At 38.2% G+C, this 227,254-nt stretch overlaps 6 protein-coding genes across 8 annotated transcripts; 4 read left to right on the top strand and 2 right to left on the bottom strand.

Moving 5' to 3' along the window:
* The first annotated feature begins 29,533 nt into the window (after window positions 1-29,533).
* LOC307003600 (5-hydroxytryptamine receptor 3A-like) lies at window positions 29,534-104,114 on the top strand. Its single transcript, XM_079622257.1, has 10 exons — window positions 29,534-29,675; window positions 37,436-37,504; window positions 64,963-65,168; window positions 65,260-65,304; window positions 65,452-65,561; window positions 82,804-82,976; window positions 83,097-83,263; window positions 94,287-94,497; window positions 101,604-101,735; window positions 102,142-104,114. The coding sequence occupies exons 1-10, from the start codon at window positions 29,636-29,638 to the stop codon at window positions 102,468-102,470; spliced, it is 1,482 nt and encodes a 493-aa protein (XP_079478383.1). The 5' UTR covers window positions 29,534-29,635; the 3' UTR covers window positions 102,471-104,114.
* Window positions 104,115-106,053: 1,939 nt separating this feature from the next.
* On the top strand, window positions 106,054-131,517 carry sdr42e2 (short chain dehydrogenase/reductase family 42E, member 2). 3 transcript variants are annotated; one of them, XM_079613221.1, is made up of 13 exons: window positions 106,063-106,137; window positions 108,956-109,339; window positions 111,029-111,124; window positions 112,150-112,207; window positions 113,292-113,410; window positions 116,247-116,322; window positions 117,418-117,500; window positions 118,719-118,856; window positions 118,953-119,018; window positions 119,650-119,713; window positions 119,874-119,947; window positions 129,999-130,242; window positions 131,299-131,517. In XM_079613221.1, exons 2-12 carry the CDS (start codon window positions 109,004-109,006, stop codon window positions 130,215-130,217), a joined length of 1,329 nt encoding a protein of 442 aa, XP_079469347.1. In that variant the 5' UTR covers window positions 106,063-106,137; window positions 108,956-109,003; the 3' UTR covers window positions 130,218-130,242; window positions 131,299-131,517. The 3 variants fall into 3 exon arrangements, with proteins under 3 accessions (XP_079469346.1, XP_079469347.1, XP_079469348.1); XM_079613222.1 differs by having other exon boundaries at window positions 108,939-109,339; XM_079613220.1 differs by lacking the exon at window positions 131,299-131,517 and having other exon boundaries at window positions 106,054-106,137; window positions 108,992-109,339; window positions 129,999-130,236.
* A 540-nt stretch (window positions 131,518-132,057) lies between these two features.
* On the bottom strand, window positions 132,058-143,183 carry cdr2a (cerebellar degeneration-related protein 2a). Its single transcript, XM_079613211.1, has 5 exons — window positions 142,901-143,183; window positions 141,641-141,753; window positions 138,187-138,335; window positions 137,945-138,112; window positions 132,058-136,195 (listed from the first exon to the last, which is right to left on the bottom strand). The coding sequence occupies exons 1-5, from the start codon at window positions 142,980-142,982 to the stop codon at window positions 135,370-135,372; spliced, it is 1,338 nt and encodes a 445-aa protein (XP_079469337.1). The 5' UTR covers window positions 142,983-143,183; the 3' UTR covers window positions 132,058-135,369.
* mfsd13al (major facilitator superfamily domain containing 13a-like) lies at window positions 143,075-152,836 on the top strand. The gene is made up of 6 exons (XM_079613195.1): window positions 143,075-143,665; window positions 146,719-147,438; window positions 148,212-148,366; window positions 149,980-150,063; window positions 150,671-150,814; window positions 151,883-152,836. Exons 1-6 carry the CDS (start codon window positions 143,516-143,518, stop codon window positions 152,022-152,024), a joined length of 1,395 nt encoding a protein of 464 aa, XP_079469321.1. The 5' UTR covers window positions 143,075-143,515; the 3' UTR covers window positions 152,025-152,836.
* Window positions 152,837-153,331: 495 nt separating this feature from the next.
* On the top strand, window positions 153,332-166,511 carry LOC306996203 (uncharacterized protein). The gene is made up of 6 exons (XM_079608472.1): window positions 153,332-153,533; window positions 157,292-159,522; window positions 160,518-160,611; window positions 163,809-163,858; window positions 163,955-164,029; window positions 165,736-166,511. The coding sequence occupies exons 2-5, from the start codon at window positions 157,294-157,296 to the stop codon at window positions 163,997-163,999; spliced, it is 2,418 nt and encodes an 805-aa protein (XP_079464598.1). The 5' UTR covers window positions 153,332-153,533; window positions 157,292-157,293; the 3' UTR covers window positions 164,000-164,029; window positions 165,736-166,511.
* Window positions 166,512-199,408: 32,897 nt separating this feature from the next.
* unm_sa1261 (un-named sa1261) lies at window positions 199,409-219,619 on the bottom strand. The gene is made up of 4 exons (XM_079622384.1): window positions 219,415-219,619; window positions 210,467-210,691; window positions 204,150-204,352; window positions 199,409-202,577 (listed from the first exon to the last, which is right to left on the bottom strand). The coding sequence occupies exons 2-4, from the start codon at window positions 210,636-210,638 to the stop codon at window positions 201,726-201,728; spliced, it is 1,227 nt and encodes a 408-aa protein (XP_079478510.1). The 5' UTR covers window positions 210,639-210,691; window positions 219,415-219,619; the 3' UTR covers window positions 199,409-201,725.
* Window positions 219,620-227,254: the final 7,635 nt, after the last annotated feature.

The raw sequence follows: 227,254 nt of genomic DNA, 5'->3' as shown, positions 1-227,254 counted from the left end.
AGGTCCTGTTCGGGTTTATTTCTTTGCTCTTGGCTGACATGTGGCATTGCTATGGTCTGCTTGTGGCCCAGATCTGGCAAACAGGAGCGGTCCACTCAAGTGCCATCATTCCACGCTGCATGTGGGCCAGATCCGCATTCCACAAGTGCCAGATGTGGGCCGGATCTGGGCCGAAACAATGTTGCTATCTGGGGCAAAAAGAAAGAAAGACAAATGTTCAGAAGATGTTCCCCGAAAGTCCTTCGAAATGCTGTAAGTGAAGTTAAAGGACGGATAGAAAATGGAAGATTATTCCAATCATATGGAGCCTTAAAACAAATATTTGTTTTAAGGCTCCATATGATTGGAATATTTACACTTTAGGACAGGCATATTTCCCTACCTGTCTTTTAACTCTAGGAACAACAAAAATTATCTGATCATTGTGTCGCAGGCTGTAAAGCGAATTATAAAGCACTAGGTGTTGCTTGAGATAAACTGGATAATTAAAGTAAAAACTTTAAAAAATAAACTGTAACCAGTGAGACTGTCTCCTGGCAGAAGGGGCAAACCAGGACAACTGTCTGTACAACACACACCAGTGTGTCCTAAAGGGACAGCGAAGAACAAAACAGCAAATACTGTTGTAAACCACATCAATGGAATGCAAACAAGAGGCAGTAGTGTTCTGATAAATAATATCCGCATAGTCCAAAATAGGCAGGAGCAGCAGTAAGACTATTCTTTTCCTGACTAAAAAATTAAAACAATTAACAAATTGATAAAGTATTTTAAGACGAGAGTTGATTTTGTTTGTCATTGCTTGTACATGAGTTTTAAATGATAAATCAGTTTCCAGCCAAACACCAAGATATTTAAAGGTCTCAGTTGACTCTAGATAACAAATATTAAGGTTGTTTTCACATATATCCAAGGCTTTTCTATGAAACAATAAAGAGTAGGACTTTGATTTATTAAGGAGAAGTTTATTAGCTAATAGCCACTGCTGTACAGAATTGAAGTCATGCTGTAGAGAGAGGTTTATCCCGGAGATGGTAGGTTTACTACAGTAAATGCCTGTATCATCGGCATACAGATGAATATTACAGTCTGTACAGCATAAGGGCATGCCATTAACAAAGATAGAAAATAATAAAGGTCCCAGAGAAGAACCTTGAGGGATGCCTTTCACTATGCCTGTATAATCAGACTGACTACCCCGGACACACCCTGACGACGATGATCAAAATAACAATTAAACCAGAGTAAAGATGATCTCGAGAGTCCAATAGCATGACATTTATCCAATAACGCTTTGGAGAGATCCAGGAAAATGGCACCGGTACACAGATTGTCATCAAAACTAGAAAATATATCATTACAGAGTTTTAAGAGAGCAGTGGTAGTGGAGAAATATTTTCTGAAACTTGATTGGCATTGAGTAAGTAAATTATTATCAGATATATAATCAGATAATTGATTAAAAATTAGTTTCTCAAAAACTTTAACCACACTATTAATTATTGATATTGGCCTATAATTGTTCAGAATTTGTAAGTCTCCACCTTTGTGCAAAGGAATGACTTTAGTACAATATCCAAGCGAGGGGCACTTTACAGGTATCAAATGACATGTTAAAAAGCACAGCCAGTGGGGATGCTAGTACATGCGAGGCAAGTTTAATAAACTTACCCTCAAGGCCATCAGGACCAGGACCACTGCTATTGGAAAGCTTATTAATAGCCTGTTGAACATCCATTGATCTGACCTGTCTAAATTTGAAAGAGCTACCGCAGGGTTGCCTGTTAAGACACGGGTCCGCGTGAAAAACAGGAGGCTGAACAATCGGTATTTCAGAAAAAAGCAAACTAAAGGCATTGGAAATCACGGCTGGATCATTAGTTATTTCATTATTAATTATCATATTATTTGAAGTATTATTGGACTTACCAACTAGGGTGTTAACTCTCATCCAGAATTGCTTTGGGTTACTTAGATCATTTGACAGGCTATCTCGGTAATAATTGGCTTTAGCATTTCTTGTTTGAGTTGTACATCAATTTCGTAATCGTTTATATTTCTCCCAGTCATCAGGCAGATGTGTATGTGTATGTTTAACCCAGGCCCTATCCCTCTTTTTAAAAAGATTAATAAGATCACCATTAACCCAAGGCAGATGATGGCCTTTAACCTTAATGGATTTCCATGGATCATGTTTGTCAATAACTAGCCCAACTTCAGTATAAAAAAAATCCCAAGCAGCTTCAACATCAGGAATTAAAGGTGCCATGTGTAAAAATTTAGGTAAAAATATCCAAAAAATGAGCTACACGCATCAAAAGAATGAGAAGAAATAAGAGCAATGATGTCATTAAAAAAATGTCAAGTTATAGTGCTGCAGAGCTATCAACCTTAATTAGCATTAGCTTTACTAGCCGCAGCCCAACAGGTGTTGTAATATTAGTTTCGGCCATGGGAGGCGGTATGCAGCGCACATAACCACCAGCCAATTTCTGCATTTTCTCTTGCTGTTTTCAACATAACAATCAGATACAACTGAGCAGAATAAACAGACATTAAAAAGTCAAGAGCACAACTAAAGCAAACGCTGATCACCATAATGGTGGCATCAAACCAAACTATTATTTTCAATAAATCATCAACATCTTAACCTCTGTTAATTCTCAATAAGAACTTCTGTAGACGTCTGACAGAACTAAAGTCAGTCTGGTTAGTAATAAGTGAAGCTGGTAATGCTGTTTGTGGAGTTGTTTAATCAGATCCTGAGAGATTGTATGTATTTTATCTTCAGTTGATTTCATCTAAGGCTGCGTTTACACTTGGCATTAACATGCGACCTGTATCTGGATGTTGTCCACATACACATTGAAAAGACGAGTGCAAACGCGCTTCTGATCGGAATGCTATCCGATCAGCGTGTCCAGTTTTGGAGGTAGTCGAGGACGCATTGTGATCGGATCTCAGTGTAATGTAAACGCAATCCAGCCGTCGTGTCTGCATTCACAGGTGGACGTCATATAAATCCCCCAGTCTCCCCACGTGCTGTCAGAAAATAATGGCCAGGCGCAGTTTAGACAATAAATAAAATTTATTTGAACCTTACAATAAACGTCAATATTTAAAACAGTTTATTTAGACTTCCATGATACTGTGTGTGTAATTTTTCATTTTAATTGTGCAACATTATCTGAAGAGGCGATCGCCTGTACAATCACAGCTGTGAGAAATGAGATCTTAATGAAGAGCGTGCGCTGCTTTGCCAGAGGAATAATAGGAATAAACTTTTAATTTTTTTATGTTTTAAATGTTTAATGTTTTTTATTGTTTCAGCATGTTTATTAATCTCCCATTTCTGTTAATATAGTCATTGCATGATATAGCCTAAACCCCGATGATCGATGATGTGACTTAACCATGGTGATTTTTGTATGATCAACTCTGGTAATATTCCTTAATTTAAAAAACGTAATTTGATTTATGGATGGAGATTGCACAGGAAAGTAAAGTGAGTGAGTGAAAGCAATTAGGACATTGCTTAATTTTTATAATCTTTACTCTTATTGGTGTTGTGCTACAGACCTAATTTAAATATTAAGTAGGAAACAGAAATCCGATTGGTTATCCAGATACAGAGGCTACTTAATATGAACAAATGTAAACGCATGGTGTCCTGATTGCCTAATGATCCGATCTGCTTGATCGGATCATGGTGATCGCATGTTAATGCCAAGTGTAAACGCAGCCTCAGGCTGTGGCTGGAAGTAGTTCTTGTGTTTCTCTTTCCTTCAGTGATTCTGCTTGTTAACAGCAGGTGTTCATCAATAATGCTCAATCATTATTCAATCACTTAATTATCTCATTAACTCCAACACTGATGTGTGTTACATTTAACAGCCTGTAGTGTGCACACTGAGCAGTGTTCATTTCATCTGGGCAAACCCATGTGGGGCCTACATGGAAACCGGGGGCAAAACTGTATGGGTCCCAGTTAGATAGCCAAGGTCAAACCCATGTGGGCCCCACATGGCTGTGCTGGCTGGGAAGACTGATAACACTCCCCTGAGGAATTCCATTTTCAACAATAAACTCATCAGACACTGCATCACCCACTTTGACCTCGATGGAACGTTGAGAAAGAAAGTCAAGTAATTATACATTTTCCCATAATTCCCAATTTTCCTAATTTAATCAACAAACCTTCTCTCCACATAGTATCATAGGGTTTCTCAATATCCAGGAAAACTGCCACCATTACTTCTTTCATTATTAAAGACTTTTCAATTTCATTGCATACTTTAACCAGAGCATCAGTTGTTGACTTGCACCTCCTAAATCCAGTTTGATACCCTTTAAGTGGATGTATATATTCTAGAAAATAATTCAAACGCCCAACTATAATTTTTTTTCCATTAATTTTCCAAAATGTGAAGTGAGTGCAATAGGCCTATAGTTTCCTGGGTCACTTGAGTCTTTAAAATGGAAGGATTCTTGCCCATATCCACATGATTGGTCATTTATCTTCATTCCACACTATGTTAAACAGCTTAAGAACGTTCTCCAATATATTATCAGGTAATTTTCTAAACATAGCATAACACAGGTTGTCCGTCCCTGGTGCAGAGTATGCAGTATTACTCAATTACATTTTAAGTTCTGACATATTAATTTCAGCATCCATAATAGACATATTTGACTCTTTGGTATTTAAGATATTCCTATTTATTTTCATGCAGTACCACTTCTTTCCTTTTCTTATACCGCTCCTCCAGGTGGTTACCCTTGTGTATGTCTGCAAAAGCTCTAACAAGCATATTGGCTTTTTCCATATCTGAGATTGCATGGGTCCTATCTTTAATTAAGACAGAAACCTGAGGAGGCTTAAACTTGCCTATCATCTTCTTAATCATCATTCATACTTTATTTAAAGTGGTCTATCTTCCTATTGTTGAGTACTGAGCCCCAAAAGGGACGTGGTGGTGGAATTTTTTTTAGAATGGGAGAACATTTTTTTCAAAATCTTTTGCGTTCCCTCGCAAAACTTTTGCGTTCCATCGAGAAAATTTGCGTTCCCTCGCAAAACTTTTGCGTTCCCCCGAGAAACTTTGCGTTCCCTCGCAAAACATTTGCGTTCCCTCGCAAAGATATTTGCGTTCCCACGCAAAATGTTTGCGTTCCCTCGCAAAGTTATTTGTGTTCCCTCGCAAAGAAATTTGAGTTCCCACGCAAAACCTGTTGTGAGCTCGGACAGACACTTCCTGTTTAATGTCCCGCTGGCAGTGTTTCAGAGCTCCGTACGTTAATGGAGCGTTTCATAGTGTTTGAACTTGGACTCAAATATAAAGAAATGCAGTCAGTGCTTAACTCAAGGAGTTCAGTGAAGTTGGCAGTATATTCACATAGGCTATTCGAACTTCCCGGATCAATATTCTTGAGCTAAACGTTGTTAAAACACAAACGACACCTATTTACAATCACAGTAACCTAGACAACGAGCTACAACCCAATTCTCCTCAAAACGAGCTTTATAATATAAATTTGTCTCAAACCAGCCAATTGAGAAACAAGTCTGAATAAGGGGCCGTCTGCAAAGTGCAATATAACCCAAGAAACGACTACAGCATCAACTCATAGTCAAAAATACAAAAATAATCATTAACTTCAATGTTACAAACTGTAGTGCCACCCAATTCAGTTTACACATAAATGGTCACCCACTGGTCATACTACACTGCTTTTGCACATTTTATATTATGAAAAATATCCAATAACTTCACTGTAACACACCAAATTTAGTTCAAGTCAAGTCAAGTCAAGAATATTTGTATAGCGCTTTTCACAATACAGATTGTATCAAAGCAGCTTCACAGTATTAAATTAAAATAATAATAAAACGTCCAAGTTTGGTAATGCTAATCAATAGTAATATTGATTGATTCATTAAATTGAATATCCCCAACTGAGCAAGCCAAAGGCAACAGTTCACACATCACTGCGATGAACTACTGATGCGATGAACATCACTGCGATGAACACTGCATTAGAGCAGTGATAGTTCACACATCACTGCTCTAATGTTGGTTATGCAACACTTAGTTTGGGATGTAATTGCACATAAAAAATAAGTAGGCCTATTCTTTAAACAAATTATATTGGTACCGTACGTACGCAGCTAACATAATAGTTACAACCATAGCTTTTGCATTATATTTGCTTACTGAATTCGATGGCATTACATTGTATAACAGTGTGAAGTTATTGAATATTTTTTTTCTAAAAAGGGTGATTTTCTAAAAAGTTATTGATTTTATTTCATAATAAATAATCATAAAAATTATGCATTTTTTATCAAACTAAGTATTTTAGTATAACCAGCAGGAGAGCAGTGATGTGTGAACTGAATTTGGTGACAGTACAGTGTATCACAGTGAAGCTATTGATGTTTATTAATATAAAATGTGCAGACCGGTCTGGGGATTTGCACTTTGCAGACGGCCCCTTATTCAGACTTGTCTCTCAATTGGCTGGTTTGAGACAAATTTATATTATAAAGCTCGTTTTGAGGAGAATTGGGTTGTAGCTCGTTGTCTAGGTTACTGTGATTGTAAATAGGTGTCGTTTGTGTTTTAACAACGTTTAGCTCAAGAATATTGATCCGGGAAGTTCGAATAGCCTATGTGAATATACTACCAACTTCACTGAACTCCTTGAGTTAAGCACTGACTGCATTTCTTTATATTTGAGTCCAAGTTCAAACACTATGAAACGCTCCATTAACGTACGGAGCTCTGAAACACTGCCAGCGGGATATTAAACAGGAAGTGTCTGTCCGAGCTCACAACAGGTTTTGCGTGGGAACGCAAATATCTTTGTGAGGGAACGCAAAAGTTTTGCGAGGGAACGCAAAGTTTCTCGGGGGAACGCAAAAGTTTTGCGAGGGAACGCAACGTTTCTCGGGGGAACGCAAAAGATTTGGAAAAAAAATTTTCTCCTATCCTAAAAAAAAATCCACCACCACGTCCCTTTAGGGGCTCCGTAGTTGAGCAAAACCGCCTCCAAGAATCTCTCTTAGCCTCTTTAATAACCTTCCTGGCTAATTCCTTCTTTTTGGTTATGAATGTTAAAAATAAAATTAGTCATTGTTGTTGTTTCACAGTGGTGGTAATGTAACACTTTTAATTGAGAATTAAACTCTGAATGAGTGAGAATTAACTCATTAGTGAATGGACAGATTATATGATTTTGTTATCATTATGAATATAATCACATTTATTCACAATCTGTGTGTGTGCACAAGTGTGACTTGCAAAAACAGCTAAACCCACAGCTCAAGCAGATTAGAAACAACTTATGTTTTAGCATCAGCAACCCAACTAAAGCAAACACTGATCTCTATAATGGTAACTTCAAATCAAACATTTTCAATTAAACATCTCAATAACAACTTCAGTAGATGTATGACAGAAATAAAGTCATACTGGTTAATAATACGTGTAATAATGTGTTATGGCTGGAAGTCACTTGTAGTTCTTGTGTTTCTCTATTTTCTGTTCTTGTGTTCCTCTTTCCTTCAGTGATTCTGCTTGTTAACAGCAGGTGTTCATCACTAATGCTCAACAATCACTTACATATTCACTTAATTATCTTATCAATGTTACTTTTTACTCTTTGCAGTGTGGATTTTCCTGTGGGGTTGAAAGGGTTAACAGTTTAAGATAAAAAGACACACCCACGAAAAGTATTTTAACAGTAATAAACTGTAAGTTATAAAATAGGTTCATACTGGCAGTAGTTTACAGTAAAATGTAGTTTTGTGGATCACCATTGTGCTGAAGAGTAGAGTCTGTGGTTCAGTCCAGGAGAAGATCTAGAAATATCTATGATATGCTGTATGTTACTTTATTTAACAGACAGTGACTGTGTAATTGCTGGTCAAGTAGAAATCTCTTGAAGTACTAAATTTATTTTTAGTGGTTTCAAATGAAATTACACAATAATACTTTGTTTGTCTAATTTAGCATTATACTAGCCTGGGTTTCCCCAGACTGCCATTGCGCAGCGTGATTTTATTCTCGCTGAAAGACAGTCTGGATACCATGGACCTGATTTTCGCCTCGTTTAGGGAACCAATTACAGAACGGGGAGGGAGCAGTAAGATGATGACGACATGTTTGCGACACAACTAAGCAGTTTGTTTATATCTATGGAGTCAACATGGCAGCAGACGCGAAGCTACCTTTTGATGCAGCCTTAGATATTGTTCTAAGTAGTTTAGATCGCAATTTTATTTAGAAAAAAGAGCAGCGTTTTGCGTAGTGATGGGCAGATTGAGGCTTCGTGAAGCAATGAAACAGTTGAACCAAATGGTTCATATTGTTTCGAGGCTTCGAATCAATCCGACACCCGTCTCCACGGTGACACCTAGTGGTCAATTGCAGGTGTTGATCTGAAACAACCTTGACGAGCCATTACAATTGTTGTTGTTTTTTTATTATTGTACTTTTCTAATATGTGAATCTTGTAACCTATAGGCTCCTCACTGTGCATAATGTTATTTTGGTCCTGCAAAATGAATATTAATAAAATAAATCAAGCCACAATGTCTCGCTTTTTTAGATATTTTTATTCAAAATATTTAATTTCTCTGCTGTGGAAGGACCTAGCCTAGGCCTACTTCTTTTTTTACAGATAATTTCTCCAGCCTTTGAAAAAATCCTCTCACAAGGGACACTTGTTGCTGGAATACAAAGATATTTTTTAGCCATGACATACTATGAGGAAAGATTACTGCTCTCTCTTTCCAGTAAGTTAGTGGATCATGAGTTCTGGGCAAATACGCATCGTTGATGTATTTTTTCACTTCCACTGTGGCATCTGTAGCATTGTTGTGTATCATCTGCATGGGTTTGATGGATACGACGATCAAAAAGTTCCCATAAACTGTCCTGTGTTTCTACTGGTGTTGATGTTGATGATGTTGATGGGTCTGATGTTGACATTTCTATCCCTATCTTTAATCTATCTATCTATTAATCTAGCTGTCTATATATATTTATATCTATGTATCTATTAATGTGTCACTATATGTATACTCTGTGTCTCTAGGTCAATGTGTTGTGTAAATTTAAATGTAAGCCTAAATATAACTAAACAAATCGCACTATAAATTCACCAAAAATTCGCTATCTCACTCCTCTCACAAAAAGCCACGAGGTCAATTTGCGTTGATTTCACTTTTATACAGATGTGCGATCGTGTGGTCTGTTTCCGACCGTGTCAATCAAACGCTGATTCGGCGGCTCACACCTGATGAAACACTAGTGAAACACTTCGAGGCTTCGTTTGGCCATAGTCACGTGACATGGGTGTTTTGAATCACGCTTCGGATCAGTGTTTCGAATCATCTGCGCTTCGGGATCTCGCAAAGCTTCGGAACGACTGTTTCGCGTCAGCCATCCCTACACTGTTAGCCCTTACTGTAGAAAAAGCCCAAATTATTACAATATCATACCATTTTCCATTAGAACAGTAATATACAGGAATATACCTACAGGAATATACTGTGAATTAACAGCACTCAAAGTCGACACTCAGAGGCTGTTTTCCCAATCACACCCTATACCCTCATTCACTGTTCCCTACACTAGTTCACTAATATAGTCCACTTGAATGAAAAGAAGTGAGTGAATTAAGACACTGATGAACACCTGATAAGCAGAATCACTGAAGGACAGAGAAACAAGAACAGAAAAAAAGAGAAACGCAAGAACTACAACTGACTTCCAGCCACACTGAGTGTGAAACCAGTTTAACATTATTTATTTCAAGTTCTTGTTGAGAATGAACAGGGATTTAGTTAATAATAAAGTTTGTTGTCACCATGATGGAGATCAGTATTTGCTTTAGTTGGTCTCTTGTACCTTGACTTAAAAAATGTCATCCATTCATCTCTCTTTGACTGTTGTGACAGTGATTTATAAAACTCATTTGTTACGGCAATAAAAAGTCAAGAAGTTGATCAGGAGTTTTTGGTTTTGTGATGATGTCATAATCATTAATGAGTTGATGCTCTTATTTGTATATAAGCTTTGAATATATGGGTTTAATACCATAAACAAGATAATCTACAACATGAAATCCAGCAATATTTCTGTACCCAGGTCAACTGAAAAATTTAGAAATCTATAGTGCATTAAAATTGTATAAACTGCTGCTTGACTGACACAAACAGACATCAACAATCAGCATATGAATCTCAACAATGGTGACGATCAAAAGTTTCATGTCGCAATGCATGCTGGGTACCAGGATAGTATAAAACTCCCAGCATGCTCTGCTGCATTAATAATAATTAAAAAGATGTATTCCCACCATTGTTGAGATACATGTTCTAATTTGTGATATTTCTGTGTTTCTCTATAGCAGTGTCGCTCTGTTATTTTTGGTTATGCTTGTGTTAGAAATAAATTAGTCATTGTTGCTGTTGTTTCACAGTGGTGTTAACGTAACACTTTTGATTGACAATTAAACTCGGAATGAGTGAGAATTAACTTCTTAGTGAATGGACAGGCTATATAATGATTTTGCCATGATAGTGAATATAATCACAATCATTCACAAACTGAGTGTGTGCACAAGTGTGACTTGAAAACACAACTCAAGCAGGAAGAGAAAAAGTAATGTGTCGGCATCAGCAACCTAACTAAAGCAAACACTGATCTCTATAATGGTAACTTCAAATCAAACAATTTAAATTAAACATCTCAATAACTACTTCTGTAGATGTATGACAGAAATAAAGTCATTCTGGTTAATAATACGTGTAATAATGTGTTATGGCTGGAAGTCAGTTGTAGTTCTTGTGTTTCTCTATTTTCTGCTCTTGTGTTTCTCTTTCCTTCAGTGATTCTGCTTGTTAACAGCAGGTGTTCATCACTAATGCTCAACAATCACTTACATATTCACTCAATTATCTTATCAATGTTACTTTTTACTCTTTGTACTGTGGATTTTCCTGTGGGGTTGAAAGGGTTAACAGTGTAAGATAAAAAGACACACCCACGACAAGTATTTAAACAGTAATCAACTGTAAGTTATAAAACAGGTTTATACTGGCAACACTGTTGCCAGTAGTTTACTGTAAAATGTAGTTTTTTGGGTCACCATTGTGCTGAAGAGTAGAGCCTGTGCTTCAGTCCAGCAGAAGATCTAGAAACATCGATGATACGCTGCATGTTGCTTTATTTATCAGGCGGTGACTGTGTATTTGCTGGTCAAGTGGAAATCTTTTTATGTACTTAAGTGGTTTTTAATGAAAGTTCTTAACTCTTAATGCATTACACATTTTAGTTAATACATTTAAATGACAGTTGGTCAATTTAAGGCAGTCAGTTTCTGCAAGTGAAATTACTTTTAACTCGAGTTTTAATTTAGTGCATTTTACAGTAACAAACTGTATATTACAGTAAAATACTGTAGATTACAGTAAAGAACTGTACAATTAACAGTTAATTACTGGCAACAGTGTTGCCAGTATTTTACTGTAAAAAAAACCGGTAAGGTCTAACAGTGTAGTTTGGCGTTAAACCATTTCTCTACATACGTCATCTGGTATAATGGAAACGATTGGCTATGAGCTACGTACAGGTGCATTTGATAGACATTCTTAGCACCCAATAAACGGCGCCGGCGCATTCGTAAACCACGCCTCAAATACGAGAAAATGCACATGTGGTTCCCAGACCCAAGTCTCAACGAGAATTGGGTCTGGCGTTAGCCAGGCTAGCATTATACACTTTAGTTAATACATTTAAATGACAGTTAAGGCAGTCGGTTTCTGCAAGTGAAATTAGTTTTATCTGGAGTTTTAATTTTGTGTGTTTTGTAGATTTTGTAGACTGTAGATTACATTAAATAACTGTACAATTAACAGTATTTTACTGTAAAAAAACCTGGTAAGGTCTAACAGTGCAGCAGAGGATCTACAAACATTGATGATACGCTGCATGTTGCTTTATTTAACAAGCAGCGACTGTGTAGTTGTGGTCCAGTGGAAATCTCTTTAAGTACAAAAGTTTGTAGTGGTCTCAAATGAAATAAGTTCACAGTAATACTTTGCTCACATTATTAATGCATTAAGAAATCAGTTAATAGGCTACATTTAAATGATAGTTGGTCAATTTAAGGTAGTCGGTTTCTGCAAGTGAAATTAGTTCACTTGAGATTTAATTTAGTGCATTTTTACAGTAACAAACAAGATTACAGTAAAGAACTGTACAATAAACAGTAAATCGTTGCCAGTATTTTACTGTAAAAAAACCTGGTAAGGTCTAACAGTGTAGCCCTGTTCGTGCTGAATAGAGTGTAATGACACCTTTGTTGTTAATATGTTTATAAGCAACTGAAAAAATAACAAATGTCAGGGCATGTCAAAACATCTCAAATGAACCTTAAAAACCTTAAAAACAAGGTAAATATTCTAAGGAACATATATTCCTACCAAGGAATAAGACCAAATGTATGTTGTTCACAGCAAGTTCAGAGGATAAAAACAGACAATGGGAGGAATTAAATGGCATGGAATTAAATGTAATTCAAATGATAAGACTCTCAAATTTCAAGGTATTGTTTCTGTGTTCAAACACAAATGCAGAGACTTCCATGGCAGCTTTAGTGAAACTCTGGCATCGTGCCTGACAGGTAAACAGAAAAAAGAATCAAACACCTGGCAGATGAAGACATTCTGAGGGAAAAGACAGAGAGAGTTTAATAATCTAAAACTTTCTGGCAAGTTCTCTGTGTTAAACAAACATTCTTTCAGTAACAGTATATAATGTTTGTTCAGAGTTAGTTCTTTAAAAAAAAATTATCAAAAGATTAGCACAAAAGTGTTTCCCAGCTAACAGACTTTTGTTATAAGAACGTTCTCCAAATGTTCAGTGTTGGTTCCGGGAATGTGAAAATGTCCAGTTTTCTTGACGTTAGAGGAACGTGTTTTAAAAGGTACACAGAAAAAACTCCAGTGTTAAATGGACTTTGGACTCCATGGATTGGAGTTTATTTGGCTCCAGCCTCAAGAGTGTAAAGTGTTAAAATATGAGTGTTAAATTAACACTGAAGAGTATTAAAGTTAATGAGATAATCAAGTGATTAATTGAGTGATGAATGAGCATTATTGAAGACACCTGATGTTAACTAGCAGAATCACCAAAAGGAGAAAATATAATTGTTAAGTCACCATTATGGAGATCAGTGTTTGCTTTAGTTAGGCTCTTGACCCTTAAACTGCTAACTTTAAATTTTGTTTGGCTGCTGTATGAATTACGACAGCTGGATAAACAAAGAGATACTGTGATCAGGTGATATTGGATGGAAAATTTTCATCATTTGACCTGAGTCACTAAACCTATAGTCACATTGTTGATTAAAGCAGCCCTCTAATTCTACATCATATGGTTTTCAGCTTTTCTGTACAATCAAAAATAATGGTAACTAATAGTTGTTCTAATAAAAATAAAAAAACAGACTTTGTACCAGTTTATTTGTTTAAACACACTTGACATCAATAATCAGCATATGAATCTCAACAATGGTGACAATAATAAAGCACGTGCATTCTGGGTACCACCAATCAAAACTCATCCATTGGCTCCCATCATGCATTGCTGTATGAATAAATTATGATCTGAATTGTCTTAGTAATTTCCATTTCCTAATTGAATATTATTTTTGTCACCATTGTTGAGATAGATACACTGATTATTGATGTCTGTGTGAGCCTAAGAGAAAGATTTTTTATTTATTTATCAGAATATTTTTTATAACAAATCTTTTGAATAAATGTATATCGTCAATGGATCTTATGATGTAGATTCACTGTGATGCTATAATCAATAATATTAATCTAAATCAGAGAATAGGCTAAAAATGAGGTCAAATGATTATTATGTTAAGACACGACCATCATCACTTATTCACCTTTTTTTTGTCCATCTGTCTGTTATAACTCAGTTACAACAGCATAACAAAATCTAAAGGTTAACATGTAAGGGTCAACTACCCAACTAAAGTAAACACTGATCTCCATAATGGTGACTTAAAATTCGATTGATTTTCTCCTTCAGTGATTCTGCTTGTTAACATCAGGTGTCTTCAATAATCCTCAATCATCACTCAATTAATCACATAATTATCTCATTAACTTTTACACTCTTGAGTGTTAATTTAACACTCATATTTTAACACTTTACACTCTTGAGGCTGAACCAAACAAACTCACAGGAGAGTTAATTTATAACACTGGAGTTTTTTCTGTGTACCTTTTAAAACACGTTCCTCTAACGTCAAGAAAACTGGACATTTTAACATTCCCGGAACCAACACTGAATGTTTGGAGAACGTTCTTATAACAAAAGTCTGTTAGCTGGGTTGTTTGTTGTTGTAGATAATGGTAACTTCAAAACAAACATTTTCAATTGAACATCTACATCTAAACCTCTGTAAGGCTGGAAGCTTGTGCTGATATTTTAACCAATAATCGGAACAAAAGGCAGTTGAAGAATTATGTGTATAGCCAAATTTTTATCTGGCTCCAATATAATTAATCTGACTCCAATAAAGGAACAAATGTACTATCCCAGCTAACAGACTTTTGTTATAAGAACGTTCTCCAAACGTTCAGTGTTGGTTCCGGGAATGTGAAAATGTCCAGTTTTCTTGACGTTAGAGGAATGTGTTTTAAAAGGTACACAGAAAAAACTCCAGTGTTAAATGGACTTTGGACTCCATGGATTCGAGTTTATTTGGCTCCAGCCTCAAGAGTGTAAAGTGTTCAAATATGAGTGTTAAATTAACACTGAAGAGTGTTAAAGTTAATGAGATAATCAAGTGATTAATTGAGTGATGAATGAGCATTATTGAAGACACCTGATGTTAGCAAGCAGAATCACCAAAAGGAGAAAATATAATTGTTAAGTCACCATTATGGAGATCAGTGTTTGCTTTAGTTGGGCTCTTGACCCTTAAACTACTAACTTAAAATTTTTGTTTGGCTGCTGTATGAGTTACGACAGCTGGATAAACAAAGAGATAATGTGATCAGGTGATGTTGGATGGAAAATTTTCATAATTTGACCTGAGTCATTAAACCTATAGTTACATTAATGATTAAAGCAGCCCTCTAACTCTACAGCATAAGGTTTTTTTGCTTTTCTGTACAATCAAAAATAATTTTAACTAATAGTTGTTCTGATAAAAAAAAAACACAGACTTTTAACCAGTTTATTTGTTTAAACACACTTGACATCAATAATCAGCATATGAATCTCAACAGTGGTGACAATAATAAAGCATGTGCATTCTGGGTACCACCAATCAAAACTCATCCATTTGCTCCCATCATGCATTGCTGTATGAATAAATTATGATCTGAATTGTCTTAGTAATTTCCATTTCCTAATTGAATATTATTTTTGTCACCATTGTTGAGATACATACACTGATTATTGATGTCTGTGTGAGACTAAGAGAAATATTTTTTATTTATTTATCAGAATATTTTTTATAACAAATCTTTTGGATAAATGTATATCGTCAATGGATCTTATGATGTAGATTCACTGTGATGCTATAATCAATAATATTAATCTAAATCAGAGAATAGGCTCTAAATGAGGTCAAATGATTATTATGTTAAGACATGACCACCATCACTTGATCACCTTTTTTTTGTCCATTTGTCTGTTATAACTCAGTTACAACAGCATAACAAAATCTAAAGTTTAACATGTAAGGGTCAACTGACCAACTAAAGTAAACACTGATCTCCATAATGGTGACTTAAAATTCGATTGATTTTCTCCTTCAGTGATTCTGCTTGTTAACATCAGGTGTCTTCAATAATCCTCAATCATCACTCAATTAATCACATAATTATCTCATTAACTTTTACACTCTTGAGTGTTAATTTAACACTCATATTTTAACACTTTACACTCTTGAGGCTGAACCAAACAAACTCACAGGAGAGTTAATTTATAACACTGGAGTTTTTTCTGTGTACCTTTTAAAACACGTTCCTCTAACGTCAAGAAAACTGGACATTTTAACATTCCCGGAACCAACACTGAATGTTTGGAGAACGTTCTTATAATAAAAGTCTGTTAGCTGGGATGTAGTCACACACAGACATCAAGATTTTGGATTTGAATTACAACAACGGTGACAACCAAAACAAAAAAAACTTGGGAATCAAGGATGCATTTTGTACTATGAAAGCTACCCATCATGCATTGCATCATTGCATTGTCAACAATGTTGTGAATCATTTGCAAAATCTTGATGTCTATGTGAGACTACAAGTTACTCTTGCTCAAAATATTGCATATCCACCTCTAAATAAGAGTAAAAACTTAATGTTATTGGCAGAGGTGTAGTGGTAAAAAAAGAGGTGGTTAAACTATAAATTCTGGTGGACCACGACAAGGTCACCCGGTGTATGTGTATCCTGATGACATCGCTATAGGCTATCATTTGATGTTAGGCCTACTACCAAGGGTATCACTGGTTGTTTCCTCATCAGGTCACACAATCACTATTCAATTCATACATTAATCTAAGTTCTTGTTAAAGAGACTTAAGATGGAATACTATGGTTGAAATGTATAAAGTTTATAAATGACAAAACAGAGAGAGCAAAAATATTTTTTAACCCGTAATTGCAAAACGAAAACGGTTGTTGTATTTTTAAAATGCAAAGTTGAACACCAAAATTGTATGCTGCGCCAAAAAAAAAGATATATATATAGACAATTTTTTGTTTATGACTTTTTGCCCTTTTATTAAACATTTAAAATATTCACAAATTAATATGGATTTTTGTTGTTGTTGATTTTACAATTTTTCTAAGACAAAATTAGAACCTGGAAATTATATTTTTTTCCCCGCAGTGCTGAATGAGAAGAGCCATAGCAATGTGATTTAGGTGAGTTAGGCTAATAATAATAAATGTGTCTGAAAAAATAACGAGGCATTTTAATTGTTTATTAATAAACAATTGTTTTCTAAATCAGTGTCAGCTAAAAAACATCTCCATCTCCGCTGTTAAGCGGATGCGCCTTTAGAGAGAAAAGCACCTTTTATACGCATTACATAATCAGAAGGTATTAGCTTTCGATTCAAATTTGTTCGTTTTATAGAGTCCAATTTATGAGTTAGGTTTATTTTATAAATTTTAGCTGCATAATATGGTTAGCCTTTTCAAAGAAATTCAAACGACCAAATCAATAAAAACAAAATATATATATATATATATATATATACACATTTCCTTTTTAGGCACACACAGACATCAATAATCAGTGTATGAATCTCAAAAATTGTGACATTTATAAAGCATGTTGCAGTGCATTCTGGGTTGCACCAATCAAAACTCATTCATAGCTCCCATCATGCATTGCTTATGATCAGAGATGATCCTGTTTGTCACCATTGCTGAGATTCATATGCTAAATCTTGATGTCTGTGTGTGCCTAAAAATTAAATGTGTATGTATGTTTTTTATTTTTATCGATTTGATTGTTTGAATTTCATTGAAATGGCTAAACATACTATGCAGATAAAATTAATCAAATAAACCTAACTCATAAATTGGTCTCTATATGAATTTAGTGACCCAGGTTAAATGATTGTGAAATAATGGTTATGTTAATACACAACCAACACCATCAGATCACAGTTCTTATTTGTTCATCTGGCTGTTATACAGTGGCCGACTCCTGGCCACCCCACTGGCCAGTATAAATTTTAGTAGCATCAGTTATGCATTTCATCCCTAATGCACAGCCAGGCAGGCAAGCTGATCTAGACTTTCAATCGCACACAGTAGCCCGCCCCTCCCCCGCCCCTCCGTACATGCCGCTGTTGCGCGCTCAGACAGCAACAGCTCAGCGCGTGCCCGTCGGTCAACAATTTTAAAAGAAGTTAAGAAAGAAGACGAAGACTACCGGTAAGTAAATAAGTAAAAAATATTCTTTAGTAAAAGAAGACGGGGAATTATGTGTCGTGACGTGCTTTTTAAGTGCCAAATGGTTACAGTATACTGTTACAACAGCTTTTTGACGCGTCTTTGACATGTTTTGACAAGAGTTACCTAGCTAACGTCGTTAGCTGGTGCATGTATATGTGTAACAGAGTTTAAATAATGCTGTTAAATTCATGCATTAATTGGGAAAACTCGACATTGGCTGTTGCATCACTCGCATTTGTGTGTGTGATATTGCGGGCGGAGCTACGTCACCACCAGCAGAGTCTCACATCTCTCGCTGCTGGTAAGTCGCATCAATAAGAGCTGCGTCATAAAAACAGAGTTTAGATTGTTTTCAAGTGTAAGGTTGGACTTTATAAACTACACACAAGTTTACTTCATGTGTCTGTTAGTTCCTAGTTCTGTCAGTCGTGTCATATGTGTTATTTGCAATGATGAGTGTGTATGTGTTATTATTAACCTGCTTGTGAACTCTGTTCATTTCATTTAAGAAATTCATGCAACGTGATGCACTGTCCGTTAAATATAACACAATAAACCAAAGTATATCAGTAGGAGTTTCCTTAAGTCTTTCTGATAGTTTTCTTCAGGCCGGTTTACCCATACGGAAATGTAATATATGTACATAGCCTAGGTATATGAAATATACATATATGAAATATATCCACATATATAAAATATAGGCCTATATACCCATATATATGCCCATATATAAAACCTATTAGAAAATGGAACAATTGACATATAAAACCAGCCCATATATTTTATGTATGTATAATAGTGTTTTTTTACATACATGTCACATATATAATTATCAGTTTTTAAATAGAATTTGTGTAGTATTTGTTTTGTTTTTATGAGCTGGTCAAGAAGAGGTAAAATAATAATAAATAATACATTTTATTTATAAAAGATTCGAAAATGAGATAGAAATTGAAATGAAATGTGGATATGTAGACTTGATCTGTAGACTTGAAATAAATAGTAAATAGTTTGGCATATATAAATTAAACATATCGGTGACATATATGGTCAAAACATACAGTATTATATAAATAATAATCATATACATCATATTAATATATGTCAATATACTCATTTAATATGTCAAATTTATATATGTTAAAAACCTATATCAACATACATGTAGAGATATGTATATATGTTATAGCAATATATTGTCTTATATTTAACATATATGACGGCGTCACTAGCGATATAGGGATATGTCATATATTACATTTCCGTATGGTTTACTACAACAGTAGAATACAATTCTGAAATTATGGTTTATAGTTTTAGTTTGCCACCCCAAGATTTTAAGTGGCCCCATCTGGCCACCCCTAGGAAAAATTTCTGGAGGCGCCACTGCTGTTATAACTTAAGTACAGCAGCCAAACAAAACTTACAGTTAGTAATTTTAGGGTGAAGAGCCCAACTAAAACACACACTGATCTCCATAATGGTGACTTAAAATTAGATTTTCTCCTTTGGTGATTCTGCTTTCCTGTGCTTTGAGTGAATGAGAATACATTTGATTAGTCTAACACAATACAAACATTTTGATTCAATTAGTTGCAAAAAAAGTTGCATTGACATATAAAAATCATGTTCAATTTACAAATCAATATTGTGTTCAAATAAAATATTCAAATCTTGATTAGATGCATAATGGGTGATACGATTAAATCATGTTCATTCAACTATGGTGATCTCACAGTGATCTCATCATGTGGTCACAACGTGAGCAATGTGAGTTCACAGTGAGCTAAAAGTGTAACCTCACAGCGCACTCACTGTGTGCTCATGGCCGCAATATTAGCTCATCCCAGCTAGAAAAGTTATTGTTCTTTGAATATTTTGAGAGCATTATTATGTTATGGTTTCTGTAGCTAATTTTATTTTTGTTACCAGAATGTTCTCCTAAAAAGTAGGATAACAGTCTCTAAAAACATTTTAAAAATGTTTAGTGATTACATTGATAGAACATTATCCCCTAACATTATTATAAGGGTTTAGCGGGAAGTTTCCCAGCAGACACAGGACTGATCCTCTTAAAAGAGGTTTAGATGTCGAAGTTGGTTTGAAAGTAGTTGTTTGGTTTGGTCACCATTATGGAGGTCAGTGTTTGCTTTAGTTGGCTCTTTGGCCTTGACTATTTGATGTTAGTTTTTCTCTGGCTGTTGTGTTTGTTAAAGAAAGAGAAAATGTGAAGTATATACACAGCAAAAACTCCGGTGGTAAATTAACACTCGTGGGAGTTTATATGAGTCCACACTCAAGAGTGTAAAGTGTTAAAATATGAGTGTTTAATGTACACTCAAGAGTGTTAAAGTTAATGAGATAAGTTATTAATTGAGTGATGATTGAGTATTAATGATGAACACCTGATACCTTTATATTATTTACTTAAAATGTTGTGTGCCTGCGGTTATTATAACAGACAGATGAACAAAGAAAAAAAGTGATCCATTGGTTATTTTATGACAATCATAATTATTTCTGATTTAGGTTTAAGTTGTTTATTTCAGCATAATTGTGGTTCTACATAAATATCCAGAATTTTTGATAAATACATACAGAATAATTTATTTTTAAGTTGTTTTGAAAAAAAACAACAACTTAATTTTAGGCAAACACAGACATTAAGATTCAGTCTATGCATCTCAACAATGGTGATGAGAAAAATATTCAATTAGGAAAAGGAAATTACTTCGACAAATCAGATCATAATTTATTCATTCCGCAATGCATGATGGGAGCCATTAATGAGTTGATTGGTGGCAGCCACTGCAACATCCTTTATTCTTGTCACCATTGTTGAGATTCACAGGCTGATTATTGATGTCTATGTTTTTGATCAACTATAATTGGATTATATTAAAAATACTGAAAATCATATGAGTTAGAAACATAGAGCTGCTGTATTAACAAATTAAACCAAACTATTTAAATATGTTTTGATCATTTCAGATCACAATATGATTATGCCAAAACACCATCAGATCACAATTTCAACTCTATTTGTGGAGTTGTTTAATAAAGTTGGATCCTGACATCAGAAAAATGTTTAGAAGTCAACCCAATTTTAATTTTCAACCAAAATTTGACATCTGAGTGATGTTGGAGTCCACGTCCAATAACATTTTTAGCTGGGATGAGCTCATATTGTGACCATAATATGAGCACACAGTGAGTGCACAGTGCGGTTACACTTTTAACTCACTGTGACCTCACATTGTGATCATATGGAGAGATCACTGTGAGATCAAAGTGTTGACTGGGTAAAGGCCGCTACATCTGAAAGCAGGTGATGGTGATTTACTACTAATCAAGGAACCGGCTTTACTGACGAGATGCGCCTAACAATGTCATGCGATATATCGCCCAGCCCTAAAAGACGTCATAAAAACTTTCATTCTGGCTCCTCAGTGGACGTCTTTTCAACATAAGACTTTTGTGACAAAGACGTTGAAAAGACGTGTTTTGGACATCATTGTGTTTATTGGGACCATTGTGCTGAACCTCTCCCAATGAAGGATCCCTTTACCCCTCTACAGATAAAGCGTTGTCTGGATAATTTCGGTTTCGCGTATCTACCCAGAAGTGATACAATTCTGTATAAAAATGTTTAAGGCCAGACAAGTAGATTGTTAAGGCTTGGTTTGTAGGGAATTACAAACCTGCGCATATATATTCAAATGCGCATAACTATAGAATCAATTCTTAATCCGCACGTGAGCGTAAAGTCTGTGTAGAGAGAACAGTGCCGTTTTAGCTGCCTCTAATTTATTAACTACCCAGCTAACAGATTTTTTGTTATAAGAACGTTCTCCAAATATTCAGTGTTGGTTCTGGGAACGTGAAAAATGTCCAGTTTTATTGACGTTAGAGGAACGTGTTTTAAAAGTATAATGTTCCTCAAACGTAATTTTGATTTTAAATTCAACATTCTAGGAACATTGATTTCTAACATTCTAAGAACATAAAAATGTCTAGTTTCCTGAATGTTACTAGAATGTTATTTAAAGGTTAGTGTGATGTTCCTGAAACATTCTTTCAATCATTAAAAACTCCTGCTGTGAACAAGCACTGAAAGAAAGAAAATAAGAACACAAACTACAACTTTATTCAGACACAGCCTTAGATGAACTGAAGATAAAAGAAGACATTAAAACTCTCAAGATCTGATTAATTAACTCCACAAACAGCATTACCATCTTCACTAATTATAACCAGACTGACTTTATTTCGTCACACGTGTACATAAGTTCTTATTGAGAATTAACAGAGGTTTAGATACACTGTAAAAAAAAATACACTGTTTGGCTGCTGTACATGAGTTATAACAGCAGATGATGAACAAAGAGAAAAGGTGATCTGATGGTGATGGTTGTGTTTTAACATAATCATTATTTCATAATCATTTAACCTGAATCACTGAACTCATATGAGTTAGGTTTATTTTATTAATTTTGGGTGCATAATGTTTAGCCTTTTCAATGAAATTCAAATAATCACATCAATAAAAATACAAATAAAAAATTATGTATCCAAATTAAAAAATGTTTTGGCAACATAGACATATCAAGATTTATTAGCATATGAATCTCAGCAATGGTGACAAACAGATCACCTCTGCTCATAACCTCATTATTTATTCATGCAGCAATGCATGATGGGAGCCATGAATGAGTTTTGATTGGTAAAACCCAAAATGCACTGCAACACCATTGTTGAGATACACAGGCTGATTATTGATGTCTGTGTGTCTCTTTTTTGAACAAAAGAAACTTTTTAGAAATTATTTGGATTACATTGTAAAAGTTAATAGTATTATGGAGTTCAATGACGGTACCACTATAAATAGTAAAGTAACCTAACTCATGAATTGGACTCTATATGAGTTCAGTGATTCAGGTCAAATGATTGTGAAATAATGATTATGTTAAAACACAACCATCACCATCAGATCACTGTTTGTTCATCTGGCTGTTATAACTCATGTACAGCAGTCAAACAAAACTTAATGTTAATAATTTAAGGGTAAAGAGCCCAACTAAAACACACACTGATCTCCATAATGGTGACATTAATTATGGTTTTCTCCTTCAGTGATTCTGCTCACTGTAAAAAAAATCCCATATTTTTTACGGAATAATGCTGGCAACTTTGGTTGCCAGAACAATTCTGTAAAAAATACATTAAAACTGTAATCACCTTTACGGAGCAGCATGTAAGTTTTACATTTTAAACTGGTATATTTAACAATGGATTTCAGCAATATTGACATGGCCATAAAGTTATTGAACAAATTTCTTCAGTAAGAATTGAAGACACCTGATGTTAACAAGCAGAATCACTGAAGGAGAAAACCATAATTAATGTCACCATTATGGAGATCAGTGTGTGTTTTAGTTGGGCTCTTTACCCTTAAATTATTAACATTAAGTTTTGTTTGACTGCTGTACATGAGTTATAACAGCCACATGAACAAACAGTGATCTGATGGTGATGGTTGTGTTTTAACATAATCATTATTTCACAATCATTTGACCTGAATCACTGAACTCATATAGAGTCCAATTCATGAATTAGGTTACTTTATTATTTATAGTGGTACCGTCATTGAACTCCATAATACTATTAACTTTTACAATGTAATCCAAATAATTTCTAAAAAGTTTCTCTTGTTCAAAAAAGAGACACACAGACATCAATAATCAGCCTGTGTATCTCAACAATGGTGTTGCAGTGCATTTTGGGTTTTACCAATCAAAACTCATTCATGGCTCCCATCATGCATTGCTGCATGAATAAATAATGAGCTTATGATCAGAGGTGATCTGTTTGTCACCATTGCTGAGATTCATATGCTAAATCTTGATATGTCTATGTTGCCAAAACATTTTTTAATTTGGATACATAATTTTTTATTTGTATTTTTATTGATGTGATTATTTGAATTTCATTGAAAAGGCTAAACATTAGCACCCAAAATTAATAAAATAAACCTAACTCATATGAGTTCAGTGATTCAGGTTAAATGATTATGAAATAATGATTATGTTAAAACACAACCTTCACCATCAGATCACCTTTTCTCTCTGTTCATCATCTGCTGTTATAACTCATGTACAGCAGCCAAACAAAACTTAATGTTCATAATTTAAGGGTAAAGAGCCCAACTAAAACACACACTGATCTCCATAATGGTGACTTTAATTATGGTTTTCTCCTTCAGTGATTCTGCTTGTTAACATCAGGTGTCTTCAATTCTTACTGAAGGAATTTGTTCAATAACTTTATGGCCATGTCAATATTGCTGAAATCCATTGTTAAATATACCAGTTTAAAATGTAAAACTTACATGCTGCTCCGCAAAAGGTGATTACAGTTTTAATGTATTTTTTACAGAATTGTTCTGGCAACCAAAGTTGCCAGCATTATTCCGTAAAAAATACAGGATTTTTTTTACAGTGTATTGATGTCTAATTGAAAATGTTTTGTTTGAGGTCACCATCATGGAGATCAGTGTTTTCGTTAGTTCTGCTCTTCCCAGCTAACAGAGATCTGTTATAAAAACAGTCTTCAAATATTCAGTATTTATTTTGAGATTGTGAAAAAAATTTAGAGTTTTTATTTAAGAGTAATATGTATTTCAAACATTCATACCTCTCAGTTTTAATTAAAACTCAACAACATGCAAACATAGATTTTGACACTCAGAGGCTGTTTTCCCAATCTCACCCTATACCCTCATTCACTATTCCCTACACTAGTTCATTAATAGAGTCCACTTGAAAGAAAAGAAGTGAGTGAATTGAGACACTGATGAACACCTGATAAGCAGAATCACTGAAGGACAGAGAAACAAGAACAGAAAAAAGAGAAACACAAGAACTGACTTCCAGCCACACTGAGTGTGAAACCAGTTTACAAACCAGTTTAACATTATTTATTACATGTACAAACGTTCTTGTTGAGAATTAACAGATATTTAGCTGTTGATGTTTTATTGAGAAAAAAAATAGTTTGTAGTCACCATGATGGAGATCAGTATTAGCTTTAGCTGGGCTCTTGACCCTAAACTTTGAAATGGTTTTGATTCTCTGGCTGTGTTTACACTTGGCATTAACATGCGACCTGTATATGGATGTTATTCACATATACATTGAAAAGACGAGTATAAGCGCGTTTCTGATCGGAATGTTATCCGATCAGCGTGTCCAGTTTCGGAGGTAGTCGAGGACGCATTGTGATCGGATCTCAGTGTAATGTAAACGCAATCCAGACATCGTGTCTGCATTCACAGGTGGACGTTATATAAATCTCCCACGTGCTGTCAGACAATAATGGCCAGACGCAGTTTAGACAATAAATTAAATTTATTTTAACCTTATAATAAATGCCAATATTTAAAACAGTTTAGTTAGACTTACTTGATACTGTGTGTGTCATTTTTCATTTTAATTGTGCAACATTATCTGAACGAGGCGATCGCCTGTACAATCACAGCTGTGAGTCATGAGATCTTAATGAAGAGCGTGCGCTGCGTTGCCAGAGGAATAATAGGAATACACTTTTTATTTTTTTTTATGTTTTAAATGTTGAATGTTTTTATTGTTTCAGCATGTTAATTTATCTCCCATTTCAGTTAATATAGTCATTGCATGCTTACCTCGATGATCGATGATGTGACTTACCATTTTTGTATGATCAACTCTGGAAATATTCCTTCATTCAAAAAACATAATTTGATCTAAGACTGGAGATGAGATGCACAGGTAAGTAAAGTGAGTGAGTGAAAGCAATTGGGACATATCTTAATTTGTATACTCTTATTGAAGTATACTCTTATACTCTTATTAATGCCAAGTGTAAACGCAGCCTCTGACTGCTTTCAATGCTTTTCTGATCATATCCGGTATATAAGCTGTATATATACTTTTAAAAAGATTTGTAATTAATGTTTATCATATATCTCATAATCTACAATATTAATAACAGCAATGTTTCTGTAATCAGATATTCAGAAGGATATTGAAATAATATATTGCATTGAAATATATTTGAATGACTGTTTAAAACAGACACACAGAGATCAACAATCAGCATATTAATCTCAACAATGGTGACGATCAAAAGTTTCATGTCGCAATGCATGCTGGGTTCCAGGATAGTAGAAAACTTCCAGCATGCACTGCTGCAAGAATAAAAATGTTTATAAAAATAAAACAAATTATTGCCACCATTGTTGAGAAATTAGTTTACTTGAGTTTTAGTGCATTTTTACAGTAACATACTGTAGATTACAGTAAATAACTGTACAATTAACAGTACATTTCTGCCAGTATTTTATTGTAAAAAAACCTGGTAAGGTCTTTTACCAGGTAGTCAACCAGGTAACAGTGTAGACAACGAAATCTTGTCTAAACAGTCATATTTTGTCTGTAATTGTTTTTATGATATATTAATATAGGGCATATAAATGTTAATATGCCGTTTAATACGTTGCTTAAACATAGACATTTTATTTCAACATATTTCAGTCGATTTTTACTCATCTCAGTGTAGCAATATAGTTTGGGGAAAGCTAAACTATTAGATGTGTTAATGTTCATTTAATAGCATGCCTGTAGTAAACAGCGCACATCTGTGCCGTTCATTCACACAGACACGCGATTCATATTTAAACAGTCTGTTTGTGGTTCACATACACTAGATTAGAACAAACCACACAATAATAAAGAACTTACTTTTCACAATAGATTAGAACAAAAAACTTAAGAATAAAGAACTTACTATTCACAATCCTCAGCTTGATCCATTGCTCCTCAAAATGAAACCAAACCACACTGGTACACTGTTTGTTTGTGTGTTATTTAAACATTGCGGCATGAAGCTTTTTGTTTGTCACCATTGTTGAGATTCATGTGCTGATTATTGATGTCTGTGTTTGACAATTTGTGGTTAACTACTTGCACATTAATGAAATAAATGCACACCATCCATATGATCAAAAATTGTTATCAGATCAGTAATTGCTGACATAATGACATAATAAAGAAACACAGAAATTATGAAATTAATTTATTGAGACAAAATAAAACATGTTTAAAATACAGAGACAGCAGCCAGAGAAAAAAGAAGAGTAAAGGGTCAAGAGCCCAAATAAAGGAGCCATTAATCACGATTCTGTTGACTTCAAATAAAACATCAATGAAACATCAAACCTCTGTTAATTCTCAATAAGAGCTTGTCTATGTAGATTCATGATGTCTAAAACATCCAAATTTTCATACAAACTCTTTATTAAACATCACTGGACTACATAACAACAAGTTACCAATACGTTTCAGTGTTCATCCAAACACTCAGTTGTAAAAACACAGGAAGTAACTCTGGCAAATGCACACCGACTACAGTCACATGTGACACATATCTGACTCAAGTTGTGTAACTATAACACATTAGTGTGTAAAAGGTTTCAACACATTTCCGTTTAAGAGGAATAACACATTAGATGTGTTAAAATCTACAGAACATGTGTTAAAATCGACACGTGTTGTCCCTGAGCACACACACCACATTTGTTAAAATCTACACAACATGTGTTAAAATCTACACAACATGTGTTGTCCCTGAGCACACACACTACATGTGTTAAAATCTACACAACATGTGTTGTCCCTGAGCGCACACACTACATGTGTTAAAATCTACAAGACTACATGTGTCATTTTTAACATCTCTTTTTACAGGTTGTGTTGTTTTCACATCATCATTTTATAAGAGCGCGTGACACTCACCATCACTGTGAATGGTATGCAGTGTTTGCTATGTTCTCAAACAAACCGGCCACTGTAAATTTAAGTTATTTGTATACAATATTTTGTTAGTTGCTGCATTTTAATTAAATTCAAAGTACAAACTCAGTTAACTGTTATCTCTTCATGAACTTTTGTCAAAAGCAGCATTATCAATCAGGGTTTGAAACGTGAATAACTGAATAATGAACAGTACAGTGAGTCTGTCCGTCATTGAGCTTGAAACATTGTCTTGTACTTTGTGTGCACATGCATTCTGTACTCGACTATTGATTAAACGGTTCATATTTTTTACATTTGCCCCTTTCGCTTTATTTTTAAAATGACACAATTTGTGTTAAAATGATTTACACATTTATTGTGTTAAAATCTACACAACATGTGTTGTCCCTGAACGCACAGACACTACATGTGTTATAATCTACACAACATGTGTTCAAATTTGTACAACATATGTTGTCCCACACACTACAGGTATGGTTACACTGTGCCGACCCAGGCTTTTTAAGGTGAAATAAAGCCACACTTTTGAGTGCCAGCCATGATCCATGGCTGTAAAAGGACACTGGCAACAATGGAATCATTATTTTTTAAATATCCCAATCCTAGTGACATTTTTGTTATAATTAATCAGTCATAATCTTTGTGCATGCAATAAAATGATTTACAATTATACAGTTCAAGCATCAAGAAAAAACTAACTTTTAATAAATTAAGAGTCCAGAACCCAACTAAAGCAAACACTGATCTCTATAATGGTAACTTTAAACAAAACATTTTCAACTAAACATCTCAATAACAACTTCTGTAGATGTATGACAGAAATAAAGTGATACTGGTTAATAATACGTGTAATAATGTGTAATGGCTGGAAGTCAGTTGTAGTTCTTGTGTTTCTCTATTTCTGTTCTTGTGTTCCTCTTTCCTTCAGTGATTCTGCTTGTTAACAGCAGGTGTTCATCACTAATGCTCAATAATCACTTACATATTCACTTAATTATCTTATCAATGTTACTTTTTACTCTTTGTAGTGTGGATTTTCCTGTGGGGTTGAAAGGGTTACCAGTGTAAGATAAAAAGACACACCCACGAAATTTATTTTAACAGTAATAAACTGTAAGTTATAAAGCAGGTTTATACTGGTTTACTGTAAAATGTAGTTTTTTGGGTCACCGTTGTGCTGAAGAGTAAAGCCTGTGCTTCAGTCCAGGAGAAGTTCTAGAAACATTGATGATACGCTGCATGTTGCTTTATTTAACAGACGGTATGTAGTTGCTGGTCCTATTGAAATATCTTTATGTGCAATCGTTTGTAGTGGTCTTAAATAAGTTCACATTATTAATGCATTATACATTTTAGTTTATACATTTAAATGACAGTTGGTCAATTTTAGGCAGTCAGTTTCTACAAGTGGAATTTGTTAACTCAAGTTTTAATTTAGTGCAGTTTTAAATTAACATACTGTAGATTACAGTGGATAACTGTACAATTAACAGTAAATTAACCATTTTAAAAAATCTGGTACGGTCTAACAGTGTTGTTAAACTCATTTCTATGTTGAAATAATGAAGATCTCTGTACCTCCCTTGGCTTGTTTATTAGGCACTGCCTGGCCACTCCTATTAAAATATCCTGGTTGATTGTGAGAATGTGTTGCTCAATCACAGTGTATAAATATGAGCAAATGATGACATCTGTTCAAGAGTGAATCCTCATCCTACAGCAGAAGTATCTCAGACACCCAGGATTTTTTTTAGTGTTGACAATGTTCCCGCACTGGCTAATATTTTTCCTTGCCTCAATGTGTAAGTAAATATTTGTATTGATACAACTTTAAAATTAGGTTCAAACTGTTATTATTAGTTAATACATTAGGCATTAAAATGACAACAATTAACATTTTAAAACATCTGTTAACTGGCAACCAGTTTGGTCCATTTTTAAGTAGATTTAACTTATGCTCACAGTGCATTACGCCATTGTTTTCAACGCCGGAACAGCTGTAGACAAGAATGTCTCCTAAGCGATTGAGGTGTTTTGTTATATGATGTAAGAATGAACATAGCAGTCATAATTTACTCTCGCTGTTACTCGAGGATGGATCTGTACCATCTGTTCGTGATCCAGCTTACAGTCTCCGCAGCGATAGGTCTACGTCACTGATCACGGCAGTAATGAAAGGGAGAGTGCGCACTTTATTACAGTTCATATGAGTTGTTTTACGGATATAAAGTTTACCTGCACTCTAAAAAGAGATGTGTTAAAAATAACACGTTGTTTCAGTTTTAACACATATGGTGAGTGTGCTCAGGGACAACACATGTTGTGTCAAATTTAACACAATTAATGTGTAAGTCATTTTAACACAAATTGTGTCATTTTAAAAATAAAGCGAAAGGGGCAGATGCAAAAATATGAACCGTTTAATCAATAGTCGAGTACAGAATGCATGTGCACACACAGTACAAGACAATGTTTCAAGCTCAATGACTGGACAGACTCACTGTACTGGACATTATTCACGCTTCAACCCCTGATCGATAATGCTGCTTGAATAAGTTCACGAAGAGATAACAGCTAACCGAGTTTGCACTTTTGAATGTAATAACTTTTATTTACAGTGGCCGGTTTGTTTGAGAACATAGCAAACACTGCATACCATTCGCAGTGATGGTGAGTGTCGACGCGCTCATAAAATTATGAGTTGAAAACAACACAACCTGTAAAAAGAGATGTTAAAAATGACACATGTGTAGATTGTAACACATGTAGTATGTGTTCTCAGGGACAACACACGTTGTGTAGATTTTAACACATGTAGTGTGTGTGTTCAGGGACAACACATGTTGTGTAGATTTTAACACATGTAGTGTGTGTGCTCAGGGACAACATGTTGTGTCAAATTTAACACACAACCTGTGTTGTTTCTTAACACATCTCTGTGTTTATAAGGACTACACATTTTGTGTTACCTTTAACACAACTAATGTGTTTTTCCTCTTAAACAGAAGTGTGTTGAAACCTTTTACACACAAATGTGTTATAGTTACACATAGGGCTGGGCGATATATCGCATGACTTTGTCAGGCGCATCTCATCAGTAAAGCCGGTTCCTTGATTAGTAGTAAATCGCCATCACCTGCTTTCAGATGTAGCGGCATTTACTACACCAGGAGTCCTCAACTCTGGACCACGAGATCATACTATGGCAAACCGTTTTAGCTTTTATTCATTTCCAGGATATGAGTTCTTGATATCAACAATTACATTTTTGATATCAACAATTACATTTTTTTATATCAAAATGTAATTGTTGATATCATCAATTTAATTCTTGATATCAACAATTGAATTCTTGATATCAAAATTGAGTTCTTGATATCAAAATTGTAATTGTTGATATAAAAAATGTAATTGTTTATATCAACAATTGAATTGTTGATATCTGTAATTGTATTTTCACTAGTGAAATGTCACCATAGGCTGTCATTCAAAATCAATTGTTGATATCAATAATTGATTTCTTACTAGTAGAAATTTTTTTTTTTTGATATCAATAATTACATTGTTACTAGTAAACATGCGAATTACTGATATCAATAATTCAATTGTCACTAGTTGAAATGTCTATTCTTGATATCAACAATTGAATTGCTACTACACTGTAAAATCCAATTAGTAAACCTTACTTAAAAAAGCATGCAAACCGATTGCCTTGAAAAAAACAAGTAAAGTGAAATAGGAATAGTATGTAGTACTAACAAGTGCCTGTCTAGTAGAGTACACTTACAAGAGAGTTCCAGTAACTTAAAACTAATTTGTATATATACTTGGTCATTTACTTTAGATGTATTCATTTATGCTTTTGCATTTATTATTACTAACCAGACTGACTTTATTTCTCTCAGACATCTACACAAGTTTTTATTGAGAATTAACAGAGGTTTAACTCTGTTTCATTTGAAGTCACAATAACAGTGATTAGTGTTTCCATTAGTTGGGTTCTTAACTCTTACTATATATTTCATAGTTTGTGGCTCCTGTGACAGTGTGTTTGTAAAACACATTTGCAGCAGTAAAGCAAGCTGAAGTGAAATGATATCAGGTGATGATGGTTACATGATGGCTTCACAATCATCATGAAAAAAAATGAAATTTCTGATGACATTGGAATCAAATTGAACCAATCAATTTTGTTGATATCGTCAATATGTTTATAAAACAATTGCTGTGTTCTGCAGCAATACGATTCTGACAACAACGAGGCTAACAAGCCAGTTTGTAGTGAAACACTCAGACATCAACAATCCGCGTATGATTCTCAACAATGGTGACAATCAACAAAATATTCAGATAATCAGATCTGGACATCACAATAAAGCTTCTAAATGTCACAACAAAAACAACAGCAAAAAATAAAAGCAAATATTTAGGGTTAAACAAAATATTGGACAATAGTAGGACAATTCAGCTGCATAATTTATTCATGCTGCAGTGCATGCTGGGAGTTTTGTACAATGCTGCTACCCAGTATGCATTGCTGCATGGCACTTTTGATTGTAACCATTGTTGAGATTCATACGCTGGTTGTTGATGTCTGTGTGTTTCACTATAGACTAATTTGTTATGCTCATTGCTATCGAAATCTTTTTGCTGCAGAACTGTTGGAACATAGCCTGGGTTTCCCCAGACTGCCTTTACGCAGCGCGATTTTATTCCCGCTGAAAGGCAGTCTGGAAACCATGGACCTGATTTTCGCCTCATCTAGGGAACCAATCACAGAACGGGGAGGGAGCAGCAAGACGATGACGACATCTATGCGACACAACTAAGCAGTTTGTTTATGGATACAACATGGCAGCAGACGTGAAGCTACCTTTTGATGCAGCCTTAGATATTGTTCTAAGTAGTTTAGAACGCAAGTTTATTTTGAAAAAAGAGCAGCTTTTTGCGTCTATACATACGTCATCTGGTATAATGGAAACGATTGGTTATGAGCTACGTACAGGCGCATTTGATAGACATTCTTAGCACCCAATAAACGGCGCCGGGCATTCGTAAACCACGCCTCAAATACGAAAAAATGCGCATGTGGTTCCCAGACCCAAGTCTCAACGAGAATTGGGTCTGGCGTTAGCCAGGCTAGTTGGAACAGGGACTGTATCAGAAATGTATTTAAAGTTCAATACAATTGTTAGCTTTGATTCGATTCAAATGACATCTGAAAATCCTGTTACTACATGATGATTAAAAAACCATCAAAAGTATCATCAAATAGATATTTCAACTAGTGACAACTGAATTCTTGATATCAAAAATAAAGGTTTTTACTAGTAAGAATTGTATTTCTGATATGTGAAATTGGAATTTCAACTAGTAAGAAATCAATTCTTGATATCAACAATTGATTTTGAATAGCAGCCTATGGTGACTTTTCACTAGTGAAAATACAATTACAGATATCAAAACTTAAATTCTTGATATCTAGAATGAACATTTTAAGTAGTAAAAATGTAATTGTTGATATCAAGAATTAGCATTGTTACTAGTGGAAATGTAATTCCTGATCTCAAAAATTGCCATTGTTAGCATAAATCTAATTCCTGATATCAATAACTATCATTTTAACTAGTGAAAATGTTATTGTTGATATCAAGAATTCATATCCTTGAAATTAATAAAAGCTAAAACGGCTTGCCATAGTGATCCACTTTCCTGCAGAGTTTAGCTCCAACCCTAATCAAACACACCTGAACAAGCTAATCAAGCTCTTAGTGATTAATACAACGTTACAGGTACACAACAAAATCCCCAGTGTTAAATCAACATTGCTCAGAGTGCATATTGTCCCAAACTATAGAGTGTTAAAGTTAATGAGATAATTATATGATTAATTAAGTGATGTTTGAGCATTGGTGATGAACACCTGATGTTAACAAGCAGAATCACTGAAGAAAAGAGGAACACAAGAACTACAACTGACTTCAGACACAGCCTTAGTTGAAATCAACTGAAGAAAACATTAAATCTGTGAAGATCTCAGCAGAGGAGGAATAATAAACTCCACAAACAGCATTACCAGCTTCACTTATTACTAACCAGATTGACTTTATTTTTGTCACAAGTCTACGGAATTGATTGTTGAGAGTTGATATTTAAGTGATCAAAAAAGTATGCTACCATTATGGTGGTCAATGTTTGCTTTGGTTGGTCTCGTGACCCATTTAATTTCCAAAGCAAACTTCTTCAAGCATTTGCAATAATGTATCATGATAAACACTTGAGCTTTGCTGAACAAAAAGTTCAATATACAAATAAGCTTTTATGCGTACAAGACGCTTAAATGAAACCCATAAAGAGATAGATGTTAAAGGTCATTTGTCACAAAATTATTTATTTTTATTTTGGTTATTAATTGAAGTTTTTGTATAGTAAATGTGTAAAAAAAAAAGTATAATAATAAACAATTTTCAGTGCTAAAAAAGCACATGTATATCTTCTGAAAATATACACTTAGACATCAACACTTACCATAAAATCCTGAACAGTGGTGACAATAATTATCCATACTGCAGTGCATGCTGGCATTTTTTTTCAAATTATGATACCCAGCATGCATTGCAGCATGAAACTTTTTGTTTATTGTCACCATTGTTGAGATTTGTATGCTGATTTTTGCTGTATGTGAGTTCGGTAAAAAGTGCAGAATAATATCTTGTATGCACTTAACAGTTTTAAAATTCCACACGATAAATAATGGAGATAATGGATGTAGTTTCACAGGGTAGACAAGATAATGATATGCCATCATATTCTGATTTTACTGCTTTTAAAACAGTATATATGTTGTTGCAGAATAAAATCTATCAAACAAAGTGACGGGTCAACAGCCCAACTAAAGCAAACACTGATCTCTATAATGGTGGCATTATATTTTTACCAATAAAATATCAACATTTAAACCTCTGTTAAATCTCAAAAATAACTTCCGTAGAAGCATGGCAGAAATCAAATCAATCTGGTTAGTAATAAGTGACGCTGGTAATGCTGTTTGTGGAGTTTGTAGACATCTAAGGCTGTGGCTGAAGTCAGTTGTAGTTTTTGTGTTCCTCTTTCCTTCATTGATTCAGGTGTTCATCACTAATGCTCAATCATCTCTTAATTAATCACTTAATTATCTCATTAACTTTAACACTTTTAACACTCTGTAGAATGGGACAATATGTACTTGAGCAATGTTGATTTAACATTGGGGATTTTGTTGTGTACCTGTAATGTTGTATTAATCATTAAGAGCTTGATTAGCTTGTTTAGGTGTGTTTGATTAGGGTTGGAGCTAAACTCTGCAGGAAAGTGGATCTCGCGGTCCAGAGTTGAGGACTCCTGTAATACACAGAGCCGTAGTTAACTGACAAGCTGAGCCATATCGCATTAATTAGCGCAGGCGATACGTCCGTGATAATTATGCGATATGGCTCAGCTTGTCAGTTAACTACGGCTCTTTGTAGTTAATGCCGCTACATCTGAAAGCAGGTGATGGTGATTTACTACTAATAAAGGAACCGGCTTTACCTACGAGATGCACCTAACAATGTCATGCGATATATCGCCCAGCCCTACCTCTGATCATAAGCTCATTCTTTATTCATGCATCAATGCATGATGGTAGCCATGAATGAGATATGATTGGTGGCATGCCCTATAATTGTCACCATTGTTGAGATTCACAGGCTGATTATTGATGTGTGTGTGTGTCAGAAGAAAACAACTTTAACTAAATTATTTGGATTACATTATAAATTTTACAAAATATTAATATGTACATGGACAGTGCTGCTTATAATAATAAAGTAAATTTAATCAGAAATTGGGCTATATATGAGTGTTAGGGATGTGCAGATCGATGCTGCAGTATCGATATATCGATACTCACAAGCTACTCACTTGGTATCGATACCTCTACAAAAATATCGATATTAAATTTATATTAATAACTTATGGATCACTAAGTGTTTCGGTACTTCTTTTAAATGTTTGTGTTAAATAGAAAACACCCCTCCCTGACATATTTAGCTTGCCTGTGAGAGAAGTGAGCGACGTGTGTTCCCTCCCTCCACACGTCATCGCACAGATTGCGCGCACCGCACACACACACACACACACTTCCGGCATTTCAGGGGAATCGCACATCAAATACAGATGCATACATTCAGATGCGCAGATATATGGAAGAAAAGGTGATCCCAAGAAGTGAGGATCCTTTGCTCTGGTGGGAAAAAAATGAGAGCACATTTCCACTGCTTAGCAACCTGGCTAAAAAATACCTTGGAATTATCGCAACCTCTGTTCCAGCTGAGAGGTTGTTTTCTAAGGCAGGAGAAACAATTAGTCAGAGGCGAAATCGGCTAAAACCAAAAAATGTTAACATGTTGCTTTTCCTTAACACCAATCTGAAGCTTAAAGATTAGAAAACCTGTATCAACAATTAAAAATAAAAAGAAATTGAAATGTCTAAAATTGCTAAATAGGAAAAATATGTAGAAAGTTGAAAATAAAGAAAAAATGGCCTGTTTAAAAACAAGGAATATTTAATAAAGTGCAAATATGCACAATTTATGTTGTTGGTATTTTATTTTATTAATATTTATGTAATAATGTATTATTTTATTTATTCAATATTTTTTTAAATACTGTATTAAAGTGTAAATATACACAATTATGTTGTTGGTATATTATTTTATAAATATTGAATGTATTTTACTTTTTTTATTATTTTTATTTTAAACATGTTTATTTATTTTTTGTGAAGTTTGCTTTTGTAATAAACTTATTAATGGCCAGTATGTGTCATGTGGATTTTATTTGAATGTAAGTGTAATCAAATAAAAAAAAAAAAAAAAAGTTCAGTTTGGAGGTATCGTATCGGTATCGGTATCGGCGATACTGGCCTTGAAAGTATCGGAATCGTATCGAAGACAAAATAAGTGGTATCGCCCATGCTTAATGAGTGTAGTGATTAGGGTCAAATGATTGTGAAATGATGGTTATGTAAAGACACAACCAACACCATCAGATCACCTTTTCTATTTGTCATTCTGGTTGTTATAATTCAGGTAAATCAACCATACATTATTATAAATTATGGGTCAAGAGTCCAACTAAAACAGATACTGATCACAATAATGGTGACTTAAAATTTACAGTTTTCTCCTTCCGTGATTCTGCTTGTTATCATCAGGTGTCTTCAATAATGCTCAATCATAACTCAATTATTCACTTACTTATCTCATTAACTTTAACACTGCTTCAGTGTTACTTATAACACTCTTTGATTGTGGATTATATAAACTCTGAGCAGTGTTCATTTATACCTGATTGTGGTATAAAACCCAAGAATATACCACAATCCCAGACGTAGTACTGAGGGTAAATGAAAATTGAGCAGAAGTACGTAGGAGGGTGGAGCCAGGTTATTACTTTACTAGTTACTTGAAAAAGTAATCTGATTGCGTAAATCAAGTTACCCCCAACACTGCCCCCATCTAATTCTTTTTTCTGTTTGCAGCATTTACAGCATCAGACATAAAAACCCCATTCCTCCCGCATGAGAAATATTCCTCAACTTCCTTTACAGGTAAGAACACAACACTTGTAATACAAAAATGACACCTATTGGTTGCAGTATACTACAAAACTGTAGAAAAACAGCAATGTACTGGCCATACTGTTTCCGGTAGTTTACCATACAAATCTTTAAATAAAACCTTTACTTTATTTCTGGCATACGTCTACAGCAGTTCTTATTAGAATTAAAAGAGCTTTAGATGTTGATGATTTATTGTTTCATTTGATGTCACCATTATGGTGATCAGTGTCTGCTTTAGCTGGGCACTTGACCCTTGACCTTTATATAGTACTGGTTCAATTAAAAAAAACTATATCTATTTACTATAAGCACTTAACTCAAAAATAACTATTAAATAAAATAACTAGAAAAATCGGTAACTAAAATCAACTTGAAAATGCAATTTCATTAAGCAAAGGTGAATCCATTTCTCTACAATTTAAAGGTACACTTTTATTCTATCAGTTAATTGTGAAAGTATGGTGGTTGAAAGCTTCTGGCAACATTAAATCCAGGAGAGAAGAGAATTCTTGTCAAATAAAGGAAAAAGAAACAAACAAACAGGATGCGCTTTTTGTCATCTGTCTTCTTTCTGGACCACATCACTCAAATGAAATACGTTCACAGTATTACTAGTAGCATACTGTTAAAGCTACACTGTGTAGGCTTTACTCCCATCTAGCGGTGAAATTGCATATGACTACCAACTGAATATTAGTTTCTAGCCCCTCCCATTCCGAAGGCGTTTTAACTCCTACGGTGGCCGTATTATTTCAAATCTGCCGTCAGTCGCGAGTAATCTCCCGCTCGCATTCGTCACTCTTTTTTTGCTAAGAATCAACTTAAAAAATTACACAGTGTAGCTTTAAATATATTAAAATAAGGCCCTGTCCACACAGAGACGCGTTTAGCTGTATACGTACAAATTTTGTGTTGTATTGGCGTTTCGTCCAGACGGATCCGGCGTTTTGAGAGACTGAAACCGCTGTTTTTTGAAACCGGGTCCCAGAGTGCATAAATCTGAAAACGACACGCTTGCGTTTTCGTGTGTACAGCCAATCCGTATATTTTGTGAAACGATGATGTCATCACCCCACGTGTCCATTAGTCAGACACTGTTTAGTCACGTAAGTTAACAACAACAACAACTGCCGACTATATGCTTGTATAATCATATAATATAATGCTGCAGAAGCTACTGAGCCTCTTTTATTCCTTTATTTATTATTTACTTGAATGTATTTTTATTTTATTTATTTTATTTCTTTATATTTTTCTTATGCTATGGTGCTGGTCTGTTGTCTGATTAAGACATTTTGTATTTTGTAGGGATGGGCATTTCAAGCAAAAATAATATTCGACGATCGCTGGGAATTATTTGATTATTAGGCTATTCAAAAAACGCACCCTTGCCCCACATGCTCACGGGCAAAGCAGCGTTTGCTCAAATTCCACTCAGACCTTAAATTTCTCAGTAGGCCTGTTGTAGCCATTAAAGAAAATGTATTTAGTTTCATATTTATGTTTAAATAATATGTCATTTTTTAAATTTCATCTATGTTGATTTATGAAAGTGAACAGCATAAGATGCGCAATATATCGGGAGACATAATTTTGACCACATTAAGTTTTGTTTTGTATAAAGCCTTTCTTTAAAGTGAATTTCGTATTGTATAAATTGTATTAATTTTAATTTTAATCAATGTTTCATCAACCAATTGCCTGGATTTAATAAATAAGAATAAATAAGCAAATATAGCTGACAATATAATCAGGACATGGAAGCACTAGCCCTCTGACGGTCTTCGTTTCGGAGTCACCTCCTGGGCCTTCCCGGTCAGAAGTGACCGGACACCTAAAAATTAAATTTCCTCCATCCCAGTAAAACCAATGCAATTTATTTTTGTTCTATAATATTTTTTCTTTTTAATTTTGTATTTTGAGAGAATTTGATTGAATTTATTAATATTTATGCAATATTTATGGTCTATTTTTGCCATTGAAAATAATAAAAAAAAATTTTTTTTTTTTTTTTTTTTTTTTTTTAATGCAGTATTTTAGTTTAATATAGAGTCGGCCTTCAAAAAAAAAATGGTTGAAGCAGATTAGCGCCATCTGGTGAGAGTATGGAGAGAAAGCGTAGAACCATGTTGTAACCACTAGATGGCATAAACAGCACTCTATGGAGAGGCATGTGATTTCCCCAGCTGTTTAATGGACACATTTACTTTTTTTTTTTTTTTTTTGTGGATTTGAATATATATTTAAACAATCTCAAAAACTATTTCTTATCAAGTTTTATATATTTTTTTTTTTAGAAATAGTGATTTAAAGTGTTAGTTTTTGCATTATGATTAGTCAAACCTAAACATTGTGTTAGAAAGCCTACACAGCAAAATCCCCAGTGTTAAATCAACACTGCTCGGAGCATATATGGTCCCACTCTACAGAGTGTTAAAATAACACTGAATCAGTGTTAAAGTTAATGAAATAATTAAGTGATTAATTAAGTGATGATTGAACATTATGATGGACACCTGCTGTTAACAAGCACAATCACTGAAGGAAAGAGAAACACAAGAACTACAACTGACTTTTAATCACAGCTTTAAATTAAATCAGCTGAAGATAAAAATAAGACATTAAATCTGTGAAGATCTCAACAGTGAACGATTAAACAACTCCACAAACAGCATTACCAGCTTCACTTATTACTAACCAGACTGACTTTACTTCTGTCAGACGTCTACAGTTGTATTGAGAATTAACAGAGGTTAAGATGTTGATGTTTTAGTCACCATTTAAAAATCACCATTATGGTGAACAGTGTTGCCTTTAGTTGTGCAATTTGATTCTTTTTTTATTATGTTATTTCATAGTCATTGTAACAGTGTTTACCAAAACACACAAAGGTTGCAAAGAAAGCCAGCAACAAATATGGTCAGGTGATAGGCCTATAGTTTTCAACAAGTACAAAAATCAAAAAAGTTTATCATTTACTGAAAATGGTTATTTGGTATTAATAGATTTTCAATAACATTCATTTCGTTCTATAGATCAGCCATCAAGCTGAATCTTTATTTTTTAATTATTGGGAAAGTAATCTTTGGACAAACACACAGACATCAAGAATCCCCATATGAATCTCATTAATGGTGACATGCTTTATGACGCAATGCATTATGGGAGGCACCATAGTATAAAAATCATGGCTCCCAGCATGCATTGCAGCATGAAGCATGTCACCATTGTTGAGATTCATACTCTGATTCTTGATGTCTGTTGTTTCTAATATAAAAATAATAATTTTCAAAACAAATCTGAAATGTATATCAAATTTTTAATTCAGGATGACTGCTCTGTGTCAAAAAAAGTGACTTTTATTAACAACTTTTGTTTTTTGTCAGGGATAAGATTAGTGAATCTTTCATCTTTATAATAATGAAAACAATAACACCTGGACATTTAATATTTTTAGCTTCTTTTGTAACATATTATGAGTTTTGGTAAATATTGTTACAAAGACCAAAATTGTACTTAAAATGCCATGAGTCAAACTGCCCAACTGAAGGGAAAACTGATCACCATAATGGTGACCTTTTTTTTTTTTAAACATCTGGTTAGTAATAAGTGAAGCTGGTAATGCTGCTTGTGGAGTTGTTTATTCCTCCTCTGCTGAAATCTTTAGAGATTGAATGTCTTATTTTTATCTTCAGCTGATTTAATTTAAAGCTGTGACTAAAAGTCAGTTGTAGTTCTTTTGTTTCTCTGTTCTTCAGTGATTGTGCTTGTTGACAGCAGGTGTTCATCATTAATGTTCAATCATCACTTAATTAATCACTTAATTATTTCATTAACTTTAACACTGATTCAGTGTTATTTTAACACTCTGCAGAGTGGGACCATATATGCTCCGAGCAGTGTTGATTTAACACTGGGGATTTTGCTGTGTAGAAAAATGATCCTAGAGTGGAAATCACACAATCCACCTAATATGTCATCATGGCTTAGTGATATGATGATGTTTAATATAAATATAAATATATATTTTTTTAATATATATATAAAAAATAAAAAAAATTATGAAAAAATTTTTTTTTATTTTTTTTTTTATTTTTTTTTTAAAAAAATTTCTCTAGATGTTTTAGAGTGTCACCCCTTTAATGCTGTGTACTTAAAAAAAAAAAAAAAAAATATTTGGGTGAATTTTTGTGTTTTTGTCAATTTCCCATTCATTTCCTATGGGGGTCATTTTTGACCAAAGACCACAAGTGTGACTATTTTTTTTATGACCACTTAGCATGCTCGGATCATGACCTCAATTTTTTTGTGTGTTCACATACATAATGCCATAAAAGTCACCAAGTTTCGTAACATTCCGATGAAGCTGTGATTTTTAAAAATTCAAAACATATTTTTTGTAATCTGAATTTATTGGTGTGTATGTGTATAAAAGTGTGTTTGTATGTGTGTGTGTGTGGGTGGGTGTGTCTGTTTTGCACTCTTGATGTTGTAGAGTTTCCCCCCTTTCCTGCTGTGTACTTTTTTTTAGGATTGTGTCCGATTTGTAGATTGTACACACAAAAATGCGGAGAATTTTTGAATTTTTGTAAATTTCCCATTCATTTCCTATGGGTCGGTCATTTTTGACCGAAGACCACAAGTGTGACTATTTTTTTCACGACCACTTCCCAGTCAACACTTTGATCTCACAGTGATCTCTCCATATGATCACAATGTGAGGTCACAGTGAGTTAAAAGTGTAACCGCACTGTGCACTCACTGTGTGCTCATATTATGGTCACAATATGAGCTCATCCCAGCTAAAAATGTTATTGGACGTGGACTCCAACATCACTCAGATGTCAAATTTTGGTTGAAAATTAAAATTGGGTTGACGTCTAAACATTTTTCTGATGTCAGGATCCAACTTTATTAAACAACTCCACAAATAGCATTACTAGCTTCACTTATTACAAAAAAAAAAAAAAAATTGAGAAAATCTCAAATTGTAAGCCACCATTATGGAGATCAGTGTTTACTTTAGTTGGGCTCTTGACCCTTATATTATTAACTTTAGATTTTGCTTGTCTGCTGTTACTGATTAATAACAGTCAGCGAACAAAGAGTAATTGTGATCTGATGGTGTCGGTTATGTTTTGGCATAATCATATTGTTATCTGAAATGATCAAAACATATTTAGATAGTTTGGTTTAACTTGTTAATAACGCAGCTGTATGTTTCTAAATCATATGATTTTCAGTATTTTTAATATCATCCAATTATAGTTGTTCTGATCAAAAACACAGACATCAATAATCAGCCTGTGAATCTCAACAATGGTGACAAGAATAAAGCATGTTGCAGTGGCTGCCACCAATCAACTCATTAATGGCTCCCATCATGCATTGCGGAATTAATAAATTATGATCTGATTTGTAGAAGTAATTTCCTTTTCCTAATTTAATATTTTGCTCATCACCATTGTTGAGATGCATAGACTGAATCTTCATGTCTGTGTGTGCCTAAAAGAAAGGTTCTTTTTTTTCAAAACAACTTTAAAATAAATTACTCCGTATTTATTTATCAAAAATTCTGGACATTTATTTATTAAACAACTTAAAATTAAATCAGAAATAAGGGTTCAGTGACCAAGTTCATATTATGATTGTCATAACATAACCAATAGATCACTTTTTTTCTTTGTTCATCTGTCTGTTATAATAACAGCAGGCACACAAAATCTAAAGTTAATAATATAAGGGTCAAGAGGCCAACTAAAGCAAACACTGATCTCCATAATGGTGGCTTACAATTTGTGATTTTCTCCTTCAGTGATTCTGCTTGTTATCATCAGGTGTTCATCACTAATACTCAATCATCACTCAATTAATAACTTAATTATCTCATTAACTTTAACACTCTTGAGTGTTCATTTAACACTCATATTTTAACACTTTACACTCTTGAGTGTGGACTCATTTAAACTCCCAGGAGTGTTAATTTAACACTGGAGTGTTTGCTGTGAACACAGTTTTTGCTGTGAACACAGTTTTTACTGTGTATATACTTCACATTTTCTCTTTCTTTAACAAACACAACAGCCAGAGAAAAACTAACATCAAACAGTCAAGGCCAAAGAGCCCAACTAAAGCAAACACTGACCTCCATAATGGTGACCAAACCAAACAACTACTTTCAAACCAACTTCGACATCTAAACCTCTTTTAAGAGGATCAGTCCTGTGTCTGCTGGGAAACTTCCCGCTAAACCCTTATAATAATGTTAGGGGATAATGTTCTATCAATGTCATCACTAAACATTTTAAAAATGGTGACAAAAATAAAATTAGCTACAGAAACCATAACATAATATAATGCTCTCAAAACATTCATAGAACAATAACATTTCTAGCTGGGATGAGCTCATATTGCGGCCATGAGCACACAGTGAGTGCGCTGTGAGGTTACACTTTTAGCTCACTGTGAACTCACATTGCTCACGTTGTGACCACATGATGAGATCACTGTGAGATCACCGTGTTGACTGGGTTAACATGCTCGGATCATGACCTACATTTTTTTTTGTATTCACATACCTAATGCCATAAAAGTCACCAAGTTTCATAACATTCAGATGAAGCTGTGATTTTTAAAAAATCAAAACAGAAAATATTTCGGTCAGAAACGACCGATGACCGTCTGAGGGCTAGGGGTGTAACGGTACGCAAAAATCACGGTTCGGTACGTACCTCGGTTTTAAAGTCACGGTTCGGTTCATTTTCGGTACAGTAAGGGAAAGAAATGCAAAACATTAAACTGCTGGTTGTTTACTATAAACTTTTTTTTAACAATTTGTTTACACTTTTTTAAACACTTTTTAATAAAATATAATTAATAAAAAATATATAAAATAAAAAAGGATAATAAATAAAATACTGCTGCAAAGTTCTCCACTAAATAAAATACTCTTAAACCAATACTGGCCATGACGCTAGCTAGCGAGAGGCTGGGCTAAAGCTGTGTATGTGGTGATCGGGCCGAATTTTAGGCAGTAGATTTTAGACAGCAGTAACCGAACCGACCCAAGCCCGACAGGCATAAAGATAATTATGTCCGAGCACGACCAGAGAGTTAAAATCCCATTTTTTGGGGGGGAGACAGATGTTATGGTAATATTTTACATGTATTTGAATCACAAAAACGATTAATCAGATTTAATCAGTGCAACGCGGAGACTTCCGACACTTAATATGTTTGTGTGGAAACTCGGAATTGACGCATGTTCCGCACACAAAACTAGCCTAATTTACGTGACAGATTGCATTCGGTACACATGTGAACCGTACCGAAAGTCCTGTACCGAAACGGTCCGGTACGAATACATGTACAGTTACACCCCTAGGAAGCACCGGCGCAATATAACTTGCATTGTTCGTGAACTGGAACCCGTCTTATAAATGAACCGAAACTCCGAAATATATAGAATGCTTGAAATGTCTACTTTTAAACAATTAAAATGTCTCCTTGCTATATTTGACACATTCATTGCTTTTGCCGGTTCTTTGTGGCAAGCTTTATGAGTCCGCTGTTCTAATCGAATATCGTGACATCCCTATTTTGTACCAGGCCATTTGGTTGTTCATATTGTTTAATAAAGTTCTTGGTAAGAAATAAAAGAAAAAGCTACTGTGCCTTATATTATTGTATACAGAGGTGGGTATATGTTTATTCGTACGGCTCACTTATGGTGCATTTCCACTGCATGGTATGGTATGGCACGGCTCGCTTCGGCTCGCTTTAAATGCTTTAAACGCCGTTTGGGCACCTCCCAAAATTCTGAAATAGCGTTTATCCACCTCCAAAGTGCGTTTATCCACCTCCAAATTGCGTTTATCCACCTCTATAGCATATAGTTCCTAAGCCATTTTAAATTAAGCTTAGGCTATTAGTTTCATATTTTTCATTATTAGTTTCAGAGGTTGTTAAACCTAAGTCTTTTATATTGCGCTGCATTACTGTCAGTAGCCGCACGGGTTAGACCATAATAATACAGGGCTAGCCTAAGATTAAAACAAATAAACACAAGATTTTGACGCATATCCAACGGTGGAGCGGAGTGTGAGAGCGCACTGCATGGCACGGACGCGCGGGCGAGAACACTTGCATTCCCTATCAACAGTGAAACAATTAAAAATACTCTATCATTTCTGGTCATAGAGAAACTAATAATACATTATTCGCAACTACTTTTATTTGTGTAAACTCGCAATAACAAGAAAACGTTGTGCTTTTGTCAAATCAAATAAACCAATCAGCCGCGCTTTCATGATCTGCGTGAACTGGAGCGCGAGAACTGAAACTAAATAGTCTATGTAGACTAAAGCTCGAAATGTCCACTTTAAAACGAACGAATTCGAATCGAAAGGTAATACCTTCTGATTATGTAATGCGTATGAAAGGTGCATTTCTCTCTAAAGGCGCATCTGCTTAACAGCGGAGATGGAGATATGTTTTTAGCCGACACTGATTTAGAAAACAATAGTTTATTAATAAACAATTAAAATGCCTCGTTATTTTTTCAGACACATTTATTATTATTAGCCTATAAATCACCTTTCTGTAGGCTGTGGTTCCAGAGATATATGGCTCTTCTCATTCAGCACTGCGGGAATAATATCATTTCCAGGTTCTAATTTTGTCTTAGAAAAATAAATCACAACAACAAAATCCATAATAATTTGTGAATATTTTAAATGTTTAATTAAGGTGCAAAAAGTAATAAACAAAAATTCGTCAATATTTTTTTTTTTTGTGCAGCATTTGGTGTAGCCTAGGCTACAGTTCAAATTAAAATTTTGGTGTTCAACTTTGCCTTTTAAAAATACAACAACCGTTTTCGTTTTGTAATTACGGGTTAAAAATATTTTTGTTCTCTCTGTTTTGTCATTTTGTAAACTTTATAGATTTCAACCATATTATTCCTTCTTGAGTCTTTTTAACAAGAACTTAGATTAATGTATTGAATAGTGAATAGTGATTGTGTGTAGCCTGGGTTTCCCCAGACTGCCTTTGCGCAGCGCGATTTTATTCTCGCTGAAAGGCAGTCTGGAAACCATGGACCTGATTTTCGCCTCGTTTAGGGAACCAATCACATAACGGGGAGGGAGCAGCAAGACGATGACGACATCTTTGCGACACAACTAAGCAGTTTGTTTATATCTATGGAGTCAACATGGCAGCAGACGCGAAGCTACCTTTTGATGCAGCCTTAGATATTGTTCTAAGTAGTTTAGATCGCAATTTTATTTAGAGAAAAGAGCAGCGTTTGGCGTTAAACCATTTCTCTACATACGTCATCTGGTATAATGGAAACGATTGGCTATGAGCTACGTACAGGCGCATTTGATAGACATTCTTAGCACCCAATAAACGGCGCCGGCGCATTCGTAAACCACGCCTCAAATACGAGAAAATGAACATGTGGTTCCCAGACCCAAGTCTCAACGAGAATTGGGTCTGGCGTTAGCCAGGCTAGATTGTGTGACCTATGATGAGGGAACAACCAGTGATACCCTTGGTAGTACCATCAAATGATAGCCTATAGCGATGTCATCAGGATATAAATACACTGTAGGCAGTGGCCCACCTTACCACCAGAATTTATAGTTTACCCACCTCTTTTTCAGAGGTGGAAAGTCCAGGGGTCAGAAAGTAAAAGTCCTGCCATATGTTTATTCCACCCATGAACTCAGTCAGCTGATTTCACTAATTAGTTCTATCTCCTGGCTGAAAAACTGCACTCAAAGGAAAAAAAAAGTCTAAGCATAAGATTTATGTATTTGAATTGCATAACAAATTTCCATCCATTTGGATTACATAGTTTTAACATAAACAAATTAATAATCTGAATGTGATTCATATTTTTAAGTCATATATAAATGAAACAGATAAGATTTATGTAATTGTAGCCTATTAATAAACTGAATGTGATTCATATTTGTAAGTCATATGTAAATGAAATGGATAAGATTTATCTAATCGTATACAGAAAAACGCCCATGTTAAATTAGCACTGCTCAGTGTTCATATCTGTGCACACTACAGAGTTAAAGTACAATTGAAGCAGTGTTGAAGTTAATGAGATAATTAAGAGGTGATTGAGCATTAATTATGAACACCTGATGTTAACAAGCAGAATCACTGAAGAACAGAGAAACACAAGAACTACAACTGACTTCAGACACAGCCTTAGATGAAATCAACTATAGATAAAAGAAGACATTAATTCTCTCAAGTTCTCAGCAGAGGAGGATTAAACAACTCCACAAACAGCATTACCAGCTTCACTTATTACTAACCAGACTGACTTTATTTAATATCCGATTTAATGAAATCATATTTTGTATTTTAAAGTCACCATGATGGTGGATAGCATTTGGTTTAGTTGGCCTCTTGACCCTTAACACTTAAATATGAAATATTATTTTGGCTGTTATGATTGTGAGTTTGTAAAGCACATTTGTTGTAGCAAAAAAGCCATGAGAAAGTGAGATCAGGTGATGTTGGCTGTTTACTGGTGCAATACAAAGTCATCGTCATGTAATTGTCTGAATCTCTGAACTTAATCAGTGTCTAATACTTTAGTCAGATTTTTATTTTAAATATTTTTTTTAGAGTAAAAGTCATTTGATTTTACAACATCAAAGCAATGCTTTTTATTAAATAATATAAATGATTTTAAAAACATGTAATGCATTAATCTTGTTCTGCTAAGATGTTACTTAGGCATCAAGAATCAGTGTATGATTCTCAACAATGGTGACAATCAATGAAATGATACATGCTGCAGTGCATGCTGGGTACCACCAATCAAAACTCACCCATATCTCCCAGCATGCACTGATTATCTGGATATTTTGTTTGATTGACAGCATTGTTGAGATTCATACGCTGTTTCTTGATGTCTGTGTGCATTTAAGTGATGCCATAGATTAAAGTTTTTGTTCACTAAATACATATTTTAAAAAAACATGGATATTATTTTACAAATAACACTGTTAGATATGCTATAGAATTAAATTATTATGAGTAAAACAACATTAAAAACACAAGTCCATTATAATCAAAGCATTAGGCGGAGAATAAGATCAGGGAGCCAGACAATTGCATGATGATATCATCACCAATTAAAAGTCAACATCACCTGATCTCCCTTTCTCATGGCTTTTTTGCTACATCAAATGTGATTTACAAACACAAAATTATAACAGCCAAAGAATATTTTATATTAAAGAGTTAAGGGTCAAGAGCCCAACTAAAGCAAATGCTATCCACCATTATGGTGACTTTAAAATACAAAATATGATTTAATTAAAGCGGATATTAAATAAAGTAAATCTGGTTAGTATTAAGTGAAGCTGGTAATGCTGTTTGTGGAGTTGTTTAATCCTCCTCTGTTGAGATCTTCACATATTTAATGTCTTCTTTTATTTTTAGTTGATTGTGTCAACTAGGCTGTGTCTGAAGTCAGTTGTAGTTCTTGTGTTTCTCTGTTCTTCAGTGGTTCTGCTTGTTAACATCAGGTGTTCATATTTAATGCTCAATCACCTCTTAATTATCTCATTAACTTCAACACTGATTCAATGGTACTTTAACTCTGTAGTGTGCACACATATGAACAGAGGTGGAAAGTCCAGGGGTCAGAAAGTAAAAGTCCTGCCATATGTTTATTCCACCCATGAACTCAGTCAGCTGATTTCACTAATTAGTTCTATCTCCTGGCTGAAAAACTGCACTCAAAGAAAAAAAAAAGTCTAAGCATAAGATTTATGTATTTGAATTGCATAACAAATTTCCATCCATTTGGATTACATAGTTTTAACATAAACAAATTAATAATCTGAATGTGATTCATATTTTTAAGTCATATATAAATGAAACAGATAAGATTTATGTAATTGTAGCCTATTCATAAACTGAATGTGATTCATATTTGTAAGTCATATGTAAATGAAATGGATAAGATTTATCTAATCGTATACAGAAAAACGCCCATGTTAAATTAGCACTGCTCAGTGTTCATATCTGTGCACACTACAGAGTTAAAGTACAATTGAAGCAGTGTTGAAGTTAATGAGATAATTAAGTGGTGATTGAGCATTAATTATGAACACCTGATGTTAACAAGCAGAATCACTGAAGAACAGAGAAACACAAGAACTACAACTGACTTCAGACACAGCCTTAGATGAAATCAACTATAGATAAAAGAAGACATTAATTCTCTCAAGTTCTCAGCAGAGGAGGATTAAACAACTCCACAAACAGCATTACCAGCTTCACTTATTACTAACCAGACTGACTTTATTTAATATCCGATTTAATGAAATCATATTTTGTATTTTAAAGTCACCATGATGGTGGATAGCATTTGGTTTAGTTGGCCTCTTGACCCTTAACACTTAAATATGAAATATTATTTTGGCTGTTATGATTGTGAGTTTGTAAAGCACATTTGTTGTAGCAAAAAAGCCATGAGAAAGTGAGATCAGGTGATGTTGGCTGTTTACTGGTGCAATACAAAGTCATCGTCATGTAATTGTCTGAATCTCTGAACTTAATCAGTGTCTAATACTTTAGTCAGATTTTTATTTTAAATATTTTTTTAGAGTAAAAGTCATTTGATTTTACAACATCAAAGCAATGCTTTTTATTAAATAATATAAATGATTTTAAAAACATGTAATGCATTAATCTTGTTCTGCTAAGATGTTACTTAGGCATCAAGAATCAGTGTATGATTCTCAACAATGGTGACAATCAATGAAATGATACATGCTGCAGTGCATGCTGGGTACCACCAATCAAAACTCACCCATATCTCCCAGCATGCACTGATTATCTGGATATTTTGTTTGATTGACAGCATTGTTGAGATTCATACGCTGTTTCTTGATGTCTGTGTGCATTTAAGTGATGCCATAGATTAAAGTTTTTGTTCACTAAATACATATTTTAAAAAAACATGGATATTATTTTACAAATAACACTGTTAGATATGCTGTAGAATTAAATTATTATGAGTAAAACAACATTAAAAACACAAGTCCATTATAATCAAAGCATTAGGCGGAGAATAAGATCAGGGAGCCAGACAATTGCATGATGATATCATCACCAATTAAAAGTCAACATCACCTGATCTCCCTTTCTCATGGCTTTTTTGCTACATCAAATGTGATTTACAAACACAAAATTATAACAGCCAAAGAATATTTTATATTAAAGAGTTAAGGGTCAAGAGCCCAACTAAAGCAAATGCTATCCACCATTATGGTGACTTTAAAATACAAAATATGATTTAATTAAAGCGGATATTAAATAAAGTAAATCTGGTTAGTAATAAGTGAAGCTGGTAATGCTGTTTGTGGAGTTGTTTAATCCTCCTCTGTTGAGATCTTCACATATTTAATGTCTTCTTTTATTTTTAGTTGATTGTGTCAACTAGGCTGTGTCTGAAGTCAGTTGTAGTTCTTGTGTTTCTCTGTTCTTCAGTGGTTCTGCTTGTTAACATCAGGTGTTCATATTTAATGCTCAATCACCTCTTAATTATCTCATTAACTTCAACACTGATTCAATGGTACTTTAACTCTGTAGTGTGCACACATATGAACACTGAGCAGTGCTAATTTAACATGGGTGTTTTTCTGTATACGATTACATAAATATTATCCATTTAATTTACATATGACTGACAAATATGAATCACATTCAGTTTATTAATACAATTACATAAATCTTATCTGTTTCATTTATATATGACTTAAAATTATGAATCATATTCAGATTATTAATTTGTTTATGTTAAAACGATGTAATCCAAATGGATGGAAATTTGTTATGCAATTCAAATACATAAATCTTATGTTTAGACAATTTTTTTTTTGAGTGCAGTTTTTCAGCCAGGAGATAGAACTAATTAGTGAAATCAGCTGACTGAGTTCATGGGTGGAATAAACATATGGCAGGACTTTTACTTTCTGACCCCTGGACTTTCCACCTCTGCTCTTTTTTTACCACTACACCTCTGACCGGACCTACAGTGTAGAAAAAAAAAGAAAAGAAAAAAAAAGTGACTACCGAGCCAGTAGAGACGGCAACTATTAACGATCAGTCCCTCCCACTTTGAAGCGGTACTAACTGCAGTGGAAAAGCAACCGAGCTAAAGCGAACCGAATCATGCCGTACCGAGTCGAGTCGTACCACGCAGTGGAAAAGCGAAGCGAGCCGAACCGTTCCGCGCCGAGTCGAACTGTACCGAGCCGAACCGAGCCGTACCACGCAGTGGAAAAGCGCCATTAGTTCTCTCTCCTGTCTGAATTAGCAAATCCAGATGATTGGAACAAAATACTGAGGAGGACTTTTACTTTCTGAACCTGGACTTTACACCTCTGCACAGCAATGCCACATGTCAGCCAAGAGCAAATAAATAAACCAGAACTGGACCTTATCGTAGCCAAAAAATCTGTGTATATTAAATAGTGGTGTCAACAATAATCGATTTGGCGATGCATCGCAATGCGGGATATGCACGATTCAGCATCGATGCGGCAAAGTGCCATAATCGATTATGTCACTGTTTATTTTCTGGCCTTGAGTTGGACAATAAAGTTACTTTCGTGGGCATAACAACAACAACAATCAAGACGGCTGAGGCGGAGGGAGATGACCGCGATAGACGGGTAATTAAAAACGCACCCAAAGCTTGGAAAAGCGGACATCTGGGCACATTTCGGATTCTACGAAGTTAATGGGGAAACTAGACAAGACGAGGCTGAACACAGGAGCGCAGCTTCGCGGCTGAGACACGAATAGACTAACATAAAGCTTTTACTCTTAAACACAAAAGGCACGTCCATTTGAATAAAAAAATAATATTTATTAAACAAACCAGATCAAGAGCAAAAACAAAATAAAGTGCATAACTGAAAAATAAAGCATAGGCTCAAAACTAATACAAACAGTGGGCACTGCGCATTGGGCTCCAATAATTATTTTCCGTCTTCTAAAAAAAAAAATGCTGCTACACTGCCGATGTCTTTGTTGACATGGTAGAAGAGGACTGACTATGAATTAAACGGTCTCTCAATTAAATAAATAATATTTTGCAAACCTTCTAGCCTAATTTCTTCAGTCTGTCTCTCTTCTCCGGTGGGTTGGGCTAATCCAAAAGAAGTGAAAACAAGGGGGGTGTTCTGAAGACACACTGTTACCTGTGAAACAGGGGTGCTCTGAAAACACCCCCATTTGCAATTAGTGCTTTCCACCTGATGAAATGAACGCGCAAAACGAATAAAATGAACGCGGGAAAACTGATGAAATGAACGCGCAAAACGAATGAAATGAACGCGGCAAAACGAATGAAATGAACGCGGCAAAACTGATGAAATGAATGCGCAAAACGAATGAAATGAACGCGGCAAAACGAATGAAATGAACGCGGCAAAACTGATGAAATGAACGCGCAAAACGAATGAAATGAACGCGGCAAAACGAATGAAATTAACGCGGCAAAACTGATGAAATGAACGCGGCAAAAAATCGACCAATCAGAATTTTGGTCAAGCCAGACGTATCGACCAACAATCGACTGGGAGATTACAGCCCTAGAAAGCAGTGATTTATGTTTTCTTTTTCAGGTTTGAAAATGCCATATCCAATACCCTGTACCATTCAATTTTATTTTGTTTAATGACATTTATGTCAAAGATACAGGAGAGTGATAATACACACATAGCAGCCAATAAAATCTGTTGTTCAATATATGACTGCTTGTATTGCCTCATGACTGATGAAAAATTTGCCTTGTTGTGTGCAGTAGAATTTTGATGCATCGCAATGCATCGTAGAATCGAATTGAATTGAATCGTTACCTGGTGAATCGTAATCGAATCGAATTGTGAGGGCAGTGCCAATGCACACCCCTAATATTAAAGGGGTCATGACATGAGAAACCAAATTTGCCTTGATCTTTTGGTATATAAGAGGTCTTTTTACCATTAAACGTCCTGCAAGTTTCATAGCTTAAGACGTCCTCCCCATTATAAACGAATCATTGTTTTAATCAAGCTCTAAATACAGCTCGTTCTGGATCCATGGTAAGAAGTGACGTCACGGTACGAAGTACCAGCGTTTGCATATGACCGCCTCCAGCACAAGACAACTACGCTTTAAGCGCAAGACAACTACGCTCATTTCGTATTGTTGTCGCCCCACGCCTCACAAGTGTTCAGTCGACGGACAGAGTGTGGGTCTGTGTACAGGGAAATTGCGATGCCGCAGATGTGCTGTTCCTGGCTGTGGACAAACAACATCTTTGAATACGCTGCCGAAAGATCCAGACGTCAGGGAAAAATGGACGCACTTTATTTTTTGCGGATGTCCCAGTCACGGCAGTGTTAATTTAAGCGTTTGTTCTATACATTTTAAGGATGACTGTTTTGAGAAAAAATCCCAATATGATGCTGGCTTTGCTAGAAAACTGTTGCTCAAAGATAAGTCCGTGCCGACTATTCTGGGCTCAACAACGACGACGCAAACTTACTTTTTATCATGGCTAATATAAACACATTTGTATAAGAGAATCTTGAAAATATGTCGCCTTTCTAGTAGGCCTACATGTGATAGAAAATTAAAAATGTTGCCTTATCAATGCTGCATCTTCAAAGATGGCCTGTGCATGCATTTTTGTCAGTGGTACACACTATCATTTCATTGAAATTAGTTAAATAATGTTAAACTGTTAGCAAATTAAGCTATAGGATAATTATGCAACAATAATCCGTTTTCAAATGTCTCGGATTACAATTTTTTTATTTATTCAAAATAGTTTCACTTTCCATGTGGACACGGGCTGATCCAGTCTTTGTTGTTGTGGTGATGGTTCATTTTCCTCTGGTTCCGGCTCAAACATAATAAGGTTTTATCATTGCAAGAGCCATCGCTTCGCATGCATCACCCGCTACTAAACAGTTGCGCCGAATCTGCAAATGTTCTGGCTGGGGGCATTAATAATTGATGCACAGGCACTGACGTTAGCCAATCATAACAGTGGGCGTTAACACTGAACTCTTAAAGGGGAAACACCCCCAAAACACACTGTTTGAATCAGAGGATGAGAAACAGGGTGGGAAAAGATCATAAATCACTACATTTTAAAAGTTTTTTGTAAAAAAAACTATACTATAATTGCACCTAAGAGAACATAATATAAAATAAATAAAAAAACATGTCTTGACCCCTTTAAATATGGAGTAATTTCAGCCACAGCCTTAGATGAAATCAACTGAAGAGAAAAGAAGACATTAAATCTGTGAAGATCTCAGCAGAGGAGGAATAAACAACTCCACAAACAGCATTACCAGCTTCACTTATTACTAACCAAACTGACTTTATTTCTGTCAGACGTCTACAAAAGTTTTGAGAATTACAGTTTTTCTCAGTCGCTTTGGTGCATTTCTCACATCACTATTTACATTTGCACAACAGTTAATGCAGTTCTCAAAACAATTAGTACAAACTGCAAAACCTAGTTGATAACTTGCAAAAGCGTGTCACTTGCTCAAAATGGATAGCTCATTCCTCAAAAGCAAGTATTCATGTCAATGAAAGTGTCAGTGTCATCAAGATGAAAAGTCTTGACACCATTGCTTATGAACAAGATAGTCAAATGGCTTTGTCATGTTTTCATTATGACAGTTTACTCTGTAAATGTTTTCCAATGCAAAAAAGTCAGATATTGGTGACACTACCTGAAAATGCTCAAGACAGCACTATATACTATTTGCACAGCCATTTGAAAAATACAGTAAAGTTACACATTACTGTATTTAGTGAGGTAACTACAAGACACTGGATGTTTCACATTTTTACTGCATATGCTCTTTGCAATTCTAATTTTTTCACAGCATTGTGCAAAAGAAAAAATACACCCTTATTTAAAACAAACATAAACTCCCTTTGGGTAGAGCTGTGCACAACTGGAAACAATATTGCAGTACATATTGGAACTGAACATACAACTGTAATCTTTCATGCACATCCAGACGTTCCTCTCTGTCTGGCCACATAATTTAATCTGCATCACAGCGAATATCAACTCTTGCAATGCAATCCAAAACAATAACATGCTTGCTCAGATGGTCTCCAGTTAGACCCCTCTCATTCTCAGGGATTATGTCCCTGTAAAGAGTGTCTAACAAAGTCAGCAGATGTTGTGTGTTGTATGGAGCAAGACGGGGGATATGCCATTTATACACACCTGTTCTCCCGACGAAATGTTTGAATAATTAAATTTACAGTGGTTCTCCCAACATTTGGCTGCACCCTTCGACCAGCCTCAGCCGTTGTGAGGCCGTGATTGACAACATGATCCACAATTGTAGCCCTGATTTCATCAGGGATCCGCCTATGTACTTGGCCTCTTCTTCCCCTTCCCCTTCCCCGTCCTGCACCCGCACCGCACCCTCACCCTCACCCTCACCCACACCCTCACCCTCACCCTCACCCGCACCCTCACCCTCACCCTCACCCTCACCCTCACCCGCACCCTCACCCGCACCCTCACCCTCACCCTCACCCTCACCCTCACCCTCACCCTCACCCGCACCCTCACCCGCACCCTCACCCTCACCCTCACCCTCACCCTCACCCGCACCCTCACCCTCACCCTCACCCTCACCCGCACCCTCACCCTCACCCGCACCCTCACCCTCACCCTCACCCGCACCCGCACCCTCACCCTCACCCGCACCCTCACCCTCACCCTCACCCGCACCCTCACCCTCACCCCCACCCTCACCCTCACCCTCACCCGCACCCTCACCCGCACCCTCACCCGCACCGCACCCTCACCCTCACCCGCACCCGCACCCGCACCCTCACCCGCACCCTCACCCTCACCCTCACCCTCACCCTCACCCTCACCCTCACCCGCACCCTCACCCGCACCCTCACCCTCACCCGCACCCTCACCCTCACCCTCACCCTCACCCGCACCCTCACCCTCACCCTCACCCTCACCCTCACCCGCACCCTCACCCTCACCCTCACCCTCACCCTCACCCTCACCCGCACCCGCACCCTCACCCTCACCCGCACCCTCACCCGCACCCTCACCCGCACCCTCACCCTCACCCTCACCCGCACCCTCACCCGCACCCTCACCCGCACCCTCACCCTCACCCGCACCCTCACCCTCACCCGCACCCTCACCCTCACCCTCACCCTCACCCTCACCCGCACCCTCACCCGCACCGCACCCTCACCCGCTCCTGCACCCTCACCCTCACCCGCACCCTCACCCGCACCCTCACCCTCACCCGCACCCTCACCCTCACCCTCACCCACACCCTCACCCGCACCCTCACCCTCACCCTCACCCTCACCCTCACCCGCACCCTCACCCGCACCCTCACCCTCACCCGCACCCTCACCCGCACCCGCACCGCACCCTCACCCTCACCCGCACCCTCACCCTCACCCGCACCCGCACCCTCACCCGCACCGCACCCTCACCCTCACCCTCACCCGCACCCTCACCCTCACCCGCACCCTCACCCTCACCCTCACCCGCACCCTCACCCGCACCCGCACCCTCACCCTCACCCTCACACTCACCCTCACCCGCACCCTCACACTCACCCGCACCCTCACACTCACCCTCACCCTCACCCTCACCCGCACCCGCACCCGCACCCTCACCCTCACCCTCACCCGCACCCTCAACCGCACCTGCACCCTCATCCGCACCCTCAACCGCACCCGCACCCCTCTTCCACGAGGCTGGCCTTCCATTTCTGTGTCACAGTATTGTAGAAATGGTAATATGTCCTGCTTGGTTCATATATGCTTGTAAAGTGGGGGTTTATGGGATTCAGCTCTGACAGTGATTGTAGAGAAGTGGCTTATCATTGGTTGCAACTAGTAATGCTTCACACACCCCTTCTCATCAGTCAAAGTTGAGATTCACCTAAGATAAATTGTTCAATTTAGGAGACATTTTCAGGGAAAAAAAAGATTAAATGTTTTTTGTAAAATTTGCTTGACAGATTTTGACAACTAGTTCAACATTTTTGTATGTAATGACTCAAGCAATGAAAGGAGGACTATTAGTTTTATATGGAATGAATATTCAGCATTCACAAGTATAGTTAATTTTGACTGACATGACATAAGCAAATGATAATGTTATAAAACAGCAGAGAGTTGTATGAAAGCAATTGATGCATGTCCAAAAGCATTTGCAATTTGTTGGAAGGAATGAGAAACTGCTACTATGATGTGCACAAATGACTAAATGTTGTGGAGGTTTAACTAACTGTTGTGCAAATGTAAATAGTGATGTGAGAAATGCACCAAAGCGACTGAGAAAAACTGTAACAGAGGTTTAACTCTATTTGAAGACACCATAACAGGGATTAGTGTTTCCAGTAGTTGGGGTCTTAAATCTTGTTATATTACGTCTTTTTTGGCTCCTGTGAAAGAGTGTTTGTCAAACACATTTGCAGCAGCAAAGAAAGCTAAAGTGAAATGAGTTCAAAATTTAAACATCAAGACTAAATTTAGTAAGAGTTAAGAGCCCAACTAATGGAAACACTAATCACTGTTATGGTGACTTAAAATTAAACATCTGAGTTAAACCTCTGTTAATTCTCAATAAAACTTCTGTAGACGTCTGACAGAAATAAAGTCAGTCTGGTTAGTAATAAGTAAAGCTGGTAATGCTGTTTGTGGAGTTGTTTATTCCTCCTCTGCTGAGATCCTCACATATGTAATGTCTTCTTTTCTTTTCAGTTGATTAAGGCGGTGGCTGAAATTACTCCATATTTAATATACACATATTTTTTGGCTACGATAAGGTCCAGTTCTGGTTTATTTATTTGCTCTTGGCTGACATGTGGCATTGCTATGCAGAGGTGTAAAGTCAATGTTCAGAAAGTAAAAGTCCTCCTCAGTATTTTGTTCCAATCACCTGGATTTGCTAATTCAGACAGGAGAGAGAACTACATTTACATTTACATTTATTCATTTAGCAGACGCTTTTATCCAAAGCGACTTACAAATGAGAAACAATTGAAGCAATTAAACTAGCAGTAGGACAACAGTATTTAAGTGCTATGACCCTTCACCGTACAATCTGACGCAATTATTATTATTTTTTTTAAGTTAGATTAGAGAAGAAAGTGTTAGTATTACTGGATCAAGTGCTGCCGAAAAAGATACGTCTTCAGCAGTTTCTTAAAGATGGTTACAGACTCAGGAGCTCTGGCTGAGTTAGGCAGATCATTCCACCAGACGGGAACAGTCATGGTAAAGGTCAGAGAGAGAGATTTTGTGTCTCTTTGAGATGGCACCACAAGACGCCGCTCGCTTGCAGAGCGCAAGTTTCTAGTGAACTAATTAGTGAAATCAGCTGACTGAGTTTATGGGTGGAATAAACATATGGCAGGACTTTTACTCTTTGGCCTCTGGATTACCCACCTCTGATTGTATACAGCGCGCAAGGTTTATGCGCATGCTCAAAATCTTCTTCTCCATTTTTATTTTATCTCTATGGCAGAATTACAGCGTCACATGCTGGTCTGGGATGTATATTACATTTCAGTGGTTTCGTGTGTACGCAGATATTTCTTGAGACAACGCCGTGTTTACGGAATTATTTTTTATAACGAGGCAAAACAAATATCGGAAAGCGAAATAAACCTAAAATTCTCGGGACAGGAGCATGTGTCCAAATTTTTATCTTAACCGTTCTATTTCATCAGATACGATCTGTAAACACTCCAGCCAATCTGTTACCCTATGCCTTAAATCATACTTTTTAATGATATGAATGAAACGTTTACGTGAAGCCAAATGAGGCTCAATGTGATTTCGATCTAGATTATGCTCAGTACAATTGAAATCACCACCTAGAAACAGAAAATCTTCAGGGCAACAGTTTTGAGTTGAACACAGTATGTCTAATAAAAAACATTCTTTCAACTGGTGCAGTTGGAACATATACACAAATAAAAATAAACACATGACTTTCAACAACAGCTCTAACTTTCAAAAGCCTACATTTTACTATTTCATCAACATCATAAGAGATAGGATTAAAATTCTTTGTAAATAAAAAGGCAACTCCCCCACTTATTGAAATGTTATGACTTAACACAGGGATGCCATCAAACTCCCTCGCCCAGTCAGCCGCATTTTTCAAACAACATCAATATTTTTCTGTTTAATTACTTCATTTATTGTAGCTCTTTTTCTAGAATCTCTTGCACCATTAACATTCAAAGTAGCTACATGAACTTCACTCATAAAAAAGAAAAAAGAAAGAAAAAAAACACCCAAATAGCAAAAAAACATCAGACATTCTAAAATTAACAGACATTGTTTAAAGCAGTGTTGAGATTTCTCACAATTTTCTTAAGTCTATAGACTTCTTTGTTAGAAAAGCAACACTTTGTCATTAGACTTCTTGCTTTTTCAGCGAACTGTTTAACATCAGGAAAATATTCCTGGACGCGCACACCTCTTTTATTTTTTGTTGATCTATGGAATAACTTAATATCATCAAGTCCATAATCCCGACCAATGAACTCCCCCTGAGAAAGTGTCACACTAGAGTCAGAAGACCCACCATCACTTTCTGTGTCCTGATCGTCTTGCACTTCACTCTTTTTACTTATTTTGGCATCAAGTATTTTATTACTCATCTTCCTTTTATGAGGCATTTTGAAAGAATGCTCTTCCTCCACACAATCCGTCACACATGCTTCTTGCAATATCACTGAATTATTCTCTAAAGGACTTTCATTTTGCTCATTCCCTTTATCCTCAGAAAACTGTGCCACTCTCTGTAAATCTTTGACACTAGCCTCTGAAAGTGTTTTGGTGCGTATCGTACCCGAGTGTTCACCGTGCAGTGAAGTCGACGCAACAACACTCTCACCGGGAACACCCGTAGCCGTCACCGCCACAGCCGAGCTCGGCCCCGGCAATACCTTCTCAACTAGTTAGCAACACAATCCGCACCACCAGCCTCAGTACTCTCATTCACTACGTTTGCTTCCCTTTCTGAAACTTTGTCTGGACAATTGCGAAATGTCCAGTTTTACCGCAACCAAAACATTTAGATTTTGCGGTAGTTACAAAAATAACGTATTCAAAGTTGTCAATTCGAAAATGTTGTGTCATGTCTAGCTTGACATCATCCTGAATAATCATATAAGCGAATCGCCTGAACGAAACAATGTGTTTCAACAGAGGCTATACGCTATTGATTGGGATCTTTTTAGCCCTCCAGTCACGCTCACACACTCCGTAAACTCGCACCCAAACACACTGGAAGAGAGAGAGAGAGAGAGAGAGAGACAGAGACAGAGACAGACAGACAGACAGACAGACAGATAGACAGACAGACAGACAGACAGAGAAAGACAGACAGACAGACAGAGAGAGACAGACAGACAGAGACACAGAGAGAGAGAGACAGAGAGACACACTAACACACTACAGGAAACATTCAGGAAAAACATAGACTGTCAAGACTTGCAAAGATTGTAAAATGATTTTTATTTTATCTAAACATTTATCTCATTGCTGATTTTTTTGGCACCGATTCATAAACTTGTTTAACTCTCTAAACATTTAACTGATTGCAATTGTTTTGCGACTCCATTTTATTTAAACTTAGGGTTTTCCACAGTTTTTTCTTCTCACTTTCACAGTTCACAGCAGCCCGGAATATGGTGGGAGGGACGCACAGGATTCAAACGATCAAAAACCATTCATCAAATATAATAGGAAGACCCAAAAAAGGGGTATAACAACTTCAAACGATCAAACTAACTGTCAAAACCATTCATCAAATATAATAGGAAGACCCAAAAAAGGGGTATAACAACTTCAAACGATCAAACTAACTGTCAAAACCATTCATCAAATATAATAGGAAGACCCAAAAGGGCCATAACAACTTCAAAAGCCAAAAGCTTCTGTCAAAAACATGACATAACAACTTCAAAAACCAAAAGCTTCTGTCAATACCACATGATCGATATATAGCTAGGTCAACAGGTCAAACGAACTGTCAAAAACATGACATATTATACCAGAGGGGAAACCCATCCATCATTTTGACAGAAGGTGGAATTATACCAGAGGGGGCGGGGTAACCCTAAGGTCAAAGGTCATCATTTTGACATAAGCCCCATCATATAACTACTATCAAGTGTCAATGTAATTACATTTTTTAATTATTATCATTAAAAAAATCTGCCGACATTCGGACTGTCCAATCCGCAAACAGCTGCTGACTGTCTGGTGCCCAGCCAGCAGAGCCATGTGGGGCCCACATGGGTTTGACCTGGGCTATCTAACTGGGACCCAGTCAGTTTTGTCCACGGTTTCCATGTAGGCCCCACATGGGTTTGCCCAGATGAAATGAACACTGCTCAGTGTGCACACTACAGGCTGTTAAATGTAACACTAATCAGTGTTGGAGTTAATGAGATAATTAAGTGATTGAATAATGATTGAGCATTATTGATGAACACCTGCTGTTAACAAGCAGAATCACTGAAGGAAAGAGAAACACAAGAACTACTTCCAGCCACAGCCTTAGATGAAATCAACTGAAGATAAAATACACTAAGGCTATGTTTACACGTGGCCGGTTATTTTCATAAACAGACATTTCACCCTCTCCATTTTCAGAAAAGTGTTCGTTTACACGAACCCGTGTATATGCCGTCAAGAGCATGCCAAACCTATAGGTGGCAGTGTAACGAGAAGCTCAAGCCCGCGTTAGCCAATCAGAATCCCGAAAATATAGGTCGCACTTTTGACGCAGTGCAAGTTCTGTCGCATACTGTGTATCACTCCCTCCAGGAAATAAACGAAACCATGGCTCTGGTTACTGATGGATTTATTGCTTTGTCATCTTTTTCTCCGTCATCACATTCACCGTCAATGAAATCCACCGTCAAACTACAGTATGACGTAAAGGATAAACATGTTCACATACAATATAAGAGGTAAATACAAAAACAAATCGGGAAATACAAACGTAATACACATACCTCGCTGGCTGCATATAACCAAGAGGGAATGAATTCACTTGAAAATACCCGGTTCAAAACACAAAAATGAAAAACATCTTCTTTAACGTTACTTCTCTGCTCAAATAACGAGTAACTCTTGTAATACACACGCGGAGAATAACTTCTCACCAAAATGTAAACCTTCCTGTTGCACCTTAAAGGATCCGTGTGCAACGCAAATGTACTTTAGTTCCTCGTTAACATCAACACTCAATATTCATGAATAGATAGACAGAAATAATATGTATGGCAGTTATACTGTGACGTCGACTGCCTAAAACTCTGTTTTTCTCAGTTTACGTGCAAACGTGAAAACGGAGTTTTCCAAAATCTCCACTCTGGCCGGAGTTTTTAGAAAGAATCGTTTTCAGAGGAGAATTCTCCGTTTGCGTGTAAACGAGGGGCACAACCGAAGGGAAATGTCTCAGTTTTTCAAAATAACCATGTACGTGTAAACGGGGCGTAAATCTCTCAGGATCGGATTAAACAACTCCACAAACAGCATTGCCAGCTTCACTTATTACTAACCAGACTGTCTTTAGTTCTGTCAGACGTCTACAGAAGTTCTTATTGAGAATTAACAGAGGTTAAGATGTTGTTGATTTATTGAAAATAATAGTTTATCATTGTAGCTATTCATATGCTGATTCTTGATGTATGAGTAAAATTCGCAGAAGTCCAAAATGTGTAAATGGTGTTTCAAAATCATTTTATGTTCTGATTAAAATGTGCTGAAACACTTGCTGTAGAATCACAACAATAAAACAAAATTAATAACATCTCACCTGTATAAAGCTCACACACAATGATTTAATTCTTATCATCAATCAGTTTATAGCATCTGATTGCATTTTCTCTTGCTGTTCTCAACATAACAATCAGATACAACTGAGCAGAGAAAAACAAACATTAAAAAGTCAAGAGCCCAACTAAAGCAAACGCTGATCACCATAACGTGGGCATCAAACCAAAGTATTATTTTCAATAAATCATCAACATCTTAACCTCTGTTAATTCTCAATAAGAACTTCTGTAGACGTCTGACAGAACTAAAGTCAGTCTGGTTAGTAATAAGTGAAGCTGGTAATGCTGCTTGTGGAGTTGTTTAATCAGATCCTGAGAGATTTAGTGTATTTTATCTTCAGTTGATTTCATCTAAGGCTGTGGCTAGAAGTAGTTCTTGTTAAACCCATGTGGGCCCCACATGGCTCTGCTGGCTGGGTGGAATCAAGGTTGTACGTCAGGCTCGCGCCTCATGAGGAGAAATGGAAACAAATGAGCACAGCTCACACAAATAGACTCAATGAACATACAGCGGTAAAAATGTATATGGAGTTTTTATATTCATAACATGATATATATTGACTGTTTTTGTTCTATTTGAGCAGCAAAAATAGTTCCAAACAAAGATCATATAGCAGAACCAGAACGCATCTCACCAGACCACGTAATCGTGTTTTCCTTACTGAATGATTCAGCGTTTTGAACGAATCGGTTGAGTTAAAGATTCAATGACCCAAACTGCCTCATCCCTGAATTAATCAGTTGTTTGAACGAATTGTTTGAATAAATGGCTCAATGACTCACTCATTAAAACGGTTGCCTGCCGCCACCTACTGGTGGTTTAGTTTATCTTTTAAAAGTATCATTCTTTCCAATAATTAATATTTGTATATTCAAAAAATATTTAAAACAATTTCATAACATTATTTAATGCAGTTGTAATTTTCACTGTAAATTATTTCATTTGATTGGTAACAGTATTGTGTCTTATTATTATAATTTAATTTATTGATCAAATTGAAGAATTTAAATGAAAAATGAAAGATGAAGCATATATTTAAAACGATTAGGGAAAATTCTCTTTAAAAAGTTTAAAATATCATAAATATGCAGATTTAAATATGTCAAAGCTGACTGATGAGAATATTGCTTCAGAATAAATTATATTTACAACACACACAAAAAATCTAAAACATTTCTGGACAAGCAGAGTCTGGGTTTTTTACACATTAATCTGAGAATAAGTGTTGCACACAGTTTTTCTCATGCACACCCAAAAACTCTTCTCTGGCTACGCCAGTGCTCTGAGGTGTTTGCTGTGCACAGTCACTTCCTATTTGTGTAATACCAAGAACATTTTGATGACTCCCTAAGTGCAATATATAGTCAACGTTTGATTTTCTGTGTGTTTGTGTATGTCTGACAAGAGTATGAAATGAAGAAGGATAAATGTTTAAACATGTAATTCTCTTTCATGTGTGCTTGGAGAATATATTCTTTGTGTTTCTGAATGTCTCATTCACACAGGGCGGGGGTCAGATGCTGAAGACTGCGATTCAACACAACATGCTGAAGCTAAAATCAACCTTTGGAAATGTCTCAGCTTAGAAGACAATAGCACTCAGGATGAAAGAATGCGGCCCATGATGTACAACTACAAGTACGACCCCTATTATGCCAACAAGCCTGCAGACATTTATGTGGACATATATGTGACCTCCATCACCAATGTGGTATGAGTGCAGCATGATTTATCTTCTCATTCAAGTCATCATGGGATGTCAAGCAGTTGTATCATCTCTCAACACGTCTTTTTATCTGCAGAATGAAAAAGCCCAGAGTCTCAAAACACATGTCAAAATGATAACTGTAAGTGTTTTAAAAACCTATTTCATTCTCATTTCACAAAGTTTTACTCAATTTACAGAATATTGTAACATGATCAGAGGTTTTATTTAATTTTCAAGCATACATTATCTGTCTTATAATAGTTCTGAACTTCATTTAACTTTCCAGGCATGGCCAAATATGAAAATGAAGTGGAACCCAGACAAGTTTTGTCAAATTGACACATTTGCAGCCCCCAAAGATATGTTTTGGACTCCAGACATTGGCATAATGGAAAGGTATAAAAAATGAAAAAAAAGGATTTAAAGGCTTTGTTTATGCACACACTGTTAACCCTTGCTGTAAAAAAGGGCCACATTCTGACAATATCATACCATTTTCCATTAAAACAGTAATATACAGGAATACACCCACATGAATATAGTGTGAATTAACAGCACTCAAAGTCGACACTCAGAGGCTGTTTTCCCAATCTCACCCTATACCCTCATTCACTATTCCCTACACTAGTTCACTATTATAGTCCACTTGAATGAAAAGAAGTGAGTGAATTGAGACACTGATGAACTCCTGATAAGCAGAATCACTGAAGGACAGAGAAACAAGAACAGAAAAAAGAGAAACACAATAACTACAACTGACTTCCAGCCACACTGAGTGTGAAACCAGTTTACAAACCAGTTTAACATTATTTATTTCATACATGTACAACAGTTCTCGTTGAGAATTAACAGATATTTAGTTGTTGATGTTTTATTGAAAATAACAAAGTTATCACCATGCCCAGTAAGCAAAATATGTCCAAAACACGTCTTTTCAACGTCTTTGTCACAAAAGTCGGACGTTGATAAGACGTCCACTGAGGAGCCAGAATGAAAGTTTTTATGACGTCTTTTTTGACGTGTTCTGCACGTCCGATATAGACGTTCATCGAACCTTCGTACAAGATTAAAAACTACACTGTAAAAATGAAAACATAGATTTTATTTATATCTAATTAATAAAAATGAGGCAACAGATTACAAGCAATATTATTGAGTAATAATTAATCAAATTAATTCATTAAATGTTAACCATTTAAAATGAGTAAAAATTACAAAATATATGTTATTGCCAACATTGAAGACACCTGATGTTAACAAGCAGAATCACTGAAGGAGAAAACCATAATTAAAGTCACCATTATGGAGATGAGTGTGTGTTTTAGTTGGGCTCTTCACCCTTAAATTAATAACTTTAAGTTTTGTTTGTCTGCTGTACATGAGTTATAACAGCAGATGAACAAGCGGTGATCTGATGGTGTTGGTTGTGTTTTAACATAATCATTATTTCACAATAATTTACCCTGAATCACTGAACTCTTATAGAGTCCAATTTATGAGATAGGATTATATTTACTCATTTTAAATGGTTAACATTTAATGAATTAATTTGATTAATTATTACTCAATTCTAATTTGTTAAATTTAATTAATAATATTGCTTGTAATCTGTTGCCTCATTTTTATTAATTAGATATAAATAAAATCTATGTTTTCATTTTTACAGTGTAAATGTGGCCATTGTGGACATATTTTCAACATCATGTATGGTCTCATTTAGACATAATTACTTTGACTATTGCTGTCAGATGATCTTAGTGAGAATTAACAGAGGTTTAATGTTGATATTTGTATAATTTGAAGTGTCATCATTGTGGTGATCAGTGTTTGCTTTAGTTGGGCTCTTGTTCCCTTTCCTTTTTCTTTAGCTTCTCTTTGACTGCTTTAATTTTGTGTTTGTAAAACACAATTGTTGTGGTAGAGAAAGCAAATGATAAGCAAGATAAGGTGTTTCCAGCTTATTGATGATGATGATGAAATCATCACAAAACGAACATCTAATTTTGTCAGATTGTTTGGCATTCATAATCACCAACCTTTTGGAACTAAATTAATGGTATCAAAAGCATAAAAATGATCAAATATTTGAAGGTGTATGAAGCATGTGCACATGATGTTTTGAGCAAATGTGTTATGTAGTCACACACAGAGATTAAGATTTTGCATATGATTGACAACAATGGTGACAATAAAAAATAAAAGCTTCATGCTGCAATGCATGATGGGTACCTTATTTCCTATGCTTTCTATTTCGATTGTCACCATTGTTGTGATTCATATCCAAAAGTCTGTTTTAGTTAGTGGTTGTGAAATCCAAATATAAACAAAAAACTTAATACAAAATATTAGATGTCCATTTTGTGATGATTACATCATTATCAATATTGAATTGATAACATTTCATACTATTACTTGGCTTTTACTGCAACAACCATTATTTTACACACACACAGTTACAGCAGCCTAAGTGAAGTAACAGTAAAGGGGACCAAGAGCCCAACTAAAGCAAACACTGATCACCACAATGGTGACACTTCAAATTAAACAAATATCAACATCTAAATCTCTGTTAATTCTCACTAAGATCATCTGACAGCAATAGTCAAAGTGATTATGTCTAAATGAGACCATAAATGATGTTGAAATTATGTCCACAATGTCCACATCTGAACTAGTTTGTAACCTTGTTCGAAGGTTCGATGAACATCTATATCGGACGTGCAGAACACGTCAAAAAAAGACGTCATAAAAATTTCATTCTGGCTCCTCAGTGGACGTCTTATCAACGTCCGACTTTTGTGACAAAGACGTTGAAAAGACATTTTTTGGACATCATTTTGCTTAGTGGGTTATGGAGATTATTTGCTTTAGTTGGGCTCTTGACCCTTGACTTTATAACATTAGTTTTTCTCTGCACAGCAAAAACTCCAGTGTTAAATTAACACTCCTGGGAGTTTATATGTGTCCACACTCAAGAGTGTAAAGTGTTAAAATATGAGTGTTAAATGAACACTCAAGAGTGTTAAAGTTAATGAGATAATTAAGTTCATAATTGAGTGATGATTGAACATTAGTGATGAACACCTGATGATAACAAGCAGAATCACTGAAGGAGAAAATCTCAAATTGTAAGCCACCATTATGGAGATCAGTGTTTGCTTTAGTTGGGCTCTTGACCCTTATATTATTAACTTTAGATTTTGCTTGTCTGCTGTTACTGATTAATAACAGTCAGATGGACAAAGAGAAATTGTGATCTGATGGTGTTGGTTATGTTCTGACATAATCAAATTGTGATCTAAAATAAAATAAACATATTTAGATAGTTTGGTGTAACTTACCAACAGCAGTTCTCTGATTCTAAAACAGATTTTCAGTGTTTTTAATATAATCCAAAATATTATAAAACATGGTTCTGATCAAGAAACTTTAAATCACTTTATTTAGAAACACAGACATCAATAATCAGCCTGTGAATCTCAACAATGGTGACATTTATAAAGCATGTTGCAGTGGCTGCCACCAATCAACTCATTAATGGCTCCCATCATGCATTTTGGAATTAATAAATTATGACCTTTTAATTGAATATTTTGCTCATCACCATTGTTGAGATGCATAGACTGAATCTTGATGCCTGTGTGTGCCTAAAATGAAGATTTTTTTTTTCAAAACAACTTTCAAATAAATTATTCCAAATTTATTTATAAAAAATTCTGGATATTTATGTAGAATCACAGTTATGCTGTAATACACAACTTCAATAAACAACTTAAGTCAGAAATACGGGTTCAGTGATCAAGTTCATATTATGATTGTCATAACATAACCAACAGATCACTTTTTTTTCTTTATTCCTGACTGTTAAAAATTAATAACAGCAGGCACACACAATCTAAAGTTAACAATATAAGGTTCAAGAGCCCAACTAAAGCAAACACTGATCTCCATAATGGTGGCTTACAATTTGAGATTTTCTCCTTCAGTGATTCTGCTTGTTAACATCAGGTGTTCATCACTAATACTCAATCATCACTCACTTAATAACTTAATTATCTCATTAACTTTAACACTCTTCAGTGTTCATTTAACACTCATATTTCAACACTTTACACTCTTGAGTGTGGACTCATAAAAACTCCCAGGAGTGTTCATTTAACACTGGAGTGTTTTCTGTGAACACTGGAGTTTTTGCTGTGTGGCTGTCGTAACTGTGAGTTTAAAAAACATGCTAAAATGTCTCTTTATTCTCGTTGACCAAAACGAGATGTTATGACGTCACAACGAATGAGAGAGTTGTGCATGAGTGAGACCATAAATTTAAGCTCACATTTGTCAGCTTTGAATTCTGGTTTGCGATCTGGTCACCCTATCAGCTAATTTAACAATATTATCCGTTAGGCCTAGTTATTCCATTAAAATGTCTGAACATTTTACCGCATCACCGCATCAGCACCGAAAAACATGGAGATTTTATTTTAGAGAATAATCGCACAACCTATTCAATATTCTATAATTAAATAAAGTAATTGAATAGGCTGCGTCGGCCCTGCACATGATTTCCTTGCTGCTGGTCTACCAGGCCAAACTCCTCCAATCCATTGACGAGGCTGGCCCGGACCCCGAGGCCTTCCGTGATCTCCAAAGCGCCACGGACTTAACCTTGTGTGGCATTTAAAATGCCTGGGTCTCACATTCAATATTGCCAAGAGCAAACTGATCCCCAGTCAGAGCGTTGTCTTTCTGGGCACAGTTTTAGACTCGGTGACGATGACAACACGGCTCACACGAGAGCGTGCGCTCTCTGTGCGGATGCTGGCAGCCTCCTCAGGAGATTTCTGAAACTCCTCGGTCTCATGGCAGCAGCAGCATCAGTACTCCGTATGGGATTACTGCACATGCCCGCTGCAGCACTGGCTAAAACACTGTGTGCCAGCCCATGCATGGCAGTCAGGCAGCCTGCGCATCATGGTGAATTACGGTTGTTTAAGAACCCTGATTCCCTGGCGGGCTCAGAACTGGTACATCGAGGGTCTGACCATGGGAGTGGTTTCCAGGAGGAAAGTGGTGTTCACAGACGCCTCCAACCTAGGTTGGGGAGCGCTGCACGAGGGCAAGCATGCCTCCGGCCTCTGGTCGAGCACGGAGCAGAGCTTACATATCAACTGTCTGGAGATGAAAGCAGTTGGTTTGGGCCTGAAAACTTTTCTGGCAAACCTACAGGGTCACCACGTCTTAGTCCGCACGAACACCATGTTGGTGGTGGCCTCTATCTTTATCTATCTATCTATCTATCTATCTATCTATCTATCTATCTATCTATCTATCTATCTATCTATCTATCTATCTATCTATCTATCTATGCAAGGTGGGGGGATGGGGGATGGGGGATGGGGGATGGGGGATGGGGGTGGGGCACTGGGGCCCCAACTGCAATGAACCAGCTTTGGGGGGGCCCAGCTTGCAAAAGGTTGAGAACCCCTGCTCTAGGGTATTTCATTTATGACTCACACTCAGGTCTTTCGGGTGACCGAAATATTATGGTCACAATATGAGCTCATCCCAGCTAAAAATGTTACTGGACGTGGACTCCAACATCACTCAGATGTCAATTTTTGGTTGAAAATTAAAATTGGGTTGACGTCTAAACATTTTTCTATTGTCAGGATCCAACTTTATTAAACAACTCCACAAATAGCATTACTAGCTTCACTTATTACACACACAAAAAGAAAATTTGAGAAAATTTGAGAAAATCTCAAATTGTAAGCCACCATTATGGAGATCAGTGTTTGCTTTAGTTGGGCTCTTGACCCTTATATTATTAACTTTAGATTTTGCTTGTCTGCTGTTACTGAATAATAACAGTCAGACGGACAAAGAGAAATTGTGATCTGATGGTGTTGGTTATGATTTTGGCATAATCATATTGTGATCTGAGATGATCAAAACTTATTTAGATAGTTTTGTTTAACTTGTTAATATAGCAGCTCTTTATTTCTAAATCATATAATTTTCAGTATTTTTAATATAATCCAATTATAGTTGTTCTGATCAAAAACACACACATCAATAATCAGCCTGTGAATCTCAACAATGGTGACAAGAATAAAGCATGTTGCAGTGGCTGCCACCAATCAACTCATTAATGGCTCCCATCATATATTGCGGAATTAATAAATTATGATCTGATTTGTCGAAGTAAATTCCTTTTCATAATTGAATATTTTGCTCATCACCATTGTTGAGATGCATAGACTGAATCTTGATGTCTGTGTGTCCCTAAAACAAAGTTTTTTTTTTTCAAAACAACTTTAAAATAAATTATTCCGTATGTATTTATCAAAAATTCTGGATATTTATGTAATCACAGTTATGCTGTAATACACAACATAAATCTAAATCCGAAATAAGGGTTCAGTGATCAAGTTCCAATTATGGTTGTCATAACATAACCAATAAATCACTTTTTTTCTCTGTTCATCTGTCTGTTATAATAACAGCAGGCACACAACATTTTAAGTAAATAATATAAGGGTCAAGAGCCCAACTAAAGCAAACACTGATCTCCATAATGGTGACTTACAATTTATGATTTTCTCCTTCAGTGATTCTGCTTGTTAACATCAGGTGTTCATCACTAATGTTTAATCATCACTCAATTATTAACTTAATTATCTCATTAACTTTAACACTCTTGAGTGTTCATTAAACACTCATATTTTAACACTTTACACTCTTGAGTGTGGACTTAAATTAACTCCCAGGAGTGTTAATTTAACACTGGAGTGTTAGCTGTGAACACCGGAGTTTTTGCTGTGTATATACTTCACATTTTCTCTTTCTATAACACACACAACAGCCAGAGAAAAACTAACATCATATAGTCAAGGCCAAAGAGCCCAACTAAAGCAAACACTGACCTCCATAATGGTGACCAAACCAAACAACTACTTTCAAACCAACTTCGACATCTAACCCTCTTTTAAGAGGATCAGTCCTGTGTCTGCTGGGAAACTTCCCGCTAAACCCTTATAATAATGTTAGGGGATAATGTTCTATCAATGTAATCACTAAACATTTTTTAAATGTTTTTAGAGACTGTTATCCTACTTTTTAGGAGAACATTCTGGTAACAAAAATAAAATTAGCTACAGAAACCATAACATAATATAATGCTCTCAAAACATTCATAGAACAATAACATTTTTAGCTGGGATGAGCTCATATTGTGGCCATGAGCACACAGTGAGTGCGCTGTGAGGTTACACTTTTAGCTCACTGTGAACTCACATTGCTCACGTTGTGACCACATGATGAGATCACTGTGAGATCACCGTGTTGACTGGGATGTTTCTCTGAAGTGGTGCAGTAAGATCTAGCTTATATACATCAGAGAGAGACTTTCAACTTACATTTATTCATTTCATTTTACATTTATTCATTTAGCTGACGCTTTTATCCAAAGCGACTTACAATTGCTATATATGTCAGAGGTCGCACGCCTCTGGAGCAACTAGGGGTTAAGTGTCTTGCTCAGGGACACATTGGTGTCTCACAGTGGATTCGAACCCGGGTCTCTCACACCAAAGGCATGTGTCTTATCCATTGCGCCATCACCAACTTCCATGTAAGGTAACAAAACATGTTGCTTTGAGCTTCTTAAAATTGGAACGTATATGTCATATGTACACGTCATGCTTCAACATGTCACACTCCACTTCCATATTAAGAACTATATCCTTGTTGTTTACTTTGGTGATATACTTGCATCAGTGGAAACATTCCTTTCCCCGCAAAGAACATGTTACATATAGCACACATACCTCTAAGCAAAATATAGCTCTACCAGCTCTCTGCTCAGTACACATGTAGAAACAGTCTGACTTCACAAAATACATTATGAAACCTCAAAGAAAATTAATAAAGAAAAATAATACTAAAAAATAACATTAAACTGTGAATTTTCAGTCTTCAGGGGTCATTTTTGACCCGAAGGTGTGACTATTTTTTTTACGACCACTTAGACTTATCAAATCCTGTCCCCGATTTTTTTGGGTGTTCATATACCAAGTACCAATAAAGTCACCAAGTTTTGGACCATTCCGATGAAGCTACGATTTTTAAAAAAATTGTATTTAAAAGCTTCGGGCCATTTTTGACCCAAAATACCCAATCTACAAAACATGTGTTAAAATCTATACAACATGTGTTGTCCCTGAGCACACGCACTGTGTTAAAATCTACAAAACATGTGTTAAAATCTACACAACATGTGTTGTCCCTGTGCACACACACATGTGTTAAAATTCACACAACATGTGTCAATTTTAACAACTCTTTTTACAGGGTGTGTTGTTTTCACCTCATCATTTTATAAGAGCGCGCCGACACTTACTGTGAATGGTATGCAGTGTTTTCTATGTACAATTTGTTTGTTAAAATGATTTACACATTTATTGTGTTAAATTTGGCACAACATGTGTTGTCCCTGAGCACACATGTTGAGCACACTCACTACATGCGTTATTTTTAACACATCTCTCTTTAGAGTGTATATATAAAACCCGCTTTGGCAACGGTGTCAAGGTTTTTGGGTATATGTCAGTGGTATTACTGACACATATGTATTATTCTAGACCCGATGGTGTCTGGTCTGTTGTATATATATAATGTTTTTTTATGGCTTGTTTTGTGTGCTCAGGGGTCCTGAGTCACGGTGGCAACCAGTTATTTATGGTGTAGCTAAGGGTTTTATTTATAGCTATGCAATACGATGTGACCGTTCAAAAGGGAACTACTCGGTTACTATCGTAACCGCAGTTCCCTAAGATAGGGAACGAGTATTGCGTAGCTGGCTGCACCATGATAACCTGGAGAATTGTCGCTTCAGTTGTTAAGCTGCATAAAACTGAAATTAAAACAGGCCACCATTAACAACATTAAGTTCCCAAGCCATGCTACAGTAAAGCCAGAGGAAAGGAGAAGCGGAAGCTTATTTAGGAAGAGGTACAAGCCGAGGTGGAGGAAGCTCACTTCAGCAGAGTGGTGGGCATGTCCAAGGTGGGAGCAAACAGCTGGCCGTAATATAACTTGGGCAGAACTCTGGAAGGCGGACCCACACCATTTCAAATTCTTGGTCCAGTCAGTGTATTAGGGCTGGGCGATATATCGCATGACATTGTTAGGCACATCTCGTCAGTAAAGCCGGTTCCTTGATTAGTAGTAAATCACCATCACCTGCTTTCTGATGTAGCGGCATTTACTACAAAGAGCCTAGTTAACTGACAAGCTGAGCCATGTCGCATTAAATATCGTCGATGTATCGCCTGCGATAATTAATGCGATATGGCTCAGCTTGTCAGTTAACTACGGCTCTGTGTAGTACAGGGGTCCTCAACTCTGGAGCGCGAGATCCACTTTCCTGTAGAGTTTAGCTCCAACCCTAATCAAACACACCTGAACAAGCTAATCAAGCTCTGCATGATTACTACAACGTTACAGGTACACAACAAAATCCCCAGTGTTAAATCAAGTACATATTGTCCCAATCTATAGAGTGTTAAAAGTGTTAAAGTTAATGAGATAATTAAGTGATTAATTAAGAGATGATTGAGCATTAGTGATGAACACCTGATGTTAACAACTCCACAAACAGCATTACCAGCGTCACTTATTAATAACCAGATTGATTTGATTTCTGCCATGCTTCTACGGAAGTTATTTTTGAGAATTAACAGAGGTTTAAATGTTGATGTTTTATTGGTAAAAATATAATGCCACCATTATAGAGATCAGTGTTTGCTTTAGTTGGTATGTTGACCCGTCACTCTCCATAATAGATTTTTTTCTGCAATAACGTATATAATGTTATTAAGCAGTAAAATCAGAAAATGATAGTATATCATTGGAACCTGAACTTTTTGAGTGTAAAGTCACTAAATAATGTATTGTTTTTAATATATTGAGGAGTATGAATTGTCTACCTTGTGAAACTACAGCATGGGAAATGCGTTTGGTATCCATCATTTATCATGTGGAATTTTAAAACTGTTAAGTGCATACAAGATATTATTCTGCAGTATTTGCCGAACTCACATACAGCAAAAATCAGCATATGAATCTCAACAATGGTGACAATAAACAAAAAGTTTCATGCTGCAATGCATGCTGGGTATCACAATTTAACCAAAATCCCAGCATGCACTGCAGTATGGATAATTATTGTCACCACTGTTGAGGATTGTATGGTAAGTGTTGATGTCTAAGTGTATATTTTCCTATAGTATCCAGCTGCAGACCCGCAGCACCACCAGTTTCAGAACCCCAGCGCCAGAACCGGAAGTAGGGGCGGAGCTTACGTTCTAACACCAGCGCCAGAACCGGAAGTGAGGTGCGGAGCTTACGTTCTAAACCGAGTAACGCGTTTTGGAGCGTAATTTGCTTATACTTTTATTACACACGAAACGTCATACTTAATACGTATGTTATAATGATACATTAAGGTACAGAAACATTGGGCTTCACCATATTTTTAATATCGTGGTCCGTTGTATGCATTTATATTTACTATGGTTCTTTTTTTATAATAATTTTTACAATGTATTTACCTACATATTGTAAATACAGTTGTTATGATAACACATTTATTTCTATTTGTATATAGGACAGTTAAGCTGTCATTTGTAACTATACAAGAATATAGAAACTATTTAGCTATTTTAGTAAAATGTTCTTAGTGGTACTACTTACAAGCAGGAGTATGTTGTTTGTGCACCACAAATTGACACTTACCAATCAGGTATTTCAAATAATTGTAAACTAGCATGAGAGAAAATGCCACAAACTATTGTAAAGTGACACACACCATTGTTAAAGTAATTATGAAAACTGTCACCAATCATTCAGAAGTGTGCTGGACCTTGACACTGCTTTTCACAATGCAGAGTAGTGTACATTTGTAGATCCTATATTATAATGTGGATACAGCAAGTCAAATATTTGAACAAAACATTCGGGAATCTCCAGAAGGAATATATATTAAATTAATTTGTAGGTTTTGTAGACTAATCCTCAATGTTTAGTCAATGGTAGCTTATCAAATGTATACACCTTTTTCAGTAAGCAGAGACAGAAAAGAGACTCAACAAATATGTAAGTTAAAGTAATGAATATTTAGAATAAAAAAGGAAAAATTACATAAAAGCAGATCATCATTCATTTAGCGCTGTGTTGTGGTTGCGCTGTGTCACGTGACAAGCAGTGACGCGTCACCTTGGAAACCATAAAGTGACAGATTCGAAATAACGGTCGCCTTGAAAAACTCACGCTGGGGGGTCAATTAGAATATTTTAAACTTACGTGTGAAAGGGTTAACATTCTTCAAATTAGTGAAAATTCTGTCATCGTTTACATGCTTGTCTCATTGTAAATAACTCCGCCCCTCACTTCCGGTTCTGGCGCTGGGGTTCTGGCGCTGGGGTTCTGAAACTGGTGGTGCTGCGGGTCTGCAGCTGGATATATCTCATATTTTCAGAAGCTTTTTTAGCACTGACAATTGTTTAATCTAGCTTTTTTTTTTTTTTTTTTACACATTTACTATACCTGAATCAATAACTAAAATAATAAATTTGTGACAATTGACCTTTAACAAATAACTCTTTATGAGTTTCTTTTAACCCTCTGGGGTCTGAGGTGTTTTCTGGGTCCTGGAGGTGTTCTGACATGCTCTGATAATTGTGCTTATTTGTGTTACTTGTGACATTTTCATGGCTAAAATCTTATTACACTGCATTCAGCACAAACTCTGCTACAATAATATGTCAGCAGCATGTATGTAAAAGTTTGTAGATTTGAGATGATAACATTTATGCGTGGTTTGTGAAAATGACCAAAAAAAAGTCACTGAAATGAGGTTATGAAACCCAAACTGATTATTTATTCACAAGACTTTTGAAAATTGTATCACGTAGCCTAGAATATTTGCTCCAAAACTATGTGAAAATCACCTTGACTACTCATTCAGAACAGACAATATATTGATTTAAAATTTGTATGACATGTCTTGTGTAAGAAAGCTTTATGCGAGTAGGCGTTAACCACCATGAATATTGAGTGTTTCACACCTGAGAGAGACAAAGAGCCTCCTATAATGACCCTATTAGGAGCTCTCAGGGCCTATCAGGAACTGTGAACAAAGAATGAGGAGATTTTAAAAAGAACGGCTTTTTGATTGTTTGGATTTATTTACAACACGACATAATCCAAAGATACACAACAAATGGCAAAAAAGCACATTATTTAACACACTGAACTAAAGACAGAGACTTAACCAGTCACACACCTTTGTGCCATTCCTGAAACATAGTACATACCTGTAATATCCCAGATGTTTGATTTTTCACTTTACCATGTTCTGCTCGTGTTGAAGTCAGCAGGACTATACCTAAAAATAAAATAAAAAAAAACCTGTGAACATGCTGATATCAAGAGAAACTAGGGCTGCACGATTTTTGGAATACATTTTAGATTTGTTCTGGTTAAAATTGCTTTTTAAAATTTATAAAATACACACACACACACATATACACACACATATATATATATATATATATATATATATATATATATATATATATATATATATATACATATACATATACAAATACATATACATATATATATTAGGGCTGTCAAAAGATTAATCGCGATTAATCGCATTCAAAATAAAAGTTTGTTTACACATAATATATGTGTGTGTACTGTGTATAATTATTATGTATATATAAATACACACACATTCATGTATATATTTAAGAAATATTTGCATTTATATACTGTATATAAATTTATATTATATATAAATATAAATATTTTATATATAAATATAAAAAAAATCTTAAATATATACATGCTTGTGTGTGTATTTATATATACCTAATAATTATACACACACACATATATTATGTAAACACAAACTTTTATTTTGGATGCGATTAATCGCGATTAATCTTTTGACAGCCCTAATATATATATATATATATATATATATATATATATATATATATATAAATGAACACCAGGCATACCTGCAGGACTGCATAAAATAATAACAATAGTAGGCTATAGCAGGCATCGTTAAAAAGGAACACTTCAGTAACACTACACTAGAGAAAAATATATTTATTATCATATGTTACTTCAAATGTTTACATCGATATGACGTTACATCGATATGACGTTATGAAATGAGATTGGAGTAAAAACATGAAGCCTATGTTTGGGGCGTTTTGCGGATTTTTCTGTCCGAGCCTGGCCCGCGTCCGATAGGCATGAATATATTTTTTTCTCATACTAATTAGTAATTACACATGTACGTTTGTTTGTGTGGAAATTATTCGGAAATGTCAACAGATGAGCGCATCAGCGCGCATAGCAACAAGGCTCTTGTCGCGCATGCACGTGTCTGTCACGGCTACATAAACAAATTTCCGCACACAGGAAGACAGATGTTATGGTAATATTTTACATGTATTTTAATCACAAAAACGAACGTTGCATCAAGTGAAAGCATCAGGCACATTGGCTACCTACATAATAAGATAAAATGTTCAATGCCGCGCTGATGTGGGCTCGGGTCGAACTATTTCAGCGCTCGAGCAACAGTTCGACTGCAATGTGAAGTTTATGCAACAATACTAACTAATATAATTCAAAATTATTTCTTACCTTAAAATCTTTCTTGTCTTCAAATCGCGTTCTTCTTCTTCGGTAAATCCAATAATCTCACAGCATGTCTTCCAAACTCGACGACTGCAGGACTGATGAATTTTGGCGGCGCTTTGTTGTTGATGTAATGGGCGCGGTCGCGCGACGCGTGGACGATTTGCATCTCTATATGTTTTGCGCGTGTGGGTGTGGTCACATTAAAACTAATGAGGAAGGATTAGAGAACTTGGATATCTTGTTGGTTTTATACAAATTACTTAAACAGAAAATATTTGTTTTCGTTTTGAATCAGATAATTTAAAACTACACACTTAAATGTTTATAAATATATAGAGCTCACAAATGTGTGACAAGTATTCGCTGAGTTTTGTTTATGTTTAGAGACGTGCTCAAGAAAAAAAAGTTCACGAGACGGAGACGGCAGAAAGCACACCCTGTTTAATTTCTTTATTTTACAAAAGCACAACGTTTTGTTTTGATTGTAAGTGGACACATACAAAAGTAGACATCTCACAGATTATTTTTTCATATTTATTAAGTCTGTATGACCATATTTGACGGAGTATTTTAAGTTTATTTAGCTGCTGTAAAAAAAATTGCGCAAATCACGGGTTAAAAGTCTTGTTCGCATAAAAGCATATTTGTGTTTTGAACTTTTTATTCAGCAAAGCTCAAGTGTTTATCATGACACACTATGGCAAATGCTTAAAGAAGTTTGCTTTGGAAATTAAATGGGTCACGAGACCAACTAAAGCAAACATTGACCACCATAATGGTAGCATACTTTTTTGATCACTTAAATATCAACTCTCAACAATCAACTCCTCAATTGAAATAAAGTCAATCTGGTTAGTAATACGTGAAGCTGGTAATGCTGTTTGTGGAGTTGTTTATTCCTCCTCTGCTGAGATCTTCACAGATTTAATGTTTTCTTCATTTGATTTCAACTAAGGCTGTGTCTGAAGTCAGTTGTAGTTCTTGTGTTCCTCTTTTCTTCAGTGATTCTGCTTGTTAACATCAGGTGTTCATCACTAATGCTCAAACATCACTTAATTAATCACTTAATTATCTCATTAACTTTAACACTCTATAGTTTGGGAAAATATGTACTTGAGCAATGTTGATTTAACATTGGGGATTTTGTTGTGTACCTGTAACGTTGTATTAATCATTAAGAGCTTGATTAGCTTGTTCAGGTGTGTTTGATTAGGGTTGGAGCTAAACTCTGCAGGAAAGTGGATCTCGTGCTCCAGAGTTGAGGACTCCTGGTGTAGTAAATGCCACTACATCTGAAAGCAGGTGATGGCGATTTACTACTAATCAAGGAATCGGCTTTACTGATGAGATGTGCCTAACAGTAGCCGCGTTTCCATTACCCTTCAAATCGCGCAAATTGAAATTGCGAATTAAAAATACGCACAATGGGAACACGTCAATTTCGCAAAAACTCTCGTTTATCGCAAAAAAGTTTTTACGCTCGCATGAGGTGGTTTTTCAGGCAATTCGAAAAAGGAATATTTCGCAAAACTGCAATGGAAACAGTTTTTGCGCATTTACAGACACCTGACTTAGAAGAAGCGGTGTGTTTGGGGTCCGTGTACGCAAATAATAATAATTATCATCATTATTACTAGGCTATATTTAGAAGACGCTTTTATCCAAAAAAGGAACAAAGCAATTCGTCAAATGTCATTCATAATATGGGTTAGACAATAATAATACAGGGCTGAGATTATCACAAATAAACACAATATTTTGACGCATAGGCCTATCTAAGGGTATGTGTGGAGTGTGGAGCGCGCACTCCTACATGGCACGGAGGCGCGGGCGTGAACACTTGCATTTTCCTATTAACAGTGAAACAACTTAATATAGCCTACTCTATAATTTTCTGGTCATACAGAAAATAATAATACATTATTTGTAACTACTTTTATTTGTGTAAACTCAATAACAAGAATGCGTTGTGCTTTTGTAAAATAAAATAAAACAATCAGGCGTGCTTTCATGATCTCCCTGAACTGGAGCGCGAGAACAGAAACAAAATATAGCCTATGTAGCTAAAGCTTGAAATGTCCACTTTAAAACGAACAAATTCGAATCGAAAGCTAATACATTTTGTTCTGAATAAGTAGGCCTAATGCGTATGAAAGGTGCATTTCTCTCTAAAAGCGCATCTGCTTAACAGCGGAGATGGAGATGTTTTTAGCCGAGTTAGAAAACAATAGTTTAATAATATTAATGGCTCTTCTTATTCAGCACTGCGGGAAAATGTCAATTCCAGGTTCTAATTTGGCCTTAGAAAACCAGTAAAATCGACATGTTTTCCATATTAATTTGTGAATATTTTACATGTTTAATAAAGGGGAAAAAAGTCATTAAACAAACATCTGAAAATTCGTTGATATTTACTTTTTTGCGCAGCAGTTGGTGTAGCCAGTTCAAATTAAAATTGTGGTGTTCAACTTTGCGTTTTAAAAAGTAAACCGTTCATTTTTCGTTTTTTAAATTACGGGTTTAAAAAGGAAAAACGAATGGACACAAAAGTAGCCTACATGGATCGTTTGGAATAGGAGACAGAGTTCTTTATTAAAATAAACAATAATTAGCCTATAGGAATACTGAATTCTAAACCTCAAAGAAATGCCACAATCAAAACCTCAGAGCAGAAATGAGGGCGAAACACCCAGAAACTCCTCATATATCGTTCGGAGTATACGGGTCTTTCCCTGCCATTAATGCTTGGATAACACTCCTTCCATTAATAATAATAATGTCTAATGCGGCTGTGAGATTATATAAACCAACGTCCGCTGCCGTGATGTTTTGGAATGACTTATCGCGAGAGAAAAAAGGACGTTTTAGTCGCATAACATCGGTTAATGGAAACGCCGTCATTTCGCAATAGTTTTGTATCGATATTTAGATAATAGCGCAAAACATTTGCGCAAATCTGTAATGGAAACGCGGCTACTGTCATGCGATATATCGCCCAGTCCTATAGTGTATGATGTCCTTCCTAGCCCTGCCAACCTGTTCACCTGGGGCCTCGTGGACTTCACTACAATGGTGACAAGAAAAAAAAAAGCTTCATGCTGCAATGCATGATGGGTAGCTTTCATAGTACAAAACTCATCCTTGACTCCCAAGCTTTTTTGTTTTGGTTGTCACCGTTGTTGTGAATCATATCCAACATTTTGATGTCTGTGTCAAATAGTCAACATCATGTGTACATGTTTTCTTTTCAACATATTGAAACATTTATAACACAAAAAAACAACATAGTATGTCTCTCTGGGGGTTAATAAAGGCCTTCTAAAGTGAAGCGATGCGTTTGTGTAAGAAAAAAATCTTTATTTAAAACTTTATCGACTAAAATAACTAGCATTTATATAGCGCTAGCTTAAAGGGAACACTGGTAAGTTTGTAAGTACATCAGGAGTTTATTTAAATAGCACTTGCTTGATGGTTTATGCTACCACTAACCCGGGCGTCGAGGTCACTTTCGTGATTTGGGAAAAACCTGTAAAATTCCTTTGCAAAACTCACAAGTGTAAGGGAAAAGCTAGTGAATTTATTTGTATTTTTTTCCGAAGTGTTGACAACTTAGTGTTAACTAATAATTGTTGCAAACTGGTACTACCAACAAAATATTAATATTATCTGGTTGACAAATGCGGCCTCTGGAGTGTGATTTTGAAATGAGATACGGCTCTTGATCAGCTGGTTCTGGAGTGTTTAATCAGGGCTGTAGTTAAACTCTGCAGGACAGTGGTGCTTCAGGAGCAGGATTAGACACCCCAGACATAACATGATAACCAGAAGTCTGCAAGTTACTTTTGTTTTGAATAACTGCTGTCTTAAACCATGTCTTTAATTATCATTGTTAATTTATATTTTATCCATTTAGCATCAAGACAGAGTTTGGAACAAAGGAGTCTCCAAATGTGCTGTTGCTCTATTTTGGCTATACACTCTCATCTGAAGTTTTATCTCTGACCACGGCCTGCAAGATGGATCTCTACAGGTTTCCCTTCGACACCCAAACCTGCCAGATAACACTTCAGTCTGCAATGTATTCAGGTAACTCTGAAACACATGAATCAGTTTAGACAAACAAACACAAGATAACATGGTTTATTCTTCTAAACTATTTGACTTCTAAACTATAAAATAATACAATATTAATGTCTGTTCCCACAGATCAGGAGATTCAAATGGATACCTTCTCTAGTGATAATCATATTATTATCAAGTCAAAGGAGACCTTTCAGACGCAGGGAGAGTGGGATTTCATCAATATAACTAACATTACTCATACCATTTATGATGATCTTGAATGGCGTAACACGTCTCAGCTGATCTATAAGGTACAGCGCACTGGATATGGAATGTTAACCAATATTGAATATATAAATACAACTATTTTACAAAACAAAAACAACTAGTTCATGAGTTTGTGAAAAATATGTGAAATAAATGTAATTATTATATTTTTAAACCTTAAAAATGCAGGGGTATCAAATATCTTCTAAATGAACCGTTTTATTATTTGTTTTTTGTTTGTTTCAATTATACACCAGAGTGTGAAATCATACTATAATATATTATAGTATACCTTATTTTATCTGTTATTTAATGTTCAAAGTGAACATGTAAATTGCTCAAGAGAGTATATTCCTTAATAATATGGTTCTCACACCAGAGGTTGAACAGATGTTGCATGGAAGCTGTGAATGTGAAGGGAGATGTGTGTTTGTATATCAGAATGAAATTATTTACTAATAACCCTGAATCATTTTTCAGCATTCAGTTAAATTTGTTTAGAATAGAATAAAGCATTCATATTGATACAAAATAATAATATTCTAAAGAATTTAACTTTTCACAGTGGCAAAACAAATCACAACAATGAAAACATACACTCGGCGCAATGCGGTGCCAGGCACGACGCAAGTGTTTTTTTTGCTAGTTTCAGCCCGACGCAGTTATTATTTTCAAGTCCTGCGCCACGTTCTTTAAATAGCAAATGCACTTGCGCCCATGGGCGTGCTGGTCTGAAAACGAGGTGTGTTCAGGCGCACATGTAAAAAGATCCGTTTCTATTCTGCCCTGGCAATGGTGTTTTGAACCAAGCATTGACAGATAGCTAACAGAAATAAAGCTCCATCACACGTTCTTCTTTGTGCTTATGTGATGCACACTTTACTTTACTTTGTAAAACTAAAGGAAACACAAAAATACAAATTACAAAGTAATCCACAAAATGTCATGGATAATGTTCACATTTAAACATCAATTTACACATCTAAACAACTAAATAAACAACCGATATGCTTTATAATCTTAAAACAAGCCCTTGAAGAAAATAAAGGGAAGAACAGCTTCACTTGTATATTAGCCGTTAGATCGCGCTAGCTTTCATTATGAAACATCAATGTCTAAACATTTTAACAACGAATAACTTATAATTAAACTAACACCACACTATTACAGTTATTTTTAATATAAAATGTATAACTTACGATCGTAACTACTCCAAGGATAGACAGCAACAATGACGTGCATCCAAAACACAGATCACAAACGAGTCTCTTCTTCTACTGATTTACGTGCTTCCTGTAGCGCTCTTTTAACAGCGTAATAATATTTTTTCACCACTAGGTGTCACGCACGATCTACTTACACACAAATCAAAGTAGCCTACGGCTTGTAAAGAAAACTAACACTGAACAGAACACTCCCCACCTGGTATAACTTGGGTTATACCACTATGCATTCTGATTACTTGACAAAAGTAAGACTATGTCACATATAGGTCTTAGGTATTCTCTGACAGTTCCCTGCTTAGCCGTCTTCACCATAACCTTACGAATTTTTCCATCAGATGAGGCTACAGTCTTTGTAACAAGACCAACTGGCCACTCACTGCGCTTAGCTTCCCCATCTCTCAACATGACAATGTCCCCTTCCTGAATACTTTTCCTCTCTTCCGTCCATTTCCTTCTGGGTTGCAAGGTCGACAAGTACTCCTGCTTCCATCGCTTCCAGAATGAATCAGCCAACATCTGGACTTGACGCCATTGATTTTTGTGCAGGTGACCTAACTCAAAGTTTCCTGGAGGCGCTGGAGCAACACTAGCTTTCTGAGTTAAGAGCATCGCTGGTGAGAGCACTTGAGGCATGCCTGCATCTGTCGAAATTGGGGTTAAGGGTCGGGAATTCATAATAGCCATGACTTCAGCCATTAACGTTGTTAAGACCTCATGCGTGAGTCTAGTGGGAGTTTTCATCAAGAGAGCTTTCAGAATACGTCTGGCTATCCCGATCATTCTTTCCCACACTCCTCCCATATGGGAGGAGTGTGGAGCATTAAATGTCCAAGTACAGCCCTGATTCTGCAAAAAACCTTTCAACTCTGAGTTGCTGCTCTCAATTTGTAGTTCCTTCACTGCTCCGACAAAATTCGTCCCTCTGTCTGAACGAAAATGTTTCACCGGACCTCTGACGGCCAAGAAGCGTCGCAGAGTACAAATGAAGCTTGATGTTGATAGGGACTCTATTACTTCCAAGTGAACTGCCCTGGGGCCTCATTTATAAAACTGTGCGTAGGAACCTTACTAAAAGTGTACGTACGCACAAAAGCCAAAAATGGCGTACGCAAAAAAAATATCAGATTTATAAAACCGTGCGTACGCACACCTGCACGCAATTTTCACTTTATAAATCACAGCCTAACTGATAATTTGCGCAAGCAAAAAAAAATCATTTACCGCCCTTTCTCCGCCCACATTCAACCATATATAGACAATGTAAATTACCTCATTAGCATGCATATATTAAAGGAGCAAGGAAATTTGTGTTTTTTAAAACATAATGGGCCCTATTTTAACGATCTGAAACGCAAGTGTCAAAGTGCAAAGCGCAAGTAACTTTGTGGGCGGATCCCGGCGCTGTTGCTATTTTCCCGGCGGGATAAATGACTCTTGCGCCCGACGCAAATCTAAAAGGGGTTGGTCTGAAGTAGCTTCATTATTCGTAGGTGTGGTTTGGGCGTAACGTGAATTAAACCAATCAGAGCGTCATCTCACATTCCCTTTAAGAGCAGGCGCGCTTGTTTCATGGCGGATCGCTATTATAACGGCGGATTTGCCAGGCGCACGCCAGGAGCGGTCACAGCCGAGGAAACCGACGTTCTCGTCAGGACCGTAAAACACAGAGAAGTGACATTGGGGATGATGGGAGGAACCCACCCAAATTAGCTTCGGTTAAACAGGCGTATAGTAAATGTGTAGCCTAATCTAGATTTTTTTATTTTTTTTATCTAGATAGATCTTTTTCACATCTTCACGGACACAACAATGATTTCCCTCGTGTGTTAATATTTTTCCTTGTAATAATGTATGATTTGCAAAAATGAAAACTGCTGCATCTGTTTATATTAGAGAATCAAAGTGGATGCGCGTTTATATTAGAGAATCAAAGTGGATGCGCGTTAACACACTACATTATGGCCAAGCACGCGCCCTTAAAATACCATATCACTAACGCGCAACGCGCCACTGTCTTTAGACAGTTTTTTTCCTGGTCAATGGCGCAATTGCTTTCTAAAACTGGAAAATAGCACCATGGAAGTTTTGGGCCGGAACACGCCTCCTCTTTGCGCTGAACCGCCCCCGCCAGCGCAAGTTCATTCCCTAATTTACAGACGTGCGTCTGTGGAGGGAAAAGTCTGCTGTGCGCGGGTGCAGAATAGGAATGATACATGCGTCGGTGATCAAAGTCAATTGCGCTGGGTGCAAGATAGGGCCCAATGAGTGATAGGCCTACATCCATTTAAGAATGGAAGTGAAAGAAATTAAATTTACGTACTTTCAGCATATAGTTCCTTTTATGTCTTTAAACTAAACATGGATGTATGTATCTTTAGGACCCATAATGGTGATTTAATGTTATTAAGTTGGCTTGAGAAAGCCAACTTACTCAAATCCTATGTAAACTTATTAAGTTGGCTTGGAAAAGCCAACTTACTGAAATTTATTTAAACTTTTTATTATTATTATTCTTACTAAAAATGTACAACTCTAACTCCTCCTAGAGCTTTAATTCTACAAACTCCAAACTCGGGTCAGACCTTCAGACTGTTCTGACTTGGTGTGCTATATCTTTTCAAACTGATTTGACTTTCAGTTTTCTTAAAAATTAATATTAAAAATCATAAAAATCCCATAGGCTTACATTGCAGAGTGCTCAAATTGAGCCAAGACTACGGTGGGCCATTAGTGTACAAGCCAAAAACTCAAATATAAACTCCCTGAAGCCCTAGCATCCCCGCAAATCTCAGTACACTTGTTGTTGATCTCAGCAACGTCCTCATCTGTATGTTTTGTGAATTTATCTGGTGGTGATGCAGACGTTTCAATGGACCACGGAGCAGGACCCGGATGCATAGCTGCAATGTGTCTGTCACTGTCACATTCTCTGCACTTAATAGATGCTCTGCAGTCTCTTGCTACATGCTTAATGGAAGCGCAACATCTAAAACAGATGGAGTTTTCCTTCAGATGCGCTTTCCGTTCGTCCAAGTGTTTGTTTCTAAAAGTGCGACACTTGTGAAGTGGATGAGGTTTGTTGTGTATGGTGCAAACCTTGTCTGGGTCTGTACTCTCATCAGAGTTTCTGTCTTGGTTTGGTCGTATAGCCGTTATTTCAGTTTTTTTGACGACGACAGATGTTCTGTTATTCGACCTGACAGCTCCGTCAAATTTTGTGATGTTCAAACGGCTGGTTGAAGCAAGTGCAAAACTAGGATCGTTTCTGGTTCTTGCTTGTCTACAAACAAATTCAACAAAGAAACTGAATGGAGGAAAATACACATTATGGTCCTCCTTATACCTGGAGCCCTGTGTAATCCACTTGTCTTGCAGACTGTATGGGAGTTTTTCTACGATGGGGTTAACTCCCCTTGCTGTGTCCAAGTAAGTGAGTCCAGGTAAACGTCCACTCTCCTTTGCAGACTGCAGTTCAAGCAACAAGTCTCCAAGGTCTCTCAGACGATAGGTGTCTTTGTTTGTAATGTGAGGAAAAGCCTCAAGTCTCCTCAACATCGCCTGCTCGATGACTTCTGGACATCCATAGCAGTCTTCAAGGCGACGCCATATCATTCTTACTCCTATGGCAGGATCATTGACATGAACTGATTTAATTCGTTTGGCATGCATAGACGAATCAGAACCAAGCCATCTGATGAGAAGGTCAATCTCCTCTCTACTTGTTATACTGAGTTCACTGGTTACTGCTCGGAAAGATGTTTTCCACGCCCAGTAATTTTCTGGACAGTCGTCAAATTGGAACAGGCCAGAACTCACCATTTCTCTCTTTAACAGATATGTGGCGAAGTCTTTCGCTTGTGGTGGTGTTGGAGTAAAGCTCTCAGAAGGGACTTGAGAGGGCAGACCTGACTCACGTGGCGTTCTTACAGGATAGTTTTGACCCCTTACTTCATCAGATGGCTCAATCTTGACATTTGTACGGGGAAACAGGTCGTTGTGTTGAATTGTTTGTTCCTGACTCATAGGAATTGTCTCAGCATTCAATTCCTCCTTCACCATAGGAGGGGGAGAACTAAGTGAGCCTGCAACTTCACTCCTCGTCACATAACTTGAGTTCTCACTATCTTTTTGTAAATTAGGATTAAGATTAGGAGCATTTTGTAGCTGTGAGTGTTTCTGCACATACTCTCTGATGCGTTCAGATTAGCTTGAAATGTATGATTCTTTTTCTAGGTCGACACTTGCTCCATCTTCTCCATAAACTACTGCTTCATAAACTTCTGCTTCTGTGGATGCTGCTTCAGCTTCTTTCTGCAGTTGTAATACATATAAATCAGCCTCAACCTCTGCTTTTCTGCGTGCTGTTATGGCTAGTGTTTTCTGCTGATCCTCTTCAATTTTAGCCTTTTCTCTCATCATGATGGCTTCCTTCTCTGCATAAGAAGCTTTTACTTTGCACGCTGCTGCTTTAGCTCTTGCTGTGGTCGCAGCCGCACTAGCTGAAGATCTACTTGAACGATGTGATCTGCTTGACCGTGATTTTGCTTCTAGCGCTTGGTCAGCTTCCTCTGCTTTACAAGCATGTGACTCGTCCATCTTGATATTTTAGTACTGACTGTAAGCTGGATGAAACTGTGTTTGTTTGTCTTCACCCGCCGTGCAGTCGATCTTTTACTATTCTGCCCTGGCAATGGTGTTTTGAACCAAGCATTGACAGATAGCTAACAGAAATAAAGCTCCATCACACGTTCTTCTTTGTGCTTATGTGATGCACACTTTACTTTACTTTGTAAAACTAAAGGAAACACAAAAATACAAATTACAAAGTAATCCACAAAATGTCATGGATAATGTTCACATTTAAACATCAATTTACACATCTAAACAACTAAATAAACAACCGATATGCTTTATAATCTTAAAACATGCGCTTGAAGAAAATAAAGGGAAGAACAGCTTCACTTGTATATTAGCCGTTAGATCGCGCTAGCTTTCATTATGAAACATCAATGTCTAAACATTTTAACAACGACTAACTTATAATTAAACTAACACCACACTATTACAGTTATTTTTAATATAAAATGTATAACTTACGATCGTAACTACTCCAAGGATAGACAGCAACAATGACGTGCATCCAAAACACAGATCACAAACGAGTCTCTTCTTCTACTGATTTACGTGCTTCCTGTAGCTCTCTTTTAACAGCGTAATAATATTTTTTCACCACTAGGTGTCACGCACGATCTACTTACACACAAATCAAAGCAACCTACGGCTTGTAAAGAAAACTAACACTGAACAGAACAGTTTCCTTGCTAGAGAAGCGTTCAGTTTTTCCACCGTCAAATTCGCCATGGCGCGAGTGCAACTGGCTTTTAAAGGGAATGGGAGAAGAAACTCTGATTGGTTTATTTCATATTACGCCCAAAACACACGCATTACTCATTAAGAGAATAGTGACAACCCTTTTAGACCATGCGCCGTGTGTGCCGACCATTTTTCCCGTCATAAAACTAGCAAAAGTGGATTCGGACAAGGCCTAACTGCACTTGGCTGTGCGCTTTAGACCATGCGCTTAGATCCTTAAAAAAGTGCCCTATATATTCCTGTCTTTATATAATCATCTAACGCTTAAGTAAAACTGCCAGCAGGTGGCGGCAAGTCACTGTCTTAATGAGTCATTCAATTCAAACATCTGATTCTTTCAGAAACAAAGCAAGTGTCTGAAATCACCATATACCCTTAAATAGGACATTTTGGGGGGAGACAGTCATTTGTAGTGATGTCCGAAACCATAGTGGATGTTACCAAGTGCACTCATTCAATCCCACAATGCTCCACAATAGCGAGTGTACAAACGATGTATGCCTAATCGTCTATAAAATACCCATAATGCACCATGAGAGTCATGCAGTAAATTAATTCCCTTATCTGACCTGAAGATGGTACTCACAGTTGAATCATCCATCCATTTCCCAAGCCACTTGTCCAATTTAAAGCTACACTGTGTAACTTTTTTAGTTTATTCTTAGCTTAATTCTTTCAAAAATATATGTGCTCATTAATGTATATTTACTTCGTTCAAGTAATAAAGTATTCTCGTGAGTGTATAATATGCCATTGAAAATACATACGGGTGAGGGGTTCGAATGTCGGTCGCCTAGGGGTGGGAGATATTGACAAAAATTAATATCTCGATATTTTTTTCCAATATCTCGATATCGATATTCAGACGATATTTTTGTAATCCTTCAAAGAAATGTGTGCAAACAGGCAAAGAAGGTCCAGTTGGTCTTTTGACTTGCTGCATTTGACCTATCATTGTATAGAATTACTAGTACATAAAGATATGAGACATTATTGATTTAAACATGAACGCAGTTACTGTACTAAAGATTTATTGTAATACAAGAACAGTGCTTTTTCAGTACAATATATGTACGTAATAAATTAACTTTGTGCTTTGCAAATAGGCGGTTCACAAAATTCACGGTTTGTTTCGATACGATACAGTGATGTACGTTTTCGATACAGCAAAAAGAAAGAAATGCCAGATAAATTTCCTATTTACTAAAATAAATTTTTTTTGGGAACTTTTTTTGGAACTTTCTTGGAACTTTTAGTTTTATAAATGGGGGTCATCTTTGAAGGATGAACAAATAATGTTTTGGTCATCATCACATTAAAAATTTAATTTAAATATGATAATATTTGAGTTTTGAAGTGCTGGAAAAAGATGTGTGATGTAACGTTAGGCCTACCTGAAGGCATTTTACCATTCCTGCCAAACTTCCATGGTTACAGTTAGTGTTACTGTATTAAATCCATGGTGAATGTTGCTGATCTGTGAACTTAAAGCCTATAACTAGTTCATTCATGGCTAAATGTTTCTCCTGGTTTCAACGTTTGATCCGTTAATAACAGAGAAATGTGAATGCTTCTCACGAGATCTCGCAGTGATGTTATTACTTCAGTGGCGAATTAAAATGTTTTCTCTGGATCTCTTAGCGCTGTGTATAACAGTGTCGCTTCATCACGATTCGGCTCGCGCTGCACTGACATACTCATAGACATCATGGACATACTGACATTGATGGTCCGAACTGATAAAGTGTCCGTGAAGCACAAAATAATAGCGCAGTTTGGTTCCGCTTTTATTACGTTTGCCCAGAGGTTTGCCATTGATGTTGCAACGTTATGGTGGTCGCGCCAGCGCGGATTTTGGTCGGCAGGAAAAAATGGTCCAGCGAATCGTTCGGTTTGTATGCGTACCGAACCGAAAGCCTCGTACCGGTTCAATACGAATACGTGTGCACCCCTATTTGCAAACAGTACTTCTATTGGTAGACTAACAACAATGTGACTACCCATTTACTAGTAGTTAAAAGAAGCCCTGTTCGGAGGCTATTACGGTGTATCTCTTGGGAAAATGTATTCCATCTTTTGGACTCATCATTATGCAACGCAATTTTCTAATGATGCAATCACGAAACTCGCCACTTGCAGATGCCACAGACATTTAAGAAAAACGTTTTAACTCCAGACTTCAGTTTTCCGCTAACAACGCATATGTTGCCTTTTCTATCAGCTATTTCATTAATCGTTCATCGGCTTTACTCTTAACGTTTTTGGATTGTTGCTTCAACCTAAGAAACGTCATAACACACAGGTAAGAACTCCGTAGTTGTATTGCAAATTAGTAGCAGCAATTACTCTTGTGCAATTGAGGAACGATCGTGATTTTGTACAAAAAACCCCCCCATAAAATACAGTCAAACAAACCCCATACAGTATTAAAATCGCTACATATCATAGTTTAGAAGGTTATAGTGTGTGTTATTGGTTTTCTCTTTAACTACCTTCAGCTCTTTTCATGTTTGGGGGGTCGGATTGTACAAATTATGAAATATTCGATATCCCAATTTTGCATATCGTCCAGACAACAATTTGGATATCGTCTACTCTAAACGATATATCGCACACCTCTACGGTCGCCATGTTGCCCCTCCATCTTGAAAGTACATTAGCCAAAGAGGGACATACCCGTTAATTCAAGCTTCGCCTTTCGCGTCTCCGCAATTCACTGGCACCGGCCCTGTTTTTATTTTTTCCTTTCCCTCTACCTCTCCCTCGCACCTCCGTCACATCAACTGATCTCTGCTCACGGAGAAAATGATATAGCCTACAATGTAAACGTTGCCTTACGCTAGTGATGTCGTACAATATACAGAATAACGATAGCACTGATAAAAGTTACTTTAGCTTGCATTCGTCTGGGACTGATAGCTGATGTTAGCAATGAAATGGTAAAAGACTAACGAAAACATAAAACTATTATTCATTTTACATAGATGTCATAACCTATATGTTAACTGACAAATTAAATTACTGCAAATTATAATAGTTTTCTAAAGTAACCTCATCACTTGAAGGAATACTCATGGACGAGGTCGAACTGGAAGCCATGTTAATCTTGGACTACATTGGCCACCGTAGGAGTTAAAACGAAACCGGAATTGAGAGGAACAGAAACTAATATTCACTGGATGGTCATATGTCACCGCTAGATGGGGGTAAAAATCACACAGTGTAGCTTTAACAACAGCGTCATAAAATCATTTTCATTTTAATTGATTATTAAATTGTCTAATTAAGGTTTATACATGCTAGTTTCCATGACAGAGTTCACGATACATATTTTCATTACTACTGGAGCTGCCAGTTTGCTAAGTTTCAAATGATTATTAAACCGTAAGCACAGACTATGCAAAAGCTGCATCCCTTCCGGCCAACTCAGTTTCTGAATTAACTCACTCGTTTTAATTCACTCACTCCTTCAAGTGGACTATATTAGAGGAGTAATGTGGGAATGAAGGTATAGGGCACAGCATCTGTCTTTATGAATGAGTCACTGAATCATTGACTCACCCGATTCATTTAAACACGTGGATTCATTTAGTAATGAAACACCGCTAGAAAATGAATGTTGCTTTTGTTAAGCCATTAACATGTGCTTAAAAAACAAGACAAACATGGCAAAAATATCCTGAGTTTAAGTTTACAATTCTCACTGTGTGCAATACTCTCTCTCATTGTGATGATGTTGACTCTCTTCTCTGTAACCACTATGCAAAGTTAACCTCCACAGTGTGGAAACCAAGTTTTCTCCTTCAGCACCACCCACAGATTATCAAGAGATGTACATGCTGAGTTTGACAATGTAAAATAAAAGATAAAATGGGTAGCTCTTTACAATAAGGTTTCATTAGTTAACACATTTAGTTAACATGAGCAAAACATTTTAACATTTACTAACAAAGGCTGTATTTGTTAAAAACTAACATGAACAAACAATGAATAGCGGATGAACAAAGATGAATAAATACAGTAATAAGTGAATTGCTCATTGTTAGTTCATGTTAGTTAATACAATAATGGTAACAAATGAGAACTTATTGTAGTTTTAACGTAAAATGAAAAATGTTGTTCTAACCAAACACAGATCTTTATCGGCATTAAAATTTGAAGGAAATTAATATATCACCAAATACGTTTTATTTCACAATATATCACATTATATGAGCTTAAATTCTTAGTAACAATTATGAATAGAAATCTCTCGTCCATCATTATTTGTAAGAGACCCAACTGTTTTTTCTTTTAAACTGGTACAGTGCACCCCTATTTAATTATGCACTTAATTTATAATTTTTCGTGTTTAAATCCATCTTGATGCTAATCTCTCTCTCTCTCTCTCTCTCTCTCTCTCTCTCTCTCTCTCTCTCTCTCTCTCTCTCTCTCTCTCTCTCTCTCTCTCTCTCTCTCTCTCTCACAGATCATCATAAAAAGGAGACCTGTACTTTATGTCATTAACATTATAATACCAGTATTTTTCTTCCTTGTGCTGGATTTGATCTCCTTCTTCGTTGACTCAAATGCATCAGACAAAGTGACCTTCAAAGTGACTTTACTGCTGTCTACTTCTGTGATGCTGCTGATTCTTGCCAACACACTGCCCTCTACAGGGAAACGCATCCCTCTGATTGGTGAGTCTAACATTGACCTCCCAGTCAACATGTTGATCTCACAGTGATATGATCACAATGCTAAAAGTGTCACTGTGTCTTCATATTATGTCCACAATGTGAGTCACCCCAGCTAGAAATGTTATTGGACGTGGACTCCAGCAACACTCAGACGAAAATTTAAATTGGGTTAACGTCTAAACATTTGATGTCAGGCTCCAACGTCATTAATCAACTCCTCAAACAGCATTACCAGCTTCTCTAGTTACTAACCAGATTTACTTCTATCATGTGTACAAAAGTCCATATTGAGATTAAAAGAGGATTAGATGTTGATGATTTATTGAAATTAATAGTTTGGTTTGTTTAGGTTTTTCTCCGGCTGTTGTCACTGTTTATTATGGCAAGAGCAATAAAAAGAAAATGTGATCAGATGATGTCAGCCATGATAATGACGATAATGATATAATCATCATGTAGTGCTCTGATCAGCTGATCTCATTGAGACCATCATGACTTATTCATTTCACATAATTAATTATGTTGCAGTATGACATCCAACAGTGTTTAAATAAGATAAATGGTATAATAATAAAATAAACTAGACTTTGTCAACTACTGTTTAATTTAGACACACTCAATGCTCAAAAATCAGCATGTGAATCTCAATAACGGTGACATGCTTATAATGTTTCAGTACATTTATATACCGCTGTACATAGAAGGGGGGAATCTCCTCAACCACCACCAATGTGCAGCATCCACCTGGATGATGCGACGGCAGCCATATTGCGCCAGAACGCCCACCACACACCAGCTTACTGGTGGAGAGGAGACAGTGATGAAGCCAGTCAGTGTATATATATATATATATATATATATATATATATATGGGGATGATTAGGAGGCCATGATGGACAGAGGCCACTGGGTAAATTTGGCCAGAATCCCGGGGTTAAACCCCTACTCTTTTGAAAGACATCCTGGGATTTTTTGTGACCACAGAGAGTCAGAACCTCGGTTTAACGTCTCATCCGAAGGACGGCGCTCTTTGACATTATAGTGTCCCCGTCACTACACTGGGGCGTAAGGACCCACACAGACAACAGGGTGAGCACCCCCTGCTGGCCACACTAACACCTCTACCAGCAGCAACCTGGTTTTTCTCAGGAGGTCTCCCATCCAAGTACTAACCAGGCTCAGCCCCGCTTAGCTTCAGTGGGCAACCAGTCTTGGGCTACAGTGTGATATGGCTGCTGGCTTATGCCGCAATGCATTCTGGGAGCCACTGATGAGGCACCCAGAATGCTTTGCGGCATGAAACGTGTCACCGTTATTGATATTCACGCGCTGATTCTTGAGGTTTGTTGATATTTTGAGTTTTTATAAGTAATATTCAACACTTTTCTGATTAAAATGCTGCTAGATCTCATTCTGTATAAATCCAGGATTGTTATGATCATGTAAAATTGATACTAGCCTGGTTAACACCAGACCCTTCTCTGTCGTAACTGAGAGTGTGTCTAGCCCATTTCCAAATGGGCATCACGCAGCTCAAATGCCTCTGGGCGCAATTGGATAGACCTACAACCAATCAGAGCGATCGTCGTCGCGTAAAGCGCGCCTTAACGTTTGTGATTGGTGCCACGATTTTGAAAGATTGGAAATGGACTAGAATGTGCTCATGGCCAGGCTGACTTGCAGAGCAAAAATCCTTTGAATCTCCTCTCATTCTCAGATTCTCCTCTCTGCCTCACAGCAATTGGGGGAGTGTCTATTGTCTCCCCTCATTCATATTCATGGCCATCAACACCCCTACGCATAAAGCAGTGCTGATACAAAAACTGACTTACAAAGTTTAAATCATTATATTGTTGTTTTGTGAAAGAGTGATCAGAATGATTTTCACATCATTTTGTAGTAAACATTCTAGCCTACAAGAATGGTAACTCAAAAGTATTGTGCCAAACTATTCAGTATGAGTTATATGGGCTCATTGCAGTGACTATTTTTTTCCCAAAACGTACTAACCACGCATAATATTTTTTTTCTATAAAATGCAAACATGTAACTTCCATTTTGCTCACATATTATTGTAGCAGAGTTTGTGCTGCAATACAGCAGAATTATGAGTTGGCCAAAGGTATGTTGTAAGTAGCTGAAATAAGCACAAATGTCAGGGCATGTCAAAACATCTCAAGGGCCCCAAAAAAACCTCAGACCCCAGAGGGTTAAGAGGTTCAGTCCTGTGTCTGCTGGGATACTTCCTGTTAAAACTTTATAAGAATGTTAGGGGAAAATGTTTTATCAATGTTATCACTAAACATGTTTCAAATGTTTTTAGAGAGTGTTATCCTACCTTTTTAGGATAATATTCTGGTAACAAAAATAAAATGAGCTACAGAAAACATTATAAGAACATAACATAATGCTCTCAAAACATTCATAGAACAACAACATCTGGCATGAGCTCATATTGTGGCCATAGTTTGAGGTTACACTTTTAGCTCACTGTGACTCACATTGTTGACGTTGTGACCACATGGTGAGATCAACGTGCTGACTGGGCTGAATATTTAATATTATTTATTTTTTAAGAATATGCAATTCAGTAATTGAATCTCAAATCAAATAAAGTCACTAGAATCAAGCAAAAAGGATTTAACCCTCTAAGCGACAAAGTCGCAAAATTGCGACAAGACGTAATAAAACAGGCTGTAGATCCTAATATGGTGTAATATCTCATTTGTATTCCCTACCACTAGATGGCAGACATGTAATACTTTGATTCAAGACCAAAATGACGTCATGTTCCTTGGAGAAAACAGCAGATCAAGTGAGCGCTCGTGTCATTGATGCGGAAGCACTGAAGCAGTTCAGTTCAGAGCGTCTGAGTAAATTGTGAGATTTGTGAGAGAAAATCATCAAATGGCTAATAAAAACTTGTATCGTGAGAATGTGTTGCAAATGTTATTCGCCGATTCTGACTCTGAAGGGGAATATTTGCCTTTTGAGAATGACGATCGCGCTTCTCCCGGTACATCTTTGCCGCGAAATGGTGCAGCTCGCGCTTCTCCCGGTACATCTTTGCCACGTAATGGTGCAGCTAGCGCTTCTCCCGGTTTTTACCGCGCTAGCCATGTAGTTTGTCTTCTGACCGTGTGCCTCTCCGCAATCGCGGCGACATTATTGTGGTGGAGACGTTGTCTAAAGCTACTGGGTATGTTAGACGAGGTCAAAGTATTCATAGGACAGTTATGGGGCAACGTGGAGGCAGGGTGGGGAGTCGCAATGACAAAGACAGTAGTCCGAGCTGTGCGCACTCGGCGCGCGCGCGTGAGGCAGATCTGGCCGCGCCCGCACTGCTCGTAGCAGGAGCAGAGGCGGTGTGACACGGGGCAACTAAACAGGTCTTGTCTACTTGTGTTTGTGTGTCATATGAATAATATATATATGTAATATATATATATATATATAATCAGAGTGCCTACTGTATGTAGTAAATGGAAAATCTCTACAGCAAAAGGCCAACCACTACATGCATTCGGTTTGTTTCTACCATTTATTAGTAATGATTTACACAGTTTGTTTACTACTTACTATTTACCTGAGCATTCAGTATTGTGCAATATAGCATACAGAAGGTGAGGGACATTTTGGGGGGAAAGAAGTGCTGCATTTTATCATTAAACGTGACTTTTCATGAAATTTCTATAATCCAAGATGGCCGCCACCATATGACGTCATAATATGCAAATTAGATGGGAAAATTAATCCCTACTTAAACTTTGGGTCATCCTTTGTATTTCTCTAATTTACAGAAAGTCTCTATCTTTTATCACTTTTAAGATATAGCCTTTTGAAATTAAGATGTCAAAATCGAACGTTTTAGGAAAAATACTCTGCCGCCTAAAGAGTTAAACCTGCAGTATTCCCTTAAAAGGATCACCGTCACTTTTTTGAGGATTTGCAAAAACGCACCGTTTTGTGCCTGGCCCTTTAAATGCAAGTGAGCTGCTGCAGAGGGCGGGGTTTCAAGAGCTTGTGTGTGTTAGCAGCTTCGATTACCTCACGCAGACACACTAAAATGACAGAAACTATTCTGCCTTTAACCCTCTGGGGACCAAAAATGTGCCGGCGCGGGGGGGGTGGGGGGGTGGGGGGGTGTTTTGAAACATTTTTATTCATAAAATTCAAACACAGAAACGGGATTCAAATTTAAACAGTCTTTTGCGGTTTACAGACACCATTTCATATCGCGATTAGAACAAAGCACTTACTGATGATCTGCAGCTGGACCCGTTGTTAGGCTACTCCAGCACGTTTGAGGTAAAATTTCCAGGATTATCACGATATTATTATTCCTCACATGAGTGTGTTGTCCAGCTGTTGTGGGCGTTGACTGGTTTGCATGTGTTGCTTCAGATCTGCGTTTGAATAGTGCGCGCTCTGCATGGGCGTGTCACATTAGCGGAGTAATGAGATGCCAGAACGATAATGAGAACGGCTGATCTCGCTTTTTTTAGATAGATTACATAAACAGAGAATATTTGTTTTAGTTTTGAATTAGATCATTTAAAACTGCACACTTTTGTATTATAGAGATATAGCTCATGTCTGAGTGAATAGTATACATAAATTGAACAAACCTCGGTCGCTCCTTTGTAAACTTTCAATTCTATCAAGATCGTCTCTCGTAGCTGCCGGGCATCTTTGTCGTGTATTGACTCTCGCTCTCCTCCTCTTCCTCGTCGTCCACCTCCTCGCCTAGATCCCATGATCCACTGCCTCTCTATCCTCTACCTCTACCTCTTCCTCTCCCTATTGTTGAATCATCTGATGATGATATCTAACAATGAACATAATTCTGAAAATATAACGAATAAAGAAGGCATAGGGTACTATTTGCCGGGGGGGGGGGGGGGGGATGCGTGGGATTTCCCCCTTTCTGGTCAATGTATCCCTGCCTCTGCTTAATTATTGTTATCCCCGGTGGGGATACATTTATCCTCCCCTCAAAGTGATCATGAGACGGATCACAAAACTTATCACAGATCCGTGGTTTGATTAAAGTCAATTTTATTTTAAAATGATTACTCACTCACTCTTGAGCGTCTGGCGCGAGTGATTTCAATGTTAAGTCAATGTAAAGACGCGTTTATCAGGTCCTGCGGCGCGGTGTTTAGCGCGGCGCGGTAGATGCGAATCTAGGTCTAATTATCACAGATAATGTCTTTTCTATCATTTCACTGTAGCTCAGCATCGCAATGTAAAGTTAACGTTATTGCATCATCACAGTTCATGTGTGGGGAAAGATAAGCTATTAGAGTAAAAATATTGCATTAGGCTACTTCAGTTAATAAGAAAAAAGATTTTACAATTCCTGCAAATGCAGTGATGAAGTTCATATTCTCATGATTTGCACGGCACATGCATGCTGTTGTTTACTACAGTTCGCGCGTGTCTGTGTGTGAATGAATTAACCTTTAGTTTAGCTTTTAGCAAACTATCTATATTGCCTACTGAGATGAGCAAAAATCGACTGAATACGTTGAAATAAAATGTCTTTGTATAAGCAACATATTAAACTGCAAATTAACATTTATGCCCTAATATATATGATAAAAGATGATATGTATGGGATTATTATTGTTGCAATATTCCAAATGAATAGATTAATATTCACAAATAAATGTAAAGAGTTTCACAAAAAATGTAAAATTCACAAATAAATAAAATGAGATTTGCAAATAAATCAAATATTTACACATGTTTTATTATTTTACAAACACAACTCTGCCTGGCATTTATTTGTGAATCGGTTCCTGTGCATTTGTGAATCCCCTCACGCATTTGTGGATTTTGAAACACTTCTGGCGTAGACGTGCAGAGAAATCCACAAATAAGTGGACTCCACCCACCGTGTACTCAAGCCAATCAGATAACGGCCACATCGAGCTGGCCAATCGTAGCACGTTATCGCTTCAACCAATCACGTTTGGCTTTACACTCGGGGCGGGAAGTGGGAACTGATTCTTGCATCAATGAAAGGAGCACTGGAGCGCAGCAGGTGTTCATCACTAATGCTCAACAATCACTTACATATTCACTTAATTATCTTATCAATGTTACTTTTTACTCTTTGTAGTGTGGATTTTCCTGTGGGGTTGAAAGGGTTAACAGTGTAAGATTAAAAAAAAAGACACTCCTATGCAGTTTACTGTACTTTTTTTTTTTTTTCACCGTTCCACTCGTCCAGTGGATATCTCTTTATTAACAATAATTTCACATTAATACTTTTCTCAGATTATTAGTGCATTGAAATTTTTAGTTAATACGTTTAAATGACAATTGGTCAATATAAGGCAGTCGGTTTCTGCAAGTGAAATTAGTTTTAACTCGAGTTTTAATTTAGTGCATTTTTGCAGTAACATACTGTAGATTACAGTATATTACTGGCAATAGTTAGTATATTGTGCCATATTAAAATAATATGGCACATATTAAACAATATTAACAGCGGTGCCATATTGTGTCACCGCTTCAAAACAATCCGACATCCGTCTCCACGGTGACCCCTAGTGATCAGAACAGTGTAAATGCAACAAAAACCCGGGCCAAACCTTTTACAAATCTATTGCAAATTTTTATTGAAAGTAAAACCTTTCAAATCCAATTATCTAATCATCTAATAAGATTATCAAGAGTCTATATGTTATTTTATATATTGTCAGGGTTTGTTTTGTTTGTTCTATGAATGGCTCAGCTAAACAGGCCAATAAGAGACCATTAACTACCATTATTCATTTTAATTAAACTAATGTCGAATTAAAACATCTACAAAAGCATAAAACTGATCAGAGATCAGGTAAAACCTAAAACCCACAGACACTTGTTCATTGGTTCTCAGTGACTCATCATGATTCATGGGTTGACAGAGCGATGAGCCATTGTTATGAACCAACAGTGTTGCCAGCAATTTACTGTAAAAAAAAGCCTGGTAATGTCTAACAGTGTAACGTCACAAAATCTGGACATTTGTTACGTTCTCAGAACCAACACTGAATATTTGGAGAACGGTCTTGTAACAAAACTCTGTTATCTGAGCAGTTTCGTTTTTTTCACAGGGGTTTACTGCGGTGTGGTCTTCTTACTAATTGGCGTCAGCATTTTGGAGACCATCTTTGTGAATTATCTGAAGGTTAAAGGAGCTAAGAAGATATCAGTGGAAACTACAGCTGCTGTTAGTGGACAAGATGGTAAGAGTTGACACAACATCAGATTATTAGGAACTTTTTCATGTATTTTATACTTTTACTTCACAAATTAAGGTTTATTAGTTAAATTAAGTTGAATATTTGCTTTTTTGTACATATGCAAAAAAAAGCTAATAAAATTAATCTTTGAGTAAATTAGACTCTATACATGTTCCAGCATGCCTGTGCCTCTAAAGTAGGACAAATGGTTTAGATGGATGAATGGATGGATGAAAATAGCATTTGAAGTCTGAACTTAGCTAATGTAATGCTTTATCACATAAACAAGCCACCCTAAAACCACATGTGAAATTCATTTGTTTTTAGAGTATCAGCAAAGATTCCCCATCGAAAAATCGTATGTGAGTTTATGCAGACAATACAAAACTATGCTTTTTTCCTCTCACAGATGCAAGAGACCAGCAGAATCCTCCAGACTCAGTTGGAGATCAGAGTGAAGAGCAGTCTTGTACCCTCGACCTTCTGAAGCAGATTCTCACTGAGTGTCGGGGTGCAAATCGACAAAAGTCAGTTAGAGATCAGAATGAAGAGAAGTCTTGTATTCCCGACTGTCTCACTGAGTGCAGAGTCTACCGACAGATCCTCAAGAAGATTCAGAAGATTCTTCTGTTCTTTACCAGAAGGGCAAGAATCATAAATAGGATCTTCTTGGTTGTTTACATAATCACTATTATTGCGTTTATGTCTTGGCTTTGGACGCGTTGGTATCACCCATAATGCTTAAAATAATTAATTAGTCTGAGTAGGGGTAAACTTAAATTAAATAAATTAGTTCAATCAAATTAACTTGTATGAGTATTTAGAGCTTTCTTTTTCTTTTGAGTTCACAGAACTGACACATTTTAAGTAATCTGAATTGTTTCATTTAATTAGACAAACTTAAATTTAACTAAAACTGTGCTGGGATTATATAATGTGTTAAGTGGTATATAAGGTTTTTATGCTAGATTAATGTTAAATTGGAAATGTTTCATGTTTTGATCATTTAAAATAATAAATATTTAGGGGGGTTAGCATTATGGTGAAAAGTGGAGCATGAGCTTGGTTTGAGAACAAGTATATGTGACCCATGCTGTCTAAATATGTCAGAATGAGCCATTTTTAAAAAATGAGTTCTTGTTATGAATTTTCACATTCTCCATTTAAAAAAAAATCCTTTTCAAACAATAAATTATCTACATTTATTTAAGTCAACATGAGTCAGCAAAGTACACTTTGAGAAAGATCTAGTTAAAGTTTCCTGAAGGTTCCAAAACATAATCACTTTACAAACATACCTTAATATGCTGATAATAACACCAAATTTGGCACTCACCAAGTAAAAAAATAAAAAAATGTCTAAAGGGGAAATATATGTTCAACTTTATTGAAAATATTTATATAAAGAATATTCAACATTGTTACTGATTTTTCTGCAGTCAGTTTGAGAAGCATGTCATTGGTTAAAGAGATAGTTCTCCCAAAAATCAGCCCATGATTTACTCACCCTGAAGCCATCCTTGGTGTATATGACATTCTTCTTTCAGACGAATTCAATCAGAGTTATATTAAAAAATGCCCTGGCTCTTCTTTATAATGGGATTGAATGGGAATATTTTTTGGAAGTCCATCAAAGCGCATCCATTCATGATAAAAGTGATTGAAACAGCTCTGGCGAGTTAATAAAGGCCTTCTAAAGTGAAGCGATGCCTTCATTTAAGAAAAATATCTATATTTAAAATTGTATCGACTAAAATAACTAGCTTCTGGCAGACAGCCGTGCGCAAGTCAAGTTACGGCGAAATAGTAACACTTATAGTAAATAATTGGCTAATTTTGAGTAAATCATGGGTTAATTTTAATTTTTGGGTGAACTATCCCTTTAAACTTTTACATGTAGCAATCCATGTAGCAATCATACGCTGATAGTCAGTGTTGGGGCGGGGGTAACTCATCGCAAATAATTTGAGTTACATTATCAGATTGCGCTTTTAAGTAACTAAAGTAACCAATTATTGTTGTAAAATGTACAACAAAATATCTGATTTACTTTTTCAGTAATGCAAGTAATTTGGTTTTCCCGTTTATTGACTGACAGCTCTCTTGTCTCCATGTCGAGAGAAATCAAAGTGCAGATGTGTTGTGTGTAAACATGATGGTTATTGTAGTTCTAGACTAACTGTGAGCATGCATTTACTCATTTCAGTTGAATAAAAAAGATTCACTATTTCTCAAAATTAATAAAATCTGTGAAATGCAGAATCAGAATATACAAACCTCCAATAACTAAACATGTTAAATAAAACATAAATTTGTATGCATTTAATCTCACTTTATTGACCAATGTACTTGCTTCTGACCTTCGATGATTCAGTAAAACATAAGAAAAAATTACTTTGATTTTTGTATTTTTTTATTGGTAAAGTAAGTGTTTAACTTTCTTCTCCTGCATCCTCTTCTTCTGTTGTCCAGAACAGCAGCAGCTGAAAGGTTTGTTTGAGATGGCCTCTACTGTACAGGAGTGAATCTGCATTTCCTTCATACCAAGGCATATTATTTCACTTTTGGTGTAAAAGGGTCTTTGCATTTGGCCAAAAATATTACTTTTTTGTTATTAAAAAAACAAGCCTAGCCCAGGTGAAAAAAAAGTAACGCAGTTAGTTACTTTTTAAAGGAACCGTATGTAAGATTGTGGCCAAAACTGGTACTGCAATCACTTTCAAATGACTGTAGAGCGGTGTATTGAGCCCTGACTCGAGGTTGCCAGATAGGCTGCAGGATCCAGCAGGAACGTCGGCTGCTACAAGGAGCTTCCAATGGCAAGACTAGAGCAGAGCTGGCAACCCGGATGCCGAAACACTACTGACTTCGTGATTGGTAGATAGGTGGAGGGTGGCGCATCAGGCCAAAACACAACATGACAACATCAACATCAGTTGAGGGCTGCAACTTCACTTTCAAATGACAATATCCTGGCCGGACTACTGTTGTCAGTGATATAAGTATTTGAAATGAACATGATTTCTTAATGTCTACTGCATGACATATCAGGGCCATTTTATGATTGATTGAAATACATTTCTTACATACGCTTCCTTTAAGGGAGTATAACGCAATATTGTAATGCATTACTTTTCAATTTCCCCAACACTGCTGATATATGTCTGTGTGTGTCTTAGACATGTAGGAGTTAAACATGTTTTATGTATTATGTGATTTCAATATTCTTCAAAATAACTGATTGTTAAAACTGACCTATCTTATGTTGAAGATTCACAGAGATACCATTATTACTAAATATAACATTAAAACACAGATTAGACATACTGTAGGATGAGATCAGAGAAATCAATTCAATTCACATTTATTTGTGTAGCGCTTTTCACAATTCACATAATTTCAAAGCAGCTTTATAGAAAATCCACGAGTCCACATTACAATTTAGAGTGATCTGTTATCAGAGTTATGAATATTTATGTATCTGATTTATGTATTTTATGTATTTCCGAAATGTATAAAAAATCACAGTCAGCTAAAAAAAAAAATTATTTAAACAATGTAGCCTAATAATTTAATGCAGATACAATGAGCTCATTTAAGTAATGAATACTTGTTTGTTAACAAATGATTATGATGACCTAAATATATGGTGCATGTTGATTCAGAGTTTACGTCATCTGAAGTCTTCGCGAGGTTTGGCATCATCTCTTCATTGGTGTTGGACATCTGAAGTCTTCATAAAAGTCTGGATCCAAACTGGAGCTGACAAACTCTCTAGTTTAGTTTGGGACACACAGGGGATCTCATGAAGCTGAGGGCAGGGGGCGCTCTAGAGTAATCTCACATTTTTTTGTATGTTTCCAAAGATAGATTTACACTTCACATTATACATAGGCCTACATGAATTCAAGTATCATACTATACCATGGCATTATCATCTGACACGGTATTTTCTGTTAGGGGAAGAATACAAAGTAGCCTATTCTTTGCTAGTGCATTTGTGATGCAAAAAATCAGATACCTCTAGAGTAGATACATCAATAAAATGCTTTTGCAGGATTATTGAAGCTATTAGAAAGTATGAAAAGTACTTTAATGTTTTTTTTTTTATTGTTAGATGTACAACGCATGCATGAATTAGTCAAACAAAGAGTTGCTCAAGCAAATGGGATGAACGCGAGTGCTCATTGGCTGCTGTGGAGATTCGCGCGCACTCGCTGTTTTACGGGCACGCACTCAGGTGAAGCGCGCACTCGCTGTTTTAACGGGCACGCGCTCAGGTGAAGCGCATTAGCGCAGGTGATGAGATGATTGACAGATGCAGAACAGCAGAGACACGAGCGAGATGACGCGACGCGCGCGCAGCTGACGGACACAACACACACATATGACCAGTGACTAACAGGTATGTGTCTTATTAAAGTTGATCAACTATCAAAAACATACAATGCGCAGGTGCAGGAAAAAAACAAGTGGGACATGCAAATTTAATGACATTCTGCCTTTACCGGGATATCGATTACAGTTCAATTTGAATAAATGCTAAATGTATTGTTATTTTTTAAGCTTTTTTTCCGATGCTGATAATGAAACTTGCACTTAAAGTCATTATTTTATTATATCGATATCGGATAAATGTGTAATAGGCTTAGTTTCCATTCTGGGTCACACTTTATCTTAACAGTGTTCATGTTTCCATGTGGTGATTATAGAGTCATTCTAATAAACTAAATGCACTTGTAGGCCTCTGTCTTTTTTTTAGCTTCTTGTAAAAACACATAGGCTAATGTTAACATGAACACAGTTAATACTAAACACTGTATTGTAACTATAAGTTCAAATGGTTAGGCCTACTGTTTTTTGTAATTAATTTGTTGTATGATGTCTTTCTATATATATATATATATACACACACACACACACCTTTTGATCAACTAGAAACAAAGACCATTTTTCATTGCACAAATAAATTAGAAGTCGTAAGAGAATCTTTATGATTTGATATACTGTGAGCCAACTCTTCTGCAAGTTCAGTTCATAAAGACTCAAGTATTTGTCAAATATATTGGTTATTTATGTTTTGTAGGCTTATAATATTATTTTGCTTATCACTCAGTATTGTTCAACATCGGATAATAATATATTATTTAAAATACTTAAAACATATACAAAGCTTTAATTACTTTTGAACTTCTGATCCATTTATTGAACAAAATCTGGTGTTTAAAGATGAAGACAAAATAATCATATTTTGTATATTACACATTCATGAATTTCATTAAATTTAAAATGGTGGAAATTATCTAAAACAAAACCCAAACAGTGTCTTTACAGTTTGATGAAAAGATTTGATATACAGTATTTTGTGTTTTAAATTTGACACAAAATAAGCAAAACGATCAAACATTAGCTTATAAGAAAACTGTAAATTTCACCAGAGCCTGAGTGTGGAAAAATCACCAGAATGAAGGTTCACTTTGATATGCCTCGATTTCATAAATGTTTTCATAAATATCGGACCAAAAAGTCAACTTTACAATAAGGTTTTATTTGTTAATGTATTAAATAACATAGTCTGCAATACATTTGTTTCAGTATTTATTAATATTTGTTAATGTTAGATACAACTTTTGATACCCATTGGGATTTTTTTATAGATAGTAGCAACAATAATATGATTGCAGTTATGTATTTATTATTTTAAGTGTTTATTGTAGGTATTTGTGTGTAAATAACAAATGGATTTCATTTCAGAAAATATTTTACAGAAAGAGCAATATGAAGAGTGCAGAGTTAGATGGGAATGATAGGGATTTACTTATTTTTGGTTTGCAAGAGTTTCAAGTATATAAATATATCAATTTCTAAAAGACAATTGCAATAAGAAAATCATCATTTTATAGAAAAACTACTTTTTTGACAATGTTTCATTTAATGTAATAAAATCTTATTTGAAAAAAATATCTATATTTAATGGTTAGAAGAACATAATGCATACCATAGAGGTTAACAAAGATGAATGAATGCTGTAGAAGTATTGTTTATTCTTAGGTCATGTTAACTAATGAAAAGTTTTCTTTCCTATTTATATTTCAGTTCAAAGGGTTAATATTCGCCCTCGTGTCGTAACTTGTGTAACTTTTCTTATTCTGTACACAAAAGAAGATTGTGAAAAACGACTAAGTTGATTTGGCCATGCAATGAAAGTGAATGAGCTCCAGTGCTGTTTTACAACTCACTGTATGGACAAACATTTTTTTTTCTAATATCCTCTTTTGTGTTTCACATGTGAGAAAGAAAGTCATAGAGGTCTGTTTAGAAAGACAGGAGGGTAAGTATAAGATTTTGGTAACACTTTACAATAAGGTTCATCAGTTAACATTAATGTATGAACTAACATAAACTAACAATGAGCAATACATTTACAGTTTTTATTCATCTTTGTTAATGTTTGTTAATAAAAATCCAGCTGTTCATTGTTAGTTCATGTTAGTTCACAGCGCATTAACTAATGTTAACAAGTTTTTAATAAAGTATTAGTAAATGTTGAAATTAATATTAACTAAAATTATTGTACATTCTTAGTTTATGTTAACTAAGGTTGTTAACTAAGGAACCTTATTGTAAAGTGCTACCATGATTTTTAATATTTGGCTGAAATATCCCTTTCAAGTTGAACATATATTGAGTTATAGTCTGAGGAAAGGTGATGCTGTATCATTCTAGTGATCATTTCTGATTCATTTCAAAGTGGAAATGCTACAGTCAAACCAAACTTTATTCAGACGCCTTCAACATTTCTCACATTATCACAGTTTATCCGCTACAGTTTAGAAAGCGGTAATAAAATATGACATGAACTCGAGTTATCAGTTGATATTTGACAGGTTTTGTCCGTCCTTCTGTTAGACTGTCTAACAGATGAATTATGTTGAATATCTGTCAGCTGTTAAATTTAAAGTTAACCAGTTTAGATCAAACAATTACCAAGCAATGTGTAATTCTGTTCAGTCTGTGTGTAAAAAAGTTGCATTAGCACTAAAAATTGTCATAATTTTTGGTTTGACTGTATATTCAAAACAGTGTATCAGTGTGTGAAGCCTCGATGAGCAGTTTTTTGGGTAAGGCGAGTGTAAGGAAAAGTTTGTCTTCCGCCTCTTTACATGGAGAGGTGAATAATGCATCGCTTCACTCCCTCACTCACAGGCGGATCTGTTTCACAGGTTCATCAGACTCTCACTGTCTCTGATCGTTCCCAGACTGAGTGCATTATGATGGAGAACCGGTCCTGCGCGTGTCTCCTGGACTGCCGTCGGCCGAGCCACAGCGACGTCCCCCCCCCTTTCAGACACCGAGCCAACGGGGCAGTGGGCGCCCTGTGCAACAGTCCCAACTGCGTGCTGGAGGGCCCCGGTGAGGCCCGGAGCGGGGCCGGAGCGGGGCCGGATCAGAGCCGGATCGGGGCCGGGAAGGTGCTGGTCACAGGTGGAGCCGGGTACTTCGGGTTCAGGCTGGGCCGGACTCTAGCTGGGCAAGGCGCCACGGTCCTAATGCTGGATCTCCTCAAGCCGCCCTGGGATATCCCAGATGGAGCCGTCTTCCAGCAGGTACGGGGAAACTGGAGACACTGGGTTGTGGAGGGGCTGTCGGGTAACAGAAGCAGGTGCAGCGTTCAAGCCTCCGGTTTCAGCACACGCTTTCATGACTCGGATGTCTCGGAGAAACCGCTGGGCTACGGGGAAGAGCCGTGAAAGTGAATCTGAAACTGCCATGTTAATGTTTCAGCAGCTTTTGCTCGTGTTTGGTTTTTTACAGTTAATGGCCTATTATGGGTTCTCGCAACACAAAAAAAATGGTCTGTTCTTAGCGGGGGGAAAGCAATGCTCAATATAACTGATAATTGCATTGTCATAGTTAGGATGGAAAAGTAAAGAGGTTGGGAATTGTTTTTCCAAATTCTTGATGTCAAACGTTGTGCATCTAACTTGGTAAAAGACAAACAGGTTAGACATGTTGCACGACGTGTCCTCGTCTTTGAAAATCCTGAACGGCACTTTTTATGAAATTATTATAGATGATGTATGATTATGTATATGAGATTATGAGATAAATATGAGATTATTCCTGCCAACTATAGTGTGTTTTGACCAGTGAAATATTGTCTCAAAATTTACAACTTTTTTTGTATTCAGTCCATGTCCCATTAATAATTTTTTTGGAACAGTGTGGTTTTACATGGTAATATGAATAACTTTTGTACATTGTAAGAAAAACATTCATGTTGAATTTGAAGGACATTGTCGTAGTTAGGACAGCAAAGTAAAGAGGGAGGAGGAAAAATGTCCATATCCTTGATGTCAAAGGTTGTGCTAAAGACAAAAAAAGTTGACGGATGTACGTGTCCTCGTCCTTGAACATCACAAATCTGTGCAAAAAGTGCAGATTATTCCTGCCAACAAAAATGTGTTTTGTCCAGTGAAATATTGTCTCAAATATTGAAATAATTTAATTTCAGCAAAACTTAGATACCAAAATTGATTTTTTTTTGTATTCAGTCTATGTCCCATTGATCATTTTTGGAACATTGTGGTTTTACATGGTAATATGAATAACTTTTTTTACATGGTAATAACAACTTTCATGTTGAATTTGAAGGATATTTGTGTAACCAGTGGTTTTATTACTGCGTTGATGTCCAATGTAAAGAAAAACCAGTCGAGAACCAGTATGTTAGTGAAGAAATTAACATGATAGATGATGAAGATGCAAAAAAATATATATAGTATGTTACACCCGATAGCAAGGTTGTTACAATGTTGAGTTTTCATTCATGCAAAGCATCATTTTGGTTGAGATTGACATTTCAATGTTTAAAGTATGTTGGATCATTATTGAAATTTTGATGAAAGCCGACAGTACTCATAAGACTGAACCATTGTCACTTTGTGATGTTAATTCAATGCGATTAGTGTATCAGACTTAACATTGTTGCAATGGTTGCTTGCTAGATGTTTCCATCAATATAGAAATATTGTCTAAAAGTAATCAAAAGTTTTTAGGCAAACTGTTGTGGTTCTATGAGGTCAAATCAATCAAAGTCCAGAATAATGTGAATATTAATTCCCAGTTTTGCTGTTCTAATCTAGACTCGTATAGTAAGTTTTATGGATTGAACATAAATTAAACAATGGGAGAGAAAACTGTAATGAATGATTTTCGGCACAGATTGTATTGTTTTGTACACCACTGTGATTGAATGGGCATTATGATTCAGAACATCTGTGTGTGTCTTCCAGATTGATATCCGGGATTATGATGCCCTGTATAAGATCTGTGCGGGAGTGGACGTTATATTCCACACCGCTTCCTACGGGATGTCAGGTCCTGAACAGGTCAGTGTGTGTAATATCTAACGAGAGCTCGGCCTGTATTAGAATCCACTACAACACTGACACTGATGCATGTAAATATTACTTGAGTCCTTATTTTGCATTGAATTACAGTATATTAATATTTACATGTAGAACGTTTGATAACAGTTTAGTTTAGGGTTCAATTCTTGCTATTAACTAGTTGCTTAGAATGAATATTACTAAGATATTGGCTTGTTATTAGTACTTATAAAGCACATATTAATGTCTTATTCTGCATGACCATATTCTACATCCCTTCATCTGAACCAATACCTAAACTTCACAACTACCTTTCTAACTATTAAAAAGTAGTAATTAGGAATTTATTAAAGCAAAATTCATAGTTAATAGTTGTTAAGTGAGATTTGGAACCTAAAGTTTGACCGAAAATTTTAATGTGCATAAAACTTGCCATATCACTTTTTTTTTAATTATTATATTCTTTTATAGGATTATAATAGCTTTAAAGTGAAAAAAGTGTAAAGTTGACGTGCTGAAATGTTATTTTTGCCATAATATCTTTATTATTTATCATTTTCTACCTTCCCCAGAATCGAAATTCTACTTTGCACACTTTTCATAAAAATCATATTTTCTATAAGTTTTACATTTGTGAACAAGTTCTATTTATAACACAGTTCTCAACATTGCTGTCATTACCATCATGCCAAGCATTTTAATCCATCAGAATTTTATAATTTCGTTATGATATAAATGACAAAAAAACAAAGCAGTGACAGTTTGAAGATCAGAAAAGTAATTCCTTTCAAAATGTTGGGTGTCATTGTGTGGATCCACAACATGTTCACTCTCTTAACATAAAAAGAAAGAAGTAAAGAAAAAGGAACAGTTTGATGATGACGACACAATTTTAAAATTCCATAATCATATTTATTATGATGTGATATATGCTTTAAGTTTTATTTGTCAGTGTTTAGGGAGTGAACTGATGTAATACCGCACTGAAGTGAAATACGCTGGTCATGTATTTTCTTGTTCTGCAGCTGAAGAGAAAGCAGATTGAATCAGTCAATGTTGGCGGCACGAACAATGTCATAAACGGTGAACTTTCAACATTTGTATCATTTGGCACTGTAATATTAGGCCTGTTATTCAGATAAGTGTTTCTCACTATAGAGCTTGTATTCTAATGGCTTTAGAAATATTTCCCATTGAGTTCATTTCAGATTTCATATTCAAAGGCTAAATAAACTCCTACATTTATTGAGCTGTCCATGTCGGCATTATACAGAATGTGCACTAGATTATAAGATCTTCTAAGATATCTTCTTTTGACCAGATTCACAGGCAACATCACATGTTTGGAGGCAATATTAGAAGGATTTGCGACAAGCTTCGCTAAAGAAATGTTTAAAGGAATAGTTCACTTCAGTATTAAAATTTCCTGATCATTTGCTCACCCCCACATCATCCAAGATAATCATGTCTGTCTTTCTTCAGTCGAAAATAAATGAAGGTTTTTGAGGGAAACATTCCAGGATTTTTCTCCAAATAGTGGACTTCAATGGGGCCCAACGGGTTGAAGGTCCAAATATGAGTTTCAGTGCAGCTTCAAAGTCTCTACACGATCCCAGCCGAGGAATAAGAGTCTTATCTAGACAAACCATCAGCCATTTTCTAAAAAAATAAACATTTATTTACTTTTTAACCACAAATGCTTGTCTTTTACTAGCTCTGTGAAGCGTCACGCATTACGCAATCACGTTGAAAGGTCACGTTCAAAAATGTAGGGAAGGGTTTCTCCTCAAACGTAAAATGTGTAAAAATATATATTAAATTTTTTTTTGGTAAAGGGTACTTTCGGTACTTCCGCCTTCCGTGACGTCAGACCTTTCAAGACGAGCATTTGTGGTTAAAAAGTATATAAATGTTTATTTTTTTTAGAAAATGACTGATGGTTTGGCTAAATAAGACCCCATTGAAGTCCACTATATGGAGAAAAATCCTGAAATTAATTTATTTTCGACTGAAGAAAGAAAGACATGAACATCTTGGATGACGTGGAGGTGAGTAAATTATCAGGGAATTGTAATACTGAAGTGAACTAATCCTTTAACACAGAATAAGAAGTTTGATGTCATTTAAAGTCTTCTATAAGTGTGTGGTTCTGGTGTGTGTGTTGTAGTCTGTACGGAGCGGGGCATCCCGAGACTCGTCTACACCAGCACAGTGAATGTGGCGTTTGCTGGCAGACCCATTGAGGATGGAGATGAAGACTCAGTTCCCTGCGTGCCGTTGGACATGGTGAGATGCACACTGACTGTGCTCTGATTTATCTTGCATTCAGACCGTTTCTGAAGGACACATGTTGGTTTTTATCAACTTATCTTTTGAACACCAGCCCTGTTCTAAAGCCAGGCCGGCTCCAGCTTTGAGCTGCAAGGAGCAGGAGAAGGTTTTGAAAGGGACTATTGATAACACTGCTATACTAGCACTGCTATACAACACTCCTGATTGGGTGGGTCAAGCTCCTAAATTAGGTGGCCATGCTTCTGATTGGGTGGGTCAAGCTCCAGATTGGGTGGGCCAGGCTCCCGATTGGGTGGCCAGGCTTCTGATTGGATGTGTCAAGCTTCTGATTGGGTGTCTTGGCTCCTGATTGGGTGGTCAAGCTCCTGATTGGGTGACCAGGCTTCTGATTGGGTGGGTCAAGCTTCTGATTGGGTGGTCAGGCTTCTGATTGGGTTGGCCAGGTTCCTGATTGGGTGGCCAGGCTTCTATTGGGTGGGTCAAGCTTCTGATTGGGTGGCTGGGCTTCTGATTGGGTGGCTAGCCTCTTGATTGGGGGGGCCAGGCTTCTGATTGGGTGGCTAGGCTCCTGATTGGGGGGGCCAGGCTTCTGATTGGGTGGCTAGGCTCCTGATTGGGTGGCTAGGCTCCTGATTGGGTGGCCAGGCTTCTGATTGGGTGGCCAGGCTTCTGATTGTGTGGCCAGGCTTCTGTTGGGTGTGTCAAGCTTCTGATTGGGTGGCTAGGTCCTGATTGGGTGGGTCAAGCTTCTGATTGGGTGGCTAGGCTCCTGATTGGTTGGCTAGGCTCCTGATTGGTTGGGTAGGCTCCTGATTGGGTGGATAGGCTCCTGATTGGTTGACTAGGTAATAAAGGCCTTCTGAAGTGAAGCGATGCGTAAGTGTAAGACAAATATCCATATTTAAAAACTATCGACTATAATAACTAGCTTCCGGCAGATGGCATATAAACCGATGCGTACGGCCATTAGCAAACACTGATCACCATAATGGTGATGTGAAACGAAACATTCAGTTCAATTCAATTCAAGTTTATTTGTATAGCGCTTTTCACAATACATATTGTTTCAAAGCAGCTTTACAGAAAATGCATTTCAAAAATATACATACAAAAATACAGTTAGTTAATCATAAAATTTAGGGCATAACATATCACATATCGTTTTATTCCATAAAACATTAACATCTAAACTTCTGTTTATTCTCAATAAGAACTTATGTAGATGTATGACAGAAATAAAGTCAAACTGGTTTGTAATAAGTGCAATAATGTGTAATGGCTGTTCTTGTGTTTCTCTTTCCTTCAGTGATTCTGCTTATTATCATCAGGTGTCACCACTAATGGCCAATCCTCACTTAATTAATCACTTAATTATCTCATTAACTTCAACACTACTTCAGTGTTAATTTATACACCCTGTAGTTGGACACATATGTACACGGAGGAGTGTCAATTAACACTGGGGATTTTGCTGTGCTTAAACGCAAATGCCAATCAGAGGTGTTTAATTTAGTCCGAATTCTTTTCACCTCTTAAAAAGTTGGAGTCATCGACTCAAGGACGACGCTCATGTCTACACCGGTGATTTGCGGCACATCACAAAAAAGAAAAAAAGACAACAACCCATTATAATCAGTGATGTTGTCTACTGTACACTGGATGTACTGATCTGTTACATTACTGATCACTGTGATCACAGGCTTCAGAAGTGGAGGACTTTCACTAGGGATTAGTGTGTCGTGGTGAAGCTTTTCTCCTGTGTGCTCCGGTTCACTGTCCAGAAGAACAGTAGACTGAAGTTAAGGAAGGTTAATGGAATCAAATTAGTCCATCCGACACCTCACTCAAGTGAGGTGCTACACAAGTCACCCGCTTTTGTCTGCCCAAACGTCATACATGAATACATAACATCTGATGAATCATACAACGGTACAGCTTACACACTCGGATTTCACTGGCGCTCATTTTCGGCTGAGGTTGACTAATGTGTGATGACTTTCACTAATGGCTGAAACAAGCCATTTATTTATTAGGTTGTTTGTTTAAGATCAATTATTTCTATGGAGTTAGAATTAGAAAATATAACATTGTTTATTATACTTTTTACCATGCCTGGGCTACAAATTGTGACCATATTGATAGCTTTTATATAGTATATTGTGGTTTATAATATGTTGTGGTCAAATAAAAATAAAAAATAAAAAATAACATGTATCAAATTAAAGCTACACTGTGTAGGATTTAATCCCATCTAGCGGTGAAATTGTATATGACTACCAACTGAATATTACTTTCTAGCCCCTCCCATTCCGAGGGCGTTTTAACTCCTACGGTGGCCGTATTATTTCAAATCTGCCGGCAGTCGCGAGTAATCTCCCGCTCGCATTCGTCACGGTGGAAAAGTGTAAAAGCGCGAAAGGTAAAGCTTGAATTTCCCGGTATGTCCCTCTTTGGCTAATGTATTTTCAAGATGGAGGCGCAACGTGGCTGCCACCATTCGAGCAGCTCACCCGTATGTATTATAAATGGCAGATTATACACTTACGAGAATTCTTGATTAGTTGGTAGAAGTAATTATACATTAATGAGCATATATAATTTTGAAAAAACAAAGTGGTTTTTGCTAAGAATCAATGTAAAAAATGACACAGCGTAGCTTTAATTGAACACTTTGTAGTCTAAGCATTTAAATTTGAGAATTGATATCCTATATTTAATTTGAGGACTACTATCCCATGACTACTGTACGTCATTGTACAGTTTACAAATGATCATCAAGTCTTGTCATTTATTTAAATGTGATTTTTTTTTCTCTCGTTCTTTCTTCAAGCACATTGACCATTACTCCAGGACTAAAGCTATCGCCGAACACATGGTGCTCGCGGCCAATGGAAGACCAACAAAAGGTACGGAAATGGAAACTTGTTGATCTCTGAAGTCAATCCTGTTATTGCACACAATGGCAATAAGCGCAAGTGGTGTCATGTACCCCGATCATATTGTGTGTGTGTGTGTCTGTGTGTGTGTGTGTACTTCTGATGAGGTACTGAGGTAACAGCTGCTATGGTAATGACCACAGCCTGCAACCCAACCCAACCAGACCCGTTGACACTGTTTTAAAATTAGACCTAGGCTTAACACATAAAGCCAAGCACGAGGGGAAGCTTATTCTCTCTGTGTGTGTGTGTGTGTGTGTGTGTGTGTGTGTGTGTGTGTGTGTGTGTGTGTGTGTGTGTGTGTGTGTGTGTGTGTTCTGCGCTAATAATTGCACACCTCCTTACAAAACTTAAAGGAAGAAACAACTTTTTCAGGAACATTGCAATTTCAAGCATACAGATCAGCATCAGATTTCTTTGATATGATAAGTAAAAACATAAAAGTAATAGAAATGATAAATTAGCCAGTGCAGCTGTCGTGAAATTTGGTTAAAATTACTGCGGAATAAACTACTGACAAGCATTCATGGCAAACTAAAATATACTTGTAATTTCTAATGTATAAAAATGTAATTTCTACTGAAACATTTCATGTATTTAAACGAATAACACATTTGTAAGGATGAATTCGCAATTTTTCCTTCTATGCACCCAAAACCCTTAAATGGTCTTTATGTGGACCAATATTTAATAAATACTATATAATTAGCAAGTTCAGTTTTTCTTAAATACTTTTAAGGAAAGGAATGGTACTTGTGTAATGTAATCATTTAGTACCATAGTACATATTTAAGTACCATAGTATTGCCGTCTATAGCCATCATTATACTATGGTACAACCACAGAACTCTTTTGTTAATGTTATATATATCTCTAGCAGCTCATATTGGCAGTATGACAACGGGAAAAAAATAATAATATGGATTGATTGCTCACTAGTCAAAACTGGATATTTGGTTAAATAATAAAATCTTGTTTAGATTATATTTAGGCATCTTTTACTTTATTTGTGAATATGAATATAATAAGTGATGGATAAACTGCTAAAAGGTATTACTGTGATAGGTGGTGGTCTTCTACAGACGTGTGTCCTACGCCCCTCTGGTATCTACGGTCCTGAAGAGAGAAGACATTTACACAGGGTGATGGTGAGACCCCTCTCTCTCTCTCACTCACTCACACACACACACACACACACACACACACACACACACACACACACACACGCACACACACACGCACACACACACACACACACACACACACACGCACACACACACACACACACACACACACAGAGTTGTACAGGCTCAGCTGTGCCAGTGTTGCCCAGAGCTGTACAATATTAATGGAGTCTGTGAGAAGCTCCAGTTACAGCACGTGCTTCTGCTGGATCTACATACAGACACATCTGTCTGTGCTTCCTCGTGTAATCTCTACACAATTAAAGGAACACTCCAATTTTTTGGGGGAAATAGGGTCATTTTCCAACTCCCCTAGAGTTAAGCAGTTGAGTTTTACTGTTTTCGAATCCATTCAGTCGATCTCCAGGTTTGGCGGTAGCACTTTTAGCATAGCTTAGCATAGATCATTGAATCTGATTAGACCGTTAGCATCTCTCTCAAAAAAATGACCAAAGATTTTCGATATTTTTCCTATTTAAAACTTGACTCTTCTGTAGTTACATCGTGTACTAAGACCGACATAAAATGAAAAGTTACGATATCCTAGGCCAATATGACTAGGAACTATTCTCTCATTCCTGCGTAATAATCAAGGAACTGCTGCCGTACCACCAAATGATATTACACAGCGCCTGAAAATAGTCCCCAGCTAGGTATCTTTCAACGAACTTCTTTCAGGCGCTGTGTAATACCATTGCGCTGCTGGTACGGCAGCAGTTCCTTGATTATTACGCAGGAATGAGAATATAGTTCCTGGTCATATTTGCCTAGAAAATCACAACTTTTCATTTTCTGTCGGTCTTAGTACACGATGTAACTACAGATGAGTCTTAAATAGGGTCTTTAAGTTTTATATAGGAAAAATATCGCAACTCTTTGGTAATTTTTTTGAGAGAGATGCTAACGGTCTAATCAGATTCAATGATCTATGCTAAGCTATGCTAAAAGTGCTACCGCCAGACCCGGAGATCGGCTGAATGGATTCGAAAACGGTAAAATTGTTTAACTCTAGGGAGTTGGAAAATGAGCCTATTTCCCAAAAAAAGTGGAGTGCTCCTTTAACCCTAACCGCCCTGCTCCGAGTCGCTCTCGACCCCCGATCTTGTGTTTGCCTGAAGGATATCGGGGCCTTTAGAGGGTGTTGTTGAATGCAGAAACACGGTTTCATGATTCTCTTCTCAGGTGAATGTGGAGAGGAGGTTGTTCAGCTTCTGTTTTGGGGACCCTAATGCCAAGATGAACTGGGTGCATGTGGACAATCTGGTGACGGCTCACGTCTTAGCAGCAGAAGCACTCACTGCGGAGAAAGCCTTTGTGGCGGTACGTGTGGCTGATAGAAATATTTGTTATTGCAATCAGCAGTATTGAACCCAGATTATGTATAATGTATTTGTTTATTTGTGTCCTTTTTTTTAGAGTGGACAGGCCTACTTTATCAATGATGGGGAGTCTGTCAATGTCTTCGAATGGTTGACACCTCTGGTATGTAGCAATCAATCCAAGTATATTTAATTAACCCGTATTTGAAAGATTTATTTGTGCATGACAGTTGCCCGTTCGCAAAGACCCGCCCCCCGTAGTTACTGTTGCTATGTCCGATAAGCTACGCCGCTCTCACGCCACACCATGTTCTCACGCCGTGAAAAATACATCGTGGATCAGAGAGGAGACTGACAACACACTGACAGACAGGGCAGACCAGCTTACTTTTAATATTAAACAAAGTCTCACCTTTCAAATTTGGTCATTTTTTAAAAGAAATTTAAACAATAAATACCGTTTTGTGGCTCTTTAATGTGTCTGACAGATCGCTGTAGAGCCTCAGTTAAAGCTGCTCGTGAACCGATCATCTCTTCCTTCTAGTTCATTTATAGCATCAAATAAACATGAATGAACATCAGGAGGAATGTTGTTTTAACCACGGAAAGACGTCAGTACACTCCGCTTCTCAAATTCAAATCCTCCCATGTTAATCTACTAACTCTACTGACTGCTTTGTCCGACAAAATGGCGGATGGCGAAGTATGATTGGTCAGATCACCTGTCAATCAAACTCCCTGAAAAGGGTCAATTGTTTGCCATTTTAAGCAACTATACCTTTATCTATTTCCAGTTTGAAAGACTGGGTTACGGTCGGCCGCTGATTCACCTTCCTGTGTCTCTGGTCTACTCAGCAGGTGTGACATTAAATTTTTTTAAAAAAATTTTAATGATAAAATAATCTGTTGTTCAAATGCAACTGAAAATCGTATTCTTTTTTTTTTGTTACCCCATTTTTGTGCCTAGAGCTTGCATTGAGAAATTAAGTTGTTAAATGAACTTTCTTGTCTTCTCCAGCAATTCTGATGGAGCGACTGCATGTGACTCTGAGGCCTATCCTGGAAATCCCATTGCTCCTGACCAGAAACGAGGTAAGTGTTCATTACATTATGCAGTTTGCTCGGATCACTAAAGTTGTTTTGATGCCATCTTGAGAGCGTGTGACATTGCGTTCTCCCTCCGCTATTGTAGGTCATTAAAGCCCATTAACAAACAGAGAAACACACTCGGAGGAACTGTAATCTATGTAACCATAGTAAGATCAACCAAGAATAATATGCATAAAATACATAAAGATATAATTTAGACTATATAGCTTTGATTTACTGGCATATGTACACTCACCGGCCACTTTATTAGGTACACCTGTTCAACTGCTCGTTAATGCAAATATCTAATCAGCCAATCACATGCAGCATCTCGGGGGCTGTTTACAAGACATCATTTTCAACTAAAAATGTAAAACTTTTTATGCGTTTTGGCCGTTCGTTTACACGACAACAGCACTTTGAAACCCGTTTTCAAAAGTTTGCTTTTTCAGGCACCCAAAGTGCATGTTTTTGAAAACGGTCTCCGTGTAAACAACAAAAACACGAATCTCTGAAGACGATGACGTCGCGCATATGCGTATAACATGTTCCGTCTATAGTGTTTCATCGCCATCTACTGGCCTGGCAGTAGAATACAGCGTTTTTAGTCGTTTTCGCGGATCTGTGTGAATGGGGATCGTTTTAACAATGTACGCGGAAAACTCAAAGGAAAAAAAATCTCAGTTTTAAGCATATCGTTGTCGTGTAAACGCGCCCTCAATGCATTTAGGCATGTTGACATGGTCAAGACAATCTGCTAATGTTCAAACTGAGCATCAGAACTGGGGAAAAAGTGCTTTAAGTGACTTTGAGCGTGGCATGGTTGCTGGTGCCAGACAGGCTGGTCTCACAGTAGAAGACTGGAAAACGTTGTCTGGTCTGTTGAGTCTCTATCTCTGCTGTGACATTCAGATGGTCGGTCATAATTTGGTGTGAACAGTGAAAGCTTGGATCTATAATGCCTTGTATCAGCAGTTGAGGCTGCTGGAGGTGTAATGGTGTGAGGGATATTTTCTTCCAACACTTTGCGTCTCTTAGTATCAACTGATCATTGTTTAAATGCCACAGTCTAACTGAGTATTGTTGCTGATCATCTCCATCCCAAGTTCATTACGTTGAGTGCAGGAGTGCTGGATCTGCTGTGATTATAGAGTTGAAGGATTATAGAGATTATGGATTATTGAGTTGAAGTTCATTGTGTTGAGTGCAGGAGTCCTGTAGCTGCTTTGATCATAGAGTTGAAGGATTATAGAGTTGATGGATTATAATCAAAGCAGATCCAGCACTCCTGCACTCAATGTAATGAACTTCAACTCTATAATCCTTCGACTCTATAATCCTTCAACTCTATAATCACAGCAGATCCAGCACTCCTGTACTCAACATAATGAACTTCAACTCTGTTATCCTTCAACTCTATAATCACAGCAGATCCAGCACTCCTGCACTCAATGTAATGAACTTCAACTCTATAATCCTTCGACTCTATAATCCTTCAACTCTATAATCACAGCAGATCCACTCCTGCACTCAACGTAATGAACTTCAACTCTGTTATCCTTCAACTCTATAATCACAGCAGATCCAGCACTCCTGCACTCAACGTAATGAACTTCAACTCTATAATCCTTCAACTCTATAATCCTTCAACTCTATAATCACAGCAGATCCAGCACTCCTGCACTCAATGTAATGAACTTCAACTCTATAATCCTTCGACTCTATAATCCTTCAACTCTATAATCACAGCAGATCCACTCCTGCACTCAACGTAATGAACTTCAACTCTGTTATCCTTCAACTCTATAATCACAGCAGATCCAGCACTCCTGTACTCAACATAATGAACTTCAACTCTACAATCGATCATCTCTATAATCCTTCAACTCTATAATCCCCGTAGCTCCAGTCCTCCTGCACTCAACATAATGAACTTCAACTCTACAATCGATCAGATCTCATACATCACACGAGCAGGCGTCTGTAACCATGAAGTGTGCATGTGCTGTTTAAGTATCACAGGATTCTGAGATGGTAGTAAAGCACGATAAGCCAGTTGGCCTGCAGTCTGAGGAAGAAGCCGTTGCTTTAGGTGTGGACGAGTGCGGAGACATGCATTAGTCATGAGAAACACAAGCCACGGCCTGACGGCGGATTCTGCTCAGGTGGAGGCAGGTTTGATGATTGCTTTGTGAATAAAACATGAGGCACCAGCTCCTTGCTGGAGCTTTAGATTTGAGATGGACAGCTGAAGGAAAGACACACACACACACACACACACACACCAGGAAATGAATATGTCAATCAGATGATGGCGACCTCCATCCCAGTTTCTGAGCCAAATCTTACTCTAAATATTATATACAGTGGCATCAAAACTATTGAGACACATCTGGACACTTATGAATATGAATGAATCTATTATTTTATCATTTGGAACTAAACAAGCCTCTGTTTGGTTTGGTATTTTATAACATTTGTAGTGTGGCTTATGTGTCAAAAAACTTTTTGAGGCCAGCATATTATATTTATATTAGTTGAATGTGATAGTTAGGGTTTATAAGGTTTTTGTTGTAAGTGTACACTGCCCTCTGTCCACTAGATGGCACTAGCATGATCTGATCACACAGTCCACCTCGAAATAATCCAAATGTGGGATTTTATGTTCTGAGGGGAAGTTTAAAGATAAGCTATCAGAACAAAATGTCAGATCTGCAATCCATTGCTTCAAATTTTTTAAGTTATAAAATTCAAAGTTTAAGTAATCAGTTTATTTACATTTCAAGTTAGGAACAATTAAAATGTATGGACACTAATTCATACAATTAACTTAGAACTTTCATATAATCTCATGTAAACTCTTCTATTAGCATAAACTTAGTTAGCTTTAACAAGCTAATCTGCTAACATACTAATTTGTTGACTTACTAGCAATAAAATGTTATGCAGAAGCACTTGCTATATGACTGCAACAATTTAAAAGCTTTATTCACTCTCAAATCAAGCGCATGCACCACTCGTCACCATGATGGTAACTCTCCTAAAACCAACATGAACAGAAATTATTTTAAATTAGCATAACAAAACAATAATCACTACTAAATCTCCCACTTAACAGTAATCTTGCATAAAAAAAAACATTATATTACACTTAATTTTAGCATTTACTCTCCCTTTCGAGTGCCATCGGCAAAGCATGCTGGGAAATAGACATCCCAGGCGTTTCAGTTAAACTTACGTTAGTCTAAATTAGAAGAAATAATTTCATAAAACTCAAAGCAATTAAACAGTTCAGTTTACTTAAAATATATCAGTTCTGTGAACTTGAAAGAATAAGAAAGTGCTAAATACTCATAAAAGTTAATTTGACTGAACTAATCAGTTTAATTTAAGTTTGTCCTACTCAAACCAATTAAGTATTTTGAGCGTTAGGGTTTACAGTTCCTGGGTTAATGCTATAAGTTATCTATTAAACTGATCTGACTAACTACTTTGAACAACAATACCCTGTAATGAAATGTTATAGTAGTAGTAATTGTAATATGCTTTGATTCAATTAAATTCAAGTTTATTTGAATAGCACTTTTCACAATAATGTTTCAAAGCAACTTTACCTCCTTGATTACAATTATAAGGAAAATATTTGAAAGTTTCACATGTCGATACAAAGTTGCCTTCATCTGGAAACTTCCCAATTGGCTGAACAGTGTTTCAAGAGTGCGGACACTGAGACGTTTCACTGTGACGTGTGTTCATACACTCACCAAGATACATCTTTAGATACATCAGAGCTTCTCTACTGGACTGACATCTGGAGATGTGGAGGCCGTTTGAGTTTAGAGACTCACTGTCATGATCAAGAAACCAGTTTGAGATTTGTGACGTGTGTGTTATCCTGCTGGAAGTATCCATCAGAAGATGATACACTGATCATAAAGGGATGGAGATGGACAACAACAATACTCAGTTAGACTGTGGCGTTTGAACAACGATCAGTTGGTACTAAGAGATGTAAAGTGTTGGAAGAAAATATCCCTCACACCATTACACCTCCAGCAGCCTCAACTGCTGATACAAGGCATTATTGATCCATGCTTTCATGTTGTTCACACCAAATTATGACCGACCATCTGAATGTCACAGCAGAGATAGACTCAACAGACCAGGCAAATTTTTTCCAGTCTTAGGCCCCGTTTACAAGTACATGGTTATTTTGAAAAACGGAGACATTTCCCTTCGTTTGTGCCCTTCGTTTACACGCAAACAGAGAATTTGCGTCTGAAAACGATTCTTTCTAAAAACTCCGGCCAGACTGGAGATTTTGGAAAACTTCGTTTGCATGTAAAGCCTAGTTCACACTACAGGATTTTAAGCCCGATTTAAGCCCGATTTGCAAATCGTTGAGCTCGCCGACAGGTCGGGTTGTTATCGCGTGCAAATCGCGGGGGATTAGCGGCCGATGAACGCTCGCCAATCTGTTAGTATGAAGGAGCCAACAACGCATCAAAGACGCTCGCAGACGCCTCGCGGACGCGTCGCCGAGCCCAGAAAAATATCTAGCATGCTAGATATCCAGAGCTGTCGCACGACTCAACCACATGTGATGCCATGAGCTACAGCCAATCAGAGCAAGGCATGGGTTGAGGTCACTGGGAAAATACGCGTTTTTTTTTTTTTCAGAGCAAATCATCGCGCAAATAGTTTGCAGCACTAATTTCTGTCTGACGTCCATATTCAAACAAAGACTCGCGTGTTGTGTACTTGTGTTCTTCTTCGTCTTCTTTGCTGGGTAGTGGCGCACGTGCTGTATTGCGTCATTTACGGTTTGTTTTATCACGTGATTTTTCGACAAGATATAATCGTTGGGTGACAGAGTTGTTGTCAACTCGTGTAGTTGTTGTCACCTCGTGTAGTGAGTTACCTCCTGTTGCGGATCAATCACGTTGTGTCGTGTGGTGTGAACAGCTCAACAACTTGAACACTCCTGATTTCACAGAGAGCAAGTCATGTAGTGTGAACTGCTCAGTTCAGCCCGACGTTTTAAAATCCTGTAGTGTGAACTAGGCTTTAACTGAGAGAAACTGAGTTTTAGGCCACCGACGTCAAATGCGACTATTTTCGGGATTCTGATTGGCTAACGTGGGCTTGAGCTTCTTGTTACACTGCCACCTACAGGTTTGGCATGCTCTTGACAGCATATACACACGGGTTTGTGTAAACAAACACTTTTCTGAAAACTGACAGGTGTGCACAATGTTATTTTTGAAAACGGAGAGGCTGCCCAAAACTCAGTTTTTCTCAGTTTACATGCAAACGTGCAAACAAAGTTTTTCAAAATCTCCACTCTGGCCGGAGCTTTTAGAAAGAATCGTTTTCCGAGGCGAAAACTAAGGGAAATGTCTCCGTAAACGGGGCCTGAATGCTTTGAGTTGCTGCATGTGATTGGCTGATTAGATATTTGCATTAACAAGCAGTTGAACAGGTGTACCTAATAAAGTGAATAAATTACAATTTAAAATGTTCACATAGAAAACAATTACTTTAAATTGTAATAAGATTATATATATATATATATATACGGTGTACTTTTGTTTTAGTGTGAAGAAAAAGTCAGGTGTGTAAATAAGAACGAGCTGTGGTTAGAGGACACTTGCTATCTCACTCTAATAAATGCTGGGTTGTTTTAACCCAATTTTGGCTCAAATATGAAAAAACCCAAACGTTGGATCAAAAATGCAATTTAAAAATGTTCAAATGGACAAACCCAGCCATTGGGTTACATTTTTAAATTGCATTTTTGATCCAATGTTTGGGTTTGTCCATATTTGACCCAAAATTGGGTTAAAACAACCCAGCATTTTTTAGAGTGTATACATACACATTACAAATAATATCTATACACATATGTATGTATATGTACATATATATACCTAAATACACATACAATTATGATACACATATCCACACACATTATTTACACATATAATACCTGCTGGAGAGTATGAGTGTCCACACACACACTCTTCAGACGGCTCCTGGTCTAGACAGCAGTGTGTGTGTGTGTTGGGTCAGGGGAACCGGCTCTGGCTCTCGGCCCACTGCAGATTTTCCGTGTCGATACCCAATCTGAAGCCTGGTAAGGGGAGAGAGACCGCGGGGGCATTTCGTGGTGCCAGGAGAGCGCGCGGGTACACACACACTCAATGTAAAAGTAATGCCAGGTAAAAGGAGGTCATTAAAGCCATTAGTAAATGTGAAGCCCTCAGAATCTGATCTGTGAAGTCAAACCCAGAGCCCGTCTCTCAGCGCCGTGTCCCGCTTCAGGACAATCTGACTGTGACACCTCTTAATCTACCTAAACTCATCACGCTTTAAACCAGTCCGCCGATCAGAAAAGCAGTCCCACCAACTCAAATAACACACTTTTTTACCGAATAACGATTGTCACAAACAAAAACAGCCACAAACTAACTTTCTTAAATAGTACTTGTACTTATTACTAAATACTATTTACAATTTTGCAAGAATATAGCCTACTTAAGTGTGAACTGAATGTAACGTTTTTTTTTACGCTTAATTGCGTATTATTTACAATTTTAAAAAAAATATTGTTTAAATTCGTATTAAATGTAAGCGTTTTTTGACTAACTTATGTAGGACTTAAGTACATTATGCAATTTCGTAATTATTTCTATTGTCTTTGAAATTTGGTTAAAGTTACTGCTGAATGTACTAAAAATAATTTTTGATAAACTAAAATATATTTTAATGTAATTTTATTTTTATTTAAACGTGTGTCATGTCTGTACACAGCAAAAACTCCAGTGTTAAATTAACACTCCTGGGAGTGTATATGAGTCCACACTCAAGAGTGTAAAGTGTTAAAATATGAGTGTTAAATGAACACTCAAGAGTGTTAAAGTTAATGAGATAATTAAGTTAATAATTGAGTGATGATTGAGTATTAGTGATGAACACCTGATGTTAACAAGCAGAATCACAGAAGGAGAAAATCACAAATTGTAAGTCACCATTATGGAGATCAGTGTTTGCTTTAGTTGGGCTCTTGACCCTTAAATAATATACTTAAAATTTTGCTTGTCTGCTGTTACTGATTAATAACAGTCAGATGGACAAAGAGAAAATGTGATCTGATGGTGTTGATTATGTTTTTACATAATCATATTGTGATCTGAAATAAACAAAACATATTTAGATAGTTTGGTGCAACTTGTTAATACAGCAGCTCTCTGATTCTAAAGCATGTGATTTTCAGTATTTTTAACATAGTCCAAAATATTTAATAAACATTGTTCTGATCAAGAGACTTTTAAATCACTTTATTTAGAAACACAGACATCAATAATCAGCCTGTGAATCTCAACAATGGTGACAATAATAAAACATGTTGCAGTGGCTGCCACCAATCAACTCATTAATGGCTCCCATCATGCATTGCGGAATTAATAAATTATGACCTTTTAATTGAACATTTTGCTCATCACCATTGTTGAGATGCATAGACTGAATATTGATGTCTGTGTGTGCCTAAAATAAAGATTTTTTTTAAATAAATAATTAAATTATTATTTAATTATTTTGTAGAATCACAGTTATGCTTTAATAAACAACTTAAAACTAAGTCAGAAATAAGGGTTCAGTGATCAAGTTTAAATTATGATTGTCATAACATAACCAACAGATCACTTTTTTTCTTTGTTCATCTGTCTGTTATAAATTAATAACAGCAGACAAAAAAAATTATAAGTTAATAATATAAGGGTCAAGAGCCCAACTAAAGCAAACACTGATCTCCATAATGGTGGCTTACAATTTGTGATTTTCTCCTTCAGTGATTCTGCTTGTTAACATCAGGTGTTCATCACTAATACTCAATCATCACTCAATTAATAACTTAATTATCTCATTAACTTTAACACTCTTGAGTGTTCATTTAACACTCATATTTTAACACTTTACACTCTTGAGTGTGGACTCATATAAACTCCCAGGAGTGTTAATTTAACACTGGAGTGTTTTCTGTGAACACTGGAGTTTTTGCTGTGTACACTGTAAAAAAAATGATATGATCAATTAGTCATGACAACATGTTTTTACATTATTTGAACTCATCAAAATAAGTTATAAAGTCAAGATTCAACTCATTTATTATAATTCCAGTCAGTTTAATGTAATTTAAGTTCTAATGACTTAAACATCCAAGTTGATTGTACTTACAAAATATATTTAAATACACCGTAAAAATTACTGGTGGTTTAACTTAAAAAAGTAAGTTACCTGGTTACCTTAAAATGTTGAGTTCATTGAAATTAAAAATTGTAATACAATGACGGAGATTGGTTTAATAAATAGAAACTCCAAATATAATGTTATCTGAACCACATTTGCAATAATGAAGTTGCAATTTAGTACATTTTAAATATAATATCAAATAACACTACAGTTTAAATTTAAATCATGTACTTTAAATGTGCTTTGGTACTTTAGTCAACACATCAACATAAGTGTACTTCTTTAAGGCATGACAAAAGATTATTGAAACATAATCATTTAAAATGTAAAACGTTTAACATTTTTACAAAAACACTTTTACTTATGTGTGTTAAGTCATGACAGTTCACAATACTCTTTAAGTGGCCTTTTTTTCATTATATTATCTGCAAGTACAGTGTTTAAAAAAAATAACAATAATAATATATATATATATATATATATATATATATATATATATATATATATGTGTGTGTTTAAGATTTTAAGCAGCTACACTACAAGTGCACATGTAATACAATGAAGTGCACTTGTTTTTAATGAAGTGTGTGTCTCTGAGGTGTACAGTAGGTGACAGCATGTGACCTGTGTCTGATCTGGGGCCTGTACCATGAAGCCGGTTTGGGTGGCTAGCCAGCTATGTTTCAGTTTAGTTTGTGCCAACCCTGGTCATGGTTTAGGCACCATGCAAGTGGTTTGGCTTTAAGCAGTGTTCATCGCCATAGTAACTTGCGCTCCACGGCTAACCAGGTGATGCTCCAGGAATTTCAAACCGAAATTGGACCAATCAGCTGTGAGCAAAAGGATACAGTCACTTCACCCGTTTCTACTCCAAATTAAAGGTCACTACATAGCAAATGATTTTGACAAAATCGTCTGGCTTTTAGTAACACTTATTTATAATATTTATAATAATTTTGTATGACTTAGATATTATTTATGTAATTATTAATCGATCACACTTAGAATTTTAGTTTATTAGGTATTTGTACACATAGTTTAAAGGAATACATGTATAAAGGTAATATAGCAAGACTTTTTCTTTTAGTTGTCCTCTTTCATAGACAGCTTGATAGCACACGTACATCACGGAGACATCTATCTGATGTGCGTGTTTACATCTGGAAGACGTATTTTTTAGAGTGTTTGCTCATCTGCAATACGTCTATTGGACGTTTCCTGTCAGATGTCAAGTAGACGTTTAGAAGATGTCTTTAAGATGTAATGATTTAGAATGTATGTTAAACTGCCATCTTAAAGATGTCTATCAGATGTAAACAGCAGATGCTTTCCAGATGAAGTGATCTTTTACAGACATCTTGCAGACATACGTGTGGTATCTGAGCTATTTTCTTCTTGCTGTGTAAATTTGTTCAAAATCTTAAAGGTGCAGTCGGCAAGATTTTTTTGATCATATTCACTGAAACCGACACTATGCTCCGACAGAACAACATAAATCAGCCGGTTTTAGAAAAAAAAAAACGCGCTTCTACCTCCACCTAGAGCCTGTTCATTGTTTTGCAAAAATCCACCGCTCCCGGTTCTTCTGGTCCAGTCAGCGCAGGGCTGTGTGAGATCTGACTGTCAATCACAGTTCGTGCACACACCACAGATCCCCGCTCCCCCACGTTACAATATCAACTCAAAACCAATCCTGTAACCCGGAGTTTGTTAAACTGCCATCATGGTACAGGCCCCAGATCAGTGTGTCATGGTCTGCTGTTAGCATGTTGACCTCTCCTGACCTCTGCATCCCCCTCAGGTCAGAAGCATTGCTGTCAGTCACACCTTTAAAATCGAGAAGGCTCAGCGAGACCTGGGCTTCTTTCCTGAGAAGTTCAGCCTGACGGACTCGGTGGACCAGTACCTGCAGAGCCGACCGGGACGTCCAGCCGCCTCGTTCCCCAACACACGGTTCCTGTTCCTGCTGCTCCTCATGCTCCTGATCGGACTCTTCTCACTCCTCATCTGCTGGGAATAATGCTCACTTCTTAGAGAAACACCTTGTAGGGTTTGAACTAGGGCTGGGCGATATAGAGAATTGAAAATTACACTGTAAAAAAATTCTGTTAAATTTAAGTAAAAAACTGGCAGCTGTGGTTGCCAGAAATTTACCGTACGGTAATACGGTAGCAACATTTTAGGATTTACATACTTAAGTTAAATTTACGGTAAAAAAACTGGTAGCTTTGGTTGCCAGAAATTTCCCGTATGGTAATACGGTAGCAACATTTTAGGATTTACATACTTAAGTTAAATTTACGGTAAAAAAACTGGCAGCTGTGGTTGCCAGAAATTTACCGTACGGTAATACGGAAGCAACATTTTAGGATTTACATACTTAAGTTAAATTTACAGTAAAAAACTGTCAGCTGTGGTTTTCAGAAATTTACCGTACGGTAATACGGTAGCAACATTTTAGGATTTACATACTTAAGTTAAATTTACAGTAAAAAACTGGCAGCTGTGGTTGCCAGAAATTTACTGTACGGTAATACGGTAGCAACATTTTAGGATTTACATACATAAGTTAAATTTACAGTAAAAAACTGGCAGCTGTGGTTACCAGAAATTTACCGTACAGTAATACGGTAGCAACATTTTAGGATTTACATACATAAGTAAAATTTACAGTAAAAAACTGGCAGCTGTGGTTACCAGAAATTTACCGTACATTTTAGGATTTACATAAGTTTTTTTACTGTAAATTTTACTTATTTCATCATCAGATATAATGCTAATTTAACAATCTATTGAAATACTAGTTTTCACTGTAGCATTTTTACATTCTTTTACCGTGAAAATGATGCAGTGTTGTGAATATCGCATAAAAACTATCATCAAACTAGTTTAAATGTTTCTTTGTATCGTGGCTTACATTGAGAGCATTAAAAGAAGTATTTTTCGTGAATCAGTTTAGTCACCAAGAAATCAGAATTGACCGTCTTTGTTTTTTTAATGGAATATTGCAGTATTTATTATGCACATCATCATAATTTTTTTGTTTAAATTCATGTTTCCTCATAATCTTTAATCAAAATAACTTCCCCTCCCTTTTGCAGCGCCGTCTCTTCTCTTCACTCTCACACGAGATCCACCAATAGTAAACCACAACCATCCAATCAAATCCTCACGGACAAAATCAAGCCCCGCCCTACATTTGTTCTTGTTCGAGAAGTCATTTCACTCAGATTTACGTCACAGGGAAGAAAGGACTAGAGCAAATTTAGTTTCACGCTGGCTTTGTACCGTCAAAAACGAATAAATTTGCACCATTACTTAAAAAAAGATGCATAATTACTTCTGTTTATTACTGCAAATTGTTATATTGGTGCATCTAAGTTAAACAGAAAACATACACTGATTATTTTAAACTAAATGTTAACTGTATTTTACTTATTTTGAATCTATTAAGCTACTACTCTGGCTGCTTGCTTCAGATTATGTTGAGATTTCTATTGTCAAATGCCTGAAGAATATAGATTTTTATTTATTTATTTATTTATTTATAGCGATATTGCTCAGCCCTAATTTGAACCCGCAACTTTTTGTGGTTAAAGATCTGATCATTAACCACAATCCTACATCACTTTAGAAACAAATATCACTGTGTTGTTGTAAACTGGATATGATCTATATTTATAGATTAATTTGAGGGGTGTGATTCAGGGTTTGTGTAAAAGTGAAGTGTAACCTGCAGATCAGTTTGGGAACTATATCACTCTTTGACTGTGACTAGGAGAAACAAATTGTTAGTTTATGATTTAAAATGATGCTAGTTAGTATTTAGACAAGAATTCATGTATTTATTGTTTTTTTTTAATATAATATTATTAAGTCTGCAGCCTATTCTCATTATTTTGGAATAGGCAAGAAAGTCTTAAAAACAGCAGAGTGATCTTGGCAGGCAGCGATTTTTTTGATTGTGATGATGAAAAGTTATATCACAGAGTTTATTTTACACCTCACGGATACGAGCATTTGCTCATGGTCTTCCAGAGAATGAAGTGTATTAATAGTTGCACTTCCTAAATGTGTGCATGTGTTTTTATTTCCGCATACACTATATCTTTATATACATTCATACTTAAGAACATACACGGTCACAGTATATTTTGTTCAGATAACCCAGGATAAAGGCCTTTTATCTCTACCTCAGCAAAGAAGTTCAAATAAGTTTTTTGAAAGTATAGTTTAAAAGAAATATACTTACTATGACAGACAGAACGATGCTAGGTAGACACACACACACACACACACACATGCACACACGATTCTTCTGTCATTTCATAACGTTGTTTAAAGATCTTCATTTCTAGTAGGACTCGATGAACCCCATATGAACTGTTGTGGTTGTGTGTCTGGGAATTTAACATTTTTGCATTTTAGGCATTTATAATCAATAAATGTATGCCATGCGTGGCATTCATGAATGCCAATGAAATGTTTTATATTCTGAAGCTGTGCTTGTAATGGTGAGTGTAGACTTAGGCCTATAATCTTTTGATTTTGCTTTGTACTTTACTGGACAGTCCCACAGGTGTTGTCTTTAGGACCTTGCACGTTGTTTTTCCATATGTTGTACGTCATGTAAACTACAACTGTGACATTAGATAACTGTTCAGTGGTTTTTAAATGAATAAACTGTGCTGTGAATCATCTTGCTATTAAAATATTGCATTATCTTATGATATCTAGAGGTTAAAAGAAAAGCATCTCATTAATATTCGCAAATAGACCACAAGTGGGCGCCACGAGTTACAAAATAACACTTCTTTGGCTTTACATGTTCTAATGAAAAATTATTTCTACAAAAATACATTAAAATAAGCTAATATTGTTATGTTATGTTCAATAAAACCAACACCCATAATTGGTTCATTCATACGGTTTTATTTAGGCTACTGGATAGCTTGTAACCCAAGTAAAATGTTAGTCATGCCATTATACATACACGATCACAGATAGTCAAAAGGCATTGGTCTAGTCTATTGCATATTAAGCACCAGTAATAATCAGATTGTGCATTTCTTCAAGCATTGTCAAATTTTATAATCCGCAGTTGATAACAGCAATAAATAATGTAAAAAACTAAAGCCTTTTACTTAAAACAATGATTCCAGATTTATGCGGAAACGATCATCAACTCAGGACGGAAGAGGTAACGATTCAATTTGGTACATTCTCTCAACAAATATAAACAATTTTCATCATGTTATCACAAATTGATTGTTTTATCTGCAAGTAAATGTTAGAAAATTATTTACAGACAAAGATTTTTGGTCTGCATTTTAAGACTGAATCAGGTCATTGCACTATTTTTTACATTTTCCAGGAACCCTGCTAAAGTCAAACAGATTTTTTTTATGTCTCTCTCTCGAGCACGATCGCTATATTTCTGCTGCACATTAACCTCTGATCATGAGCACTGTAGACTTCTAACACAACGCTGAACAACAAGCATAATAATCCTGCAAAAGTTTGGCTGCCGTTTGAAAGCGAGAGACTTTTGTAGCTGCAATACAGTAGCACCATTTTCCTAAAACACTGAAATGAAGCAATGAGATCAGAAATGCAAAACACCACACTATATTTTTGTCTCCCTCGTGACAATATTCAAATATTTTTCTTTGTCAGGATCAACTCATCAATGAACATTGGTTTTCTCTGCCTGCTAATGAAGACATCAGTCGTATCTTTCTTTTTCTCTATCGGTCTGTGCTAGACATCTACGCAATACATTGATCCAAAAAAAAAAAAAAAAAAAGTCAAAGCCTGCTAATAATACTGTCATCTCCAACTCAAGGCATTCAATAGCTTCAAAATGTTACACAATAAACGTGGCTGATCCTGATTAAGTGTTAGCACATGGTTTGCGTTTTGAAATACAACAGTTATTAAACACATAAGCCGGTAATAATTAGACCAACTGTTAAACTACTTGCGTCATAAAACGTCCTACTTTGTGCTGGTGTAACGTTTAGGTAACTCAGTCAAAGCGATCGGTTCAATAGCCTTCAGTCCTCGGGAACAAAAGACCCTCATTCAGCACATTTACAACATCTCCATCGGTAACATTCAAATGTTGACCTAAACCCACAGGCGAGATCAAACTGAAAAACAGAGAGAAATACCAAACAAACAAAATAAATAAAATCTCTGAACTACAGTAACGGATGAAAACATTTAAATAAAAAGAGAACTAAAACGAAACGAAATGAAAACTGACCGTAGGCCTGTCTAAAGTGCATAGTTTCACAGTGGTGTTTAAATCAACGTCAAAAACAAAAGTGCTGGAACTTGAGCGAGACAACGCCAAACATTCAACTACGATTTGCGCTAAACAAAACTATACACACAAACACATGTGAGAATTTCAAGCATATTGTTTACATGTACGTGAGCTAATTCTAACTATTTTGCCAGCACATCAAACCACTGAGGTAAACTCTCTTAACCAGACGTTTTATAAACGCAGCAAACTGTATTGCTCAAGCAATCATTACAGTAACGTCATTGAAATCACATGCAGCATTTTCTTAAAGAAAAGAGAGAAAACATTATAATATTGCTTGTGAAATTTCTAGACACTCAGTATATGGCTACATATTGTCCTACTGAATTCCTTAAATCATTTTTTTTAACGTTTTTTTTTAAAGATTATCAGATGAATCTCACGGGCCATATTTCACATTTACAATAAAAATGTATTAATTTAGAGTCTGGAGTGAAACTTCTCATTCTCGTTTTGTGAGGTTCACCCTAACATGCATGTCATTTGCATTAAGTTAGTTCATTATCAGTGTTAGTGGTTAGTAATAATAATTTAGTCTGAACATCGGACGTTTAAGTCTTTAAGTCTTACACAGACGTGGTTCTACGAATTCAAGAGGTGCTGGCAAACCCAAAGCACAGATTCACTCGGGATGGCTGTATCGCGGAGGTCCACAGGTCTCAAATCACGGGAATAAGACTTATGAGACGAAAGTACAAAAAGCCTGTGTTCTGCCATTGCAGGATGTGTGGACGGTTTGGTGTGGTATATTGTGTATAGGCACAGGTGTTGTAGTGCAATCGACACGCATACACACAAAGACTATCAAATGTGTCTGGAAGTGCAAAGCCCCAGATCACTAGACTGAAGATGTATAATACCGCCAGCTCTGCCCGGGCCTGTTCTCACTCAGGTCCTCTTTGGTTTTCTGAATGCAGGTGAAGATCTCTTTAAAGAGGGCCTTGTATTCAGGCTGATGGAGCTCGTCCCTGGTCTCGGTCGCAGTCGCGGTGCTAGCCTGACTCTTGCGGCGTTGTAGCGCGTGAGCCGTGGGCGTCTGCACGGCCTTGTGGCTCAGGCTGTCGGCCCCCTGCTGGCAGCGGCGGAGCAGCTCCTCGTACTTCACCTGAAGCGCGCTGTACTGCGCGTCCACCTCGTTGAGCAGGGAGATCCCGCGCTGCTTCACCGCCTGGGCCCGGCGGATGCACGTGCGCTCGTGTCCGCGCCGGATGTCCTCGGCTCGAGCGCCTCGGACGAAGCTCTCGCTGCTGCAGCGACGCCTCCCCTGAAGAAGCTCCAGCCCTTCGTCCTCCTCCGGCTCCACCCTCGTCCTATCGTCCCCGCCGAAGAACACGTTATCGGGGAGCAGCGAGTCCGTCAGCCTCGCGCTGGTCGACTCCGAGCGCCAGAGCTGCCGCAGCTCCTCCACCTCGGCCTCCAGCTCGGCCTGCCGACGGCGCGCTCCCTCCAGCGCACTCAGGCGCTCCTCCAGCGCGCTGTTCTCCTGCACCGTCAGCTCCGCCTCACGCTCCGCCTCCACCCGTCGGGCTCGCTCCGCCGCCAGCTGCAGCTTGAGGTTGTGGAGGGTTTGCTGAAGGGTGGAGGTCTCCTCCGCCTCCGCGCGTCTGTCGTCCAGCGCAGGCCAGGACTTCTCCTCTTCATGCAGGCTCTCGGAGCTCAAGCACCTGGAAGACAACAGGATCTTGAGTCCCCTGCTTTTCAACATCAACCATTTCTTCAAGTCATTTTTTCTAGGTCTCCTACAATTAGTTTACATGCATCCAACGTAAAAAAAAAACAATTAATTTTGTCATAATATAAATTGTATGATTGGTCTATTCTGCTCTGATTGGTCAGATGGCCCAGTCTGTTGTGATTGGTCTACTCTGTTGTGATTGGTCAGATGGCCCAGTCTGTTGTGATTGGTCTACTCTGTTGTGATTGGTCAGATGGCCCAGTCTGTTGTGATTGGTCTACTCTGTTGTGATTGGTCAGATGGCCCAGTCTGTTGTGATTGGTCTACTCTGTTGTGATTGGTCAGATGGCCCAGTCTGTTGTAATTGGTCTACTACTCTGTTGTGATTGGTCAACTACTCCGTTGTAATTGGTCTACTCTGTTGTGATTGGTCAGATGGCCCAGTCTGTTGTAATTGGTCTACTACTCTGTTGTGATTGGTCAACTACTCCATTGTAATTGGTCTATTCTGCTCTGATTGGTCGGATGGCCCAGTCTGTTGTGATTGGTCTATTCTGCTCTGATTGGTCGGATGGCCCAGTCTGTTGTGATTGGTCTATTCTGCTCTGATTGGTCACCACTTGATACACAGTGACATGAACAGAACACTGGTGTCGGTCTTGCCGTATCAAATCCAGCGCTCATCATTTGGAAGAGATGCAAAGTGGATTTGAAGCGGAGAAAACACTGTCGTCAACACAAACCAAACTCTTCCATTCTCGGCTACAACTACAGTGTTTGAGGGTCATTATTTGCAGGCTAGCCAGTGAAGACCATAGGCTGGCATTATGCAAATTTGTTACAAGCCTATGTTGGTTTGTACAGAAAGTGAGAAGCTACTAACGACTCGATTGAGCAGTTCAGAGTCGATACTTTCTTTTGGGAGAAAATAACTCCATTCCTCCTGCACTTTAATCTTTTAAACTTTGCAGAACTTTTACATTCAAAGACAGCTATAACACTATTACACTACATTACAGATAATATCAGACAAAAACATAATAGGGGCACTATTATTTTGTTTTCCATTTTACTTTATTTCTGTTTTGCATCCAAAAAGGAACCGGTTGCTAATTGCATCACTGGGACTGTTGCACACCGTTTACTTCTAGGTCCATATTAGCCTCTCCTGCTGAGTTGGATTAGATCAGGGATTACTGGATTATGGTAGAAGGGCTGGGTCAGATTATGATGTCTGGCTTCCGAGGCCCTTAAGATGCCCATTCAGCACGTACTAACGCTACAGGTGGGCCGAGAAGACCGATCAGAGAGGTCATCCACGAGCTGGACATCACAGAGAAATGTCTACTCCAATTAGTCCTACAAGGGTCCAGCGGCTCTAGTAGAATTACAATGTTAAAGTCTCCATTAAAGTGGTTTGAAGAACACAAATTACTTGTTGCCAACTAAAACAAGACGTTTGGACTGGGCTTGTCCTTTAATTAGCTTTACGTTTTATGTTAAAGCTGGACAAAACCCAACTTGACATATTGTACCATGAATGAACACACTTTTAATTAATTTGAGGAGGATTTCTCACCATAATCAACTCAAAGCTGTACATGTAGTATCTTTAGCACAAGTTAAAACTCTAAGAGGACTTTACAATGACATGTTGTTGAAACATGAATGCATGGCGTTTTTGTGATGTTGATGAGAATGATAAGGGTTTGTTGGCGTCATTTGGCCCCAGACTCACTTGTCTTGCTGCAGATCGTAGATTTCTTTCAGACATGAAATGCTTTGGGCACCAAGGCTGCGGCGCACACCTGCGAGATCTCGCTTGGACTGGGACATCTTCAGTTCGTCCACCTGCTTCTGAAGGCCCTCCATGTGAGTCTGCAACCCATCTATGGTCTCAGTTAGACTGCGGATAAAGAGCAAGAGTCACGTTAAGAGAGGCCACATCTCAGGGTGACCTGGACTCGGACTCGTCCTCACCTTTCGATGCGGTGTTGGGAAGTACGGTTCTCCAGCGCCAGCCTCTGGTTGCTTTTCTCCAGGTCTCGCGCCGCCAAGTCCAGCTGCTCATAAACTTTGGCGTGCTGGTCGTTCATCTGCCTCAGGAGATCCACCTGCTTGGTCAGGTACTGCAAGAGGCAATACAGACACAAGCCTTCAAATATTTGCTCTAAAGACAGATCCATATGCACTTACACACAATAGACACTGTCTAGAGCTGGGTGATATTTTGAATATTCACAATTATATAGCTGATAATATACAATTTAGCAACTTTTTATCTGGCTATAAAGTTTCCCAAAGGCCTTGCCATAGACTAGTCGCATGCTCTTGTCTCATGAGAGCAGAGACACTAACATTTTAATAGCGCCCCCTAGTTATATTTTATACTAACCCTAGTTTTTTTTTCCAGAAAATTATTTTTAATTTATGGACGGGCACTCCTAGTTTCTGTAAATAAAATAATAATAACTTATTGCATTACATGATTCCAGATGTTTGGTTCTTCAAAAGAAACAAGAGAGGGTAAATTAAAATGAAAAATATCTATCTTTTTGTGGTTTTAGCTTATTTTAATGTTGTTTTGTGTTCTTTTAATTAATGTTATCTTGATGCCCCCTTAGAAAGTTTGCTTTCCCCCCCTGACTCTATTCCAATATTTTCTCCAATCAATATCAAAAGCTTCAGTTTTTAGAAATTTCCCAGCCCAACATGCAGAGAATGGTTGACCAAATATGTTTGATGCTGCTTACTGGCACAGGAAGACACTACACTTTTACGTTTGGGCTCCCATCTGGGACATTTATCATCATCACCCCTAAAAGTATACAATAGGCTTCATCATTTTATAGTAAACCAATGCTAAAGATGCTCTAAAAAGCATCTGTCGCTGAACCACAGGCACAAAACTGCAACAAAACTCGCAAGTTACAATGACATTTCACAACCAAATGCTCTTTCGTAAATGTTTCACTACATGAGACGGAAGAGTAACTTCATGTTGCAATTATCAACTTCCCACTGCATTGTTTCTGAGAAGTCAATATTTGGCTAGAGAGAGATGACAGTAATAAAGCCCGATACAAAGCCAGGATCAAGTGAACATTAACCAATCAGCAGCTACTTTCCATTAAAGCCAAACTTTCTGTTACACACGAATGCTGATGAAGTCTGCTTGAGATGCAATACATACTGCATACTGTTTAAAGGGATGGTTATTTGGTTATTAAAGTTAGAGCTTATTTTGAGATGTCAGCCGAATGGCTTAGTGCAAGCGCTAATGGATCCAAGGTTGTATCTCGTAAATTACCCCTAATAATGCCCAGAATGGTACCAAACAGTACAGGCTTTTCCCAAATCACTGAAGTGACCACGACGTCCGGGTTAGTGGTAGCATAAGCCATCAGGCTAGTGTTATTTATTAAATAAATTCCTGATGTACTTAAAAACTTTCCAATGCCTTGTTTTATGAGTACAGAACATATTTGTACTACTGTAGAAGTTTGGTACCATTCTGGGCATTATTAGTGGGGTAATATACAAGATACAACCTTGGATCCGTTAGCGCCTTCACTAAGCCATTCGGCTGATATCTCTAAATAAGCTCGAACTTTAATAATGTTCAACCAAGGGAAAAAAGCTTCTGGGGGGGGGGGAGTTTGGCTCGAGGTCATGGTGCAAAGGACTCAGAACCATCCCTTTAAGTAGTACATCAAAGTATCCAGTGCATTATGCAACAATACACATTCATATGCTACATTTTAGATCACACGACTTCATCACTTGGCATGTGAAAGTCATCATGTCCAGTTATCATCTTGGAAATAAATGCAATTAAGTGCATTTAGCACTTCTGAATGTGGTAGTCCGATCAAATAATCGAAATCAATTGATGAGATGATGATGTTTGTGATTATTTTGGGTTTATTTGGAACAATGGAAACCATAAAAGGTTCAGTCAAGCATATATACTTGCACATTTTGTGCAAACATGATGGTCATCGTGTTCTGAGCATACTATACATGCTCAATATACACTACAAATAATAATACGCCATTCCACACACTAGAAAACCAATTGCATAAGACCGTATTGCCAAGCCAGGCCATTAGCCAAATGACACCACAAATCTCCCGATTGGGTTCATGCCAGACACAGATACGGTGTCAGAAATAGCAGTAGTCCCGCTGCACGATGTGCTCAGCGTGAGGAGGAGGAAAGAGGATCAAACAGGAAATCTCCCGCTGTTTACGCATTTCCATAACGTGAAAGATTAGCTGAGTTCACAGGAGTACAGAGACAGTGTTACCAAACAAACCTATGCCTTTTTATTGGTTGAAAGACAAAACAATGTGCCCGTGGACGTTTCAAGATTTTAGGTCAATATTTAATGTGAATAATTGTGTTCTTAGCTCAAGTAACTGGCCACCAAGTTTTCCACCATTTTAGGGGCCATTCACACACAACATCGTTTTTATTAAAGTCCCCCTGTACGTCAATAAGTGTATCCCTTAAAACTGACATATTTAAGCATTTTTTCCTAGAAAATAATTCGTCATGCCTTAAAATAGCTTGAATGTAACTTCACCCTTGTCTCATTTAGGATATAAATATGCAAATGAGCCACGTCTCCACGCACTCAAAGATCCACTCGTTGACGATCACACGTTGATCTGATTGGTTACAATGTAGCTTGTGACGTCAGAAACACCAGCGATTTCAAACCGCGTTTTTGAGACTGTCTTTGGACTGCCGTTTTAAGGAGAAAATACTCAGCAATGGTGTTTACTTATGTGTTTATCTTAAACCATATTAAAAACACCACATAGACATATAAGCAACATTAAAAGCTTGATTTTCACCACAGGGGGACTTCAAAAATGGAAAACGTTATGCGTTTTGGCCATTCATTTACACGACAATGGCGTTTTGGGGGCCTGAAAATGCAAATTTGTGAAAACGGGATTCAAAGTGCAAGTTTTTTGAAAATATACTGCATTACGGGTTCAGTCTATAGACACGTAGTGCTTCTTTACAAAGAGATATCGCTAACTACTGGCCTGGCATGAATACAGCTTTTAATCGTTTTCTAGGATCCGTGTGGACGCAGATCGGTTTGACAACTTTGTAATTTTTCCATGAAAAACGGATCCATTTTTTAGTACATTGTTATTGTGTAAACGAAACGTACCCTAAATCAGCTTCACTAGTTCGTTTCAACAATCCGACTGGGTGACAAATATGCCGTGTAGTCTTTCAATTAATATGAGAACATAAAAACTGCATGCATAATGAATTACTCATAAGGTCACAATGCAGGACAGCTCTACAACCTACATAACACAAAAGGACATTTCAAATCCACAGAGCACCATCCATACACGATCTGTGCCATAGGGGACCAGAAGTGGTGTGTTCTGTGAGAAGCGTCACCTCGATCTCCTGCAGCTGCTCGTGATTGGTGGAGTACATCTGCTGAAGGCCCTGCTCCAGCTCATGGTTCCTGTCCAGCAAAGTCTTGCCCAGCTCAGCGGCCAAATGGAGATCTGCCCGAACACAGACGGGGAAGACAGGGCGGTAAACATCGAGTATAGACAGGGTGGGTGTTATCCTGCCAAACCCATGCGGTAGGAATGAACAACCAAGACTTTCTACAATAGCACCACTTTTTAGGGATGATTCACAATAGCAGTCAAATTAGTAGTTTGACTGGTAGTGCATGATGCAATGCCAGTCATGGGTTTGTTTGCTTCCCAGGCAACACACACATATGCTACTAAAACGTGTCCCTTAAATATGAAAGTTGCTCTGGACAAAGCATCTGTCAGATGCAAAAAAAGAAGAAGAAAGTAACAGTAAAAAACAAAATTGAGAGTGAAATAAGAAAATGTACATCTAAATGATAATTAAACTATAATGGACGTGAAATTGCAGCCAAATTTTGAGGAATTTCATCTTTTTTATGCATTTATAAGGAAACAAACGTGCAGACGAAACACAATCACTCTTATTAAAAAGCAAGGTTCTTTATTGACGGTTCCACAAAGAACCTTTAACATTCCATGGAACCTTGTCGATGCACAAAATGTTCTTTATACTGGAAAACTGTTTTTTTTTACATTATAAAATGTTCTTCACACTAAGAAAAAAAAAATCTTCTTTTAAATGAACCCAAAATGGTGTGTATAGTACACAAAAACACATTTCACTGCATATGTTACATTTGAAACGTTTTTTTTTTTGGACATTTTTTCTCCAGTTTCCTCTTCACAGGTTTTAGACTAACCAACTAATATCCAATACACTGTGACACGATGCATACACTAAAAACCAAACCAATCTTGAAGTATAAAACGTCTCAGATGTATCCTGATGACGTCAGGAGTGCGCATTTAAAGGGGTTTATATGGGCGTGACCTTCAGATAGACAGATTAAACACTGCCCTGGCTATATCATCACTAACACGAACACATTTATCTCTCATTTCACTCAAAATTTACAAGATAATATATCACCTGACCTTCGAGAAAGTAAAATCATATCCCAGTTTATGCCCTTGTCCATGTATTTTTCTAATGTGTTACAATTCAGGCTGTATAAATGAATGGCAATATTTGTAATTAAACGACTTTGAATGAAAAGCACAGGTATCTATCATGATATCTAAGCATTATTTGGTGGGTGAGTCTTACCATGCTCCAGATCCTTCCTGCTGTACCACATATCATCCTCATTGCGATCAAAGTCCTCCTCTACTATCACGTCCGTGAGCATCTCGACTGCAAACAAAGCTTCGCCGACTGGAAGCGCACGTTTAGTTTCTTCTCCTGCTTATTTTAAGGCATCAGCGCCCTTTGTCTGATGGATAGACGCCGGTGAACCGGGCTTTCGAGGCTTCCGAGGCTTCAATCCCTAGCGGTGTGAACCGGTGTTTACAGCAACGTGGCAGAGTCAGACTTCAACTGGAGTGAAGAGAGGACGCGAGGATAACAACAAGAACGGATCTTCCCGCTGGCCAATCACAGGACGGGGGCGGGGTCCGATGCGCGTGTAGGCCACGCCTACTTCGGAACACCAGGAAGTGTGTGTACCACTGTTTTTAAAATGAGCTCAGTTGTGAATGGATATATACTTAACTAAATCGTTTTATTTTTTTCTGTCAACATCCCCCTTGATAGGGGTTGGGGAAATTACCTAATAAGCTACGACTGCATGAGTGTTGTAATTGTGTTACGTTTCATTGCATTTTTGCTTGTCCTTTGTGGACAAACAATTCCTGCACGTCAAACATCCGTGTTTTGAGAATCATGAGGCACTTTGCTCATAATCCCGCTGCTTTGGCGTACTCCATGACAACGCTTGGTTCAACCATGATGAACAGCATGTTTAGTTTCTACTACGTAAAGCTGTTCTTGAACAGGTACAAAATATCAGAGACAGCCTTCCACCAGTCACAGGTGAGTTTTCACAAGTTTTCACATGCTCATTTGAACTGCTATAGGGTTCATGCTTCCGGGTATTGACCTGTAAACTATATATATATTTTTTTTATATTACAGTTTTATTTGTTATTATCAATTGAAACATTAAAAGTGGCCAGAACTTTTTAGCCAATCAGAAGTCTGATAGCACACGCACGTCACGGAGACGTCTATTTGACGTCTACATTTACACCTGCAAACCTGATCTGATCTAAGATGGAATAATAGTTAACAAGAGATGTAATGATAAGCATATTCGACAAATTCTTCAGAATTAAATATATATTTATTGAGCCTCTCTTATTGAATTTATAGACTGGAAGGAAGCCTGGCTGTTACCTCATGTACTGCATTTCCAATAACACTAAAGACGTTAATTTTAAGATCTTGCGTAAAATATATTCTGTGAATGATACTGTGGCAAAATTCAAAGATGTAATTTCCACCACTTTTCAATTTATGTATTTTATTACAATACAATATTGTAAAACTGATTATATAAGATTATATATCTGTCAACAACATCAGTGGCTACCTAATCATGTAACAAAATAAATCTTAATAGGCTACTTCATGATCTTAATTAATTTTTATTTAAAGTTGCCAAATGCCACGAATTGGGATTTTTGCCTACAGCATTTCATTATTGCTCAGGTCTATGTTTATTTTTTAAGTCACTCACATATTGTAATTATTGAACTATTAATACTTGATTTAAAATACATTTAGATTCACATCATTGCTTATTTAGTTTTTCCTGAAAAACTGTGTAGTGGTGGAAATGACGGTTTATGGTGTTGTTTCTGTTTATTTTTACTTAAAACTGTTTTTAAACTGTTTTTACTTGAGCAGTTAATAATAGTTAATTAATAGCTAATATTTTTTTAAAAATGATTACAAATGATATGCAAATTATAACCTGCTTAAAACATTCATTGCATTCAAAAAAGCTGTACTGTGTGTGTGTGTGTGAGAGAGAGAGAGACTGAATGTAGTTAGATAACATTAGTGTTGTGATAACATTAAAATGCTACCATCATAAACCGTTAAAATCTTCATAAGATGCAGCACCTTGATTCTTCCAGATCCTTTCAGTTAAAATATAATCTATTAAGGTACAGCTAATACTTCAATGAATTAGCCTACATTGTTAGGTTTTTTTTTAATTGAGAGAGAGAGAGAGAGAGAGAGAGAGAGAGAGAGAGAGAGAGAGAGAGAGAGAGAGATGAACAAAATGGCTAAAAATTAAATCATTAGGATTAAATCAAGATTAAATTCAAATGTACTTATTCTTATAGAATATTGTCGTATTTGTTAAAAACGATTTATCCATGCAATAATATATCGTCTCCTCACTTTTTCATCTCTTCTCTTCTCTTTAAAAATATCCCACAAAAAACAAAACAAAGATGACATGTTCATAATATACAACTTTGTGTACAATACACAAAAAGTATCAACTGTATGTTCAATGTCATCAGAATACAGAGGAGGAGGGGGCGGGGAGAATTAACAACAATCGGCTAAAGACTGGAAAAAAAAAATTAGTGTTCCTTTAAAAATAACATTTTAAATAGGGTTACTTATTATGAAACATACTGTCTTGGATAAGTAAAGACTAAAGTTAAAATTTTCCAAGCAAACAATCTTAAACTAGTTAAACCAGATTAGCTGATCAAGCTAATTTTTAGCTTGTCTTTCAGCCTCGCCACTTTACAACACTAAACCCCTTGAAAACCATCAAAACACACCAGCCTAACCATCACCTGAACGCCCTGATGTACTTCAAGCCAAATCAAGCAAGGAAGATGTTCTTAAGGATAACTAACCGGCTAAAATCAAAGTGTTTTTGAGTTTGTTTCGGTGGTTTGAAACTGAACTTCAGCACAAAACGTTCAGTTTTTAAAGGGATAGTTCAGCCAAAAATTCTGTCCCTCATCCTCATTCGCTCCTTTTTTTCCTTCTGTGGAACTTAAAGCGATGGTTCAACCAAAAATGAAAATTAGCCCATGATTTACTCACCCTGAAGCCATAGGTGTATGATCTGGAAAGCACTCAACGACCCTTTATCGGCCGATATATCGGTTATCAGCTTTCAAATATAAAGAATTATCGGTTATCGGCTTTCAAATATAAAGAATTATCGGTTATTGGCTCTCAAATATAAAGAATTATCGGCTTTCAAATATAAAGAATTATCGGTTATCGTCTCTCATATAATTATCGGTTATTGGCTTTCAAATATAAAGAAATATCGGTTATCGGCTATATCGGTGGATCCCTAACAGTTTTGTCTCTGCACAGGTTGTGTATACGATCTGGAATGCGCTGAACGACTCTTTATTGGCCGATATATCGGTTATTGGCTTTCAAATATAAATAATTAGCGGTTATTGGCTTTCAAATATAAATAATTATCGGTTATTGGCTTTCAGATATAAATAATTATCGTTTATCGGCTTTCAAATATAAATAATTATCGGTTATCGGCTTTCAAATATAAATAATTATCGGTTATCGGCTTTCAAATATAAATAATTATCGGTTATCGGCTTTCAAATCTAAATAATTATCGGTTATTGGCTTTCAAATATAAAGAGTTATCGGTATCGGAATGCACTCAACGACTCTTTATTGGGCGATATATCGGTTATTGGCTTTCGGTTATCGGCTTTCAAATATAAAGAATTATCAGTTATTGGCTTTCAAATAAAGAATTATCGTTTATCGGCTTTCAAATATAAATAATTATCGGTTATCGGCTTTCAAATATAAAGAGTTATCGGTATCGGCCATATCGGTGGATCCCTAACAGTTTTGTCTCTGCACAGGTTGTGTATGATCTGGAATGCGCTCAACGACTCTTTATTGGCCGATATATCGGTTATTGGCTTTCAAAAATAAATAATTATTGGTTATCGGCTTTCAAATATAAAAAATTCTCGGTTATTGGCTTTCAAATATGAAGAATTACCGGTTATCGGTATCGGCCATATCGGTGGATCCCTAACAGTTTTGTCTCTGCACAGGTTGTGTATATGATCTGGAATGCGCTGAACGACCCGGTGTTCGGATATCTTCAGGACAACTCGGGCCTGCAGTGCTGCTCGCGCCGGAGGCTCTCGATCTTATACGGGGCGCCGCTGTACGCCCTGTCGTTCCTGCTGGCCTGGTTCCCCTGGAGGGCGTACGAGGAGCACGACTGGCTGAGCGGCGTACACCTCACCGTGACCCTGTGTGCGTTCGACGGCCTGCTCACGTTCGTGCTGTTGGCCCAGTGCGCTCTCTTCGCAGAGATCTCGGCAAACCATCAGAGCCGGCTGAGGCTGATCAAGTACAACCAGGTGGCGTCTCTGCTGGGCTCGTCCAGTGTGCTGTTCAGTGGCATCGTGTCCGAGAACATGGAGCACTTCGCCGTCTTCCAGGGCTTTAGCGTGTTTGTGGCCACGTTGGGCTGCGCTTGCATGCTCTACACGGGTTTCTACAGCGAGAGTCGGTTCGACTGTAAAACCCCTGAGGAAAAGGACAGTTCTCCTCCGCTCTCGATGTCTTCTGTGATGTCCATGACCTGGCAGATCCTCACCAACAGAGACTTCCAGCTGTTTGTGATCATGAACTTTTTCCAGGTGTTCTTGCTGGCTTTTTACAGTAACTTCACCCTGATTTTTGCAGAGCATCTCATTCCTCAGGACGTCCTGCCGCCGCTTGCCAAGAGCGTCATGTATGGAGCGGGATTCATCTGTCCTCAGGTGCGCCATATCTACTGCTACTAATAATGTGACCCTGGATCACAAGACCAGTCTCGAGTCGCACGGGTATTTTTGTGGCAATTGCCAATTTGACATGGGTCAAAATTATACATTTTTATTTTATGCCAAAAATCATTAGGTTATTAAGTAAAGATCATGTTTCATGAAGATATTTAGTAAATTTCTTACCATAAATATATAAAACATGTGTTTTTGTGAGTGAATGCAGCACAATCGTGAACATAAATGCACAACTTTAAAGGAGATTTTCTCAATGTTTCGATTTTTTTGCACTATTTTCAATAGTTGTATCTCGGCCAAATATTGTCCTATCCGAACAAACCACATATCAATGGAAAGCTTATTTATTCAGCTTCCAGATTATGTATCCATCTCAAGTTGAAAAAAAAATTACCCATGTGACTGGTTTTGTGGTCCAGGGTCACTCATACTTGGATTTCAATAACCTTTTTAACTTTTTTTGTAATTAAGTATCGATTCGGAATCAGCCAAACTTTCCTCCTGGCATTTGAGATCCATCTTTTCACACTGCGGCCAATTGAGGGACTCAAACACAACTATACAAAAAAAAAAGTTCAAACATTCTTTGATGCCAGGGTGGACATTTTTATTATTTTGTTTAAAAAGATATATATATATATATTTAACTCTGCCCTTCAACGACATGATGTTTCCCCGAACACAAAATGAGTACACTGTACCCTCACCAAGGGGTGTGCAAACTTAAGCTCTCCGCATGTTGTGCTCTGCAGGTGCTGGTGTTGTGCAGCCAGAACCTCCTCCATAGGCTGGGCTACTACAGACTGATCCTGATCAGCTTCTACGTGGAGGCCGGAGCGGCCGCGGCCATGTTACTGCTGGGTCCACACAGCTACTATTTCCTCGCATTGTTCCTCACTTCCAGCATGTGAGTAATTACACGGCGCAGGAAATAAACATGCAAAGTGAGATATTTCAAGCCTTTATTTGTTATGATTTTGATGATTATGGCTTACAGTTTATGAAAACCCCAAATTCAAAATTAGAATATTGTGAATAGGTTTTCATAAGCTGTGAGCCATAATCATCAAAATTATAACAAATAAAGGCTTGTAATATCTTACTTTGCATGTAATGAGTCTATATAATATATTAGTTTCACCTTTTAAGTTGAATTACTGAAATAAACTGTATATTCATCTGTATATTCAGGATTAGTTGATGAAGGGAAAGCGATTCAAGCATTTATTTGGAATTGAAATCTTTTAAACGTAAAAGCTTTTGATGCCACTTTTGATCATTTTTATGTACCCTTGCCATATTAAAGTATTAATTCCCCTTTTAAGTTAGAGTCTTGCTGACCCCACACTTTTGGACGGTATTCACCAGTGAATAATGGTTTTAAATATGTAGGCCATGTTATGTGTTTTCTGCTCATTAGTGTATAAAGCGTATGGACTTTTACTGCATGTGTTGTGTTTCTGAATCGGGCTGGCCAACATTATTTAGCATATAGCCTAACACATCTCAATAATAGGCTTTTACTTGAAATAGGGTGACCTTCTTCCCATCAGAAAATACATATTTTCAAATACAAATACATAATACATACAGCTACTGTAAGAAATTAGATTTAAAATGTTAATGTAAAAAAAAAAAAAAGAAAAAAAAAAATCTGTACTGTTTTTGACCAAATAAACAGAGGAATGGTATTAATAATGTAAAAAATGTTATGCCCTAATATCAGTGTTAATTATTGTAATTTACTTAATTTTCCCTTGAAAAAGTAAAGTAAGGGATTCCTTTTGAATTTTCTGTAATTTAATTAGTTACTTCTGATGTAATTACATTAAATACTGTATAGAGACTATACAACAATTCTACATTAAACAATAGAAACATTGAACTTTAACGTCTAATATTAAAATGTAAATTCTCTCTTTTTTAAACACTTTGGGCACGTTCAAGAGTAATTTATGCAATTTTTATTATTTATTTGAAAGAATTAAAGAGCAGTTTCATGTCTATCCTTGTATTGTTCAACTGGTCGAGGTTGAAATGGGATTTAGAAAGTAATTAGTAATGCAATACTTGATAGAGAGAGTAATTAGTACAGATATCTAATTGCACTGACTGTTGAATGCATAATTAATCGCTAGTAATTAATTTTTTTTTTTTTTTTTTTTTTTTACAAACCCAACACTGTCCAATATAACAATGCATAGTGGCAAACAGTAATTTTTACCTACAGATATTTTGTTACTAAAACAATTGAATGCCTTATTTATTTATTTTTTTCAGAGTTCAGTGTGTATGAAATGGTGATTAAAAAGTGTAATATTACACTCACTTAAGCTGGACTGTGACGCTATTTTCTTCTAGAAACAATTTTTTGTTGCAATATTTTCCAGTTATCTCTATAAAGCTGCTTTGAAACAATCTGTATTGTAAAAAGCGCTGTATAAATAATTGTGACTTGACTTGACTAGAGAAACAAAGGTGAATAATGAGCCTGTGTGTGAATGTGTGTTGGTGAATCAGGGTCCTGGTTCAGGCGTCCTTCAGTCTCTTCAACCTGCCTCTGGCGGACATCATCGACTCGGACCTGCAGAGACACAAGCGCAGGTATTCAAGCGCTCACTTATTCATCCACCGTGTGGTGAACACATTATAACTAACTGGCTTTAATCAAACTCTTGCTTCTCAAGTAGTCATACTCATTTTTCTATTCAAATATGTGACCATGGACCACAAAACCAAACCAGTCACATGGGTACTTTTTTTAAAATTGAGAATCATACATCATATGAAAGCTGAATAAATAAGCTTTACATTGATGTGTGGTTTGTTAGGATAGGACAATATTGGATAATCTGCAAAAAAATGTAAACATTGAGAAAATCTCCTTTAAAGTTGTGCATTTATGTTCACGATTGTGCTGCATTCACTCACAAAAATACATGTTTTATATATTTACGGTAGGAAATTTACTAAATATCTTCATGGAACATGATCTTAATATCCTAATGATTTTTGGCATAAAAGAAAAATCTATAATTTTGACCCATACAATGTATTGTTGGCTATTGCCACAGATATACCCGTGCGATTGGTTTTGTGATCCAGGGTCACGTATGGCACTATTAGCTACCGAAGATGAATCTCTACAGTCTAATTCATAATTCCTGTCGTTTGAAATGACTGGTGTTTTTATTCCTCTGAATGTTTGCAGCTCTCCTCTCTCGTCTATGGTTTTCGGGACCAACGCTCTGTTCACGAAGCCGGCTCAGTCTCTGGCCCCGATGATGGCCGTGTCTATCCTGAACCAGTACGGCTACGCGGACATGCATGACGTTTCCAAGGCCGTGGATCCAAGGTACGGTTTACCTTTATCAAAGCAAAAACAGATCGTCCTGGAATATGTATTTCAGCACATAAAGCAACTGCACTGCAAAACATGCTTTTCTTACTCCGTATTTTTGTCTTGTTTCCAGTCCAAATATCAGAAAATTCTTAAATCAAGATGCATTTACTAAAGTAGTAAGAGGCCATAAGTTATTATGTCTTGTTTTCTAGGGAAATAAATCAAAATTAAGTGAGTTGTTACTTAAAAAATGCTAAATTATCTGCCAATGGGGAAAGAAAAATGATCTCGTTTCTGTTTGAATAAAGATTTTAAAAAATGATCTCCCTTGTTTAGCCTTCTTTAGTTGTCTTGTTTTACTTGAGCTATTCTAGTTTTTATCTAGTTATTTCTCCCAGATGTATAGGTGTAGTTACTTTAGCCTTCTCTTTTATTTATTTATTTTACTCTGGGTTTATTTTGTATTTAATACCTACTTTACTTTAGAGTTGTGTTTAGTTTTCTTTCATTGTTCAGTCACATAACTCTAGTCTTTGTTTCTGCCTTGTTCTTATGTAATGTTTGAGTTGTTTTGTTCTTGTGTCTTGTTTCTCCCCTGTTGTGTTGTGTGTGTGTCTGTGTGTGTGTTTGAGTTACACGTTGTTCCTTTAATTGTTAATAAATCACCATTCACCGCTCATCCCTGCGCTTGTGCCCTGTTTCCGGAGAATCCTGACACTCGGCTGGTCTTGTGACTGTCAGAGCAGAAACTAAAGCTGTTTATCTCCGTGTTTTTCCGTCGAACGGTCAATTCTGACTTTATAGGCTATCACGCAATTCTGACTTTTTCAGATTTCTGACTTTTTATTGCAATTATGAGGAAAAAAAAGTAAAAACTGTGAGATAAAAAGTTGCAATTACTTGTAATTAATACTTTTTTTTTTTTTTATTCTGTGGCGGAAACAAGACGGAAACACACTCTATAAGTGTGTGATTTCAGCCTCAGCTCTAGTGCCCTGCAGCCGATAGTCTGTCGTCCTCCAGTGGTGGAAAGCTGCACTGCACTCATTTCTCATCGCTCTGTCCTTCTCCTCCTCCCAGTGCTCTCCAGTCCCTGCACAGCATGATGTTTTACCTGGTGTGTGTGGTGCCGCTGTGTGTCACGGGCCTGCAGGTGCTGGCCTGGAGACCCTTCTCCATACGGGACAGCCACACACTCGACGCGAAGTACATCGAAGGCTGAACTCTGGAGTGCTGGACTGGTTTATATGCTCACACTGATACGGGGGATCTGTAGATGAATCAGGGGTCAGGGGTCTCTTATTACAGTCGGTTTCTTTAGAGGGGGTGTTTCTCGGGCTGTATGTTTATTGTTTTTTGAAGGATTACGTCACACAAATGGAATAAATTGATAAATGATCTGAAATGTAGCAAACTGTAATATATTTAAGGGAAATAGTGTGATAAAGTGGAGGCGTCTTGTATCTCCTCCTACTTTGCAATAATGACTCGCCAAATAATGTATGTAAAAATGTTGTTTTGAGCATACGTGATTTGAGTATGTGTGAAGAGTGACGCAAGAGACGTGACAGACAAAAGTGAATTCATATATTTTAGAAAGGTTTCTGACAGCAGAAAGCTGCGGTTGACCAATCAGAATCAAGTAATTCAGACACACAAGAGTCGTGCAATATGTTTTTAATATGTGACCACATTTTATTCTGAGCTGCTGGAGTGATTTATGATTGTAGCTACAGATCGTAAAAGACCAAATCAAAGTTTAAAAAATGTATTCAATTAACTGTAAGCTATTAAAGGTATAATTTATACTTTTATCTGAAAATAAGTACATGAGCATTCTCTGTTTTTTTATTTTTTATTATTATTTTAAAACGAATTTGATAATGAATGCATATCCTTGCCTTTCCTGTTGATTCACTCAGAACACTTTTGGTTTTGTATGTATTTATTATTTTGTAAGTGGTTTTAATTTTTATGGTTGGTTCTTATTTTTCTATGTCAATAAACTTATGCCTTATGATCAAACGATATGTCATAATTATGTGGATTTGATTAGTAGCCTACATTATGAAACAGAATGCAATTAAATATGCAATACGATAATACAATACTGTGTTATTACACTAATGACACTCTTAATGGACATCAAAATGGAGAATGATGAGGGGAAAAAGTTCAATTTTAAGAAGCATTACGGTACTGAGAATGTGGGCTGAAATATTAGCTTAGTCATAAAAATTATGTGATAATATTAATTAAAATTGTAATTATACATATATATTAATGTTATATTAATATATATTATATAAAACATTAATATATTAATGGTGAAATGTGACTTTGACAGAGATAGCTATCACCCACATTACTTTTCTTATTAGTTAGCCTACCTAAAATATGTAACTTAAATTTGTATTTTCATAATATTTTCTTAGCCATTATATGCTGTTATTTTATGGATAAGTGTTTAATTTGTCCTTTTGTACTGAAGATTTGTCTTTTATTTTGAAAGCATCTCCATTGTGTTTCGTATTCCGGCCGCCATGTTTAGCCGGAGTCACACAGTTAACCAGAAGAACTGCCTTGTCCTGCTTTCGCCAGTAGTTTTACTCTTTTATATGATCAGTCCATATGTGTTTTAGACCAAATTAATTGTATAACCCCCCTCCCGTGCCTTTGATTATAGGATGTTGAGTAACTCCGGGCAGTGAAGGGACGTGTTCATCCTCGGGTAAGTGTTATGACACCTGGGCTAGCGTTAGCTTCAGTGAGACTGACTTCATAGATATCAGTCGATAGATCGATCAAAACATGGCGCAGCAAAGCTCCTCACATCAATACAAACAACATTACTGGGCCTCATATTGATTTATGTGTGCGTATTGACCTACTTTGCTCTTGGGTTTGTGTGTTTGTATTTATCCTGATGTTGCTGTGGGATGATACTTGATTTAAGGTGAACTTTGAGAGCATCATTAGAAAAGATTGAGCAGTTTGTTCTTGGTTGAGGAGCAGTTTATTTTAACACTTTGGTGAGAAAATGACAATTAAAATACAAAAAAAATGTTTAATCAATATATATATATATATATATATATATATATATATATATATATATATATATATATATATATCGCATGCCATCCCATTCAGTCAACAAAGTTCAAATCTGTTTGTCATGTGCTTGACATTTTCTGCACAACAAGGAAGTGAAGATCACATGTTGTCAATGCTCCATAGTGAGTTCATTTTAGTCGTGAAAATATGACATAAATTGTACATCCAAATGTGCTTTCTAAAGTTTTTGGTCATTTTTAATGCACATTTTGTAAAATCAACAGCCTAACTCAAAGACCAAAGTAAATTCTTTCATGGGATCTTTAGTACTTAGATGTACTCAGGCAGTTTAAATGTCTTTTTTTCCTGTTTTCGGTTGATGCTAATAACTATTTTGGAAGACCGAGAGGCAAAAGCTGTAGCCTAGCTTTTCCAGAAATTATTGATGGTAGTGACTGCAGTGCTTTAGAAAATGAGGTCAACGTAAGAAAGGAAGAAGTTGAGGAAAGAAGCCGTGAAAGTGAAGGTAGAGATGAAGAATATAAGTCATGGAAGTTGTGGAAGTCAGACATTTTAATACACTATCCGTATCCTATGCCAGTTTGGAAGATGTGATCCACACAATAAAACCAAAGGTCTGGAAAGATGCCACGGCCTATTGACCTCCACACTGGGATACGACAAGCAGTTTTGACTTTCATTCCCAGGATATGAATTCGTTATATTGGAAAAGATATTCAATTCTTACTCGTTAAAATCATAATTTACTTTAACTACAAAAAATATATAAATTCCTGATATCAAGAACTCTATTGTCACTCGTTGAAATGTTAATTCTTGATTCCTGTAAATGTATTTCAGCATAGGCTATTTAATTTGGTATTTTGGATAGGTTATGTGAAAATATATTTCTGATATCAATAATTAGGAGAGCAATTTCATAAATCTAAAATGGCTTTCTAATATTCACATTCATGATATCAGAAATTAACATAATCACTAGTGAAAATCGAATTGTTGATTTTAAAAAAAACTTTTATTAGTAGCAATTCAGTTGTTGATATCAAGAACAGACATTTGCACTAGTAATTGTTGATATAAAAAAAATATGATTTTTACTAGTAAGAATGTAGCCTAAGTATTTCTGATATGTGAAATTGGGACTTCAACTAGTAAGAAATCAATTCTTGATATCAACAATTGAATTTGAATGGCAGCATTTGGTGATATTAAACTAGTGAAAATACAATAACAGATATCAAGAATTAGGCTATAATTTGTATATCTGCTAGTGATGACATCATTGATTGTGTTGATGTCAAGAATTAACATTTTAACCAGTGAAAATTTTAATTGTTGATATCAAGAATTCATATCCTGGGAATGAATAAAATTCAAAACTGCTTGCCATAGCAGTGATGCTCCAAAAATGATGACTAAACGGGTCAAAATCGAGTTGCATGTGGAAAGTGTGTGTGGTTAGACTGAAAAGAAAAGTCTTGTTGATTTTCACTTGTGTTACAGGGCAATCCCAGCATTATGGACGTGACATTTACAGTCAAAACTTGAAATAAACTTGAAATATAAGTTCTCAGAAAATGCATTTAATACCAATATATTGAGACATCTGTTTTTCTCCGTTTTTTTACTCAATATGGACATATTCTAATACGCCAGCAGAGTTCATGTTGACCATGCTAACAGGAGCGTTCGCACCGGAGGAACCTTTTCATAGTTCCTCCTCGAAGTACCCGGATTTTGGCGTGTTCTTCTCACCGCAGGAACTAGAACGATTTTAGATCCTTTTGGAGGAAATAATTACCTCCTACTTCAGAGTAGGGTCTAAACCAGCAGTATAGGAACTACCAGTGACGTTAGTGTAGCCAGAAACGCCAGCACCCGCCATTAAAAAAAAGCTGTGTTACACACAGATAATAGCTAGGGGTGGGAATCGGCCAAAATGTGACGATTCGAAAGTATTGCGATATTTGGGCCACGATTCAATATTATTGCGATTCTTAACATATTGCGACACAGCAAGTATTGCGATTCAATTCTGTGATATATTGCGATTCATGTCCCCCATATTATTCAAAGGCATTACAAAAAATGAGGAAAATAAGATTGCTCAACTCACTTCAAATGTCACATTTAATTCTGTGAACATTATCTTCTACACATTAACTGAAGTGCAAAAACTTTGTCCTTGAACATTCAGGACACAGGACCTTATTACAGGACAGGACGTCATTTCTCTGAATAGGAGAGCTCTCACTTGAATGGTGAGCTCCCAGCACATAACTTAAAATTATTTAAATACAATAGAGTAACATAAACCTGAGAATAATAAAATAAATAAGAGTAACTTAGAGCTTCAATCAAATTGAGAAAAATAAACAAAAAAGTGTACTGTCCAGTCCTGTTGGCTGCAAGGTCATCAACCAAAATTAATTTGGGAATATTGGCATTTTTGTTTAGAAAAAGGAGTTGTTCCGAAATTTACCCACACTTTCGTTTTGAAAGAAGACGGAGTGTCGTGTACAACCGGTTGTGATGATGAAGCCATTTTCATTTGCTGTTGAATGCACGACAACAAAGCACCGCAACAATTGCCACCTTGTGGATGTAATACGCAAATGTACATTATCAGAGTAAACTTCAAGAAAACCATTGGAGAAAAAAATAATAATATTGTATAATTAAATATTGCAATACTTTGCGCTACTGTAACAATATAATTGCGCGTGCAAAATATCGTGATACTGAACAGAATAGATTTTTTCCCCACCACTAATTATAGCCTATATATTTATTCCAGAAACTAACTCAACGAACATGGAAAACCGTGATAGATGGGCCTCTTAACCTTTACGCTAAGAAGAAAATCCAACGCAACTTTGAGGGGTTCAAGCGAAACATGATTATGTATTTCTGCTCAGCAACACAGGACATCAACCACACGGCATATGCTAATAATACCTCCACAATAGTACCTGGTCGCCATAGCGACGCGACACACACCCGCTACCCACACACACATGACAGGGGAAGAAATCGAGTGTATGTTGTTTTACATAATATTAGTAATGGGTATATCACGCATTCTCTGGCCAAACTATTTAAAAATGTTGGGGTTATTCAGGATACTCCGTCTGGGGCGTGCAATGATGACGCAGTGAATAGTGATGATTCTCTCTGACCAATCAGCAGTCTGCCGTGTTTCACGTCACATTTTAGTATCGGCTCGCTCAGAACCTCGCCGAAGGTGATACGAAAAAAGTACCTGGAAGCAGGTACCGGTACAACTTTTACACAGTGGAAAACCAAACAAAGGCGAGGCGAGCTGGTACTGTGTAGTGGAAAAGCGCCATAAGTTCCTATAAGTACCTGGTGCGATAGCCCCTATTGACTCCTGCATTTGGTTTCTTTCAGTCATGGACCCTCTGGACCAGGTCGATGTCATGCACCTTCAGCAGTCTCGTTCTTCAGCTCTGGATCTGTCTGTGGGATGCAGGCAGGGCCCTTTAAACTCCATGGAGGCTTTGGATTTGGTGAAGAAGCCCAGCTGGTGTGGCATTACCTCAGGGAGCAAGAGCGCTAACATGTCCGAGTCTCGATCCGGTCGGTACATCACTCGGCCCAGCAAACAGACTCCCCCTGATCACCCAGAACCAGGATCAAAGCACCATGGGATTTGCGGGACATCATCCCATGGCTCCTACTCTATGCCTTTACCCCTGATCAATGGATTGCCGTCCGTGGCTCAGATACTGTCTCAGTGCCCACCGACACATCAAGAGTTTGAGGATGGCGCAGATTATGACGTTGAAATGGACGAAGCGTTGACGCAAGGGAAAAGGTGTCGCAAGAAAGTGTTAGAAAACTGCACACTAGGAGGTAGGATAGCACACAATGCATTCGAGACACATTCATACTTTAGTGACGCACTGTCACAGACTAAGGGCTCGTCACGTTTACCTCAGGATGCCAACGCTGCCGCACACACACTACGTTCCACCAGCTCAGCGGTTGAGTCGACTGCCATTGAAACCCTCGCTTCCGAATGTACCGGCGCTAACGAAACGTCTCCCGTCTCCGCTGAATACATCTCCAGTGACGAGGACAGTGACGTCATTGAGGTGCCGGTAAGCAACTCCAGATGCAAGACGCCTTCGAACTGGCGCTCCCGAACTGAAAGTGTTATCGTTAACGACATGAGCCGTGGAAGACGAAACAATTTCCCCACGAAGCAGGAAGTCGACTATGATCATCAAATAGACAATCCCAGAAATGTGAACAACGTCTACGCAATGGATGAAACGATCTTTGAAGGCCGTGGCGGGAGGACTGGCTCCCGATCCAAATCGCTGCTGTCGTGGATGGAGTCGGTCTTGATACCCATATCCCCGCAGGACAGCGAGCAGGAGACAGAAGACATGGATGCTGCTTATTCCCAAAACTTTCCGTCTACCTCAGATGGCGAAAACACGAGCGTCTTGGCGTCTCCGCAGATTGGGGCGTCGTCTTCAGCGTCAAGCCATTCCCGGAAGACTCCGCCCTCGAAAAGTAGGAAGAGGACAAAACCGAGGCCCAAACCCAGACCCCAATCCTGTTCCCAACCCAGATCCCAATCCTGTTCCCAACCCAGATCCCAATCCTGTTCCCAACCCAGATCCCAACCCAGTTCTCAATCCAGTTCCCAACCCAGATACCAATCCAGATCCCAATCTAGATCCCAACCCGTATCCCAACCCAGATCCCAACCCAGATCCCAATCCAGTTCCCAACCCAGTTCCCAACCCAGTTCCCAACCCAGATACCAATCCAGATCCCAATCCAGATCCCAATCCAGATCCCAACCCGTATCCCAACCCAGATCCCAACCCGTATCCCAACCCAGATCCCAACCTAGATCCCAACCTAGATCCCAACCTAGATCCCAACCCATATCCCAACCCAGACCCAAAACGGCTAAGCAGGCGAGGCCGTCACCAGGCAGTAAATCTGCAGCAAGTAAGGCTAAGAGAAGAAGAAAACCTTGGACATCTGGAGTTTCATCCCTGTTTTCTCCTAAAGAGCCGGAGATCAAACTCCGATATGCAAACCAGAAAGAAGAGAAGACTCACGCCAGGCTGGACGGCTTCGCCCCTTACATCCGCATGAAGTTCTCCTCCTGCTCAATCGTTAATTTTAGGGAAGAGGACGATTATTCGACAAAGAAAGGGTCCCAGCAGACGGTCTCGGGAGTCATCCCGAAATCCTCCTGTCTGCAGCTGGGTCGGGTCGGCTCAGAGGCCAGGCTTCAGGTCCGGCGCTTCTGCTGCCTGTGTGGACGGGCCGGGAACGTCGAAGGCCTCGGGGACCTGCATGGGCCGTACAACTCCAGGGGAGCTCAGCCCGTCTGTAAGGTGGACCGCAGTCCCGAAGCCCAGAAGCAGGACCCCGACTGCAGCGATCCGGACTCCATCTGCAGTTTAGAGGACGGGGCGTCCCGGGCGGTCCCACGGCAGAGGAAGGAGAACTGCTCGGGGAACGCGGAGGAGTCCGGGGTCTGTGTTGAGCTCTGGATACATGAGGACTGCAGCATTTGGACTGCAGGCATCTTTTTGGTTAAAGGGAAACTCTACGGATTGGAGGAGGCCATCCGACTTGCACAAGGAACAGTACGTTTTTTTTTTCTCCCCAAAATTATTCTATCTATCTATCTATCTATCTATCTATCTATCTATCTATCTATCTATCTATCTATCTATCTATCTATCTATCTATCTACATCCATCCATCCAGTCTGTCTGCCTGTCCATCCATCCATTCGTCTGTCTATCTATCTATCTATCTATCTATCTATCTATCTATCTATCTATCTATCTATCTATCTATCTATCATGTATCTGTCTGCCTGTCTGTCTATCCGTTTGTCCGATTTTGGGCATAGAATATAGCCTATACCAGAAGTGTAATTTGCTGATAGTTATGGTTAGCTTGGTGATGGTGGTTATTATTATATCCATAAGCTTCACAATACTGTTACATTTTCTTTGAAAATCATTGATTTGTTAGTGTGAGTGATGAACAGCGTCATGTTGACTGTTCCAAAATGGTGGACGAATTGACGTGTCTCGAGCAGTAAAATGCAGTATCTCTATATTTATGATTTCGCAAGCGATTTTTTTTCTTTGATACAAAATCTTTTGGTTAAATATCATGCTAATAGACATACTCCTGACAGATATTGTGAGATTCTTTCCCTGATTTCATATAAAAAATAATGTCTTGGCTTAATTTAAAATAACCCTGTTCGCATAGCCTAGGTCATACAAGTTTGACCATCAATTTTTGCTTAAATGCGAAGACCCAACTCTTTGTATGTTCTGCAAGACCCTTGTTTCCTCTAAACATTTTATTAGGCTGTCTCACTTTTAATATAAGTAGGCAACGCTTAAGGACTTGTATATTAAAGGTTTTAGAATTTTTATCATATGTTAATGCAAAACATCTTGTATAATATTAATTGTATTTATGCAACTCTTCTATTTTTGCCGTGAAGATGCCTCAGATGCTGACATGGCATTAAAAAGCTATACTTCTACTTTAAACAACACTGTCTCTGAATCTCCAGAAGCTGTAAGGTGTGTGTGTGTGTTTGTGTTTGTTACAGGTGTGTTCGCACTGTCACATGGTTGGTGCCACTCTGGGATGTTTCTTCAAAGATTGCCCCAATAAGTACCACTTCCCCTGTGTCCTGCAGTCAGGTAATGCTCACGGTCCCGTCACACCGTACCGACTGAAACCAAGTAATGCCGTGTACAAAACAGTTTGTTTGACATGATGGTTCTTCTGATTTTAAAAACAAAACAACACTGTTTTAAGGCAGTGGTTCTCCACCCTGTTACTGGAGCGCCCAGAACTGCACATTTTGAATGTTTCCTTTTTCTCCTTATACGGACGTGCCTTGTTGCCTTCATACCGCCGTGGAGGAAGCATTTTTTAGTCCCAAATCTTAGGCAATGACTTGTTGCCTCGCTGCCCTATCAGGCAATGACTCTGCAGGCAGTGTTTGCGCACAAAGGTTCCTCACGAAACTGATTTCGGGGACATTGTTACGGTTTAATGATCTATGGCAAAATAGAGCTAGCTTTGATGAAAACTAAGTGAATATTTAATGACTACAGTAATAATCGCTCGCTAGAAATAACATCAGAAGTGGAAAACATTGGTCAAAAACGTACATTTTTACACACATACTGACCAGCAACGGCAACTTTCAGACACATCTTTATTTTTCTAGCTCAACTGTCACAGAATGGAAAGCACAGGATTGTGGGATATCAAAGGCAGTGAAGGATACATCCATGCTGCCTTCAAAAATCCATCAGATGAAGCATCTCAGGAGACAGGAAGTGAAACTAACATTGCATTCTTCCTCCAAATGCAGCATTTTTAAGCTAAAAAAAGAAAGATGGCGTCTAAAAGATGTGGTTGGTGGTCAGATGGTGTAAATGTACGTTTTTTACCAATATTTTCCACTTCTGATGTAATTTATAGCGAGAAATTACTATATAGTAATTAACTATTCGCTTAGTTATCACCAAAAGCTCGCTCTATTTTGCTGTAGATCATTAAACCGTTACGCAGCTTTAAAGTTTCATCAGTTTCATGAGGGAATAGTTTCCAAACGCTGCCTCAAAAAATCACTGCCTAACACCGTGTCCTAACTTAACCACACGCGATGTGATAAGATTCCAGCGACAAATAATTTGTCTGTCCACACTAGATGCGACGCGACTGCGAGATGCATCAAAATCAATCAAAACCCACAGCCAATCAGAACAGCGTGTGGGCGGAGTCTCACGGCAAGCGCACGGCACCAGAGAGTAATCTTGTTGGCAATCGCAAGAAAATGGATAAGTAGCTACATAATCAAATCCACAAATATTACACCATTTAAACAGTATTATAAATACATAGGCTACCGAGTTACTAAAACAATCTTTGTCAAATAGTACACTTGTTTGTTCACAGTTTGAACGTTCTTGTTTCCATGCGTTTAATTTCAAGATCTGAGGTGAAATATCCATTGTTGCTTTTACAGCTACAAAGCTGGAGTACTAAATGATATTCAAAGTCACATGACACACTTTTAACATTAAAGGATTAGTTCACTTAAAAAAAACTTTTGCTGATAATTTACTCACCCCGATGTCATCCAAGATGTCCATGTCTTTCTTTCTTCAGTCGAAAAGAAATTAAGGTTTTTGATGGACACATTTCTCCATATAATGGACGTCACTGGGCCCCAAACGGTTCAATGTCCAAATGACAGTGTCAGTGCCGCTTCAAAGGGCTTTAAACGACACCAGACGATGAATAAGGGTCTTATCTAGCGAAATGATCGCTCATTTCTAAAATATTTTTTTTATAAGCACAAATACTCGCCTTGCTCTGTTCTGTGATGCGCGTTCGTGACGTCATGTAATACGCAGTTACGTTGAAAAGGTCCCGCTTCTATGAAAAGTCAAAAATGTCTGTCCTGATTAAAATATTCTTTTAGGCTTTTTAATATTACAACACCCAGGATACGCACACGCAATGGGCATTTTAAACGATAAACTGACACAAAGACATTTGAATATGTGTGTATGGTCCTCCTTCCGCACATTTGTAAACACTGACTCGTCAAGCGGGACCTTTTCAACGTAACTGCGTATTACGTGACGACACGAACGCGCATCACAGAACAGAGCAAGGCGAGAGTTTGTGCTTATAAAACTTAAACTTTTTTATTTATTTTTCAAATGAGCGCACGTTTCGCTAGATAAGACCCTTATTCATCGTCTGGTGTCGTTTAAAGCCCGTTGAAGCGGCACTGACACTGTCATTTGGACCTTGAACCGTTTGGGGCCCATTGACGTCCATTATATGGAGAAATGTTTTCATCAAAAACCTTAATTTCTTTTCGACTGAAGAAAGAAAGACATGGACATCTTGGATGACATCGGGGTGAGTGAATTATCAGCAAAAGTTTTTTAAAAAGTGAACTAATCCTTTAAATAAAGCACATAAACAGCACCTGAGATTATCATTCCCACACTTTGTGTTTGTTGTCTCAGCGCGACGTCGCATAAAAACAGAAACCGTTTAAAATAGAATCATCGCGTGTCGCCGTCGCGGCTAGTTAGCTCAAAAACTCTGATTAACATGGAAAGTCGCAGCGCATGTAGTTAGGACACGGTGTAAGATTTCGGATGGAGCGATTTTTGTGCATATCCGATTGAAATCTGGCAAAAAATCTAATTTCGGTTTCAGTCTGACTGATCTGATTTCACATGGTTTATGTGACTTTCTCACGACACGTAAAACGTCAAGACGCTGTTGTATAGAACATCCTGAAACCGGGCTGCGTTGTTGCAAAGTGCCTGGCGAGCAGAAAATGACAATATAACAGAGACATGTTTTGAAACCGGCGGAGAATAAGACGGCGCTAAATAAAACCAATCATACCAGCCTCCGACCTCCTCTGCCGCTGTCTCATAAGACGCAGTCGTCATGCTGTAAATAAGACAACATCATGTTGCTGCTGTTGTTGTTGTTGTTGTTGTTGGCATACCTACCAACGAAACGCCATTGCCATAGAAACCAATGCAGATATTCTGGAAAACGAAAGAGAAGCATGGACACACGAATCAGATCTGGACGGTCAATAATTTAAGATACACAAATAATCAGACAGTGTGAACGTGGCCTTGGCGTCTCTACTGATGATGAGCTGATGTGTGTTTGATTGAGGAGACATTTGGGAACCAAATCATTTCAGAGCAATGGAAATATTGAGCTTGATTTTAACTGTATTGTCCAGCTTCCTATTATTTCCCATTTCCAGCTGTTCTGGAGTCTCGTTGCACTGATGCTTGTGTTGTTGTTGAGGTGTTTCTCTGCTGTTTCTCCACAGACAGCGCGCTCAACGAGGAGAACTTCACCATAAGATGCCCGAAGCACAAGGTGACTCGGAGATGTTGTTTTAGTTGACATGAGTTTGCTGATGTTTGAAGTCATCTTCAGTGTTGATAACGAACGCTCGTGTTCTTGTCTTCTCAGAATAAAGCATCCAGATTGAGCGTCAGCAGGCAGAAGAGCAGATGACACTTGGGACGGGTGGAAATGTCTCTGAAGGTATTTTACTTACAGTGTCTCACTACTTGGGCCTCCACTAAGCCTTAGAAAGCTCAAACTTTTTTAGTTTTATTTTACAGCCCTGCTGTTCACACTGACCCATGAAAACATGTAAAATTGCTGTATTATTCATGCCTGACCAGTAGTTGGCAATGTCAAAGAAAGTTTGACATCTTTGCAAAGAAACACTACGAAAAGTTTCTTTGCAAAGAAACACTATGACCAATAGACTGAATAGATGACGACGGTATTGTTTTCAAAAGTTAGCATTTTCAGGCCATCAAAACGCCGCTGTTGTGTATTAGGGATGAGACGGTATGAAAATTTCATATCACGATTATAGTGACCAAAATGATCAATATTATCACGGTTTTGTTAAAACGAGATGAAAGTGTTCAAAAAGAACTGATGCTCACACTGACAACTTTTCAACAAGTTTTATATTTGAAAATCAACAAATATAACCATAGATATATACACTAGATGTCGCCTTGGGGTTCTAAGCATGCGTCAAAACCGCCGCCATCTTGGAACAGGGGTCTTGTCATAGGAAGTAGCTAGGTAACGCTGATATCTCCGCCTGTACTTCGAATTCATGGATGATGCCGGACTTTTGTGCTGTGTATGGATGTTCACACGAACGAAATCTGAACTAGGAAGAATGTAAAAAAAAAAAAATGTATATATTTTTTTTTCCTCTGGACTCACGTCTGATAAATACACATCTGACCGTTGGAACGAACCAAAAAAAACTAGAAAATCGTATTTATTCGTAGTTAACCGTTCTATTGCAGCGACTTTTTGTTCTGCAGACAGGGTGACCATCCTTGATTAAGTTTCCCTCAGGACTTTTGTAAAAGCTAAAATATGACCACACCTCAGATTTGGTCCTCTTAAAAGGCTGAAAAATCTCCCGAGTGAGCACGGTCACTGCCATCCGCCATTCCTTCTCGAATAAAAAAAACAACAACATTGCGCGCTGCGCCTGCGCCAGACTGTTACTGGCTGGACAGGATTTACAGCGAGTTATTAAAATCGCGATAATCAAACACGGTTTTAATGATAATTAATCCCCATCCCTAGTCGTGTAAATGATTGGCCAAAACACAAGTTTTTAGTTGAAAACCGTGTGGTGTAAACGGCCATAGATATAGCCTACATAATAAAGGCTAGATGTCTTACGGCGGAGTCTCTAACGTCATCACCCAGCGGCCATCTTGTCACAGGCAAGCTTTCTGGCAGGCTCTGTGGTTCCTGATGTAAGGCGAGTGATCTGCACGAACACAAATACTATATCGCTGAAATGTTGACGGATTTACAAAATGGTTTGATCTCTTACAAACGCTATTAACGTGGCTATAATACTGGATGCTTGAACGTGTTGAAATATATAATATTATAATTATTCATAAGTATGCAGTGTCATAACTAAATCTCTGACGTTTATAACAAACCAACCCGTTTGAAAATTGGTAGAAAATTGAGCAAGTTATGGTTATTTAAAAAGTACATGCACCATTAAAACACAATGTTACGAGTGAGCGAGCTGACTGTGGCAAGATGGCCGCCAGGTGCGGACGTCGACCTCCATTGGCCAGCAGCGCGGACGAGACAACTAGCCTTTATTATGTACATCTATGTAACGGCCCCTAAAGCTGTGTTTTTAATGGCGTGTTGATCATGTGTGTGTTGATCTTCCTCCACAGGCAGACTTCAGCAGGTCATCTGGCTGCGCGGTGGATCCCTGAAGTGTTTACAGATTGTTCCAGTTGATTTTGTACTTCACGTGTTTGAGTGTTTACATGTACTCTCAGGCACCGGATGAGCTGAATTATATCTGACGGCCTGTCGCTTGAGTCGAGCTGTACCCTGGACGACGCTGGATGACTCTCACTGCATTCCTATACTCTCTGAACGAGCGCTCGATATATTCAACCCCTGCAGATCTCACAACAGAAACTATCTCCATTTCACTGAAGGCCACATATCTCATTCCGCTTCAGACTGGATCCTGTAAAGCCCTTTGAAAGTTAATGAGAGCCTTATTTCATTTGAAGTTACAGTAGAAGTGCTCATTTTAGTTTTTCCTTCTTATATGAACTCATCTCATTGTTCATTAATGCAACACGAACTGACCATTCTTTAACACTGACGTCTTTATCACATATATGAAAGTCTCCAGTGGTACTGTATGCACTAGTATGTGAACATATTTATTTCTATTTATGTTTAATGCATATGTGTGTATTTATTTGCCAATGAACAGCGTGTGTTTTAGCACCTTGTATGAATGCAGTAAAGGAACATTATAATTTGATGTTGGTAACTTAACAGCTACAGGGTGCTTTAAACATGAATCTGATTTGAGTTTTGAATCTTGTGGCCTGGGAATCGAGGAGTCTGTAGGGTTTTTCATTTCACCCGATGCCTTGTGATGTCTCGAGCTCTGTTTCAATAAATGTTTTTATGTTCTACATTCCTAACACGCGACTGTGACTGTACTTCATGTCGCATTGGGGATGGATGTGTTGATGCACATGTTTGTCCAGATGGTGGTGCTAAACAACCGTCACAATCAAACAAACTCGGGTCAGTGAGCATTTCTTTCATGCCTCTGTTATAGCAAATGAAACTAAACCGTTACTGGTCCGTACCTCTGCAAAGGTGAGTGTCTATCTACGTTGAAAAGGTTTTCTCTGACTGGATTGCTGTGCGGTTCATAGACCAGTTGCTAACTTGTTTTGCTCTCCAGTTGCTATGATGTTCTAGGTGGTTACCATGGTTTTTGTTAGGTGTTACTAGGTGTTTGGTCATTGTTCACTGGTTAGCATTTTAGCACTTCCGGTTCAATTGTCCCAAAGCCAATGTTTTTTTTTAACTGGATAAATGGCTGAAATAAGGTCTGTGGTGAACACAAGCTCAAGACACTTTCACAACATTTCCAGACCATAGACTGTAAAAAAAGATGGACGCCGTGTCACCGCTTCCTTCCTCTGTAGAAAAAAAATGAAGCCATATCCATCCCACTCAATAGTGATCCTGAGAGCCGGCCCTAAGCAAAATTTGGTTGGAGGCTCCTTTGACCGTTTTAAATAAGGCCTAAAGAAAAGCAATGACTACCTTATAACTATATTCAATTAAATTCAAATTTATTTGTATAGCGCTTTTCACAATACATATTGTTTCAAAGCAGCTTTACAGAAAATGCATTTCAGAAATGTACATACAAAAATACAGTTAGTTAATCATAAATTTAGGGCATAACATATCGCCGGCGTTTGGTCGTCTCTTCACAGGCGTCGAGTCGTCTCATCACAGGCGTTGGGGCATCTGAAGTCTCCATGAGAGGCTGGATACATAACTGGAGCTGACGAACTCTATTTGACAAAAAAAGCAGATGGGAAATAATTAGCGTAGCTGCTGTTCATAATATGAATGCATTTGATCTGATTTAACTGTAGTATAAAAGGTATGAGATGCATCATGTGAATGCTTGGCTAAAGAGATGCGTCTTTAATCTAGTTTTAAACTATACTGTACATATTATATGTTTGATGTCTAACAGTAAAATGATGATACCACTGAGCTGAATGGCAGTGCAAGACTAAACACACACTGATGAACTTGCTGAATAAAAATACTTTTTCACTGACCAAAGATACATTTTTAATTGACACCAGAGTTTAAGAGGCACAAACTACAACATATATATCATTTAAATTAAATAGAGCAAATATTATAATATTTAGATAAAATATTAAATGGAACATTTAAATGTTTGAATTTTTCAAATAAACAAAAAAAAACACCACAAACAAGATAGTATAGTAACAATAGTAACAACTAGAACGTACATTTCCAGAAGAAAATGTGAATGGTGCTTGCAGTGGCAAAAAACATGACCCGGTTGCTAGAGTGTGGTACATGATTGCATAGGAGCAAACAACCATGTCTGTACGATGTTCTGCTGCTGAGATATGGCTTATTCATGTTGTTCAGGTGGTTGCTAGGGTGTTCTGGGTGGTTGCTAGGGTGTTGCTAGGCGGTTGCTAGGGTGTTCTGGGTGGTTGTTATGGTGTTCTGGGTGGTTGCTAGGGTATTTGGGTGGTTGCTAGGGTGTTATGGGTGGTTGCTATGGTGTTGCTAGGGAGTTCTTGGGTATTTTGGGTGGTTGCTATGGTGTTGCTAGGGAGTTCTAAGGTATTTTGGGTGGTTGCTAGGGTGTTGCTAGGGAGTTCTAAGGTATTTTGAGTGGTTGCTATGGTGTTGCTAGGGAGTTCTGAGGTATTTTGGGTGGGTGTTATGGGTGGTTGCTAGGGTGTTCTAAGGTGTTTTGGGTGGTTGCTATGTTGTTGCTAGGGAGTTCTAAGGTATTTTGGGTGGTTACTAGGGTGTTGCTAGGGAGTTCTAATGTATTTTGGGTGGTTGCTAGGGTGTTATGTGTGGTTCCTAGGGTGTTCTAAGGTGTTTTGGGTGGTTGCTATGGTGTTGCTAGGGAGTTCTAAGGTATTTTGGGTGGTTGCTAGGGTGTTGCTAGGGAGTTCTAAGGTATTTTGAGTGGTTGCTATGGTGTTGCTAGGGAGTTCTGAGGTATTTTGGGTGGTTGTTAGGGTGTTATGGGTGGTTGCTAGGGTGTTCTAAGGTGTTTTGGGTGGTTGCTATGGTGTTGCTAGGGAGTTCTAAGGTATTTTGGGTGGTTACTAGGGTGTTGCTAGGGAGTTCTAAGGTAGTTTGGGTGGTTGCTAGGGTGTTCCGGGTGGTTTCTAGGCAATTGCTAAGGTTTTCTGGGAGGTTGTTAGGGTATTTGGGTGATTGCTAGGACATTTCTAGGCGGTTGTTAGGGTGTTCAGGGCGGTTGCTAAGGTATTTTGGTGGTTGCTATGGTGTTACTAGATGGTTGGTAGTTTTCACAGATGGTTACTATGGGGTTAGGGCTAAGGTTAGGCACTCGGCCGCAGAGTATTTAAAATCTCTATTAAACGAGTGCATTATAATGAGTGCACGAGGCCTGCGGCCTCGTGCCTATGACTGAGTTTTTATAGAGTATTTAAAATCTCTATTAAACGAGTGCATTATAATGAGTGCACGAGGCCTGCGGCCTCGTGCCTATAGCCTATGGTTGCTAGGGTGCTGTAACTGGTTGCTATGGTGTGGCTATGAAGATTTTAGGCCATTACTTATTGGCTGCTGGATAATGTAAATCCTCTGAGGGAGAGAGAGGGGGAGACATGCAGGGGTGTCAGGCCCTTTGTGTCTGTGTGTGTGAAAAATGACAGTTGGGATTTGAATTTCTGAAAATTCCGCAATGTTAAGTCAATGGGACTTTTTTGGCCGCTTTTTCGTCCGCTGCGCGAACATCGTACACCCGATCGCTTAGAAAAGATATAGCACACCTCTCCTCAATGGGCCGGTCGATTTGACACCTCACTCAGGGGTCTGCGACAAACGGTGCGGGGCGAGTTTCGCGCCAAACTTTGTCCAGAATAAAAAGAATAAGAAACAGAAGAATAACTAGAACGTACATTTCCAGAAGAAAATGTGAATGGTGCTTGCAGTGGCAAAACTCGACACTCGGTTGCTAGAGTGTGGTACATGATTGCATACGAGCCAACAACCATGTCTGTACGATGTTCTGCTGCTGAGATATGGCTTATTCATGTTGTTCAGGTCGTTGCTAGGGTGTTCTGAGTGGTTGCTAGGGTGTATTGGGTGGTTGCTAGGCGGTTGCTAGGGTGTTATGGGTGGTTGCTAGGCGGTTGCTAGGGTGTATTGGGTGGTTGCTAGGTGGTTGCTAGGGTGTTCTGGGTGGTTGCTAGGCGGTTGCTAGGGTATTCTGGGTGGTTGCTAGGGTGTTGCTAGGCAGTTGCAGGGGTATTCTGGGTGGTTGCTAGGCAGTTGCTAGGGTATTTTTTGTGGTTGCTAGGGTGTTGCTAGGCAGTTGCTAGGGTATTCTGGGTAGTTGCTATGGTGTTACTAGGTGGTTGGTAGTTGTCACAGATGGTTACTATGGAGTTTATAGCATTTTCTTGGCATAATTTAGCACTTAGCTAATCAATATTAGCATGTAGCTATTCACTGCTAGCATGTGTAGCATGTAGCAAGTCCTGTTTGCTAGCATGAGTCAAAAGAGCCAACCCCCATCTCTATACGATGTTCTGATGCAGAGATATACGCCTTGCAAAACGGTTGCTAGGGTAATCTGTTTGGTTGCTAGGGAGTGTCTTGGCATTTGCCAATCATGGAGCTCCAAAGTCAGTGTGAATGTATAAACCAACCCCCATCTCTATACGATGTTTTGATGCAGAGATATAGGTCTTGCAAAATGGTTGCTAGGGTACTCTCTTTTGTTGCTAGGGAGTGGCTTGGCAGCGCCAATCATGAAACTCCAAAGGCTGCTTGTCAGTATGAATGATATAAACCAACTCCCACGTCTCTTTGACATTCAGAATGGAAGATATCCCTGTCTGGATTTTGGTTGCTAAGGTACTCGACAATGGTTGCTAGGGAGGGGCTAGGAAGTGTTGAGGTGATTGGGGATTGGCTGTTTGCTGCCCCGAGTCAAACGAGCCAACCCTCGTGTTTCTATGACACTTATATCCTGAGATATCCCTTTGATGTCTTTCAATGGAAGTCTATGGAGCTTGTTGCTAAGGAGCTCTAAATGGTTGCTAGGGCGTGGCTTGAAAGCTTCACAATGATCCTGAGGCTGATTGGTCGTCTGAGTAAAATGAGCCCGCCCCCTTGTCTCTATGACACTGTGATCCAGAGTTATGTTCAATACAAATGCGGTTTCTATGGTGTAGGACAGCCCATTTCATGGGCTGTCCTACACCATAGTACGTGAATGGGGCAGCTTTGGGCCGGTCCTGCTCCCCAGGGGTGCAACTTTTACCCCATTGTGTGGTATGTTGTTACAGAGCCTACCAGCCTCTTCAAATGTGATCCAGAGTTATGTTCAATAGAATATCGCTAACTATGGTGTAGGACAGCCCATTTCATGGGCTGTCCTACACCATAGTACTTCATTGGGGCAACTTTGAGCCCCTCCTGCCCCCCAGGGGTGCAACTTTTACCCCATTGTGTGGTATGTTCTTACAGAGCCTGCCAGTCTCTTTAAATGTGCCAAATTACACGTTTCTGCGACATCCTTGCTCTGATCTATGAGTCTGTGAATTTTGGTTGCTAAGGTGCTCGACAATGGTTGCTAGGGAGGGGCTAGGAAGTGTTGATGTGATTCATGATTGGCTGTTTGCTGCCCTGGGTCAAACGAGACCACCCTCATGTTTCTATGACTCTTCTATCCAGAGATATCCATTTGATCTCTTTCAATGGAAGTCTATGGAACTTGTTGCTAAGGTGCTCTAAATGGTTGCTAGGGGCGTGGCCTGATAGCTTCACAATGATCCGGAGAGACTGATTGGTCGTGTGAGTAAAATGAGCCCGCCCCCTTGTCTCTATGACACAGTGAACCAGAGTTATGTTCAATACAAAATCGCTTACTCTCTCTCTCTCTCCATTTCATGGGACGTCCTACACCATGTTAAGTCAATAGGAAAAGTTCGGGCCGCTCCTGCCCCCCAGGGGTGCAACTTTTACCCCATTGTGAGGTATGTTCTTACAGAGCCTGCCAGCCTCTCCAAATGTGGTAAATTTCACATTTCTATGAAATCCCAACTCTGAGCTATGACTCGTCAAAGTTTGACGTAATGTTAAGTCTATGGGATTTTTCGTCGACTTTTTCGCCCCTGGGGCGACCACCGCACCCCCGATCGCTTATAAAAGTCATAGCACACCATTCCCGAATAGGCCGCACGTTTTGACACCTCATTCAGGGGTCTGTGACAAAAACTGCGGGAGGAGTAGTGCGTCAAAAAAGCGGCGGAATAAAAAGAAAAAGAATAATAATAAGTATGACGGATAACAATAATGATGCCTTGCTAAAGCAAGCACCATTAATAACTAGAATGTACATTTCCAGAAGAAAATGTGAATGGTGCTTGCAGTGGCAAAACTCGACACTCGGTTGCTAGAGTGTGGTACATGATTGAATACGAGCCAACAACCATGTCTGTACGATGTTCTGCTGCTGAGATATGGCTTGTTCATGTTGTTCGGGTGGTTGCCAGGGTGTTCTGGGTGGTTGCTAGGGAGTACTGGGTGGTTGCTAGGGTGTTTTGGGTGGTTGCTAGGCGGTTGCTAGGGTGTTCTGGGTGGTTGCTAGGCGGTTGCTAGGGTGTTCTGGGTGGTTGCCAGGCGGTTGCTAGGTGGTTGCTAGGCGGTTGCTAGGGTGTTCTGGGTGGTTGCTAGGTGGTTGCTAGGGTATTCTGGGTGGTTGCTAGGGTGTTGCTAGGCAGTTGCTAGGGTGTTCTGGGTGGTTGCTAGGGCGTTACTAGGCAGTTGCTAGGGTATTTTTTGTTGTCGCTAGGGCGTTGCTAGGGTTTTATGGGTAGTTGCTATAGTGTTGCTAGGTGGTTGGTAGTTGTCACAGATGGTTACTATGGTGTTTGTAGCATTTTCTTGGCATGATTTAGCACTTAGCTAATCAAAATTAGCATGTAGCTATTCACTGCTAGCATGTGTAGCATGTAGCAAGTCCTGTTTGCTAGCATGAGTCAAAAGAGCCAACCCCCATCTCTATACGATGTTCTGATGCAGAGATATACGTCTTGCAAAACGGTTGCTAGGGTAATCTGTTTGGTTGCTAGGGAGTGGCTTGGCAGCTGCCAATCATGAAGCTCCAAAGTCAGTGTGAATGTATAAACCAACCCCCATCTCTATACGATGTTTTGATGCAGAGATATAGGTCTTGCAAAATGGTTGCTAGGGTACTCTGTTTTGTTGCTAGGGAGTGGCTTGGCAGCTGCCAATCATAAAAACTCCAACGGCTGCTTGTCAGTATGAATGATATAAACCAACTCCCATGCCTCTGTGACATTCAGAATGGAAGATATCCCTGTCTGGATTTTGGTTACTAAGGGGCTCAACAATGGTTGCTAGGGAGGGGCTAGGAAGTGTTGAGGCTATTCAGGATTGGCTGTTTGCTGCCCCGAGTCAAACGAGCCCACCCTCATGTTTCTATGACACTTATATCCTGAGATATCCCTTTGATGTCTTTCAATGGAAGTCTATGGAGCTTGTTGCTAAGGAGCTCTAAATGGTTGCTAGGGCGTGGCTTGAAAGCTTCACAATGATCCTGAGAGACTGATTGGTCGTCTGAGTAAAATGAGCCCGCCCCCTTGTCTCTATGACACTGTGATCCAGAGTTATGTTCAATACAAATGCGGTTTCTATGGTGTAGGACAGCCCATTTCATGGGCTGTCCTACACCATAGTAAGTCAATGGGCCAACTTTGGGCCGGTCCTGCCCCCCAGGGGTGCAACTTTTACCCCATTGTGTGGTATGTTGTTACAGAGCCTACCAGCCTCTTCAAATGTGATCCAGAGTTATGTTCAATAGAATATCGCTTACTATGGTGTAGGACAGCCCATTTCATGGGCTGTCCTACACCATAGTACTTCATTGGGGCAACTTTGGGCCCCTCCTGCCCCCCAGGGGTGCAACTTTTACTCCATTGTGTGGTATGTTCTTACAGAGCCTGCCAGTCTCTTTAAATGTGCCAAATTACACGTTTCTGCGACATCCTTGCTCTGAGCTATCAGTCTGTGAATTTTGGTTGCTAAGGTGCTCGACAATGGTTGCTAGGGAGGGGCTAGGAAGTGTTGATGTGATTCATGATTGGCTGTTTGCTGCCCTGAGTCAAACGAGACCACCCTCATGTTTCTATGACTCTTCTATCCAGAGTTATCCATTTGATCTCTTTCAATGGAAGTCTATGGAACTTGTTGCTAAGGTGCTCTAAATGGTTGCTAGGGGCGTGGCCTGATAGCTTCACAATGATCCTGAGAGACTATTGGTCGTCTGAGTAAAATGAGCCCGCCCCCTTGTCTCTATGACACTGTGATCCAGAGTTGTGTTCAATACAAAATCGCTTACTATGGTGTAGGACGGCCCATTTCATGGGCCGTCCTATGCCATAGACAATGAATGGGAAAACTTTGGGCCGCTCCTGCCCCCCAGGGGTGCAACTTTTACCCCATTGTGAGGTATATTCTTAAAGAGCCTGCCAGCCTCTTCAAATGTCGTAAATTTCACATTTCTACGAAATCCTCGCTCTGAGCTATGAGGCGTTTTACGTTTTTTTCAATGTAAGTCAATGCGTTTTTTTTCGCTGCTATTTCGCCCGCCGGGCGAACATCGTACGCCGGATCGCTTATAAAAGTCATAGCACACCATTCCCAAATAGGCCGCACGTTTTGACACCTCATTCATGGGTCTGTGACAAAAACTGCGGGAGGAGTAGCGAGACGAAAAAAAAGTGGAAGAAGAAGAAGAACTAGAACGTACATTTCCAGAAGAAAATGTGAATGGTGCTTGCAGTGGCAAAAAACACGACCCGGTTGCTAGGGTGTTCTTGGAGTTTGCTATGAAGATGCTAAGGTGTTCTGGGTGGTTGCTAGGGTGTATTGGGTGGTTGCTAGGCGGTTGCTAGGGTGTTCTGGGTGGTTGCTAGGCGGTTGCTAGGTGGTTGCTAGGCGGTTGCTAGGGTGTTCTTGGTGGTTGCTAGGTGGTTGCTAGGCGGTTGCTAGGGTGTTCTGGGTGGTTGCTAGGCGGTTGCTAGGTTGTTCTGGGTGGTTGCTAGGTGGTTGCTAGGGTGTTCTGGGTGGTTGCTAGGCGGTTGCTAGGGTGTTCTGGATGGTCGCTAGACGGTTGCTAGGCAGTTGCTAGGGTGTTCTGGGTGGTTACTAGGGCGTTGCAGGGCAGTTGCCAGGGTATTTTTGTGGTTGCTAGGGCGTTGCTACGCAGTTGCTAGGGTATTCTGGGTAGTTGCTATGTTGTTACTAGGTGGTTGGTAGTTGTCACAGATGGTTACTATGGTGTTTGTAGCATTTTCTTGGCATGATTTAGCACTTAGCTAATCAAAATTAGCATGTAGCTATTCACTGCTAGCATGTGTAGCATGTAGCAAGTCCTGTTTGCTAGCATGAGTCAAAAGAGCCAACCCCCATCTCTATACGATGTTCTGATGCAGAGATATACGCCTTGCAAAACGGTTGCTAGGGTAATCTGTTTGGTTGCTAGGGAGTGGCTTGGCAGCTGCCAATCATGAAGCTCCAAAGTCAGTGTGAATGTATAAACCAACCCCCATCTCTATACGATGTTTTGATGCAGAGATATAGGTCTTGCAAAATGGTTGCTAGGGTACTCTCTTTTGTTGCTAGGGAGTGGCTTGGCAGCTGCCAATCATGAAACTCCAAAGGCTGCTTGTCAGTATGATTGATATAAACCAACTCCCACGTCTCTTTGACATTCAGAATGGAAGATATCCCTGTCTGGATTTTGGTTGCTAAGGTACTCGACAATGGTTGCTAGGGAGGGGCTAGGAAGTGTTGAGGTGATTGGGGATTGGCTGTTTGCTGCCCCAAGTCAAACGAGCCAACCCTTGTGTTTCTATGACACTTATATCCTGAGATATCCCTTTTATGTCTTTCAATGGAAGTCTATGGAGCTTGTTGCTAAGGAGCTCTAAATGGTTGCTAGGGCGTGGCTTGAAAGCTTCACAATGATCCTGAGAGACTGATTGGTCGTCTGAGTAAAATGAGCCCGCCCCCTTGTCTCTATGACACTGTGATCCAGAGTTATGTTCAATACAAATGCGGTTTCTATGGTGTAGGACAGCCCATTTCATGGGCTGTCCTACACCATAGTACGTGAATGGGGCAACTTTGGGCCGGTCCTGCCCCCCAGGGGTGCAACTTTTACCCCATTGTGTGGTATGTTGTTACAGAGCCTACCAGCCTCTTCAAATGTGATCCAGAGTTATGTTCAATAGAATATCGCTTACTATGGTGTAGGACAGCCCATTTCATGGGCTGTCCTACACCATAGTACTTTATTGGGGCAACTTTGGGCCCATCCTGCCCCCCAGGGGTGCAACTTTTACCCCATTGTGTGGTATGTTCTTACAGAGCCTGCCAGTCTCTTTAAATGTGCCAAATTACACGTTTCTGCGACATCCTTGCTCTGAGCTATGAGTCTGTGAATTTTGGTTGCTAAGGTGCTCGACAATGGTTGCTAGGGAGGGGCTAGGAAGTGTTGATGTGATTCATGATTGGCTGTTTGCTGCCCCGAGTCAAACGAGACCACCCTCATGTTTCTATGACTCTTCTATCCAGAGATATCCATTTGATCTCTTTCAATGGAAGTCTATGGAACTTGTTGCTAAGGTGCTCTAAATGGTTGCTAGGGGCGTGGCCTGATAGCTTCACAATGATCCGGAGAGACTGATTGGTCGTCTGAGTAAAATGAGCCCGCCCCCTTGTCTCTATGACACTGTGATCCAGAGTTATGTTCAATACAAAATCGCTTGCTCTCTCTCTCTCTCCATTTCATGGGACGTCCTACACCATGTTAAGTCAATAGGAAAAGTTTGGGCCGCTCCTGCCCCCCAGGGGTGCAACTTTTACCCCATTGTGAGGTATGTTCTTACAGAGCCTGCCAGCCTCTCCAAATGTGGTAAATTTCACATTTCTACGAAATCCCAACTCTGAGCTATGACTCGTCAAAGTTTGACGTAATGTTAAGTCTATGCGTTTTTTCGTCGACTTTTTCGCCCCTGGGGCGACCACCGCACCCCCGATCGCTTATAAAAGTCATAGCACACCATTCCCGAATAGGCCGCACGTTTTGACACCTCATTCAGGGGTCTGTGACAAAAGCTGCGGGAGGAGTAGCGCGTCAAAAAAGCGGCGGAATAAAAAGAATAAAAAGAACTAGAATGTACATTTCCAGAAGAAAATGTGAATGGTGCTTGCAGTGGCAAAACTCGACACTCGGATGCTAGAGTGTGGTACATGATTGCATACGAGCCAACAACCATGTCTGTACGATGTTCTGCTGCTGAGATATGGCTTATTCATGTTGTTCGGGTGGTTGCTAGGGTGTTCTGGGTGGTTGCTAGGGTGTTCTGGCTGGTTGTTAGGCAGTTGCTAGGGTGTTTTGGGTGGTTGCTAGGCGGTTGCTAGGCAGTTGCTAGGGTGTTCTGGGTGGTTGCTAGGGTGTTGCTAGGCGGTTGCTAGGGTGTTCTGGGAGGTTGCTAGGCGGTTGCTAGGGTATTCTGAATGGTTGCTAGGCGGTTGCTAGGGTCTTCTGGGCGGTTGCTAGGGTGTTGCTAGGCAGTTGCTAGGGTCTTCTGGGCGGTTGCTAGGGTGTTGCTAGGCGGTTGCTAGGGTCTTCTGGGTGGTTGCTAGGGTGTTGCTAGGCAGTTGCTAGGGTGTTCGGGGCGGTTGCTAGGTGGTTGCTAGGGTGTTCTTGGTGGTTGCTAGGCGGTTGCTAGGGTGTTCTGGGTGGTTGCTAGGCGGTTGCTAGGTGGTTGCTAGGCGGTTGCTAGGGTGTTCTGGGTGGTTGCTAGGCGGTTGCTAGGGTGTTGTGGGTGGTTGCTAGGCGGTTGTAAGGTGGTTGCTAGGGTGTTCTGGGTGGTTGCTAGGCGGTTGCTAGGGTATTCTGGGTGGTTGCTAGGGCGTTGCTAGGCAGTTGATAGGGTATTCTGGGTCGTTGCTATGGTGTTACTAGGTGTTTGGTAGTTGTCACAGACGGTTACTATGGAGTTTGTAGCATTTTCTTGGCATGATTTAGCACTTAGCTAATCAATATTAGCATATAGCTATTCACTGCTAGCATGTGTAGCATGTAGCAAGTCCTGTTTGCTAGCATGAGTCAAAAGAGCCAACCCCCATCTCTATACGATGTTCTGATGCAGAGATATACGCCTTGCAAAACGGTTGCTAGGGTAATCTGTTTGGTTGCTAGGGAGTGGCTTGGCAGCTGCCAATCATGAAGCTCCAAAGTCAGTGTGAATGTATAAACCAACCCCCATCTCTATACGATGTTTTGATGCAGAGATATAGGTCTTGCAAAATGGTTGCTAGGGTACTCTCTTTTGTTGCTAGGGAGTGGCTTGGCAGCTGCCAATCATGAAACTCCAAAGGCTGCTTGTCAGTATGAATGATATAAACCAACTCCCACGTCTCTGTGACCTTCAGAATGGAAGATATCCCTCTTTGGATTTTGGTTGCTAAGGTGCTCGACAATGGTTGCTAGGGAGGGGCTAGGATGTGTTGAAGTGATTGGGGATTGGCTGTTTGCTGCCCCGAGTCAAACGAGCCCACACTCATGTTTCTATGACACTTATATCCTGAGATATCCCTTTGATGTCTTTCAATGGAAGTCTATGGAGCTTGTTGCTAAGGAGCTCTAAATGGTTGCTAGGGCGTTGCTTGAAAGCTTCACAATGATCCTGAGAGACTGATTGGTCGTCTAAGTAAAATGAGCCCGCCCCCTTGTCTCTATGACACTGTGATCCAGAGTTATGTTCAATACAAATGCGGTTTCTATGGTGTAGGACAGCCCATTTCATGGGCTGTCCTACACCATAGTACGTGAATGGGGCAACTTTGGGCCGGTCCTGCCCCCCAGGGGTGCAACTTTTACCCCATTGTGTGGTATGTTGTTACAGAGCCAACCAGCCTCTTCAAATGTGATCCAGAGTTATGTTCAATAGAATATCGCTTACTATGGTGTAGGACAGCCCATTTCATGGGCTGTCCTACACCATAGTACTTCATTGGGGCAACTTTGGGCCCCTCCTGCCCCCCAGGGGTGCAACTTTTACCCCATTCTGTGGTATGTTCTTACAGAGCCTATCAGCCTCTTCAAATGTGCCAAATTACACGTTTCTGCGACATCCTTGCTCTGAGCTATGAGTCTGTGAATTTTGGTTGCTAAGGTGCTCGACAATGGTTGCTAGGGAGGGGCAAGGAAGTGTTGATGTGATTCATGATTGGCTGTTTGCTGCCCCGAGTCAAACGAGACCACCCTCATGTTTCTATGACTCTTCTATCCAGAGATATCCATTTGATCTCTTTCAATGGAAGTCTATGGAACTTGTTGCTAAGGTGCTCTAAATGGTTGCTAGGGGCGTGGCCTGATAGCTTCACAATAATCCTGAGAGACTGATTGGTCGTCTGAGTAAAATGAGCCTGCCCCCTTGTTTCTATGACACTGTGATCCAGAGTTATGTTCAATACAAAATCGCTTACTCTCTTTCTCTCTCCATTTCATGGGCCGTCCTACACCATGTTAAGTCAATAGGAAAAGTTTGGGCCGCTCCTGCCCCCCAGGGGTGCAACTTTTACCCCATTGTGAGGTATGTTCTTACAGAGCCTGCCAGCCTCTCCAAATGTGGTAAATTTCACATTTCTACGAAATCCCAACTCTGAGCTATGACTCGTCAAAGTTTGACGTAATGTTAAGTCTATGCGTTTTTTCGTCGACTTTTTCGCCCCTGGGGCGACCACCGCACCCCCGATCGCTTATAAAAGTCATAGCACACCATTCCCGAATATGCCGCACGATTTGACACCTCATTCATGGGTCTGTGACAAAAGCTGCGGGAGGAGTAGCGTGCCAAAAAAGCGGCGGAATAAAAAGAAGAACTAGAACGTACATTTCCAGAAGAAAATGTGAATGGTGCTTGCAGTGGCAAAACGCGACACTCGGATGCTAGAGTGTGGTACATGATTGCTTACGAGCCAACAACCATGTCTGTACGATGTTCTGCTGCTGAGATATGGCTTATTCATGTTGTTCGGGTGGTTGCTAGGGTGTTCTGGGTGGTTGCTAGGGTGTTCTGGGTGGTTGCTAGGCAGTTGCTAGGGTGTTTTGGGTGGTTGCTAGGTGGTTGCTAGGGTGTTCTGGGTGGTTGCTAGGCGGTTGCTAGGTGGTTGCTAGGTTGTTCTGGGTGGTTGCTAGGCGGTTGCTAGGGTGTTCTGGGTGGTCGCTAGGCGGTTGCTAGGTGGTTGCTAGGCGGTTGCTAGGGTGTTCTGGGTGGTTGCTAGGCGGTCGCTAGGGTGTTCTGGGTGGTTGCTAGGCGGTTGCTAGGTGGTTGCTAGGCGGTTGCTAGGGTGTTCTGGGTGGTTGCTAGGCGGTTGCTAGGTGGTTGCTAGGCGGTTGCTAGGGTGTTCTGGGTGGTTGCTAGGCGGTTGCTAGGGTGTTCTGGGTGGTTGCTAGGCAGTTGCTAGGGTGTTCTGGGTGGTTGCTAGGCGGTTGCTAGGGTGTTTTTGGTGGTTGCTAGGCGGTTGCTAGGCGGTTGCTAGGGTGTTCTGGGTGGTTGCTAGGCAGTTGCTAGGGTGTTCTGGGTGGTTACTAGGGCGTTGCTAGGCAGTTGCTAGGGTATTTTTTGTGGTTGCTAGGGCGTTGCTAGACAGTTGCTAGGGTATTCTGGGTAGTTGCTATGGTGTTACTAGGTGGTTGGTAGTTGTCACAGATGGTTACTATGGAGTTTGTAGCATTTTATTGGCATGATTTAGCACTTAGCTAATCAAAATTAGCATGTAGCTATTCACTGCTAGCATGTGTAGCATGTAGCAAGTCCTGTTTGCTATTATGAGTCAAAAGAGCCAACCCCCATCTCTATACGATGTTCTGATCTAGAGATATACGCCTTGCAAAACGGTTGCTAGGGTAATCTGTTTGGTTGCTAGGCAGTGTCTTGGCATTTGCCAATCATGAAGCTCCAAAGTCAGTGTGAATGTATAAACCAACCCCCATCTCTATACGATGTTTTGATGCAGAGATATAGGTCTTGCAAAATGGTTGCTAGGGTACTCTCTTTTGTTGCTAGGGAGTGGCTTGGCAGCTGCCAATCATGAAACTCCAAAGGCTGCTTGTCAGTATGAATGATATAAACCAACTCCCACGTCTCTGTGACATTCAGAATGGAAGATATCCCTCTTTGGATTTTGGTTGCTAAGGTGCTCGACAATGGTTGCTAGGGAGGGATTAGGATGTGTTGAGGTGATTGGGGATTGGCTGTTTGCTGCCCCGAGTCAAACGAGCCCACCCTCATGTTTCTATGACACTTATATCCTGAGATATCCCTTTGATGTCTTTCAATGGAAGTCTATGGAGCTTGTTGCTAAGGAGCTCTAAATGGTTGCTAGGGCGTCGCTTGAAAGCTTCACAATGATCCTGAGAGACTGATTGGTCGTCTGAGTAAAATGAGCCCGCCCCCTTGTCTCTATGACACTGTGATCCAGAGTTATGTTCAATACAAATGCGGTTTCTATGGTGTAGGACAGCCCATTTCATGGGCTGTCCTACACCATAGTACGTGAATGGGGCAACTTTGGGCCAGTCCTGCCCCCCAGGGGTGCAACTTTTACCCCATTGTGTGGTATGTTGTTACAGAGCCTACCAAGCCTCTTCAAATGTGATCCAGAGTTATGTTCAATAGAATATCGCTTACTATGGTGTAGGACAGCCCATTTCATGGGCTGTCCTACACCATAGTACGTGAATGAGGCAACTTTGGGCCGGTCCTGCCCCCCAGGGGTGCAACTTTTACCCCATTGTGTGGTATGTTGTTACAGAGCCTACCAGCCTCTTCAAATGTGATCCAGAGTTATGTTCAATAGAATATCGCTTACTATGGTGTAGGACAGCCCATTTCATGGGCTGTCCTACACCATAGTACGTGAATGAGGCAACTTTGTTTGGTTGCTAAGGTGCTCGACAATGGTTGCTAGGGAGGGGCTAGGAAGTGTTGATGTGATTCATGATTGGCTGTTTGCTGCCCCGAGTCAAACGAGACCACCCTCATGTTTCTATGACTCTTCTATCCAGAGATATCCATTTGATCTCTTTCAATGGAAGTCTATGGAACTTGTTGCTAAGGTGCTCTAAATGGTTGCTAGGGGCGTGGCCTGATAGCTTCACAATGATCCGGAGAGACTGATTGGTCGTCTGAGTAAAATGAGCCCGCCCCCTTGTCTCTATGACACTGTGATCCAGAGTTATGTTCAATACAAAATCGCTTGCTCTCTCTCTCTCTCCATTTCATGGGACGTCCTACACCATGTTAAGTCAATAGGAAAAGTTTGGGCCGCTCCTGCCCCCCAGGGGTGCAACTTTTACCCCATTGTGAGATATGTTCTTACAGAGCCTGCCAGCCTCTCCAAATGTGGTAAATTTCACATTTCTACGAAATCCCAACTCTGAGCTATGACTCGTCAAAGTTTGACGTAATGTTAAGTCTATGCGTTTTTTCGTCGACTTTTTCGCCCCTGGGGCGACCACCGCACCCCCGATCGCTTATAAAAGTCATAGCACACCATTCCCGAATAGGCCGCACGTTTTGACACCTCATTCAGGGGTCTGTGACAAAAGCTGCGGGAGGAGTAGCGCGTCAAAAAAGCGGCGGAATAAAAAGAATAAAAAGAATAACTAGAACGTACATTTCCAGAAGAAAATGTGAATGGTGCTTGCAGTGGCAAAACGCGACACTCGGATGCTAGAGTGTGGTACATGATTGCTTACGAGCCAACAACCATGTCTGTACGATGTTCTGCTGCTGAGATATGGCTTATTCATGTTGTTCGGGTGGTTGCTAGGGTGTTCTGGGTGGTTGCTAGGGTGTTCTGGGTGGTTGCTAGGCAGTTGCTAGGGTGTTTTGGGTGGTTGCTAGGTGGTTGCTAGGGTGTTCTGGGTGGTTGCTAGGCGGTTGCTAGGTGGTTGCTAGGTTGTTCTGGGTGGTTGCTAGGCGGTTGCTAGGGTGTTCTGGGTGGTCGCTAGGCGGTTGCTAGGTGGTTGCTAGGCGGTTGCTAGGGTGTTCTGGGTGGTTGCTAGGCGGTCGCTAGGGTGTTCTGGGTGGTTGCTAGGCGGTTGCTAGGTGGTTGCTAGGCGGTTGCTAGGGTGTTCTGGGTGGTTGCTAGGCGGTTGCTAGGTGGTTGCTAGGCGGTTGCTAGGGTGTTCTGGGTGGTTGCTAGGCGGTTGCTAGGGTGTTCTGGGTGGTTGCTAGGCAGTTGCTAGGGTGTTCTGGGTGGTTGCTAGGCGGTTGCTAGGGTGTTTTTGGTGGTTGCTAGGCGGTTGCTAGGCGGTTGCTAGGGTGTTCTGGGTGGTTGCTAGGCAGTTGCTAGGGTGTTCTGGGTGGTTACTAGGGCGTTGCTAGGCAGTTGCTAGGGTATTTTTTGTGGTTGCTAGGGCGTTGCTAGACAGTTGCTAGGGTATTCTGGGTAGTTGCTATGGTGTTACTAGGTGGTTGGTAGTTGTCACAGATGGTTACTATGGAGTTTGTAGCATTTTATTGGCATGATTTAGCACTTAGCTAATCAAAATTAGCATGTAGCTATTCACTGCTAGCATGTGTAGCATGTAGCAAGTCCTGTTTGCTATTATGAGTCAAAAGAGCCAACCCCCATCTCTATACGATGTTCTGATCTAGAGATATACGCCTTGCAAAACGGTTGCTAGGGTAATCTGTTTGGTTGCTAGGCAGTGTCTTGGCATTTGCCAATCATGAAGCTCCAAAGTCAGTGTGAATGTATAAACCAACCCCCATCTCTATACGATGTTTTGATGCAGAGATATAGGTCTTGCAAAATGGTTGCTAGGGTACTCTCTTTTGTTGCTAGGGAGTGGCTTGGCAGCTGCCAATCATGAAACTCCAAAGGCTGCTTGTCAGTATGAATGATATAAACCAACTCCCACGTCTCTGTGACATTCAGAATGGAAGATATCCCTCTTTGGATTTTGGTTGCTAAGGTGCTCGACAATGGTTGCTAGGGAGGGATTAGGATGTGTTGAGGTGATTGGGGATTGGCTGTTTGCTGCCCCGAGTCAAACGAGCCCACCCTCATGTTTCTATGACACTTATATCCTGAGATATCCCTTTGATGTCTTTCAATGGAAGTCTATGGAGCTTGTTGCTAAGGAGCTCTAAATGGTTGCTAGGGCGTCGCTTGAAAGCTTCACAATGATCCTGAGAGACTGATTGGTCGTCTGAGTAAAATGAGCCCGCCCCCTTGTCTCTATGACACTGTGATCCAGAGTTATGTTCAATACAAATGCGGTTTCTATGGTGTAGGACAGCCCATTTCATGGGCTGTCCTACACCATAGTACGTGAATGGGGCAACTTTGGGCCAGTCCTGCCCCCCAGGGGTGCAACTTTTACCCCATTGTGTGGTATGTTGTTACAGAGCCTACCAAGCCTCTTCAAATGTGATCCAGAGTTATGTTCAATAGAATATCGCTTACTATGGTGTAGGACAGCCCATTTCATGGGCTGTCCTACACCATAGTACGTGAATGAGGCAACTTTGGGCCGGTCCTGCCCCCCAGGGGTGCAACTTTTACCCCATTGTGTGGTATGTTGTTACAGAGCCTACCAGCCTCTTCAAATGTGATCCAGAGTTATGTTCAATAGAATATCGCTTACTATGGTGTAGGACAGCCCATTTCATGGGCTGTCCTACACCATAGTACGTGAATGAGGCAACTTTGTTTGGTTGCTAAGGTGCTCGACAATGGTTGCTAGGGAGGGGCTAGGAAGTGTTGATGTGATTCATGATTGGCTGTTTGCTGCCCCGAGTCAAACGAGACCACCCTCATGTTTCTATGACTCTTCTATCCAGAGATATCCATTTGATCTCTTTCAATGGAAGTCTATGGAACTTGTTGCTAAGGTGCTCTAAATGGTTGCTAGGGGCGTGGCCTGATAGCTTCACAATGATCCGGAGAGACTGATTGGTCGTCTGAGTAAAATGAGCCCGCCCCCTTGTCTCTATGACACTGTGATCCAGAGTTATGTTCAATACAAAATCGCTTGCTCTCTCTCTCTCTCCATTTCATGGGACGTCCTACACCATGTTAAGTCAATAGGAAAAGTTTGGGCCGCTCCTGCCCCCCAGGGGTGCAACTTTTACCCCATTGTGAGATATGTTCTTACAGAGCCTGCCAGCCTCTCCAAATGTGGTAAATTTCACATTTCTACGAAATCCCAACTCTGAGCTATGACTCGTCAAAGTTTGACGTAATGTTAAGTCTATGCGTTTTTTCGTCGACTTTTTCGCCCCTGGGGCGACCACCGCACCCCCGATCGCTTATAAAAGTCATAGCACACCATTCCCGAATAGGCCGCACGTTTTGACACCTCATTCAGGGGTCTGTGACAAAAGCTGCGGGAGGAGTAGCGCGTCAAAAAAGCGGCGGAATAAAAAGAATAAAAAGAATAATAAGTATGAGCAATAACACTAATGTTGCTTTGCCATAGGCAAGCACCATTAATAAGTATGAGCAATAACACTAATGTTGCTTTGCCATAGGCAAGCACCATTAATAATAAGTATGAGCAATAACACTAATGTTGCTTTGCCTATAGGCAAGCACCATTAATAATAAGAATAAGGTAACATGTCAATAGAACTATTAAAATCCAAACTTGTGTATTTGTGTGCGCACAAATTAGGTGGAAAAAAAAAAATTTTCCTTGGGAAAAAGTAATTAGCTTAAAAAAAATTTGAATTAAAGGGATAGTTCACCAAAAAAATGAATTACTGTCATCATTTACTCACCCTCAAGTTGTTTCAAACCTGTATGAGTTTCTTTCTTCTGTTGAACACAAAAGAAGATATTTTGAAGAATGTTGGTGACCAGACAGTTGATGGACCCCATTGACTTCAGTATACTTTCCTACTATGGAAATCAACTGTCTGGTCACCAACATTCTTCAAAATATCTTCTTTTGTGTTCAGCAGAAGAAAGAAACTCATACAGGTTTGAAACAACTTGAGGGTGAGTAAATGATGACAGAATTTTCATTTTTGGGTGAACTATCCCTTTAAGAGAGTGCAATAAGGTACCAATACTTGACTTATAAGTAGGCTATTAACCATGTATTATTGACTAAATATAATCATAAGTATACAATGATGCTGATCATATGTGATTTTCAAAAAAGACATTTGTGAGAAATGCCTTTTCCTCAGAGTTCTTCAAATCTATGATGCTATGCATCCATTTACTCATTCCTCAGAATTGTTCTCTTCTTGCCTTCCTGGATGCAAAGTCATTTATAACCTCATCATATGAGATCTGGCTGCCTATCTGGTGATCGATGCTAATCATTGCCATTCCGCTCAGGCGTTCCTGACACATGGAGGACCTCAGGAAGGTTTTTATGAGTTTAAGCTTAGAGAAGCTTCTCTCTGCAGTTGCCACTGTCACTGGAAGAGTGCAGGCTATCCTCAGCGCTACCCAAAGATTTGGGTATAACTCACACAGCCCCCATTCATGTATATGAATAAGTAGCTCCAACGCTGTTGTGACTTCTTTGGGAAGCTCTGGAAGGCTCTGCATCTCCATGGCTAGCTCTCTCCAATCAACATCTGCTTCTTCTCCGCAGGTGAGTGTTTTTCCGAGCTGGGCACATTGCTCTTTGAGTAACTCTTCATCCAGTTTGTGGAAGTTCAGGAGCACTCCGAATTTATCTTTTACTTCCCCCATTGACTTGAATCGGTCCTCCAAAGACTGGATGCTACAGTCCACCACAACATTGAAAAATCCTGTTTCCAGTCTCTTCATTGCAGTGATCACTACCTCGTCAGCTGCCTCATAGGTAAAGTGCTTCTTTGTACTTCGCAGCCTCTTCTCTTTCAGCACTGCCTCAACATTCATGTTTTCACAGAGCTCTTTTGCAGTGGTCTGAGCATCTACAAACCCAGTTGGTCTGTAGAGATGCTTTGGTTTTATTTATGAGACTTACTGCTATGTCCAGCTGCATGTTGACGGACTGAAGGAGTTTGCTAACTGTGTTAATTTTTTGATAGAATGTCATGCCAGACAACTGTGCAGATCTGGATCCTGAATTATCCAATTCTTCTGCCAGGGACTGGGCCTCAATTCTAATCATAGGGTCATTTGTCTTTTCCCTCACCTCAAGCAAAGCTTCCCTGACTTTGACGGTGTGGTAGCGTAAAGGTTTAATGCTGTTAATTCGGCTCTCCCACCTTGTTTCACTCCAGGCCTTGACAGTGAGGTCCACATGATCTTTTAAGATGGCCCACCTCTGGGAAGCAGCTGCAAATAAGGTGTATTATTTCTGCACCACTCCGAAGAAGTTAGTAGCATCCACTGACCCCTTGGCTGAATCTGCCACATCAGGACTGCACAAGGTACATAGAGAGCTTGAGGATTCTTCTTCAACAGCCTGGCCTGTGTCCCTTTATTTCTGCCTTTCACGTTGGCACCATTGTCATAGGATTGTCCTCTGCAGTCCTCAAAGGGGATGTTCAGCTCCTCTAGCCTTCTTAGAATCAGTGTGGATAAGCCGAGTCCAGTTGATTCATGGGCTAATAGGAACCCTAGGAAGTGCTCTCTGATTTCTGGTGTGTTTTTTAGGTCGACTGTACGGATCACAACAGACATCTGCTCCTGGTGGCTGACATCTGGAGTGCAGTCCAAAATCAGGGAAAAATACTTTGACTCCTTGATTTGAACCACAATTGTACGGAGAATGGTGTCACTGATGCAAGCGATAAGCTCATTTTGTATTATTTTCCCTAAATATGTTGTGTGATTCGCTCCACTGTCAATGCGTCGTACATGCTCTTTTAAAACAGGATCAAACTTCGCCAGTAATTCCACCTCTTTTAGGAAGTTACCATTATTGTTGGCATGTAACGCATCAACAGATCCTCTAAGACCCATGTTCCTCTCTGCTAGAGATTGTATGATTGACACAAGCCCAATGAGGATCTCTCTCCACCTGTTTCTCTCTGCCTCTAAGAGGGACAATTCAGTCTGATCTATTGTCTCCCTTTTTCGTAGACGGACTTCTAGCTCCTTCCAAGACACCAAACTTTTAGCATGATCGGGGCTGTTTTCATGTTGCTTAAGTAATGTGCCAATATTGATCCAGTCTTGTTGACCATCTGTACTGAGCTTTGTTGATTTTTTTAAAAACAATTTACAACAAAACCAGTACAGCATTATTTTTCTGTGAATATGTTAACCAGCTTCTCCTAACCTTTTCACCATTTGTGAGAGATCGAAACATGTAATTATAGTGAAATCTTCTATTGTCTGATTGTCTTTTTGGAAATGTGAAGTGGTGGTCAACATGTGCTGGTCCTCTGCTCACCAGATCAATGCGAACTTTGTCATTAATGACTGTGGGCCAGTCAGCTGGATCCAATGGAGGAGTAGAAAGAGAGCCAGGTGTGGTGGAAGGCATGGGGGTACTGCTCTCCACTTCAACAGGAGAAAGCCCTATGGAGCCGCTGCGTCCCAAAATCCCATACTCTCTTCAGTGCTTATTTTGAATAGCCTAAGTACTTACTTTGCAAGCAAGTATGTGTTATATAGTATAAATTAATGTGTGTAGTATGAAATCCAGACGTACTACATCCACCATGTTGTCATTGTCATGTGATCTACTAGCATCAGTTTCGTCGCTTTACTCCCATTCATAAATCCTCTCCTGTGGCCTCATGGGATAGTAAAGTGTCCATCATATGTCCATACTTCTTTAGTCACATACAGTTTTTCGCCTACTATATAGTAGGGATGTGATTTCAGACACAATCATACTTGCGCTCCCGCAGACTCAGTCGCCCTTGTCAAAAAATCCTAAAGGATTCCAATAAGAAAATTGTACAGGAGTCTAATTAGAATTTCTATCATATTTTGGAACCATACCTATAGGATTTTCAATAGGAATTGTCTTATAGGATACATACATATCCAGTAGGATCCTAAAGGACAAAGTGAAATTCCTTTTTAAAAAATTAGAATGTCCAATAGGATTATAAGAATCCAATAAGATCCTATTGGAATCTAATAAGATCCTACAGGATAAACTGAAATTCCAATAGGATTTTTTTGACAAGGGACAAGCACAGCTGTCAGCTTGATAGGAACTATACGTAAAGTGACATAAATCATCTGTGCTTTCTTTTTTTTTTAAAGTGTAATAGTGTTTATTTTGTTTGGCTCACAAGATTACCCATTAGATTAACCATAATGTCCCATTCGATTACATAATTAGGTTTATGACCTCTACAGCAGCCAGCCACCAGGGGGCGATCGAAGTGTTGCCTTCACTTTTCAGGACTTGTTCCAGACTCACACCTGTAAGTAAATACAATCCCAAACATTGACAGTGAAAGTGGCCTATTATTAAGTAGCAATCAGGGTATAGCGTCTGAACTGCTGTCTAACAAATCTAATGTTCAGCTTTTCAAAAGACTTCCAGTAGACAAAAACTGTTTGAAATGTTGTGAGTTTTGAACATTACATGTGATCTAGCATCTGTATGCAATTGTAAAGACTATAAAAGGCTAATTTTCATTCCCTTTTTCCCCAAAATCTGTGGTCAGACATAAATATGTAATTCCTAATAGAGTCAAAGAAACTCACTTTAAAATGATCAACAGATATTATGTTATGATTTTATTAGTACGTTTAAAGAAGGGGTTTCTTCATTATGCTTTTTTTGTAAAGAGGAAACATATATATTTTTTTGTTGTTATTGTAATTAAACCAAATTATTTATTTTTGAGGTGTTTTACAAGTCCGTCACTATAACTGATATAATGGTTTTGTTTATGGATTGTGATACCGGTTTATTGGAAATGGATAATATAACTAAAATTCAAATTTTATTTGGGAAATATCATATACATAAAGCAAAATGTATGTTAACCGTACCAAACGGTAGGCCATTTTCCACTGACTTAAAGCATTTTTACGACTCTCTGACTTTAACACAGAACAATCGTAAAGCTGTATCATCTCAGCTGTTGAAAAGGATACTTGATGGATTATATGTATGATTGATTTTTGATACGATGCAGAATTGTGTCCTTCATTTTTTTTTATATAGATTTGAGTGTTTTGTGTGACTCTGTATTCCCCAATTGTTAGATAATACAAAAAAAGTGAAGTCAGTAGCACAAATGGTGGTGGACGAGTTACACAGCAAAGTTTAATGTTTGTTCAAATCCTTATAAATAAGATATAGTAGTAATTATGATTGCCTCGGGATAAGTTCGCAGATTCACATATACTGTCAGTCCTGTTAAACTCAGTGCTTGTGAGAGATCTGAATAGTCTCAATACTCCTCAATTCCCCATCAGTCGCTCGTTCTGCTGGGCTGACAAGGTCCCTGCTGACACGCGCTTTGTTTGTGCTGGAAATAGTGTGTGTCTCTTAGCAGTGTGTGAACACACTGATCCAATAACAGTGCTGGTGTTGCTCAGACCTCTGTCGGCGCCTCTCGCTGCTTTGGAGACGCTATCATGTCTCAACCTGTAAATGAAGTTTGTTCTGTGATAGTCTTTTTAAGGATTATGTGATAGTCTTTTTATGATCTATGGATCAACATGTTACTTCGTACTAGGCATGCACGATATATCGACCAGAATATCGGTATATCGGCCAATATGTTTATTTTTAATGTTATCGGCCCGATATAAAAATGTGGCTGATATATTGAAACCGATAAATAATGTATTATTTACTAAGTTCAGATGCCGTGAAGGTTTTGAATCACTTAAAAAATATGATTGGAATCACTTCAGGAAGGAAAATATGGTTAAGTGCAAGCAAGTCTTGTCATATCGGCTACATAAAAATATCATGAGAACAGTATAATTGTGTGTTGTCTCTCTCTCTCTCTCATGATGCTTTATGGCTGATGCCTGCAGCTAATGTCTCTCTCTCTCTCTCTCTCTCTCTCTCTCTCTCTCTCTCTCTCTCTCTCTCTCATTCTCTCTCTCTCATTCTCTCTCTCTCTCTCTCTCTCTCTCTCTCTCTCTCTCTCTCTCTCTCTCTCTCTCTCTCTCTCTCTCTCTCTCTCTCAGCATGCAGAAATCCAACAGTATAATTAGTTTTTTTTGCCTTTATCGTAATCTGCAGCTCTGCCCAAAGGTTTGCTGATCATCCACAGTCTGCATCTCAATTATGAAAAACTCTTGTGATTAGCTAGAACAAGACTGTAACATGCAGAGCGATAAGGTCTTTGTGTAGTAAGGATCAGTTAGCATTGTTAGCATGCTTGTTAGCATGTTGCTGTGCATTAACTAGGGTTTAAAGTAGGCTACACTCTAAAAAATGCTGGGTTGTTTCAACCCAAATTTGGGTCAAATATGGACAAACCATTGGGTTAAATTTTTACCCAGTAGTTGAGGTGTCCATATTTGACCCAAATTTGTGTTAAAACAACCCAGCATTTATTAGAGTGTATAAACCCTAGTAAATGCTACATGCTAACATACTGATAACGATCCAAAATGTGCAGGAAAAGGTTGTTTGATTGCGCTCGGATGATAACACAATCAGCATGTTTCACCATGTGTTCGGTGTGAATCACTTTAAAACCCATATGCTACCACACACAAATAGTTTACATCACTGTAGCCTGACGAATAGCTCAAACTGCACCGGATTTCATTGCTTTAAAAGCCTTAAAAGAGGCTGACGTTGGGATCTTTGGTTTCTCTTTTGGGCTTCAAGCATTTAAAAAAATCCAATCGGACGAATATAGATCAAGCTGTTCTTCCAGTTCGGACTGCCCGTTCCAGGCTGTATTTCACTGCCTCCCACTGCTAGACGGTTGACATTCAACACGATCTCCTATTGAAATCCATATAAATCCTCCTTGTGCAAGAACAGCCACTGAGTCACATCTCTAGATGTCTAAAAAAGCACCGCAGGGTTGTGATTTTTCGTCTTGCTTGTTTGGCTCTGAGGTGTGAACGAGGAGGGATGGTGATAAGGTGGGAGTTTGATATATTCTCTCCTAACCCAGCACTTATCATGGGAACACAACGTACAACATAGCTGTTGTTTTGCTTCCCTTGCTTCTGTCTTGCAGTCTGAGCCGTCCAGATGGCAGAAGTAGAGCTGGTGCTTTGGTCGAGCATTTACAGCAAATCTTTGACAAACGAGATATCCGCATTACATTTTTTTACAGTTTGTTTTTAGTGGAAAGTGTAAATGTTAAATTTTGCTACCAAGTGCAGACACACGCGCCGGTTTCTACAGGGCTCTTTCTCACACCTCGCCTCATTGATTCTCATCAGCATCCCATAATGAGGCTAGTAATCCTCTGGTGCTCTTCACGTGTCACAACTTCACACATTTTTTTTTATTGACAATGAAATGAATGTACAATATTTTAGTTTGATAATGTTTTTTTTTTAATATTTCGTATTGTTTGCCGATACTAAATTATATTTACGCTGTATTTATAATCCATTTATTCACGTTTTGACAATAGAAAAAGGGGTGGTAAAATGCCCTTTTCACAAGATGTCAAATAAATCTCTGATGCCCCCAGAGTGTGTGTGTGAAGTTTTAGCTCAAAATACCCCACAGATATTTTTATAAAGCATGTTAAAGTTGTCACTTTTTGAAGGTGAGCAAAAACACACCGTTTTGTGTCTGGCCCTTTAAATGCAAATGAGCTGCTGCTCCCGGATCAGGGGGCGGAGCTACAACAGTGTGTGTGTTAGCAGCTGCGATTACCTCATGCAGACACACACTAAAATGACAGAAACGGTTCTGCATTTAATGTTAAAACGGAGTCAGACAAAGATGGAGAGACTCAAGAAGAAGTGACAACATGTAGAAGCAACATGGCGTCTCTGAATGGTTAGTTGATGAATTTATGTTGCTGATGTGGAGTTAACTATCTTCAATTAGCATATTCTGTCATGATCATCTATATATCGCTCGTATAGGAACTGTTGTGAGATGCACACTGAGTGACTTTCTATTGCATGTGTAAAGATGGATGCTAAAGTTTGAGCTGACTCACAAATGTGCTCGACTACAACAACTCTTCCTCTTCTCAACATGGACTGTGTTCCCGGGGGCGGGGCTTATGTACATTTTAGGGTTGGTGATGTCACTAACCCGGGAGAAATATCGTGTAGTTCCTACCAGCCGTTTGTTGTAGTCCTTTCCTTTAACAGCAAATATCTTCCTTTGCTTTGAACTTTGAGCGTTGTAACTTTGCAGATGTTGTTTATGATCAAACAGCAACATTACACACTAACTAAAGTTAGAAAAGTGAAATCATACTCAACCACCCCTTTAAAAAGTTACAGAATTGTATGTGTATTGTTATGAAACATGCACAAAAATACTATTTTCAATTTCCTTTATGAAAAATATATTTTCAAAATCACGTTTTACTCTATAACGGCAAGAAAATCAAAGCAATGAATCTAAACAAGATTTGTTCCAAATTTGAGCCTGATATCTAAAAAAAAACAAGCTTTTAGCAGAGCCCGTCTACGGAGAGCCTGTTCACTCCCTATTAAGTCCTATTGTACCGAATTTTGGTTGTAGTTCCACCAGAGTTCCACTGGGGGCGATCGCCCCCGAGTGCAAAATGAATGGGAGTCTATGGAGCTAGACGGCTAAATGTGTCCCTTTCACCCGATTGCCGTTGAGAAATCTCAGATTTGATTGTAGGTTTGGCAAGTTCAACATGGGTTATAGGTCGAAAATTGAATGAACGAGTACTTATGTCCTTTCGATTTCTTACAGGTTGAGTTGTTGTTGCCCATAACACGCTAGCATTCTGCTAATGAATGCTGATTGGTCAGCGAAGGACTGGTTACGACCAGAGATACCGCTTGATGGCATCATGGCATCCGAAGCGGGAACAGAATGTATTCTAGCAGAAACTCTTCTAGCACGTGTGTTTACCTGTGTCCGCTGTGTTGTGTGTTTACCTGTGTCAGCTGTGCTGGCGATGCCTCGAGAGAAAAGAAAGTGTAGAGCGCGAAAGCACCACAGTGACTGAAGGATTGCCGTAAAGCAGTATCTCTGGTCGTACGATGTGTATGACGTCATTGACATTTTGAAAGACTTTTTAAAGCAAATAAGTGACTCTAAAAAATCTAACACCCAGCAATGTGCAATTTCTTTGCATCTCCTTTCGAATACAACATTCAAATTACTAGACAAAAAATTATATCTTGAGAAAAGTGGATTTTGAGGGGTATAGCTCCATAGACCTCCATTCATTCTGCACTCGTCCTGTGAGCGCCCTCATATGGAATCAGAGTGGAACTGCAACCAGTCAGAAGCCGGAAGTGTAGCGAGAGTGAACCTTCTCCCCTTATTAGACATTCTCTGCTTTTAGTAAGATTTAGTTTGGCTGCAGTACCAGATGCTTCCACTAGATGAAATTCGTCTCTCATTAATTTCCAATGCGCTAATTTTCGACCACGAGGAGCACAACTGTGACTATTTTTTCAGGACCATTTAACCTGTTAAATGGACATGACAATTTAATCATGTCCTTGATTATTTTTTTTCTGTTCACACAGCAAGTGTCAAAACCTTTACCAAGTTTCATACCATTCCAATGAAGTAAAAAATAAATAAAAACGTAAAATTTTTTGGGTAAAAAAATGACCGAAGAGCACCAACTGGCCAGCACTCGCCTCAGTCTTCACCAGCTCCCTGAAGCTCTCCTTCAACAAGAAGCTCCGCGGGTCGAGTCCCGGCTCAGCCAGGATGCCTTTCTGTGTGGATTTAGCATATTCTCCCCTATGTCCGCGTGGGTTTCCTCCGGGTGCTCCGGTTTCCCCCACAATCCACAGACGTGCAGCAAAGGAGAATTGGAGACTAAATTGTCCGTAGGTGGGAAATGGCCATGGGGGGTTTCCCCGCCTGTGGTCCAAGACACTGGGATAAGCTCCAGCGCCCCAAGATCCTCATAAGTATAAATTGGTTTGGATGGATGGATGGATGGATGAAATTACCTCAACCTACATTTTTGCAAAAAAAAAAAAAAAAAAAAATTCCAGCTGAAATGAACAGTAGAGGCAGTAAAACAGCAAGCAGTTTTAATAATTATCATACAAAATTATGATTACAGGTGCATATTATTGATTAATAAAGACTTATTTTTGCACGGTTCCTTGCACAGTACTATATGATGATGTCAGAACACAAGCTTCATATATGTGTGGCCCTTCGACTAAAACTCTTCTTAACACCAAGTAGATGAGGGAGACATTCCCGTTCACACCTGGTGTTTTAATCCGTCTCTTTTGTCCACTTTCAAACCACTTCTGTCCTGATTTCTTCAAGAGGAGGGTTTATGGGCGGGTAAATGTAAGTGTTTTTCAGATCTTTTCATCTAATGGATGAAATAAGCTCACGCAATTTACATACGAACACGACCGGAGATGACGGAAAGAAATTGTGCTTGGTACGTTTTTTTTCATCTTCAAACAAAACTTGGGTCTCCAGCCGACAAAGTTTAAACCCCGTTTTTCTCAGAGCTTTTCTCATAATGTTACACATTAGACGGACAGAAGACGGTCTTTTGTGGCTGTTTGAACACATTCGACCACATGAGCGTTTACACTATGAAAGCAATCCGGTCGAAAGTGTTTTCCACTGTCATCTGTCTCAAAACGCTGGCTGCCGTGGACTGATCGTGGACTTCAGGAGAAACCTTCAGGACCTGAAGTGGGACAATCACATTGACTCCATTGTGAAAAAGTCCCAGTAGAGACTGTACTTCCTTCGCCAGCTGATGCCTAGTTCACACTACAGGATTTTAAGCCCGATTTGCAAATCATTGAGCTCGCTGACAGGTCGGGGTGTTATCGCGTGCAAATCGCGGGGGATTAGCGGCCGATGAACGCTCGCCAATCTGTTAGTATGAAAGAGCCAACAACGCATCAAAGACGCTCGCAGACGCCTCGCAGACGCGTCACCGAGCCCAGAAAAATATCTAGCATGCTAGATATCTGGAGCTGTCGCACGACTCAACCACATGTGATGTCATGAGCTACAGCCAATCAGAGCAAGGCATGGGTTGAGGTCACCGGGAATACGCAGTTTTTTTTTTTCAGAGCAAATCATCGCGCAAACAGTTTGCAGCACTAATTTCTGTCTGACGTCCATATTCAAACAAAGACTCGCGTGTTGTGTACTTGTGTTCTTCTTCGCTGGCTAGTGGCGCGCGTGCTGTATTGCGTCATTTCCGGTTAGTTTTATCACGTGATTTTTCGTGACAAAACGTGGTTTGTAGACAAGATATAATCGTTGGGTGACAGAGTTGTTGTCAACTCGTGTAGTGCGTTACCTCCTGTTGCGGATCAATCACGTTGTGTCGTGTGGTGTGAACAGCTCAACAACTTGAACACTCCTGATTTCACAGAGAGCAAGTCATGTAGTGTGAACTGCACAGTTCAGCCCGACGGTTTAAAATCCTGTAGTGTGAACTTGCCTTGAGGAAGTTCAACCTGCCACCGGAGCTGCTGATCCAGTTCTACTCAGCCGTCATTGAGTCTGTTTTAAAGGGGTCATGACATGAGAAACCAAATTTGCCTTGATCTTTTGGTATATAAGAAGTCTTTGTACCATTAAAACGTCCTGCAAGTTTCATAGCTTAAGACGTCCTCCCCATTATAAACGAATCATTTATTTAATCAAGCTCTAAATACAGCTCGCTCTGGATCCATGGTAAGAAGTGACGTCACGGTACGAAGTGACGTACCAGCGTTTGCATATGACCCCCTCCAGCGCAAGACAACTACGCTCATTTCGTATCATTGTCGCGCCCGCGCGCCGCGTGCCTCACAAGCGTTCAGTCGACGGACAGCGAGTGGATCTGTGTACAGGGAAATTAAGATGCCACGCAGATGTGCTGTTCCTGGCTGTGGACAAACAACATCTTTGGATACGCTGCCGAAAGATCCAGTCGTCAGGGAAAAATGGATGCACTTTATTTTTTGCGGATGTCCCAGTCACGGCAGTGTTAATTTAAGCGTTTGTTCTATAACGTTACATTTTACATGCTGGCTTTGCTAGAAAACTGTTGCTCAAAGATAAGTCCGTGCCGACTATTCTCGGCTCAACAACGACGACGCAAACTTACTTTTTATCACTGGCTAATATAAACACATTTGTATAAGAGAATCCCCAAATGTTCTGGCTGGGGGCGTTAATAATTGATGCCTAGGCACTGACGTTAGCCAATCATAACAGTGGGCGTTAACACTGAACTCTTAAAGGGGAAACACCCCCAAAACAGACTGTGTGAATCAGAGGATGAGAAACAGGGTGGGAAAAGGTCATACATCACTACATTTTAAAAGTTTTTTGTAAAAAAAAACTATAGTAATACTATAATTGCACCTAAGCGAACATAATAATAAAATAAAATAAACCATGTCATGACCCCTTTAAGCACTTCCATCACTGTCTAGTTTGGTTCAGCTACCAAATCAGACATCAACAGACTACAACGGACAGTCCGGACTGCAGAGAGGATTTCTGGTGCCCCCCTGCCAACCCTCCAGGACCTGTACTCCTCCAGCAGGTAAAATCATCACAGACTCCACTCACCCTGGACACCACCTGTCTGAACTGTTACCGTCAGGACGGCGACACAGATCACTGGCCACAAGAACATCCAGGCTTCTGAACACTTAACATACCTACCAAGGCATATGCCTGTAAGTGCAATACTCACACTGTCTAGTGCAATATTCTCTAACTCAGGCAATATTTATATTTATTCATACTACTCAAAATACTGTAAATATATATATGTTCATAATCTGTAAATGTTTATTTGGACTAAACCCAACTGTTACCCTACTTTTATACTATTTTTAATTTTTATAATTTATTCTTAGAATTTGTATTTGTATTACTATGTTCTTGTTGTATTTGTATGTGTGGACTGGAAGCTTCAGTACCAATAAAAAAATCCTTGTCTGTGCAAGCACACTTGGCAATAAAGCTCTTTCTGATTCTGATCTGGTGGTGGAAAGTGGACAAACTCAAAATGTTTTAGACCCGTTTACACCTGTATTTAGTGTCGTTGTATGACCCATATTCATTTTGTATTATTTTATGTAATTTTGTATTATTTTGTTATACAGGTTGTATGATTGTGGCCTGTGGTCTATTAAGTAAAATCTTTTCCCCACATCCCTCCTTTCCCCATCCATCCATTTATCATCAGTCATACGCTCTTTTAACTCTGTTTCCCATGCAAATGTGCCTATTTATCACGATGTTTTCTCAACTAGGACTTCTAGTTTTGCTCCATGTTTCAGGGCGAGGTTGTAGCAAGGCGAGGAGAGGATCTTTTCCAAGCGGTGCAGTTATTAAAGCAAAACAACACAACAAAGCCGGGACAATGATTGGAAAAACAATTACAGGAAACCCAACCATACTTTGATGTGAACGGACCACAAAAAACTGAATCCACAAAACTAGGAACAGGGGCCCTGTGTCATGAAGCCGGTTTAGGGGGATAGTTTCAGTTTAGTTTGCACCAATCCTGGATATTCTACTTCATTTGTCATGTCTTTTTATTTTTCGGGTAGATGTACAACGCATTGGTCTACAGTAGGGCTGTGCGATATTGAAGAAAAATGCGATATGCGATAACTCCTTAAATAATGCGATATTCGATATGCGATACGATAATGCTTAAAGTGTGTAAAATAAACTTAAATTATCTTTACAATATATTTAAAACAATATAACCTACACTCTAAAAAATGCTGGGTTGTTTCAACCCAATTTTGGGTAAAATATGGACAAACCCAGCCGTTGGGTTAAATTTTTACATTACATTTTTAACCCAACGGCTGGGTTTGTCCATATTTTACCCAAAATTGGGTTGAAACAACCCAGCATTTTTTAGTGTACATGTGTTTCACATTCTTTTTATGACAAGAAAACATCCTTATAACTCCTAAAAGTGAACATCAGCGTTTTACTGTAGCATAAGAAGTGTTATTTTAACATCAGTGTAAAATAGTGTTAAGGCTTTCCTGTAGCTCAGTGGTAAGAGCATTGCGTTAACAACGCAAGGTTGTGGGTTCGATCCCAGGGGATTGCACATACCTATGTATAAATGTATAGGATGATGCAATGTAAGTCGCTTTGGATAAAAGCGTCTGCCAAATACATAAATGTAAATGTAAATGCAAGTGTAAACCACAGGGTTTCAGGTTATCCTACATTAGGTTTATTTAATTAAATATACTGAATCATAAAAATAAAACATTGCTTAGTTTTCACTGTATGTACTAAATATATCCTGATACTTATTAAAGCTAAAAAAACTGTCTTTTGTTCATGACCCCATTTATTGCAAGCTGTTTTGATATATACATTTGTGATATTTCGATAAATTCGATATATTGTGCAGCCCTAGTCTACAGATATCAGCAATTGCATTTGTCATGAGTTCAAATCATGCTTGATTGAATGTGATTTATATTGAACTGAAATAGAATCTGTTTTTCAATAGACATATTTCAGTAGAAAATACTCTCAGATAGGAACAAGAAGATCAGCAGTCAGAATAATATGGTGGGAGATGAAAAAAGTACTTCAAAAATCAAAACCGGAGCACAGAATGATCCATATATGAAAACCAGCCTCTATAATGCTTCAGAAAAAAACACAAAAGCCACAGCATTCAGTATTTCAGTGTTTATTTCTACAATGTTTCTCCAGAGCAATGTTGATTCATGCAAATATTTCTGGGTTTGCTTTGTCCTTTCAATGAAAGATTTTCATAATGGTCTTGTATTCTTCATACATTTCGAAGGGTTAAAATGTCTCTCAGTGTAACATTGAGTTTCTTCATGATTTATTGTCTATGAGAGCAAATCAATGTCCTGTTGGCCTGCTGTTGTTCTGCACATGAAGTATACAAAAACATTTATTTTATTATTTGCACATTGTCATTTTCGACTCCACTGAAACTTTTATCAAGTTATGCAAACTTGTGCTAATTGAACGTATTACTACACAATATTTGTCACAATTCTAAAAAGTAGCACAGATACCAACTTTTCTGTTTTCTGTTATATCCATGCAAAATGCCCTTTCAAACATTGTCGTCAACACTTTTATTTTCATTTTAACAACACAAGATCAAAACAGTTCCAGCACATCACCTTTTGCTACCTTTCCTCAAACAAGAATACAAAATCGAACAAATAAAAAAGTATAAATAATAAAGAAAGAAAAACGTTTTAAATTGCGCGAGAGAGACTTGTGTGGAACAGGGTAGTACATTACACTTTATTGGCATTTTAATGAGTCTAAATGCAAAGCATACCAGGGTTAGCAGCTAGTAACATTTTTTTATATGTAACTAATGGCTCAAATAAAAGGATCTTATATAGAAATTCAATTGGACCTTCATTCCCTGGCACAAAGCAGCAGATGTTTTAGACATCAATAACCCATTAGTTATGAAACATAAATATGACATCTTCATTTAACACATCCTTCCTACACATACATTAACACACTGGATGTTAAAGACAACATGAAGGTGGGTTTAAAACACATTTTATCAATATTTTTTACTATTAACATTTGAATGTAAAACAGGATGATTAATGAAAAAAAAATATAGGGCGTCAACTGAATGACTTTGATTGTGAAAAGTGGCTCTTATATACTCTACCAGAATGAAGTCAGGTGTTTTGGAGGGGAGAGAGGGATTGAAAGTAAGAGGGATTTTGTAATGTAATCAAAAAATAAAACATTTTTAGAGGAATAGTGTGAGAATAGAGAATAATGTGCAAAGTCGGTAAGACCAGTCGTGCACAGTATGACCAGAAATGTGTATTAAATTTTGATTTCATGTTGACTTTTGAATATTACACAGTGAATGGTATACCTGAGAAATCCTTCACTCGGTAAGCAAAGCACACGTATGTCAACAAGACATCTATGAAGGAGAACATCATCCCCTGATAGCAGGGCCTCCATCCATGATGCTCAGAGAGAACGCAAAGGAAGGAAATGCATGTAATGTGGTATTGTACTGTTCTTACGGTATGAGCTGTATGTCAACACACAAAGGCTGAAGGGTTTTTAAACTGTGCTTCTGGGAGCCGTCATGTCTAAATCGCTCTTGTATTTAGCGGGACACCCACAGCGCTGTTTCTGAATGCAAGATTTGTACAACTATTTCATATTAGGTGACGCAGGGCCAAGTACTGCATGCCTAGATAGAGAGGAATTACATGGATTGCATCTATATACGTTACTCTGAAGAGAGTTTTGCATCTACCATTCAAACCTCCCTAACAGTCTTCTGCAATGAAGTGATTCTTTTTTGTGCTAGTTTCAGATTAATAGTGAGAAAACTGAGATTTGACAGTGCGGTTTCTCCAAAATATTATAATTAAACACTGTAATGCTACAGTATTAAATAAATAACAAAAAGGTCAAGACCTAAATGAATAATACAACACACGTATAAAGTAATCAATAAGTAATATCCACTGACCCGACCACAGGGATACACAAGCACAAAACAATACCAACACAGCTCCTATACTGTGCTTCTGAAACCATGTTAAGTCTCCACGTGAAATGTTGTATCTGTTTTTTCCAAAGTTATTAAAATCTTTCTGATTACAATCTTTTTTTTTTTTCACCAAAAAAATTCAACATATTGCTCCGTATTTTCATAGAAGAGTTTGCTTTATATTTTCATAGAAGAGTTTTTTCCAAAGTTTTCAATGTCGGTTTGGTCTAATTATACGTGGAAAACATGGTTGATGCACAATCAGCAGGCTTAGTCGATTGTCTTACACGTTTCCTCAGAGATACTCTTCATCGGGAACAGTTTCACGTTGTCAACTCTGCTTGGGATGCTCCTGGAGCACTTGTACGCACTTTTCCTAATGATGCTTCGCAAGGACTTGAGTCCTTATTGTCATCTAGTGATCCCAAGTATATGTGCAAGGTAGGTTAATTCAAGTGACCTCTCTACACGCATATTTCAATTGGCGTCGTGACCAGGATTCGACCACTGTTGCCGTTGCTGTCACGGGAGACGCGCTCATAGCCGCCATTGGAGGAAGCCGAGCTGTTGGTGGATGTAGAGGAGAAGTGCGCCATCACCGGCTCCATCACGATCCCTTTAGCTACGCCACACACAGGCGACAAGCTCTGTTGCTTCAATCGGTCCACCAACTCGTCTTCCTCAGAGGAAGAAGAGCTAAGCTCAGCCTGACGGTTATTCATCACCGCGCCACCGTTGCAGTTCCCGCCCGAGGCGTGTGTCGTGTTCCCGTTCTCCGTGTCGAGCATCCAGCAGTGGTTGAAGTAGCTGAAGACCTCTTTGACGGAGCATCGGTGGTCCTGCTCGATGGACAGCAGACAGCGAAACATGCGGAGCGCATCGTCAGTGAAACGGCGCCACTGTGAAGGCACCGCGCTGGTCCGCCTCCGCCGCTGCTGCCAGCGCACAAACTCCTCGTAGAAGGCGTCGGACGGCAGCGCTTTCTCCCACGGGAAGTTCCCGGTGAGCATGCAGAACAGAAGCACGCCGAAGGCCCACACGTCGGTGCTGTAGTCCACGCACAGGCCCTCCTGCCGACCGGGGTCGCACAGTTCTGGCGCAGTGTACGGGATGGTCCCGCTCACCCGCTTCACCGGAGACCCGGCGCGCCTCGTCATGCCAAAGTCTGAGAGTTTCACCTTCCGGCAATCCTTGTCAAAGATGAGGACGTTCTCTGGCTTTATGTCACGATGCACCAGCTTCTTGCAGTGCAGGTAATCCAGAGCAATCGCCACCTGGTGCACACACCGCTTGGCAACGTTCTCCGGCAGTCCCACCTACGCACAAGGAGAGAGTACAGAATTAGATGCCATGTGGTTACATAATGGATATTATCATGATTCTCAAAGACTGACAAATCTGAAGACTTTTTATAATGCAGCAACAAGTGTGCAGGGAACACAAAGTCCTCAATTAGCTGCCAACAAAGGCACTGTTGCCAACTACATTCAATGGGAAGTAGCTGAAGACTGCTCAGAAATTTGCTAAATCTCGCTAGAGAGCGGCTACATATATAAATTATATAAATGTATAGTTCATATATAAATTAACTAAATTAATAACTTTTTTACAACAAAAATAAACCATCATTGAACTTACTTAAGCTGGACGCTATTTTCTTCTAGAAACAAACTTTGTTGCATTATTTTCCTGTTATCTCTATAAAGCTGCTTTGAAACTATCTGTATTGTAAAAAGCGCTATATAAAAAAGGTGACTTGACTTGTCTAGATGATGATGATGTCACACGCTCATTTACATATTAGTGATATCATTACATCATATCTGTCTAGTGTCAGTCCTTTACATTTCTTTGTTTCTCTCCTACTCTCTGTGCTCACATACTTTATTTTAATACAGCCTAATCCCCTATAAATCTGTTCTCATTTACATATTTCTCTGTTTATATTGTCAGGCAATGGAATGGGAATATGAAATAATGACTGAAACAAAGCCCATTAAGATTATGTGAGTTACTTCCAAGCTGCTGCTCTATTTACATGATTTATATTTATATTAAAAGGATTGTTTGCCTTTCTTATTTTTTCTTTGACTGCGCACAGCCTCAACTGAATGTGCTGCTCATCTTTAGCTATTCTCTGCAGTGGGATAGCATGACCCCATGCTTATGGGACAGTACAAGTCTGGGAAACTGAATAGAGGTTTGCCACTCTGCACTTTAAAAAAAAAAAGTTGCTAAATGTGTCTTAAAAGTCACTTAATCTAGTGCCAATTTCGCTAGGATGTTACCACTGAACAAAGTAAAAAAGGGGTAGATACAGAGATGCAAAATAGTAATCATACAAATCAAACAAAACCCTAACCCTAATTATTAAAATACACCATGTAAGTCGCCCAGACATGAATGAGACTCAAATCATCACACATAGGAAGGGGGGAAATCCCATAGATTTGCATTAAAGGAGGCACCTGAGTCATATCTACTGACAAGAATATCACAGACTTGAGGATGAGCTCTTTTGCCTTAATGCTAGTAAGCAACCACCCAGAACACCCTAGTAATGCACTAACAATCAGTCTAAAACTGTAGCAACTACCTAGCAACATCCTGGCAATCGCCCAAAACAACAATAGCATCTTAATAATGAGATGTACATTGCTTTATAGGACTCAAATGTTTATGATAATGGTACAAAACAGTATGATAATGATAAAAGTTTATTAGTAGAAAATAGTTTTCATTTTAGCATACTGTTCAATAAGAAATTAAAAATATATTCACAGAATCAAATAATTTTAATGCTTCCATTTAGGACTTTTTAAGCACACAGTATGAATATGTCTATTAGAAGAGATTCAAGCGAGGTAAAGAAGTTCTCGTTGTCTCACCTGCGGAGGAATGATGTCAAAGAGATCGCCTGCCAGCGCATACTCTTGAGCGAAGATGTAGTATTCATCAGTCTCGAAGGCGATGCCAAACATGTTGATGATGAAAGGACAGGGTGACAGGTAAAGAGAGATGCTGTACTCGCGAAGGAAACTCTTCAGCTTAGTGGTTTTCTTTCGCAAGAATTTCAGGGCCATTTTCGTGCCTGGAGGGAAGGAACAGAGGTAGAGGTTAGCATTGCTTAGCTTTTAAAGCATTGCTGATTATTCCGCCGCTGACACAAAGCTAATGGCCTACTTGCAATATCTGAATGTGCTCTTTTTAAATGTCATGCAGAGACAATGTCAAGTCATGTATTAATATGGGAAATAACTTTCCAAGGTAACAGGTTTCTTTGACTATAAATTCTAAAGCAAGTTTGAAAGGATTTGAAAAGAATACCAGAAGCAAGAACCACTAACATGAATCTATTTTCTGTTGGTTAATTCTGCTCTAACTTTTTCTGCTCATTGAAGCCATGACAGTAAGAATGCAAACAGTTCAAGCTACACACGCTTGATTAATTGCATTGTTCAACTGCAGTAATCACACTGTTTTATGTAGGGGAACCAGTAGATTTTCCTTGCGGTAAAAACTTGTTCATTGCATCTATGCATCAAATGACTTTCACTAGTAGAATGAAGAGGGTGGACTATCACCAATCCACGGCAGGCTCGAATCAGATTGGACGACATCTGTACTGGTTTCTATCCCACCGATAAACAAAATAAAGTTTAAAATGTACCATCTGAGGAAGAACTTTCACACCTGACACGTGTGGAGGGATTGTTTTGGAACCTGGTGTGTTTCCTACCTTAGTTCAGTTCGTTTAGGCATATATTAACACAACAATCACCCTTGGATCCGCACCAAAACAATCGGTCCAAGATTGCCTGAAAGAGGCGGTCTGGGCCGCTTGAAAACAAACTCTCGACGGCTCACTTGTGGCGAGAAAGCAATCCAACCCAATGGACCAACGAACTAGGCTGTGTCACAATAGGGGGGATGGGTCCGAGTGCTGAACTGGCCACCTGTCTGACCAAGACCCTTACATTCGTCCAAAATCCCCCAAATTCGAGCAAAGACGAAGTGAAATGCCTAATTGAAATTTGATCAGAACATATTTCAGAACAACTGTCCAAGGTGTTTAGCAAGCGTCTCTAAGAGATGTGGTTCAATCATCTGATTCAATCCTGACGTATGACCGCTATGAGCAGACTCCCGGAGGCGGGAATATAAACTGGTGCGCTTTAACCAATGAGAGGACGGTTTACTCACACGTGACTTGTATTTTGGTCCATTTAGAAATGCTGCCTTGCGTAAGCGAACCAAACCAAGAAAAGAATAGCAACATTGTAACAATTTCAATCCCCATTTAGGAACAAAGCAAGCGATCTACAGGTCTGAAAACGTCCTTAGATGTCCACATGCAGATCTGTGTATCCCACTTGGTTTTCTGTCTGTGAAATAATCAATATTATTAATTTTAGATTTTGCAGTTCTGATTTCAAAATCTACACATTTCCACCAATTTCCCCAGTGTTCACAGACACTTGTGCCATATTTTGAACAAGTATCGTTTTCTGCTGTTCAATTGTTGAAGCATATTTACTCACTAAATGGGACCAACTGTTTGTCAGTCACAGTCTCGTCAATGTCTTGAACAAAAAAAGACAGATTTTGCTTTGAAATACATAAAAGGAAGGTCAAATGGCTAGAGGAACCCCCGCCCCCAACTTTGTTATTACATAACACAACAGATAGCAGAAGCTGCCAGTGTGTACAAGATAAAGGCCTTAACAAAGGACCTTCATTATAAGCACAGCCGACAGTTGCACCTGCTCAGGCAGATGATAGACAATAGGGGCTTTTGCACCCGAAGAACCTGTTCATAGTTCCTTGAACTTTGTTTTTGGCCTGTTTGCACCGCAGGGACTGGGAACAAATTTAGTTCTAGCAACGCCTTTTGAAGGAGCTAAATTAGCTCCTACTTCAGAGTGGGGTCTAAACCAACACAATAGAAACTACCAATGAAGTAAGTGTACGCTGATTGGAACACATGCTTGACGAAACAGCACCCACCATTTTTAAAAACCGTGCAAAATTTAAAGTGTAAAGTGTTTTATATTAAACACACAAACATACAGAAGGCTAATGTTAACGGCAGTTACCTGTCACCTTTGTCTGCGGTGTTGTGTTGTTTAGCACTGCAAGTTGTCGTCTTTTAGCCCTCTCCATCGCATAACTTATACGTCTACATTCCATCACGAATCCCACGACACACAACAAAACACAGCTCCAATCACGCCGTCCTCCATTCACTTCAGAGTTCCTACTGGCGGCTCCTACTAGCATTCCTACAGGAAAATGGCCCTAGGGGGAATTTAGTTCTCGGGGAAACCGTCCTGGTGGCTACCGTAGTTCCTTTATTTGCGAAAGCTCCTGATCTGGGACTGCATTAGGTGGAACCTAATTGGGAATTGTCGGATTACAATTTGTTGTTGACGTTGTTGTTGACATCTTTCTGATGTACTGAGATACTACAGTGTAGTCCTCTGTGCAAATAAATATTTGTAAAGACTTGAATGGTTTGACAAACTCTTTGTTGACATATTTCCTATATATACACCTAAGGGCTTGTCCTTTTTTTAAATAGAAATAAATACTTTTTAAATAATCAGAGCCTGGAAATCCATGATGTTAGCCATGCTAGTTGGTTGCAGGTGATATTCTGCTGCATTACATTCTGAATGTCTGAACTTCCTACTTGGAAAAGTGTAATTGAACACCACTTGAAGTCAGACTTTCAACTTGGGAAATTGTGCAAAAATCCACAATTCTGATTTCGCCCAGAGATGCAGGTGTATGGCATCAGTTAAGGATAAACATTCACTTTTAAGCCAATGAAATGCATCAGTGAGTTCCTACATTACAAGATAATTAAGCCGTAGATGTGTTAAACACAGTATGAAACACATGATCCTCTCTGCTGATAATCGTACACCTGCAGAACAAATGTTAGCATTGCACAGCATCGTTTATCCTCTGCGTTTTAGTTGCTTGGAGACGTCTGTTGTGTTCACAAACTGAAACGATAGCACTCTACAACCTTCGGGCAATAGAACATTTTAGTGGTCAGAAGTCAGAGATGTTATGTACAACCTGTAGGAGTATTGGATGGAACGCAGTATTAAAGAGAGAACTTAAAGAGGTACAGTACAATACACAACCCTGAGCAGTAGACTTAAATCAATATTTGAATTCATTTTAATGGAAGAGACAAACTATACATTTTAAATGCATATAGCATAATAGTATATATATATATATATATATATATATATATATATATATATATATATATATATATATATATATATATATATTAGGGCTGCTGGGAATCTATTCAAAAAATTAACTAATTAGTTGCACAATTTGCTGTAATTAATTGCAATTAATCGCATTTTTCCCCAAGCTTGTAATCACCAATATTTAAACGTAGAATCACCTAATTAAATTAAACACAGAAAAAAAAGGAACAGAAAATAGTCCTATATTCAAAATAATATTAAACATCAATATATCAATATATTATTCTTTATTCAGTTCTATGCAACATACTCAGATTTAACAGTTTTTTTTTACTAATTATCAAAATAAAGTATAGTCCTACAAAGCTATTTTTACCAGACCATGTGATCAGTGCAGATAATTTTACCATTGTTGTCCAGCATGACTATATTAGCTCAGTAGGGCTATTGCAAACAGAAGTCTACTACCGAGAAACTTCATGTTATTTGAGCGGACTTTGCTTTTCCAGTGTGTGATCGGATTCGGTACATGATTGGACCGACACACACACACACACACACACACACACACACACACACACACACACACACACACACACACACACACACACACACACACGGAACGGAGAGCGCCGAACACAGAGGGGCGGGGCGGCATATGTTCGGCATATATTATTTGCCTTTTTTCTCTTTCGGAGAAAATTCAGTGCATCCAGCTTATATGGTATTTGAATTCAGCTTTGCTAATCGTACACAGCATCTTTTTTTGTCAAACGCACCATCAGGCAACTTTTTAAATGCAAACATTCCTCTTAAAACTCCATCCTTGTCCTTCTCCATCATGACTTGGTTCGGCACACTCACAATAGCAGCCGCAACAGGAAGTCATTAAAACGAGGCAAAAAAAGTGCTGCGTCAATTTCGTTATTTTTTTAAATGAGTTAAACATCTCAAATTAATCGCAAAGATTAACGCGTGAATTCCCCCAGCCCTAATATATATATATATATATATATATATATATATATATATACATATGCGTAAAGCAATTCTGGAATACAAAACATTTAATTACGGTCTGAGAATTCTCACAAATAACATGAAACTGTCAAGAAAAAGCCTTTAAAGCAAACTACAAAAATAGCAAATACAAATTCAGCTCACTCCTCTAGTGATATTCCGGTTGGTAAACACACACTTCCCGTGAAGGATGTCCCATGATATAGATGCAATATCTGTCAGATTTTAGAGCAGATATCCTGAGATGTAAATTTTATGACAGCTCACGAGACGAGTTCTGCTGAGGCCAGCGGGATAGTGGATTCCTGGAACTGCCCCCACAATGCATTACAGCATCAATCCTCTAAGTATGGCCCATACGGCATGTAAATAATAAATGAGGTGAGACTGATGGGGATTTTGGATGCTGATAGATGGTGTGTTTTGCATCTCTTTGAAATCTGGAGAATGCACAAGCCAAACAGGGGGCACTTTATAGGCTGGAGACCATCAATACGCTTCAAAAAAAAGAAAAGAAAGGTAAACGTGACGTCTTGATCAGAACATGTGGATGATATCCTGAAAGGACCTGAAACTGTATCTGGGAGGAGGTGCTTGTTTTTTTAAGCTATGCCTTCATGATGGTCACCATCATACCGTATGTTTTGGTAGTTGGTTCCCAGATTTGGTTGCTGGTGTTCCAACAAGGACTATAACTATAACTTATAACTAAAGACTATAACTTCACCATCACCTTTTTCACAAAGAACAGCACGGACATACTGTAATCGAAAGGCTTTTAGTTTACAACTGTAGCAAAAAAAAAAAACATAGCAACTCAGACGGAGATGTGAGCTGCCAAAAAATGTTACATAGGAAACGGCACTTGTATTTGTCTGGTGAACTGTACACAAGACCATTTATTCAGTAGTCAAACGAACTAAACTTCCCAGTCAGATGGGCTTGTGTCCATTCCAAAAGCTCGCGTGTGAAAGCGTACGTGGTCTAGAAGATCTTGAAAATATGACAGATGACTGATAAATAATGCATGATTTCATAGGACGGAGAGAAATGTGTGCTTGTAGGTGGATTTCATTTTTGTGTACAAACATTCTCAGTCAGTTTGAATAGGAAAAATTCACATAGGAAAGAAAAAACACAAATGAGATCCTTTTCATATCTCAAGACATCAATTACTATTAAATGGAGAGCAAAGTGTGTAGAAGACCCAGTAGCATACGAGTTGTGTGTACTGCTTTTTATGGTGCTTGGCAGACCCTGGTCATTATGTGCTTTCATATACTTTCATTACTTATAGTCTTTAAAATTGTCCTGTAAATGAATGGTAGAAAAAACACTCATCCTCATAATGGTGACTACAAACTTTATTATTTTCAATAAAACAACATCTAAACCTCTGTTAATTCTCAACAATAACTTTACATGTATGAAAGAATGTCAGTTCTTGTGTTTCTCTTTTTTCTGTTCTTGTTTCTCTGTCCTTCAGTGATTCTGCTTATCAGGTGTTCATCAGTGTCTCAATTCACTCACTTCTTTTCATTCACTCTGTCAAGTGGACTATATTAGTGAACTAGTGCAGGGAATAGTGAATGAGGGTATAGGGTGTGATTTTGAACACAGCCTCTGAGAGTCGACTTTGAGCGCTGTTAATTCACAGTATATTCCTGTAGGATAGTTTCTCGAAAACGACAAATATTACCCTTAATGCATTATTTTCTACGGTATATTACTGTTTTAATGGAAAATGGTATGTTACTGTCAGAATTTGGCCGTTTTTTTACAGCAAGGTTTTACAGTGTAGATTAGAAGATAATGTGTTTTTAGAAAGATGTGTCATCTCAACAATTGGTATGTTGTTGAAAAGCCAGTGGTGAACATACTGTACTACCCTCACAAAGTTACCAAGCCCTGGTCTATAGCATCCATGCTGTCCATCCCCGTCAACCTACCTCTGATCTTGTGAATGACCAGGTCCACCTTGCCGTAGGTGCCCTTCCCAAGCTCCCTGATGACCTCATAGTATTTATTAAAGTCCAGCTTCTCCAGGTTCTCCGCAGTGATGAGCTGCAGCTCTTCCAGGATGTCAATAGAGGATCGGGACATGTGAGGTGAGGAGCTCATTATTCCAGAGACGGAGAGGCCAGTTACCACGACAACGGTGATGATTTAAAAGTCTAAAGGCAGGAGAAGAAAAAAAAAAGAGATTGTTGATATACATGATTAAATACCCTAAAATAACTATTTCCACACCTATTGCAACTGAACCTGATTGCATTGGACACACACTTTATCAGGAACATCACAGTTACAGAGATTGTGGGCATTTGTTAGCAACGCAAACAAGTCCTTATATAACCTCATGCATCCTCCAGTTCACTGATCTTCTTTCTGTGCTGTGGAGGCCCTTTCATGTGCACGACATCACAGACTGTATCTCAAATGAGAACGCATGAGAGGAACTGAGCAGAACAAAAGATCAGAGCGCACAGACCCGGACCGATCCCTTTTGTAATGCTAAAATCACATGGTCCCATAGGGCTTTTTATTTCCGCACCACGAAAGACTCTCCGAAAGGTGTTAGAGGACAAACTGGCCTGTTGCATAACACCATGTTATATTGTTTCAGCTAACACGCACTATATCGGCTCGGTCAAAAAGAACAATATCATTCATAAAGTAAGTATGTAGTTACAATGCACAACAAATAGTACAAACACAGTCTAAGAGGCTGGGCATTTGTGTCTGACACCATTTGTGAACATGAATGACACACAAAACATGAATCTTGCTGAAGCTATTGCATGCTATTACTTTTCTAAAAAACTTAAAGGGATACTTCACCTCTGGAAAGATGAATGTGTTTTTAAAATGGGTCATTTATGTAGTAGAAATGTGAAATTATTTTTGAATTTGGAGCCTTCTAGACTGAGAAAAGCCAGAAATTTTACTTCTGGCTCATGTGGATGAAAGACAACAACTCCCAGAATGCACTTGCTTCGCTGCCCTACGATGCCACTCCCAAGCCACGCCTACCGGTAAGAGCGCATTAAACAACAGGGCTATGCTACTAGTAAGTCTCCGTGACGAGTCTGCCTGGGATTTCGAGATCGCCAAAAATGTCCGGGATTCGGCTTTTGCGTTCTACAGTCGCCATTCATCATGTTTACTGCGGTGAGCGGGACGAGACTGACGGCCGCGGGAGAACGACGCGAGGCCGGTGGCGTGATTACTGATGAGCTGCACATGTGAGACGCACCGGTCGGTATCTCTCACGGAGGAGCGGGTATTTTCTTAGCAATGCTAAAACGCACATTAACCCATCACTTGTTTAGCGTTCATGTAAACACTACATTCAGATTCACCAATCGGAATGAATTCAGTTAGATTGAAACAAAAGGTGTGCGTGTAAACAAAAAAAAAAGGTGGCAATTGCAGAAAGCAAAAGCCGAATCCCGGACATTTTGGGCGATCTCGACGGCCGGACATGTCCGGGAAAAAGAAGATGGTCACCCCTACTGCTCAGCTTTCTCCACAGAATAAGATCCTGTTAGCTTAGCTTCCAAATATAAGATGGCTGACTCTATTTGTACATTCTGTGAGTGAGATCCCTCTATGGGCGGGTTGAAAACATGCGGATCTAGCGCCTTTTACTGGCGGTAGTTTTTAGTCTCTGGCCAAAAAAGCCTTCGATGGCTCAAAATGACGTTTTTTGCGTCATCGGAGGATTTTTTACAGACAAAAAAATACATAAATCTCTCGTCTCAGGGGTACATGAGGGAGGGAAGCACGGTAATTCGAAAATACTACAGGCTTTCTACTGATACAAAGCTTAATACTAAATCCTGAAGTATCCCTTTAAGATTGTCAATATGATGCCGGTATATGTAACATAATTTAATAATAGAAAATTTGGTTAAACTGTATTTTAAGGTGATTTTAAGGTACAATTAAGTATTGAGCATTATTAATGAACGACATGACCTTACTATAGGGTTAGGATTATGTTTTTTTTAGGGTTAGTTGCTTGTAATAATTTAATTGCATAATTTTGAGTTAGCAAGTACATTTAACATGTGTAATGGTAAATTAAAGTCAAACTTTAAATTAAAGTTAAATTAAAGTCAAATCAAACTTGCAAAATAGAGATTTGGCATGCTTTTATTTCTCTAAACATCTGTTGTTTTAACATATATGGGAAAACAATTTAAAGGCATTGTGAATGTTGTGAAACAAAATTAGAATGTCGTGAGATATTAGATTTCATAATGGCCATCTTAAAGAATGCTCAATGGGATTTCCACTAATATAACAGAGATTTCTGAATGAATTTGCAGTCCTGATGGCACATCGGTCCTGCCAGTGCTCATTAATAGAGAAGAATGTGTTGAATAAGACAGGATGACAGCACTTCCTGTTCATTGACACCATCTGTGGAAATATGAAAGTGTGTGTGTGTGTGTGTGTGTGTCAGAGAGAGAGAGAGAGAGAGAGAGAGAGAGGGAGATAGAGAGAGAGAGAGAGAGAGAGAGAGAGAGAGAGAGAGAGAGAGAGAGAGAGAGAGAGAGAGAGAGAGAGAGAGAGAGAGAGAGAGAGAGAGAGAGAGAGAGAGAGAGAGAGAGAGAGGGAAAGTGTGGAGCTGGGTTTTTTTTGAGGGGCAACTCATCAAACACTTTGAACCCCATGCACAAATCTAGGGCGTTCTACTTCCTATCTCAAGGATTAAAGACTCACAAATAACAAGATAAAGGGGGACTGTGTCAGGTAATAAGAAAGTCTTGATCTAGTGGGCAACATTCACACCGCAGCAGAAAACAATTGATTAAGAGTGCTACTGCTACATTCAGTTCTGTTCATGCATCATTGATTTGCGAAATAAAGTGACAACCACATCACAGTTGAATTTTAAATATGTTTGCAAGACAATTCAAGTAACACGAATGTCTCAGATAGATAGATAGATAGATAGATAGATAGATAGATAGATAGATAGATAGATAGATAGATAGATAGATAAATAGATAGATAGACTGAACAGAATGTGTACAATAACAGTATAATGAGCAGTAACTGGATGTCCTTTTCTAAGCGGGTCTTTCCAGTGGACATACAGACATCCTCAGCCCACACAGTTTCTCATCTCTCCAGTAAATGTGCCATGTTGTAGCACAGCTCGCTTCATCTTTACCAGTGTGCCGAGCCTGGTGCTTTATTGACCTGTTCCTCATCTTGTGTTCAATGTTTACTTCTCTGGCTGTCCTCCTCCAGCTTCGACAGAAAAAGCAATACTGCAAGAGATGAAGTGGCTGCCAAAATCCTGTGCTTAGCCATTTAAAGGTAATCATCATTACAAGCGGCTTAATCAATGCTATACGGGCTCTTACGAACACTACACTCACTGTAAATATCCATCTAAGTCCTTTAGAGGTGAGCACTGTACAGTTTGCATAGCAGTAGTAGACTACAACTACAACCTGTAGCCATTGCCAAGTGTCTAAAACAAAAGAAGGTTCCCTTCAAGCATCACTATTACTGATATTCGAGTCAAACAATTCCTAAACATAATTATTTAACTTCAGAACATAACTTGTGACATGAAATTCGGGATTCAAGACTCAAACAACCCCTAAACCTAATTATTAAAACTTCAGTGCATAACTCGGACAAGAAATTCGGGATTCAAGACTCAAACAATCCCTAAACATAATTATTAAACTTCAGTGCATAACTCAGACATGATATTCGGGATTCAGGACTCAAGCAACCCTTAAACATAATTATTAAACTTCAGTCCATAACTCGGACATGATATTCGGGATTCAGGACTCAAACAACCCCTAAACATAATTATTAAACTTCAGAACATAACTCGGACAAAAAATGCGGGATTCAGGACTCAAACAACCCCTAAACATAATTATTAAACTTCAGTGCATAACTCGGACAAGATATGCGGGATTCAGGACTTAAACAACCCCTAAACATAATTATTAAACTTCAGTGCATAACTCGGACATGATATTCGGGATTCAGGAGTCAAGCAACCGCTAAACATAATTATTAAAGGGCACCTATTATGACATTTAAAATGTTCCTAATGTTGTTTAGGGAGTCCCCAACAACAGTTTTACATGCATGCAATGACAAAAAACACTTTTGTTGTCGTATAATATGCATTTATTTTTACCTGATTTGCTCACCGACTCCCAAATGAATCGTTCAACGACTCGTTTTTCCAAACCCCTCCTTTGCGCGACGCTAATCTGCGTTGATTGGTCAGATGACCCAGCAGTGTTTACAGAGATAATACTTATTTTTAACACGGAGTACAATGATGCTTTTATCAATTAAATTGTGTTATAATAATGATTATAGTCCACTGCTTTATAGTTTGTAGTAAAAAACGAAAAATAAGATAAATAATTTAATGTTATGTTAGCGAGCATAGCCCAGAGTTCATATTGTAAAAGCACAATCAGTCTTTGTTTGCGTTAGCCCGATGCATAAACATAACGTTTTTACACACAAAAAAATGCAGTTACGTTACTACAAGGTATTATTCTATTCTTTAGACAACTCCGAAAACAACGACAAACACTTCACATATCTCAATACACTTGCCATTGAAGACCTAGAAGCTAAACGGTGCTTACACAACAAACAAAATAATTATTAAGCATGCTACATAAAATATAAAAGCAACAATTATTAATAACACTTACAGGTTGTGATACGGAGGAGGAAGCTGATGCAAATACACTTGGAACTGAACCTTCCTTCAATATCAGCCGGCTCGCGAATCCAAGTTTGATTGCATTTAAAAAGCAATCGTCTTCAAAATGGCGCGAACAAAGCACAAGGCTCGGACTAATACTTCTGTGGTATAGTTGTATATATGAATTGTAGCCACTTAGGCTTCAAATGCTCCTCCTTGGGCAGATGAAAAAAGTTGTCTTTTGAGTCGCACTTCAGAACACAGCGTCTCGTCGCCATGATATTTCCCTGCTGGCCTTGGAGCGCAATAAGTGGGCGTATCATATTCAAATAACTTTACAAGTTGACGTCATCTAGTCAGAGAAAAAGCTTCGGTCTTCTAACGATTCATACAAATGACTCCGAGTCGACTCTTACTTTTGAAAGACAATAACTTTATATACGGTGCACTTTCATATTTCAAACTTTGCAGGATGTTTTTGTTCACTTAGATCTATGTTACACACTACATGAAAGGTAAATTTCAAAATTCCATAATAGGTGCCCTTTAAACTTGAGTGCATAACTCGGACATGATATTCGGGATTCAGGAGTCAAACAACCGCTAAACATAATTATTAAACTTCAGTGCATAACTCAGACATGATATTCGGGATTCAGGACTCAAGCAATCCCTAAACATTATTAAACTTCAGTGCATAACTTGGACATGAATGACGGCTCAAATCATGCAGCTTGTTGAGGAGAAATGTGCTGCTAGTTTTTGAAGTGATCTGTCTTGAGATTTTGCCCGGCGGTCATAAAATGGCTGAACAAATCCTATTACTTTTATTGAAGGAGGAACCGGAGCCATATCTACAGCCTTGGGGTTGACATCTTTTTGACTTAGACACTCAAGTGGCCTTTTATTTCAGTAATTTAATATCTAGTACCATTATTTTTTTTAAATATACTAGACTTGAAGACAAGTAAAAAAATAAAGCACACTTGTTTTTCAACAAGTGCAGTGCAGGTAGTCCTGGTATTTGTACTTGTGCAGTACAAATCCTTTCTTACCAATTTACAGTATAACATGAGAAACCTGTACAGATATTGTCAGAAAATGATTTTGTTTGTCGACAATACATTTTATTTACTCTGTTCCCATGGTGATCGAGTAGCAGACAGATAAACCACCAGTGGCAGCTGAAAATGGTGTTAGGACCTTGTGTACTTTCAGAAAACCTCTTGCCATCAGTCTTTGTAATGAAGAAGATTTGTCTTGCGCTGAAAACTGAACTAGACAGGGTTCAAAACAAGATTGAAATTGCCATTGGAGTTATGGAGTAATCAGGGTATGGAGGCTAGATATATAAGCCTGTCGAATGGTTTTGCAGCACAAATCCCTCTACCATTAATCACAACGCCAAGCACGTGTAGCGGGAGCGCAGAGGAAATGAATATCTGTAAAATACAGAGAATACTCAGACATACGCACCTTATTCACTGGATGCCATTGAGCAACTATTGATTTTTCCAAAGCCTTAAAGGAATAGTTCAGCTCAGAATGAAATTTGTGTTATCATTTACTCATCCTCATGCCGTTCCAAACCTATATTTCTTTCTTCTAGAAGATATTTCGAAGATAGCTAGGGTCCAGATAACATCAGGCACCATTGACTTTTATTGTACATGGACAGAAAAAAATAGAGATATATTTTTTAAAAATATTGTCTTTTGTGTCCCACAGAGGAAAGAAAGTCTGAAAAAATTGGATCGGCATGAGGGTGAGTACATGACAGTACATGCTTTTTTTAGATGAACAACCCTTTTAAATGAGTTGCTTCTAAAGTTGCTTTCTACTGTATCTTCCAGGTTGTATTGTGCACATCCGATTTCATATTCATTTTGTTGTTTGGCTTCTAGTCCAATGCTTTGCAACTCAGGGAGCGTTTTAGGCATTCATTTACACGTCAACAGCGTTTTAGGGCCCTGAATACGAATAATTTCGAAAACGGGAAGTGAATGTTTTTGGAAACAATACCGTTATCGCCTCCGACGTGAATTTGTGAAAATGGTGATGTCAGGCGCATGCGTATTATGTGTTCAGTCTATAGATGCTTCACGAGTTCACACTACAACAATACAGCGATTTTTGTCATTTTCGTGGATCTGTGTGAACAGGATTGTTTTGACAATGTTGTCGTCTGTACAAAGAAAAAAAATGCAAAGGTAAAACTTTTCCGCTTTTAGTACATCGTTGTCGTGTAAACGTCCCCAGAGTCAGTGCAAAAAGATAACTGATAAAGTTAAGTTCCAGGAACTGTGTTTGAGACCATAGTAGAAAACCCTATAATCTCTGTTAGTGCTGGTTCTGTTCACTCACACACACACACACACACACACACACACACACGCACGCACACACACACACACACACACACACGCACGCACGCACGCACGCACGCACGCACACACACACACACACACACACACACACGATGCTCACAGTGCTATGAAGCATTATATATTCACGCTTGGAGTCAGATCAGTGAGACACTAAGGGCTCGAGGCTTGGTCCTTGGTGCTGCTTTCACAGTGAGCACGAGTCAAAATGCAATCAAAATTAACTTTATTGTGCACGTTTCATCTGTGCATAAAAACGTATGTCCTGGTTAATCTTTTATCAAAAGAATAACTTGCTTCGTTCGTTTTAGCTGGCATCACAAACGGCCTTTCACTTTTTTCATCCGCAAATCCCTCCCCTGCTTAATGTAACGGATAAAATCTAAGTTTGAGACTTTTTATCATTAAATAAATATTATTATTTGTGTTTTCAATATATGTTTCATTCAGAAATATGGCAGATTATGGAAGTAAACAAGATTGCAAATGGTATTGTCAGTGTGGCTCTGTGCATGAAAGGTATTTTCTAGCTAGTCATATAATCCTAGATTCAACTTAGGTCTGATAAATATACTTATTTCAAACATTGCAGGATGCCTGACCAAGGTTTGCTTGACCACAATTTTGCAATTATATTTGAATTAATTTCAGGTTTCATTAAATTCAAGCAGTTACAGGATTGTTTCTTCACAAACATCTTTGAATGAAATAATGTCGCAACAGTTTAAACATTATATATTTAATACCCTGTTATTTTTAACTATATTTATTGTGTGAATGTGTATATGAATGTGAGCATTGTTTTTATAGGATGCACAAGCAAATTTCGTTGTGTGGTACTACTGCACAATGACAATAAAATCTACTACTACTACTACTACTACTCTTGACTGACTGGATATCAGATCTTGGAATTCAAATAATGAAGCTTTATCTAGACAAAGGACACATACATGTGTGTGTCTGAATACTCACATCTAGTGACAGTCTCATGCATTGGCCATTTTCAGCTTATCGGCATCTTCCGAAAACCTCTTTTAAATATATATACACAAATATCAAATATGTAAATACTGAGTAAATGTTCTGTAAAAATGTCAGTGTCAAATCTCAACTGCCAAATCTAAAAGTATATGCTATATCCCACATTATATCTGTCCTGTAATAACCCTATATTACTCATGAAGCTTGCATCTAAATTGGTTGTCATCAGGCCAGCAAAATCATGTCTGAACAATACCGGTTATAAACAGGACATTCAGTTTCATGCACTGAACACTTTACGCCTTTGGGTTTGTGCGAGTGTGAGCATGGCTATCCATGCATGCAACAACAAAAAATAACAAGTAAATGAATAACCATCTCTCTTTAACATGTAACTAATATATATATATAGTAGCCTATATATGAATGGCATGCCTTCACTTCACTTTTACCCTTCTAACAGCAGCTCAATGTGTGTTTTGCAGCCTATTGTTCTTCAGAGGATTGCTTCCTATGCAGATTACATAGTAAAGGGCTCAGCAGCATTGAGACCTTCATGTCAATAATGAGAAAACAACGAATGGATGCGCCTGGCTGTTTGCATGCACCAATAATGTGTTGTTATTATAATACATATAATAATTATATTGCTCATATTCGAAGTAAAGTAAGGTTTTATGGAAGTAAGGCATCTGTATTACTACCTACACAGTACAGCAGCTCATACTGTCAAATGACAATGGCAAATGAGAATGACACTGAGCATCAATATGCATATTTGATCAATTATATGAATGTTAAATACAATGTGTCCTACCTTTCAAGGAGCAAATGATGCGCAAACCCCACGCTGTCATTCCGTTGTGGTCAATGTTTATAACTAGAACATCAGGAGCAATGCATGTAACGTTATCTTTCAGCTCTCCTCTCTGTTATTTATATCTTAAAGCCTTGATATTATTGATTCTTGTACACACACATTCGACAGAGCGACTGCTGTTGCCCTATTGTCTCTCCGTTGGTGGTGGATGTCAGTAGTGACAGCTCTGTTCCAGCCCACCGCGTTATCGACCAATCAGAGAACAGGCTGAGCGAGCGCTGCACTAGCCCATTGAGAAATCAACCAATCAGAGAGCAAACCGAGGCAGCGCTGCTCAAGCCCGACCAATCAGAGAAGAGAGCGATGGATCACTGGAGTCGGTGCATTCTGTCTCCGTACAGATTTCTTTTCTCGTGAGGCGCTTAAAGATTCAGAGACTGCAGTCGCTCGCACAGATAAAAACATCAGGTCCAGCAGTCATGAAAACCCTAGAAATATGGTGATTTCCAAACATTACTTCAATGAGCTAATTGTTGCATTATTACATATTAAATTAATACCTTTTGTGATTTTGTAGGCAATATTTACATTTCTGAAATATATAACTTAGACCTCTGATAACAGATCACTCATTGTAATGTGGACTCGCGCATTTTTCTATAAAGCTGCTTTGAAATTATGTGAATTATGAAAAGCGCTACAAATAAATGTGAATTGAATTGAACATGTAGGCTAATGGAAAAAATACATGAATAATATTTATTTATGTCTACTTATGCTGGAAACGTTGAGAATGAAATGCCCATATAGTGATTATTTTCATCCTTTCAGTAATTTGAGTAATTCGTGATTGAGTAATCATTAAGTGTCATGGCCATTCATCAGAGGTGGACAAAGTACACAACTTCCTTACTTGAGTAAAAGTACAGATACTACTGGTCAAATATTACTCCATTACAAGTAAAAGTTGTAAAGACTGATTTATACTTAAGTAAAAGTACAGAAGTACTCATTTTTAAAAGTACTTAAGTATAAAAGTAAATGTCAATGCATTGTTTTATTATTGTTGCATGTAATAACCAATTTACAGTACCTTATGCCTCTGAATCTCTGCCAACCTATTCATATCAGTATCACATTTATTTCACAGTTCCAGTCGTGGGATTGACTAAGTCACTCAATAACGTCCACAATGGTTTTGAGACACCCAAATGGCTGTTCCCAGTTTTTTGGCTTTTAGTATGAATATGTTAGCCGTGTTATCTATAAGCTAGTGTGCTCCAAAACAATGACAAAATTCGCATTTAGACCAAACCCAACGTTGAAAATTAAAATCATGTTGATGTCAGAATCCAATGTCAGATTGACGTTAATCTCCAACGTTGGACAGACGTTGTATTGTGGTTGAAAATCGGTTGACGTCAGAAACCAACATGAGTCGAGTTCTGACGTCAACCCGACTTTCATTTCCAACCAAAATCCCTGACGCTACTACTTTCTACTCAAGGAGCTTGACAGAAATGTAGTGGAGTAAAAAGTATGATATTTGTCTTTCAAATGTAGTGAAGTTAAAGTAAAAGTTTCCAGAAAAAATAATACTCAAGTAAAGTACAGATACTCAAAAAGTGTCCTTAAGTACAGTACTCAAGTAAAAGTACTTTGTTACTGTCCACCTCTGCCATTCATTGGTCAAGATGTGTGAACTCTTTATCATTTAAACTAGCCTATATATATATGTTGATGAATTAAAGGTGAGGCGGAGGATGCTTAGCGTTTGCATGTGTTCATTTGTTGGTTAAAATTAGGCTACCTTTGTCCTCATTGACTTTTCAATCTTTGTGTCGAAAGGTAATCTCCCCCAGACAGGTAAAAATGTTACAATCATTTTCGAAACGTTTTAAATCAATGGTAGTTAATATTATAACCAGTTTAATTTTGATACACAATTTGTGATCCATTGGTGAATTCAGGGTCATCAGGAGTGTGTGTGCCATCGAGATGACTTGCCACGTCTGGGTTATTGATGAAGAGAGTGGGGATTTTGGATTTTGATATGTAATATAAGAATAATACATTTTTCATAATGGATCAGAACTGCATAAATAAGATTACATATGTAATATGCAACTTGTAGTCTGTTGTAATACAGTGTATAAAACAGAACACTTACTGTAGGCCTATAAACACTGCACCTGTATATCTGCATGTGTCTAGGCCTGCTGTTCTGCTTATGATGGATGTAAAGCAGCTTAACTCATGCCAAATTACTCTGATGAATCGCTAATGCGCCGTCCACCATCTCAGCTCCTTCATATGTGGACTGATATTAAACTATCTAGGAAGATTTCCAGTGTAAAGCACGAGGACACCAGAGACAGAGAAAAGGCTTCAACATCAGAAATTGAATGCGAGTTAACTAAGTTATTGTTGCTTATGTGCTGAGGGAGATTGCTTTATCTGGGAACATTTAATTATGTCCTGCGCGAGGAAAGCCTGCGTGCCTCTGTGGTCTGCACTGTGTGTGTGTGTGTGTGTGTGTGTGTGTGTGTGTGTGTGTGTGTGTGTGTGTGTGTGTGTGTGGACAAGCTCAGATGAGTGTTTGTGTGCGCACATTATCAACATACACATATGCAGCTTATGTTGAGCCTCGATATAGCCCATGCATGCTTGCTTGACTAAATAGATTATGCAGGACTCAGAGCAAACCCTTGTTGTGAAGCATTTATATATTACACACAGTCCTCATATATTTGAGCAAAATCACATGAAAGTCCTGTTACTGAATATCAGAACGGCTGACTGTAGCTCAGTGAACAAGTTAAATATTAAAGATAAATCGCACAAATAAGTAATGAGGAATATTAATTAACGACATGTACTTATATAGGCTTAGGGTTAGATTGTAATTATAATTTACTGTTATTACTATAATAAGTTATGTGTAAAAAAAAGAAAGAAAGTAAAGTGTTACAGTTTGAAAATAGATCCAGTAGAATTTGTTTTGTTACTGTAAAAGGTCAAAGTAACAAAACGTTAAAGCATCATCAAGTTATGTTTGCCACTGACTTTGTTTTACTCATAAATAAATATGAAAATGAAATGAAAAAAAAATAATGAAAAAAATAAAGCAGTTTACAGTGCAATAAAAAAGTTGAAAAACATGAAAGTTCTTACATACAGCCCCTTTAATATTCCACATTTTATAGTCATTTAAAATTATATATATTAAAAACACAATTCAGAATTATGTACTGACAAAAATATAATAACCAAATTAAATCACATTTGAGCTTCTTCTGTGTTCCAGCTCTGCACTCTGTATGCTTGTTAAACATTGAAGAATTCGCATGCATTCTGGACACTTGTTGCCTGTTTTTCTTCACTATCTGCTCCAACTCACCTATTAAAAAATAACAAAAAATGCAGTTTTGTTAAAAAATGGACCAACTTTAGACTGGTACCCAGTTGTGTCTCTACAACCACTCATATTGGGAGATTATTTGTGTGTGTGTGTGTCTTGTCAACACTGTCTTGAATAGCACTAAATAAATTCCTTCAAAATCTTGTAATGAGCTCCCATGAGGCTCGACAGATTCACCTGTGTGACAGCGGTAGCCATGGTGAGGGCCATGGTCACACACACACACACACACACACACACACACACACACACACACACACACACTGCAGACCACAGAGGCATGTGTGCATGCGTGTTCTGATAACGTGTTTTTATGTCAGTAAATGCACACTGTGTAACACTCACATGGAGCGCAAGGTGAACGCTGTGACTGGACCGCATTGTTCGAAACATTTCAATCAATACTGTATTGAGTGTGCAAAACCAGACTCTTTTTTTATTGCTCTTTTGACAACATCTCTATTCATCTTCAGTTCATACACACACACACACACTTCAAAAAAATTGAGGTCAATGTAAGATTTGTTAAACGTTTTTGAAAGAAGTCTCTTATGTTCACCAAGGCTGCATTTATTTAATCAAAAAACAGTAAAAACAGTAATATTGTGAACTATTATTTCAATATAAAATGTATTATCAATGTTGAAAACAGTTGTGCTGCTTTATGTTTGTCGTAGCCATGATAAGTATTTTTAGGATTATTTGATGAACAGAAAGTTCAAAACAACAGCATGTATTTGAAATAAAATTATTTTGGTACTTTGGGCCTCATTCATGAAACATTCGTAAATATACGAGTAAATATGTGAGTGATCTGCGCGTAAAGAGACCTTCCCGAAAATTCTTCTCCTGATTCACAAATACTTCGTAAACGTCAGATGTGATAGTGAAACGTGTGTGTGTGTTATGAATTCCAATCTGTCGTAAATGGGACGCGCGTTCACGCTCATTCTCAATTACCATAAACCCCGCCCATTAAATCCGACTGACAACTATATATGGGCATCATACTATGACACCAAACGAAGGATTTCAACATGTCTTCTTAAAAGCGAATGAAAAATAAAAATTTCTCATTATCAGATAATATTTTATTATCAGAAGTTCATTCAAAACGCCACATAACAGGGCCGGATTAACCATTGGGCAATTGCCCAGGGGCCCAGGACATCTAAGGGGCCCTGGGCACCGTCAAATATTATGTCAAATATTATGATTAAAATGTCTTCACGATCTGCTTTTGAATAAATATCGTAGGATTGTGCATTCTATCAGTTTGCAGTTCTGGCGCCTCCGTCTCAACATAGCCTACACTCAAAAAAACGAACTAGGAAGGTTGTGCACTTTACATAATATATTTATATTTAGTTTACTTATAATAATTGTGTTTGTTGACTTGAAATGTTTTTTTCTATTAAGGTCCACGTAATTATGTCTCATCTTAACAGTACAAAATCCTAACGTGTTGTCTAAACACAAATCATTTATGTTAAGTAAAAAATTCTTACATCCAGAGGGGGCGGTATAGTGCGACGCCAACTGCCATTTTGCCCTAACTTAATTTGATTGTGTTCAATCTGCTTAAATATAAAATTTAAGTTTACTTAATCCATTTGTGTTGGATTACATGAATGATTTGTGTTGCATTAACTGAGACTGGGCGGTGCTTGTTAGTTCCCAGCATGCTTTGCATATGGTTAAATTAAGAGAGAATAAATGTTAAAATGAAGTGTTATTTTATGTTTTTTGGAGAAAATTAGAAAAGGGGAAGACTTGATAGTGTGTAATTGTGTTTAATGTTCAATTACATTGGAATAATTAGAACCATTTAAATTACAGTGGGTTACCATTGTGGAGAAGAGTGGAGCATTTTGTTTGGCTGTGGACTGATTCAGATACGTTTAACTGTTTCGGTTGAAGAAGCATGTAAATCTTAGCATTTGCAAATATGTACTACTGCTAGCAAATAGCTAGCTATAGTCTATCGATTTGATTATGTGTCACTAAAATAAATGAAATATTAATGGATGTTTGAAAATAAAAAACACTTCAATCATGTCAGAAAACCTTAAAATTAGTTGGGCTGACACTATTAAATTAAGCTGTGCCAAACTATAGTAAATAAGTTGAATCAACCTTAATAAATTAAGTTGACCCAACGTAAGTACATTAAATTGGAATAACATAATTGCATAATGCTGAAATAAAGCAAGTTAATCATGTGGAAATCCTTTCCATGATTTTTTTATGTTCATTCAAAGAGTAATTTTTTTGAGTGTACTGTACAGCGCGACGTATATTCACATGAAATGCAGAGGAACGGGACACTGTAGTTTATAAAAATTAATTATTTGCATGTGCTTTAAAGCCTTGCCGGTTAAATATGTCATTCGCTGCTGATGCACTGTTCTAACGGGCGCTTTTCTGAGCGCAATAACGTTACACCCGCCGACGCACGCATGCACTAAAAGCCTACAGCGCCTGTTATTTCAAGCGTACATAGTGGCGTATCAGGTCCTAAAAAAAGCAAGCTTGGCAGATATTACAGATGCAGTTACTGGAGTTTCATCTGTTAATCGAACAGTCCCAGAAGTGAAGAGAAAATGGTTCGACATGAAGCACGACTGCAAAAAACGAATTAGTTCACTTCGAAAAAATATAGCCGAGCCGTATTGAGCAATTAATTATGTGATTAAAGTGTTCCGTTTGCAGATGCTATTACTGGCTCTTATAATAAAAGTAAAAAGAAAAAACATATGTAATTAATATAATAGCTATTTTTTCAAAATGCTGTGTAAATATGTACCCTATTAAGGTGAATTAAAATGCAGCCTTATTAATGAGCAAAACGTTCGGAAGTTAAACGCACTATTTACACGTGGTTGGGAGCAGGTGTAGATTTCTTTCGTACCAACTAACATTTGGAAAATACGAACATTTTAATGAATCCGAAAATTTACGCCAGAACCACTTTACACACGATTTACACAAGAATTCGTTCTGCTCGTGTTTCATGAATGAGACCCATTATGCGCATCTTTACTATCACTGTTGATCAACTTAGTGTATCCTTGCTGAATAAATGTATGAATTTCTTGACTCCAAACTTTTGAACAGTTATATTCACTCTTTAAAAGAAGGTTTCCATTATTGGTATTCCATTAAGAATCTTTAACACACATGGAACCTTTCCATCGCACAAAAGTTCTTTATAGTGGAAAAGAGTTCTTCATGCTAAAAAAAAGAAGTTATTTTAAGACCTGTTCACTGGAAGGGTTTTTGAGGAACCCAAAATGGTTCTTGTATGGCATCGCTGTGTGTATAGCAGTTCTGCACAGGCAAACAGTGAAAATCAAGTTAGTCATATATGGATCGCTGAGGAGAGGAGCTAGCCTACTTTTATGAGCGATCAGACTCAGCCCTTGCACACAGGCCTCATCCACACTACTGCGTTTTAGTTTAGAAACGGAGAATTAAAACGAATACGATCTCTGTCCACACCAGCGTTTTAGCTGCGTATTAGAATTGATCTCCGTCCACATTAAAACGACTGAAACCGCGGATCACGTGACCATTCACCAACACTGGGCGTGCGCGTGCCGGTGTAAACAGGCGCATGTAGGCAGTGATAGCATTGTAAAATGCAGCAATTACTTGCACAACAGCTGCTAGCAAAGACATCAACGTCAGTAACGCTTGTAATTCGTTATCCATGTTGCAGTCACTAACATTACGTAGTCCAGGCTGTTTTTGTATGTTTTCATGTGATGGGTGGCTGACGAATCAGGGAAGGATACGCCATGACTGATGACACCCAATCATAGAGCCGAGCGTGAGCTTCTGCGTCATCGTTTCTAAAGTCCTCCGTTTTGACCGTCTTCACTAAAACGCCCTCCGGAGATTCAAAACGCAAAACGGGGTCGGCAGCGTTTCTAAACTTCTCCGTTTTAGGTCTTCGTTTTTGCCGTTGTAGTCTGGACGGGAGGTGCAAACGTAGCAAAAGGTCTCCGTTTCTAAACGAAAACGCAGTAGTGTGGATGGGGCCACAGAGTACGAAATTAGTCCGAAATTTTCGCACGTTACAAAATAAATACGACCTCACGTTATGTCAATCACGCTTAGCTACACACTGCCTCCGAAACTTTTGTCCGTCATAAAAAAAATTCGGATCGGGTTTGATTTTCTGCGTTTTTCACATCCGTAGCAAACATTTTTAATAGTGTTTTGACAATTCAGAGCCACCGAATTACAACGAAAAAAACGCATACGAAAATTTCGGACTCAGTGTGCAAGGACCTTTAAGGTTTTCACCAATCAGACAATAACAATGGGCTAAAAAAGCGGCAGATTTGCATTGATGAAGATCAGACCAGAGACCAGCATAATATAGCGAGAGATGAGGGTGCCAGAATGGTC

Source organism: Phoxinus phoxinus (genome assembly GCF_949152265.1).
Source record: "Phoxinus phoxinus genome assembly, chromosome: 1".
NCBI classification, from domain to species: domain Eukaryota; kingdom Metazoa; phylum Chordata; class Actinopteri; order Cypriniformes; family Leuciscidae; genus Phoxinus; species Phoxinus phoxinus.
This window is presented reverse-complemented; position numbering and strand designations above follow the sequence as displayed.

Coding starts and splice junctions, on each gene's coding strand:
- LOC307003600 (XM_079622257.1), top strand. CDS start 29,636: ATGTTCCCGCACTGGCTAATATTTTTCCTTGCCTCAATGT. Junction 37,505..64,962: donor TTCCTCAACTTCCTTTACAG/GTAAGAACACAA, acceptor TCATTCACACAG/GGCGGGGGTCAGATGCTGAA. Junction 83,264..94,286: donor CGTCTCAGCTGATCTATAAG/GTACAGCGCACT, acceptor TCTCTCTCACAG/ATCATCATAAAAAGGAGACC.
- sdr42e2 (XM_079613221.1), top strand. CDS start 109,004: ATGATGGAGAACCGGTCCTGCGCGTGTCTCCTGGACTGCCGTCGGCCG. Junction 111,125..112,149: donor GGATGTCAGGTCCTGAACAG/GTCAGTGTGTGT, acceptor CTTGTTCTGCAG/CTGAAGAGAAAGCAGATTGA. Junction 117,501..118,718: donor GACATTTACACAGGGTGATG/GTGAGACCCCTC, acceptor TTCTCTTCTCAG/GTGAATGTGGAGAGGAGGTT.
- cdr2a (XM_079613211.1), bottom strand. CDS start 142,982: ATGCTCACGGACGTGATAGTAGAGGAGGACTTTGATCGCAATGAGGAT. Junction 141,754..142,900: donor CAGGAAGGATCTGGAGCATG/GTAAGACTCACC, acceptor GTGTTCGGGCAG/ATCTCCATTTGGCCGCTGAG. Junction 138,113..138,186: donor TCCCAACACCGCATCGAAAG/GTGAGGACGAGT, acceptor CTTTATCCGCAG/TCTAACTGAGACCATAGATG.
- mfsd13al (XM_079613195.1), top strand. CDS start 143,516: ATGAGGCACTTTGCTCATAATCCCGCTGCTTTGGCGTACTCCATGACA. Junction 148,367..149,979: donor TTGTTCCTCACTTCCAGCAT/GTGAGTAATTAC, acceptor TTGGTGAATCAG/GGTCCTGGTTCAGGCGTCCT. Junction 150,064..150,670: donor CTGCAGAGACACAAGCGCAG/GTATTCAAGCGC, acceptor GAATGTTTGCAG/CTCTCCTCTCTCGTCTATGG.
- LOC306996203 (XM_079608472.1), top strand. CDS start 157,294: ATGGACCCTCTGGACCAGGTCGATGTCATGCACCTTCAGCAGTCTCGT. Junction 160,612..163,808: donor CCCCTGTGTCCTGCAGTCAG/GTAATGCTCACG, acceptor GTTTCTCCACAG/ACAGCGCGCTCAACGAGGAG. Junction 163,859..163,954: donor TAAGATGCCCGAAGCACAAG/GTGACTCGGAGA, acceptor TTGTCTTCTCAG/AATAAAGCATCCAGATTGAG.
- unm_sa1261 (XM_079622384.1), bottom strand. CDS start 210,638: ATGAGCTCCTCACCTCACATGTCCCGATCCTCTATTGACATCCTGGAA. Junction 204,353..210,466: donor GGTCATTCACAAGATCAGAG/GTAGGTTGACGG, acceptor CCTTCCCTCCAG/GCACGAAAATGGCCCTGAAA. Junction 202,578..204,149: donor TTGACATCATTCCTCCGCAG/GTGAGACAACGA, acceptor CCTTGTGCGTAG/GTGGGACTGCCGGAGAACGT.